Source organism: Asterias amurensis, chromosome 14 (assembly GCF_032118995.1).
Source record: "Asterias amurensis chromosome 14, ASM3211899v1".
Classification (NCBI taxonomy): Eukaryota; Metazoa; Echinodermata; class Asteroidea; order Forcipulatida; family Asteriidae; genus Asterias; species Asterias amurensis.
This window is the reverse complement of record NC_092661.1, coordinates 8739409-9025228: the sequence shown is the minus strand read 5'-3', so window position 1 is coordinate 9025228 and position 285820 is coordinate 8739409. Positions and strand designations below refer to the sequence as shown.

Here is a 285820-nt window from a genome sequence, read left to right as displayed (position 1 = left end):
ACTTTAATAAATAGATTAATAATTCGTGAATTTCAACACATAAACGATTCAAGTACCTTTTAAGCTAAAATATAACAGAACTTACTTTTGAGGAAGCCCTGTGGTCATTATTTTATCGCTTAATGAACAATTGAAAAGTGTGGCTCAAACAACAGTATTGTTGCATCATTGCCACGTTCATAAATATACTACTAACAGGCACTAATTGTATTTCCGAACAAGATTAAGTTGTGTTTGTTATAACTTGATTTGTTTGTGTGATGGCATTCTACCTACAACATCTAAAGGAAATGTACACTTTGGGAAATGTCTGTTCTCCCAATTTAAACAAGTGAAGAAACAGCTTACTGAAATGGCATTGTTTCTTCTTTTAATGCTTCTCAAAATTCCCCAGTTTGGCTAGTTCATGTCATTCACTGGTTTTAAATGATGCTTAAATAAAGCATGCAAATCTACAATTAATACATTTTTTGGTGAATGCATCTACACAGTGCACCCATGTAAAGTTAGTTCAGTGTGTTAGCCATGTTAAAGTATTATCCAGCAGTCATTGCAGTCACTTGAGTTATTCTAAAAGTTGGGGTTAGGAATAACTTCAATGTTTAGGATAAACAAATTTTGTCATACACTTAAAAGTGTAATAGTTCCCAAGGTGGGACAATACACAACCCTTGCAGTTAATTGGTTGTTGGATAATGTTACAAAAAGTGGGATGGTTTTAAGATGCGAAAGCCATGTTAAAGTATTAACCGTTCAATGCAGTCAAGTGAGTTAGTCTAAAAGTTGGGGTTAGGAATAACTTGAATGTTTAGGGTAAACAGACCTTGTTATGCATGAACTGATAGCGAGATATTATCCAAAGTGTACGTTTCCTGTCATAAAATTTTCTTTCATGGCATGTCTAGCACAGTGTAAACAAACTGTTATAAACTATCCATTATTAGAAGAAAAAAAAACATCTTGAAAAACTTTAACCCATGAGGCATCATACAATTCATAACACGAGAAGTTCCTTTCTACAACATGGAGTTTTTGATGTGACAGATTATGTGATATTTGATCAACACATGAAAATGTAAGAGTGCAACCCAACATAGATTCAGATTATTTCAAGCAATGGTTATCAGATGGTTAATATGAGAGATTTTAGTAGCTAGACTACTTGATATAAGTGATGTTCATAATGCAGGAGACAAATTATAAGACTGGTCAGTACCTTGACTCAAATTCTTTCGGTGATGACTGTCGGAATAATGAGTCCAATCCCTGACTGCATATAGTCAAAATAAAAAGGAGGTATAAATAAAGAGTATGGAGTCAGTATAACTAGACTCCTGGGTGAAAATAGTTCACTCTGTGAAGAGGATATGCTATGTGTGCTCAGTAACTGGGTTAGGATTCTTGTGGCGAAGGTCGTGAGAATGATTGATCCGACTTCTGGCTGCAGGTTGTCTATAAAGTTGGAGAAATAGTGAATGGTCAGTATAACTGGGCTTAGATTCTCCTGACTGGAAAAGGTTGACATAAAAAGGAGATCAATTTATAGTGTGGAAAGTAACTGGACTTGGATTCTTTGGCAATGGCCATGTGAATAATTTGTCCGACCTGCTTCACCCTACGTCTGAGACCCAATTGCACAGCATTTATCTAGCCTTTGCCCAACTGTTTGATAACTGTTGCCTGAAATGTATGTACAGCAAATGGTTTCTAACCAGGCTTGCTACAGAAGTTCCTAATAGAAATGGATTTTATTGAAGAAGGAGAGGGCCACAGGAAGGTGGAATGCACAGTACTTCACTCTTCTGAGACAAATAGGAATGATATGGAGATGGGGGTTGAGATTGCAAAAGGGATGTATAATTTGAATGCATAGGGGGATAACAATAGTTACTAATTTAGTTGTCTCAACTAACTGTTTCCACTGCAATGTACATGCCATGAACACATTTCAAATCTAGTTATATTTTTTTAAATAAATATAAAGTAATATAGTATTTCCAATTTTGCTGCGTGGTTAATGTTCTACATGTCCTTTTTTAATTGTAAGAGACGTCAAAGTGAAAAGAATTCTGCTTAAAAAAAATTCACAATCTCAAAAGATTATACAAATTAAGTTTCTTGTGTGGAATGCAGAAGTTAACCCGCAGATTCTTAAATATGTTTTTAGTGCTATCCTGGTCACATGTAACTTTAGGGACTTTGTAAGGGTAGCGGGTAGCAGGAGCTACTTCAGGATTGACACTCCTGCCCACGCAATGTTACAGGTCCACTTTCCCTCAGTGGTTCCACCTGGTTGGGCCCTACCCAGGGTTAAGGGTACAGTGAGAAACTCATGACTAAGCTGTAAACACTTCATTGCTGTACTTATTGAACGGCAGATGAACATTTACAAAAACAAGGAACAGCTTGGAGCACATTGAGCAACATTCAACCACTATCTGCCTGGACTACTCAAGTGGAACTTCAAATAAAAAAACTGACACTACCGTCATCAAAGTATGATTCAGAGAAGAACTTCATCAGTTTGTCAAAGTAAGGAAGTGTTCCAACACAAGACAAACTTTCCAATGATGATGCAATATTGACAACGATCTATAAGGGCTGGTGCATGTATACAAACCAATGGAGGATGTATAAAAACCAATGGAGGATGTATGTATCCATTGCTTACAGCCGATTGATGACATCAAGATTGTTAAAACCTATTCATCAGTCTTGTCCTGCACCCAATCCAAGAACTGTTACCAAAAGCAACTTATAACAGGAGGAGACTTTATAGAATGTTGCAACTTAAAGAAGCCCTGGAGTGCATTTAACAATAACAGCGGAACTGTTACCAACAACCAAAGGAGACTTTAAGAATCTTACTGCAGTTTGATGGAATCAACGAAAGGATTCACATTCAGCTCTATCAACAGAACTGTTATGCAATAATGTGGAGGCTCCAATAACAACGGAACTGTTACAAACAACCAAAGGAGACAAAAATGTATCGGAAGGGTATGGAAAGGTATCAGAACAAAACGGTTTGCACTCAGCTCTAGCAACAAAACTGTTATCAGATTAAACAGGACCCTGTAGACGGCAAGGTGTTGATATCAAGGAGTGGAGTCACATAAAACTAACATCGTCTGTTAACTCTCTTTGGACTCCTGAGGAGGCAGGCGCCTAAAACTGCAAATGGATGAAATTACATCAAACCAACAAAACTGTTATCAATAACCACAGCCCTTCAAATTGAGAGACTTGACGATTTATTGGAGTGGAATTAATGTCAACTAAATGTAAAGAACTGAAATGTAAATGGAGAATTGTCCGACTTCACATCAGAAACTGCTTTTCCGTCTATTCCTAAAATAGTATTGTACAAATTGTGTATGCATGTGACCGGGTGGCTGTTTAAATTTGTTAAAATTTTCCTTTATATTGATCTGCTTATTAAATCTTTAATCATGTCTTTCTTATAAAGGGGAAGAACGTAAACACACAACTTATTAGTTGAAAATTCTACAAATTAATATGAATGCTCATAATTGAGTGATGTAAATCGCATATCATGCGTAAGGTGCTCAAAGCCCAAAAAATGATACAAACACTATTTTTTTTTAAATGCTAAAACATTTCCAAATGGAAACTTGGAGCGTGGACTAACGTCTTGTACAAGATTTAGGGTAAATACATCCTCTGCAATTTGTACGAGATCCCCCTTAAAAGAAAAGAGAAATAACTAGACATTTCATGTGACCCTTATATTGGATTTACAGGTAGACTGAATAATAATGTTGACAGACAAAGTATATTTTTCTGATATCTTGGTTTTTTTTCCCAATAGTTCTATCAGTCACAGTTAAGGGATTCATTTGGATTGGTTCTGTTTGTCCATAGTTTACTCAATCAGAAGCAGTTTTGTTTAGTAAGGAAATCTAAATTAAAGTAAATATAGCAATTGTTTAAATATTTGTGTCGATGAAGTATATCGATGCATTTAGGATAATCTATAAAAAAATTCTTCTTGAAAACAAAAAGACAATGCCTAATAATTCAAGACATACATATTCATAACAAACATTGCATTCACACACTGTTATTTCAGATCCTATTTTTTGTTTATTTCTGTCGGTGGTACGTTCCTTGTCTTTCATCTATAAAGATTTAAGCCAGTAACCTACTTTCATAGTTTCATTTCTTTAAAAGTTACCTGGATTTGATTTTCCCTCTCTCATTTGAAATGTCTTGGTTTTCTTCGTTTCTCACAAAGTAAAAGGTTTCCTTTTTCTTCTGACCCCATTGACCTATTAATCATACTTAATTTCCAGTCATGTTTTAAAATGTCCTGCCTGTCTCGTTTGGTTTCAATTTAAAAGGTTTCCTTTTTCTTCTGAACTCACTGACCTATCGATCATAGTTAATTTCCAATCCTTTTTTCCAATTTCCTGGTTTCCTTATTCTTCTGAACTCAGTGACCTACTGATCATTATGTGGATGCCACAGGGCGGTCAGGTTGGTGTAGTGGTGTCTTGCCTCGCCTTCCACCTCTAGGACCCTGGTTCAAACCCGACACCAGGGGCACTATTAAGTGGACTGGATTTTCAGTCCCTATACTTGACTGCGTTGGTTTTCCCTGGAATAATTCTCTTGGGCTTTCCTCCCACATCTAAAACTGAACTTTCTTCATCATCTTATCTTCTCGTTTGACTCTAATTAGAGCATTGAGAATATTTATCAAGATCTAGATTCTCAAGGCACTAACCTTTGATCATGTCCTCGATCAACGTTTTCATAAAGAGCCACTTGTTTCAAAATGTGTGAATGAGATTTACATTTTACATTGTGCTGAGCTTAAAACCGCAAACCTGCTATACTAACACCATGGTTAGCAGTTTAACCTAGGAAGCCTAGGCGTCCCCCCCTCCCCCGAAAAAAAGCAGGACAGACAACTTGTGCCTCATCGCAAAGAACTTTAAATAACATCAAATTAGATATGTTTTGGGGTGGTCACAAGGTAACTCCCATGCTAGAAAGATTTTGTATCATAGTAGCCCGATGATAGATAGATTACATTAAGTTGGCTGCTGACTGTGAGAAAACAGTGTTTGGAGTTATACTATTTTTTAAATCATTGTTTCGGGAACCACTTGCCAATAAAACATTACAATGTTTCCAAGCATGAAAGTGGAGATCCTAAACCATGCAAATATGTTTTTATTTTATTTTAATCGCAGTGTGTTACATTAATGAGTAGTTAACTGTTAAACACGAGTTTCTCTTTGTGAAAATTGCGCGAACAGGGACTGTGTGCAGCGCGTCGTGAACAAACCAATGCATAAACAACGAGTGTCTGTTCGTGAAATTTAGTGTCTGTTCGTGAAAGCTAAAATATATAGGTCATACAAAGTGTCCCTTCGTTAAAACAAAAAATGCAGAGTAGTCGTTGTTTGCCCTGTGCCAGCGCTTTGTTATCAGTGAAAAAACTTGCAAATCTAAGTGTGGCTGTTCGTAAAAACGCAAAAAGTTGGAGTTTGGTTGAATGGTCCTTTTGGTAGTTGGTGTAACTGAAAAAGTATAATGATTTAGCATTTGAAACTTGGGGCAAGAGTAATGGTGATGTCAATAATAACATGCAAAATGTGTAAAAATACCGATTTGCCAAAATGTGAAATGTTTTGAAAAATGCTATGCCGCTATGACTACTACAACAATAGTTGTAACTTCTACAAAAACAGTGGTGGACTAGCTTTTTGCTGAACCAATTGTGTCGCTCACAACTATTCATGACAATGCATTTTGGAAATTCAAAAGAAGTCGTGACTATTTGAAGCGCGACTAGTCAAGTGGTAAATTTCACTTCTCAAGTCAACGACATTTGATCACGTGTGTATGCCAATTTGGGTTATTTTAGGATATCAAAGAAATGCAGATGAAGATATGCTTATACGTGCATTATAGTTATTTGTAACCTGAATATAAAAACTAATTTAAATACACTCAATAACGACAACAATATTTTGAAACGCAAGACACACAATTTATCGCCTTGATATAAATGATTTGATCTTTTGGAAACTCATTAGTCAGCACATTTTGAGCACACTTGTTTAGACAGTTCCATCCATCCTTTATGCCAGCTCACTTACTCAGCTCCTTCAGATTGAGTTTTTCTAGACTTGATACAAACCATAATGAACTGCCTCAACTTGGTCAAGGGTTGAATAATCTGGACAATGTATGCTTGTTATAATGTTAGAATTTATGCTTACATAGAAAATTGTCTGAATATGTTATGGGTTACCAGCCTGGAATTTCATGTTTGATAGGGTAGGGCCATTTTTCATTTTGCAACAGGCACTTCCATTGGAAAAATCTTTGAGTCTATCTGAAACTTGTATGACGGGAAGACTAGGGATAACAGAGGTCGTGACTTCTGTAGGCCTACATGTAATTCCAGGCCTGGAATTAAGGTTATTGATTCAAATAAGCCAAGGCAGGGTACAGGAAATAATTAAATGGATTGAAATTGAATCAGATTTTTATCATTGCAGTTTTTTTCATCTGATTGCTGGTAGAACATCTTGAAATCAATGGTAAATGTAATGCCAAAGACTTGGTGCAGTTTCACAACTGACCATTTTTTCATCAAGAACATAATCTAATGCTGGTGATCTTTACAACCAAACAATGGTTTTTATAAGTGTTGCATGAGACTTGCATACGCTGCTCTCAAGTTTGTAGATGTGAACCTTTTAAAAAGTTCATTGTTTCCAAGATCGCAAAACGACAATATTAAGAACCGTCGCGACTCCATCCTGTACCCTGCCTTTCAAAATATTGATCAACATGAAAGTCTAATTCATTTACTTGATTTTGTTTGCAGCAGTGAGCTTTTGTGTAGAGGAGATGGATCAGCTGTGGGTGGAACAATTCTTGATGTCTCAACTCACTTGACTGGATCTTCAGTGGGGGTCCGCAAAACAGCCTCCTCTAGTCCACACTTAAACATCAAGACAATGGTAACTTGATGCAGAAATGGTAGTAAAGAAATAGCAAATCCATGTCAATAGAAGGAGATTTTGTGCCCTCTTTATTAGCACAACTTGAAATACTGTAATCTTTAGCTCTGTCAAATTGAGTTTCCTTTCACAAAATAATTAGAGGTTCTTGAACCACAGTTTGCCAGCAAGAAATCTTATTGTCTACATTCTCAATGTCTTACATCTACTCTCATTGACATGGATTTGCTTAAAGTTAGTTCTGATTCTCCGGAAACTCCCTCAAAACGAGGGGAATTTATGTCAAATACTGAATGCCAGGCACATGGTAGGAAAGGCCTTTGGGTAAAGTAGAATGGTTTGCCTTAGCTCTGATACTACACAGTTGTACACTTTATCGGAAGAACCTTCCTGAGAACCACAAAACTTTCACGAGAAGATAAGCTTCTTCAAGGCATTTACTAAGTGGTTGATGTTATCAACATGCAAGAAATTGCACCGCGTCTAGTGACAAAATCTTGTAATTTCTGTTCTGGCCAAACAGAAGTTATAGGCCTATTCCCTGAGGGGACTTGTTTTCAGTGTGCTGCAGAGCAAATGGCATCAGAACAACCAACATTTTAAGTTGTATAGTTAAATGTGAACTTGGTAAAAAAAAAGGCTTCAATATTTTTCTCCATGTGCCTGGTTGTATGAAGCCAAAGCGCAGCATTCAGTTTTTTATTTCCCACAATGAAATAGTTGTCAGTTTATTTACAAATCCAATTGGAGAAACACACAGCCAGTGTGAAGATCTGCATGTTTGAATTTCAAGAGTAGGAAAACCTCTTAAAAAACTGCAAACCAGACTGAATGATGGAAAACATCATGAATCCCCCATTATTCCAATCAAATGTTTGGAACTGACTTGTCTGCTCATCAAAGCATCATGTTTAAATTTCAAGGTTAGAAATGACCCTTTAAACAATTACAAACCAGACTATGACTGATGAAACAATCACATATTCATGCTGTCTGGTTTTTCTACAAAATGTTTGGAACTTGTCCTGGCAAACAATTAGTAAACTGTTTCAATGCAGTCCGAAAACACATTCTTATGAATGCGGACGTGAATTTAGAATATCTGACACTGTCAGTTGTCCAAGTTTAGGATTAGGGTTTTATTTTTTAAAGTTAGGATGCTGTGCTTTGGCTTTATATGAAAATCAAAGTATTAAAAATTGTGTTGGGTTTTTTAAAAATATGAATGATATATTGCATGGTCAAATATTGAATATTACGTAAGCAATGTTATTGTTTGATATGGAAATGTACACTGGCACATCATATGTAGGCTGATTACCTATAATTAGATGTATTCTGGTAACTTATTGAGGATGTAAAGATGCAGTCTGGTAAAGCAACAACTCAATGAGTTTTCCGACACCCTGGATCATAATAATTCCCAAAGCACACTGCAGTTGGGAATAAATTTCTTGCAATGTGCACTTGTACTGCCAATGGAGCGTGGACCCTAGAGCATAACAGCTAAAAAGTATGGAACCAAAGTTGAAACTTTGAAATTGTTCCTGAACCACAAGCAGGGAACAACAGTTGGTGCGTCCATTGGATGCAGAGCACCACATCAGTCTAAAACTCAAGTCCGAACCACTACAACAAAAAATATAGCGCACTTATGAAACACACTACAGCTGTGCAAAGTGTATGGTCATTTGTGCATCACACGACTGGACCACTTTGAGCCTAAAACAAGCCTCAACTAGTGCTGAGCTAATAGCCTACAATACAAGCAGCCATGATCAAGTCCTAATATCGAACTCCTACTCTTCAAAAGATGCATTCCTCTGATTGAAGAATTATAAAGAATGGCAAGACAACGCAGATTGCTACAATTTTACTGCAATAGCTCAATTGACAGCAATATTCTTCCTTCCTGTCATTGAGCAAAATCAATGATGACACTGACATTGTCCTAAATAAATGAGTTTTATAAATTGCAGGTACACACACTTCCAATTCACTATACACCTTTGGTAAGTGTTACAAAAATCACTTTGAAAAGTCGCGTAAACAAATTGTTACAAAACAATGCGTATATGTCTACACAAAACATAATGAAAGTCTGGTACCTTGACTTTAAAATATGCAGAGTATCTCATTCAATATTTAACTTTCTAGTTAGACAATCACTGCGGAATCAATGGGGGTGTGTGTACCTTTAGATAGGCCTATAAGGAATATGATGTGCCAGTGTACAAAGTGTTGATGATTTATTAAAAAAGACTCTCTATTGTTGTGTTTATTTTGTTGTCTGTTATGTGTTGGGGAGCATCTGCTTTCTATTTCAATCTTGTTGCAGCACTGGACCTTTATCACGCAAACGCCATCTTGTTTTTAATATATATTTTTTCTATTCAGCTAAACAAACCAATGCTAGAGAAAAAGTCTAGCCATTTATATACTTGTTGGTTGATCTGTCATGAAGGAACCATTATCATTATACGATAGCATTGAAATATTGCTTGTGCTGTTACAGTGATATTGCTATAAAAACTTACATCTGTGGCTAATCAAAATGATTAGCCGTTTCTAATCACAATCGTGATAGACAGAGCAGCATTGCCAATGGCATGCAGAAACTGCTCTTAGTGTTGATGGAGTCAACCTTTTGAGACCAAGTTGTTGTTTTCAAATACAAGGCACAATTGAACAGTGTAATCTGAAACAGTGCCAAATCAGATCACCTTATAGCATTGAACAGAAAGTTCAGTATCATATCAACAAAATTAATAAGGTTATTTTCTTAAGGGCAAAGCAACTTCAATAAAGATAAGTAAGTTTTTAAACAGAACCTTCGGTGATATCGCAAGTATCCTTACTTAATACCAATCTGTTTGTACACAGAAGATGAAACTGCCGAATCGGCTCATCTCAGCACGAACAAATGCCAAGTTTTAGCATCATTTACTAGTTTATGTATTGAAAACTATCTTTTTTTACAAAAACAAGTTGCTTTGCCCAACAAGATGGCGTGATAAAGGTCTGAAACACTTCTGGTATGTGTGGATGGTAAGTGTTCAAGGGAAGGTACAATGTGAGCAAACTACGACCAAAAAGGTCACAAAATTCAGTAACCTTAATTAAAGGAAACATTTTCTGCTAAAACTACAAAGAGTGGTTGGACGACATCTTTTTGTAACACATGAAAAACCAGCATGTGTGTCTTTTCTCACAAAAACTAAAAAATACTTGTGTTTTCCTATTTAAAAGTTGTCTAACAGTTTCAACCAAATTTGTTATGCTTTTTGAGCATTTTGGCGCAAGAAAATCATCTCTAAAAGAGTTGCACAGTTTCTACCAAACTTCAAACTGTTTGAGCAGTTAAAACGCAAGAAAAACTTGTGTTTTTTATCTCTAAAAGTTGTTTAACAGTTTCAACCAAATTTGTTATGCTTTTTGAGCATTTTGTCGCAAGAAAACTTGTGCTTTTCATCTCTAAAAGAGTTGCACAGCTTCTACCAAACTTCAAACTTAAAACGCAAGAAAAACGTGTGTTTTTATCTCTAAAAGTTGTTTAATAGTTTATGCTTTTTGAGCATTTTGGCACACAAAAACTTGTGCTTTTCATCTCTAAAAGAGTTGCACAATTTCTACCAAACTTCAAACTCTTTAAAACATTTAAAGCGCAAGAAAAACTTGTGTTTTTTTTATCACTAAAAGAGTCGCACAATTTCTACAAAAGTTCTCTCTGTTTTAACTTGAAATTTTTATCTCTTAAAGAGATTTGTTAAAAAGGTCACAAAGAAACTGTTACAATTTCTATGAAATTTGTTAGACAACTTAAGCTCTTTAAAAAATAGTACCTTCCCTTTACATCCACATATAAAATAGTGCTGCAACTTGTATTGAAATAGAAAGCAGATGCATTATGGGGGGCCTAGGGACTTTATATATGGGGAGGGTAAGGACATAGAGGGCAGTACACACCACTTAGAGGGGTAGCAGAGTCTGAAATAAAGACTAAGTATTACACCAGAGTTCATGTCTCTTGTTATTTATTCACATCTACTTATGAATATTCATGATAAAATTTAAATTTGACCTTTGACCTTTGACCTTTATTAAAAAAAAGAGTAGCACCCCAGTGCATGCAAGCCCCTCCTGGTTTTCACACAAGTGTTCCCCGCCCACAGGTGTCAGCAGACTATGTCAGTGAGTGCCCTCTTTCAACACCATTTAGTGATAGACTTAGCTCAGTGTTCAATTGTCCCCAATATATATTAGTCTGTGTGGCCAAAGTCCCATCTGTTGACCATAACAAGGGAAGGATCTAATGAACTCTAATAATTAATTAACTTAACACTGAGTTAGATGTATCTATCTCCGACTCCTGACATTACATATGGAAATAATACCCTCAATGTCTATTCTGAACTTACATTTGCATAATTTGCATCCTGGTTTTTGATACCTATCAAATGAAATATAAAACAAATGTACATTTTTTGCAAGTGTTCTTTAATAGTTTGCCATGTTAAGATTAAAGGTCACTTTTTTGTTTTCAACCGCACCTATCATATTTGCCAACGCCACAAAGAAGACCCTATTAATTCTCTGCCATTTTTAGTGTATTCCTAAGCTTGTTTTTAAAACAAATATTTGTTTATTTTATTACTAGGCTGTGGTACTAAACGCTTTTTTAATAATTTCCCAGTCGAGGAAATGTACTTAGTAAGTTGTCAAGTAATAATGCATTTAGCCTTGGTCCAAGTTCATCAGCACAAACAGTGAATTGATTTTAAAGTGTGTATTCAAAAGACGATGAGGTGACTCTGTTGAAAAGTTCATTTGCAAATGAGTGATTTTTTATGAATGAGCTTTTCCTATTTCTATTGTAAAAGTAACTGGATTAGGATTTGATTGGCGCCGCTTTATATCTATAATTTGAGTGAATAAAGACATCTATGAGCACATATCTTCAAGGATGTCAAAAACCAGCACATTTTCAATTAAACTATTCATTTCAAAATATTATACGTAGCTTGTTAATATTTTGAAATGCTTTTGAGAACTCTCAGCTGAGTGACGAGGTTAATGCTTTCAAATTTAGGAAATGGATTTTTGTAATTGATTTGGTTGCCATTTCTTTTTAAGTTGAAACATTTCGCCGATTGTAAAGATTTGGACAGCAGTAATTCCTGCATCCTACTTTTGAGGCATTTTGTATTATACTAGGTTCCGAAGTTCGAATTATTTAAATTGATTTATTTTAAGTTATTTATGGTGCATATTACATTCTATTTCACTGATTTCAAGCAGGTTATTTTTTATTTTGTTCACCATTAAGACTTAAGTGGCATTTGGTTAATTATTAACTTGTAACTTCCCTAAAACTTTCTTTTTCCCAGTTTCCAGGATGCCAAACTCTCCTGCTACTCAAAACAATGCAAGGTTCTCATGTATTTATGAGTCCAAAGTACTTCACTAAACAAATCAAGTCCATAAACTGACATGTTTCCCAAATGATAGTTGTTGTTAAAGTGTGAGCTTCCATAACTTAATGTTTGTTACTACACTTCAAACTGACTTACAGGAGTTTACAATGTATGCTTAGGTTCAAAAATGAGTAAAAAACTAAATGTTGCTAAGTTCAAACTGCGAAAAGACATATGTTAATGAAGATTTTGTCTTCTTGTTAACTTTTTGAAGCACTGACTTGTACCTCTGTACTCTGCAAGTAGTTTGATACAAAGAATTGTATTTTTGCTTGATCTTAGCATAGACTAAATTAATTTTTTCTTATCATTTTTATTTAAGTATTGCCTGATGCAATGACTCATTCTTTTCAGATGTGTCTTATTGGGTTTGAGTTTTTTCTTTGTTTTCCCTGCACTGTTTTGAGTAGCAAACACTGCACCATGGTCCTGGGGTATCTGTTTGTGAGCACCATACTCAGTTTGTGGCTCAATTTTTGACGATGTGGTGTCAATTTAATAGCGGATCCATGGGAGGTCACCTTTTCTTAGTTGGACCTCCCTTCTTTTTATTCCCTACATTTCGCCGGAAAGCCCTGTCATGCTCATTTCTTCTTTTTCTATGTTACAAATGCCTTCTGTACTTAGGTACATTTTCTATTTTGTCCCCCTTTTATGGGGGGGTGGGGCAATATACAGATTTTGTCACACAATCTTACAGTTGATCCCTTACAAGCTTCAAGATTATTCAGAAGGGCCAATACCTGGAGCACTTTATATTTTCCACAATATGCAAAATACTTTCCTTATTAACTGGAATACAGTGTAACCAATTACTTCATTTGTCTTGTGTAGTATTTGGAAATGCTGTTTGGCTCATCTCAACGCATTCAGCGTCATAATAATTACCAAAACTAAACTACGGTATCTATAACATGAAGTTTAAGACACTTGCTACAAAACAGGTGTCTTGCTAAAATGGGCATATCTGTAAACATTGATGAAAATAGCAATTTTTAGTCTCATTTAGTGAATTTACATTAAGATTTTCTTAAGTTCATGTCTACTACTTTAAATTTGTCTATCTTTGTGTTTATATTTACCTGTCTAAAAATGCAAAGTACATTTTAGACACAATCCTATGTGTGACAAACCCTAAGTCCCCGACCCACCCCCCCCCCTTTCATGACAGGACCTCCGGCCAATTTCACCTCCTCTCTTTTTCAGATCATGGATCCGCCCTTTCTAAATCAGCCCCTCAGTATCAAGGGAAACTATGGTGCCTTTTAATGACACAGGGTTTGCCAGTCCTGCCTATTTTTGTCCATGGTAAGATTAATTGAAGTTTTTACAAATTCATGCACTGTACACATTACTACACATCCTCAACAGATACCATACACCTTTAAAGCTCACATGTAAACCTATTATAAGCAGGCCCTGGGAAATATTCAAAGACGGTTTGTACTGCCGCCTCTACCAGCCAATTTGCTCAGAATGAAAACCTAGCTGTTTATAGTTTCTACTCCCTTGAATCATTAAAGACACTGGACACTATCGGTAATTGTCAAAGACCAGTCTTCTCACTTGGTGTATCTCAACATATGCATAGAATAACAAACCTGTGAAAATTTAGCTCAATTGGTCATTGAAGTTGCAAGATAACTATGAAAGAAAAAACACCCTTGTCATGCAAAGTTTTGGCTTTCATATGCTTGATTTCGAGACCTCGAGTTCTAAATCTGAGGTCTCGAAATCAAAATGTGGAAAAATACTTCTTTCTTGAAAACTACGTCACTTCAGAGGGAGCCGTTTCTCACAATGTTTTATACTATCAACAGCTCCCCATTACTTGTTACCAAGTAAGGTTTTATGCTAATAATTATCAATAGTGTCCATCCACTGCCTTTAAAGGACTGTAGCTTTACATTTATTTTGTGTAATAACTTTGCATCTCAATCTACTGTGCTTTCTGATAAATTAAAAATGAGAATTTTATTTCGAATGATCAGTTATTTCATGTTCACCTGAAGTTAAAGAAATGAATATGTTAATTAGATAGCATTAAGGTTACATCTAAGACAAAAGAACTAAATTGTGTATCTGCTGAGCGGGCAAATATTAAACTAAACTACTGATGGCTAAGATGTTTAGTGGGCTTCACTTTATCATTGATGTCCGCAGCAGTTTTATTTGACTATTTATTAGAACTATTCCTGACTGCTATTTCAACACTATAGTTAAGGTAAAAGAGGTGAAGGGGGTCATTCGAAAAGCACATAGGTCAATGTTCTATGCTTTCTTTAGTCGTAAATTACCTTTTTAAACTAACCAGCATTTTTACAAGTGTTTTGCACTAAATTTGTTTCGGCTGAGCAAACTGATTGGAACTGGAATACAGATGCCTAAAATGTTCCAGTTTCTTCACTTCAGATTTGATGAAGTGAATCCTTAAACAACAGTGTAGGCTTTCCCAGGGCCTGCAAGAGTCTCATGCATACAACTGTTCCTTCTGAATTACATTTGTACATCTTGTACAAACTGAACAACTATGGCCTGCTCTTATGTAGCTTAACTTGCCTGATGTTAGGGTATATTGTCTGTAACGGTAGCTATGCCTGCTGTAATCAGGGCCCAATTTCATAAAGCTCTTAAGCAGAAAATACTGCTTGACAAATTTCTTTGCTAAGCAAACATTGATTGTGGCTCTAGTCACAACAATGTAAATCTAACATACTTTGGGCTGGAAACCTATTTCTGTTAAAGCAATATTTTTCTGTGCTAAGCAAGTTTTTACAGGCTGCATGTTATTTTGTACTTATTTCATAAGTGTGGTTGCAGCTGCTCAATTTATTTCAAATATCTACCAAAAAACACAGTAAAAATTTACAATCTTGATTTTTTTCTGAAACTGATCAGCAGTTACTATAGCAAGTTGTGATCAAAAAATATATGTAGGCCCTACATCTCTATATAGACCTATCTTACAAACTACTTTAAAGCATTTCTTTCTATCTTTTCAGGACTGCAATGAAAAAAGTGAGATTTCTTTGCTATGTATATCAGGATTGGGTTGTATGAAGTCCCATGAACTGCAGCTATTCCTATACTACAAATTCTTGTACAGGATGGACCTTCAGTACTTGAGTGTAACTGATGAACTAATGAGTGATTTTAACCATCATCCAGCATGGTATCTACACTCCTATGATGACTAGTACAGCTCTTGGACTATTCCTCGTACCTTCTTCTACAAGGTAAATATACCTACTTGGTTTATTTAGACAATCTAAAAAAGTGACTATAAATGTCTGGGCCTACATCTATTATTCAAAATCAGGTCTTAGTCCTAGAGCTAGTTGTATGCATGAATATTGGATAGACTGTATACACCACTGGTTTAAAATAATAAGTAGTGACAGAGCTGGAATCCTATGGGTAATTACATCCAAGCATTTGGCTTAAACTACCACCTGTGAACAAACTACCACCTGTGAACTTATACTCAAAATAGAGTGTTAGTTTAAAATATCATCAATTTGTTTTCCAGCTCATCCATAAGATTATTGAACTTGATGCAAATTTCTACTGTAGGTCCCTACTGATTCAAATCATCTTCAAACATTCGTTTATGTCTTTCTGACCTGTATTTCAAAGTGTCACCCACAATTTGAAGTGGAGCACAGGATCCAGTGATCAAGTTCATTGTTAAAACTGACTTGTGTTTAATTTACTCATTGTTTGGGTCTAGTAGACTAGTTTACTCTGGACACTTTTACAGGTTTGCCTTTACATACACTATTTAGTTGTTATTTAGTTTAAATGCATTCCTTAAAAGTAAAATAAGATAAATGCATGTCATTTTCCAAGGATGTTCCACAGCTAACAAAAATTGCTTCAATGACATAAAATGTGTCTCTTTATTCTCTCAACCTTTTGATGATATTGTTTCCTACTTCACTAAGTTTCACTACTCAACTTAAAACCAGTGGTGTATACAGCCCTAATAATACATGGAGCTTATTGATAGTCTTCAATCAAACACTATTGACCTATCACCATTCATTATATGATAGCCAATAACAGTGCACTATGCACATTGTATGATCAACGTGATCTACAATACTGGAACGTGATAGCATATCTCATACATACAAGATGTATGTATTTATTCATGTACATACTTGACGTTGACGTACAATATGCCTTATTAAGTACCCATGACAATGAGATGTTCTACATGTAGAACAAACGTGATTCTCGCTCATGTGCAATATGTGCTCTCGTTTTTTGTGTGTTCATCCAAACAAGAAATGAGCAATTTTCCTGTCTTACCACTTTCCTATAGTAGTACATGTAGACAAAACATGATGCAAAACTCATTCAATATGTGTTTCTTTGTTCATGTACATTTCCCCAATATTCTTTGATGAATAACTACACCAAAAAGCAAGCTGTATGTACATGAATCTTGAATCTACTACCTGAAAGTGCTGGTTTTAACTTGCTATCACTTATTTGTCCTAGATATGGCCGAGTTGTGAATGGCGACAGGTCAATTTTAACTACCTCGTTCCCATGGTAAAAACCACAGTATCTCACTATGGCATTGAACTATTGGGATGCCCAAGAACATTGGGAGTATAGTGATTGCTTTTGCTGATCAATCACTTTACCCAAATAAGGGCAGAAATCTGGGAGAAAACTAGATTACTGTAGTAGTCGGTGTAGCTTGTAAAATGAGGGTTGCCGACTGGCTTTAAAATCCATTCCCAACAGGGACTAGTGGTAGGGTAGTTTGTTGCTTATAGGGGCTAGTTGTAGGTAGTTTGTTGCCCAACAGGGGCTAGTTGCTGGTTTTACAAAGGGGCTACTAGCTAGTTGTTTGTTGCCCAACAGGGGCTGGTGGTAAGTGTTTTTGGTTGCCCAACAGGGGCTTGTGGTAAGTGTTTTTGGTTGCCCAATAGGGGCTGGTGGTAAGTGTTTTTGGTTGCCCAACAGGGGCTATTGGTAAGTGTTTTTGGTTGCCCAACAGGGGCTGGTGGTAAGTGTTTTTGGTTGCCCAACAGGGGCTATTGGTAAGTGTTTTTGGTTGCCCAACAGGGGCTGGTGGTAATTGTTTTTGGTTGCCCAACAGGGGCTGGTGGTAAGTGTTGCTTGTTTTCAAAGGGCTAGTTGTAGGTTGTTTGGTGCCCAATTTAGGCTAGTCCAATGGAGGAGGAAAACATCAGGGACTAAAAGTGATTGCCACATGTACCCATCCATTTTCCCAAAAGTGGGTCTTATGGGTGCATCCATAGTTTGTGTCTAATGAATGATCATGTTGCCCAAAAGGGGCAAGTGGTGGCACCTCTAAATCACTTTGCTTATGACGGCTATTGGTGATAGTGGAATGTAAACCAAACTGATTTTTGCTCAATTGAGGCTTTTGGTGGGTTCATAGAGGGCAACCTAGAGTCACATTGCCTAATTGGCTGTTATATTGGCCAGTTACATTTCTAGTTTGTATGTAAACTTGTAATTTTTTGACTATTGGTTGGGAACGAGGCTGGGCAATACCAAGCAGGGTTGAAGTAAAACATTGTCCTGAAAGTAATATTCACAATGTTGAAAGTTCCATAAATACAAAGCAAATACATTTTGCTTTACTGACAGATGTGTTCTAACAAGTGAGCACAATGTTGCATGATATTGATTTATATCATAGGGATTTGGTTCCCATAGAATGGTTAAGATCAGCAGTCCTGTGTTTGTATTTAATTATTCAGGACATCACATCACCATTTGTTTCTTCATTGTAAGTGCCAACTGGAGGGCAATAACTTACATTCGATTGCTACTGAGACAGACTAATGAGAATTGTTCAACGCCTCCAGAGCAAAGTTCACACTAGAGTGAAGTCACCTAGAGCATCACACCATAATGGAGGTAGGTGGATTTGTGAGACAAATATTTCTCCTCATACTCAAAGGTTACCTAAACTTTAACTAAACAGATTACTGCATTATTTTATCCCATGTGTACAAACGGAAAGTCAGGTTATTCTTGTTTATAATGTGAAGAACTTTCAGGACTATAATATAATCAGTTAAGGGACAAACCAGGCTTGGGGTTAAGAAAGTCAAGTATTACCAACAAGGCTGGTAATAAACATCGTTTCTAAATTGATTGAATGATTGACTGCATTAATTGCTTTTGTCAATCAAATAATGAGTGGATATTTTTGAATGTCAGACCAAGGGTTTTAAATTTCCTACTCACTTGGTAAGAATTTTGTTTTTAAGGGTGTTGGTTTCTTCAAAACCTTCAAGTGTTCTGCGCCTCTGATCATTTTGTATGTAAGGGGCGCATTATAAATTTTAAATATTATTATTATTATTAGTACCCCAAGCCTGAATTTAATATTTAAGGTTGCCTAGAATTAGCGAAATTCAATCAAGGCATTGACCATTCAAATAAAGAAACCTCTGCATGAGGTTTTTCTGTTCCACTAAAAGGACATAAAAGTGTCTTCAGTAGGTTCACAGCCTCGTTAAGCAAAGGGTTGGCCTAAACATATTTACTATGCTGCAACATTGTCTGCAACAATATGTATCTTAATCACAAGACCTGTGGCCATCTTGGTTTGTTGAGTGGTCCCTGCATTGACTGAGTTCAGGGATTTGTTTCGTCTTGAACAAACTTCCATATTCAAAGTACAGATCATTATGTATAACTGAATAAATTTTAGATATTGGTTGCAGGCACAGAGTAAATATCCTAGTGTTTTTTTTATTTCTATGGAAACACACAGGTTTAAGGACAATCTCTCTCTTTTTCACACCCTAGACATTGGTCAATGCCTTGATTGATATTCAACCCTAACATGCTTGGTATTGCCTTTGATTGAAGACTATCAGTGCATGGCTGAGGATGTATAGTTACAGTACATGAATTCTTACTTCAATTAAAGTTACCATGGACCTATCTAACAGGACTGGGACCCCTGTGTCGACACCACAGTTTTACCGGTCGATACTGAGGGACCCACCACATCGTCCCATGTACAGCCCTATAGTTTTTAGTATGGTGCTCTACCTAATAGCACGCCAGGCCATCCTTCTAATATCAGTTAAAAGAGTTTGGCACCCCATGTTTTCCCAGTGTTGGGATCTGTTCCACAGTTTGGCCAAGAACTACCATGATTTTACAGTTTGGCCAAGAACTACCATGATTTTACAGTTTGGCCAGGAACTACCATTTTTACAAGTTGGCCTGAAACTACCATGTTTATACATGTAGACCTGGCACAAACAATCTCTAGTACTTAAGTATTTTTACATTGAAAATACTTTTTCTGACTTGTTACATTTCAGCTCAAATACTGACATCTTTGGAGTTTCAAGTTAAAATAGTTCAAATGCCACTGAAATTGGATCATTATCAGAGGTAAGCAATTTTGATTTTTCTGATATTCAAGTCTATTAGAATCACACGGAGGCTCAAGTCTCCAATAGACTGGTGCCTTTCTCAATATGTGATTATTGTCATGGTGATTATTAACAAAATTCTTTAGGTATTTTTAAGCAGTGCATTGACATGCAGGATAGGATGAAACTCTTATTTGATGTTTGTTCTTCTTTTGATTTTTTTATCCTGCTTTAAAACAGTGAAATAGATTTCAGAATTGCCTGCAGGGCAGTTCTTTTTTTTTTTTTTTTCCATTCTCCAAACTTTTGTATCAACAGGTTTTTTTTCTGTTGCAAGGAATTGGTTTGCTTCATATAAAGATAGTGAGGAGTATCCAGTTGGATTTTAAGAATCCTTTTTTGAACATCATTTGGACATTTCTTTTTACAGAACCTACATTTGTCTCTTTAGTAAGAGGTCATTTGAACAAAGTTGAGTTTGGTGAAAATGTTTTTACATCAGTTCAGATATTACTCATTTTTATCGAGTATGGTTTTGTCTCTATAGGGTTTGTTTTTTAACAAACTGCGATTCGGCAGATTGTAGGCCCCCTACATGTTTTGATAGTCTACTTTTTTTTTTTTTTAAGAAGTAGCATTCTTTGGCGCTATTGGTGGAATGGCAACCTTTTCAACTCTAATTCTTGTTTGTTTAAACTTCCAGTTTTGTTATTTTGTTGTCCTAAGTTAAAGATTTTGCTGGGGAGACTTTGTGATTTTTGTTTGTTACCAAACAAAATTTCTGAAAAAAGTTCATTCATTCCACTTCATTTACTTGTATCTTATTCATTTGCTAGAGTAAATTAGGTTGGTTTTTATTCTGTGGATTTCCAGATTTTCTTCGAGATTTTAACTTACTCTTGAAAAGATTTTTATTTAACGTTTTTTTGCTTAAAAACATTTTTTTCTTCATTGATTGGAAAAGCCGTTGCTCACAGTTTGTGCTGATGAATTTGTTTTTCTAATTTGATAGACGTAGAATGGATTTATATTTTCTTCCAAAACGATTGACTATTGATATTTCTTATAATGCAAGGCAGAGAGTGGTTTAGATTGTGATCGTTCAACAAATGATTGGCTGGCTTAAACATTGTGACCAAAATCCCTATGTATGGCAAACATCTCAGAAATACTTGCAAAAGTGTACATTTGTAGATATTCCATTCTCATGGATCAAAATACCATGATGCAAATCATGAAATGTAGAGTTCGGAGTAGACTTGAGGGCATTTCTTCCATGTGCAATGCCAGGAGTTGAAGATGGACACATCCTCCTCTGTGGAAAGAAAATTAATCATCATAGTTCAAAGGATCCTTACCATGTTGTAGCCAACTGTGGGTCTCTGATTCATCCAGACCGCCAAGTATTGGGAAGGTTGACACGTCACAAACAGCCAAACACCTTCAAGTGCATTCAGAGGACAACTCACCGACCAGCCTGCCGACACCTGCGGGCGGGGAACACTCGTGCAAGCACCAGGATGGCTTGCATGCACCGGGGTGCCAAAAGGGGAGGGGTACATTCATGAGCTGTTGGTAAATTACAAAATAACTTTTCGTTAGTAACAGGATTGTTCATTGAAAAAGATGGCAAAAAATAAATGTGTCATTTTTGACTTTGAAATGTAAAAGGAAGGTCCAGAATTTAGATTTCAGCTTTTGGAGACAATTTGTCTGAATGCTGCTAAAATTTCAAAAGTGGTGTACAAGATTGGCCATATATTTCAGAAAGGTTTTCATTTTTAAAAAGTACTTGAAATGCAATGCAAGGTTTAAATTGAGATTTTGTCTCACTAGAGAAGTGTAAATTTTGGTTATGTTTTGAATGCTTTTGGTAAACCATAAAAACTTGAATTGTTTTCACTAGCAACATAATTTTTACTTAAAAAGACTGGCGAAATCATATCGTTGTGCTGATTTTGAAAAATTAAAAAGAAGATCCAGAATTTAGATCATCAATGTTGCATTTTTTGGTACAAAAAGCCTTTTTGAGAGTATTTGTAAAAGTTAAAAAACTAAAAACTAAAAACAGTTGAGGTTGTAGAGACAACAATTCCATCAACTGTGCCAGCCAATGTGTTGTACCATCAAATGTTCGACCTTTTGAGTCAGTGCTTTGGGTTTAGAAGTTCATTTGAGACCAATCTTGTACCCATCTACCAACAGTTCTTATAGACTCACCCTCCACTCCGATCTCTTAATTAATTACATTAATTTACAATGTTTAAGACAGACCAGCCTCTCACAAAAACCTAATGAATGTCTAATAATTGCTTATAAGTTTTGGGCAGGGAATCTGAATACTCTGTAAACACACAGTGTTCTTCCACCAGAACAATTGTTTTTTTTCCAGTAGTAAGTTTTTTCTTGACATTGCCCTTTTGGTTTTCAGTAACTTAGTGCGCTACATTTTACGGCACAGGCTGTATACTCCCATGGGAGCTGAGATGGTTTAAGGAATGAAATGGCCCAGTGATCAGGGTAATAATATTGGAAGTGCTTTTGAGACATGGTGTATAAAGCGCTACATAAGAACCATATAATAAAATTATTATTATTATTATTTCTAAGTGTTTGGGTTTCTGCGAGAGGCTGTTCATTGCATTACTTAGAACTACAAGGTATACAATTTTACTTCTCTGTTCATGCATGAATTCCTATGGGCTACATTGACTTAGATATAGGCCTACTTCATTAACTTGTCTTTAAAATCAAATCCAACAAGATTAATAATAATAATATCGAAGTCTTATATAGCGCATGTATCTACCAAACAAGGTACTCAAGACGCTGAGTATATACAAAGATTATTGAAAAGTAACTCCTGCACTATCCCATTGTCGTTCTTTCAAGTCATAACACTAGCATTGGTTGAATTCTTAAGAAATACTACACTGAGCTTAAAATACTTTTTAACGTTAATTGTTTTCCCATTAAGTAAGATTAAAGTCTTTGCATGGATGGTGCATGAATTTATGACATGGAAATTTGCATTGGGTATAAAGAAAATTAGTTTTGTTTTATCCATATACACCGGTGTTTGTTAGCACTGTATACTCAGTACTCTCCCGTGCTCTGTGAACAAATCTAGTCAGAAATATCTTCTGTTTTAGCACTATCCCATTAGGCACTTTTGGTGGTTTAAGGAGAAAAGGTTGACGTTCACTTTAGAAATACCTTTTGTTTTATCAATATCCAATTTAGCATTCTCGCTTTTTAGAAATACCTTTTCTGTTTTAGTCCTACCACATTTATATTACTATTGATGATTGTAGTACAATTGATGGTTTATGTGAAAAGCTGTCGTCATCCTAGTAAGAAATACCTAAATTTTAGTCCTATCTTGTTTAGCACTCTTGGTGGTTTATAAGGAGAAGCTGTTGATAACCTATTTAGATATACCTTCTGTTTGAGTCCTAGTCTTATTTAGCACTTTTGCTTTTACCTAATCGGTTGAAGTTCTACATGTGGTCCATTTAGAACCCCTATTGGGTTTAAGGGCAATGCTACCTGTTACAAATTTAGAATCAATGCTTGTTTGAATCCTATCTCTTTTTTAACTTTATTTGTTTTTAGGAATAGAATATTTGAAAGTGAATAATACGACAATTTCTCCTAGTTCAATCCCTTTTACTACACTAACCCTGTATTATGTTCATGCATGAACAGATGACTATACCTTAATGCTACATATCGTCACCGTTTTCAAAAAGAGTATTTTAGCAAAGTATTCCTACTTGGAAAAACCCTAATATTGATGTTTTAGAAACCACTGGTTTGGAGATTGATCTTTGACTATTAATTTTAACGAAACATGAAAGTGGCGTTTTTTCAATTTTGCAATTTTTTTAAGGATGTTTTTAGAGTTTATCTGATAATCTGAGAAAAGTTTTTCTCTTTTAGAAAAAATTAACAAACATGGCAGATTTAGAAAACTTGAAACTAGTTACACAGATCACTTGTTTTTGAAAATCTCAAAAATTAAAGTGCTCGGTTTTCGGCATAGTGCAAGCACTTAGTAGAATGCATGTTGAAGATTATTTGTTTGAGAAACAATCAAATTTTGTGAACTTATCTGTTTGCTAAATTGTGAAAAAAACTATGTCACAAAAACTTCAAAAATCTGTAGATAGAAAATCAGTAATTTTTGTTGTTTTTAAATTGTCTGTTCTTGAAAACGGTGACGGTATTCAAACTGCCTATTCAAACTGCCATTGGAAGCGCTGTAATGTCACTCTATAAGAATTTTTACTTTCCAACATTGACATTGCTTCAATGGTTTCTAGATACTATACAAACGCTCTTGTCCTTGTTGAGGTTGAGGTTCCAAAGAGTGCACTGTCAAAGTGGGTTCACAAATGTCTTCCTTGCATCAGAACTGAGGAATCCTTCTCATCTCATTTGCATCTCAAGAGTTCAAAGAGTTTGCAGGAATTCTGTCTTAAATCCAGGCTTGTATGTTGGTACATTGAGATTTCCAAAGAGTACACGGTAAAAATGGGTTCACAAATGTCTCTAGCTGTGCGTACACATAGTGTCTTGTATCCTTCTCATGTCATTTGCATTTAAAGAGTTCAAAGAGTTTGCAGGAATTCTGTCTCCAATCCAGGCTTTGAGATGAAGCATTAGAGCTGCATCTCAAAGCCATTAGTGAGTTTGGGTTTAATTCAAGTCCAAATTGTTCACAGAGTCATTGCTGCAATGTCGGTCTCCTCCAGCTTGGCGTAGAATCTTGCACCATGGGTTGATGATGTTTCAATGTTCAGAGATGTAGCATTAGACCTGCATCTCAAATCCAACAGTGAGTTTCGGTTTAATTCCAAGTCCACATTGTTCACAGAGTCATTGCTGCAATGTTGGTATCCTCCAGCTTGGCGTAGAATCTTGCACCATCGGTTGATGATGTTTCAATGTTCAGAGATGTAGCATTAGAGCTGCATCTCAAATCCAACAGTGAGTTTCGGTTTAATTCCAAGTCCAAATTGTTCACAGAGTCATTGCTGCAATGTCGGTATCCTCCAGCTTGGCGTAGAATCTTGCACCATCGGTTGATGATGTTTCAATGTTCAGAGATGTAGCACTACAGCTGCATCTCAAAGCCAACAGTGAGTTTGGGTTCACAGAGTTATTGTTAATCTCCTCAAGCAGTGCATCATGGAAATCTTGGTTACTTGATTCTGCAATTAATACACAAGAAAACAAAACACAGTAAGTTGGCAGTTTTACAAGTGGTGTATACTAGGAATAATAATGCAAGTATGTGTAATTTAACTGTATCATCAATAGAACAAGTGCATTCAAGTCTAAAGGTATTTTTGAAGAGTCAGTTATTTCTGTGTGGAAGAGGACAGTTTCATTTTGAAAATTTAAAACTTATTTCAAAGGGCAACCAAGAGCTATAAAACCAATCGCCTTTTGTGGTTTCCATGTTATTTCAGCCAAGACTGTACTGTTATTGTGAAAAGGTAACAATGTATTTGTTAAATTTGTCTGTAGTGTATTTTGTGTATCAAGAGGGGCTGCTGCCCTTGGATGTTGGTCTGATCTTTGGCTGTTCTGTCAGTTTCGGGTCAGGAAATATTATTACAATGGGTCTTGCTTCATACCAGTCATACAATAACTCACCAGTGAAACTATCCTCACACCTGGTTTTCAAGTCGCTGATCCAAAAGTTGAGATCATCCAATGTATTAATGAGATAGCTTGATCAGGTTGCTGGCTGTCAGTCGGTTTAGCAGATGGATGGTGTACATCTGTCCTAAAAATTACAAAAGTGTTGTAATATTAGCTGTTTTCTTAGAAATTTTACTTTCATTTTTGTTATTTAGTCTTAGCTTGAAACAACAAACTCTACCTAACAAGTAAAAAGTAACTCACATGGACACAAATTTTCCACAAAACGGAGGATTTGGTCCGAACATTAAATTGGAAAGAAGCTTTTCCAGTAACATGTTATTTTATGGGGAAAAAAATAAGTTTAAATGAGACCCCTTTGGTAGTTACAAACGTCATAAATGTATGAACATAAACTGCATCTTGCCTTTAATGGTTTAATAGAAACACTAGTAACAATGTGTTTGATACGTAGAAGACTTTGTCCATTCATTAATTGGTGTTCTACCCGTAATATGCAGCTCAAGATTTGTAGGAACAATAACTTATGGTAAATTTACAAACCAGAAATCTGTAGTTTCATGTCAACCCAATGGCAAGGCTTTTTTGGCCTTGATGCACTTGAAACAAAATTATTCGTTTGACTTTAAAGTTGTCTTTAGGTACAATATGCTTTTATATAAATCAGGTGCCTGTCATGTCGAGTGCAATTCCAAATTGGACAAAATGCAATAATAGCTGAAAATCAGCATTGTGCACTTTACGTGTGTTACATTCCACAAATCTTTGCAAACTTCAGCTACGTTACAGAATACAGAAGCAAATACATTTTTAATTTGTACACTGTAAAACGCATACCTTATTTCATTCCAGCTGAAGTACATCCTGGTCGTTGAGCAACTGCAAGTATTCAGTCCATCTGGATGCTCTACCATGGTGGAGGGACACTGTAGTGCAAGCTGGAGTACATGCTCCTTGAAGGCCGAGTAGAGAGTCATAGTACAATTTTAAGTCAAACCTGACCAGAGAAACATTCAGAGATGGTCCTGATGAGAGGGTAACATTGTACCATGGCATAAGTGGTGGATCTGGGGTGGATTTCACAAAGGTAGTCCTAACTTAGGACTAGTCCTAGGCAATGCTAAGAGATAGGACCAGTCCTAAGTTAGGATGAGTTACTGGTCCTAACTTAGGACCAGTCCTATCTCTTAGCATTGCTTAGGACTAGTCCTAAGTTAGGACTACCTTTGTGAAATCCACCCCAGGACACTTTGAGAGCTGAAGAGAGTCCCTTGAGAAAGTTTTGGGGCAATCCATGACTGGAGGAACATTCGGTGGATGTCATGAGAAGGTACCATTGTACTCAGCATAGGAAATGAATCACTGCTGATTAAGAACATTGCTGGACACTTTGAGAGCTGAAGAGAGTCCCTTAAGTTTTGGGGCAATCCTGACAGGAGAGTCATTCGTTGGATGTCATCAGATAGTACCATAATACTTGGCATAGGGAGTGGATCACCGCTGATTAAGAACAATGCTAGACACTTTGAGAGCTGAAGAGAGTCCCTTGAGAAAGTTTTGGGGCAATCCTGACTGGAGGAACAATCGGTGGATGTCATAAGAAGGTACCATTGCACTCAGCATAGGTAGTGGATCACTGCTGATTAAGAACATTGCTGGACACTTTGAGAGCTGAAGAGAGTCCCTTAAGTTTTGGGGCAATCCTGACAGGAGAGTGATTCGTTGGGAGTGGATCACCGCTGATTAAGAACAATGCTAGACACTTTGAGAACTAAAGAGAGTCCCTTGAGAACGTTTTGGGGCAATCCTGACTGGAAGAACATTCATTGGATGTCATGAGAAGGTACCATTGCACTCAGCATAGGGAGTGGATCACCGCTGATTAAGAACAATGCTAGACACTTTGAGAGCTGAAGAGAGTCCCTTGAGAAAGTTTTGGGGCAATCCATGACTGGAGGAACAATCGGTGGATGTCATAAGAAGGTACCATTGTACTCAGCATAGGAAATGAATCACTGCTGATTAAGAACATTGCTGGACACTTTGAGAGCTAAAGAGAGTCCCTTGAGAACGTTTTGGGGCAATCCTGACTGGAAGAACATTCATTGGATGTCATGAGAAGGTACCATTGCACTCAGCATAGGGAGTGGATCACTGCTGATTAAGAACAATGCTAGACACTTTGAGAGCTGAAGAGAGTCCCTTGAGAAAGTTTTCAGGCAATCCTGACTGGAAGAACATTCATTGGATGTCATGAGAAGGTACCATTGCACTCAGCATAGGTAGTGGATCACCGCTGATTCAGAACATTGCTGGACACTTTGAGAGCTGAAGAGAGTCCCTTGAGAAAGTTTTCAGGCAATCCTGACTGGAGGAACATTCATTGGATGCCATCAGATAGTACCATTGTACTCAGCATAGGTAGTGGATCACCGCTGATTCAGAAAATTGCTGGACACTTGCAGAGCTTATTAAGAGTCCCTTGAGAAAGTTTTCAAGCAAAGCTCAGATGGAAGCAACCCATCAAGGAGGAACATGGTACTCCACATGCAGCTGCTGATGGAACATTGCTGACTGTGCTGATACCAACAAGGGAATGCTCTTAAGTTAACTTCAGGGACTAGAAATGGACATGGGAGAGGACGTAGAACACACAAATATGTAGATGAAGTCCTTGATGGCATGTACAGGTAAGGGTTTAAGAATTTAGAATAAAAGTTTGAGAGTTTGTTGAAAGATGTTGAAAAACTATTCATACATGAAGTTCAGACTCTCGATTATACATGTTGTATAGATTCAGCGTACCTTGCTACAAGCTGAACTAAGATGTGCTTTTTGTTGATGTAATGTCTATACTCCTGCCAGCACGGTGATTTAAAAGTTGCACATAAAATAGTAAAACTCCTTATAGGGGTCTTGTAATGTGAGTGCAGGGCAGTGATTGGAGCTCTCTTGTTGTAGCATAATGAAGTGTGACTCCAGGTTTTTAAACACTAGTTGTTGCAGTACTGTACAGGTTTATGTGGTATAAGCACCGATCCAATTTCTAAGGGTTTCTCAATTGACTGTTTAAATAATAAATAAATAATAGAGCATTTAGAGCAGGAAATCTCTCTACATGAGCTGTACATGAGTTCAGTTTGAGTTTAATGGCAGTATCCTTGATTACCTTCTGGGTTTGTGCATGAAGGAAGGATTTCCTTCCTCCATGGTTTGTGCTAAGAGCAGTTCATTTTGGCCATCATTAGAATCTACCACTTGATGTAATCCTCCATGGTTTGATCAATTCAAATAGCAGTAGATGTTAGGAATCTGTCTGGGTCCAATAGTGCCAAGAAGAACATTGTCTTTCTGTGATGCCTAGGAGCTATCTTTGACTTGTTGTTGCTGTCACACGTTGCTTGTACCTTGTGTTCACCTCATGTTGCCCAATGTGTCATGAGGAGTGTAGAGAGCAGTCTGAAAGAAAGGAAATGAGACAAAACATTAAGATGTATGTAGCCCACACTCACAGGTTCAAGTACGAGCAACCTTACGAATGAAAACAAATTGATGGATTAATAATAATAATAATAATAATACTAATGATAGTGTTTTCTTATATAGCGTGCATATCTGTCACTCAGTGACACTCAAGGCGCTTTAACATACAGTGTTTTTGGTATGTGGGACTACATTTGAATTATGAGACCTACTCCTTTTACATAGCACCATGTTATGGTTTACAAGGTGCTGTGGAGCTATATGCTGCCAATCAAACCAGGAACACCAGGGCGAACCCCTCGATCCTCTATTCAATGAGTGCACTGGGTTCTTTTACGTGCATTAATTACACAATACTGTGGAACTTTTTTCATGTGAAAATTGATAACTCAAAAGCCAATGATTTGAGCAGCTTTAGCTATAGACCATTATCACGGTGTGGTCATCTTGATTTTACTCCATTCCAACTCATTGCGCCAAACTGAGGCTGGACGAAATAATAGTCTGGTGCCATGTGCAATGAATGTTAGCATTCATTACTGTTATTGGAAACAGGGAACATGACCAAGATGGTGACAGTGTGATAAAGGTCTATAGGGGCCATAGAGAAGAACTAGAGGACACACTGGTGCTTCTTGCACAAATGCAACGGGACCGCAAGGAGACATGCGCGCGCCATTCTGTACGCACTTTGAATATGAAACACACGTTGGAGTATGTGTTTATTGAACGCTACACGATGCTGTTTTGTCAACTTACAAAATGGCAGCACAAACACACGCTGTGCGATGCCCGTTTTGTCAACTTAGAAAATGGCCGCCTGTGCGCATGCCAGGTCGCGTATATATATAGACCAGTGCACCCTCTAGTTCTTATATATAACTCTATGATAGGGGCCTGTTTGGTCTTCTGACAAACTGTCATTAAGGGAAGCCAAAACACAGCTCAGGGGAACGTTTTCTCCCTACACAAACTAGCGTATCAGGCAGATACCTGCGATTTGCTTGCCCATTCGTGCAAACTTCGGTTGGTGTGCAAACAAATCTGAAATCTTTTCCGTATATCCAGCCACCACTTGTCACTAATTTTTACAAGAAGGGAAAGTCTCATTTTAGTAAATTATACTTTTTTATTTCATAACAAATGAAAAAGTGGTGGCAGGATACGAAAGTTTTCAACAAAATCAATAAAGGAATAAATAGCATTCACAAAAAACATCAAAAGAATACCAAACAGAATGCTCTGAATTACACAAAAGAGCTTTTAAAAACCAGGATTATACCAATTAAAAAACATTCCGAAGACCTTGTGGAAAAGTTTCTGTATCATGCGATCACTTTTTCATTCGATATGAAATAATATAGTATCTAATTAACCTCAATGAGATATCCCTTTTTGTAAAAAATAATGAGTGAAAAAGTGGTGGCAGAAAGTGAGTAAAAAAGTTATCCGCCCTTGTGTTGACCAAACATCCAAAAACTTGGTCCAATGCTGCATAAAAATAATGCACAGATTTAAAACAAAAGTACTAATTATGTAACAGAACGCATTTTATTTTTTCTGTAGGCTAGGCCTACATCAGAATTGTCCACTGTCAAAGTGCCTTTAAAGCCATTTGACACTTTCGGTAAACGAATTGTACAAGGCCCACACTTGGTGTATCACAACTTCTATATAAAATAACAAACCTGTGAAAATTTAGGCTCAATTGGTCATCGGAGACGGGAGAAAATAACGAGAAAACCCACTGTTGTTTCCGCACGTTTCACTGTGTCATGACATGTGTTTAAAATAAATCCGTAATTCTCGATATCGAGAATTGATATTGTTTAAAAAAAATTCTGTTCAATGGCTTTAAATGGGGGATTTCTTTTTCAAAAAATAAGAATCAGGCTTTACAAAAAACATCAGGAAAATATTTGAGGAACAACATTTGAGGGTAATTGTAATGTTCAGACCAAAAAATGCCAATGGACAGTATACACCAGTGTTAATGCAAAATCTGTTTTATATACGATGTTGTGTACAAATGGTATGTATATTAAACACTTACACTACAATAACAGCACCACTAGGCCTGCAGTTAAAGTAATTTTATAATTACCGACAGATAGAAAACCTGTTATTACCTTTAACCTTGACTCCAAAAATTGCTTTCCATCAAAAGAACCATAAAGGTACTTTTAAAAAGACAATTAATTGTTTAATTAATTTTTCAATGCACTGCACTGCACATGTACAAAATGGCCGCCTGCTGCATTGAGGAAGCCATGAAAATTGGGGGCACTGTTTATTCTTACTTTTATTTTTACTTTCTATCACTTTATCAGTACAAAAAAAAGAATAAGTCAGGGAAATTTAAAGTTATTTTTAACAAACAATGTTTGAAGCTGACATTGCATTTATTTACCTAATTTTTTAAAACTAATAACTATTGATAACCTGGTTCTATTCTACTACAGTGCATGCTATGGCATAGTCAGTGAGAAGTCAGGGTACCTCTGCATGTCAACATTGCTACACACTGGACATGCTGGAAGGAGCACATGGTTTTTGTTATGACTGGAAGTGAGTAAGCTGAGCTCAACAACAATCCATTTTTTTCAAGGTAATACTTATTTTATTCATGAGTAATGATTATAATTGAATTGTTGTTGAGTATTTATTTGTTAAAAATTTATTTAAGCTTTTAGTTTAAAAGTTTAGTTTTAAAATATTTTTACAAAATATTAATGAGATTTCTATTGAAATTTTACATTACATTATTGAACAAGGTATTAATAACAATAATTTATTTATTCATATAGTGCAAACTCTAATATAATTTTGTTCTAATGCGTTGAACAATAATATATTAATAAAAACAAGAAAATACCCTATACAAATACACCCGTGCTATTACACACATTTAAAAAGGTAACAGCAAAAAAGATTACTTTACAATTAACAATTAAATTTACAATAAAAATTACCACAATCAAAAGTTGCTTATAAAATGGTGAAAACCATCAATAATTTTTAAGTGAACAATCTGGGCCCAAGTTCATAGAGCTTCTTTAGCACAAAAAGGTTGCTAAGCCCAACAAGATTGTGCTTGGCAGAACAGGGTTACCAGCCAAAATACCATGTCACATGTAAAACTTGTGACTGGTATCCTGATACTGCTCATTTCTGCTAAGCAGAAAATGGTTAAGCAAAAATTTGACATCCATTTTAAAAACTAAAGACCTATTAGCTAAGCCTAAATTTGGCTTAGCTTGTTTTAATTGGGAGACCCTTTGTACCAATAAATTGGTAATAAAATAAAGATTCTGGCAAATTTATCAATTCTACTTTATTTTAAACTAATGGCCATCATTTTGAAAGTGGGAGACCTATAACTGTTACAATTTTGTTGTCCCCCACTTTTACACCATGCAAATATAGCTAAATACAAACAAAGTATGTAAATTATAAACCTGTTTATTACCAAATTGTTTTACACTATTAGCATTTTCATTACTAGGCCTATTTTTTATTTTTTTAAATAGGGCATCACTTCGATTAAAATATGGCCTCCATTTTAATGAAGATATTGCCGCTATTTTAAGGGACCTTTTCAGTTATTTTTTTTATTTTCAATGTTAGACCCTCAAAAGCAATAAATTCAAGACCCAAGTTATGTGTAATAATTTTGCAATAATGGGCACCATTTTGAAACGAAATTGCTGTATATACATGTAAACTCTTAGACCCTGCAAACCTGCATATAAATATATAGTTTTAGCCCTGTGCAAAACTTATGAAACTAAGTAAAAAATACAGCAATTTTGAAGTTATGGCTAGATGGCATTAAATTTTTTTAAATTTTTTTATGTTTGACTAAAACATTACCAAAATGTCATGCATTTATTTCTATGCTAAAAAGTGCACTAAAGAACATGTATTTAGCTGGCTGAAACAACATTAAACTGTGGAGGAAAAAAGGAATTAAAACCAAAACATTCCTAATAAAACTTTATAAGAACCACTGCCAAATTAAGTGTAGCTAAAATACATAGGACTATACATAGCTTTAAGATTAGCTCAAACAATATTTTTCAAGTTGACATAACATTCACCAAATTAAATATTATGGTAAAATTAATTTGTATGGACAATGTTCTTGCAAACAAAAGGTTGCATTAAGTGTTGTTATTGATGTGCTGGTGCATAAAACAATGCTTTACATTGGGTTTTTATATTTTTTTGTATTTTAATGCTGCTGATCATTGGTCCTTCCTTTCAACCTACACATTAACTTAAGGTGTTAATTATCAAGGAACAATGGGTTTGAACCTAATAATAAAATAAACCCCACTAAATCAATACCAACAGAACAATCAACAGAATTTCATAATGATTTATGTTTTCAAGGAATTTCTTCAACCAATGTGGCACATTTCAAAATAAATACGCACAAATCTAGTAACATGAGTTCATAATGATTGTTTATATTTGTATTTTACAGCGCAAATTGTCATGGATAGATGTTTAAGTTGCATCTAGGATAAAGAATAATCATTTTTGGTTTTACTTTTTGGTCGTTGCTAGTTTGTTTTTGTATCCTTTTTCTTTACAGCCACCTTCAGAGACAAAAGTCTAACCAAGCACAGCTGATGTTCTGGACAGTATGATGTCAACCATGGAAATGACCAATCTATGCAAGCAGTGGTTTACTGTACCGAAGTAAGGTTTTGGGAAGTACTGGGCAGGCCAAGCCAGTAGACTTGGAGCAGCCATTTTGTTTGTGTCTCATTCAAATAAGGGAATCAATGTGTGGTGAAGAGGTTTTCAACTAGTGGTTAAATCCCAACGAGGCCTGGTTCTTGATAATTTTACCGAGACAAAGTCGAGGTAAATTATTAAAAACCAGGCCTCTGCGGGTTTAAACTACTAGTTAAAACCGATTCAACACACTTTGATTCCCATTCATAAATACCTTTTCGGTCAAAAACATCATCACTTTTTGGTCACAAAGTAAAATAAATGCAAAAAATTATAATTGTTAAATGATTTCTTTCAACACAACACCCCTCCGGCTATGAAATGGTAAAGCCCTCCGCCGCCCTCGGGTAAACAACTCCTTATAAGGGAATGCTGTGCGCGTCCTGCATATCGCGTGATGTGGCACAACTGTTTCAGCCGTTGCTCTCGACCAATAGGAATGAAGAAACTGTCTTATAAGAACAGGTGCAAGGTCGCGTGTCACGCCCATGAATTAACACTTTTTACCGGTCATAAACAAAGGTTTATACACACACACATGACGCGCTCTCCACCAATAGGAATAGCAAGGTATTTATGAATCAGTATTTAATCAAAATGAGGCTGGAGGCAGAATAGTTTGGTGCCTCTCAGTAATATCGAGAATATGTATTTATGATTGCTGTTGCAGACAGGGAACACGACAGGAATTGAGACAGTATTGAAAAAAAAATCAACCAGGTACCAATTTCATATGTTTATGCATAGCGTTTTGATTAACAGTTTTCTGCTAAGCAAACTGAGCATGAAACCAGTCACAATTAGTACACACGACATTTGGCCGGTAACCGCATTCTGGCAAGTAAAACTACCATATATCTAGCCATATATGTTGACAGTCAATCCGGAGGGTATTGGTTAAAATCCTGCTCCAGTCAATATTTGTTTGTTCAACCTTAAATCATTTAACATTACCCACGCAGTTTCCCTTGTACCAATTTTTTGAAGCTTGTTTATTTTCTTCTATGAAGATCAGTCAGTTTCATTGTGAGGAGGTTTCTTCATAAAAATACAGTCATGTCTGAACTTACAAAAAAAACTCTTCACTGCTCTGTAGAAATATTGTTGGCGGTCTTTATTAATATTAATTATGAACCATTCTTGTAACTGTTGTTATCACAAAGTTTTCTGTTTACTGGTAACCCTCCTCTCTTTGTACCCTTTTCCCTCTCGTTGACCAACCATTTGAAACCAATCAACTGCAGGGTTCATGTAAGGCCACTGCAAAACTGTGCACAAAACTATAAACTGTGCACATTGTGTTTAAGGCCCTACTATGTAGCCACATGATGTCATATTGCAGGCTGACATAGTGTATTCACCTTCCAAAACCACAGTGGGTGATATTCAATGGTCAGACAGTGGGAGGGTTAATGAACAGTTTGTTTAAAGTTAACAGGAAGGTTTGTTGTATTACTTTTAATTGTATATGACAACTAAAATAGTGTGAAGTTGAGCTCTTTTCACATTATTTTGCACGATTCCAAAGGAGTTTCCTGAAAACATTTGGTTGACCTTTTTACTATATTCCTGAGAAATAGCTCTTTTCCTGAGAAATAGCTCTTGGGAGTAGAGTTAAGCAAAGTGGTTGGTGTATTTTCCAATGAAAACTACACAAAGTGTGAACCAAACATGGATTGAATGTTACTCCATAAATTTCCTAAAGGGTTTTGTTTCCTGTGGTTGGCTTGCTAGTGTGAACAGGGCTTTATATTTCATGACAATATTTCATTTTATAATTTTAAAAGCACTGGACACATTTAGTAATTTTCAAAGACCAGTATTCTGACTTGGTGTATCCCAACATATGCATAACATAACAAACATGTAAAAAAAATTGAACTCAACTGGTCATCAAAGTTGCAAGAGAATCATGAAAGAAAAAACACAACTTTGTTTGTTTTCAGAATGAGATGCATAGTTAAAGGGGTTCAGCTGAAGTCTTTTATTATTCGAGTTAGAAATTCCCCTTTTCACAAAAACTATGTTAATTCAGAGGGAGCTGTTTCTCACAATATTTTATACCATCAAAGGCTCTCCATTGTTTGTTACCAAGTAGGTTTCTATGTTAACAACTATTTTTTAGTAATTACCAAAAATGTCCGGTGCCTTTAAAATCCAAGAGGTGTTAAACATAATATATTTAAGATTGAAACACCATGTACAAAGATTCTGCCTTTTGAATGGTTTATTACAGCACATGGCATGTCTTATTTTTATTCCAAGTCGCAAAATTTGTATGCACTATACATGCAGCAAACAAGGTACTATTCCCATAGCAACCGTTGTACTATCACATGGCAACCAATGTTTTACCCATAGCAACAGCAGGTTGCTTGGTTCCTTGTTGCTAGGCACAATATAATGGTTTGGGGTGTTATTTACTCATTTTACTCATATAAGTTTAAAACTGTGACACCCTCAAACTAATCAATATTTTTAATTGCTACATTAGTAGTCCCGTGCTGTACCTTGTCTTTTATAAGGATAAGGCGATCATTATTTTTGTTGAATGGTATTATTTCAAAGTTTGTGATATATTTATCAGTTCTGAATTAAATAAAAATACTGACAACAAATAAATGACTGATTTGTTTATTTAAAGTGTCCAACAGTTTTGTTCTCTCCTCCCCCCCCCCCCACACACAAAAAAGGAAAATTGTCCGTATGGCACCACCACTTTTTCACTCATTTTTACAGAAAGGGATATCTCATTGAGGTAAATTAGTTATTTTAATTATTATTATTTCATATCGAATGAAAAAGTGGTGGCGCCGTACGGAAACTTCCATAATAACAATAATTAATATTAATTATTTTAATTCAAATAAAATAAAAGTAAAACAATAGATTTTTAAACAATAAACAAATGAAAATTTGATAGTGATATCCGTGATGATATCTATTCATAACTGATTTGAAAAAATTTCAATTGATACAAAAAAAGTTTGTGCGTGTGCCGTTAATTTTTTTTTAGATTAACACTACAGCCTCAGTGTGTGTGCACTGGTGCACTGTGATGTACATCTGTACGGACGGTGAACTGGTACTTGCATATAATTGCATGGATGTACACACGAATGCTGCATTTTGTGATCTTGGCTGATGAAAAGGTCACAAATTTTACCAAATTTACTGATTTTGAAGTCACCAATTTGACCCTTACCTGTTTATGTACTCATTGCTTGGTTCTAAAATTCCAAGCATCATCGAAAAACCGAATAAATTGACAAATCCAAGTTCCCGCTGAGAAAATGTTTATAGCCACGCTCCCTTTTGAAATAGACTGGCTACCTCTCACCATTTTCTTACAGACGAATATCATTTCTGTGCAATTTTCCTTTGTGACTTTGGGACCCAAACATTTTTAGTATCCCTGATAGCGCCCTCTCTAATTTTTTTTTTTCACTTTTCCCCATACTTCCCTCCACAAAACTACACATTGCAGTTCCAAAGTTACATTATGCCCTAAACGCCGGTTTTTCATCAGGGGCTGCCGATGACCGGCTAAACTTAAATATTCAATCCTTTTTTAGTTCATTTGTATTAATGAAACTTTTCCCCATTACCCCCTCCACAAAACACACAAATTCCGAAATGTATCGGGGGGGGGGGGGGGGGCTGTAAAACGCCTGTAATTCTAGGGGCTATACATTCAGAAAGGCGGTTTAAATTACCAATATTGTACTGCCGACCGGCTTATTTTTTATATATCCAATCCCAAATTTTGGTTCATAAAATGGAGATAAACTAAGATATAAACTTTTCCCCGTAACCCCCTCCACAAAACACACAAATCCAAAAGTTTCACTGGGGCCCTAAACGCCGGGATTTCCACAAAGGCTGGGATGGGGCTACCGCTGAATTTTTATATTGCAATCCCTCATTATTTTAGTTTATTTTTTAAATGAACAGAAATGGAAAAGAAAATAATTGTTTTCCTAACCCCCCATCCACAAAAACACTAATCCAAAAAGCTACATTTATAGGCCCTAAGTGGCCGATATTTCCACAGGGTATGAAGTTCAGGAATGTTCATGAGCAACATTCCACCACTGGCTCAAATATACTGCGAACTGTCTACCAACTACTTCTGATAGTGATAGCGCCCTCTTTTGAAAAAGTTCTCAGTCAGAGCCCACCTTTAGTAGTTTGTATTTTGGTCAAATAAGTTAGAAACAAGGATGTCGATAGATACCCACCCTTCCTCTGCAGCTCAGAGACTAGCAGCTTAGGATGAAGCTTTGGGATAGCTCCTCTTGGTTGAAGCGCAGAGGAAGACATCTTCAAAGCCAGTGGACACTATTGGTAATTGTCAAAGACTAGCCTTCACAGTTGGTGTATCTCAACATATGCATAAAATAACAAACCTGTGAAAATTTAAGCTCAATCGGTCATCGAACTTGCGAGATAATAATGAAAGAAAAAACACCCTTGTCACACGAAGTTCTGTGCGTTTAGATGGTTGATTTCGAGACCTCAAGTTTTAAACTTGAGGTATTGAAATCAAATTCTAGGAAAATTACTTCTTGCTCGAAAACTATGGCACTTCAGAGGGAGCTGTTTCTCACAAGGTTTTATACTATCAACCTCTCCCCATTACTCGTCACCAAGAAAGTTTTTATGCTAATAATTATTTTGAGTAATTACCAATAGTGTCCACTGCCTTTAATTGAGCGGCGTCATCTTTGCACTGGTTTTCGCTCATCTGGCCTTGTGCTCTGCAGATGCCCATTACTCATCTCAAGAGATAGGGAGACCGGGCATTATCATCCATTGCTCCTCGCTTGTAGAACTCCCTCTCATCATTTATTGCGACAACCTGGACCACTTTAAAGCTTCGCTCAAGACTAGCATCTTCCTTAAGACATTTTAGTGCCAACTGTATTGGAAGAGCTCGCGCCTTTGAATGTTTTTGAAGACCCCCCCCCAAAAAAAAAAAAAAAAAAAAAAAAAACACTTCCTGAAAAAAAATAAAACAAAAGTGACCAAAGTGAACCCAATAACAAAATTCTCAGATGAAATAGCTTGGCGAGGGTAGTGTCTAACCATTAAATTTCTTTAATGAAATTAATAATTATGCGAATAAGATTGATGAGTTTTCTGAAAATACTTTCTTGAAGCCTGGAGAAAGAAACCACAGCAGTGTTTTGGCTACACTTTGGCTCTCCTTCAACCAGTTTTGTGTTCATCCAGGCTCGTTGAAGGAAGACCAAAGTGTAGCAGGAGCCGTAGTCCTTTTTGTACCAGCTGTGGACTTCACGAAGAGTTAAGACTAGTCTTATCTCGAGTTAGAACGAGTTTCTCGCCTTAACTTAAGGACTAGCAGCACATTTTGTATAGCTCCTAGGACTAGTCCTAAGTTGGGACTAGTCCTAACTCCTTGTGAAATCGGCCCATGGTATTCTTAATGTAGGCGTGGGGGTAGCTCCATGCTGTAGGTACTGCTGTTTTGACTGGGGCTTAATCAACGCTGCAACTCATCAGTCTGTGAATCTTAAATTGTGCCCTCAGCAAAAATCTACGGGTTAATAGTTGTAGTGTTTGGATACAAATACAAAACTTTAAAAAAAGTCATCTTAACAGAGCCCTGCCAACGATAGAAATATAATCACATACTTTTACTATTTGTTCGTCAGTCCCAACTTTTCATGCACAATCCATTGATTTGATCCTAAACCCTGGGAAGTTTTATCTTACAAACATTATCAATGAGTTTAATTTAAATAATGTCATTCGACCTACATTTAGAATCATTTCTCTTTTGGAGCGAGAAAGAAAACATTCATGTCTAAGAGAGAAGGGGGGGGGGGGAAAGTATCAAAACAAGTAGCGGAAATTGGGTATTTTTTCCATCTATTTTAAGCCCGAATAGAATTCTGCCAGTGCTTGGGGTTATTCACACACAAAGATCGTTGAATTCAGAACTTCTGATGACTTGTGGTTTCCTCTTCTGTTTTCCTTCTCCGTTTTCTTCTTCTGTTTTTTACTTCTTCTTCCCCTCGACGAGATGCAGCTGAGTCGAATCCAATTTCGACGCGGGTGAAATTTGAGCTGCATGCTATACAACTTTTTCTCTGGAGACTAGGTCAGAAATGATATGCTGATACACCCCACCCTGTAATCTACCTGACGAGTGTACGTAAATGACAGGCTCACACAGGGCCCTCAGTTGCTATACAGTAGCCTTTTCTTAAAGGCACTTGACAATTTTTGATATTATTGTTAAAGACCAGGGCCCAATTTCATAGAGCTGCTTAAGCACAAAATTTTGCTTAAGCACAAAATTCATTGCTTAGTAAAATCAGATTACCGGCCAAGACTCCACTAAATTGTTATGCTAAGTAAACAACAGCTAAATACTAGTCATAAGCAATGTATATGGCATGACATTTTGGCCAGTAACATGTGTAAAATAAGCGAGCTATTTTCGTGCTCAAGCACATTTTTTGCTTAAGCAGCTCTATGAAATTGGCCCAGTATTCTCACTTGGTGTATCAACAAATTTGCATAAAATATACAAACCTGTGAAAATTTGGGCGATTTTGGTCATCGAAGTTGCAAGAGAACAATGAAAGAAACCCTTGTTGTACAACTTTGCAATGCTTTCAGATGCATAAAAGGCTTCTGCTGAAGTCTTTTATTATTTGAGTGAGAAGTTACCTCTTTCTAAAAAAGATACACCACTTCAGAGGAAGCCGTTTCTCACACTGTTTTAAACTTTCAACATAACAACCCTCCACTGCTCGTTATACCAAAGTTTTTATGCCAAAGATTATTTTGAGTAATTACCAATAGTGTCCAGTGCTTTTGAGCTTCAATGTTTTCCCCTCTCTCTATATATAATTCTACCTTTCCCGCTTGTATCCACATGTTGCCATGACAACTGCTCCATTGAAAGGGATTTCGCGCCAATGCAAACTGCGTCACTGGGATCTCGCCTGCGCACGCTGTCGATAAGCTGTTTCAAAATAAGGATCTTTTAGCCAAATAACAAAACTGAGAATTCAGAATGAAATTTCAAGTTGTTTTGTTTGCATCGGCTCTCCTCTGCGTTTTCTAGTTTCATGAGCTAATGATAAGAAGAGGGAAAATATTATGAAAACGAAGACGACCATGAATAAATGAATAATCTATTAATACAAATACAAAACCACACACATTAAAAAAAAATGTTTATGATGATGATGATGAAAGCTTACGTGTTGATACATCTTCACTGTTTAAACTAAAAATTTACATCAGTCGTATTTATTATACACTGAAACAACAACAAAACACTTGTTTGAAGGCACTGGACACTATAAGCCATTACTCGAAATAGTTTTAAGCATAAAAACGTACTTGGTAACGAGCAATGGGGAGCTGTTGATGTGAGACAGACATGGCTCCCTAAAAGTAAACGTATAGTTTGGGAGAAAGAGTTAAAGACAGTGGACACTATTGGTAATTGTCAAAGACTAGCCTTCACAGTTGGTGTATCTCAACATATGCATAAAATAACAAACCTGTGAGAATTTGAGCTCAATCGGCCATCGAACTTGCGAGATAATAATGAAAGACAAAAACACCCTTGTCACACGAAGTTGTGTGCGTTTATAGATGGTTGATTTCGAGACCTCAAGTTCTAAATCTTAGGTCTCGAAATCAAATTCGTGGAAAATTACTTCTTTCTCAAAAACTATGGCACTTCAGAGGGAGCCGTTTCTAACAATGTTTAATACCATCAACCTCTCCCCATTACTCGTTACCAAGTAAGGTTTTATGCTAATTATTATTTTGAGTAATTACCAATAGTGTCCACTGCCTTTAAGTTCACCAAACATGTAGGCCTAGTGCCTTTAAACGTTCCGATACCCCCGTTCAGCAGCCAGTAGACCAAAAACTGTCAATTGTTTGTTCAATTGTTCAGCAAAAACACGTGAAACTCTTCCTCACAGAAGCCCGGTTGACCAGGGGTCGATATAGGATTATTCTTAGGAGATATTAAAAACTTATGGCTATCCTTACTCTTAAACCACCCCCATGGTCTATGACCCTTTGGAACTCATGGGCCGGATTCTCCCGCTAGAAAACACTTTCTACATAGTTCTACTTGTGCACAAAATAATTACTGCAGTTTCACATTGTAAACACATACAAATTTAACATTTTTTTAAACTAAATTAAAAATTAATATTTTGTTGTCATTCATGTTTGTAAAAACTGTCTCTTCACGACTGGACATGCTCGCAAAATGAAATCAACGTTACTAATGAGTTATTCACACGTTTCCCGATGGTCTAGGCTGCATCATATGATGGTATTCGTGTAAATCTGACAGGGGCGGGCATCGGGGGGTTAACCTTTATGGAACAAAAGCAAAACAAACTCGAGACGGTCCAATCGTCCGCAATTATTCTTGACAAAGATGAGACAACAAGCTTGCAGAAGATAAGGATTGATTGAAACGCCAACACACTTGTAGGTTAAGAATGCATGTTATACATGTATACGTCCCCGTCATACCTTAGCGCATGGAGTTTCTTCATCCATGCTTAGAGTAAAACAAAAGGATAATTTAAAAAAAAAACGTTGAAGTGCACGTGTGTATTAAAACAGCGAAAACAACAGGGCCCATTTGTTTTAAAGCTTGTAAGCACAAACAATTGCTAAGCACAGACAAATATAGCTTACCAGAAACTTGTCCATAGGGTTTACGTTTAAAAGCAAAAGGTCCAAAAAGGTAACATTGTTGTGACTGGTGCCCCTCCCACTTTTTGCTTAGTATAGACATTTGCTAAGCAGTGTTTTCTCAAACAGTTTTATGAAATTACTTAACAATAATTGTCTGTTAATTTTTGGTTTTTTTTACCCATATACACCGATGTGTGTAGCACTGGTATACTCAGTACTTTCCCGAGTCCTGTGAACAAAATTCACAGGCATTTTTACTCGGGTGGGATTCGAACCCACGACCTATGCAATTCTAGAGCAGTGTCATACCAATTAGACCACCGAGATTGCCCGGTAGCTAGAGGCAGTTCGAATCCTATGTTTTAGCAGCGGGTACTGCAAACGATTTAATAGATGTTAAATTTGCATCGGGGATAAAGAATATTAATTTTTGGTTTTTTACCCATATACACCGATGTGTGTGTAGCACTGTATACTCAGTACTTTCCCGAGTCCTGTGAACAAAATTCACAGGCATTAATAATTGTCTGTTAAAGACAGTGGACACTATTGGTAATTACTCAAAATAATCATTAGCATAAAACCTTTCTTGGTGACGAGTAATGGGGAGAGGTTGATGGTATAAAACATTGTGAGAAACGGCTCCCTCTGAAGTGCCATAGTTTTCGAGAAAGAAGTAATTTTCCACGAACTTGATTTCAAGACCTCATTATTTAGAAATTGAGGTCTCGAAATCAACCATCCAAACGCACACAACTTCGTGTGACAAGGTTTTTTTTCTTTCATTATTATCTCGCAAGTTCGATGACCGATTGAACTCAAATTTTCACGGGTTTGTTATTATATGCATATGTTGAGATACACCAACTGTGAAGGCTAGTCTTTGACAATTACCAATAGTGTCCACTGCCTTTAAGCAGAAATGAGCAGAATGCCAGTCACAAACTGTACATGTGACATGGTGTTTTGGCTGGTAACCTTATTCTGGTCACCACAGGTTTTTTTGTTCATGCTGCACTTAACCGCCCAACAACATTGTGCTTTACAGGGCATATGAAAATGCCTACTCAAATATTGTGTCACAAGAGGTGGGTCGTGCAGATGTGCCATCCAAAGTCAATTAATGAAATGGAATGATACAATTCACCGGTAAATGTCACTGTTGAAACCGACTCATTTTGAATGCTGTGTTTTGTTTTGTTTCGTTTTGCTTTGTTTTACCACATTGCCGTTTTCTCACTGCGATTGTGTTTTCTAAATTCTGTTAAAACCGTTATTGTAAATTTACTTGCAATTCGGTTGATGTCACGATTTGTAAACTTGTACTGATGAATGAATGCACGGAGAACATACTTTGTTCGGATGTTTTCGCCACGTTAGTGAACCTTTGGAGGGGAATATACTGCGAGAACGTGATCTTAGAGGATCTTAAAGTTCTCAGAATTAAGAATAATTGTTTTGAGGTTGGCAGATGTTGCTTTTGAAATGAGAATCCAACTTGGGTATCAGAGATTCACTGGGAGCTTGTGCAGGGCCGGCAGGAAGTTACGACAGCCATCCCCCCCCCACTCACGGAACAGTAAGGGGGACATGTACAGCTCTGTATATACAATTTCAAAATATCAGCCCATGCTATAAAACAGAAAGAGTAGAATGATTTAGAAAAGTAGAAAACAGGATGAGAAGTTTTCATTTTCTTAAATTACAAAGAGATGACAAGAGAGTATATTGAAGCGTATTGCCACTACATGAATAAAACAAAACATTTACCTTATGGTGTTTGTACACGGTATCTTATTGTGTACTACGATAATGCCAAACCAAACTCATCGTGTACGTACACGATAAATCCAAACTTCGTGTACGTACACCAAACTTCTCGTGTATGTACACGATAAGTTTGGAAAGATTGTGTACGTACACGATAAATTTAGCCTTGTTTTTTTATTCATGTGGAGGCAATATAACGTAAGTAAGAGAGCGAGTTGTTAATTAGACAGTGGACACTATTGGTAATTGTCAAAGACCAGTCTTCTCACTTGGTGAGAAACACCCTTGTCACACGAAGTTGTGTGCTATCAGATGTTTGATTTCAAAACCTCAATTCACCGCTAACCCGTGAAATACGCTTGCCGTTAGCACAGAACTCCCTGCTTCCTTAAGCGCCGATTCTGTGCTAACGGTAAGCAGAACCTTGAAATTGGGCCCAGTTCTTTTCAGAATTACCACAAATCATAGCGAGCTTTATAGCATGGTGTCTCCGCAAACACTTGGATCTGCTCCCAATCAGAAAGGAAGTAGACAGAAGAAGAAGGAAGAAGAAGAAGCAGAAGGAAATGTGAAGGTTCTGCACCTGGATGGTTCTAGTGATAATATAAGCTAGTCTCCTACTCTTATTCAATGGTCAGCGAGAAGTGAAGTGGGGAAGACCTCCAGTAAACGTACATGGCTTCGGAAGTGCTTCAGCTATCGACATCAAAGTAGCAAACGTGCTTAGAATGAGCCGCGAATATATTCCGAAACACAAGATGCGGAAAAGAGGCAGACAAATAGTTCAGATAAAAAATGTAATGCTGGTGGTAAAAAACTGCTCATGAGGACACAGTTTAATACCTTATTTTTTAAAGGAATTGCTTAATATCCGTTGCTATATTGGCGCACATTGTATTTTTATAACTGCCTATAGGGGGCCTATGGAAAACACAATTTACAATATTATTGTGACAGACTTTTACGGTAGGACCCCCCCCCCCTCCGCCCCCGATTGTTCCCTTTACCTGGCATTACACGAACTACAACAAAACCATATTCATGTTGTGCTACATCTCTGAATAAATTTAAAAATAGAAGTTAAAATGTCAAGGGTATGTTAACCCCATGTCTGCAATATGGCGTCTTATGCAAGATACCATTCATTAAGATCAGTTGATAAATAAGTATGTAAAAATCTTGCCTCTGTTATTGCGAATTCACAACTTAATTGGCCGTTTCTCAGTGATGTGAGACCCCTGGAGACCATGAGAGGCTTTGATAACGGGCAACAGTTAATTAAGCAGATGAAGGTCAGAAATCCATGTAAGAATAATCTCGCACATTCATTGCTTCTAATTTAGGTTAAGAAATTGTGAACTTTATGCAGAGTAGTCAAAAGGACTTTTATAAAGAAATATATGGGAAACTTCAGCACAAAGAACTTTCCCATTAATGCATGTCACACTTTCACGTGAAATTGAATCCTAACTGCTGTGACCCGAAAAGTGGTCAAAAAAACAAAAATGGGGATTTCCACTCAATCTGCGTCAGTTTAATCATTTTCTGGGTTATTTTGACACACTCGCTGACCCAGATGAGTCAAGCCCCACGCGGACCCAGATCCTGGCCCGGTGACAAAATCGAACAATATTTTGGTTCACTGGTATAAATCATAAAGGGTTGTTTCTTTGTCTTCCTCTTTTCTTATTGTTTGCTCTATTTTACCCAGACTAAAGAGGCCCAATGAATGGGTCATCGGGTAAGTTTTGCCGCGGCATCTTTTTGAATTGTATTAAGATGGAAGGGTTTAAAAAAGATTCGTATGACGTGTTTACTGACAAACATGAACTTTCTCTTCCAAATTAACAACGGTTCTCGTTTCTGTTTGAAAATTATTCACAAAATAGATGATTATCTAGATACAGGCGTCTTATTACTCGAGTCATGCTGATCACGTGACGGGATCAATGGCAGGGGAAAAGGGCAAAATACTCTTTCCGCGGGAAAACGTGGTTGCCATGCAAATGTGTCAATTTGAAGCGGACTTCGCGATTGAGTTCAGTCAATTTGGATCATCGGAAAGAACGAGTGATGACGAAGGGGGTAAAGTATAAGCGGTGGTGGACCCAGGAGGGACGTGGAAGAGGGGGTGGGATTGGATGGGTGGGGGGGGGGAAGAAAACGCTGAAATAGCGTAGTTTTTGAGAAAGAGGTAACTTCTCATTCGATTAATATTATACATCTGAAACAAGGGTGTTTTTCTTTCATTATTCTCTAGCAACTTCGATGGCCAAATCGAAGGTTTGTTCACAGGTGGTTTGTTATTTTGTGCATAATGTTGAGATACACCAGGTGAGAAGACTGGTCTCTGACAATTACCAAAGGTGTCCAATGCCTTTAAGACACAGGTTATGCAAACAAGATGATTTGCATATTCATATGTGTTTAATTCCAAGAGATCCCCACCCCGACACGAACACCTACAAATCAATTTTAGACTTCATGTAATTAAGGTATGGAATAGATATTTTTTTGTCTTCGTTTTTCCGAGTTTAAACATCAATGTGTGTGGGCGCAACCTGGTTTAGAAATAGCCCATAGCCCAACGCACCGACCTCGATATGGGGGCGAAGTAAACGTTTGTTCCCGTTTTAGTACGAGGTTTTCTCAAGACCTGGGGAATTTATGAGTGGCATAAAAAGATGAAAGATGACACTGTAGTGCTGATATTATAGTGCATGCATTGTGGGTGTGACGAATCCACCCACAATTATATAATGAGGGAATGCACCAACGATAAGAAAGGTTAAAAAAGAATACACCGACCAGCCTTAAAAGACACTGGACACTATTGGTAATTGTCAAAGACAAGTGTTCCCACTTGGTGTATCCCAACATATGCATAAAAACAAATCTGTGAAAATGTGGACTCAATTGGTCATCGAAGTTACAAGAGAAAAGTGAAAGAAAAAGCACCATTGTTGCAAAAGTTTGTGTCCTCTAAGAAGTCTTTTAATATTTGAGTGAGAAATTTAATTACCTCTTCCTTAAAAACTACGTTACTTCAGAGGGAGCCGTTTCTCACAATGTTTTATGCTATCAACTGGTCTCCATTGCTTGTTACCAAGAAAGTTCCTATGCTAAATATTATTTCGAGTAGGTCTAATAGTGTCCAGTGCATTAAAGACAAATTATGAGCATGGTACTTATCGAGAGTAGGAAATGTCTCCATTTGAAAGGTCACTGGTTATGCAGGTCACACTAGTACAAATCCTCACAAACAAAACTATAATCTGCAATACTGTAAGGTCAAGACAATAACATAATGAAAACCCCAATTAGACGGCAAGTGGTGGGGGCGGTTCAAGTAAGAATAACGGGGGGTGGGGTACATAATTGGGGGAGGGGCGCCCCCTGCCCAATCCCTTGAATCTCTTTTGGGTATTTCATTTCAGAGCACTCTTAAAACATCACCACAGAGACATTCTACTTGCCATCTACCTACAACACGCCCCCAATAAGAAACTACCAATGTAAAGGCATTGATCTCGACCCCCACCCACCACCCCCCCCCCCCCTCCTCATCTCGAAGATGAAGTCCCCTGAACCTCCCCAGTGTCACATTTCACAGGATTTACACACTCTCAGCATCACCAATAAAGAACAAGTGTTGTGGGCTTGTTGTCTCCCCTTTCTCTTCAGGACGAAGCCCTCCTGAACATCCCGAGTGTTACATTTCAGAGTGAACACTCTTCCAAGGCCTACATCATCACAAATGGCATTGTTTCCAGACAACCTACATCTCCAAAACTAAAGACCCAAGTGTCTGTCCTCTGTGGACGATGCCCACGAGTCCTGAACCGCCCGGGTATCACATTTCAGATAGAGAGGAATCTACAGACTCTCAACATCACCACAATTAAAGAAACAACTCAAAGCTCGTGTCTTCTCCTGACGGCATGACCAGGGCCCAATTTCATTAAGCTTGTAAGCACAAAAAACTTGCTAAGCACATAACAGTCTTGCTTAGCAGAAATGGGTTACCAGCCTAAATTACTTGCATTCTGCATTGAGTGACTGGTGCTCCACTCAATATTTGCTTAGCAAGGAAAGCAGTGAGTATTCTCTAGCTTCATGAAATTGGGCCAACTTTTAAGAAAGACTGAAAGCAAACGCATTCATCGTGTGTTGATCCTAAGATTTAGAAACAAAATTAAAGAAGCGGCAAACTTTGCCATGTCCTTACTCTATGGTGTGGTTGACCTACATAAACGGTTGACAAGTCTCAGTCTAAATGGGCGGGGCTGTCATTTTATCATTGTGACTTATTCTATCTCACGAAACAACACAGTGTGCACCCCCCCCCCCCCCACTTCACATCTGAACAAAAATTCTCACAACCATGACAATGATAGTTTTGAGTAGCCTTTGGAACAAAAGGACAGGCTATTTTCCCCTTTTTATAGCATAAAATTGTGAGTCGAGGGCTTACCGGTGAGGGCGTAAGAGGTTTGGAAAAGGGGAGAGGAATAGGGGAGGGGTTCAAGATGGCCTTAGGGAGGGGGGCAGTGTGGCCTTGTTAGGATCAGGGTTGCCTTTGGAAGGTTCCTATGGATTCAGATTTGGGTGGATTTGGGGTAATAGTGGCCTTTGGGTAAATTTAATTCCAAGGTGGCCTGGTTGTGGGGAGTGGGGGGGGGGGGGGGGGTTCAGGATAGCATGTTGTTTAGGCTGAATTCTTGGGGTTCATGGGTTTAGGATTAGTTTTCAGTGTGGCCAGGGAGGGGGGGGGAGGGGTGGATTGGGGTTCAGGTTGGGTTGGTGTCTATGGTGGACTGTGTATGGGATGGGAGGGGTTGAAGGTGGGGTGGGGGTTCAGGGTGGATATGAGGTACATGGTAGCTGGGGGTTCGGGGTTTGGGTACAAGGGTGAAGGAATTTAGGGTGGCCTGCTGGTTTAAAGTGGATTCGGAGCTCAGGGTTGCCTGGGGGATCAGGTGTGGTTAAAGGTGGCGGGGGGGGGGGGGTCAGGGGGGGTTTCGGGGTGAAGGTGGATTTGGAGTTATGGGGGGGGGGGGAGGGTGTGGTTATGAGTAGCAGGGGGGGGTTCAGGGTGGACCAGGCTTCAGTGTGGATTAGGGTGGCCTGGGTGTTCAGGGTAGCAGTGGGTTATGGGCGAGTTTGGGGTTTCAGGGTGGCCTGTTGTTAGTTCACTCTGATAATTTGGAAATAAGTTGACACTGACACAGCTTGTACAATAAGAGCAGGATCGATCTGGTTTTACTTAAATGTGTCTCTCTCTGTATACACAAAATGAATCATAATGTTCCAGTTTATCTGACTTGGGTTAAAATCTCATGCAATGATTGTACACCATAATGATCATTTTTTAGTACGACCACGGGGTTAACTTCCGAACAATGACGACCCTCTAGAAACAATATCTGCATGGGTTATCTACAATAAACTAAAAAACAATGGATTCTGTTGCTACCTGTAACACAGTTTTTTAAAACCCCAAATCACATCTGAACCCATCAAAATCCAACTCCATGTTTTGGTGCCATGTAGATCGCAGCAAAACCAGCTAGGTCTTGCATGCCATCATGTATACACCACTTCCTTTAGAATCCACGCTAGTTTGTTTGAAGTAGATTTTCAAATCAATCAAAATCATCTCAGAATGACAACACCATGCAGTATCAATGGTAAAATATCATCAATCAGAGTTAGTAGGCATGTAATTGAGTGCTCCATACTGCTGTTGGATTTTGATAGATTTAAGAATAGTCTTGAAATGGTAGGGAGAATGATGTGTTCGTTTCATATTAGACCTTTGTTAAAACCATGGCTTCGCGTTCAGCTCTGGCCTGGGATCAGTTGGTGTTTTCAAAATTGTGCACTTTCAGCATGGTGCTTAAGATCAGGTGGGCGGAGCCTAAACCAGAGCCTAAGCTAGAGCTTAAGCAAGAGCCAAAGTCGAAGCCGTGGAATAAAAAATGACCACAGCGACAGACACCTGGGTCCCAATTTCACAAAGATGTGTTTAGCAGAAAAAATGCTAAGCAAAGAACAATCTTGCTTGGCAGAAACCGGGTTACCAGCCAAAATACAGTGTAATGTAAACTGTTTGTGGCTGGTTCCCTGCTAAATTTGCAAAGCACTGATTTCTGCTTCACAGCTTTTCACATCTTTTCACATCTTCAAGGCTCATTCACACACACATGTGGGTCAAAGGTCATGTACTTGACACGAGAATTCAATAAAGGTCAAACTAATTGTGAACTAAATAGTATACTCTACTTGATGAGTTTAGCCGAATGCCATTAGCAGACTGACGCAAGTCTAATGTTGAAAATCTTGTTGATGTTGCCATGATTGGTTAAGAAATAAACCCCACTTCTGACACCATGTAAAGAAGGCAACAACTTTGTTATGTTAGAGGCTAGACAAGCTTTATTCAAGATGACAGGAATATACTAAGGTCGTGTCCCAAATGACGACTTCGGCTACAGCTACAGCTAGACCAGCACGCCTGCCAGTAATGAAGAATAGGCAGATGTGCAATCTAGCTGAAGCTGTAGCCGAAATCACTGTTTTGCACACTCCCTTACCTACATGTGAGTAGCCATGTTATAAGGTGATGCATGATGGAAAATAAACATTAGACTTGAGCCAGTCTGCTAATGGCATACTGCTACAATAAGTACAAAAATTACCATTGTAAAAGTTTATTTACCTTCTTATCCAATTTGAAATTGTTGCTTGGGTATTTTTTTTTAATCACAGAGGATTGGTACCAGTTTAAAAAGTACAATGCTGCTAGCATGGGCGTGTGACAATAACGGAGTTCACAATAAAAACTACGATTTACACCAACACCACACACGCATTATTAATAGGGATCTGTTTTTTGTTTAATGTTGATACCATTAACAGTACACTTAAAGTGTGTCTCTAGAAATGTACACTAAAATTAACACTACACTCGTGCATTGACAACAATTACAAACCCCTTCCGTCACATGATGATCATGTGATCTGGTCATGTGATCTCCATCGAATACAACAGTAGCAAAAAGACATGTTTTGTTTTCCGTCTTCAGTTGAAAATATAACAGGTTTTTTCTTCCCAAAATATTATTGTTCATTCTTCTTACAATGTTATTAAACCTGACAAAATTAACTTTTCTTAGACATTAAATTAATTTTCTAGACATTAAATGTGTGTTTTTTTTTCTTTGTTTTTTAAATTTTTTTAATTTTAAATACAATAATACACTGTACACAGTTTACGTTCATCTTGACTGAACACAACCTCCTCTGTGATCAAATGAACAATAACTTCATCTCAAAGTGTTCTTTTCTTTCTTAATTACATAACGTGTTTGTGGTCCTGATTTGAAAACAAAAATAAGTCATTCACGTTATTTTTACATATCTTCATGAATATTTACAAGCAATGTGAACAAAACGTCGACGGCTGAAAATCCGTCTTCTCCTAACCCCACTTGGTACAACGCTACACGCCTACTAAGCTCACAAATGTGTTAAGCATGTAAAAATGGTACTTAACATATTATTATTAACAAAAGGGTGAGCCAAAAATGCAATGTCACGTCCACTGAATGCAACGGATTCCCTGAAGATTCGTGCTTACCAGATAAAACTTTTAACTTGGCTAAATACACAGGACTGCAGTTTCACCAGAAAATGGTGCCCAGCAACTGTTTTTCGCTGAGCACAAGTTGGCAGGATACAATCACATACACTGTACTTTACATGATACTTAAGCTGGTAATCTGCAAACCTTGCCTAGCAGGATTTTATTTTGAGTGCTAAGTAAGTTTATGTACTCAAAAGCTACAGACCATTGCCCTAAGCTGTTTTTTAATAAAGCATGCTTACTGCATTTTAAGCAGATTTTACAGTTCTCCTTAAAGTAATAAAAATACAATATGCAATGATTGTTTTAAAGTCCATTACATGTTAGCATAATTGATATATCACACTATGTTTATGACAGCTACTTTTTACTACAGCAATCCATTAACGATATTTAATTGCAGCTTATTATTCTTGGAAATTACTCAACTTTTATTTCCCCCGCTCCACTCAAACTAAATGGAGTTCACATAGCGAAATAAAAAATAGAAAACTTTACATACATGTAAAATAATATTCGGGAACACATCGTTCTCTACATTTAATCTGTATTCACAAAATTTTGTATTTAAAAAAAGAAATTGGAATGTTTTCCCAGCATCTTCTGATTCTGCGACGCCTTTTTGTCAAAACTACGATTTACTTCAAACAACAAGGGAAAAAAGGCTTTTACAAAACCCCTTTAAACACTCTTTAAATCAACTAATATATTTGACACTATTCATTACTCTATTTTTGACTTTGTCATGCAGCAGCCATATTTGTTTGGCACCTTGACTGCCCTCTACAGAAACAAACATTGGAAAAAAAAAACTACTGTGAAAGGCATCAGACTGATCAAAGCAAAGACCGCTGCAGTTTAAACAAAGTGTAGGCTATGTCTGAACTGGGCCCAATTTCATAAAGCCTGCAATCACAAAAACTTGCTTAGCATGAAATTTCTTCCTTGATAAAAACAGGATTACCAACCAAATTGCTGCGTGATTTTCAGGATAAGCACACAACAACTGCATACCAGTATCAAGCAATATGCAACACATGGAAATTTGGTTGGTAATCCAGTTTTTATCAAGAAAGAAACTTCATGCTAAGCAAATTTTTGTGCTTACAGGCTTCATGAAACTGGGCCCTGGCAGCTATGGCTACAGCTATAGGAGTATAGGGCGTCCTTAGTAACAGTCAAGGCTGTAGCTGTAGCCGCCAATTCGGAAATGACCTTAAACTGAAAAGTAAAGGGAAAAACTGAAAGGAACCAATATTTCTTTACATCTGTAATGTCCAACTTGACTTTCACATGAAATAAGAAAACCACCCAGGGGTGGATTTCACAAAGAGTCTTATCTCGAGTTAGGACCAGTTACTCGTCCTAACTTAGGACTATCCATGCAATTTGTATATCTCCTAGGACTAGTCCTAACTCTTTGTGAAATCGACCCCTGGAAAACAACTGATATCAAATAAACATAAAGGATTATTCTTATATTGACTGAAACACTCTTTACAAACTCTCCGACAACGATATTTTGAATTGTGCATTATGTTTAATATTTTTGAACAAATTTCCTGATCAGAAGCACTGGGCATGGTTCCCGGAATCTGAGGAAGGTACTGTCCCTCACAAAGTAAAACGGAAAAAGTAGTCATTTTTTCTGGGAAGATAAATACATCACTTTAGGGAAGCATTGTTAATCAATGACAGATAGTTTGCTTTATTTAATATTTGCAGAATTGCTTCCAAGAAAAAAACAAAATCTTTTTCTCAGGTTGAAAAAAGGGGGAAAAAGAAATGAAATCATGAATAGAAATCTCTTGCATGAATAACTTATGGAGTATACATGTATGTAAGAAACAAGTGTGGAAGCAAGGTTGCTCTTTTTGTGTGGAATAAGAAAGAAAAAGGTGCCTTTTTCTTGCTGTATGAAAAGAAAAGAAAAAGGGATTTACCCCCTGGTGGTCCGAATCATTGAAATTGTCATTACTGTGCAATGGGGAAAGAAATGAGAAACCATGGGTAATTTCGCGTGTGTGTAAGAAACCGAAGAAGAAAAGTGACCTTGTTTCTTTAATAGGAACACTGCCTTTGAATTGAGAGCATTGGTCTATAAAAGCGTGTTATGAAATGAACATGGTTGAAAAGATGATTTAAAGGTAGCACATCATGATTCACACAAACATCCATGGAAATTGTATGGTTTTCTTTTTACTTTGTGAAGTAAAGACGGCCTGCTATTTTGTAAAACTTGGCTTGGCCAAATTACTGTTAGTTCATGAAGCAAAAGGAAAACAACACAAACTCGAGGGATATTTGTGTGAATGATTATATTCTACATTTAAAACATTCTTACAACCATATTAATGTCAAAACAACAGTTTTAGCAGCCCTAATAGCCCGATCGGAATACAATGTGTTTGTTTAACTGTAGGCATGATGGTCTTTGGGAGAAAATGTAGGAATATTTTTTTGTAGTTCAGGGACTGACCTACATGTACACATGGTGTCTGCTCTGATAAACACTTAATGCTATTTACTCACAATATTTTAGATTTGTCCAAGGGCAAAAACTAAAATTGGAAAACAGATTAAAGTAGTAAGAATATCATGCCTGCTTTTAAGATTCTTAACATATTCATGTTATAACCTGAATCCAACCAAAAATAAACAAAAAATTAAAAAGGAAAGAGAGAGGGAGGGGGCGTGGATGTATTGGAAATAAAGACAGATAAAAGCGTGCTTTATTGAGTGTGAATGGGAACAAGAGCCATGGGTTTGATGCGCCAATAGATGGTCGGTTACCTCGCATCCTCCCGAACAACGGCAGTGCACTATATATATGCACACTATCAATCCGTACGCCAGGATATGTGAGCAGACATGTTACCATAGCTCACTTGCTAATATACATGTTGGCTGCGGCAGCAGTTCTTGCTAGGAAAAGGTCATCTGATGCCTACGGCTGCAGAGTCTACTCCGCTTAGACAGCGGAGGCTTCGGTGAGAGGGCCCCCCCCCCAATCTCTCTCTCTCTAGTGATTACTGTCCATTTACACTGCATCCAGGGTAGCTTGCTCTATAAGTGAGGGGGTGGATAATTTGTAATGTCTGGCTCCACGTCTTATTATGTGATAGGGCTCCCTGACAGATGACTGAGTGAAAGGGGCACTGGCTAAATATGACAATATACTACGTGATGCCTTGTCAACCTGCACAGTGTGGCCACCTGTTTAAAGTGGCCACAATACAAAGGTTCCCTTCACTACAATGTTCAAGTTGGTCGTTATGTATAACCACTGACAAGAACAATCAGCCCAATTAAAAAAAAAAAAAAAACAATAATAACTCTCAGCTAAAAAACGGAAATTCCAACTGAACAAAAAGAACCAAACTTAAATAACCTAAAATCTTTTAAAAACACAAGCAATCAACCAATTGTGAATCATATCAGCCAAACATCAAAGTAAGTTATAAATAATTCCCGAGCAAAAATGCACGACAACCACACTTCAGCTTTCAAACCAGGCATTCACAAATGTATCAACCAATCTCACATCCAACCCAAGGCAACAAAGATACCAAGAGATGAATTCAAACTGACAGTGGAGATACATATTTCATTTTCTTTTACCCCCCCCCTCCCTCAAAACAAAAACCTCATCTAACAGATTGGCAGATGTCGGCTGTCCTTTCTGTATAGTCAGGACTAACACATTCAGTTTCTAACCCAGCCCTGGAGAAAAGGGTCCCTTGTTGCTGAGTCAAAGGACGACGCCTCCAGAGTTGGAAAAAACCTCTCACTAGAAATGAGCCGAGAGGATAGAAGTACAACCATCAAATCAGAAACAGTAGCAGTGAACTAAAAAAAAAAAAAAGCCCCCGAGTCCACATTGCATCGCGGTCTAATTATTCCATCCAGTTCCCCGAAGTGAGCAAAGGAGTAGAAGAGATTTGATAGATAGGGATTCGCGGGGAGAAGGACGGGGAACAATGGAGGGAAAATCGGGCACAAATTAGTCCTGGGAATATAGCGCCCATGGACAGTGAATAGTTATTAGACTCCGGGTACTAACACAAAAACTACCCCAGAATTCAGTGAATTCAGAACGAACAGTAAGATTGAAGTCTTATATTACAATCTTTTTTTTTTTATATGTGGCGACAGAATTGACTTTTTGATGATTGGACTAAGTCAATCTTTTTTTAAGGATGTCAAAATGTTTCAAACTAGTGGGTTGATGTCGTTAAATATAACGATCTCACAAATTGTACGCATCAACTTTTCATCCGATGTAAAAACCATAACTCAAGTTTGATACATCTCAATACAAATAAATGATGCAGTACGTGTGTGACTGGGATTTTTTCCACCGTTCTTTCTCATGGAAATCCATTTTGCTGTTCAAATTGAATCCCTCATTGGACATACAATCTTCAGAGGAACAAATTTGATCCTGTTAAGTTCTCAGAGATGGGTGGAGTACCACTCGGAATTTTATTATAAAAACATCTTCACCATCAAGGGCAAATGTACGGCAGGCTGGATTGAAATGTACAAACGATACTGTATTGAAAATGCATGCACAGCTTAAATCACAACACCACAATGAGTTTGCTGTCCATAGAACTTTCCTTTTCTTGTCCCCCTAACAGGCAATCATTGTAATTACATAACGCATCAATCAATTACATCCTTAATGAGCTAATGGCATTTGAATCAACGACGCCCATCAACTCCCCCAGTTTAAACTTCTCCATGTTTTGCACTTTCTGGCACTTTCCAACAATCCATTAATTTAAACAAGCTACAACAACGGCATGTCAAACCAAGACATATCTCCCATTGCTAGGAAGATCATGCAGAAAATTCTTCCCTGGGAAAAAATATATATAAAAATGGGGGGGGGGGTGGATCCTGAGAGAAATTTTAGAAGACTCGAGATAGTTTGAGATAATTGATAGTGCCCCTAGCAGCTACCTTTACACACACTTGTCATTGCACACTGTGCATGCCAGCTGGAGGAAAAATCTATTCAGTAAAAGGTTGCATGACAGAAGGGTCATGGGCTAGTCTCCACTGCAGTAGCTGTGTTAGTCTCTCAAAGATCAGAGTAGAAAAGGTCATGAGTTTGGGATGGGCTTGTCTCCACTGCAGCAGTTATGTTAGTCTCTCAAAGATCCGAGGAGAAAAGGTCATGAGTTAGAGATGGACTAGTCTCCACTGCAGCAGTTATGTAGTCTCTCAAAGATCAGAGTAGAAAAGGTCAGTTTGGGATGGACTAGTCTCCACTGCAGCAGTTATGTAGTCTCTCAAAGCTCAGATGAGAAAGGGCAGAGTGAAATCATGGGGGGGGGGGGGTTGTCTTCCTCACAGCAGATGTAGTCTTTCCTCACAAGGATTTGAAGATAAAACAAAAATATTCCATCCACTGAAAGATCAATCATGCATTTTGAAAGGCGCTGTATGCACAGCTCTTGAACAATTTCAGTAAAATGTGTTTTTACAAAAAACAAACTTAAAAGAAAAGATGAAAAACGTGAGAGTCAATCTAATATTTTCTGCTCACACAAAAGAAGATTTGAAGGTAGGGTCCTAGATTCTTTTTGTCAACGTTTTGCTGATTTACCGGCCAATTTTGAAGAACCGTACGATAGAAGTCATCCGTGAAAGTCTCAGCAGAATACAGTGTCTATTTGTTGAGAAAACGTGACAGTATTTTCATCAAGAACGTTGAATCCGTATAGTTTAGCTGGTTGACAGCGGGTACCAACTGCATCTCTGGCCACAGCATTCACAAACAGACACTGCAGAAAATTTTGGGAGTCAATACCAAAGTTTGACTGAAGGTTTGTTAATTGGAAAGTTGAGGTAACTTTTGGGACCGTTTCAGCAGTGAAATAAAGGCTTTAAACAAACAACCACTTGGGAGCACAACACGAGAACGGCATGTTAAACCTGTTACTTGGTTTGATGTAAGTACCAAAGAAGTGAAAATATCCAAGCATGGGGTGAGAGAAAAATCAAATGGTCCTAATTAGGAACCTCCCCTGACACTCCAGACAGATGGTCTACCAACCCAGCTATGAGGCACAGCAAAATACTGCCTCAGGTTTTCCTTAAGAATGGATGTTAAACTTGGTGAGGTTTACTTTCTGGTAAGTGTTCACTCCTACTAACTTCTCTTAGAACCGACAAGTAACAAGTAACACTGACAGCAACATAAAAAAAAACAAAAAAAAACAAAAACGCCTTGAACTTGAGAGTACAAATTGTGGCCACGAAAACTGCCGACATTTCTGTCCACCGGGAACACAGTATATAGCGAGTCTTTAACGTGTACTCACTTCAGATTCAACAAATCTGTCCACACATTTCAGCATCAACTCTAAACTGCAGGTGGAACCCACCACTCACAGAACCAAGGGACACATTCCATGGGACAGAAATCGGTCCCCTCCACACTTGACCCCTCCAAGGGCATTGTATGCTAATCATTACTTCAAATATCGATCCCCCCCAAAAAAAAAGACGAGAAAAAGAAATCAACAATAATGGTTAATGCCTGTCATCAGAAGATAATGAGAAAAAAAGATGGAAAATTCCTCAGATTTCTTGCGACCAGGGCCCAATTTTCAAAAAGCTGTTAAGCAGAAACAACTGTTTGACAAATTTATTTGCTAAGCGAACATTTTAGTAAGGCACCTGTCACAAGTCATTGTGGCTGGTTACCTGTTTATGCTAAGCAATACTTTTCTGTGCTTAGCAAATTTTGTGCTTACAGGCTTTATGAAATTGGGACTGTAAGCACAACAACTTGCTCAACACATAATAGTATTACTTAGCAGAATCAGGTGGCCAATCCAAATTAAGTTTGCATTGTTGAGGCTGGTGCCCGACTCGAGCAGTATTTTCTACTTACAGGCTTTATGAAATTGGGACCAGTTGTTTGAAAGACAGAGCCCAATGCTGATGTTGACTTTAACAGGGAGTGAAGAAAACACCTGCAGATTGATGGAGTCATACAGAGGGAGCCGAGGAGAGTGTCGGATTATTGAGCGACTCCTGAGGAAAAGCTGATTGGCATTTATACTGCCGGAAGTTACATATCAATGGAGCAGCTCCCGAGAGATTAGCAGCATTTTGGGAACGAGGGGGAATGGCAGTCACTATTAAAAAAGGATCAATGGAGACCTATGACTGCTCGCTGGGTACATTCCACAGTTTTGTTTGTTGACTGAATGCCAAGTTGGCTTCAATTTCAAACACTGAACCCAATCCTTCTCTTTTGAGAGTAGCAAATTTAGCCGGCTCTTCTGAGTATGCTGTGGAGGAGTTAACTCTGAAACAAGTTTGTCATTCCCAACGTTTCATCTGGTCTGCTCTAGTGGTCTTCAAGATCCCATACTTCTATCATAGAGGTACCAAATCCTTCTCTTTGGAGAGTAGAACAAAGTGTAGCCGGCTCTTTTGAGAATGCTGTGGAGGAGTTTACTCTGAAAAAGTTGGTAATTCTCAACGTTTCATCCGGTCTGCTCTAGTGGTCTTCAAGATCCCATACTTGTATCATAGAGGTACCAAATCCTTCTCTTTGGAGAGTAGAACAAAATGTAGCCTGCTCTTTTGAGTATGCTGTGGACGAGTTAACTCTGAAACAAGTTGGTCATTCTCAACGTTTCATCTGGTCTGCTGCAGTGGTCTTCAAGATTACACTTTGTCTGAGGGGTTCCAAATCCTTCTTTTTGGCGAGTAACAAATTTAGTCGGTTCTTTTGAGTACACTGTGGTGGAGTGTTAACTCTGAAACAAGTTGGTCATTCTCAACATTTCGATTAGTCTACTCAAGTGGTCTTCAAGATCCCATACTTGTACAGTGCACAAATCCAAGGTGCTAGATCAAGGCGCTTGTGAGATTGAACATTGAGTTAGAATCAATACAGTTCAGTTTCTTGAATGTAGCAGCTGAGATAGATGCCCGGATGTTGTATCATAGAAGTACTTCCATTCTTGTTTTAAGAGACATGGGAATCAAGAACCACTTAAATCAGAAGAGCTAATATGACAAGCATAAAACGGTAGCTCAACACAACAATTCACAGGAGAGAAACGCGGCTCCAAAATCAATCAAAGTATGACACTTATTCAAATCCTTCCGCTTGATCGAGAGAAAAATAGTCAAAGTGATGAGCCGATTAATGGATACCTAGATTTGAAACTTGTCATGGTGAGAAGACAATCTGGAAACTAAAGGGATGAGAGTTATTGGTGATGAAAGAGTCTGAAACTAGAATCCAAATTGTTAGAGGTATGTTGAAATGATGGCATTTCCACCGTCTAGTAACCCCTGGAGTTTGGACTTCACAGAACTTTTCAAAACAGTTTCCTCTTACACTAGAGAAGTAAATCATAGAGCACGATTTCTTCACATATGGTGGACAAGTATCGGCTGATTTTCTACACCAGACTAACCTAAAAAATCTGAATTCAGATAAAAGTCTAACATTTCTTATCCCTGGGCGACACCATTTGAGCCCTGAGCAGGCTGGCTCTGATAGTTCAGAAACGAAACGGTGATGTTAACAACTCTACATTTCGATCAGTAGCTAGCTCTGACTGTCTTCAGTAGACAAGAATGGCGAATGATTTTACATGATAACAAATACAACATAAGTCCTCTATTTCTCTTAAGGCGTTCATAAATCGGTTTTGTTTGAGCCAAATAAATGCCAATGACGAATAGAATCCTAAAAGAAAATCCTACCACAGACAGACCGAACAACTTTTGAAGAAATATTCCATCATGGTACAACAAAAATACCACAGGTTTTAAGATACACAGGCCAGAAAGGTTATGATATATATAAATAAATGCGAGACAAGGAAAAACATGAGGACTCTCTCTATATTTCAATAAACTTGAAAATGAAATGGGAAAAAAAAAAAATGGAAAAAAAACTTGGACATAAAGTAAAACTGTGGCACATCTCAGTTGAACAACCCTGCACCTGCATGAAATTTTTATCCCTGACGCCTAAGGACAAAAAGAATAACTTAATTTACATCGACTCGAAGTGAAAATCATACCATAATCAGTTAACCTGTGACAAGAATTCTCAAGAAAAAACATCTTTGGAAAAACCGTCCACGGAGTTGAACAACCTCCAGTTTGAATGTATCAGGTAGAAATCCTTGACCAGATATGAAAGTAGCTGTTCCCCATCTCCAGGATCCATAATATCATAGAGCTGCTTAAGTACAAAAAGTAGCTTAGCGCAACAAAATTACGCTTATCAGAATAAGGTTACCAGTGTAAATACCATGTCCCATCTGGTATCCTGCTCATTCTGTTCAAGGCACTGGGCACCTTTGGTAATTGTCAAAATTCTCATTTGGTGTATGCCAACACATGCGTAAAATAACAAACCTGTGAAAATATGGAATCAAGCGGTCATCGAAAATGCAAGAGAATAAAGACAGAAAAACACCCTTGTTGCATAAATTTGTGTGCTTACTGATACATAATAATGAGTGCGAAATTACCAACAAAAACTAAATGACTTTAGAGGGAAACGTTTATCACAATGTTTTTCACTATCAACAGCTCTCCATTGCTCATTACCATGTACATAAGTTGTTATGCAAACAATTATTTTGAGCAATATCAATAGTGTCCAGTGCGCAAAGTTGTTAAGCACCATTTTCTGTTTAAGCAGCTCCATGAAATCGAGCCCTGCAGAGACAAAGTTTCTTTCTTTTTTTCTGGTAAAAAAACCCCCACACAACTTGAAACAGACACAAGGTCTAGACGAGGCGTTCTTTCCTCCACTAATGATCATAGCTTTCTCTCTCTGCCTCATCAAACTGTGTCCAAGTGACACCATGGCAGACCCCGACCCCTCAGGGGGTCATGTCGGGGTCATGTCGGGTCATGTTGGGTCACAGACAGAGGGTAGTGCTAATCACAGTAATAATGGCCACAGGGGACAATGACATAAATCACTGAAATGATCAAGCTTGGTGGGAAAGCTCTGAAAAGCCAACAAGCAAACAGAACAAAAGCACCACTGTAACTTGTGAATATAGCTGTATAGTAGGTTTTCTGTACCAGTAACACCATGAACCAAATATCTCTAAATGAGTTGGAGGTGGTTATGAAGGGAACCGTTGGTTTCAAATATAGCCGTGTTGACATTTTGATGCAGCCAGATTAACTTTTTCTCCTTCAAAACAATCAATCCAGAATGAAGCTGCAAGGACAAAATAGCCTGGCCCCAACTAACAAACAACATCCATGGCCACTAAAGAACACAGGGAACATGGTTGTGGAATACAAGTACACTGTGTGTTTAAAATTCATTGCTGTTAACAGGGCCCCCCCCCCCTTTTTTTTGTCTGGGGAATTTATTAAATCATTTAAAAAAATTAAATTCTTTATCTGACCACAAAATTGACTTTCCTTCAGGCTGCAAGGACAAAACAGCCTGGCCCCTCCTGACAAACAGCATCCATAACCACTTGAGAATACAGGGAACATGATTGTGTGTGGAATACAAGTATTACCTCTATTCCACACTCAACATTATTTGATTCAAGTTCAATGCTGTTAACATTGACATAAAACAAAACAATTCTTCAGCGACCACAAAATTGTGGCCGACGTAGAATTGGATTTAGACAATTTCCTTCGATGGATTCTTTCATCGGCATTGAGGTCATTAAATACATCAGCAGCAAACCTCGCTTGATTACTTGTGAATGGGGATTGATTACCTGTGAATGGCAGACAAATTCCCATCAATAACAGAATGAGGACTTCCTTGTAATCCCTCAAGCTCGTTCAACATCCACTTCCACATCAATCACCATGGTAACTTGTGAATATAACTTGGCAGGATTCGGAAAACCACACTCCTTTGATCCGTTCATTTGTTCAGTGATAGAAGTAAAACAATAAAAAACAACCCTCAGGGATACGATTTCGTAGAATTGTTTAAGCCAAAACAAATATTTCTTGACATATTCCTGGGTTTAATTTCGTTGCTCTGCTTACCATGAATTTCTATACAAAATTCAATGAGACGTAACCGAGAATTCCAAGGTAAGCAGATCCATGAAACAGGGCCCTGCTAAGCAAGAACTTAACAGGAAACCAGTCCCAAACAGTACATGTCTAAATGGTATTTTGGCTGGTAAACTTACTCTGCTAAGTAAAACAATTTTGTTCTGAGCTTTTCTGTGCGCTTAAGCAGTTCTATGAAATGTGGCCTTGATACTCACATCAAGGTAACGACAAGATGATTGTTTGTGAATGTATTCATCCTAGTTGTGGTATAACTCCAAATTAGATTAGTCCTTAGGAGACAACATCATATGAAATTTGCTTCAATAGCTGTGAAATCTAACATGAGTGTTTTTCAGTCAATATAAGAACACCTCTTTAGACCAAGATGGCCAAACCAGGATAAAGCTCCATATTTTATAAAGCTCCAACAATGCATCACAATGTGCGGAATATAAACACCTTAGCCCAATAGACCCTAATTCCTATGAAATATGTCATACATGCACGTCACACATGCGCACTAACACTTTGGTTGACAAAACAAAGTAACGCCTTTTTGTATATAAGGATGAAGATGGTATGACGCAGAAGCGCTTGTACGCCTGCTTACTGCACATCTCTATGGTGTTTGCCAACCAATAGCGTCTTTACGCATGCAAGAATGTTATTAGCATACTTCACAGGAAGGTTCCACTTCACGGCTCTGCTTACTGCGGACTCCTGCGCTTACTGGCTGTAGATCTATGTGCTTTACAGGCACTGTAAGCGACGAATTCCTCGGTAAGCAGGGCCATTAGGGCCCAATTTCATAAAGCTGTTAAGCAGAAAATACTGCTTGACAAATTTCTTTGCTAAAGCAAAAAAAGACTGGGGCACCATTTGCAACTTTGTAAACTTTATGGATCTTTGGCTGGTACCCAGTTTCTGTTAAGCAGGATTTGTCTGTGCTTAGCAAGTGTTTTATGCTTACAGGCTTTATGAAACTGGGCCCTGATTTGACTCTTGTTCATACAAACAAAGTTTTGAACCAATCTGATTTACCAAAATTATCTTTGACAAATTCCTGCCATTAAACAAAAAAACAAACCCGGAAATTAATTAGAACCCGCAAACATATTATCAGGGACTTGGAAATAAAAAATAAAAAAATGGTTCAGCAAAAAAGAAAAACAAACTGAGGATTGAGCAGAAAAATGTACACACTAAGTCCTGTATTTTATACAATTTGATAAAGTCCTAAGTAAATAACCTTAATACATTGTCTAAAACTCTGCTTTAAATGAAGACACTTGAGCGAAACTTTTCATCCAGTGAAAAGGAAGCAAACAAAATTACAAACCACATCTCATAAGAGCCTCTTATCCAATCAATGAGCTAATCTAGCATTGAATATTAATTTATGTTAATCTCCCATTTGAATATTCATACTTTCTGAATCTTCAAAAGCAATTGCAAAAATGTCTTCTTTATTTGGGGCTTGCCAAGCACAAAAAGGGAAAAAAAGCTGGCGACAAGTCAATATTTACATACAGCTCGTGACACTTTGGCTGGTAACTGGTTTTTGTAAAAAAAAAAAAAAAAAAAGTATTTACGCTAAACAAGTTTTGTTCACCTGATTCACATGGCTCTAAGTTTCAACCCTATTTTCTAAACTTGGTCAGCTCAACCGTATTTATATTTTTTAGAATTATCTTAACAAATTGTTAAAAAACAACACACAAGTTAAAAAAATTAATACTAACATAACATGATTTTAAGTTTCAGGAGGCAATCTATTAAAACAAAAATGAAAATACTCTTTTGGACTCGGAATCCGGTAAAAACCAAAACATGAAATTAAAACATACCACAGTGTATAACGTGCATAAATCTGAAATCACTTGGTTTGTTTGCTATGAAAGTAACTTTCATCAAAAATAAAATCATTTTGGTTTTAAATTATTTAATAAAAACAACACAAATAAGGTTATCCCTACCCTCTTTGGGATTGTTAATAAGAAAGAAATTAACTTGAATAAGGACTGAAAATTTGGAGTAACACATTAACAGTTTAAAATAAAATAAAAACTGTGAACAGATGCAAACAAAAACCTTTTTGTTATATTTAAAATCATCATGTGGAACATTTTTCCAAAGTGATACACAGAAAATACTGATGTGGTTAAAAGAACGAGAATAAATTGAATACCCATGTAGCTATACATGTACGTGTTCTGATTAAACAGGGGCAATTTCATAAAGCAAAAAATACTACTCAGCAATTTTCTCTGCCAGGCAAAAATTTAGTGGGGTACCATCTATGTCACAACAATGTAAACTTAATGTAATTGTGGCTGATTACCTATTTCTGTTAATCAATACTTTTCTGTGCTAAGCAAGTTTTGTTTGTCCATACAGGCTTAATGAAATTAAGCCCAGGTGGCAGCCATCTTTGTCCAGTTCCCTATATACACTACCAACAACTTAATGTATGAATCAAACCATACAACAGGTGCCAGGCTCGTTTTCCTTCTTGCCCCTAGAATCGGAAAATGGAAATACAAAATGGCTGCCCCTATGTGTGCTTTGACTGGTCCCCTGTCTTAACTCGCAAGGATAAAGGCAGGTATTGGTATTACAGAATCAGTGATCAGGGAGACCTGGGGCCGATTTCACAAAGAGCTAAAATTTATCGTAACTGCAAATCAGTCGTAGTTGCTTAGTAAAGTGTGATGTCACAATACAAATCACTATGGTGATACTGAAAATTTGTCTTACGATGGATTTTATTGCTTTGTGAAATCGAGCCCTGTACTAATAAGCAAGCAATTTACGTGTATACAGCCTGAAGTTCATAATCACATGTACATACATGTGTAGTGTATACACGCACATTAGGTGTCCAATTTCCTTGCCAAGGTTTCCCTGAAATGAGCTGGTACAAAAAGCAAAAACCCAAAACCATTAAATGTTTGTGGAAGAGTAAATTTCATTCCAATCCCTTTATTTTTTTGAAGTGGATACTACCTGTGACTGTAAACATTTAAATGAATATAAGTTTTGAGAGAGCTGTGTGCTGACTTTTGAAATTATAACTACAGGGATATGATAGGTTGTTTGAAAAGAAAACTGAAGTGTGAGCTCAAAAAAGCATGAAAGCTTAAGAGAGCTTGAAAGCTTGTGAGCGCAAAGCATGCTTACATACACTTATCTTTGGGTTTAAAAGTCCTTCTTTGCAATCTGGGGCATTCTATATAGTATTATCTTCATGTTTTTATGAATTTGATTCAATTGGGGGTGGTGGGGGGGGGGGGGGGGAGCGGGGGCAAAAAAAAACAGTTTGATTCTAACATGACTTGTTTCCAAATTGACCATTTCAACAGCTTTGGCAATTGTAGCTAAGGCTTGATGGCTTAAATTGTCTCTTTGTCAAGATTGTCATTGCAGACAACATCCTCAGTTGAAGCCCCTTACAGAGCAACTACAATTGATTTGCAGCTAAGCTTAATCTTGGCTCACTGTGAAATTCGCCCCATGATACAGACTACATTTTGGTGCAAAACAACCACATCCATGCTCCGAGAAAAACATTTATTCGGTAAAATACAAACATCACTGTGGTGTGTTTTTTTCTTCATAAGTATCGAGAGAGAAAAAGGAAAACAAATCCAGCCATATTTTTTTGTAATTGACCGTACTCTGATTTAGTTGAATCATTGAATCTTTTTATAACTCATCTCTAAGGGGTTAACTCTGCAAAGGTTTCTTGCACAATATTCAAGTTAGACTTCGCTCGCCAATCTATTTGGGTTATGTAACAATTGGCAAAAAACCAGGGGGGAAAACAAAGCTTATTGTCTAGTGAATTTAATTAACCACAGAGCTTGCATGGTGTTTTTTCTAATGAACATGTATCAATTATCGGCCGTTACAAAACAGGAAAATTTAGATGAAGACTTGTATTTATTGGGTATTCTTTGTGCAATCGGGGAAATGTCAAAATCCCTAAAATCTTCCAAATCTGGGCCCAATTTCATTCAGTTGCTTAAGCAAAAATAAGCAGGAAATGGTAGTTTAGCTGGGGAGGGGTAGGGGGTAACAGTAAATACTTTGCAGCATCTCTTAGCGTCTCAATTATAAAAATAGAGCTTTAAAAAACAAAAATAATCTTGAATGCTCAATCATGATTCCAAATTAGACAATCTCAACTTCAACGTCATAAAAGAACAAAAGTAGGTTTTAACCATGTTTAGTAATTAGTTGTTTATCTAAGATGCCTGTGTACATCTTAACAGCTAAATTGAAACCCCCCCCCCCCCATAAAAAAAAAAAAAAAAATTAAGTAAAACACATTTTTATGATATCAATTATCAAGGAATTATGGTCCAGCCAAATCTTTGATTTACACTTGCACCATACGTACATAGCTAAGTGGAAACGTGTACGAATATACATTCATTATTATCATTAAACATGGTTCTAAATAAGACATACTCTCTACAAACTAAGTATAATTTCAATTACTTTTTAAATCACTTTTGTTGTTGTATATTTACACTAGAAAATATTACCTCTGCAACGTGTTTATCTACAAACCCCCTCCCTCGATACTCTTCTTTTTTTTTCCACTCCTTTCTGTCTATTTTCATCAACATTTTTTAGCTAAATACATCTGGAAAAAGTAATCTATGATTTGATAGTGAATGAATATAAATCCCTCTCATTTTGTAGATAAAGTGTTTCTAATATAATTCCATCCAGGCAGCCGAACCCGCTGTGTTTATGTATAGATCTATGAACACATTTTAAAGCACATGAGAATATAAGATTGTAAAAAATAAGTCCTCTTTTTTTTTCAAAATGGCGCCCACCTGAAGTGGTAACCCTCTCCCTGTACATGTACAATGCCAGTACCCACAAGAGTACCAGTTAAATCAGCGGCAATGCCCCTTTGAATATGAGCAGGTGGCATGTTTTTTCCATGCACATTACGATTGCCATTCTCACAAAATTTCCTGATATTTAGTTTTTAAAGAATTCCCTTTTTTGAATCAAATTACAGAAAAAGGAAATCCTCCCCCCCCCAAAAAAAAAACAACAACAAAACAACAAGAGTGGCGATTTTGTAGTGCAGATAAAGAAAACTGTGAGCTGGTGCTCATCTCCAAAGCATTGACGTAATCAATGTAGGCCAAGTATCGGTTGAGCATCCCCTCAGTCATTGTCACACAGTAGTCACGTGCTCGGCGTGTCAATTCTGCAGAGTGCAAGGACAGACAGACCCAACATTTCTTCCTTTTTCCTTTCTCCCTATTGTGCGATTTTTTCTTGTACAGTTCCGGCAGTCGTTTGCAATCCCTTGGCACGATCCCAAAACCACACTCACGGCAGTAGCTTCCTGCCGCGTCTCTAAGCCTCATTACAACGGGTCATCTCTTGATCTGTACTTCCTCCCATACGTCAGAGCTCCACCACCATCCATACTTTGTCAATTTACTGGGGTTTTTCTTCTCTCATTCAGTTTACATGTGTACACCCAGAGCTGCCACCCTTTGCATGTTGCAATCAGGAGGATCATGTACAATCTCAAAATAACCCACGGCACCCAAAGCAACTGCCGTGGTGCCCTTTGCAATCCCTTACAAAAAAAAACACTATAAGAATCTTATAGGAATCTTATAGGAATCAAAGAAGTGACGAGAAATCTATAGGATTCTATAGGTATTTCGCCTATTGATGGGACTTTTTTGTAAGGGATTTTACATTTTCCTCATAGAGTGCCACTTATCGGAGGAAAATTGCAGTGCCCCTTCGAGAGCGGAGTTCAAGGCGTGCAACAATCAGGGAGGTATTTAGAATCACATTAAACATAATAGGAACAAAGCCTCCATACTCAGGGAGATTTTCCAAATTTATCCATCAGAACATGGAAAGATTGGTTCATTTTTTTCAGAGGGAACTTTCTGAAGAATCAGATTTAAAGTTGGCAGCTCTGGGACACCACACATTTTTTTAAAAGCTATTTTCGTTACAATTTGTTTTTAGATGGGAGGAGGAGCCCTGGTACAATTAATTTAACAACGGTATTCTCTTATAAGCCGACACCGAACAAAAACACCAAAGCGACATAATGAGGAGAACCAATGGACTTTAAATTCTCACAAAGCCAAGAGCATTTATACGTCTATCAATCAAACAACAGCACACTATTGAAATGAAACCGCCTTACGTATCTCACTGAGCCATTCGGGGGGCCTCAGTAAGTATCAGAATCATCTCCGGCCTCGTCCATTAAAGAGCTAGCTCGACTATCCCCCCCACTCCATAGCTACGGGAGGGGAAGAGGTCAGGTGCATCCTGGGACTTCCTGGCGATGATGACCCTCCGTTTTTGAGCCGTCTTTGAGTGCGAGTCTCTCTCGCTAACCTCCCCAGAGTAATAGTCCGCTATCTTCCAGAGTACCTGTAAGAATACGAAATGAGGAGAAAGAGAAATGGAGAGAGAAAGAGATTAGATTCAAATACACTCTTATGAAGTCACTGACGGTCCAGGTGGATCTTGCCTCGGGAGGAAACTGCCTTGAGATGGACGTTGAACTCTTTTTTATATATGCGGGGAAATTCTGTCGCCTCTTTTTCTTCCCTCAATTCCAAGTATGTGAGAAGAATTGAAGTATGCCACCAGGGCCTCGATTTCACAAAGAAATAAGAATGATCTTAACTGCAAATCACTCTTATTTGCTAAGCAAAGTGTGATGTCACAACACAAATCACTATGGCAATTACTGACAACTCATCTTAAAAGATGAATCTTAGCGCTTTGTAAAGTCGGCCCCTGGGGTTGATGACTGGATTTCACAAAGAGTTAAGACTATAATCTTATCTCGAGTTAGGACGAGAACTTAGGACTAGCTTTAATTTTTTTAATTACCTACTAAAGAGTCCTAGGACTAGTGTCTTAAGTTAGGACTCTTTGTGAAATCGACCCCAGAATGTATAGAGGAAAATGAGACAAGATTATATTTCTCTATGAAATCAAATCTGCTTTTCAAATTGTCATGATACTGGTAACGTTTCTTAAATTCAAATTTTGGGGGGATAAAAAGTGATATACTTTTCCCATAACCACAAGAGTGAAATGTTTCTCAAAATGACTTACAACATCCAAAGCTGCTGTACTTCTTATATTACCACTAAAGTTTTTATTATCATTAACTTTGAGAATCATTACTAAGCGTACACAGACCCTTTATCACAAGAGAACAGACAAATTTAAGTGACAATTGGGTGCTGCCTGTTAGTGAGTAGGAAATACCAAACATATCTATGAAGCGAAACATTGTGGACGATGATGTTGACACAACCGTACGAAGCGCCAACTAGACTTGAGGTAAAGCCCTGCACATGACACGAATGTGTACACGAGCATTACTAGGCGGACCAGTACTAGGACGGTATGAACTGGAACAGGACATACCAAAATGACCAAACATGGATTGGTGACAAATCACACAATTACACAGCATGATTACCCACAATAATAAGGGCTTAAAAAGGGCATGCTTGTAATATCCAGCGAGATTCACAGGAAATTCTGACACCCCATACAAAATTTCCTGATAACCCGTAAAATACGCTTGACATAAGCACAGAATTCCCTGCTTCCGTAAGCGCCGATTCTTTGCTTACAGTAAGCAGAGCCATGCAATTGGGCCAGGTTCTTTTCAAAACCATCCAAGGAAAGATAAACCTACATCTGCAGCAAAAATTCTTAATTAGTTCTCCCAAAACTTATTTCACATTTTACATTGTTGGATTGATTCATACGCTTAATTTTAACATTTAATACTTGTTTCGCGGGCGCAATTTTCTTTCTTCAAAACTCGACAGCAAACATCATTCAGAAGTTTAAAGGAACACGTTGCCTTGGATCGGACGAGTTGGTCTATTAAAAGCTTTTGAAACAATTTGTTATGAAATGCATATGGTTAGAAAGATGTTTTAAAAGTAGAATATAATGATCCACACACGTATCACTCGAATTTGCACGGTTTTCCTTTTACGTCGCTAACTATCACGGTCGGCCATTTATGAGAGTCAAAATTTTGACTCCCATAAATGGCCGACCGTGTTAGTCGACAGGGTAAAAAGAAAACCACGCAATTTTGAGGCAGTGTAGATCATTGTATTCTACTTTTACAATATCTTTCTAACCATATACATTTTACAACAAACGGTTACAGAATGCTTTTCAAAGACCAACTCGACCGATCCTTTAATATGGTTCAAAAAAGTTTCCACATACAAAAAATGTGAATCTTATAAATGAAATGTGAAATAACCATTTATTTAAGCCCCATGGCAAGTCTAGATATTTTGTACAAAGTGTGACCCCATTTGACCTTTAGTTCCTGTCAAAACCGAAAGTTGAAGTTATACGACCACAAACTCTAGATTTCTAGTTCTTTTTAAAACTAATTTCTCAATTTACATCATTGGATTAATCTGCATGCTTAAGTTTTTTATTTGTTACTTGTTTCGCGGGCGCAAATTTTATTATAAATAAAAAATCTCCAGTGTTGGAAACGATCTAAAACTCGAAACTAGCGCCAGCCATAAGTTTTAGTCATGTCAGCCGTGCCAATGACTCTGTGTTTTTTGCCATGTGTTTCCCGCCAGCAGGGCCGTTTATTTTTAGGTCCCACAACCGCTGATTAGCAGGATGTGCTTGGCAGTTGTACTACGGGTGGAGGGGAGGGTCATGTAGGTAGGTTATGTCATTACCGCTGGCAAGAAAAGAAAAACATTGTTGGGGGGGGGGGGCAGTTGTAAAGAGTCAAGCACCTGTAGAGGTTAATCACATTACATGATGAGTTTTGGGGAAGACTTCCTTAGTATGTGAGTTGGGGGGGGGCAAGGTGATCTTAAACATAAGATATTCACGGAGGTAATGAAGGCGATTGCCTCCATGCCCCGGCCTTGGTGCCCTAGAAATTGCTCCAGCCGGGTGTCCTTTTCAAAGGAGAGAATGCCTTGGTGCCATTGCCCTTTCAAAAATGGAAGCTTACAGGCCTGTATTACATGGTGAGTTTGGGGGAATACTTCCTTTAGTATGCAAGTTTTTGGAGGGGGGGGGGGGAGACACCACAAGCTAAAAAACACAACATATCATTCTGTTATTGTTGAATTAGTTACATAGGCCCTATAACATTATATCAAGAGACAGACTTGACTGAGAATTTATAATTGTCTATTTATAGAGAGAGGAAATCTATTTTGGGAAATAAAATTATCAATCTGTTATTGTTGAATGATTAGTTAAATATACCATGTATCAAGGGACTAGTATGACTGCCTCTCTAATTGTCTATTCATAGAAAGCAGAAATCTTTTTTTAGGGGACGGGAAGCAATGTTGCTTTATTTCTAGAGACTCTGTAATCAGTTCTTCTCTGCACGAGTCATTGTAAACCTTCAGACTTAAAGGAAAAGGGCAAAATTTGTTTTCGTGAAAGTGTGACGTCTTCATTTGAATGTTTGTTTTCATGGGGTTTTGGATAGTGAACACATCCTAGAAGTTACATGAAGATCAAGGCACTGTGTAATGTCGTTTGGGTAACATGCATTTCTGCCAATTTTTACGATTGTCTTTTTATGACTGCATTCACATCCAGAATGGCTTTTAATTGTCTTGGCTTTTTGCTTCCCTGCTTTTCCCTCTTTGCCTTTCCTTTTAATCACCCCTGTTGTCCCTTTCTCCCTTTTTGACAAGTGTATATTCAGTCTAGTGCCTTTCTAAAGTCTTTTTTCTTAATTGCTTTGTATTGTATAAGTTTGTTATTGTAAGTTTCCAAATGAATTTTTAGCTGATTTAAAGTAAATTTAGACACAATTCAATCTTCCGTTTGTGATGTCTTTTTTATATTTTTCAATAATAAACCATTTATCTTATCCTTGCTTCAGAGCTCCCAACATTTGCATCTTGCAATCAGGGAGATTTTGTAACAACAACAACCTTGATACCATCGTAAAAAAAACTACACATTTCTTTTTTAAAAGAAATGTGTAGTTTATTTAAAAATAAATTATTATTTCTGACAAGTTACTTAAACTAAGATAAATCTCCCAGATTTCATCATTTTTTTTCTTCTTCTGGAAAACAAAGTTAAGCGTTGGTTCCCAGCACACCCAACAATACATAATTCTGAAAAAAGAGTCGCTCTAAAAATACACACGCTGAACTAGTAACTTGAGATAATCAACTCGGCTAATGCCCTAAGTCATCAATTTCACTTGCGTCGATATCTATGTGTAGCTATCATACGGAGGCACTCACGCTATCTGGGCTGTGGCATCAGTGTGTGTAAGTACATGAACCCAGCGTTTCTTTAAGTGGATGAGGGGGTGCAACCGCTCCGATTCTTATCGCTATGGCGGCTCCCGACGCTAGCCGGCAAAGACCTACATTGTGAAAGCCCAAGACGACTGCCTGCAATTTGAGCAATTTAAAACCGGCTGAATTGGAAAGGGGAGGGGGAATGTCTCTCCCCCCTTCCAATTCAGGTTTTAAAGCCTCACTCTTGCTTCACCTGATGCAAGACAGCGCAGATTCTAAGGGTCTCATGGCGCCATGGCAAACTCCTTCACAACAAACAAGACAAAGCCGTCTGTATTCGCGCCAGTTTATTTCACTCCCTCTTCGCCTTCATCAACACAATCTAAGACTTCTTTCTCTTTAGAGCGTCGCATCGGATCTCGACTGTCAGGCGGAAGAACAGTGCAGTTACTTTGATTCCTTCTCACCCTCTTTTTATCAATCAAGCAAAAAAGCGGCAATAAAAACCGTCTCAACGAGGTGAGATATTGTATCCTTTCATCTTGTAATCCGAATCTCCAATGGGGTCAGCATATTTTTTTTTTCACGAAATAAAAAACCTCTGATTTCTTTTCTTTGTTAAAGGGGAGGAGTCACAGGGGAAGACTTCTGCTCTACTTTTTTTTCTGCATTGAATTTGTCGATGTTTCTAAGACGTGGAATTTAACCCACTGCTCTGGAGATCGTGGAGCCATTAGTATCAATGAATTTAATCTCAGCAGTATCTGTTCCAAATCTTGCACTCTGAAAGTGAAAACAATCCTACTGCTCGGACTACGGTCGTAGAATGAGTCAGGTCTATTCCTAGAAGGAAAAAAAAACAGTCAGATATCGAGGTAAACGTTCCGTTCATAATATTTCTAACAATAATAACAATACCCTAATAATGCATAAGATGGTTTCAGCTTCAGTAGTGGTCAAGTTAAAATCACAGTAAATCAGTTGTACGAGCTAAAATAATTTAACTCCTGAGACAATTTTTCGTGTGACATTGTTTAACTCATTTCTCAAAAGACAACAGCACCTCAGCAAGTAATATTTACCGGAAAGCTTTCTACTATCATTATCTTCAAATCGTGTAAGTTTAATGTAAATCTGTGGAATTTGTGGTTTGTGTTGTGCAAAATGTAACCCAAATCCTACGTTAGTGGAAAGCAGTTTTACTTTGTTTTGTATATTTGTTCATGACAGCGCTAATGAACACTTCAAATCTTCAATATTTACAAACACTTTTTGTCCACATCAACAATATTTTGACCCGCAAGCTTTTAACCCGTCCTCTTAGATAAACTTGTGCAAGAATGATAAAAGACATCACAAATTTCCCTTGACTCGCTGCAATAAAAACCAAACACTCAAAGAACATCTGCCGTTTCAGCACAAAGCTCATTTGTTACTCATACGTCATTTTTCAAGTCATTCATACAGAAGTTAAATAAAGAGTGACACTGTTCAATTGATGGCAACACAAATGTCATTCGGCTCCTTCATCATTTTATCTTCACAAAGCACTTTTTGAAAATGTCATCGAAGTTGCAAGAGAAAGGTCTTTTTTAAAGCTTTCTCAGATTTAAATATTTTGGTGAGAAATTACCCCTTTCTCAAAAACTATGTTACTTCAAGGGGAGCTGTTTCTCACAATGTTTTATACTATCAAAAGCTCTCCATTGCTCATTACCAATTAAATTTATATGCTGATATATATTTTGAGTGATTACAAAACATTTCCAGTGAGAAAATAGTAAAGAAGTCCTACTTCAAAGGACAAATTTATAAAAAGCTCAGATTTATTAAGAATCTTTGAAGGATGAAATCATTAGAGGGCAAATCTTAAGGTCAGTGGGGAAAACTTTGAAGGAACATCAAGGCCAAGAGACAAAGGGTAAACGGAGGGTAAGGCTTGAGATGCCTTGGTGTAAAGCCCGTTCATACTTCCTGCGAATGCGATACAAATATTGATAAATTCGCAACAAATACTTCGCAACAGTTCAAGACAGTTCAACTCCGCTGCGAAAACAGCCATGTGACGTCAAAATGACTGCTTCGTTTTGTTGAAAGGGCACAATTTGACGAGCTGTCAAATTGCCACCCCCAAACAAATTTGTTACAACATATTATATATACAAAAAGTGTATGGGAGAGTTTTCCTGTCTACAATGAGCATGGATGTACACATGTACACACCAAGTCCATATATGAAAAGTACACTTATAGTTAATGTATAATGTATACGCATACATACACAGTAGTTTACACATGAACTACACATTTTCTACCAACTAATGCACAGTCAATTAAAACATGTATCATGAAGTACACATGCGGGGAGTAGCGATTTTATTGGCATTTAAAACCAACGCGCCATCGTCGGCCACCGCGCAGAATAACTCCGTGGAGACTATCGTTGGCATTTATAAAACTCATTCCAAGCGTGGGACGAGGTGTGTTGTGATTATCACTCTATCAAAATATCAAACAGTTCAATGTAGTCTGAAAAATCGATAATTATGGCTGCCACCTTATATCCTGCTCTGCTATCCGATTACATACGGCAAGCTACAAATCCTATACGACTCTTTGCAACTTCAGTAAACGGCCATGAAAATTGCATTATCTTTATGACTCTGCCGGCATATCTCATATCTTAACTTGCCTTCACTACCGCAGTTGCTATTTTTAACCTTTTTTTTTATTTCCTTAGCTCCTTGACAGTGGAAGGGGTTCAAGAGTTCAAATGGGCCTCTTTGTTTGATTGGGAAAAGTTCCAGCAAGTTGCGTCAGAGGAAGCTCAGTTACTATTTTGCCACTTACTATTTTTACTCTTTAGGTTTGTGGGGGGGGGGGGGGTGTGATTTGGATTCTACAAAACAATTTTGCAAAATTCTTATATAGGCCTACTGGGTTCTGAATCCTCTGTGCCAAGATACGTTACACTTTCCAGTCCTTTATTATCACTATGATCCTCTGAAACTGCCCATTTTTATTCTTAATCGGGTGGGGGGGACCAATTTCAGAAAGCTGACATGCAGAATGGTAGTATATTTCAGAGCAAGACAAGGTTTTAGCCAGGATTTGGTTAAAGGCAGCAGACACTATTGGTAATTACTCAAAATAAACCCTCACTTGGTAAAAAGTAATGGGGGAGGTTTGTTCGAGAAAGAAGTAATTTTCAAAGAATTTGATTTCATCAAGCATCTGAGAGCACACAACTTTGTGTGACAAGGGTGTTTTTTTCTTTCATTATTATCTTGCAACTTCGACGACCGATTGAGCTTAAATTTTCACAGGTTTGTTAGTTTATGCAATATATTGAGATACACCAACTGTGAAGGCTAGTCTTTGACAATTACAAAAATTTTAAAACTTGATACCCATGTTGTTTTCTATTTTCATGTAGGAGGACAGATGAAACAGGGTGTTCAAATATTTCCCCAAAAGACACACAGACACTGCTCTGGCTAACACTAAGCTTATTATTTATCTTGTCTACTTGTTATGTTTACAACCAAATAATATGGGACACTAATGGGTCATTACTCAAAATAATTGTTGCAAAAAAAATGACTTGAGTAACTAACAATGGAGAGCAGTTGATGATAGTATAAAACATTGTGAGAAACGTCTCCCTATGAAGAAACGTAGATTTTGAGAAATAGGTAATTTGTCACTAAAAAAGTCAGCTCTGAAGCCTTTTATGAGCAAACAAATTTGTGCAAGAAGGGTGTTTTTTCTTTCATTATTCTCTTGCAACTTCGACGACCAATTGAGTCGAAACTTTCACAGATTTGTTATTTTAGGCAGATGTTGGCAGGCCTGATACTTCACGGAGGCAACGGAGGCGATTGCCTCCGTTGACCCTTGTCATTGCCTTGGTGCCCTTGAAATGCTCCAGTAGAAATTTACAATTTCCTCATAGGGTGCCTTTTGCCAAAGAGAAAATGCCTTGGTGCCCTTGCCCTTTCAAAAACGAAGCATACAGCCCTGTGTTGGGATACACCAAGTGAGAAGACTGGTCTTTGACAATTACCCAAAGTATCCAGCCGTCGATTTCACAAAACGTTAGGATTGATCCTATCTCGAGTTAACTTGTCATAACTTAGGATCAATCTTAAGGTCTGCATGCTACAGTGCAGGGTTGGGACTCGTCCTTAGACCTAAGATTAATCTTAAGTTAGGAAGAGTTTGGTGAAATCGACGGCAGGGCCTTTAAGAACAGCTACGCCTTCAGGCTGATGCATTCAGAAGGTAAGCTTCATGTACAAGTAGCAAGTAGCTTAATGAGATTGATTGTCTAACAGTCCAACCTTCTTATTGACTGCCAATATTACAGGTTAAATGGGGATTGTTTACGGCAAAGACTCGGGGGGGGGGGGGGGGCATGGGGCAGCTGCCTCTGTAAAGTATCATCAGTGGTGGATTTCACAAAGAGTTAAGACTAGTCTTATTTAGGGTTTAGAACTATATACTTAAGTTTTAAATAACCCCAAAGGAGTCCTAGGACTAGTCCTAGATTGATTGTCTAACAGTCCAACCTTCTTATTGACTGCCAATAATACAGGTTAAATGGTGATTGTTTACGGCAAAGACTGGGGGGGGAGGCATGGGGCAGCTGCCTCTGTAAAGTGTCAGTGGTGGATTTCACAAGAGTTAAGTCTTATTTCGGGGTAGTACTATAGCCTAAAGTTTTAAATGACCCCAAATGAGTCCTAGGACTAGTCCTAAGTTATCTTTGTGAAATCGATCCCAGGCCTGTCTATTAAAGACATTGGACACTATTGGTAATTGTCAAAGACCAGTCTTCTCACTTGGTGTATCTCAACATATGCATAAAATAACAAGCCTGTGAAAATTTGAGCTCAATTGGTCATCAAAGTTGCGGGATAATAATGAAAGAAAAAAAAACACCCTTGTTACACGAAGTTGTGTGCGTTTAGATGGTTGATTTCGAGACCTCAAATTCTAAATCTGAGGTCTCGAAATCAAGTTCATGGAAAATTACTTCTTTCTCGAAAACTATGTTACTTCAGAGGGAGCCGTTTCTCACAATGTTAACACTAAAAACAGCTCCCCATTACTCGTTACCAAGTAAGGTTTTATGATAATAAATATTTTGAGTAATAACCAATAGTGTCCACTGCCTTTAAGATGTGTCAATCTGACACCATGATCAATAAGGAAGAGGGGGTGGGGGATGTCAAAAAGGGCCGTCGCATTTATCTTAATGCAAACAAGACTGCGGGTAGTTTTGGACTGACATCCCAGTCACGGCCTCCCCCTCCCCCGAGTTAGATCACAGCCCTCCATCTGTAGTTCAGGACAGGACCCTGTAAAAGTGTATCCTCATCAGCCAGATCATGGCCAGATGTAGAGACTACTCAATGCCCCCAATGTACGTTTTATTAATAGCTTGCCTTCCTCGCACTTGTCAAACTCCGAAATCTCCCCCAGTCAACGTGGAGTCAGACCCGCTGGAAGAGGTTGCTATATTCAACTCTTGCCGTCTTGCTCAAGTAAATAACCGACTTCCTCCGAAACTCTGACCTACTTCAAAACATGTTTTGAAGTTTGAGCGCTACTTGGCCGTCCCCCCCCTCCCAATCCCCCACATCTACATGTACCTTCATGTAACTGTCAAAGGAGAGGGGGGTGCGCTATATTAAGACACACCCGGGTGTGGTTCTATTCTCAACTTTATTGATATCAAATGTTCGATGTTAAAGCAGGTTGTTAAACTTTCAACTTTGAACCGCCACGTTCACGTTAGACACGGAAAACCACAACCTTGCGCTACAAAGTTGCATGGTACTTCAGGCCTGATACTTCAAAGAAGCAATGAAGGCGATTGCCTCCATGCCCCCTGGTCATTGCATGGTGCCCTTGAAATGCTACAGTCAAAGTTTACACTTTCCTCATAGGGTGTCCTTTGCCATGAATAAAATGCCTTGGTGCCCATTAAAAAACGAAGCATACAGGCCTGGTACTTCATGAGAATGCTGTTGCAAAGTCAGTTTCCACAAAATCGATTTTGTAGTGGGTGGGGTTGAGTAAATTGGTTTTAGCGGCAGTAACCCCCCTTTTTTATGAGGGGGGGGGGGGGTCGTGTACATGAACCATTGACATTTCAATCCACTTTTATCAAGCATTATGAGAATTCAAAAACCTCTAATTGAAAGTGATATTTTTGGGGACAAGTTCATAAAAAAAATTCCCAGGCCTGGAATATCTTTGAGCAGGCAATGCCATTTTCACTTTTGAAATGGGCACTTACATTTAAAAATGTTAAAGTCTATGAAAAGTCTTTGAAGGGGCACCGAGGCCAAGACCAGGGTCACAGAAGCATGGCCTCTGTGTGATTACGTGACTGAGAACTCTACAACACATTGAGTAGATTTTAAAAATGAAGTATGCATCTTCTTGACATTATTTCTTAAAAGTGAAGTTAAAGGAACACGTTGCCTTGGATCGGTCGAGTTGGTCTTTGAAAAGCGTTTGTAACCATTTTTTATAAAATGCATATGGGTAGAAAGATGTTGTAAAAGTAGAATACAATGATCCACACAAACATGCCTCGAAATTGCATGGTTTTCGTGTTAGTTCGCACACTAAAAGGAAAACCACGCAATTTCGAGGCAAACTTATGTGGATCATTGTATTCTACTTTTAAAACATCTTTCCAACCATATGCATTTTATAAAAAAGGGTTATATACCAACTCGTCCAATCCAAGGCAACGTGTTCCTTTAAACCCTGTTTGAAAGTGCACTCCTACAAGCTTTCCAAATGTATTCCTGGAACACAAACTGAGAAAGATAAGACTTAAAGGCACGATACTAAGGCAGTTTTTTCCTCTTTAAAGGGCAAGTCTAGGAGGGGAAATTCAATTTCAACTGTCCAGTCAAAGGGGCACAGAGGTTTTGACACAGAGTCAAGGAGGCAATTGGGTTGGTATTTTATATTGGTGTTTTTACGTAAACGAAAAAGGGACAAATAAATGGAATTTCCAATGCAGGGACAATAAAGTTGTATTGTCTTGTAATAAATGTGTTTCTCAAGATCTGAATGTTCAAAATAATAAACTTTTGTTAAACAGAAATAGACACAAGAATCATACCTAAATTTACAAGCAATACTTTTTTAGGGGTGAGTATTTTCTGCAGAGTAACACATTGTAAGTGTGCCAACTATGTGCACTTGGATTAAATACAAAAATAAAGGTCCCCTGCACGTACCTAGCGTGTCGCATAAACACCACTTAATGCTGTTAAGCTACTCTATACTTTAATTTACCTAGTCCATCAGTGACATTTTCCTCCAAATCCACTTCACCACTTAGGTAAGCTTGCATTTTCACTTTAAACTGAGTAAATGTGTTCGGGGTAGCAGGTCGTTCAGGACGGCCAGAAGTGGTAACGAGAGACAGTACAGCCGTTCAACCTTGACATAGAATTCACTTCAACTTGTGAACTTGAAACTCTCACAATGCCTGAAGAAGCCTTCAAGCTGGTTGCCGGGGTCAAATTGGCCGACCTTAAAGGTGCTCAAGAAGCAGGGCTTAAAGGCAGTATTCTCACTTGGTGTATCCCAACAAATGCAAATAATAACAATACTGTGAAAATTTTGACTAAATAGGACATGATAATGATAGAAAACACCCTTTTTACACAAATTCACCCTTTTTACACAAATTTGTAAAAGGCTTCAGGCCTGAAGTCTTTTAATAATTTGAGTGAGAAATTACCTCTTTCTCAAAAACTGTGTTACTTGGGAGGGAGCCGTTTCTCATAATGTTTTATACTATTGCTTGTTACCAAGTAAGTTTTTATGCAAAAAATGTTTTTGAGTAATTAGCCTAATGTGGTCTGCCGAGTACAAATTTGGCAGGGAACCTGGGGCCGATTTCACAAAGATCTAAGATTGATCGTAACTGCAAATCAATCGTAGTTGCTAACTAAAGTGTGATGTCACAATACAAATCACTATGGTGATACTGAAAATGTGTCTTGCAATGAATTTTATTGCTTTGAGAAATCACCCCCAGGTCCACAGTAGTGTACATGTACATGTATGTGTATCAAATGGTGGTTTGGCCGGTGCCTGTTTCTACTACTAAGCAAGATTTTGCCATGCTCTAGTGCATTGAAGGTTTATAATTGTATTGTTAAAAACAAAGATTCAACTCCCCCATGACTGAAAAGTGTGTTGCCGTTATGTACATGTACACCACCTTAATACTGTACACAAGTGCCAAGATTGGCTTTAATGAACGGGTTGCACCTTCAACTTTATACATTTACATTCACACGGTTCAAGTTAATGCACAGCTTTTTCTGTGTGACAGGTTGCACCTTTAAGGATGTGAATGCACACCATGAGCTGTCAATGCTTTGAAGTCTGTACTTCAATCACACTGAGGTAATTCATGATGGAAAACTCCTTTCAGCGTGTCCGACATATGTACAGGTAGAGTAGATTAAAAGGACCATGGATCATGACGGGCAGTGTGTACCAAATACATTAAAAGAGACAGGTGACAAGACTTTAAATAACAATGCATTGCTCCCCTACACCCAGGTGTATAAAAGGAACATGAGCTGTCAATGCTTTGAAGTCTGTACTTCAATCACGCTGAGGTAATTCATGATGGAAAACTCCTTTCAGTGTCTGACACATGTACAGGTAGAGTAGATTAAAAGGACCATGGATCATGACGGGCAGTGTGTACCAAATACATTAAAAGAGACAGGTGACAAGACTTTAAATAACAATGCATTGCTCCCCTACACCCAGGTGTATAAAAGGGAAGTAAAACTTCCAAATAGCGTCAATATTTGTTTTTTAAAAAGAGAAATGTTTTTAAGTCTAGTATTAGTAAGCAATTATTCTTAGGTCCGGGGAAAGTTCTGAGCTGCAAGACTCTGTGGTCATGGCCCTATTTCAGAGCTGCTTAACTACAAAGTGTTGCTAAGCACAACTAAAATTGTGCTTACCATAATAAGGTTACCAGCCAACAATGTCACACAAGTACCAAATGTAACTGGTATCCTGCTTACACTAGCCTAGCAGAACTTCATTATTTTGGCCCTTGTTACGATTTTCTTAATATTTGAGCACGTGACATGTTTGGTAATTGTCAAAGTTCAGTATTCTCGCTTGATGTATCCCAACATATGCATAAACTAGCAAACATGTGAAAATTTGGGCTCAATTAATCATTGACGTTGCAAAAGAAAAATGAAAGAAAAAACACCCTTGTTGCACAACTATGTGTGCTTTCAGATGCTTAATAAAAAGCTTAAGCTAGCTTGTGCGTACATATGTAAGTCTTTTAATATTTGAGTGAGAAATTACCTGTTACATCAGAATGAGCCGTTTCTGACAATGTTTATAACAGCTCTCCATTGCTTGTTACCAAGTAAATTTTAATGCCTACAGCTGTTTTGGGTAATTACCAAATTAGTGTCCAGTGCCTTTTAAGGCACTGTACATGTTTGGTAATTGTCAAAGACCAGTGTTCTCACTTGGTGTATCCCATCACAAGCATAACATAACAAGCCTGGGAAAATTTGGGCTCAATCAGTCATCGAAGTTGCGAGCAAATTATGAAAGAAATAACACCCTTGTCGGAGGAATTTTTGTGCTTTCAGATAGAAATAAAAGACTTGTAGCTAGAAATCTTTTATTATTTTAGTGAGAAATTACCTCTTTCTCAAAAACTACATTACTTCAGAGGGAGTCGTTTCCCACAAAGTTGTATCAACAGCTCTCCATTGCTCGTTACCAATACAGTTTTTAAGTTAATAATTGTTTTTAGTAATTACCAAACGTGTACCTTCCCTTTAAGATCAACTTCAATGTGACTAATGTAGTGTTAGAAACTCTAACAAAACTTACCTTTGATTTGGGATGAGACTTTCATTGAAACGTTTCTACTGCAATAAGAAGAAAAAAAGAAAAGACAAAATTATTTACAAATATTTAGACTGGACTTTCAAGATGAGTAATGGCACTCTGATGCTGAACATTATTATTTTTAAATTTTTTTTAAGGGGGTCGGGAAGATTTGCTTATATTTCATGTTGTCTGGACCTGATTCTAGAGCCTCCACGCACAAAAACCTAAGCACAGAATAATTTTGCTTAGCAGAAACAGGTTACAGTCTGCTGAAATGCTGTTAAGTTTACATTGTCCTGACTGGCACCCCACTTGCTTAGCATTATCTCCTGCTGAACAATTTCACAACATCAAGCACTGTGTCCAATTGTTTAAAGCCCGTTAGCACAAAGAACTTGCTCGGGAACAGACAAATATTTCTTTGCAGAAACAGGTTAACGGCCCAAATTCCATTTAAGTTTACACTGTCATGACCATCACCCCACTCATTTCTTTGCTTGCCGAAGAAATTTGCTAAGCAGTGTTTACTGCTGAACAGGTTTAAGACATCGAGCGCGGGTCATTTGGGTGCATATAAACATTAGGCTTTGTCCTTCCCCCATTTATTATATTTCTCTGTGCTGTTTTGAATGATTTAGCAATAAATGCTCATAAATGGGATCAGCACGACAGGATAAGATTTGTCAAATGTGAACATTCCTGAGAATGGTTTGTTGGTCTATCGAGCCCGGGTCATTTGGGTGCATATAAACATAAGGCTTTGTTCTTACCTTATTTATTATATTTATCTGTGCTGTTTTGATTGATTTAGCAATAAATGCTCATAAATGGGATCAGCACGACAGGATAAGATTTGTCAAATGTGAACATTCCTGAGAATGGTTTGTTGGTCTGGGTTCCCCTTATCATAAACTAGGCACCTATCAGATTTTATATTATAATCATGAAGAATACAACTACTATACTGACTTATTCCCATTTTTGTTTATATTTATCCAAGGGCCTATTGGAAAAAACATACAAATTAAAGAAAAAAGCAAAACTCTGGATGATACTTATTAATTCAACCTCAAGTTGACTTCTGGGGTTTAAAAAGTAGTTACATTTTTGGAATGACTGTAGTTAAGTGAAAAATAACTTCGTCCTGGCACTACTAACAGACGATGGTTTATTCAAGGGGATTTAAAAAAAACTCATGTAAACTGTTTTCCAGGAAAGATGTATTTTAAAAGTTTTTCCACATTTCTTCCCCCTCTCTTCGATTCCCCTAAAACTGCAAGCACAGTCAGAAAGATTTTACCTAAAAAACATCTGGAAATGGAATCACTTGACTATCGGTCATTTTGAGCATGAAAGCCCTCCTAAAAATGTATAAAATGTGACCTGCCCCTTATGAAACGAGAGTAGAGTCTGCCAAAACTCATCAAAATGGAGTTTTTGAATTTTGATGATAAAAGAGTGTACACTTGTCTCCACACACATTCTGAAGTGGCTCTAAAAAACACGGGGTTTTATTTTTTTGCAGCCCTTTGACTGCATGGAGAAGCGATTTTTTTTACATTTTTGTTTTTAGACCTCAAAATTATTTCAGAACTGGCTGGGGCCGTAACACCTCATTCCTCCATAGTATCAGAGCTGTACCAGTTCAAATATATGTCAGTGTGGCAGATACAAGTGCATAGGCTGGCATTGAAAGTGCTATGGCATTATCATTGCTACATGGACGGCAAGGGCATTAGCAATGATAGGGCATAAGCAAAGGGGGCATAAGCAATGACAGGGCATTAGCACTGATAGGGATTTCATAATACACTGCACAGCTTAGGGAAGTGCTACGGCATTATCATCGCTACATGGACGGCAAGAGAGTTAGCAATGATAGTGCATTAGCAATGATAGGGCACTAGCAATGATAGGGCACTAGCAATGGGGGCATAAGCAATGACAGGGCATTATCACTGATAGGGATTACATAATACACTGCCAGAGCTTAGGGAACTGGCATTGGAAGTGCTACATATGCTGTGGCACTATCATTGCTACACTACATGTACATGGACGGCAATGGCATTATCATTGATAGGGCATTAAACACTGCTAGGGCATTCGCACTGTTTAAGATTTCATAAAATACTAGAACATTGCTTAGGTCACCATCCACACTGCTGGTGCACTTTTACACATGTTCTAATGTACATGTGCACATTCAGAGCGTTAACACTGCTATAGCATAAACACTACTAGGTCATTAACACGATAGTTATTTTCACGCCGACCCACGAAGAAGTTCAGGTCAATCAACTGCGTGTCCTCTTCCTCCGAAAGACACCAAAAAAACGTCTTACTTTCAACATACGAACATTATGTCAACAGTGACCACCGGAGCTGTTGCCCCAAAAACAGAGCATCTGGCCAGTCGGAAAAAAAAATTATTCCCAGGTAACAAGAAACTGACCTAGGTGAGAGGAATAAACCAATTTTGGGAAGTTGTCATTCATCTTTTAGGATAACAAAGAGACGGGTGGCACATCCTTGGGGGGTTAACTCTTTATTTGAAAACTCACACCTGCTTGGCGCCAAGAAAAATAGTGTCCTTTTCTAAACTTAAAGTTTTTTTGTAGGCACAGAGGGTTTAGTATGCAGTCATGTACAATGTACATGGTAGGGTAAAACATGGGAGGCACGGAAGGACATTGGGTCGTATGAATAAAAAGTAGTATTTACTGACAAGTACTAGCAAAAAGTAAAAGCATAAACTACCAAGTAGAAGCATTCAGTAAAAGCATCTTCTAAATTCCGTATGAATAAACCTATTCTTTTACTGCAAAGTATTCACTTAATGCTTTGGAGTAAATACTTCCGATATACCATGGCTGAATGGCTCTTAACAAAAGGTTTCCTTTGTATTACAACTCCCATTTACGTCTACGTACGCACTCACACACACACACAGCCAAAGTAGCATTTGATTTAACAGAAACATAGAAATCTTCAAGTCAGCTATGAGGTTTTTATTCTGACAACATTTTGATGAAGACGACTCATCTGGACACACAGAATAAAAACGCTTTTGTTAAGCTTTTGAAACTTGGAGTGGAGCATGACAGCGCTGTATAGAGAAGATGAGAGCTGGATGTGAGCATAGCTATTTAACTTAAACTTAAAAGTTTTAATAATAACACGAACAACATTCTATTGAAATGCATTAAATTGTTTAAAAAATTACTTCTTCTGATTTTATGAACAATAAGCCTTAATGATCGAGGCATTCATTTCTGAGTTGAAAAAATTCTTTATATCTTTTTAAAAAGCTTACTGTAATGATACAAACGGGTTTTTTTTACAAACGGTTTTATTTTATCCTCAGCATATATAAACAAGTTTGATTAAAAGCAGTTTGAGTTTGTGTGTATTGTTTCTGATGTGAAACACTGTGTATGTGTCTATTTAATATTTCAGTGATGTCTTTCCTTTGGACTAAAACATTTATCCTGTGAGGAACATTCATAAACACTGTCATTTCTTCGGACGAGCCTTTTACTTCTGTGCCCAAGGTAGCTCTGGAGCTACCTTGAAAAATCACTAGTATTTACTTGCATTTTGTAGTATATTCTCCGTTTTATTCATATGGAAGTAAGTAAGTGCTAAAATTAAAAGAATTTACTTTTTGGTAAAAGTAGATACTTTTAGCATTTTAGTAAATACTTTTAAGTAACAGTTTTTACTTTCTTTTATTCATATGGATGGTAGTAAATACTTGAAATGTTCAAGTAAAAGTAAGTACTACTTTTTATTCATACGACCCATTGTCTCCAGTCACTGGTCATTGCCTTGATGCCCTTTAAATGGCAGGCCTGCCTATTTCAGGCCTGTATGCTTCGTTTTTGAAAGGGCAAGGGCACCAAGGCATTATACTTCTTGGTAAAGGGCACCCTATGAGGTAATTGAAAATATCTACTGGAGTATTTTAAGGGCACCAAGGCAATGACCATGGACATGGAGGCAATTGCCTTCGTTGCCTGTGTGAAGTATCAGGCCTGCTATTAATTCAGAATTTTTTTTCAGTCGATTGCCTATAGATGTTGCCACGGGTCGTTGCCTTGGAGCCCCTTGAAATGTTACCACAGATATGGGAGGCACAGAAGGCAATTGCCTCCGGTCTCTGATGCCCTTTGAAATGCAGGCCTGTCTAATACTTTACAAAGGCAATTGCCTATGTTGCCACCGGTTGTTGCCACGGGTTGTTGCCTTGGTGCCCCTTGAGACACAAATTATTTTTTTGAGACATTGTTATACTAATTTCTCAAAAACTACAGCACCTCAATTGGTAATATTCTAAAGAGAAGCTTTAAACCATCATTATCTTTAAACAGTGTAAGTGCAAAATAAGTATGTGGACATTGTGTTTTGTGTGAATCAAACCCTTTAAAGGCAGCAATGTTCTTTGACCCACTGACAAACTTTACATCCATACAAACAAAAAGAGCGGTACCTGCAAGTGAACATCACCAACAACCTGCAACTAAATTCGCTTCCCCCAAAGTGAAATAAATAATCCATTAAAGTATCAAAGGTGTTAATCGATACAAATTAATTGATAACAGACTTAAATACCCGCCCTTAAAAATGAATTTTATGTGGAGCAAAGTAGTGCTGACCCAGTTCTGCAATTTGTGCCGAAGCATGCAGCGCCCCCCAGCATGAAAAATTGAACAAACGGTGCATGAAGATGTGTGTAACAGAATGCAAGGATGTATACAGCTGTTGGCAAGACCAGCGTGTTCTCCAATGCTACACTGTAGGGAGATTCAATGATATATAAATCCAGTGCACGTCAGGCGTGCCTGCACATCCTTAAGACGTCTCCAGCATCTGGTGTATGAGACAGGTGAGATGGGTCGCCTCCAGGGCTGAACATGGTGTGGTGAAAGAGAGAGAGAGAGATTGGAAGAGGACATAAAAAAAAGATGCGGTACGAGAAGAAGAAAATTGACATGAAGGAGGAGTGCAAGTGGCTAGGGCCGGGAGACGAGGCAACCCTGATCGGCTCTCGTTTCTCAAGAAGGTCAGGATATGCGCCGACACGGTCAAGGGTGTTGGGATGTTGGAGATCTGGAGCAAGTGGCTACCCGGGTCCTGGGGTAGGATGGAGTTAATTGAGGTGCGCGTGGATACCGATCTAGGCAGGGAAGGTTGGGACGCCGGCGCCTCGGAGACGTTCCGCTTCCTAGGCCAGGGCTACTTGTCATGTTTTGGATAATGAATGATTAACGTCTTGAGAGACATAATGACCGGGTAAAGTCAATTTAAGAGATGGGGTTGTAAACTGTCAGTTCATTATAAGGTGTCGGAACACTGTGATTTACAGCTTTATGGGGTGCATTGTGAGTTTGTCAGGAGAAAGGAGGGGGCGGGGGGGGGGAACCATTCTCATGTTTCTGTGGGTTTGGTAAGACACCTTCCAGTGGATGGGAACAAATGATGATATGCTTAAACTAACAGGTCAAATAAATTCTCAAGTACATGTTCATGTACCTGTGAGAAATTTAACCTTAGAGCGTTTACAATCAGTAAGGTACGTTAGCTTTTGGGAGATAATGCTGTAATCCTTACGGGATGTTTTTATGGGACGAAGGTCGCTTGTTCAATGAACTTTCCTTATAACTCCCTGGTAGTGGTATATGGTACAGTTAGTCTACTTAACTACCTGACTACTGCCGTGATTAGGTTTACACTCGGTGACATAAGTCGTACATTTAGTGTTCGTTCCTGTTGAAGATTGTGTATCATTAGTTTTTTACAGCCATCACCCGTTTCAGCCACACCCATGCGAGATTTTGAAATAAAATTAGTTTGGGAGATAATCACTGTTTGTAAATTATGTCAATCCTTTGGAACCATTTCAGAATAATAAAACGTTTAACAATTCCGGTCCTTGTTTGCCAGTTTGCACTGTTTGCCAGTTTGCACTGAAGAAACTATTTAAAGCCCTTCTGTACTATACACTTTTTAACCCCCCCCCCCCCTCCCCTAAGGCGTAAATATGTATACTGCTGATGATCTTTCTGGTATAGTATTCTGCAGGTATTTTGGGAGAAGGGTTGACGAAGACCTTTGATTTTGGCAGCCAACGAGACTGATGCAATGCCGAACGACAGAGGTAGTGGGGGAAATTACTCAATGACTCCATGATGCCACAAGGTGTGCCTAGCACACATTAAAAACACATGCTTTGACGTACGTGTGGAAGAAGGGGGGGGGGGGGGTGTGAGGGGTGTGTATCTTTAGGGTGCCCTGTCAGTCTGCGTCTCCCCGATTGGTTGATGTTGGGACTTATAGGTGGCTCGTCTGGATAGCCCCTGCTTCAGGCACTGACTCATGTCACGCCATGTTGAAGAAAACAGGAAATCAGCACCGAACGTAAATTGGCCCTATTTGCCGATCTGAGAGAGTGTGGCTGGTGCTGATAACGACAAGTCTGCCCTCGCTTGGCAGCAGACAGGGCCATGTGGGAGGGGTGCGCGGGGAACTGCACTTTTGCACCCAGGGGTTCAACCAGAGTCCTTGGAGGGAATCGGGTATTGATTAATAACATCACATTTCATTACTGATGAAATTCACTTGGCTTCTGTACCCTTTACTCTTCAGTGGCATCCATCTTTTTTGGGTGACAACATTTTGTGTGAAAAAGTCTGCCTCCGAAACATTTACAAAGATGACACAGCCGACAAGAGAAATACACCACTAATTATAATAATGTAAAAAAAAATCCAAGTTCACATTAAAGGCAGTGGACACTATTGGTAATTGTCAAAGACTAGCCTTCACAGTTGGTGTATCTCAACATATGCATAAAATAACAAACCTGTGAAAATTTGAGCTCAATCGGTCATCGAACTTGCGAGATAATAATGAAAGAAAAAAATACCCCTGTCACACAAAGTTGTGTGCGTTTAGATGGTTGATTTCGAGACCTCAAGTTCTAAATAAAATCTGATGTCTCAAAATCAAATTCGTGGAAAATTACTTCTTTCTCAAAAACTATGGCACTTCAGAGGGAGCCGTTTCTCACAATGTTTTATACCATCAACCTCTCCCCATTACTTGTTACCAAGAAAGGTTTTATGGCAATAATTATTTTGAGTAATTACCAATAGTGTCCACTGCCTTTAATAACAATAGTTTATTGCACTTCTTGTGTGCCATCTCCTTCCGAGAATTTCAAAGGCGCATATTACATATCAATTTCATAAAAATTACAGCAAATTACAAACAATCAACTAATTGAAGAGTTGCGGGTCGACTCACATCATCTCATTAAATATATTCTCAAACCCCCAAAAAGGAACTTTAAATAGATGTTCAACATAAGGCGGGCCTACAGGGTCAACCAGTGAGTGACGCACATTTTATGTCATTAATGTTTGGTTAACGTCATCTTCACCCTCAAACAGGTGGTCTCTTCATTAAGGCAATTATGTTTATTCAGCAAAAGTGTGCAACATATCACGTTCTTGACGGTTGTCTTCATCCGCTTAGCTAAATTCTGCTGCTCTAAACAAAATTATGCACCCTTTACAATAAAACTGACCGAAAGATGGAAACAGAATTTTGATCCTGAATAAATTTTCTAATTGTGGCAAAGAGTCGTATAATATTACACTCCCAAGTCTACACAGCAGGTGTGTGAGAGAGAGAGAGAGAAAGAGAGGGGGGGGGGGGGGAGAAAACCAAATATATCACAGAGTTACCATGGCAACTGCATCGAAGATTACATCTCTACTCCACTCGATCCGGTAGTTTTTGTCAACCGGTTAACCTATATCCATAGCTGTGTGTAATCGCGTTAGCTTCACAAAGTGTGAGCCGATCGTTTTATCCCATGATAAAGTGTATTGTGTGGGTGAACAAGAAAAAAAAAGAAAAAAAAGAAGAAAAAATGGAGAGAAAAAAAATAAAGAAAAAAAAAAAATGCAAAAAGCTTAGAGGTTTTTAGGGGTATAACTTCATTTGGTCTATGCAACAGGGTATTGTAATGTGCTTTGCACCTCGGTGAAATCACTGTTTTTTATTACAGCTTTCCTAAAGGTTCCTGAGGGTACCCCACACAAATTTGATATCTTTTTCCCACTAAACCAATCTGTCTTGTAAATCCATCCCTGAAAAGGTCCCTTTTTCCATGGTACAGATAACCTGCGTTCCTCCCAATCGACTGTATTTTTGAACACTAAAGGGCACTTTCAACGATGAATTTCCTTGCATCACAATTACAGTTTTATCTGATTTTGACTGCCTGATTGGTGTTTCTGCGACCAATTTCAAAGAGCTGCTTAATGGCTGATTTTGTGCTTACTTCGCGATTTCCATTTCATAGTGCTGCTTACCGTATACACACAAAAAGGGCATGCTAACCTTCTGGTGCTTACACTTACAGCAGGGAAAAAAAAAATAACATACGTAACAACACCAATCCATGGTGAACACACAAGATGGCCGCCTAATTTTCTTGCTAGCCTGAGAAATACACCTTAGCACATTTGTCTTCACGAAAATGTGATTACCACTAAGTAGCTCTATAAAATTGGGCTCTGGTATCAATGGCCAAATAAATTATATATATATATAAAAAAAAAAAAAGTATATATACAAAAACCAGTCGGTTTTACTTGGTTTGAATCACCAGGGATGAGAGCCTTTGCTGTCAAAAAAAGTCCGACTCTGGGATCCAGATCGTAGGAGGTAGGCCTACATTTAAATTATGACATTTCCACCTTTTGATCACCCCTGAAAATATAGTGTTTTAAAAACAGCTTCTAGGAAAAGTATTCTCAGAGCAACATTGTTAAATAGAAGATCAAAGAGCATGACTTCAGAGAAACTGACATCATTTTTTTGTTTAACAGGCAGACATTAACAATTCTGAATTCAGAACATAATCTGTCATTTCTCATACCTGAATCACGTCAATTTGGTTCACACATGCCCCCACACGGTTAAAAAAAAAAACTACCAATGAGACGAACCACCTCAGCGCATTACCCAATGGACAGACATCAGCTGTCATGCGTGAAACATTCTATTCTTGCCCTAATTTTGGAACCCTCCGGAAGTGAGCTTAATCTGACAGGCCCTGAACTTCGCTCTTGAAGGGGCACAGTACTAATTTACCTCTGGTACATGTAAAAGGGTCTGGGGCACTTCTATGAGGAAAATGTAAATTTGTATTGGCATCTTGCAGAGGGCACTGCAGCAAAAAGCATAGGGCACCACCGCAATTGCTCTGGGCAACGTGGGCTATTTTGACCAGTATTGACATCTTGTTACAGGCCTGTATTTTTTATTTTAAAAGGGCAAGGGCAGCAAGGCATTTTCCGTTTGGTAAAGGGCACCCTATGAGGAAATTGTAAATTTCTACAAGAGTAATAATAATAATAATAATAACTTTTGATTTATATAGCGCCTAATAACTAACACTTAATTCTCTAAGCGCTTTACATTAGTGCCCTGGTCATAGGGCCAATAACATCCCTTTTTAATGTTTCTCAGCTCCCTTGGGAGTATACAACCTGGGCAACAGTTTATATCCCTCCAAAGGCTTTTTCATTCACAATATCAACCTCTACCCTCGCAGGTACCCATTTATTCCCCTTTTATTCCGGCACATTTAAAGTATCTTGCTCAAGGACACAAGTGTCACGACCGGGATTCGAACCCACACTCCGGTGAAAACGCACCAGAACTTGAATTCGATATTCTTAACCACTCGGCCATGACACTCTACAAGAGCATTTGAAGGGCACCGAGGCAATGACCAGGGGGCGTTGCCTCCGTGAGATATCAGGCCTGTTTATATTCTCCCAACCAAAGTAAGGCAGGAAGGCTGGAAGGGCAAATAGGCTGGTGCATTTTTTGTATAGATTTGAACCGGTATGCAATATTAATAATGCACACAGGGGACTCAGTCAGACTTTATGTCCCGGACAGACTTCAAAATGAAACTTTCAAAAATTTGATCCGGTGGGATAACTCATCCCGATGAAATAGTAATCCGGGTATTTTTTTTCATTTATGTCCTAATTGAACTTCAGTACTTTTTAGATTCACCACAACTTAGTGACAGGTTTCACGTACCGGTACATGGCACTACTGCAAATCTTACTCGAACTATCTCATGCAAATTGTTGCCAATATTTTGAGTACTGAGTATACAGTGCTAACACACATCGGTGTATGGGTAAAAACCAAAATTAATATTCTTTATCCCCAATGCAAATTTAACATCTATTATATCGTTGCGGTACCCGCTGCCAAAACATAGGATTCGAACTGCCTCTAGCTGCCGGGCAACCTCGGTAGTCTAGTTGGTAAGACACTGCTCTAGAATTGCAAGGGTCGTGGGTTCGAATCCCACCCGAGTAACATGCCTGTGATATTTTTTCACAGGACTCGGGAAGTACTGAGTATACAGTGCTAACACACATCGGTGTATGGGTAAAAATCAAACTTAACATTCTTTATCCCCGATGCAAATTTAACATCTATTATTTTAAAACTTATTTGTTTCAGATCTTACACAGTTTCTCGAACCTTATCTCTTGGTTAGTTCCTTTAACTGTGGTTGTCCTTGTGTGCTGTGAACAAAGTTCAGTCTTAAGGGTTCTACTAAAGAGTGCGTGTCACAGCAGGGAGAACCGTGCCGTCCTGGTGTTTGATGTAATCAGGATCTCATTCCACTTTCAAGCCGCCGCCGTTGAATTAATTTGCCTCCAAGGCATCATACATGATTTAAAAGAATTTTTTTTAAATGAGCTATAACAAAATTAGAGTACTTTCAATCTGAAATCCTACTGTAATAAAATTTATCCCAGTTGTGGTGATATTCCACATGAAATACAATCTTAAAGATTTTCATTTTAATATTTCTTTTTATTACCACATTTCACAAGAGTGAGAGTGTAGGAAGTTGTTCTTGCATTTGAAACAAACTGAAACTCTTTCCTTGAATACAATTACCTCAAACCTGGGCCCCATTAAAGCCATTATACACTTTCGGTACAGAAAAAGAAGAAAAAAACTTCACAGATTTACAAATAATTTACAGGGTTTACAGAAGGTAATGGTGAAAGACTTCTCTTGAAATATTGTTTTATGACATGCTTTACTTTTTGAGAAAACATTAAAACAATATCAATTCTTGTTAGCGAGAAGTACGGATTTATTTTAAACACAGGTCATAGCACGACGAAACGCGCGGAAACAAGAGTGGGTTTTCCCGTTTTTTTCTCCCGACTCCGATGACCGATTGAGCCAAAATTTTCACAGGTTTGTTATTTTATGTATAAGTTGTGATACACAAAGTGTGGGACTTGGACAATACTGTTTACCGAAAGTGTATAATGGCTTTAAAGCTGGTTAAGAACAGAAAATATAGCTGAACAATTATTTTCTGTTAATAAAAAACTAAGTAGGATCCATACCAGTAAGATGTAGTACCGCTATGAAAGGCTGTACAATTATTTTGGCTTGCAACATTATTCTGGGTAGAAAAGTTGTTTTGTGCTTTGAAATCGGGCCCATAGACCTTACCGCAAATACTCAGTACCTTCAAGCGTGGAATGAGGTGCATGCTGGTCTAGCTAGAGTCCAAATTTGATGCTAGACCAGCATGCACCTCATCCAACAGTAAGCATTTGCGCAATAGGAATTTGTTTGCGAAAGGGTCTAGAGATGCTCAGGTACAGACATTTTCTCAGCACTAACAAATTGTGGTTAGCAGATACGGGTTATCAGCTAATAAAGCAGATGTGTGTATCACACTATACATACATGTACATGTACTGGTGCCCTGCAAGGCTTTTGATATAAAAATGCCATTACTACGTATGCATAATTTTCTGAAATTGGATTCTACATTTGTAGCTTGAACATGTCCTGTAGTTTCATAGATGTTGAATTTGCATCGGGATAGGGGGACTATTAACTTGAATTTACCTATTAACTTGGTTTTAACCTTACACCGATGATATACTCATTACTTTTTTTCCCACATAACTCAAGAAGAATACAGTGGTTAATCCAGCAGCAGAATACGACTTCTCACATATATTCATAGTTCATCTTTCCATTCAGATTGGAAAGGTCATTCTTGCTGATCCGAGAATCGGACATCAATGGCTTATAATTCCCCCATAGACTCAGCTCTGCCTTTGCTTCTAAAGTTTACTGTCCCCCCCCCCCATGCTTCATCCCTTGAGCTAGAAATGCTTCATTTCTGACAGTATGGTTAAAGGCGCTGGGGTGAGTTTCACAAAAGGTTGGTCTAATCTTGAGTTAGGATAGCCTTTAGTTTTTAATATCTCCTCAGACTACATGTAGTTCTAAGTTCTTTGTGAAATCGCCCCTGGACCAATTGTTTATTGTCAAAGACCAGTATTCTCGCTTGGATTATACCCAACATAATGCATAAAATAGCAAGTGTGAAAAACTTGGGCCCAATTCGTCATCAAAGTTATTAGAAAATAACGAAACAAAAAACACCCTTGTTGCACAAATTTCCTCATAGGGTGCCCTTTTTTCAAGTAGAATATGCCTTGGTGCCCTTGCCCTTTCAAAAATGAAGCATACAAACCTGAATAAATCTTTCGTAATTACCCAACGTGTCCAGTGCCTTTAAAATGATGTTTCTTTGGCATTTACTCAGAGCAGAGTCCTGATAAAATTTGCAGACATTATCATGGCTGAATTTCTAATCATCCCACAGTCAAATCATCTGATAATCAGGATGCTACCAAAGCCCACTGAATAGTGAGAAGGGACAAGGGTTCTTTTGAGAGGACGAAACACCCACGCAAGGAGAGAGAACTGATGTAAAATCCGTCTTAGTTTCTCGTCCTGCGGTCATCAAAGTTTAGGATTTAAAAAATTCACATGGAGGCATTGGGAATGGAATCCTATGTCTGATTCCCTGCCACAAGTAATGATTAATGAATTGGGGGAGTGTTAGGGGCCATAGTCTCTGCCGTATTTTGTTCACATACATGTAATGGTATTATGAATAAAGGGGAAAGAAGTAAAATAATTTGCGAAAAAAACTCTCAACATTCCCAGGCTTTTTGTGAAAAGGCAAGGAAGAAACATGTTCTTTAAAAATCAAAGATTGTGTATTCCAACCCACCCCCCAACCCCCCGACTGGAATAATTGAAACTGCCTCCAATTAAACCACTCGCTACAGACAACATACAAAGGCTATCAACAAGAAATACTTCGTCTAAATACAATACAATGTCTTCCACAGTACTTCACCAAATTTGATATATTTGGATGTGCGATATTTCTCGTTTTGAATACTGTACATAACAGAAGTTAATAAAAAAATATCAAAACACTTTAGCCAGTCATGAAAAAGAAAGCTATGGGGAACAACAAACTGGTTATTTTTCATTTGGCCTAATGGAGGCCTACATAATACGGAGTGCTGGCATGTGTACATTAGATCAGAAAAATACAAAAATTATTCACACTTTAAAGCCATTATACACTTTCGGTAAACAGTATTGTCCAAGTCCCACACTTCGTGTATCACAACTTATATATAAAATAACAAACCTGTGAAAATTTAGGCTCAATCGGTCATCGGAGTCGGGAGAAAATAATGGGAAAACCCACTCTTGTTTCGGCGCGTTTCGCCGTGTCATGACATGTGTTTAAAATAAATCCGTAATTCTTGCTAACGAGAATTTATATTGTTTTAATGTTTTCTCAAAAAGTAAAGCATTTCATGGAACAATATTTCAAGAGAAGTCTTTCACCATTACTATCTGTAAACCCTGTAAGTTATTTGTAAATCTGTGAACTTATTTTTTGTTTGTCTGTACCGAAAGTGTATAATGGCTTTAAACAGATTTTTTTTAAAGCTTGAAAATCACAGCGTGACTCGTCACAAGTCTTTGACAAACAACTTGAATTTCAGTCATTATATCACTCCTACCCTCACCCCCACTCAAAACGCACCATTAAACACATTACAACGCTATCATTTTAATCAATTGTTATAAATGGCTGTCACAATAATGGCAAGTGTTTTGTGGGTTTTACTTGTAGCACACACTAGACTTTTTTACTACACCACGCAGCGGAGTCGAGTGTTAAGATTTTCAAGGGCACACTGAACGCCCACGCGTGGTCAAAGGTCAAATGCAGATTATTTTTAATATAATCTATGCACCCAGTGGAATAAGCTCAAAGATTAGTGATGGAAAAGTTTTAGATCCGCAGGCTCGCTCAATGCAATAATCAGGCACTATTGGAAACTACTCAAAATAATTGTTAGCATAGAAACTTGCTTGGTATAATGAGCAATGGAGAGCTGTTGATTAAAACATTGTGAGAAATGGCTCCCTCTGAAGTAACATAGTTTTTGAGAAAGAGGCAATTTCTCACTCAAATATTAAAAGATTTCAGGCATGAAGCCTTTATTATGCATCTGAAAGCACACAGTGTTGTGCAATGAGGGTATTTTTTCTTTCCTTATTTTCTTGCAACTTCGATGACCAAGTGAGCCCAAATTTTCACAGGTTTGCTATTTTTGGATACACCAAGTCTTTGACAATTACCAAAGGTGTCCAGTGCCTGTAAGGGTTTCTGTAGATCTTTGGTAATGACTAGGGCAATACAAACTTACATGTATGTGGTAGGAAGTACAGAAGCTTTGGGTAGTATAATGCATTGTGAGATGCATTTCACTTTGAAGTACTGTGCTGTGGTTTAATAAATGGAATTATAAATCACTTTTTATTACCAGGCTGTGTTTTCCTACATGTTAATTTGAATCTGAGAAGCGTTACGAATTGTGTAATGAATTTCAATTAGGGGTTATTCTACCTGCGTGGGAATATTTGCTCCGGATTTTCTCAAAAACACGACCACCTTTTGAAATTCAATTTTCATGGGTTTTTAGTTTTGTTTTTCAGGCCTGATACGATTGCCTCCGTTGCCCCTTGTCATTGCCTTGGTGCCCTTGAAATGCTCCAGTAGAAATTTACAATTTCCTCATAGGGTGCCATTTGCCAAAGAGAAAATGCCTTGGTGCCCTTGCCCTTTCAAAAACGAAGCATACAGCCCTGTCATTTACAGCATTGAAACATTTTACTGTTTCCAAAAATCAAAGGTATAATTTGCCTTTAACTTGTTTCAGGGTTGGGTGGTTTTCTTGTCAGAAGTTTGGGGTATTTTCCCCTTTGAAAATTGATTATTGACAATTGAAAGAATTAATTTTGTGAAGAAAAAACAATTTGTAAATAGTTTACGCATCAATGAGAACTATTTAAAAAAAGAAGAATGAATAGTTCACTCACTACTTTCAAATACTAGTTTTTTTTCTTTCTTTGTATTTTTATTTTACGCATTTGTCTGACTATGTACAAAGTTTACCAGGGCCACATTTCATGGAGCTGCTCAAGCAGAAATAATTGAATTCAGGATACCAATTACCAGTCACAGATTGTGCTAAGTTTTTTACAATTTTTTCCTGACTCACAAACGGATTAAGCCCAATTGTTCACAGGTTTGTTGTTTCATTAAAGGAACACGTTGCCTTGGATCGGACGAGTTGGTCAAAACAAAAGCGTTTGTAAGTTTTTTATAAAATGCATATGGTTGGAAAGATGTTTTAAAAGTAGAATACAATGATCCACACAAGTTTGCCTCGAAATTGCGTGGTTTTCCTTCTACTGTGCGAACTAACATGGTCGGCCATTTATGGGAGTCAAAATTTTGACCCCAATAAATGGCCCACGTGTTAGTCGACGAGGTAAAAGGAAAATCACGCAATTTCGAGGCATGTTTGTGTGGATCATTGTATTCTACTTTTACATCATCTTTCTACCCATATGCATTTTATAAAAAACGGTTACAAACGCTTTTCAAAGACCAACTCGGCCGATCCAAGGCAACGTGTTCCTTTAATGGTTGATCACACACAAGGTGAACATTGTCTGTGACCATTGCATCAGCTCTACCAGTCTGTATAATAAGTTTAAACAAAAATTATGTTGTGCACTCACAGTTAGTTCATTCAGGTTGATAACTTCAAAAATAATCTCAAGTAATTCTGAACTTTAAAAAGTACAAATGAACGGTTCAAACAGTATTGTACGTATTTAATTCCCCTTCCCCCCCCCACCCACCCATATGAAAATTTCTGCTTACTAAGTCTTTCATAGCAGCCCCACCCCCTCTGAACCCTTGCCATTTTTCCCCCGATATTATATAAATATAATATCGGGGAAACCTGCATAAAAGACTAGTTACATGTACACACAGCATCATAAGTAACCCACCCAATTATATCTCGATCCATCCCCCCCCCCCCCCCCCCCCATGAACATGTCTGGTAACGCCTATTGCACTACCACAACTACCAACCGAACCACTGATGTTGTTTACTACTTGTACATCAGCCCAGACTTGTTTGTTACATTCCCTGCAGGCATTTCTTTCCCCTCTTTTTTCCTCTCTCCCTGTCCCCATAGATGGATGGGTTCAGTGGTCAACTACAGTTGCTTGCTTTCTATTCAACCCCTACCACGCCATTGTGATTGCCCTGGTTGACTCAGCCCTGTTTTTGAATGGGGGGGTATTAGCTATTGTTACCAGTGGTGGGGGTATTGTACGCAAACCGAAACTGCACTCTGCGCAAACCCAAACCGAACTGCACTCTGTTGATCACACCACTGAGACTGGAATAATACATGGCAATGGGCTAACTATGTCCTCATTAGTACACATGTTCCTACTCTCTATTTTTCTGATGAAAACTTGAAAATGTCAACTGGGGGCAAGTGGTCGTTTGCCCAGAAAGGCAATGTCACCAAGATTGTATTCCTTAACAACATTCTTGGAGAAAAACAAATTGACATAATCAACAACTTTCCAGATTGAAAACTTATTATTTGTGTAAAAAAAAACAAGAAGAAGTAGGATTTGAAACTTTGCAGTAACTCAATGTAATCATAATCTCCTAATGAGTTGGGGTGGTTCTGAAAAAAAGAAAAAAGTTGGTTTCAACTCGCAATTCGATAAGTTTGCTCTGATCGTCTTCTGGAGAACAGTTCTTTTCAAACCCCCCCCCCCCCCCACTCATCTAGAGATTATCATTACATGGTGTTACCACAAACGTTACTACCGGTTTATCAAATCAAACCAATGGTGCGCACAAACACTTCAACTGGCCCAGCAGTAACCCCATTGTCAACGCTATCAGCGAACGGTGCTCACAAATACCTCCGTTGTGTTTACGACTATTTCACCAGACAGATTCGCCGAATGTTCTTTTGTTGGGCAAGTTCGATAAAAATCTTGAGTGCGTAGGTGTGTTTCTATATGGCATCCAACAGGACAACAACTTCAGTTCATCGGGTTTTGAACTTGATTACATCATCATCGCACACAACTCTCAAAATTTATCTCCAGTGATGTTAAGTGGTTGAAGAAAATACACAATACTATCTTTTCTTGTTTTACATCAAATGAAAACTGTTCTCAGAATTCGACCACACATAAAGCTAACACTCTACTAGCCTTAGAATGTTAGATAGTGGTTTTGATAAAATGGAATTTTCAATAACAGAAAAGTACAGTGATATTGATTGATAATTCTAGAATCTGTTTTCGGTAAACACCAATGTACTTTTTAACCCTCTCTTATTATTTGTGGTGGTTCTAAAAAGGACTGGTGGCGTAACAACACAGCATTTCTATTTATTTTATTTTACACAGAAGTATTTAATAAGCCATATAAAGGCCCTACCCATAGTTAGCGAACAGCTACATGTGTAAAACTTGTATTCAATTATTTCTAGACCGCCCACATATTTACTTAAAAGCCCTGTCCATCATACAACAAGTAGTTGTGTTGTGTTTGAACGGGTGTTCAAGATAAAGGAAGCCTTTCCACGAATTTGCTGTATACCTGTGAATAATAAACACGCAACAGCACCCCCCCCCCTTCCCCCCCCCCCCCAAAAAAAAAGGGCAACAAAAAACAAGAGGGTATACATTCACCAGGCTGAAACCACAAGGTCAGGCTAGGGTTGCGACTCCATTTTGGGGTGCCTTGTGGGGCGACTCCTGGGGACCTCAAAGACAGAGAAGTAAAAATGGGATGATGAGTGACAAGAGTGTGAGGAGAGTCTTTTATTTTGAAGCGACCTTGAGTTTGGGGAATTTCTCTTTCATTTGGTTTTGCTTGTACCTTAGAGTGAAACTGTTTGTTAGGTGCTGAAGATTAATCTTATCTCTGTTTTATAAATGTAACCTGGTTCATCTCTCCATAAGGTTTATCGCCAATAGCAAAATATCATAAGAGGGCGCTGTTGAACCCACACAAAGATATAGGCGATGCATGCAAGTCGTGCATGACAACATACATTGCATAGCAAACTGCCCCATATGCCTTCCCACAAAGCAATGCGGTTCTGAATCGCGATAAACCTTGTTCAGACTCTTGAGAAAGGCTTCAGGTCTGAAGTTTGTCTCAGATTCAAATATATCTTAGAAATAAATTACCTCTTTCTCAAAAAACTACGTTACTTCAGAGGGAGTTGTTTCTCACAATTTTTTTATACTATCAACAGCTCTCCGTTGCTCATTTACAACTAAGTTTTTATGCTACGTTATGTTTTGAATAATTACCAATAGTGTCTTTAAAGCCTTTGGACCCTTTCGGTACAGGGAAAAAAAAAAGTTGAGAAAACATTAAAACAATAATAAATTCTCGTTAGCGAGAATTACGGATTTATTTTAAACACATGTCATGACACGGCAAAACGCGCGGAAACAAGAATGGGTTTTCCCGTTATTTTCTCCCGACTCCGATGACCGATTGAACCTTAATTCTCACAGGTTTGTTATTTTATATATTAGTTGTGATACACGAAGTGTGGGACTTGGACAATACTGTTTACCGAAAGTGTATAATGGTTTTAAAAGGGATCTGAGTGGCATGACATACTGAAGACTTTTTTCCTTTTGTACAACACACAACAAAACTCCATACATAAAAATATCCTTGATTTACCAGGTTGACAAATTTTAACACACAAGTAGTCCTTCACATCAGAACAGTCTTCTCTATAGGTATTTTTTGCTACGGCCAAGTCGACTGATTTGTGCTATGATATTCCACACAGCAATAAAACAAATATTTTGTCAGAAAATCTCACTCACACACTCGGAAAAAAAGAAGAAGAAAGAAATGACTTAATACAAATATTGACTTAAGGGGTTTCGGAATCACTTCTTTTCATCCGGGTGAATAAACAAACACAGTAACCAGACAATTTTGTATTGCCGTTTTTTTTTCTTTCTCGGAGCCACTACCTTACCACCTGTCTATATCCGTACTCAGTCTCATAATTAGGGACTTCCCCCTGTTAAGTCATCAGCTGTCATGCTAGCTTTAGCGCATCGGTTAGCGACAATCCACAGGAAGCGTATTCAGATTGGACTTTCCATTCAGTCTATTTCCAAAAAAGGAAACCGAACAGAAGAGATTTAATTTTGTATTGGATGCATTCCTTTAGACTTTAATCATGCTGCCCCCATTTTGGTCATGTTCCATGTATCCCATTACGGCCATGGATATGCTGTACAAAAATGGAACCAGACCATTTCTCATTCGTCCAGCCTCGGTTTGGTTACATTCATTTGAATGGGAGAAAAATCAAGATGGCCACTCCATGATAAAGGTCTATACACATCGGATGGGACATAAAGGCGTTGGTCCTGGGTGCTGTGTAATGTGCGTAAAAGATCCCAGTTAACACTTATCACTAAAAAGTAAGGTGTTCGCCCCAGTGTTTCCTGGCAGTGGCTGCTGAATGCGCCGTAGCACCTTGTTAACCCTTATAAGGTGCTACATACTGTATGGGTCTCAGAATTCATAACTTCAATTATCTATCTTTCTAGAGAAATGCATACTAAGCGCCTTGAGTACCTTGTTGTGAGTTACAGGCGCTATACAAGACTTCGACATTATTATTTATTATTTTTAAACCCATGACTCAACAGTGCAGTGCCAAGTCCATTGATAATGATCGCAAATTTGTAACCATTTCTCCCCAGACACGAAGTACATGTATTTCCACATCAAGATAAAACTGAAACCAAAATAAAGTTGGCGTCTATGTAAAGCTTGTCCGGATTAGTCTTGGTTTTCATTTCTGGCAGAGTAGATTATTTCACTTCAAACTGTCTAGTCTAAAATACAATTACAGACATCCCCCCAAAAAAGTTGGGGTTAGGGGTCAGGCTGCAAACAAATATTTTTTTTTTGAAGAGAAAAAGTTAGGCCAGAATGTCTAAGAAAATTTGAAACTAGTCTGTGAAAATTTGAACTGCGTATCAAAGATTTGTTTAGAGTTAGTGGAACTTTTTGGGCATTGTTTTTTTTTTTTTCAACTTAATACTGACCCGATTTACAGCCAAGATTCTCAAGAACTACTATTACAAAATTATGTAAAATGCCCTTCAATATTAAATTTTACGCCCTTTAAATATGTTCTTCATGGCATATTTACCATGGCAAGTAGAATAATTTTTGTTTTGAATATCTGGCAGTCTGTCTCTAAATGATTTTTTCACAAAATAACTCAAAAACAGAGCTTATTTAAAGACGTCAGGATTCATCGGCAATTTGTCCAGAAATTGTTAGGAAATTTATTATAATTTTGAGAGCTCACTGATTATAAAAAAATAATACCCACTCCATTCCCCTAAGAAAATATTTTTGTCCGAAATTCTTTAAAAGTCAAAGAAATAAACATTTAAAGACCCTTCAATGATCATCGCTTGTTTTGATTTGCCACTATAGAAATAAACCTTCAAGATTATAATTGATGACAAAAATCACCATCAAAATAAATTTCACTTTGACTTGACAACTGAGTTTAATGGTATTTTTGCAGGATGAATGCATGATGTTAATCAAAGGATAACAATCAATTCATTAAAAAACTAAAATAAATAAATAAATTAATTCCACCTTTGATTTGGCGCATATCTGGCGGCGATTACAAGTATGTTCTAAGGGCGCTAAATGCGTCACTTTCGTCTTGAGAAGCACTCCTATCAGGGGTCTGAACACCGTAGTGTCAAATGCATTAATTGAACTTAAAGACAGTGGACACTATTGGTAATTGTCAAAGACCAGTCTTCTCACTTGGTGTATCTCAACATATGCATAAAACAACAAACCTGTGAAAATGTGAGCTCAATCGGTCGTCGAATTTGCGAGATAATAATGAAAGAAAAAACACCCTTGTCACACGAAGTTGTGTGCTTTCTGATGCTTGATTTCGAGACCTCAAATTCTAAACTTGAGGTCTCGAAATCAAATTCGTGGAAAATTACTTCTTTCTCGAAAACTACGTCACTTCAAAGGGAGCTGTTTATCACAATGTTTTATACCATCAACCTCTCCCCCATTACTCGTAATCAAGGAAGGTTGTATGATGATAATTATTAATAGTGTCCAATAGTGTCCACTGCCTTTAAAGGGTTTGGGTACTTTTTATATGACACAAAACATAAACAACCAAGGATGTACATTAAACATTAAATGTTCACAGTTCAAAGATAATGATGGTAGAAAGCTTCCCTAAAAATATTACTTGCTGAGATGCTGTAGTTTTTGAGAAAATGAGTAAACCAATTTCACAAAAATAATTTTCATCCCAGTGAGACGAAAATTATCTTAGCATGTACATCAGATTTACCCGACTGTCATTGCTCTGTGATTTTCACCGTTTTTTTTTTTTTTATGACTAATGAAGCTGAAATTTCTACAGATAAAATATATTACAGATACATCTTCATTTACAGTGGGAACGGATTCATGTTATGGCCAAAAACTAGATCTACAAAAGGTTTCAAAATCCTTTAACCGAGCCTCATATCATACCGTCACAATTCCTTCAAACTTGTCTCAGTGTCACCTTTATCTTGAAGAGAGAAAAAAAGAAGAGAAGAAAAAAAAGGTTGTTGGCTGACGGCTGAGCGTTAGTGGATACCTGTATCTCGCTGTCATAGCGATGATGCGATTATGCTCCCCACTTGAAGGAGCACTCCGACTGACGTATTAAGTTTGCTCGTAGCCTTGGGTCTGGGGGCCGCTACTGACGGAGATCGAGCCACAATTCATGCCGCATAATTTCACACTCGCCCGCACAGACGGGGGCAGACCGGCTTGATTGTCAAGGCGAACTGAGCATGTCAACACAGCGCTGTCAAACTATCAAGGAGACGGTTGCTATGGGATATTCCTTCGATCAGCTGATGGCTGACGTAATGTTTATCGCTCCATACGGTGTGTGTCCCCCCCCCCTTCAGTAATTACTTCTAACCATGGCTGCACAATGACCAAAGTGAACCCTGGTATTTTAACATGACTCTGTTTCAATAATAATGAGGAAGAGAAATATTATTGAACACTGTGTCTATTATTGCCACGCATAGTTGGATTGGATTCATTGTAAACTACATCAAAAACAACAAAATACATCACTTAAAGAAACACGTTGCCTTGGATCGGTCGAGTTGGTCTTTGAAAAGTGCCATGTAACCGTTTGTTATAAAATCGGTATGGTTAGATCGCGACGTAAAATGAAAACCGTGCAATTTTGAGTGATACTTGTGTGGATCATTATATTCTACATTTAAAACACCTTTCTATCCATATGCATTTCATAACAAACGGTTTCAAACGCTTTTCATAGACCAACTCGTCCGATCCAAGGCAACGTGTTCCTTTAAACTATTTACCAATAATTAACTTATTGAGGTGCCCTTTTCAAAATGAAAATGGCCTTGCCCTCTCAAAGATGAAAATATTGGCATGCTTTCCCATGAAACATGTCAACTTCACAAACTTGTGGGCACTTACATTACTATTGGCAAAATTGGGGGACATTACGCCTTTTTGTATAGCACTAATGATGGTGGCGCGAGGTGTATGTATTTGTGCGGCTCCCTAGTGCACAACTCTTCCTCTATGGTGTTTGCTAACCAATAATGTCTGTAAGTAGGCATGAATGTAATTAGCATATATTTCACATGAAGGGCTAATTGTTCTAGGAAAGGCACCGAGTGTAACCATAGGTCCTTGCTCTATGGTGTACCATACATTACCTTTAATCAAATTTGTAACACATCATCGGTTTTTGAAAGAGTGGTCCATCCTTCTGCGTTTAATAAACCCAACCATGTATGTACACTATCCAAACTGAATGTTTGTGATCATCACATTTGAGTCAAAGCATGGAGGAAGGAAGAGAAGGAGCTCGAACGACCCGCAAAACCGCAGAGTAACAAAAGAGTACCCTGACAATGCCCCCGTCTAACTAGTGGAAAAAGATAGGAGACCTCCAGCTGGACGGCCGATTAACGAGCAGGATTAGATTTCTTTGTACAGAACGTGCGGTACCGCCGCTCCGCACCATTGTCTTCGTGTAAAGTTGAATCATTGGAGACAAGAATTGTGAATATACCCATTTTCATTTACCGTTTGTGGTGTTTTTACTGAAACATCATGGCATATTTTTTCTTTTTTTTTGCTTTTCCGGTCACTAGCGGTGGTTCAAAATTTGGGTATTAGCACACGAGGGTTGGTATTCAATTGTGTTTTTCAATTCGGTGAGCACAAGTGTACACAATTTTTATCAGGTCTCAAAAAAGTTGTTTTTCTGTGTTATATCCATACGACATACGACACCATAGTTGAGTGAAGAACCAAGTGCGTACGCGCAAACTCACATACGCCAGGTCGCCCATTGTCTGTATAAGGTATGTCGGTGATTACAAGGTGTTGTTAAACGACCGCGGTACCGCAGGTTCGACTTTTGAATTCCCTTCGTTCGAGCTCCTTCTATTCCTTCCTCCATGGTCAAAGCAACTCCTTCCATTTTCAGGTCATTGTTTTTGAGCATGTTCCTACAGTGTATAGCCTAAGTGCTTTCAAACAAGCATGATATTTGTTTTGCAAAAATGTAGGACTATACATAATGAGTTCAAGGGCTGACCTACATTACGCATGACGTTGGCTTTAATATGCATTTCAGGAGCTATTTTTTCCCCTGATTTTTCCCAAGGGCAAACAAATCGTAAATCAGAATACTCACATGAACAAAACATCCACGTACCAAAATACATTCAGGCCAGATATTTTCCGGAGGCAACAAAGGCAATTGCCTCTGAGCCCTTGGTGCCCTTAAAATGCTTACAGTAGAAATTACAAATTCCTCATCTTTATAGGGTGCCTTTCACAAAGGAAAAAATGCCTTGGTGCCCCTGCCCTTTCCAAGTCTGCATGTGCATGAGAATTCCAGGCCTGATACTTCACAGCGGCAACAGAGGCAGCTGCCTCCCTGCCACCTTGGTGCCCTTGCCGTTTCAAACACGAAGCATACAGACCAACATGTGCATGAGAATTCATCATGTTGGTTTATAACACACGCTAGCTGCATACCGGTTTAACTATCAGTCATGATACTTCACAGAGGAGGCAACGAGGGCGATTGCCTCCATGTGCCCTAAGCAATGCCTTGGTGCCCTTGCCCTTTCAAAAGCAAAGCATACATGTACAGGCCTGAAACATACAGGCCCTGAAACATGTGCGTGTGCATGAGAATTCATCATGTAGAGTTTATAACACATGCATACGGGTTTAGCGATTCACCGTCTCAATCAGTATGCTCCAATGATTGCCTTGAGGGGTTCAGGAACGAAAACCAAGCAGACTCAGACTGAAATGTCATGCTACTAAGAATTACTAAACCAACTCCTGACAACAAACAATTCTAATACTCTGATAGGCCTATATGGTGTAACTGCTCACATGTAAATGCTCGGCAAGCGTTGTTCCTATTCGTAATTAATAATATAATAATAATATTGGCTTCAAGCACTCATCCGTCACTCAGTGATGCTCAAGGCGCTCCAACATTCAAATACAGTTCTACGCACATCAGTGTACAAAGGGGGAAATTAATATTCTTTCAAATCTTTCATACAAAAAAAAAGTAACTTCTTAAAATAGCAAGTACTACACAAATATCACAAACTATCGTCATTAACTTGATATAATATGCCCTACAGATAATAGGAGTTTAAGTGAGCGAGTGTTTTTCCCCCGCACACACACACACACACACCGTTGATGTTAAGATTGAATAGGCCATAGAGATCTGATCGAGGTTGCCTACGTCATACGGCTTTCATCAGAACATGAGCGTGAGAGAAGAAAAAAGACTCAGAGAGAGAGAGCGGACGGAGAATTGAGCAGACGGCTTCAAGCCCGCTGACGTCATCGTTTTACACACGCTATGATGGTTTCTCTAGATCGTAGAGAATTAGTCTATTCAACGCAGGAAGTATCCTGCCTATTGTGCATGGGGCTGGGAGGATCCATCGCGAAATCACCCCATCTCGCTCAAGCCGGTAGGGTCGACGTGTTCTTACACTCCATCCTCGTCCGTTTGTGGATCACTGACTGTCCTAGGGGCTATGAGGGCCATGTTTTTTCTTTCGTTCGGGGAGAGAGAGGAAAGGTTTCTAAACAAGCTCTGACGTGAAAAAAATAAAAATTTAACTTCAAAACAAGTGCCACCCTTAGACTTAGGGTGGGGGGGGGGGGAGTTAATGTTAGGTGATAAACACCTAGGGGGGATATGATTTTAAGTGACGATGTGTTATCATTGTATCGTGTTTTTGTTGTTTCAAACTGGGATGGAATATGACAGACCTTTCTAAAGTTCTATGTGTGTAACCAGAGACGACAAGGTTGTTGAAAAAGAGCATAAAATGTCAAAGGGAATCAAAGAGTATCTTGGCAAAAAGGGGGAAAACAAACCAGCCTGGTACCCATCAAACTGTGGTTAACGTAGTATACACCTGCCCGGTAACCGAAAAACTGTGGTTAGTTCACATGGAGGGAATCTTGGAAACCACAAAATTTAAGCATTTATACAATTTTTTTTACAATAATGACTGAATATATTTTTACTGTATGCAGGGCTGGAACCTAACCCATGACACCCACAGGAATTGCTGCGGTGTCCTGTGCTTTGAATGTGGTGCCCTTTGAAAGGTTCCGACACAAATATCCATTTACCTCATAGAAGTGACCCTTACCAGAGGAGAATCGCTGAGGAATACTTGTGTGAACCATTGACTTTTAAAATATCTTCACAACCATATTCATTTCTTGACAATATGCTTTTATAGCTCAAAGCACCCAATCCAAAGACAATGTTTCTCTTTAAGAACGATTAGCTGATTCTTCACAATTTTCTAAACATTGACTGCTACAACTGAAGGGGAGATGAAAAAAAAAAACCACATGAAGCGGCAGACAGACTGATAAAATATTGCAGTCTAGCAATTCTTTCCTTATTCTAACCGAAACATACCCCTTCAATTAAAACCCATCAAAGCATTCCCCTCCTGCTCATTAAGCATGAATAGACAATAACCCCTGGGTAATTACAATGTAGCGAGGCAGTTTCTAATTCTGGTTAGAGCGCAGGCCCCCATCCATCCATCCATCAATCAAGCAGTCCTTAATACTACCAGCAGACTCTTTCTAGTTTGTGATGATACAACGCGTAATTAATGACCCGGAAACTTGGACAAAAATGTTGTCCTGTGCAACCAGCATGAAGACTGAATGTGGCTGACTGCTGGTAGGAATTATCATGCAGGGCTGTATGCTTCGTTTTTGAGAGGGCAAGGGCACCAAGGCATTTTCCTCTTGTTGAAGGGCACCCTGGATGATGAAATTACAAATTTGTACTGGAGCATTTTAAGGGCACCAAGGCAGTGACCAGGGGACACGGTGGCAATCGCCTTCGTTGCCTCCGTGAAATATCAGGCCCGATTATGTGTAGGCAAGGAAAACAAGAATTACCAGGTAATCTTTACCTTTTAGGACCTGGGTTCCCCCTTATTGTAGACCTGGGACCTACATGTACATGTAAGAGATCTTACAATTCAGGAAGTTTACTCTATGCCATTACCAGAAATTATATACAAAAGTACAGGTTTAGACACCATGTGGACAGTTTCACTTTTCATCTACGAGCACAACTGACTGCGTATTTATTTTTTATTTTTTCAAGTTCCCTTGATTTACGCATGGCTGCATTGTTTTCAAGTGGTGTTAATTTAAAGAGTAAACAAGGAATGAAAGTTGAATTGGATTAGCTTTTTGGGTGGATTGTCAAACAAGAGATGAGTAGCTCCCAAGCCTGCAATGTTTACAGAGGCCTTGTCCTTTATTTGCCCTCAACTTGCCAACCAGATCTGGCACTTGCCAGGAAAAAAAAATTGACAAATGTGAAAAATACTGAAAAAGGCTTTAAAGCCATTGGACCCTTTCGGTTCAGAAAAAAAAAAAAAAGTTCACAGATTTACAAATAACTTACAGGGTTTACAGAAGGCAATGGTGAAAGACTTCTCTTGAAATATTATTCCATGAAATGCTTTACTTTTTGAGAAAACAGCAAAACAATATAAATTCTCGTTAACGAGAATTACGGATTTATTTTTAACACATGTCATGACACGGCGAAACGCGCGGAAACAAGGGTGGGGTTTTCCGTTGTTTTCTCCCGACTCCGATGACCGATTGAGCCTAAATTTTCACAGGTTTGTTATTTGATATAGAAGTTGTGGTACACAAAGTGTTTACAACACTGTTTACCGAAAGGGTCCAATGGCTTTAAGGCAAATGTCTGTGTTCTTTTGAGCAGTTCCATTGTTTCAATCCTACATAAATGCAGATGCTATTGATTAAAACTAGCATGTGCATTTGCTTTTTAAAGGGTGGCATATTTGAGATATAACATGTACATGTACATGCCCACTTGCTTGCTAATTATTATAATACGTTCATATAATGTTGTTCTTAAATCCACAAAAGGTTCCCATAATGCAATGAAGACACAATAGGAGTGGGGGCAGGGTACACAATGCCACAAATCAAACACACAATGACTTCAAAATCCTGTACTATTTGTAACTGCACAATACAGTTACTGCAAATGTGTACTAGGCCTACACAGCCTACACTGTTGTTGTTTGTAAACATCTCACTATCATGTATTACCCCGATATTGATACATTGTATTACAACCCCAGCATAATTATACAAAGTAGTACATTGCATACAAAAATAGTTATGATTTATGTATTGTGTATTACTATTACTATTATAAACCAAGCTGTGTTTTGGATGTAGGTCAATCCAATAACCTCATAAATTATTAATTTTGTTTTTATAATAATGAATGCAATGAATCTTGAGTTATTGTAAGAACAGTACACTCATATAGTTTCCTAATAATCCTCATCCCTTATAAAATCATGGGCACAATTACTAATAATGTTGAATTATTATGGGTTGTATTCGAACCCATGACCTTTGCCATTCTAAAGCACATGTCTTACCACTAGACCACTGAGCTTGCCTGGTAGCTAGAGGCAGTTCAAATTCACATTTGTTAGCTGCGTGTGTACAGAACGTACATGTACATGTACAACACTACACATCAGTGTGTGTAAAAACACATACTCTATTACAATACATTACAAACCTCATTTTCACCAATCGCTGGAAAAGTGAAAATACTTGTGAGTTTTTCAATGAAGAAAAAAGTTTTGAAAGCAGTTGTTCGTAGCGTACATGTACAAATTTATTCAGTGAAAAATACGGTTACTTATTTTATCTTCTACGTTGACAAAAAAGTCACAAGGTTTCAACAAAGTCACAAGAGAATTAAAAAGGTCCCACAAGATCTTCACAAACACGTGTATTCTGACTTGCATTTAAAAAAATAACAAATCTGAAGAAGAAAAATTGCTCATTTGGTCATACTGAAGTTGCAAAAAGAAATAATAAGAAAATAACCCTCTTGTTGCACAAATTTGTGTGCTTACAGATGCTTAATAAAAGGCTTCTTTATATTTGCATAATTAATTATGGCATTACAAAACATCCACACATGTGGGCGTTAGGCTACAAATTATGTATTTTTTTTATATCGTACTTCAACATGAAATTAAGACCGGAATAGAATCAGCAGTGTTTTTAAATTCACCAGAGTTATTATAATATCATTTATTCATAAGTGATCGCTTGAACACAACTTCCAATAATCATGATGATAATTTCTTGCTTTACATGTATGTTGCAACCTTAACAGATGTGGATATTTTGCGATGTGATCATCAAATAACTTTATGCAAATTAGTTTTGTTTATAGTACCCTCAATTTTTCAAAACTTGTCACAATTAAAGTCAACAGACAATTATAGGTAGAATATGCCATTAAAATACAAGTTAAGGCACTACCTAATTAAATTTGTTGTACTCATACATGGAAGATCTGAGATACAGCTTTTGTTAAAAATACCATTTAAAGGGTCTATAGATGTAACTTTTGTAGGACAAAAAAACACAATGTCCACAGATTTACACAGTTTGAAGACAATGCTAGTAGAAAGCTTCCCTGAAAATATTACGTGCTGAGGTGCTGTAGTTTTTGGGAAATGAGTAAAACAATGCCATGAAAATAATGTTCATCTCATGAGTCGAAAATTATTTTGATCATTTACAAACATATTTTCATGTCATTGTTTTACTCATTTCTCAAAAACTACAGCACCTCAGTAAGTAAAATTTGAAGGGAAGCTTTTTACCATTATCTTCAAACCCTGCAAGTTTAAGGTAAATCTATGGACATTTTGAAAAGGTATCCGAATCCTTTAACAAAACAGATCCTTTCAGCATGTACTCCTGACATTTCATGTTGTTGTCTCCAAAACCAAAGACAAAAAACAAAGTTGTTTTTAACAGTTTCCAGATAAAATGCCAAAACAACATATTGAACTTTACGGTGCCCCTTAAACAAGCATGTTGTCTACTATATCGAATGTCTTCTCAAAACACCCACAAGCGGAAGGGGGAAAACAAGAACCTAAAGTTCAGGGCTTTTGTTGGCAAAAAATGCAAGATAAATGCAACACCCTCAGAATCAAATCTTTGTACAACAATGTCCAATGCAATGTCTAGTAGAGCGGGCACAATGTTTTTCTTCTGAGTAGTTGTAGGGGTGGGGGGGGGGGGGGGGGGTGGGTAAGGAACCTTTATAAAGTGTTGACGTCACCATACCGTCATAATAGAGGTGAAATGATTAAGAAACAGAGGGAAAGCGCACAGCAATGAAACAGCCTTAAAGCCATCGGACACTTTCTGAACAGAATTTTTTTTTTAAGTTTACATATAATTTACAGATTTACAAATAATTTGCAGGGTTTACAGAAGGTAATGGTGAAAGACTTCCCTCGAAATATTATTCCATGAAATGGTTTACAACTATCAATTCTCGATATCAACATAACAGATTTATTTTAAACACATGTCATGACACGGCCAAACGTGCAGAAACAAGGGTAGATTTTACCGTTATTTTCTCCCGACTCGGATGACCGATTGAGCCTAAAGTTTCACAGTTTCAAAGTTTCAAAGTTATAAACAGTTGTGATACACGAAGTGTGGGCCTTTGAACGATACTGTTTACCGATGTTGTGCGATTGCTTTAAAACTTCTAAACTGTGGTTGACAGCCCAAAATGCTGGCTGAGACACCTGGGGACCAGTCAAGATTCACACCAAGTGGTCCAGCTGGCTAGTTCATAGTGCTGAAAAGGGTAGACGGGAAAAGGAGACCCAGTAGAGGACGTACGTCATGGACTTTGGTCGTGTGAATAAAACATGGTAGACCCCCTATGCATAATTCATGTTTGATGTTGGGTCAGATGTCAAATCGAAATCGAGGCAAAGAGGGTTAGGGTTAGGGTTAGGGTTAGGGTTAGGGTTAGGGAATGACCTGACCTAAATGTTTTATTCATATCACGGTGATGACGTAGGGTCCTCTACTGGGTCTCCTTTTCCGTCTACCGCTGAAAAGCAACCATCATGAAGGCAACAGGGGCAATTGAGTCCAATAACTACATGTACCTTGGTGCCCTTTTTGTACATCGGTACAGAGTTTTGTTTGTATACATGTAATACATACAGGTATCCTTTATACCCTTTACATGTCAAAGCACAACTTTGTCTTGGTACATTCTCGTAAAAAAAAAAAAAGGATCAAGGAAAACTGTTTTATATATTTTGATGGTTTTTAAGGTTTTAACTCCCTTTTTAGTTACAAATTGCATATCATCACTGTAAGTTAATAATATACTATGTTTGTCTTTGATGTAGGCCCTACAATAATAATTTATGATTGTAGGATCAAGGAATAGCTTACTGTTTTATAAATTTTGATGATTTTAAGGGTTTTAACTTCCTTTTATGTTATAAGTTGCATAAATCGCAATCTAACAATCCTTCAGTGTTTATGAATCTATGAAACTAAAGAATGCAATCAATTCCACTTGATAACGAGAAACTGCAAAATTAATGACTTTTCGAGAAAGCGCGCCATGCATATTCCCAAATAATCATCCAAAATGAAGTCACAAAGCCTGCCCGCTGGACATCTGAATTGTTAAAAAGTAGAACTGCTGCCTGATGAAGGTCCATGGTCTCGAGGGACGCAGAAAAAGATTTAGATTTTCAATTCATATGCATTGGACGATTACAAGTAATCTACATGTATTCTCTCCTTCTGCCTCTCTACCCCCCCCCCCCCTTCCTCCTTATCAAGTGAACAAACAGAGCTCCATGAGTTTCAGAGCAGATAATATTCTATAGTCCAGATGTAATCCAAGGCACTGGTCCAGGATGAAAAAAAAAGAAATCACATCGCAAATGAGATCTGACGGAAGTCGTACAAGTTGATCCCTTTGCATTCTTTGATTTCTTTTAATTGGTTGGGGATTTGCGTCCCCCAGTGTTTCTTGAAATATTTACATTTTTTTTCTTTTTGTATAATGACTTTTTTTTTATTCGAACGACGATGTACAGGGTCAATGACTCGACGATGATGAAGCTACAGAGTCAAGTGACAGGTTGCATTATACTAAAACTTGTCTGTTTTTAAGTAGAAACTAATTGCGTTTTTAGAAACTTTGCTCTCTAGGTACGGTTTAGTGAAATGCCAGTCACAAGCAAGGCATTCATTTATCAAGTGCTAAAGCATTGTTAATTCGGGTACTCATAGCAGAATTACAGTGTTCCTGGCGACATTGAGGGCCCCTTTCTTTAACCCTTTCATGCACCATTTATTTAAGTGATAAATTGATCTTATGGATATTAAAATTGTTTTAAATCGTTCTTTGCAAATGGAGACTCCCCCCCAAAAAAAAAAAACAGGCCACCACCCTCAAGAGTCCTCTTTCTCATTCTGAAAACTGTGCGGTCACACAATCTATTTTTCTGAAGGGATTTAAATCGGCACCTAACCATCTGTCTTGTCATAAAACCAACAAATACAATTTCTAACTAAAAAGAACCCCTCAGTCACTATCTTGTTAAGGCACACAAACAAACAGACAAATCTCTGTGGCAGACGTTCATGTATTAAGATGAAAACTGAGTGAGTTTTGACTTACCTGCCATTAATGAACCCAGTTGGGGGCGACCGTCTGGTTGTTGATTGGCCCATCAAAATTGAAGTCCAGGTTCCCGTCGTCCATCTTAAGTTCATCATGAATCACAGACTCTATGTCGCAGTGCATATCCTTAAACATGTCCACGTTAAGACTCTGAAGATCAGTGGGTACCCTGTCACTGGTGTTGGTGGTCATCGGACTGCTCTGAAGGAGTTGGTTCATGGACTGCGCGTAGTGGGCGTTGAGGGATACATGGGTGGGGCTGGACATGTGGTTGGTCTGGGACGCCGTAACAGCATTCGGCAGCAGCAGCCCCGACAGCGGGTTGCTCGGGCTGGTCTGCGGACTGAACCCTTGCAGCGACCGGCCCTGCGAGATGGAGGTCTGAACGCGGCACGTCGGCAGGTTGGTGGGACGTTGGTGCATCATACTGCCCGGCCCAAGCGTAGAGTGGGACAGCATCGGGTCGCGCTTGGACAGGATGACGCTGGGATCCTGATGTGGCATCATGGTGAAGGCTGAGGGTGTTTGCTGCTGCTGTTGTTGTGGAACATTCATGGTGAAAGGCTGTGACATGTCGGTGACGCTCATCGACGGGGAGCAGCGCTGCTGAGCCATGGGACTCATGGCGGAATTCTGGCCGTAGGGACTATACGCTGGACTCTGCACATTACTATGTACAGGGGATATATCGGACCCACTGAAGCTTGGGGAGGGGGAAAACATGTAGCCATTGGAGTTGTTTGAAACACCATTCTGGAAAAGAGGTCCGCGACTTGTGTGCTGTGGAGAGGGCCTTCTGGGTGCCGGCACTCTCAGCTGTTCAACTGAACTGTTCAGATCCGAGCTCACTGAGCCGTTCAGCGAGGCGTTAAGACTCATGGCCTGGGCGAGTGATGTTAGTTGGTCTGTATGGAGGTGATCTGGACTCTCATAAGGTTGTGTATGGTGGCCGATATCGTAGGCACCGGGTGACATGGGTGGGGCCTCGTTGTCATGCATATCCGTCAGTTCAACCATCTGATTGATGGGGGATAGACGCCCGCAACTGCTGGCGTTGGAACTGGCTCGCGAGCGGAATTCAGAACTCAGTGCGAGCGACAGCGACGTCTCAGGTTCCCCACCCTCAAACTTGGGCGTTGGGCTGGTGTTCCACTTGGCGTGCTCCTCCAGGACCTTCTTCTTGGCTCGGCCGCGTTTCTTTTCCCACTTAGGGTTGCTGGTGTCCATGCTGGAGGCTCGCCGGCGGGACGACTTACCGGGCTTAGCATCGGGGTTAATCATCCACCAGGAGCTCTTTCCCGTTCCTTCATTTTGGACCCGTACGAAGCGACTATGCAGGGAGAGGTTGTGTCGGATAGAATTCTGAAGTGGAATAAAAGAAACAGGAACAAAAGTTTGTTTTAATTATAGAAATAATAGCATGCTGATTGATTTTTGTGACAGCATTTGACATCTTGTTTAAAGTTGTTTCTAACCATTAAAAAAGTTCATTTCAAACTTTTCGAACAATTTGGCAATAATTATTTAGTTATTTAATTATTTGGCTATTTAGTGTGTTTCTAATCAATGTTCTTTTGGTAAACATGAGTCATGTGGTTTGCCAAGATGGCGACCAGGATTTAGTTTTATTCATTTTCCATTTATTATATTTGTAATTATTGTTTAACGATTATTATTTAACTGTTATTGTTGAACTATTTTGCTTAATATAATTCTGAAATTGGCCGAACTGTCATCAACATCTCTGTTCACCCAATTTACAGATTTCGACAATAAACGATACATTCAAGAGATCTTCAAATCCAGTTTCCCCGTGCCTTCTTAAACAGTGACTTAACAACATCTCTATGGTCACATTGACATATCGGCGATATTACTCTCGGCAATTATCAACAGTCCAAATATTGATATCGTCCAGCATTAGTGTGGAGTGACATAAGAGAAGAGCACCGAAGGGATGTGTGGACCTCACTACTACTGTATGTACATGTACTATGTAAAAGGCCTGTATGCTTCTTTTTTGAAAGGGCAAGGGCACCGAGGCATTTTCTCTTTGGTAAAGGGCACCCTATGAAAAATTGTACATTTCTACTGGAGCATTTCAAGGGCACCAAGGCAAGTAGGCAATCGCCTTCGTGAAGAATCAAGCCTTAGTCTCTGTCAGGGTTCAAAGGAAAAGCTACCTTGCCTTTACAACTAAGTACCTGGGCCCAATTTCATAGAGCTGCTTAAGCACAAAATTTTGCTTTTAAAGCGAAAAAAAAATCCTTGCTTAGTAAAAATCAGATTACCGGCCAAGAGTCCAGTCAATTGTTATGCTATTGTAAACAACAGCTAAACACCAGTCACAAGCAATGTACACGTATATGGCATAAAAATTTGGCAAGTAACATAAATGTAAAATAAGCGAGCTATTTTCGTGCTTAAGCAAATTTTTTGCTTAAGCAGCTCTCTGAAATTGGCCCCTGGTATGTTGGTCCACTCATAAAGCATTAATAGGTCTAAGAAATTGAATGGTCAAGCTGAGTTCCATTGGAGATACACAGTTCAAGAGAAAGAAGTACAGGTATGCATATATAACGCACAGCGACTATAAACATTCTGTTCTCTCAAACATTTCACCCCTGGGACCATTCATCTGTCAGGGTTGACATTAATGGTGATATTCATGACAAGAAACGCTTTACTAATGGTCCAGTCTCAATACCATCATGGAGTACAGTGTACATTGTACAAAAATTAACACACACACAGTAGATACCAAGGACTTTTAAATGCCATTGACACTTTCGGGCAGAAAACAAATAAAAAAGTTCACGGATTTATAAATAACTTACAGGGTTTACGAATACGGAAGGTAGTGGTGAAAGACTTCTCTTGAAATATTATTCCATGAAATGCTTTACTTTTTGAGAAAACGTTAAAACAATTATCAATTCTCGATGTCAAGAATTACGGATTTTTTTTTAAAACAAATGTCATGACACGGCGAAACGTGCAGAAACAAGGGTGGGTTTTCCCGTTATTTTCTCCTGACTCCGATGACCGATTGAGCCTAAATTTTTCAGTTTGTTATTTTTTATATAAATTGTGATACACGAAATGTGGGCCTTTTATAATACTGTTTACCGAAAGTGTCCAATGGCTTTAAGTTTACACATTTAAGGGTTTTGATTTATACCCTTTGTAAATAAATCTTTTGGCCCTGACATGAATCCCTACTTACTGTGAATGAAGATGTATTTTATAGTCTACCCGTATAATTTTCAGCTTCATTAGTTGTCAAGTTTTTGAGGGGGATAAAAGAGAAAATCACAGAGCAATGTTTTCAGGAGTTGCGTATATAATAATAATAATAATAATAATAATAATAATAATAATAATAATAATAATAATAATAATAATAATACAGCATTTTTACAGCGCACTAAATCTGTAGCACATTCAAAGGCGCTGGTCAAAAAACAAGAAGAAAATTTCACTCTACATGTATATCTGCAAAGGCTAATCTGAAGAGATGGGTTTTGAGAGAATGTTGGAATCGAGAGATGTCATGTGTGTCCTTGAGATGTTGAGGCAGAGAGTTCCAGAGGCGTGGTGAAATGTTACTGAATGCCCTGTCCCCATAGCTGGATAAACGGGTCAGAGGAACATAGAGCATGCTGCCAGATGACCTCAGACCCGGCCTGACAGGGCTGAATCATGCTCTGTATGTAGGTAGGGGATAGTCCATAGAGAGCCTTGAATGTCAGAAGGATGATTTTGTATTGGATTCTGTTGTAAATGCTAAAATAATTTTTGTGAAAATGGTTTATTCATTTCTCAAAATTGACTTGCTAACCTGTAAAGTACATTTACACCATAGCGATTTTTCAACTACAGTAAGCGCACAAATTTGCTTGTCATTAAGCAGCGCTATGAAACCGGGCCAAAGCTAGTGTAAGAGTGCTAAGGGTGAACCCTGCAACACACATGAGATATAAATTTGATGATATTGTAAACATGTATTACCAAATCTGATCTATGATCAGTTGCACAATTGAGGTAAATCTTCTCTTAGTATTTGTTAAAATAAGAACAGTTTTTTATGTTTCAAGCTGTGTATATAATGTTTAATTATCATTTTTATTCCAGTTTTGCAAACTTCTTGTCCAGTCAAAAAACTTAAGCTGCATGCCCTTTGGTCTTATGGATTTCCCCCACAAAATCTGAGCTCTGGATTCGAATTGTGTACTTGTTCACACAGTATGTGAAGTTGTTGCGCCCCAAGTGTGCATTACAATATAAAGGGGTTCATGCACTTTAAATGAGGAGACCATCTATGGACTCTGCTCATGACTATTCCATATGGGCCAGTCAAGCATCCATCGAATTATCCATCAATGGCTTCAGTCATCAACCATCCCCCCCCCCCTCCTCCCCCGTCTCATTTTTATCCTCTTGTTCTGAGGGCATTTCTAAAACGTAAAGTGCAAGAAAATAGACTGTTCTTAAAGGAACAGGTTGCCTTGGATCGGACGAGTTGCTCTTTGAAAAGCGTTTGAAACCGTTTGTTATAAAATGCACATGGTTAGAAAGATATTTTAAAAGTAGAATATAATGATCTACACAAGTATCACTCGAAATTGCACGGTTTTCCTTCTACGCCGCGAACTAACACAGTCGGCCATTTTATGGAGTCAAAATTTTGACTCCAAAAAACTGCTGACCTTGTTTCTTCGAGGCGTAAAAAGACGTGCAATCTCGAGGCATGTTTGCGTGTATCATTATATTCTACTTTTAAATTATCTATCTAACCATAAATACTTTTCAAAGCCCAACTCGACCGATCCAAAGCAACGTGTTCCTTTAATGGCACTGGCCACAGGAAATGATTTCATCCAGCAATTTTGTACAGCAAAAAACAAAGACTGAAGTTATTTTGTGCACACTGAAGGCTTATACTGAGTTGCAAATGATGATGTTTGAGTAGCAACTGATACATTTTGAATTGCATTTTGATCTGCTATACAAGGTAAATCGTTGCCCGAGAGACCTTTGGTAATTGTTAAAGACCAGTAATCTCACCTGGTGTATCCCAACATTATGCAGAAAATAACAAATATGTGAACATTTGGGCTCAATTTGTCATTCGAATTGCTAGTGAATATAATGTACGAAGAAACACCCTTGTTATACAAATATGTGTGCTTTCAGATGCCTGAAAGGCTTCAGGCAAGCAGGCATTTGAGTCCTTGGGAAAAAAAGTAAGAATATTTTATGTAGTAAGGACTGACCTACATTCTGACATGGTGTAGGCTGTAATATACATTTCAGGCTATTCAATAAGAATTTTTCAGATTTTTCCAAGGGCAAAAAAAAATCAGAAAACAAACTAAAATATCATGCCTGGCCGGGCCTAAAGTCTCAGATTCAAATATTTTTGTGTGTGTGAAGTTACCTCTTTCTATGAAACTACATGTATGTTACTTCAGAGGGAGCCGTTTCTCACAATGTTTTACTATCCATTTTATAGCTACATGTATCCATTTAAGTAGTTACCAAGTAAGTTTTTATGCTATATTTTCAGTAGTAACCAAACGTGTCCAGTGCCTTTAACTGCACTGAAGATCATCACTGGTAATAGGGTCTTTGCAGTGCATTATGCTGATGCACGCAAAATGTCAAGCCACTGGTCGATAGTACAGTACATGTATACGCCCACGCGATTGTCATGAAATGAGATCATGGGAACAGAAATTATGACATTATCAAAACAGAGCAAATCCATCCATAATGACCTGTGTATCATTGGAAAGAGTCACTTGGGACAAATTTCATAAAACCTAAGATTTATGAAATTTTACACCATTAAAGTACCAGGCCCAGCATATTAAAGACTTGGGCAGTTTGGTTAGAGTGTGGCCAAAATCCATCATTTTTATCTTTAAAGACCTGCTTGAACGAAAATGTCAAGTCGTGAACTTTGCTGAATTCCACTTAAAATCTTTTCGATCGAGAATAAGGAAATCGAGTCATATGATTATAAATAGGTTTCAATTGTGTTAAAAAACAATCATTTTGTATGCCCTTGTCCAGAGCTTTTCTGCGAGATTTGCGAAAAGCCCCGTTACGTAATCACTCTCAAAACGTCATAAGTAGATAAAGCCGCTTTGTTGCAGCGTGGATGTATAACAAAGCAAACTCCCACAAATGACGTCAGCGGCATTGTCCTTTGACGCCCGCTCTCAACGGCAGAAGTGTTTTTAGTTTTTCAAAAAACCTTTAGGTAGGGGCCTGATTTTTTACTCGATAATTATGAAAAGTTCAGAAGTGTACACATATCAAAATTACATTAAAATGGTGAACAAGTGCATTATAAACAAGTAAAAATACCATTTCTGTTGAAAACATTCCGCTCAGGTAGATGTTTAACTGTGTTTTTTTAAAGGCAGTGGACACTATTGGTAATTTCACAAAATAGTTATATAGCATATTGTGACAAGTAATAGGGAGAGGTTGATGGTATAAAACATTGTGAGAAACGGCTCCCTCTGAAGTGACGTAGTTTTCGAAAAAGAAGTAATTTTCCACGAATTTGATTTCGAGACCTCAAGTTTATAATTTGAGGTCTCAAAATCAACCATCTAAACGCACACAACTTCATGTGACAAGGGTGGTTTTTTTCTTTCATTATTATCTCGCAAGTTCGATGACCGATTGAGCTCAAATTTTTACAGCTTTGTTATTTCATACATATGTTGAGATACACCAACTGTGAAGGCTAGTCTTTGACAATTACCAATAGTGTCCACTGTCTTTAAAAAGAAGCAATGGCAGATGTTTCCATTTCAAATTCATACCCCTCTTTTAGGCACCCTTTACAATGGATGAAACAATTGTCTTGTCTTTTTACAAGATTGAAGTTTGGGCAGTTCGGCTGCCAGGGTGCGGCCTTAATCCTTTTATTTATTCTTCTCCGCCAGATACGTCACTCCACACCAAGTTGTTTGGACTTTTATAAAATTGGATTGACTGGTTATATGGGCCTGCAATTGACTATCCTTCTAAACGCTACAATTGGACAATTGGTTGGAGAAAGAACTAGATTTGTAATGTCAAACTAAATGCAAACGCATAAATCAAACGCAAACATGAAACGCAACATTCAACAAAATATCACAGATTGAATAGATTTGGAGAAACTAGGCTGTGCACTTGAACGAGTCCGTCTGGCTCAGACACAACTGAAAAGCCAATTCAATTCAACAGGAATTGCACTTTCTAGCTGGGTTTCCTTGACGTAGTAGCTTTAAAGGGAAGATACACGTTTGGTAGTTACTCAAAACAAATATTAACTTAAAAATTGACTTGGTAACAAGCATTTGAGAGCTGTTGGTAGTATAAAACATTGTGGGAAACAACTCCCTCTGAAGTTACGTACTTTTTGAGAAAGAGGCTATTCTCACTAAAATAATAAACGACTTCTAGTTAGAAGTCTTTTATTCTTATCTGAAAGCATCTGAAAGCACACAAATTTGTCCAAGAAGGGTGTTTTTTCTTTCATCACGTTCTTGCACATTCGATGACCAATTGAGCCAAAATTTTCACAGGCTTGTTATTTTATGGTTATGATGGGATACACCAAGTGAGAAGACTGGTCTTTGACAATTACCAAACGTGTACCTTCCCTTTAACGTGTACAGGATGGGACCAAACCAAAAGTTCATTCAGCCTCATCTCCACAGGTTACAGCATTATTTAAATCTCAGGTTTCCTCGTAAAAAAAAATCCTCATTGATTCCCAGATTGTAGACTCGGGCTTCCGACTCGTGCATCACCGTGGGAGGAATTCTCGTCTCAACAGGGGGGCCGGTTCAACTTCCCCCGGTAATGCACAACGGAGCAGTGTGCGACACCAGTGCCCAACCAGTCGGCCGCCATTAGCTGCCGGAACTAATGACAAGCACTAGATAATTGGGTTTGGGCCACAGTGTTAGATTGCCTGTGATGGTGGGTAATTAAATGAGCAGGGAATTTAGACGGCAATCCCATATGAAACCGAGATATGTTTGTGGAACGAAATCGGATCGAAGGAAATTAAACATGGCTAGGATTGGTTGCACATAACATAAAACAGGCAAGCTCTGCGTATTCAAAACACACAGAATACTTATTTCAGCAGCATTAAGTCAAACTTCTGAGTGTACCACTGTTGTGCGTATAAATTACTGAGAAATACTTTTTTTAAAGGAATCTGAAGGTTTTTCAGCACTTTTTTTTTCTCAGTCCTTTTGGGAAATTTCAAAATTATTTGTTGGCACTATGTGTTTTAGGCCAAATAAAGTAAAGAAAAACATCTTTAGCGTCTCACCTATTGAAAGGAAGGAGGGGGGGCCTTTTTCAAAATTGCTGCCTGACACATTTTTAAAGACAACCGGCAGATCGTTAAAATTTAAAGAGAACAAAAAGGATGCGGCCTTTAAAAGGAAGTGGGTGGGGACGCTATAACATGTATTTTATTTTGCCTTATACTGTCCATCAACTCTGGATTCAACTGAAACATCAGCTGACTGATGTAATTTCCCCTTGAGCCCAGACAGAGACAAGTTCCTTTATTAGGCCTACTAGTTCGCAAACTAATAAGAGTTTTATAAATTATATAAATTGGGTGTTAAGTGTTATGTATGATGTACATGTAGCAACTACATGTCAATGAACTGTTGCATTGCAATTTTCTAGAAGAATCAGTATTTGACAAGAAGCACAATAAAGTGTGCTTCTTTTCTCCCTGCCCCCTGGTGCCCTTAAAATGCTCACAGTAGAAACTTACAATTTCCTCACTCTAAGGTGCCCTTTACCAAGGAGAAAACGCCTTGGTGCCCTTGCCCTTTCAAAAACGATGCATACAGGCCCGTACCAGACTAAAACTCTAAAACTCAAAGTTAACATTTAAATATTACATCACTTCTCTAAAACTACAATGGATACTATAGTACATACGTACTAGGGGGCCTATTATTATTCAATTGAATAACACAAGACATCCGGCTGAGTTTACTGGCTCGTCGCAAAATTCACTGGCCGTGGTCCAGTGTTGAAATTCAAGCCCTGCCAAAGATCCATAACTTTAGACCATGGTTCTTTATCTCTAATCTCTGTTTAAAACACACACCAACCCCAGATTGATGTGTCCTCTAGATCTAAAGCACATATTTATTCAATGACAGTTATATGTTAAAGTGCACACTCTATCTTTATAGACATAAGGGAGTGTAATCACTAGATGATGTCATAACACTTTGTACACAATGCACTTTAAAACAAGCCAGTGTCCTGGTTATGTCCTTATATTATTTTCATAGAGCTGCTTAATCAAAACATACTTCTTAGCAATTTTCTGCTCAGCGGAAATTAGACTGGGCCCCTGTCTTTATCCGGCCAGATAAAGACAGGTCCCTGCTGGCAGATCCAGTGATTCCATTGGATACAATGATATTGAATAAACGTGCACCCATTATGCCCAAACAGTACACTGAATGTCACGTCCACAATGGAATTTCGGATCTCTATGTGAAATGACTGAGGTCAAAGGTTAAACTACGTTACTTACGAGCCTCAAAGTGTGACGTCAGCTGTTCACGCTAAGCGGAAATGAGCAGCATAGTTTTAATGGTAAGCACTGTTGAAGCTACATGTACGGTGGGCAGTGCTAAGCTGGCCTACCAAGGACTCACAATTTTTTGCCCAGCACTCTGAGCAAAATACATTATGCTGCCCAGCACAGATTTCAAAATATTGTCCACTGTGCATTGATCTGAGACACAGCTAATAACAGTAATTACTACATTAGGCATTCTACGCGTACACGTAAGCGGGGGGAATCCTGATCTTAAGCGCGGAATTCGGCGGTAAACAGAGCCACGAAATTGGGCCCAGATATCATCCTAATTTCATAGAGTTACTTTTACCAGCCAGAATAACATGTCAATGTATCAATTTGCATTGGTATCATGCTCATTTTTGGAACAGAAAATTGCTTTAAAGAAATTATCTGCTTAAAGACAGTGGACACTATTGGTAATTGTCAAAGACCAGTCTTCTCAGTTGGTGTGTCTCAACATATACATAAAATAACAAACCTATGAAAATTTGAGCTCAATCGGCCGTCAAAGTTGCGAGATAATAATGAAAGAAAAAACACCCTTGTCACACGAAGTTGTGTGCTTTCAGATGCTTGATTTTGAGACCTCAAATTCTAAACTTGAGGTCTTGAAATCAAATCCGTGGAAAAATCACTTCTTTCTCAAAAACTACGTCACTTCAGAGGGAGCTGTGTCTCACAATGTTTTATACCATCAACCTCTCCCCATTACTCGTTACCAGGTAAGGTTTTATGCTAAAAATAATTTTGAGTAATTACCAATAGTGTCTGACTGCCTTTAATCAGCTGCATAAAACCCGGACCAAGGTATGGATTTTCCTTATTTTAAAATATGTGTTACATGTGTAACAAAAGAGTATTGATGTTTCCAGGAAAATGCTCTAGGTATTTTCCAGGAAACAATGTACGTATATAGGCCCTACACTGCAGCATGCATTGCAATCGTAAACCAATGTGCTGAAACTAAGCTTACAAACTACAAGGAGTACATTATTAAATGTCGCAAACCGTATTGATTTTTCAAATTTTCACAAGTAAAGTTACAATTTAATTATGTACTAGCAGTAAATAAAATGTATTGTGTATGGATAATAGTACATATACATGTATAGTACATGTACTATATTGTGAGGTATACAAACATGTTCATGCACATTAATAGACATCCACAGTGTGACAGCGTGTACCAACTACTACAATATACATGTACGTATGTACCAGAGCTGCCAACATTAACATCAAGATTGTAATCAGGAAGATTTTGTACACAAATCTTTGACATTCAACATTACAAAAACTCCATTTGCAATCAGGGAGGTCTTCAAATTTGTTCATCAGACCCTGGGAAAGATTGGTTTATTTTTAGGAGCCTGCCGTCGATTTCACCAAACTCTTCCTAACTTAGGATTAATCTTAGGACTTAAGACAAGTTGAGTTCCGTATCCAAATACGTGGGAAGCATTGAACCCATCCTAAGTTAGGACGGGTTACTTGTCCTAACTCGAGTTAGGATTAATCCTAGAGTTTCATGAAATCGGCTGCAGGGAGAGTTGGCAGAATACACAATGTGACATGCAGGCATTTACAGGCTATGGAATACTATACCATCGTCCATTGCCATCGATAACCAAACTTGAGGCTGAGGGGGCAAACTTTTGCTGGGGGTGGGGGGGGGTGGTGGCACACAAAAAACAGACTTCAAATCAGAAGAGGACATGGCCTCAGATGACCTGACAAGGTCGTGGTGCCCTCTCAACCCTCAATGTTCAAGATTGACTTTCTTTCGTTTCCTTGAAAGTAAAAGTGAGCTTTTCATAATGAAAATGGGCTGACTACATGCATTACAGGGAGGTTCTACCTTCATACTCTGAGATAAAGTAAAGTTTACCAAGTTGATAAAAATCAGCTGCAATGAGGGGATTAGGATTGGCTCATGGGTTTTATCTTCTGATAATAATGTAGTCATTGGATTATTACGGTCATTGGATTATTATGATCATACCTGGCAGGCCTGTACATGTATGCTTCATTTTTGAAAGGGCAAGGGCAAAGCCATTTTCTCCTTGGTAACCGGCACCCTATGAGGAAATTGTAAATTTATACTCCAGAGCACTTCAAGGGCACCAAGTTGCCTCAGTGAAGTAATACAGACCTGGGCACCTGTGCATAGATACATTGCAGCACAGTGTACCATGGTACATGTAAGGGTCAGGCTTTACATACGAAACTGGATTGTATTAATCAGGAGCAAGTCAGGACATGTTTACCAGTGTGTGACCTTACAGATTAATGTCAATTGTCATGCAACCATCAATGCTTTTTCTCAACTTTGACCCTGGATGGTACATGCTGGGCAGAATAACATACATTAGTTTGTGTACATGCATGCACAATGTTTAACTTGATACTGTTCTGTACATAGTATTGCGTGTGCACCGGCTACCAATTACTTAAACGGCCTGACGCTTCATTTTGAAAGAGCAAGGGCACCAAGGCATTTCCTTTGTGGTACATTTGTAAATGGTAATCTTTGAGGAAACTCAAATTGTACATTGGAAAATTTCAAGGGACACCAAGGCAATGACCAGGGGCAACTCTTGTGAAGTAAGCGAAGGGCGAGTTCAATTCTACTTGCTTGACAGTCTTTGACGGAATTTGGTTTCTGATTTCAATATTTCTCTGAGGAGAATCGAAATGGGACACGGGAGCATAATCAGTCACTTCATGCATAGTAATGACAGTGTACGAAGTTGTAGTTTAGCCTACTTGTATGGCGTACCATCGTCCATAGAGCAAAGAAGTGCTTGCTCCATGGGCATACATCTGTAGGCCCTATAGGCATTGTGTACATTACAAAATGCATACGTAAACCTACGTAATGTAGCATACATTACACACAGAGTTTGCGCTCATCTTTTTCTGTAGCTAGCCAGCAGGATCAGTAAGCAAATTTCATGTGGCAAGTCGTACCACTTACAATCACATGAACATTTTGAGTGGTCCTCGGGTGTTTTTATAGGTAGCATCATGTGCAGACTACTGAGGGGAAGACTGTTTTCGATGTTATCATTATCCATTTTAGGTCTATACATATTGTGTATGCATGCTGTGTATGTTACATGTATAGTACAACAAAATACACAGGTGTAGGCCTACATGCACATGTTCACGTGTGGATGTGATGGAGTTTGTTGCAGTGCAGCATATTACCCAGTACGGTATAATGTGCATGTACATAGCCCTATATATACATCGATGCCTAGCCCCCCCCCCCCCTCCCCCTCACCCCCAAACAAACAAACCCACAAGCAGAGGAAACATGCACAATGTATTGTACTGTACATTGCAAGTACATGTTGTAAATTACAAGTAGGCCCACATCAGGGTACCTTTTCTTGTACACAATTCACCCACAGGGCTCCAGAGTGCACCAACCACAAATCCCCAAATGCCTTCACATGCAAATTGCATCGGGTGACCTCAGTTGACCCTGACATCTGGCTAACTGCCAAAGGAAATACCCACTGCTGCCTGCCTACACTATTGACAGTGCACGCTAGTATGGTAGTGTGTGTGTGATAATAAAGGTATTTAACTGATGGGTTTTCTGCTATGGATGGGCAAAGTTCACTGAGGAGGCATTTCGTGTAATATGGAATGTCCTCAAGAAAGGATACCCCATTAACATCAAGGCCTGTGTGGATTGGTCCCTTAAAGGAACACGTTGCCTTGGATCGGACGAGTTGGTCAAAACAAAAGCGTTTGTAACCGTTTTTTATAAAATGCAAATGGTTGGAAAGATGTTGTAAAAGTAGAATACAATGATCCACACAAACATGCCTCGAAATTGCGTGGTTTTCCTTTTACCTTGTCGACTAACACGTCGGCCATTTATGGGGGTCAAAATTTTGACTCCCATAAATGGCCGACCATGTTAGTTCGCACAGTAGAAGGAAAACCACGCAATTTCGAGGCAAACTTGTGTGGATCATTGTATTCTACTTTTAAAACATCTTTCCAACCATTTGCATTTTATAAAAAACGGTTACAAACGCTTTTGTTTTGACCAACTCGTCCGATCCAAGGCAACGTGTTCCTTTAAAGGTAATTGTCCAAACGAATATTATTACATTCTCACATTATCCCAAACACTATGTTATAAAATAACAAACCAGTTAAATTTTGGGATCTACTCGAAAGTACGTACCCTCTGCCTTTAAAGGCAGTTGGACACTATTGGTACTCAAAATAATTAGCATCAATAATTATTGAAAACTTACTTGGTAACGAGTAATGGGGAGAGGTTGATTGTATTTTAAAAACACATTGTGATTTTGAGGTCCTGAAATCAAGCATCTGAAAGCACACAACTTCATGTGAAAAGGGTGGTTTTTCTTCCATTGTTATCTCACAACTTTGACGATCAACTACTTGCTCAAAGTTTTCACAGGTTTGTTATTTTGTGCATGTTGAGATACACCAAGTGAGAAGACTGGTCTTTGACAATTACTAAAGGTATCCAGTGTCTTTATTAAAGACAGGGTTTACTTTTGGTAAAAGACCAGTATCCTTACTTCAAGATTTATCTCCTATACATTAAACAAGGTGGAAATTCGAGCTCTGGAAAGTACATGTACCCTCTGACTTTATAAGGGAGGGGAACTCGTCTGCCTTCAAAGGGAAAGTATTGTGTTGGTCGTTTTGTTTTTTGTTTTTTTCTGGGGTAGCAACTAATTTCCATCCTCTACATTTACAAATAACACACCATCAACCAACCTTTTAAAAAAAAGGTCCTCAAACTCAGTGGTCATTTAAGAGGAAAAGCACCAAGAACAAATTAATTTTTACCAGGAATTTTATAATCAAGTGACGTCTTTCGTGAGTAGTTCTGAGAAGCACGGTTGTTTGACCACTCAGTGTTTGGATCGATGCTCTTTAACATCGTCTTCATATGCTCTGATTGCTCCACTCTTCATACTGTATGCTCTAATTGTTTTCTAATTGTCTTATTCTGAAGCTGATCAGAGCATACTGTCTGATCAAAACATTACGTAGTCAAACCATGGTCAAACCAATGGTTCTTCTCGGAACCACCACTACTAACATACTCACAAAAGAGACCACATGTACATGTACATTGTACTTGTAAGTTGTATGGGGTCACCTTTAGAATGTCACCTAAAACCTCACTTGATTGTACTCACACCATGCAAAGTTTCAAATCATACATTAAAAGTCACCTGGAAGTGGTATTTTGTCAAAATAAAGCTTTTGTCACTAAAATATGTGTGTTAATTCTATTTCCAGGTGACTTTAATAATTCCATAGACCTAATTCTTATTTTGATTGCAGTAATTTAAATTAAGTGATTTGAGAGGTCTTATTGTTATTTTCTTGAAGTTGACAAGATTTCAGATAGAAAAACATCTCTGGACCTTTTACGTCCTCCTTTCAGCAGTAAGCAAGCTACATGTATAAGCTTTCAGATTACATACATGTAATACATACAACAGGCCTGATACTTCACGGAGGCAACGGAGGCAATTGCCTCCGTTGCCCCTTGTCATTGCCTTGGTGCCCTTGGAATGCTACAGTAGAAATTTACAATTTCCTCATAGGGTGCCCTTTTCCAGAGAGAAATTGCCTTGGTGCCCTTGCCCTTTCAAAAACGAAGCATACAGCCCTGCATACATACATGTACATAGGGCATTTGTATGTACTGTATAGCTCCACTACATCAAGAACGCAACGCATTAGATACAGGATACAGATGTTTGATACACTTTTTAAACTTAAATTTTCACAAGTTTGTTTTTTTGTGCATGTTGAGCTCTATGTTGAGATTAAACCAAGTGAGAAGAATGGTCTTTGACAAACCAAAGGTATCCAGTGTCTTTATTACTTATCAATTGTCTTCAGCTTCCAACAATTACCGCCGGACAGATGGGCAGGCAGAGGGGAGCAGGGAGACAAGCAACGGACATCCTGAACTTGGTTGAAGCTGTTTCGTTTACAACAAATAAAAGTTCTACATGGGTTCAGAAAAGCACAGTGGTTGGCTTTGGAATGTGTCAAGGTCAAAATGGTGCAAAGCTTCCTGCATAATTTAATTACAGTTTTACACGCTATTCATCAAAACGGAACTTCGCCATTGAGTTGTGACCCCAACAAACTTTGTGAAGCTAACTTTGTCTAAAATGAATTCTTGTCTTCAACAAAAAGAATACATGTTTTTATGTCAGGTGGACCCTGTCAAAATCAGTCACTTCACAGACAAACTTACTGTGTTGGCATGATGTGTCATAACACACAAATTATACATTACAAACAATCAAAAACATCACTTTCAAGTGACACTGACACTTCCATGTACATGTACATGTAGTGACATGAACGAACAAGTGAACTAAATCACTGCGACCCTCAGGCATTTTAGCTCCCTGTAAATTCAAGCTAATAAAATTAGGCATTAGTTCTAAATAGACCATATTGAATAACCCCTTTTTTGCTATGAAAGTCGCCATCTTGTAGGTCAAACCGTATGCGCGTCTACACAAGTACATCAAAGAAACACGCAGCACGCAGCGTTCCCGGCACAAGCACGCACACACACACGCACGCAGACGCCATCTTGTAGGGCAAGTATTTGAACGGTGACGTCATATTCATTCTTCTTATAGCCTATTTGCTGAGCAAATAAACCAGTTTTGAGAGTTCTGGATCTGCTTGGTGTATTGGAATGGAATTCAGTATTTGCTTCTTGCACAATCATTATTTTGAGAAATAACTTCAAACTTGTTTGTAAAACATCACTCCATAGCAAGCATCTCAAACCTCAACTTGGATTCTGGAATATTCAATGCACACCATTATTTGATAGCAATTGTTTGGCTTTTCTATCAAATGCTAAGAAAAGACTCAAATGCCCAAAGCCACGTCTAATCTTTAAAATATAGATTATTAAAAGCTATAAAAAGCTATTTTCGACAAGTCAAAAACAACCCTGGCATCATAACAAAAAAGTGTAAACAATCACCTAAATATAGAATATATTTGATCAGGTGATAAGGAACGTCATTCCATCACCTTTCCCTTGGCGAGTTTCCCTCTGCCTCACACCAGCTGACGTCAGTCACGTCACTGCCCCAGCCAGCTTCACGACGAACATGAGTTGAACAAACTGTGCGTTTTCCTCTTCTGTCGCCCGCTCTCCGCAGAAAACAAAACGGCGAGCGAAAACAGAGTGACATCAAGCACAGCCCCTTTGTAATCAGATTTGCCTCCTCTTATTCGCAATTTCCTCCTGGGCAAACTATTCAAAGGAATCTCTCCACCAAGAAGAGAAAAAAAAACCTGAGCGTGTTTGGGGCGGCTGCCGCTGTCCTTGCTGAAGCCCATCTAGTATTTCTCGCGGTGCCTGGTCTGGTCTCTCCGTCTCATGACATTGAAACGTGTGAAAGACAGTTCAACCTGGGCAATGAGACCTTTTTCAGTTCTTAAGTATCTTTGAATGAACTGTTAGACTTCCCACATGATATACACTGTACGCTGGCTACGCAATACTTTGAAGAGACATTAGATTATGACACACAGTGTTTTCTACACATACATGTACTGTACATCGTAGAACTGTATTAATCTTGGCATCAAAAGACAAAGTACATTTTTAAAGTCCCTAGACACATTTGGTAATTGTCAAAGACCAATATTCTTACTTGGTGTATCCCAACAAAAATGAATCTGTGGAAAATTTGAAAGAAAAAACACCCTTGTTATGCAAATTTGAGTGCTTTCGGATGCATGTAATAAAAGTGAAAAATAAACCCCTTCCTCAAAAACTACATTACTTCAGAAGGAGCTGTGTCTCACAACCTTTTATACTATCAACAGCCCGCAATTGCTTGTTACCATGTAAGTTTTTATGTTAAGTTGTATTTTTACAAAGTATGGACTTGTTCATTCTACACTTTAACACCCTTTGCAGGTTATAAACTGCATGAGCAAGAAGTAGCACTTAGCAAATGAATTATGGCAAATAAATTAATGTCAGATCTTTTGCTATCGAGGGACTAGGTAGTGTCAGGTCTCCAATTTCAACTTTTACAAATTTCAAACGGCAGATGTTGTGCTTAAAAATAAATACTTTTTTTATTACAGGTGAGACGTGTAGACTAATATCCAGCCCAACCTTTACATGACATTTGTAAACAGTAAACAGGACATTAAACTTTGATTAATGGAAAGGAGAACATTTGCAGTAAGTTCAGTAAATATAAATTTGAGAATATCAGGGATGAGTTTTGCCAAATGTTAACATTCCTGAAAATGGTTTGTGAGTATGGGTTCCCTCGTCCTCTCCATCGTTTGAGAAATTTCACATTGGATTGTTATCAGTCAAACGTGTATCACTCAACACTCAACATTTGAACTTAGTTTTGTTTTCTTCAAGATATTTACAGAGTGAGGTTTTACTCAAATAACAAAACATAAGACAGCCGGACTAACCAGTCATGAGTCTAGTAATTGTTAATTTCGAGCCCTGGACCAATTTCATACTGCTTTATTCGCACAAAATTATGCTTACCAGAATAAGGTTACCAGGTAACCAAACAACCATGCCACATGTAAACTTTGTGACTGGTATCCTGCTTGATTCTGCTTAGCCGTCAATTGTTTAAAGCAGTATTTTCCGAATTTTTTAAAAGCAGCTCTACGAAATTGGGACCTAGTGCTGTACAAGAGGATGGCTTCAACCCATTGTACATACATTACACTGAAAATGTATGGTCTACATTATGTAGTGCATACTACTGTACATTTACATTGTACTGTACAGGGGTATAGGATCCATAAGAAATGTTCAGTGGAATACACAGTGAAGGTATACTACATGTAGATCCTACCCTTTTAACATGATTGCTTGACCTCAGAGGTCAAACGAAAGTAAGGACATAGTATAGCCCCTGTCCCTGTGTGAAAGTAAAGGGTATTGCCTATACGTAGTCAGGAAGAATAGCTTACGGTGTGGATACATGAATAATGTATGGTACATGTACAGTACGTTCTTACTGAAGTCAGATTCTACTAGATCCTGCAGTCAGATATTTCAGATGAATTGTTTCATGCAGGTTTTCTCTGAGAGCCAGGGAGGTCTGTTCATGAATGCCATCTTGGGGAAGAAGGTCATTTACCAAAGAGCATGGCACAGGAGTCAAACTCAGCTCTTCCTAACCAAACTCTTCCTAGTCTTAGGACTTGGGACGAGTTCAGTTCCGTATCCAAAGATGTTAGGGCACATTGAACCCATCTTAAGGTAGGACGAGTTACTTGTCTCAACTCGAGATAGGATTAATCAGCTGCAGTGCCCATGTAAAGAATGATAGTACACTACTGGGCATAAAATATGTAATGCCAATCACAGGCCTGATACATACATGTACAATATATACTTCACAGAGGCAACACAGGCGATTGCCTCTATGTCCCCTGGTCATTGCCTTGGTGCCCTTAAAATGTGCTATTTAGAATTTGGTGCCCTTTACCAATGAAAAAAGCATTAGTGCCCTTGCCCTGAAACATACTTAATGGCCTGCAATCACAGTGTTATAATCTGTTAATCTGGGACTAATTTGTATTCCCAGAAATTGTAACCACAGCACAGTAACCCTCTATATGGGAGGCTTTTGGAACACTACGTAAATGTAGGCGGCAGTTAAAACCGTTTTTCTCTCAATCGTGCGCATTGTACGTAACCAATGGAAATTCCCTCTGGTTAAGTCTGCTGCCACCTAGCGTTCCAAAGTATCCCAAGTAGCCTAATTGGCTAACTCCTTCCATACAGGCCTGTGAATACATTGTACATATAGTAGGCCTACATGGGGACAATTGTCTACATACTGTACTATATGTTGCCCCACCGTTGGTCTTGGCCTTGGTGCCTCTTCAAAAGTTTCCCACAGACTTTAAAAGATTTTACAATTGAAGTGCCCTTCGTTAAAAAAAAGAAAATAATGACCTTACCCTCTCAAAGATGTTTTGATATAATTAATGTGGATAATAATCCAAAAAACCTTGCCCGATAACAGGAAACTGTTAGGCCCTATATTTAGCAAGGTGATTCCAACCGCTACAAAACAAGGGCAGACAATAAGATTTTGGAGGATTTTGGAAGTTTAGGGTCAAACGGAAATTTGCCTGCTCCAACTCAAAACTATAAGGTTTCCAAACAGAAATAAGTTTTTTAATGATGCTGTTTACATACACAAAATGATTTGTGGAAGCACGATAAGAAACCGTAAACTGACAGACGACCAAGGTGCAAAAACCTAACTCATCCGTTGGTTCGAATCCCACTCAAGTCAATTCTTTGTTCAACCCCAAACCTCATTTCAAAATTTACCATGTCAGTTTCCCTTGTGGTTTATATTGATATCATTGCCAGAAAATACATTAACCTCATTTTCATAAGTTTCCTGCACAATCATGACAATTATATCTACGTCATGACAAATTTACATTCACCAATTGCTGGAGTGAATGGCTGCTACTGCATTGTGCATGTTTCAATATTCAGGCCTCCTATGAACACTATGTATTCCACCTGACTGGGGCTGGAATTTCATTCCTGCAGGGGCCAAGGGCTCTGTCCTCTTGCAAGAAGGACACTGCTTTAAAGGGAAAGCATATTGGTTTTTGTTTTTGAAAAAGATCAAATTAGTTTAATCCTCCGTTTTCAAATACACACTATGGGGGGCCTACACCATACAACTACAACTAAACCTGCAAAAGTGTCATCAGTTCAATTCTATAATGGTCATGTCTAAAAATACAACAGAAAATCGTTGAAAACATTTTCAATTTGGCGGAACACATGTAGCCCAATGACAATGTACATCAACATTTGACTAGTTGCAACTGACTTGATTTTTACTTTTTTTTTTAAAAACATTACGTACTAAACTCTAGCCAGACAAATTTCATTGAAATTAAAGCTTGGGGTTTTGCAAAAACAATGAATGAGCATGTCAAGTCTGCTGCCACCATTCTGCACACTAGCACCACCCGTTTAGGCTACCAGCCAGTAAACAAGGGTACCCGCTACACGCACCAAAGCAGGTGAGGGTAGCTTGTTGTCCAGTGTTTGTACGATGAACCCTGGTGGAGTTTAGTAGGTGAAACCTCCATTGAAATCTTAGATAATCGAGCCTTTGTAGGGTTGGCCCCATTGTAAAACACTGCCAACAATGGCAGCAAGAGTTCTGTCACTGTTTGTTTGAGTTGGGACCTTAGCCTTGTTATTCACCAAACCAGGAGTGCTCAAAGTAGGCCCATATCTTGTGACTGAATGTTCAAGTATTTTTGGAATTGTTTTTTTTTTTTTTTTGGGGGGGAGGGGGGGGGGGGGGGGTAATGGAAAATTGAGAGAAAAACAAGTTACCCATTCCTGATAGAAAGATGCCCAAAGGTCAGTTAGGACTGAATTTTTTTTTAGTGTTATGTGTTTATTTGTAATGACTCACTTATTTGTATAATTTTGTTTTATGACAGGGGAATGTGGAGCATTCATTCCACAGTAAAGCAATGTGGAAAATACCTGACATCCAAGTACTTCACTCATCTTTTTGGAATCGGGGTCAAAACGTACGATGGGTTGGAGTGGTCGCTTAGATTAAAAGAGATTTTTCAGTTTACAACTAAACCCCAAAAATTTTCAGGCTGATGATGAATGTAACATATAGGCCTACATGTACAATGTACTAACAAACTTCAAAACAATCCTGATAGTGAAACCATAGTTTTGAACTAAATTATTTAAAAAACATAGGTCACAATGTACCGAATCAAGTTTGGCTTTCAGAGTAGTCAGTCAGGTTAGACTTTTATTACGGAAGCTCGTTCTGGTATAATTCAGGACAGGCAGTTTTTCATTTCCAGGGCACCAAGGCAATGACCAGGGGCACTGACAGGGGCACTGAGGCAATGGCCAGGGGCACTGAGGCAATGGCCAGGGGCACCTAGGTAATGACCAGGGGCACCAAGGCAATGACAAGGGGCACCAACGCAATGACAAGGGGCACCAAGGCAATGACAAGGGGCACCAAGGCAATGACAAGGGGCACCAAGGCAATTACAAGGGGCACCAAGGCAATGATAAGGGGCACCAACGCAATGACAAGGGGCACCAACGCAATGACAAGGGGCACCAACGCAATGACAAGGGGCACCAAGGCAATGACAAGGGGCACCAAGGCAATGACAAGGGGCACCAACGCAATGACAAGGGGCACCAAGGAAATGACCAAAGGCACTCAGGCAATTGTCTCTGTCATGAAATACATGTACTGTAACCAGGCCCAAGTGTAGTAATTATAATGTGCTATTTCTAGACATCAAATAATGAACAACAGATTACAAGAACTATCATTAATTAAAGACAGCAGGAACCACAACATCCTCTGCCATTGCCTTGGCCTTTAAACTGTCCCCATGTTAGATTGTATGCATTACAACCATTTATTGGCAAGAAAAGTGGCCCTTGACCAAATGATATTCCAGGAAGTTTTATGAACACTGAGGAGAATTGTTCAGAGTAATATAGTCTGGTACGGGTTTGAAGGGGGAAACAAACCAAAATAGCCAGATGGTTTCCACTTACAGTAAATTATAAATTTCTAGTTAGCTCTTTCTAAAAATTACATTGTACATAATGTAGGTAGGCCTTTAAAAGGTTTAGTTACAGTGTCACTTCGCAGGAAGCTATCTGCGGAAATTGCGTGCATCATTAACTGTAGCCACTATGCTGTGGTTGGGTACATTTTTTCACTGTTCAGAACTAGAGTTCAAGTGAAAAGTGAATAAAACATTGCTTCGTGCCTGGACGATGTGATGAAAAAGCAGTCTTATAAGAATTCTAGTCATTCGTGTCAAACAATCTTGAATCAATGAACCAAATCCTGATACTACATGTACAGCAATGTTTAAATTTGAAACTCTTACCAACACTGGTATAAGAAACAGGGACTTGTTCAAAGATCATCTTAAACATTCTTAAATGTCACACTAAAAACAAGTTGTTTTAACATCTTGTAATGTTGGGATACAGTCTTACACATGTGTCACTTGTATAGTCAATTGATTTACATTTGTACATTGTAGTCTAACACGTAGTCAGCCAATAGATTGTACATACAATATAGATTGTACATAATTCTCTTGACTTAGTTTAGTCTTGATTTCCCTTTTGAATTTTTTGCCGATCAGCCCGAGTTTTGGCTTTCAATAAAATTAATAATTGTTCTTTTTTTTCTTTCCACTGATATGTGACGTGAGGTGCTAGCTTGTACAAGGAGCCAACCCACTGATAATATATTATGATAAAACACTACTGATAGAGAACGACCGCTATGAATAAATATGTACATGTACACAACAGCTGACGGGCAATTATTGCTAAGTGTCAAATATTAGAAACAACAAGTGTCCAGGCACTGTCCAGATTCATTGCTCAGCTGTTCTCATCTACAACTTTAAAGGGACTTAGAGGGACGATCGACTTCATGTATACGTAGGTGTACTGGAAAAAAGGGGGCACAATACAAGTTCTTCTGGGCCTTGCACTCAGGTCCTGAAGGGGCGCAGCAACATTTTGATAAGATGTAGTCTTACAAAGTCGATTCACATCGTTCTCTTAAATTAGTTTAGTCTTGCCCTTTTAAATATTTTGCCGATCAGCCCGAGTTTTGGCTTTCAATAAAATTAATTATTAGGCCTATTTGCAAGACATGAGCGCTACATTGTGGCTTGTACAGGAAAATAAAGAATGTAAATTTGTATTGAAACCATGCAATTATGCAACACAGCAAAACCTTGCACCACAGCAAGAGTACAGGGCACTGCGGCAATTGCTATGGGTGCTCTCGGGGTAATTCAAGGCTCGTGCTTTGCACTAGGGTTTGCCCTTAACTTTTTCGATGACTTGCAAGCACTAAACAGGACCAAATATTTGTTAGTAGCCCTTCATTTCACAGTCAGTTTTAGTCCCTAATTCTAAAAATACAGGCAAACTCAACTGACTTTGAGATTACTGCTAAAAACTGACATATAAGTGTAAGTTGTTACACTACACCTCTAACATTTACAAGCTCCAAACTTAGCAAACCAAATACATCATAATTTCCATGCATTAACAAATAATATAATGTAGGTCACGACCTTCCACTTCCAAAGCCTCCCACACATCATCAAACCGCCTCTAATAAAAGGCCATCCAAACCTCGTCATTTCCTACATACGTAAAGGATTTTGGCAAGGAATGATCGTGTTTAGTTCACCTGGTAGCAGGCCTACCGGCACTGAGGAAGTTGAACCGCCTCTGGACAATGGTTCAGGGAAAAAGATTAATATCTGGAGACAATGAGTTGAACGGAAATCACAGGAAGGAAGACTTGCATCAAAGCCTATCTTGGGAAGAAACAAAACCCACTGGAATCGACTAAAAGTCTTAAAAAGCTTTTAGGCTAAAGATCAAACAATAACAAGAACTGCACAACCAGAGCATGGTGACGAGTCTAGAAAAACAAAAAAGGTTGTCCTCAGCCTACAATCCCTAAAGGACTTTCCATTATTGCCTTAAAGATAAAAAATTTCAAGATAAATTTGGCAACAAGTTTGACTTTAATGCACGTTCATGTGCAATACATTTCCTTCAGTTAATGATTTCTGTAAATTTAATGTTTTTTAAAGCTACCATGACAACATTTACCCATAAAAGGTTGTCTCAACATCAGGTATTAAAAACAACAGAAGTTAACAGGAAAATTGATTTCACTGTTAAGTTGAAAAGTTCTGTCAAATTTCTGGGAACATACATGTACCGTGAAGCATAGTGTTAGCCAGAGGGGTGTCTGGGTGTCTTTTGGACACCCTGTTTTTAATTTGGACACCCTGTTTCATCTGTCATTTACATGTAAATTTATTGTAGGTGAACAATTTGGACACCCAGTTTTAAAATTTCCAGCAAATTTGGACACCCTTTTATCAAATCCTGGCTAAAACCTTGCCGTGAAGACGAATTCAGTCACATCTCTAGTCTAAGTTAACTTTGCAGGTTTTTTAATGCCTTGCAAACGATAGTAGTGTATTTGTAAAATAACTTGGAGCTGTCACATACTTTTATTTTGGCTCTGAGGTGTTATTCTGGCACATTCATAGTGACCTTTGACCTTCGTACACTAGAAATAGACTGAATGAATGAAGAGCTCTGCAAAATACAGTGCATAGAGTTGTACATGCTAGACGTGCACTTCTTTAGCTGTGGCTTTGACACTTCCTGCCACATGCATGCCAAAGGTTAGAATTAAATTTAATTCTTTATTGAAAGCGGAAGCAGACAGCACCTTCAAAGACTGTTCAAGTTTGAAGACTGTTGAGAAATGTCTTGTGACCTTAAGTCTACGTTAAATTTGTTAAGTCTTCGATGGAATGGGTTTTTTGGTTTGAGGAAACACAGTGAACAATTTCCCGTTCCCTTGTATAGCACAGCAAAATTTGACGCAAAATGTGTCAGTTGCTACTCAAAATTAGCTTTCATTGTGCACAAAATCTTTTCTGTCAAAATACTTTACTATACAAAATTGCTGAATGAAATCAGTCCCTGTTACAATATCGCTCCCCTACATGTCTCATAAAAACTGCAACCATTGCTACACTATCTATAGGCCTACAATGCAACACTTCCCTTTCATTATGGAGTGAGTTACTCTAGCTTTTCTACTTACAAGGGGAAATAAATTCAGGAAACTCAGTATTAACTTCTTGTCTACACACAAACGGAAGTTGGAAAGCACTCAAGTCGACGACACACTGGGGTAACACTTCTACTTGTCATTCCATTCTACATGCTCAAAAGCACTCGGCGCATTATTTATTCACAATCAAGGCACAAGTGTCATGGTAGAGTGGTTTTGATTCAAGACATGCTGTTGCTAAGATGGTGGGTTTTGAATTTAGATCACTTGAGGCTATCTGCACATCATCTCGTCTCCTGAGTGAGAGTTTGACGTTGAATCACGTCATGTTGCACCCGGTTTTTAAAATAAAAAATGGAAGGATGACCAGTTTGAATCAGAAAAACCAATAAATAAATAAGTATACAACTGCCTGGCATGAGGTAAGAAAAAAAATAAGTAGGGGCTACATTTGTGTAATTATCAAATTTACATACTGGAAAATGTTCTTAACCCTATAAAATTAGGATAACACTAAGATCACAGCAGACCACATGTATGTTGTATCCTTCACAGCAATGAGAAATAATTGAATAAACAAGTTGTAAAACCCGAAACACTTTGACAGATGCAGAAGCTTACTATGTACAATCAGAGATTAGTTTAAAAACTTCCAAATGTGTAAGAATTCAAAGTCAATGAATTCTAAAACTTCAAGACATTTTACATACAGAACACAAATGGTAACCGTTTTCAGGGGTTTGGGCTTACAACAAGTAGTTGTAAGTAGTGTCTTGACTCTTGTGTATTGCGATGTCAACATTTTAAATTTATTGACGTACTCTTGAACTACAGCATTCCCACTTTTCTTCCAAAGGTTTGCTTTTGGTTTTACTTATTTCAAAAAACAACTACATATGATAACAAAATGCTAAACAAAACCTGTCAAACAAGTGTCAGTTCATGTTGTTTTAAATGTTGTGTGAACAAATAAATTGTGTAAACAAATAAATTGTTTACACATTGACGACCTGCAAATACTACAATTTTATATATATGTTGATGAATTTTGGATGGATTTCACTCCAAATGCTGTTTCTCTTTAGAAACCCATGGACTTCTGAAAACAATCTTCCTGAAACCAAACCAAATTGGTTGAATTATAATTGTAAACACGAAATTATGAAATAGGGGATTAAATAACACTTGTTTGAAGAAAGGGTACTCGACTAATTTGCTTGTGATAAGTTATCATACCAATAACGCCTTCTTAATCTTATCTTTAATTAGCCCTGGTTACAAATGTGGCAATTAAGCCCCCCATACGAGGATTAAGTACACCGCAGTCAACTGCTAAAGAATGTCCTGCGGTGTACTGTTGCATGACAAACTTACTTTCCAGCCTGCCGAACTGTTGCTGTCTCCTTTATCTTTGAAGAAAGGAACGTTTTTAACCATCCAGTCATAGATTTGAGACAATGTCAAGCGCTGCTCCGGTGCACTTTGAATGGCTTTAGTTATTAAGTCTGCGTACGACAAATTTCCCCATGCATTTCTCCGTGAACAGTTCTTTCTGTTGGTTGCAACGGCCGCTAAATCTTGCTTGATGTCCGGGCTTTCGACCTGTTGAGAGAGCACCGGGTCCTGAATTTCATCGGGTGCTCCGGTGCCGGTCGACGGCGCGCCTTCTCCCGGCGATGGCTGGGACGGCTTCTCTAAAAAGTCCGGTCTCCGGAGCGGCCAAGTGCAGGAGCGAGGCCGGGATTGAGGCTCGAAATCGGGGTCTATTTCTGCCATGCTTATATTATCCAAGGTTTAGATCATCCAGATGTGTTCCGTGGTTGGTACCAAGTGCAGATCATTAGATGACAATTGAAAACTAAGAGGGAATTTGACAAGTTAGTTCGGTGCGTTTAGTAACGTCTTGCCACCATTTTAGCGTGTGCTATTTCAATCACACATGGTCTTATACTACTACACTATGCATGCTGCTGCTACACAGTGTATGTACACAACAACACACAGTAGAGCCATTCGATGGTTTACCACGCATAGCGTGCACCATCTACAGCTCATTTACATACAATGATGACGTCAACGATCAGGAGGCAACCACAACGAACAGGCAGCTTTGATTGGTCGACAGATAATCTATTTAACTAGCCGTGCATAATTTTTTGTGAAGTGTGCAGTAAATGTAAACTTCAACTCAGATTAATACTAACAAAAAGTTGCAAAAAATAAACAAAATTAAGGTAATCCCGTGTTTTTCAAAATACGTTCATTCTGTGGTACATAAAGAGCTAAACACTTTTTGATAAACAAATCTGCTCAGCGGCCTAAAGGTTTAATTTTTTTCCAACTCGTCAGCATCTGAAATTATAAAATTGTGATGGATGATTTCGAAAACTTCAAGTAACTTCCAATCACGCAAGTCAGAGCAAATAGAAGACTTACAAACCCACTAGCCGAAGAAACGGACATCAAATGGTGCCCCACTGGTTGACGGCCGGTTTAAAACCTTGTTTCAATCATTTTTACATAGTTAAAATCATCACCCGGTTAATCAATCGGATATCAACATACCCTTTTCCGATCCCACCAAACAAGATCTAGCCCCCCCCCCCCCCCCTCCACCCACCTATCGATTATATTACACTGAACGACAGACAGTTTGTATTAAATTACTTTTCTTACGGTACACAATCATGTTTTCTGAACCTTGCTTTCGCTTCTTTTGCTGGTTGTCTTTGATTCTGATGGCGATCAGTTAGTGGGCAGTGCATGCCGTGTCTAATATGGGTTCCCTTGTGCACCACACTGTACTTTGATATTACTTTGTGCACGTAAGCAATCGTACAAAATAAAGACGGAGGATTACTATACTAAAAACCAAAACTAAAAAGTGGTCGCCCTGTATAAAGATTTTCTTTGCCGTGTTCTAAGACAGGTATATAACCTGAACATTTTACCCACATGTGAAAACACATGCACTTTGTATGAGCTAAACAGAAGTTCCATAGCGTTGCCCCAAGTATAAGCCGCCATTAATGTCACTTTACTGAGAAATGTTTCGTTTCATCTAGTTCTAATGTCCATCCATCCGAGCTGTTCGGAAATCTTCATGGACTAGGTGGCTCAGTAGGTGGCGCCCTTCAAGCTTAAAAGCTCAACCAAAAGCGGTTAGACCCGCCATAGAGTTACTAGCTCTGTACAAGCTGTATAAACCCATGCTGAGACGATGATACTCAATGCGGGCCGATGAGGCAAACTGTGTATAAAGTACTTATGATAGCGCCTAGTCTGGCCTCCCTGGCAAATTTTGAGAGCTGGTCCCAGGTTTTGAGCCATGTAAAGCATACTGCAATCATTTGAGCTAATATTGTAGGTCTAGGCTAGGCCTAACAACGTACCTGCCGCGACCAAGATGCAACCAGGCGGGCCCAAAAGTTTCTTGCCGAGACTCGGGTCCTAAAACAGCTCAGTGGACCTTTCTCGTCATAGTTATTATGTACATGTATATTATGGTGAGTGCGGACCGCTCGGCAAAAGAAAAAATCCCCAACCTGTCTGCACGGCGCATTTATGTAGGCCGGCGGCTTTGAGAAAAGGTAGACCCCCAAGTTCAAAGTTACACCATCACTCAATCTGACCTTGGAGGTAGACATTAACAAAACGGTAGAAACGTCTACCTATCATCCGACGGTGGAGTGTAAGTTCCATGAAATTCAACGCAGAAACGAAACTACCTAATTCAATTACCATTATCGTGAGTTGTTGGAGATTGGCAAAAATTATAAGTTAGGCATGCAAAAATGAAACCGCTCAAAAAAAATACACATTAATCTATTTATGACGTCATTCTTAGCGTTCTTGATAGGAAGTGGTGTGTTAGGGGGTGGGGGGCGTAGATCCATAGCGCATTGTTTGTTTCCCCGTCACTTATTGATCTACGCCTACTACCAGCCAGTGCGTTCAATACATTAAATGCCATAATGGGGACGTAACAATCATACAATGGGGGAACTGAAACTTCCATGGTTTTACAATACGGCTGCAATTGCAATATATTTTTTTTTAAAGGAACGTTACAGAATTGGTTTTGGGTAGGAACAAAAAATACAGTTGCTGAGTGTAAGCAATTTATGTAATCCACAAAATACACAAACGGACCGTAAACCTATAGTTTAAGATCGACGGCCATCTGGATCACGACAGAATAGTGAAACGATCACCAGTAGGCCTACACATGTTTTTGCACGACATCCATTAAAAAAGTAATGAATAAAACGATCACTGAGCGATAAACTGAAAACGGGAAATTATTTTTATTTTTGTCATCAAATTATGACATTTCAGACGGAAATATTCAAGAGATGGTTTCTAAATACCTTCACCATAGACCGTTTAAGTTTAATGTAAATCTGTAGACGAGTTTTTTTTTTTACCCTATTCTGTAAGTCCCTTTAATTTCTTCCATTCCGGGAAATTGAAACATGCATTTCAATCCTTCGTTCACAAGGACAATTAGCAACAAAAGAGGGAACAGTAATAATTAAGTTAAGGGATTCGTCACAAGAACGAGCGTGGCTAAATAATCGAATTTTACAATTTAATTCTAAAGCCGAGAACACACAACTCGTTGAATTATTAATGAATTCAGTTCCACGAAATATCTCTGCAGAAACATGCTCTTTATCAATAATTTTATTAAAACTAACTTTACTAGCATTTATATGAACCCGGGCTCTCGGCGTGACCCCCCCCCCCCCCCATAAAAAAAAAAAAAACGTTGAATGGAAATCTGAAAAAAAGAAAGAAAGAAAAACATTCGGCAGTATATATAGATGAATTTATGTACCCCCTCCCAATGGGGAAACAACATGGGAAACGCTGTTGGTACCTTTGGTAACTGTCAAAGACTATAGTATTCTCACTTTGTGTATCAATTTGTGTATGTGAAAATGTCGACTCAATTTGTCATCGAATTTGCAAGAGAAATTAAAGAAAAAAACACTCTTGTACAAAATAATGTGTGTGCTTTCAGAACGATGTATAATAAAAGGCTTCAGGGCTTGAAGTCTTAATTGATTGAGAAAATACCTCTTTCTCAAACACTACGCAACTTCAAGTTACGTAGTGTTTGAGAAAGATGTACTTCAGAGGGAGCCGTTTCTCACAATGTTTTATATTAACCACAGCTCTCCATTGCTCGCTATCAAGTAAGTTTTGTGCTAACAATTATTTATAATAAATTACCATTAGTGTACATTTTTTTTTAAAACTATCTATCTGTGTTTATTTTTGATTTTTGAAGTTTTTATAAAATCTGTTATCCATCCTTTAATTGGTGCTTGCGCCGTTAGATATTGTATGGAATGAAAAATAATTTAAAAAAAGTAAGACCTTCCAAATTACCGGTTTGATTGCTGCCATTTAAAGCAAAAGCTTGGTATAAATGTGCACAAAAACCCTGATAAAACATCAACAATCTTGGAGTAAATTTACTCTTAACTTCCAAAAAAGATTATATATATTCACACCATATTCATTTCATCTTTTGACATAAATACATGTAATTTTGTTTGTGCTTTTTTGTGCCTGTGAAGAAAATTCGGTCTGGATCAAAAGCTATAAGAACATCCCCCCTTCCAGTTTCATATTATATAAACATTTTATAATTAAGATGTTATGTAAATTCATCATCCTTGAATTTCAACTTAAGTCAGTTGTTTGGTTGGAATTAGGACAGAATCTAAATATGTTTTGTGAAGAGAATAACATCACTTTAAAAAAAAAAAAAAAAACTTTTTAACCTAAATAAAGAAACAAACAAAACTTCCACAAAAAAATAAAAATAAAAAATAAATAAATACCACGACAAAAAAGTTCAGAAGCATCATACTTAAAAGTATGTTTAATATTTAATGTTCAACATAGGGTAAAATTACATAATTGCACATGTATTAATTATATTAAGCTGTGAATTGGTGGCTGTGTGACTATGGCTAAGGCTATGGTTACGACTGTTGCTAAGGACCTGAGCCCAGTTTCATAAACCTGTTGAGCAGTAAAAACTGCTTAGTAACTTTATTTGCTAAGCAAAAAATGAGGGAGGGCACCAGTTGCAACAATGTTATACTTACGGATTTCTGGATGGTAACCAGTTTCTCTTAAACAAGCTTTTTCTTTTATGCTTAGCAAGTTTTTGTGCTTACATGCTCTATGAAATTCAGCCAGCTCTATGAAATTCAGCGATGCTGTACTTTAATGCATGATGCCACAGATATCTAGCCGTAGCTGAAGTCGGCAAGTGAACATGGCCATATTAATACTCATTTAGAATTACATTTCAATAGTTCTCTATTGATATGAATTATTTAAATACTATGTACAAATCATTTCTTATTTGTGAATTATTTAAATACTATGTACAAATCATTTCTTATTTGTGTTATGGCAGGCCGGTGATTTTATGAGGAAGCATCTACAAACTTTAGGGCTATGTCACACGAGGCAATTAAAGGGAAGGTACACACAAGGTTTAAAGGGAAGGTACACAGTTGGTAATTGTCAAAGACCAGTGTTCTCACTTGGTGTATCCCATCATAACTATAAAATAACAAGCCTGTGAAAATTTGGGCTCAATTGGTCATTGAAGTTGTGAGAAAATGATGAAAGAAAAAACACCCTTGTTGGACGAATTGGTGTGCTTTCAGATAAGAATAAAAGACTTCTAGCTAGAAGTCTTTTATTATTTTAGTGAGAAATTACCCCTTTATCAAAAACTACGTTACTTCAGAGGGAGTTGTTTCCCACAATGTTCTATACTACCAACAGCTCTCCAATGCTTGTTACCAAGTCATTTTTTAAATTAATATTTGTTTTGAGTAATTACCAAACGTGTACCTTCCCTTTAAGGCAATCTCAAAGAAGAAAAGGCATTTACATTTTAATGTTCACATAATTTTTTCTTGGGAATTGTAGACATTGTTTGAAAAATTGCTCATGAGCTACCCAAGTGGTAGCACACTTGTAGCAGTCACTGCAGTTGTTTTGCCTCCAAGTTACCTGTAAAAGTTGCCTTGTGTGTTAAGGCCCTTAGACCAATCAAACATCCTTTGACAACGTCACTGTAGACCGTGGTCATAGTGCAACGTACTCACTATAATTATCACTTTTCTAACAATAAAAATGGTGACCTTGTACATTCCTGGGAATTTATTGGCAGGCAAAAGATGCCTCATTGCTTATGATATGATCAATTTTCCTTTCTGTTATCGTAATTACCCCATAAATTCAGAATTTTTTTAAACAAAACAGCTGAACACGGACTTTAAGCAATGACTCCTTTCTTCATATCATTAGCTGATAAAACCAAGACGCTGCAATTTCCATGAAATGTAAAGTTTATATTTCCTTGACTTTGAGCTGTGTACAATTTATGCCTACAGGATGACCAAGGCTATGCGGTTCCTTTTGTAAACATGTGATGTCACAGGTTACAAAGTCACAGGGCCTATACATTGAATTTCCTCTCGTAGATGAATATGGGTGAAAGGTGCACCACAATTATCCAGTGCCCCTCCCCCCACTGAACAGCAATTCAAGAAATAATATCAGCTTATGTTCAATATTTATTTATAGATTCTTCCTAATGCTTGCCTGTTTAAAGCCATTGTACACTTTCGGTACACACAACAAAATAAAAGTTCACAGATTTACAAATAAGTGACAGAGTTTACAGAAGGTAATGGTGAAAGACTTCTCTTGAAATATTATTCCATGAAATGCTTTACTTTTTGAGAAAAACATTAAAACAATATCAATTCTCGATATCAAGAATTACGGACTTATTTTAAACACATGTCATTACACGGCGAAACAGGCGGAAACAAGGGTGGGTTTTCCCGTTATCTTCTCCAAACTCCGACAACCGATTGAGCCTAAATTTTCACAGGTTTTTTATTTTATATATAAGTTGTGATACACGAAGTGTGTGGCCTTGGACAATACAGTTTACCGAAAGTGTCCAATGGCTTTATGTGATAATTGCATCCTCAAAATGATGGTTTCATAACAAATCTATTTCTGAATTCCAGATCCCATCATCTCAAATAACTAGAAATTTACTCAAACTGTTGTTGGAAAAAAAAAGATGAAAAAAAGAAACAAACAGTGGAGAACAATAATATTCTTCAGCCCAAACCGATCATTTCCCAACTGAAGTCATGAATGGATTCAGTTGCACCATGTGAGACTGAATCTCGGCACAGACCTACCCCACTCTGCATGGGGGCCAAGCGTACCAACTACTCTTATCAACTGTCTACAGATACAAGAGCCTCAGCACATATTCAAGTGAATAAACCCATGAAATTATCTCGGACCATATCAACCAACCACAATGTAGTTTTCCTAGAAAGAAGGTTCGAAGGTCACTGCAACAGGTGGTGAATCAATGAGTGCAATCAACCCGCCCCCAGCTTCTCTATGGGACAAAGGTCAAATGAAAGAAATTGACCTTTGACACTGGGGTCATGAGGCATATTCCCGTCTGCGGAGAGCATGGCTAATTATACTTGCTGAGGTCATCAGTTGAATCAGGACACCATCGATGTCATCATCACCACTGGACAAAGAAAAGTAGATTTTTTGAAATACTATTTTTTATTTTTCACATGGATTTCGGATGCTGCAGGAAAATTTGGTGGAAGACTTAGCTTCAAGCCAACACCTCCATTTATTTTGTTGTCTCATTTTAAAAACAAAATATTGCATTTTTTTATATTTTACTTTTTCACATTTAGCTTGTTCATTAAAATTAATGTGACTTTTAATTGAAACTAAATTTACTTTAAGACATGAACCAAGGACAAGAACAGGCTAAGATCAAATATCAATAAACCGATTAAAACTGGAACGAAATGCTAAGTATATGGGATTTGAGACACTGCATGGTGAGGTATCAATGTATATTTGGTTTGCGGTAACACTATGTCACGTGTGTATCTTATTAGACTTTGTTCTATTGAGAACTTGTCTTGCTTTATATTCTTCTATTGCATAGTAGATTTTCAAAATTTGGGAGACTTCTCAGTTCTGATAGAGTTCTTCTTAGTTCGTAGAGTGTCACGGCCGAGTGGTTAAGAGCATCAAATTCAAGTTCTGATGCCAAGTCACCGGAGTGTGGGTTCGAATCCCGGTCGTGACACTTGTGTCCTTGGGCAAGATACTTTACTGTAATTGCTGCTCTTCACCCAGGGGTATAAATGGGTACATGCGAGGGTAGAGGTTGATATTGTGAATGAAAAAGCCTTCAGAACGCCACAGCAGCTCGGGGCTCTATACTCCCTATTGGGAGCTAAGAAAGATAAAAGGGATGTTATTGGCCCAATGACCAGGGGACTAATGTAAAGCGCATTGATACGGTTTATTGTGAAATGCGCTATAAGAATTTGTTGTTATTCTGTTACTACTACTTGAATTAGCTTGGTGGATCGAGGGGAATTCTCGCTATAAACTTCACTACCTGCCAATCCAGCCAGGAAACCGGGGCAAACCCCTTCTCTTTTCGATAAGTGCAGTGAGTTCTTTTTTGTGCGTTACACAACACACAGGCCCAAACAACTTTACGTCCAATCCGAAGGAAGAAGCATCATAGTATTGTGTCTTGCTTTAGGACACATGTGTTATGACTGCGACTCGAGCCCACACTCTGCTGATCAGAGACACGTGATCTTGAGTCCGATGCTCTAAACCGCTAGGCCACGACATGCTATTCCATCTTCTTTACTTCCGTACTTATCACTTATTTTCAACGAACCTTTTGTTTGGTTGATAGATTTGAGAAGCTTCTTCATCCTGCATGCTGTAACTCGAGCTGGAAGATTCCTCACTAAAAAAAAGACAAGAAAATTATATCTTTTGGGATATTGTTTAATGAATAGGGTAGATGGCCTTAGCTTTCGATCCAATCTGGACCTTCTTCAGAGGCATAAAACAAGTACAAACAAATACATATCCATTTATAGAAAAAGAGAGGGGGAAAGGGATTAAGGAAAGTATCCAGAAAGAAGCGAGAAAATAACAGCCAATCAAAGTTTCTATTTCAGAAACAATATTGGTGGCTATGAACCAATAGGAGTGAAGTGGCGAGGACAAAGGATGTTTAGTATGAAAGGATGGGTTACTGGATCATAAAAGTTGTAAATGTATTGTTCGACAACAATGCAGGGAGACATGAAAGGGTAGGATTAGAGAGCAAGTTGCATCAGTTGTTTTTGGGATATTGTTTGATACAAAATGTAACAGTTTAAAAGAAATTTTAGGGATACCACCAACATAGGGCTTGATAACTAAGTTGGTAGAGCAACAGCACTTTAAACCAGAGGCGGTTGGTTCATCACAGTCACTTTGTCTTTGCTCAACCCCAAAATCATTTAACATTTACCCAGTAAGTTTCTATTGTGGTTTATCATTTGGTATCTGAAATAAAAAGCTGCCTCCCCTTAAGGTGATCCGCTTGCTGAAACTTTCCCAGGTTTTATTGTTTACTTTGGAGTGATCCCTAGCTACATGGCAGTTAACAGTTGTATGGCTTCTGACTGGCACCCCCGAACAAAGATATTGACACAATAGGGAGACCGTCATCATAGGACTAGCGCCAGCATATTATTCCAGATGTTATTGGTTCAAATCCCTCTTTACTAAATGTTTCTTTCCTAAAGACACTGGACACTATTGGTAATTGTCGAAGACAAGTCTTCTCACTTGGTGTATCTCAACATATGCATAACATAACAAACCTGTGAAAATTTGAGCTCTATTGGTCGTCGGAGTTGCGAGATATTAATGAAAGAAAAAAAACACCCTTGTCCCACGAAGTTGTGTGCTTTCAGATGCTTGATTTCGAGACCTCAAATTCTAAACTTGAGGTCTCGAAATCAAATTCATGGAAAATTACCTCTTTCTCAAAAACTATGTCACTTCAGAGGGAGCCGTTTCTCACAATGATTTATACTATCAAACTCTCCCCATTACTCGTTACCAAGTGAGGTTTTATGCTAATAATTATTTTGAGTAATTACCAATAGTGTCCACTGCCTTTAACCCCAAATATTTTAGAAGAACAATACAATGTTCTCCTTTTCCCTTTTTTCACTCACATTTGGGGCTGATCTGATCCATTCATTGGTGACCAGGCAAAGTTCACATCTTTACTGGAAGACGTTTCAAAAAACACTTCCTGAAACAAGAGAAAGTAATCAATTCAAAGAGACTTTTTGGTTTTGAGAAATATAATTATTTTTTAGCGTGAGACTTGGTAACTTGCAGGGATATTATACAGTCCTTCAGACATGTAAAGATACAGGGCGAGTCAAAACAAAGTTGACCAAGATTTATGATTTAAAAACAAAACAATAACTGACTCAGATTGGATCACAAAATCCAGTCAGAACTACACATTCTGACTTCTTCTGTTAGGAAAAAGTACATAGACCCTTTAAAGACAACAAATGAAATCAGTAGATCAGCTGAAAACAACTTTGCTGACTTAAAATGCACAGACTGGAATAAAAAGATAAAGAAGCAAGACAGGTCACCATGCCAGTGAGCAAACCACAGTATGTCCAGCAAACAGAGCACTGGCCCAATATGCCAGTGCTTAATAGAGGAAATATGTACTATTGTATCATGTTATCAACTCCTATCCTGTCCCTAAATGTGATCATTTATCCCGCTTTGCACCTAAATGGGTAATGTTCAATTTCTACCAAGTCCCTGGTTTGACTGTTTTCCCAGGGGTCGAAATTGCCACTAGCCCGCTAGCCCGGGACTACCAGATTTACAGCCGGGCTACTGATTTTTCCAGTTTGATAAAAATCATCATCACAAACAATAAAGAACTATGTTATTGGTGTATTGTAAAGTTTGAGCCGTGACGCGAGACATAATGTGTCTTTCGGGCTACCAAAATCTAATCAGGGCTACTAAAAATTATTGGTCACTAGCCCTGCTGACTACCATGGAAATACACTTAATTTCGACCCCTGTTTCCACTCCTACGTATCCTGTCTCTAAAAATTGGCTATGTTCAATTTATACCAAGTCCCTGATTTGACTATTATCCACTCCTATCCTGTCCCTAAATGGGATAATTTATCCCTCTTGGCCCCTAAATGGGTTAAGTTCAATTTCTACCGAGTCCCTGATTTTACTGATTTCCACTCCTATCCTGTCCCTAATTAGGATAACTTATCCCTCATGACCCCTGAATGGATTATTTTTGATTCCTACCTGGTCCCTCGGCTGTTCTTATTTGGTCCACAACTGGGCTAATTACCCCACATGGCCCCTAGTTGGATTAGTTCAATTCCTAACTGGTCCCATATTTGGCAGTTATCAATTCCTATCCTGTCCCTGATTGGGCTAATTTACCCTGCATGGCCTATAAATGAGATTAATTCAATTCCTACCTGGTCCCTTAATCGGCTGTTATCCATTCCTACCTGGTCCTTTAATTGGCTGTTATCCATTCCTATCTGGTCCCTGACTAGTGTATTTTCTGGTGTGAGTATCTGTCGATATTGTTGATGTTGCTCTTCAAGCATATTGTGAAGACTAGCTCGGAATGCCTCTATCTCTCTATCAACCCGTTGCCTCAAACTGAAATCTAAGCACAACCAAATTGGACATAATCACTATATAGTGGCCTGCCAGTTTAACACAACTATGGGTATTTAAGACAACGACTAAGTTAGATTGAAACCGATTTACATTTATGAGCAGCAGGAAGGCGCCCATACAAATGTGTTCCCCTTGCGTTCATACATCACTGAGTTATCACTCATGGAAAACTCACGCAAACATACCAACAGCAACTCTCTGATGACCATCTATTAAATCGTTGCGGTAACCGCTGCTAAAATCAAGAACTCGAACTGCCTCTAGCTACCGGGCAATCTCGTGGTCTAGTTGGTAAGACACTGCTCTAGAATTGCTAAGGTCGTGGGTTCGAATCCCACCCGAGTAATATGCCTGTGATTTTGTTCATTAAGCTCAAGGAAAGTACTAAGTATACAGTGCTAACACTTGGTGTATACAGTTAAAACCAAAATTCAAACAAGGGCTCAATTTCATAAAGCCTGTTAGCACACAAATTTGCTTAGCATGAAATTTCTTCCTTGATAAAAACAGGATTACCAACCAAAACTCCACGTGATTTTCAGGATTTAGCAAACAACATTTGAATACCAGTATCAATCAATAGGCAACAAATGAAAATTTGGATGGTAATCCTGGAATTATCAAGCAAGAAATTTCATGCTAAGCAAATTTGTGTGCTTACAGGCTTTATGAAATTGGGCCCTGAGGATGGTTGATATTGGATTAAACCGGCTTTACACCAAGCCACTAAAAATACTGAACAATGGAAATGATCAATTAACAAAACAAAGAAATTGTAGCCACTGAGCAACGCCTATGCGCTGCATGATGATGAAGCTGTAGAAGCAGCCTAAGCTGAGGATTGAAAAAAAGCCCCAGGGTTTATCTCAATAATAACCCAGGGCCCAATTTCATAGCGCTGCTTAACGGTAAGCAAATTTGCGTGCTTACTGTAGCAGAAAAGTTTGCTTAAGCCTTAGCGTATTTCACAGGTTGGCAGAAAAATTGGGCGGCCATAATTGTGACATCATTTACTTTCGTGCGTTAAGCACAGGAAGGTTAGCATGCCTTTTCGTGTGCTTACGGTTAGCAAAGCTATGAAATGGAGATCACACAGTAAGCACAAAATCGGCCGTTAAGCAGAGCTATGAAATTGGGCCCTAATGGCATCCTACCTATTTCATCAAGTACATCATCATTGGGAAGACCTTCTCGCTCATCGAGTTGTCCCTCTTGCATCTCAGCTGGTGAGTTCATCATCTGAGTTTCCCACTCAAACTCTCGCTGATGGTTGCTCAGTGGGTAATCCCCCAATCTCTGTTTGCCTTCAGTGAGGAAGTTGTTCTCGTCAGACACTTCAAGTTGTCTTGGCATTGTCTTATACACTTGGAAGAGGCATCTTTCCTGTTGAGTTAAAGGCAGTGGACACTATTGGTAAATACTCAAAATAATTATCAGCAAAAACCTCACATCGTAATGAGCAATGGGGAGAGGTTGATAGTAAAAAACATTGTGAGAAACTGCTCCCTCTGAAGTGACGTAGTTTTTGAGAAAGAAGTAATTTTCCACGAATTTGATTTCGAGACCTCAAGTTTAGAATTTGAGGTCTCGAAATTAAGCATCTGAAAGCACACAACTTTGTGTGACAAGGGTGTTTTTTTCTTTCCTAGTTATCTCGGAACTCCGACGACCAATGAAGCTCAAATTTTCACAGGTTTATTTTATGCATATGTTGAGATAAACACCAGTTGAGGAAACTGGTCTTTGACATTTACCAATAGTGTCCATTGTCTTTAAAGAGAGTCCGATATAAAGGCACTCCCTCACTCAACATGATATTGCACCGTAATAATCATAATAATAGTGGCTTCGTATAAAGCCTCACTCAGTGACGTTCAAGGCGCTTCAACATAGAGTAGTTTTCCTGCAAGGTATATGGGACTACATTTTGAATTATGAGACCTATTCCTTTTACATAGCACCATGTAATGGTTTACAAAGTCCTGTGGCGCAATAACCTACTCTAGCGCCATGGTAGCTCAGGGCTGTATACTTCCCAGGGAGCTGAGGAAAAAAAAGTCCAAAGACAATGTGAGCGCGGCGTAAGGTAAGGGAACTCCTCCGAGTTTTTTTAGAAACTTACCCCACAAGTTGTATGACCACAAAACTCCCTCCCGCTTGGATTAGGGTTGGACTGGTACCCATCCTGCTGATGCGTTGCCCATATTGCTGTAGCATCAGATTCTAACTTGGTGGTTGGTAGTCTGGTGGTGCAATAGTCATCTCCCTTGGTGTCGGTCTTATGGGCGTTGTCCGTTATTGAGAGGATGTCCTCCATCGTGGTGGAGGCGGAGAGCGCCTTATTGGAGGCTGTGCTTTTGATCAGCTGGCATTGGAGTGTCTCACGTCCTTTGCTTGATTGATGTGCAAACATTCTTAAGATATAAGAAGAGAGACAGAATGTATGATTAATTCCTAGAAGCAAACAGAGTTGGGGTTACCGCACCTTTTCTGTTGCAGCCCCCAGACATGCCAGAACAACATCAGACAATAACTGTACAAATACAATACATATTTTTAAGACGTCACTCAAATCTCCCCTGTTTACAAACAATTTAATGTAGTAATAATAGTAACGCCCAGGAGCAATGAGACGTTGGAATAAGGCACCATATAAATGTTAGGCCAAGAAAAATCAAAAACATGTTGCTCGTTCGGACTGTTTGAAAAAAAGTTAGTGAGGGAGGTCCTTGTTATTTGTTATTTTCAAATTTTTTGTTATTTTTTTCAAGATGGCCACCATGTCTAAGATGGCCGCCATATCGCTTTTGAAATGGTTTCATGGTTTTAAGAGTATGTTCTGTATGTCCTCAAATTCTGTGTGTGTTTCTGTGTCCATTTTGAGGCATTGTTTATCTTTCCAAAGAGTTATTCTTGCTATTTCTCCTAAGTTGTTCTGTGTGTGTGGAATCACGTCCAGGTGCAAAGAACTGTGGCATGCAAACGTGTAGTTGCGATAACGTAACCCTCCTGCCGACAGCGTAGCCGGAGGGTTATGAAGCAAACGCAATTCGGCAGGGCGAATTGGTTAAAAACGTACAATTTCGACAGCTAGTCAGCAGATTTGCCCCATTTTTACCACTTTTGAAAATCATGACACAAATTCTAGAAACACGAACTTGATCCTCAATGTCTAATGAATCCTACAACATCACTCAAAACACCATTGAGGAAATAATTTGAAGAAAAAGGCACAAAAACTTACAAGATTCCCGAGTGAAAGACCCAGGTTGAAAATTCGAACCTGAGGGGGGCGGAGCTTCGGCTGTTTGTGCACGTCATGGACTCAGCGCTGCGTGTGGTGCATTCTGTATCCCTGCAACTGTGCAGCCGTAGTCTTGTACACGCGCTGAGATGCGGAAATCAGAGAAAAAGAGCGCCCGCTAACGTTCGATTATAACAAGCGTGTACAGTTTTTGCATAGATCGGAACGTTGGTTGTGTGTGACCGCGCAACATCAATGGTCTTGGAACCAAGACTACGGCTGCACAGTTACCGGGATACACAATGCACCACTTGCAGCGCTGAGTCGTTGACCCCGGTGACATGCCCCCCTCAGGTTCGAATTTTCAACCTGGGTCTTTCGCTCGGGAATCTGGTAAGTTTTTGTGCCTTTTCTTCAAATTATTTCCTCAATGGTGTTTTGAGTGATATTGTAGGATTCATTAGACCTTGAGGATCAAGTTCGTGTTTCTAGAATTTGTGTCATGATTTTCAAAAGTGGTAAAAATGGGGCAAATCTGCTGACTAGCTGTCGAAATTGTACGTTTTTAACCATTTCGCCCTGCACACATTGCGTTTGCTTCGTAACCCTCCGGCTACGCCGTCGGCAGGAGGGTTACGTTAACGCAACTAGCAAACGTGAAGGGCCAAACGTTTCAAAGTAACGAGTTTCTTATTATGCGTTGTGTTAGCATTTTTTGTAGGCCTACATGTAAGAAAGATGATGAAATTGCTCAATAAAAATTAAGGGTACATTTGAAATAGCTATCAATAATATTGTTGCGATAACGTAACCCTCCTCCTAACAGCCGCCAGGCCGGAGGGTTACGAGATTCTCTCGAGCAGCAAATGACAATCTGGTCCAACACGTATAATTTCGACAGCTAATCACCAGATTTGCCCCATTTTTACCACTTTAAAAAATCATGACACAAATTCTAAGGGCACGAACTTTATCCTCAAGGTCGGAAAAGTTTCCGTATGGCGCCACCACTTTTTCATTCGATATGAAATAATATAGTACCTAATTTACCTCAATGAGATATCCCTTTTTGTAAAAAAGAGTGAAAAAGTGGTGGCGCCATGCGGAAAGTTATCCGCTACCTCCATGGTCAGACCGTCAGACCGTCAGACCGTACCGTAACTTTAACAACGGTAGCGTAGGCGCTGTCGTCTGCTCACATTCCACAAGGTATAAAAATTAAAATTGAGCTAAAAAAATAAATATCTTGTTTATCTATAAAAAAAATAATCAAGTAAACCATGGCAGACATCCACCACTTGGTACCCACCTGCACGCAATGCACACGACTAGGTCTTGACTTTGGAAGGAAATAAATGATGCACAGACTGTAAAAATGTAGATTTCATCACTTGTTGAAAATCTGATTCTGACGGGGAAATAAACTGCACTCTCCTCTCGCTCGCACTCAAACAAGGTCAGAGTTCATATCGTCTTCAATCGATTCACGGTGTCCTGAAATAGCGCCCTCTTTCTGAAGAGTGCCAGACAATAATAATCATTTCACACAAACTCACAACATCTGACGTCACACTTCTGGGGCCCAGTCTAATTTATTCCTCCATGGTCTAACCATGGTCTAACTCACACTCTGGTCTTCGAATATTTGTTAGATTCAGGCTATAATTATTTGTGCAATTATGGCTCCCCATAATTTGCCCAATTTAAGTTTTGTTAAAATTTAGAGCCCAATTTGTTTAATTGGTGTAAAAGAAGACCACTATGGCGGTCGAGAAGGCAGGTGTGACTCGGGAGATTCTGTCTCCCTGGAGATTCGGTCCCCCTATGGCAAACTGTGTACAAACTTCGTCTGATAGCGCCCTCTTCTGAATCATCCCCCTACAGCCCATATATTATCCCATTGGGGGTGGGGGGGGGGGGGTGGGGGCGGGGGTCGAGAAGGCAGGTGTAACTCTTCGCTCGGCCCCAGCGGCCAGTCTATCTATCCAGGACCGCTGGGATGGGCTAATCGCTTGAACAGATTCTTGTCCAGGAAGTACGTCATGTGTACAGTGCATAGAAATATGGTGCAGTGTGAGTGTGATGCATGATGGGACTGCGCATTATTAAATCAATGACAGTGCATGATACGTTTGCCCATCCCAGCGCCTTTGGTTAAAGCAAGGCGCTGGGGACGAGTGAAGTGTGACTCTAGTCTTGGTTCAAGACTCTCCTGGTTTTGTCGCAAGAGGGCGCGCTATCACCCCTAACGTGCTATCAAACACGAACCGCTATCATCGAGAACCGCTATCACAGGAGAGTTCTGGCACATTCGTTAAATCTCCCCCCAAAATCCGGGGAAAAATATGCGTGCGTAGGTTTCCCGCAGAGCCCGCCCCTTCATTTTGATAGCGCGTTGGGGTGATAGCGCGCCCTCTTGTGACAAATCCAGGAGAGTCTTGAACCAAAACTAGTGTGACTCAGGAGATTATGTCTCCCCGGAGATTCGGTCCCCCTATCGTCTGATAGCCCCCTCTTCTGAATCATTCCCCTACAGCCCATGTTAAAAGCGTGCTTTCGAAAGACCACGGTAGGGACACAGGACGGTGAACAAATTCTAAGCGTGTTTTTTTTTTTCCCCAGGGAAGATGGGGTACAATAACAGCGTGTGCCTTATGGAGGAAAACTCCATGGCCTTACCGTCCCAATCATGGAGTTTGCATGTCGATGCAACACAAGTACACGTGTATAGAGGGTATTCTAGACACGCTTGGTTGGTTGCGCCCATGTGAGAAAGACGGTACATGTACAACACGTCCATTAATGCTTAGTGGCCTCATCTTTCCTGGGGTAAAAATACACTATAAGGGATTACTGATTGTACATAATAGAGATCAGTGTAAGGGAGCAGGAAAATCGATCGACGCATGCGCCAAACTGAAGTAGACTCCGTCGTGTAGAGATTGGGGACGCTATTTTGGTGAAACAACGTCCGGTCTGTACGACAACGGAGTGATGTCGTTTGTACACGTTGTATGGTGGGGGAGCCTTGTGATAGACTCGATTCAAGCCCCGTTCTCGTGCGAGAGATCCTAAAAAATCATATCCGACTTCAAAATGTAGCGATTGTGGTCCCGAGAATGGCCAGGCACAGGGGGCTAGGTTGGGGGATGCCAACATCGCAAAAGTTGTCTGATGTTTAGGCAATGAGACTGTAAATAAAAAGGACCCTCATGGGGACTGGGACTTGAATCAATTCTATATCACCATGCGGTCCACAACATCCAGGACGGGAGCACTCAAGCGTGAGAATACAGATTACTGTACTATGCTCTCTCCCGTCCTGTGTGCTCCGTGCCAAAAATCGAAAGCTCGCTAATTTCTCATTGGGGGGGGGGGGGGACACCGAATCTCCTGCGGACAGAATTCCCTGGGACACGCGATCAGTTAGGCCTATTAACCATTAGTCACTGGACCGCCCAACAGCCTATCGATATACTGTATGTGGTAGGAGGAAACCTTGCTAGCTTGTGTTTGTAGAAAAAAAAGGAACATCAAAAGAATCCTCGATAGTCATTATTAAGCTAATGAAGCTAATGATGGTGAAATAATTTAGCTCTTACCCCAACAAAACGCTCATTAGACAACACAAAGGAAACTGTATTAATTATTCATCATTCATGATAATAATTATTGTCGAAAACTCACGCCTTCGCATTTAATCAGTATAATCATTGAGTCAGATAAAAGCCTTGAAAAGCTATTGTGTCCATTTTATCCTTACAAACAAATATTCGCCATAAAAATTACCGTAGCCGTTTAACGAGAGACATTTATTGTTTTCATGCGAACTTGTACTTTTATACAAATATCAAGGTTCAAATTGTGCATAAAAATTAAGCTGTGGCTATCTTTTAAAATTTGAACTACGATTCCAGTAATTAACTGCAAGAATCTTGAAATATTAGTTTTCAGTAAACTCGGGCGGTGCAGGGACTAGAGGGTTAAAAAGAAATATGCGTGACGCAAGCCCCTAATGGTAATAGGAATGTTTCGAGCATGTATAAGATACTGAAGCAAATCTAACATGGCTTTATCTTTAATATTTTTTATCCCCGATGCAAATTTAACATCTCTTATATCATTGCGGTACCCGCTGCTAAAACATAGGATTCGAATTGCCTCTGTCTACCGGGCAACCTCGGTAGTCTAGTTGGTAAGACACTGCTCTAGAATTGCAAAGGCCGTGGGTTTGAATCCCACCCGAGTAACATACCTGTGACATTTTTTTCACAGGACTCGGGAAAGTACTGAGTATACAGTTCTAACATACATCGGTGTATGGGTAAAAACCATAATAGAATATTCTTTATCTCCATGCAAATTTAACATCTCTTATGGCTTGAAATACTCAACAGTAGAGGCAAATAATTGATCATGAAAGGACCTTCGTTTTTGTTTAGTAAACCAACTAATTTATTTACATTATTGAATTACCCTTCCGGCCGGGGTTTATAGTCTACTCCCGAAGCCGTTCACAAATCGACTGAAATAATTGATTGTGTTTCCATCCTGGGATTGAAAAATATAATAGGACATCACAATTAGGTAACAATGTAACAACAGGAGAGTGGAAAGAATGAGACATGGGTCTCGCCAATAATTCTACAACGAAATCGATTGAACTTGACTTCTGAAGAAGGAAAAGAGTAAGCAATAATATTGGATTCTAACAACTAATTAAAAAATTGCCTTAGATGTTCCATGCACCAGAAATGTGTATTGATTTGAACAGTGCTGTCATTTGGATTGTGATAGGGCCTATGTTAAAACATAAAGCGCCTGCAACGCTAAGAGTAGGCTTAGGGCACTGGACACTTTATAGTGTCTAGTACTTTTTACACAACGTCCACAAATTTACATTAAACTTTAAACAGTTTGAAGATAATGATAGAAGAAAGATTCCCGTAAAATATTACTTGCTGAGGTGCTGTAGTTTTGGAGAAATTGTTAGCACAAAAAAAAAAAAAAAAAAAAAAAAAGTGATGTAACGTTGTTTCACCAGTTTCTCAAAAACTACAGCACCTCAGCAAGTAATATTTTCAGGGAAGCATTCACTCACTATCATTTTCAAACTGAGGAAGTTAAGTCTAGATCTGTGGACAATATGTTTTGTGTTACAAAAAGTACCCAACTCCTTAAAGGCAGTGGACACTATTGGTAATTGTCAAAGACTAGCCTTCACAGTTGGTGTATCTCAACATATGCATAAATAAACCTGTGAAAATTTGAGCTCAATCGGTCATCGAACTTGCGAGATAATAATGAAAGAAAAAAACACCTATGTCACACGAAGTTGTGTGCGTTTAGATGGTTGATTTCGAGATCTCAAGTTCTAAACCTGAGGTCTCGAAATCAAATTCGTGGAAAATTACCTCTTTCTCGAAAACTAAGGCACTTCAGAGGGAGCCGTTTCTCACAATTTTTTGTACCATCAACCTCTCCCCATCTCGTCACCAAGAAAGGTTTTATGCTACAAATTATTTTGAGTAACTACCAATAGTGTCCACTGCCTTTAAACAAATTTTCCCCAAAATGTTGACAGGGGAAACCACCAAATTACCGAGAGTACTGTTGACTGTGAATGCAGTCCAACCGCCATGCAGTTGTAACTATAGATAGCTCTATCTAATTACAAACACGTAACTGACATAGAATGACTATGGCTATACACTTACAGTGAATCACACAAAAACACAGTCGTTTTTGTGCAATTCATAATCATAATACGTTAAACCATGTTTGTATGACATTGTTAAACCAAATTCCTGGTAGGTATATTAATAAGTGTCGGCTCCACTTCATTTTATGAGAAGTTTTGTCTTTTTTTTAGTACAACCATTTGCATGCACATAAAAGCAATTGAGCTGTAACATCGGCAGTTGAACAAAAGTACGTTGGTAATAAACATAAGCAGACTGACTGTGCAATGCCCATATAAAGAAGTTTAATTTAATATCTGTTGACAGACAAGCTTGCCAGGCATTTTCTTGATGCCAAGTATTTTTTCTTACATGGGGAAATCCCCCGGAACCTTGGATCTTTGCCACTTGATATAGATGATAGCAGATAAACCTGATAAGCTAGGCCGCTCAAATTCTCCAATCGTATAATGGAGGAAGTCAAGAAAAAAGGCTTTCTTCTTTTTTCATAAGAGGAGTAATTAACAAAAAAAAACGCTAATTGTGCCAATAAAACCATGGCAAGGTCACTTAACGCAGCCTTGTATGCTTGATGGTGCCAGCTGGCAGGCCTCACCGAAGCTTCCAAAGAGTTATTTACTGATGGGGTGAGGGGGTGAAGACTTTCTTTGACTTTTTGAATGTAGCAACTGAAGAGAACACTAAGGTCTTGTGTTTATCCTCTTTTTCAGTCAAGCATGTATTTAGTAAAGCAATGGGGATGCCATGAGTAACAGAATGTGTTCACTTGCCATCCTCCTTCCACCCTCCCCCATCCATGCCCCAATAATGCACCAATAAATCCTGTGTTGGGTGTATAGTGTGCCATGTTTTTCATGGTCCGCTTATCAGATAGTGTTTTATCTGCTTAGCATGAAATGCAGTAGGTTGGTTATCGTGGTAAATCATGTTTCCAATTTCCAACAAATCACACGAATAAACCATCTATAAATTTGATATTGGCCCTATTGGTAACACCATGTTCAACTTTACTTTGCAGAGTAAAGCCCGGTTCATACTTCCTGCGAATGCGAATGCAAGCGACTTTGACGTGAATTTGACGTTACACCCTCCTTTCGCAGCGATTATTCGCAAGGGAGGGTCAAACTGCTGCGAATTGTTCGTTGCGAATTTGTGACGTCAAGATTCGCTTCGCATTCGCATTCGCAGGAAGTATGAATCGGGCTTTAACCGAAAATAATTTTATCGGTTTGGGAGTTATTAGTATTTCTTATAACTGACATATTGTCATTTGATTTGTGGAACTTACTTCACGTGGCATTGCTCCCATCCACACCGGCGATCAAAGTTGCATTTCCCATTCAACAGTTAGGATCATCCTTGTTCCCAATGTGTTTGAGCAGTAGAGCGCCGCTGCTAAAACAAAGGAGCACCTGTGCAAAAGGTTGTGATCCGATTGCTATTAAATTTGTGCATTGTTGCCGCTACGCGGCGCTTTTATATGATATGTAATTTTTAAAATTCATTTTTTTCATATTGTTATACTTTTAAAATACATTAAATGACAAGGATCTATATGTCAGTTATATAAAACAAATATTGAGTGGCTTTAATTTGTAAAAATTGGACTGTAGCATTTCACTCGGCTTCCCCTCGTGCTCGTGAAATGGAACAGTCAAAATTTTACCTTGCGATACACTCTGAGCCACTCAATATTTGTATAATATTCACTTGGTGTTACGGCAAACCTTACGAGTCATACTTCATTGGCACTTCAAGGTAGTAGGCCTCCTATATCCCCAATCAGTTTAAAATGTAGCACAATTAACTAATCACCGCTCCCCTGGCAAAAGCATTCATTCCGATGCAATTAAGTGGTATCTAATTATTTGTCTTGACATTGGGCTGATGGTCACCGTAATTTTTTCAAATTTTCACTAATGTATTCGGTTCAAAGGTCACGTATTTGGATTTACCCTTCGATATAGGGAAAACTAACCGAAACTAGGTGCTTTCAGGTGCCATTAGTATCATCCATGTACTTGGCACGTACAATGGGGAAAATGAACCGAGTGTGATCGTGTGATCGACCGACGGGGTTGTGAGAATCATCTTGATGTTTTAAAGGCATTGGACAATTTTGGTATAACTGCCAAACACCAGTTTTTACTCACTAGGTGTATCATGCACACAAACAACAAATCTGTGAATAATTAGACTCACCCTGCATCGCAGTAGCAGTAGAATAATGAAAGAAACACCCTTGTTGCACAAATTCGTGTAATGCATAACTACTTCTGGTGTAATTGTTTTTACTATTTTGAGTGAGCAATAACCACTTTCCCAGAGGGAGCCGTTTACCACAATGTTTTGTATTATTATCAACAGCTCTCTATTGCTCGTTAATACTAAGTAAGTTCGTACGATAGAATTATTTCAAGTTGTTATCAATATTGTCCAGAGTGCCTTTAACCATTGAGTTTGGTGGAAATGACTTCATTTCAACTTGGCTCGGGGTGTCCTCATTTCAAACTTTCAGCGTCCTGATTACATTTTGTACATTTTTGCGTTCATTTTGGTCTTTCACTGAGCATGTTTTTTTCCAAGGACTTATCAAAATATGAGCTCAAAACACAAGTTAAGTAAAACTGGGTCTCAATTAAACCGTTGGTCTCCAATCTATACCAATAACCACAGACATACGGTTCAACCCACAGCTTGCGCCAGTCTAAATTAAACCCGTGAGGTTCTGTTCCAACAACATAACACTATCAGTTCCGCTATACTACTTCAAACACGTTTCGCTTCTGTGTTTTTCCATTTTTTATTAATTTAGTCGCGTGAAGGATGGTCTGCACCGACCATTTTCCAGCTGGTGGTCGTTAAGTTTTATTTCCATCCCCATGACCTTGGCTTTCGCAAACTCATTTTTCTCTCAAATATTATTATATCTCAATTATGACGGCATCGTTTGTACCATTGGAACAGCCAAGGCCTTGTAAACCTCTTAGTTTGGTTCACGAAGGCCGCTGGGATTATTATGAAACTCTGTGTGATGGAATGGGGTTTTTTTTGCCAATAGGCTTACATGCCATGGGTTCTTTCATCTGTCTTGTCGTGTGTGACATAGTCACATGGCTTTTAATAAGTCACGATTTTAGTTCTAATGGATACAAGAATCTTAACTGATTTTTCAATCCCATTCTTCCTTGCCATAATAGAACTACGTCGAAATGACTGCTGTATAGACCGTTCATGCTGCCAATATGATTATATATGACATGTTCCCTGTATCTAATTAACGCTCTTATTTGTTGCACCAAAATGTAACCAGACTATTGTTTCTCCCACAGTACAATGCGATGTACGCCCATGGACGGGCAGGTGTCCTTCCACATTAATTATTATGGCCTATATGTGACTCATGGGACCGGTTCGAAAAGAAGCGAAACTTCTTAAACTTCTGAAGGCGGGATTCTGCGTCAGTATGGGTTACTTCGAGACAGATTCCAGGTCACAATGACCAAGAAAGGGCCACTGGGGCACAGTTTCATTGCTCAGTTTGCGCTTACGATCACCATTCTCCACTTTTACTTTTGTTAGCGCCGAATTTAGTAATAGTAGGAGCTATGTACGAAGTGGAGTATGAATTACGCACACAAGCAAACATTCCCTGCTAAAACCAGTTGGAATAATTTATACGCTTGATGGCGTAGTAGTAGGCGCAGAATTCCTTGCTTCCGTATAAGCGCAGATTCTTTACTTACGATAAGCAGATCCATGTCATTGGGTCTGGGTCTCCTTGGACTCGGAACGAACCCGGATATATTTTTCGATTGCAGGCTTTCCAACAGATCCCAACGAGGGTTTAGAATTTCATATTATTTTGTTTTGCCATTTTAGTAAAACAAAAAGAACAGTGTCTGACTATACTCAGTTATAAATACAGTGCATAAATATTCATTTTATAAATGCAAATAGTGAAATTCCAAATACACAAAACCCACCACTTAAATAACTACTTTGTAAACAATCATGATTCATAAATGTAGTACTGTATTATGATTGTGCGCCAGTAGAGGCCTACCAGTACCTCTTTTTGTCATACCCACGTCACCATTCATCTCTTTTCAGTACAACAATACAAGAGTGGAAATTATTTTAAGTCTTCAATACTGCATTAGCATACCGTAACCTTTACAGGTAGGATCCTATGCGCATGTCCTTTACTAGGTAATCCAACGTCAAATTGCGGGATTTCGTGTCCAACCCACGCGTGAATCCCTGTCAAGGTTTTCAGAGCTGTTTGATCGAGTAATATAAGCCACAATACTTCGTACGGTCTATTAATACGATGAAAAAGCCTATAATAGCTATCTCTAGTTTTCCACCAGGGCCCAATTTCATAGAGCTGCTTAAGCAAAAAATTTGCTTAAGCACGAAAATAGCTTGCTTATTTTACACATGTTACTGGCAAAAATGTCATGCCATGTACATTGCTTGTGACTAATATTTAGCTGTTGATTACTTAGCATAACAATTGAGTGGAATCTTAGCCGGTAATCTGATTTTACAAAGCAAAGTTTTTTTTGCTTAAGCAATATTTTTTGCTTAAGCAGCTCTATGAAATTGGGCCCAGGCCTTCACAGTGGCTCTTTTTTCCCGACACTGCGGCTTTTGGCTTTGGGCTTTTGGTTCGGTCGTTGTATAGGCTCCGCTTGACTGTTTGGAACCCTGTACCGAAAACACATGTTTCAGAGTAGTAACCATAGGTACAGTATGAAAAACTAAGTTTTTAACATTAACGCGAAAAAACACTGTTCTAATTGTAAATAGGTAATGGCTTCAATGGAGATCATTCACTGAATCAGGGTGAAATTCATCAAAGCCAGTTAAAGCCATTGGTCACTTTCGGTAAACAGTATTGTCCAAAGGCCCACACTTCGTGTATCCCAACTTATATATAAAATAACAAACCTGTTAAAATTTAGGCTCAATCGGTCATCGGGGTCGGGAGAAAATAACGGGAAAACCCACCCTTGTTTCCCAACGTTTCGCCGTGCCATGACATGTGTTTAAAATAAATCCGTAATTCTCGCTATCGAGAATTGTTATTGTTTTAATGTTTTCTCAAAAAGTAAAGCATTTCATGGAATAATATTTCTAGATAAGTCTTTGACCATTACCTTCTGTAAACCCTGTAAATTATTTGTAAATCTGTGATTTGTTTTTGTCTGTACCGAAAGTGTATAATGGCTTTAAGATCTGCATGGAGACTGCAGTATCCCAAAAGTGTATCTACCTGGATAAACTGTACTATTATTATTGAAACATGTACATCAGATTTAATACTGTAAAAACAAAATAAACTTACTGAAACCTTGAAAACTGTATGAATTTTTGGATATCAATCTGTGACTTCATCAGCGTTCCTATCTTCATAAGATATTCATAAGCGTCATGTTAAATCGCAGACTAGATTCACAAAATGCATATTCATCATGAAACCCAAACAGATTATTGGTTAAACAATAATTTATACTCATTTGGCAACCGGTTCTTTGCTTAGTAATAGTTTTGGCAAATTTAGGAAATAAGTGTTACCATTACCATTCTATATACGATGAAATACAGAGTCATCATTTGAACATAATTGAGTCGATATCCGTTTTTTAATGAGTTTTACAGAGTTGTTTTAAGGCACTGGACACTATTGGTAATTACCTAAAATAATTGTTAGCTTAAAAACTCAACTGGTAACGAGTAATGGAGAGCTGTTGATAGAGTACATAAAACATTGTGAGAAACGGCTCCCTCTGAAGTAACGTATATTATTCGAGAAAGTGGTTATTTCTCACTTAAACATTATAAAAGACAGGCCCGAAGCCTTTTTATTAGGCATCTGAAAGCAGACACAAGCGTGTGCAACAAGGGTGTTTTTTCTTTCATTACTTTCTTGCAACCGTGATGACTAATTATTTTGAGTCAAAGTTTTCACAGATTTGTTATTTTATGCATTATGTTGAGACACACCAAGTGGGAATGCAGGTCTTTGACAATTATTACCAAACGTTTCCAGGGTCGATTTCTAAGTCCGAACTAAGGACGAGTCCCGGGCGCGAATTTTGTGTCCCCAAACGAAATTTCAATATTTTTTTTCCCCTGCTGCTGTGATTGGCTCTTTCCGTCAGATTACGTCATCATGAAATTGGCCTGCTTGTTTACCAAATCATTGCAATGTCGTTTGGAAAAGAAGAAAAAAATCGCGTCCCGGGGCTCTTTATATGAACTATTAAAAACTAAAGACGAGTAACTCATTCTTACATAGAGATAAGAATCTCCTAACTCTTTGTGAAATCCACCCCTGTGCCATTCAAAACATTGTTTTTTTTCCCACAGAATAAGGAAAGTACTGAGTTTTATACAGTGCTAACGCACAAAAAAATGGTTAAAACAAAAAAGCATTATTTATCCCCGATGCAAATTTAACACTTATATTATGTTAATCATGTTGTGTAAAAGAAAGTCAATCCGCTGTTCAAATGCGGTTGTCCAGGATTCCTGCCTCAAGCCAGGAGAGCTAGTGCCGCGTTCAAGACCAACATCACGGCACTGATGGTGAGTGTTCCGGCTCCGCTTGGTGTAGTGGGTTCAGGGGCGGGCGTTCTGCTGGCATCCGACGTGGACGTGGTTTTAGTGCTCGTTGTTGGGTCCAGCTCGGCAGTCGATCCGACAGCAGCGGTAGCGCTTGCTCCGGGTGTTGTTTCAGTCTCCGGCTCTGTTGTTGTTTCAGTCCCCGACTCTGTTGCTGTTGTTGTCTGTTATTGAGGAAGAATGGACACTAATAATGTTACACTTAAGAAATTAAATAGTGTATTGTTCAATATACTGTATCAGCGGAGTACCCTCTACGAGGCAATCGATTTTAGGGACACCACTCAAAATACATAATAATTGCTAGTTTGAAGGGTGTTTGTTGGGTGTTTGTTCGTTTGTTTATTTGCTTGCTTGTTTGTTTGTTTGTTTGTTTGTTTGTTTGTTTGTTTGTTTGTTTGTTTGTTTGTTTGTTTGTTTGTTTGTTTGTTTGTTTGTTTGTTTGTTTGTTTGTTTGTTTGTTTTGTTTTGTTTTGTTTTTTGTTTGTTTGTTTGTTTGTTTGTTTGTTTGTTTGTTTGTTTGTTTGTTTGTTTTGTTTTGTTTTGTTTTGTTTTGTTTTGTTTTGTTTTGTTTTGTTTTGTTTTGTTTTGTTTTGTTTTGTTTTGTTTTGTTTTGTTGTTTGTTTGTTTGTTTGTTTGTTTGTTTGTTTGTTTGTTTGTTTGTTTGTTTGTTTGTTTGTTTGTTTGTTTGTTTGTTTGTTTGTTTGTTTGTTTGTTTGTTTGTTTGTTTGTTTGTTTGTTTGTTTGTTTGTTTGTTTGTTTGTTTGTTTGTTTGTTTGTTTGTTTGTTTGTTTGTTTGTTTGTTTGTTTGTTTGTTTGTTTGTTTGTTTGTTTGTTTGTTTGTTTGTTTGTTTGTTTGTTTGTTTGTTTGTTTGTTTGTTTGTTTGTTTGTTTGTTTGTTTGTTTGTTTGTTTGTTTGTTTGTTTGTTTGTTTGTTTGTTTGTTTGTTTGTTTGTTTGTTTGTTTGTTTGTTTGTTTGTTTGTTTGTTTGTTTGTTTGTTTGTTTGTTTGTTTGTTTGTTTGTTTGTTTGTTTGTTTGTTGTTTGTTTGTTTGTTTGTTTGTTTGTTTGTTTGTTTGTTTGTTTGTTTGTTTGTTTGTTTGTTTGTTTGTTTGTTTGTTTGTTTGTTTGTTTGTTTGTTTGTTTGTTTGTTTGTTTGTTTGTTTGTTTGTTTGTTTGTTTGTTTGTTTGTTTGTTTGTTTGTTTGTTTGTTTGTTTGTTTGTTTGTTTGTTTGTTTGTTTGTTTGTTTGTTTGTTTGTTTGTTTGTTTGTTTGTTTGTTTGTTTGTTTGTTTGTTTGTTTGTTTGTTTGTTTGTTTGTTTGTTTGTTTGTTTGTTTGTTTGTTTGTTTGTTTGTTTGTTTGTTTGTTTGTTTGTTTGTTTGTTTGTTTGTTTGTTTGTTTGTTTGTTTGTTTGTTTGTTTGTTTGTTTGTTTGTTTGTTTGTTTGTTTGTTTGTTTGTTTGTTTGTTTGTTTGTTTGTTTGTTTGTTTGTTCAGAATTCATAACTTCCATAACACATCTTTCTCTATAATATTTGTACGAATTGGCGGCTACCGCTACGGCTATTGCTGTTGCTAAGGGTGTTGAATGTAGCCTTTTGTCAAGGCCTTCGAGGCTTGGAGAGCCGCGATCCCAAGCGACTGGAATGGGAGACCACGCAGTTACTCCACGACGAAGACCTTTCGCTGGGAAAGAATGCTGCCGAGTGAGCGTGTACACGTCCAAAAGAGAGCTTGTCATTTTTCTTGACAATTCGTACTGTGATGTCAGTATTTTGTCAGCCACCGTTGACAGGTCGACGCTAATCGTGCTTGTGATCGTTCCAGGACTACGCCAGCTGCGAATTCAATTGAACTTACATCAAAATTATACAGCAGTACAGAAGCACGCAGTTAGCAGACATAGACTGGAAAACCCAAATCAATTCAGTGTGGATATCAGTCACATACTAACAACTGTTATGGGGTTTGTTCAAGTGGAATGATCAGTACAAGTTTAGTTTCATAACCAGACATTGAAATGTCGTCTTCGGTACATTGATGGCAGACTTGGAAGATGTCAAGTTTAAGTGAGACCAATCGTGTTTGAAAGCACTGCAGCTGCGATACACATTGCCTGCGGTTCTTTATAATAATTTTGTAACCTCGAGAGAATTTGAATTCTGCAGCCGATTCACGAAACGCATATAGGATAAATCGATTAAGGGCGAGTAACCCTTCCTTACTTGGGTTCAATACGTCCTAACGTCTTCGGATACGGAACTGAACTCGTCCTAAGTCCTAAGATTAATCCTTCGACAGCTGTCATATAAAGCGGGTGGGTTCTTGGGAAATATTCGAGCACTCAATCACCGAGTCCGAATCTAAGTTCTCTTTAAAAAATGAGTCCTCATCCGTAGAGTCAGAGTTCAAGTTCCAACTAGTCTAACCATCGAGATAGTTCAAGGTCCAAGTCCTCCCATTCGAGTCCCAGTCCAAGCTCCAAGGAGTCCCCACCCGCCGAGTCAGAGTCGAAGTTCAAAGTCCTCCTCACTGAGGGTGGAATCCTAATTAAATTCCAAGCCCTCCCCGTGAGTCCATAGTTCCAAGTTCGTCGAGCCCGAATCAAGTTCCAAATCATCCCCGTCAAGTACAAGTCAAAATTACAAGTCCTCCCCATCGAGTCAGAGTCAAAGTAGCCGAAGTACCAAATTCCTCACATCGAGTGAGAGGGTCCAAGTTCCAAGACCCTCACATCGAGTGAGGGGGGGGGGGGGTTCAAGTTCCAAGGCCTTACATCAAGTGAGGGGGTCAAATTTCCAAATCCTCACATCGAGTAAGGGGGGGGGGGTCCAAGTTCCAAATTCCAAGTCCTCACATGGAGTGAGGGGGCGGGTCCATTCCAAGTACCAAGTCCTAACATTGAGTGGAGGGGGGGGGGTCCAAGTTCAAAGTACCAAGTCCTCACATCGAGGGGAGTCCAAGTTCCAAGTACACAGTTTCCCTGCCAAGTCAAAGTCCAAGTTCCAAGTCCTTTGCACCGAGTTCGAGTCAAAGTTTTAAGTCCTCCCGATCGGTTCTGAGTCTAAGTTCAAAGTTCAAAGTCCTCCCGTCCAGTCCGAGTCCAAGGTTCCAGATCACTTTGTGTGAAGTCAAGTTCGACGAGTCACGAATAAAGGTCGAGTCCGGGTTCGAAGCACGAATAACGGTTTGAAACACTGGGGAAAATAACCACCCCTTTAAATAAAAGCACTGATAAAGTGCACCCAACGAGACTGTTTTTGTTATTACACAGTTTGGTATGATGGAATCTTCACTATCGACAGAAGCAAGCCACAATGTCCCGCAGCCATTATAGCTTCCCTTGACATTTTACAAATTCCAGTCTTCAAGTGGATTTGATAAAATATAATAATAAATGACATGAAACAAAAATGCTACAATCGGATGATCCCTTGTGTCACCAGGGCAAGTATGCAGCGTTTTTATTTGTGATTATCCGTGACTATATGTATCATGCACATTGTGAAGGCTTATAACGCACGCAATAATATTTGATTTGAAAACGAGCCTGTCGTAAAAATCACATCTCAAAGGTACATGGACACTTTGGGTATTTACTCGTAATACTTGTTTGCATAAAAACTTACTTGGTATACACGAGCAATTGTATACAACATTGTGAGAAACGGATCCCTCTGAAGTAACGTAGTTTTTGAAGAACAGGTAATTTCTCATTCAAATAACTATTAATTAAAAGACTTCATTAGGCCTGAAGCCATTATAGGCGTCTGAAAGCACACACATTTTTGTGGAACAAGGGTGTTTTTTCTTTCATTATTCTCTTGCAACTTTGATGTCCAAAATGTTCGCAGGTTTGTTTATTTTAACATGCATAATGATGGGAAACACCAAGTGAGACCACTGGTCTTTGATAACTTTACTAAATTTGTCCAGTGCCTTTAAAGGCACTGTGCTCGTTTGGTAATTGTCAAAGACCAGACTGAGTGTTCTCACTTGGTGTATCCCAACATAAGCATAAAATAACAAGCCTGTGAAAATTTGGGCTCAATTGGTCATCAAAGTTGCGAGAAAAAGATGAAAGAAAAACACCCTTGTTGGACGAATTTGTGTGCTTTCAGTTTAGGAATAAAAGACTTCTAGCTAGAAGTCTTTTATTATTTTAGTGAGAAATTACCTCTTTCTCAAAAACTACGTTACTTCAGAGGAGTCGTTTCCCACAATGTTTTATACTATCAATAGCTCTCCAATGCTCGTTACCAAGTCAGTTTTTAAGTTAATATTTGTTTTGAGTAATTACCAAACGTGCACCTTCCCTTTAAGCTTTGCTGAAAGCACCGGTGGAAGCTGTAAAGTTATCAAGCAGCTTCTCATCTCTGGGAGAGAAATTATGATGCCGCTTTTTTAATTCTATTCACCTCGAAATAGACAATAATAGGTTTTCTTTGAGAGCGAGGTTGTCAGATAGACAACATTGGGTGTTGTTGATTCAACTATGAAATTGTTAATAACACTAAAATCTATCAACTTGGCTCAAATCTATGGGCGGCCAAAGGGGCCAAAAGCTAAATGAAATAAAAACTATATTTTTGAAAACTAACATAAAAAACGAAAATCAAAGAATAATTCGGACCTAGCATCTTTCTTAAATAATGTTAACATTGCGAAACTGTTGGAAGGACGTGTTTTATTTCCAAATAATTATGTTTTCCCCATGACGAGAAGTTGCGTTTCATTAACCTTGGGTGGATATGTTCCCTCTGGCCACATATTGTTTTAATCATCGGGGTGAGTGGAGGGGGGGGGGGTGCTAGTACCTTGAGTATTTTTTATTTATTTAAACCATAGAGGAAGGAACCTCCATGTTTAGACCTACTTCAGATACTCAAACTAAAACATATGTCAGTAACCAATGCCATTAGTTCCACATTCATATTAACTACAACCACTCAGTCGGTAAATTCTCATAATATTATTGCAATTGACCTTGTACAAGACTATTGTCGCGACTAATGTAGACTTGATTCAAGTCCACGTGAGAGGTCCATTGCATATTGCGCCACAGCAAACAAGCCGACAGCATGCAGTGGTCCCGTGCAGGTTGGGGAATACAGTGCATCACAAAATACATTTTCTGGCGATGGCACGGGATTGGGACTTGAGTCAAGTCTATGACTCATGGTACCTGTATGTCCCACCTATTAAAGGGAATATGGCGTCATGATCAAATGTATTTTCCTTCCTCCATGATCAAAACAGGCCAGTGACAAAAACATATATTAGGGCCTACCATTAATTTTATGACTGGTCCTGCTAATGATTGTAGGTACTCTTCCTTAAGTTCTGAGCACGGCCCAAGAGTCAGATGGGACAACAAAATACAAAGCGCAGTTTTTGTCAACCACTATAGTCAATATTCCATGGTTACATTAGACTTGTGGACAAGTCGTTAAAGGTCGTCGCGGGATTGCATTCCGACTCGTTTCGCGATCTCTCGCGACACCGGTGGTATTCTCGCGAGACATGCTGGCCCCGCGAGACTTCTGCTCTCACGATAACGGTCCCATTACTTAAAGGAACACGTTGCCTTGGATCGGTCGAGTTGGTGTTCGAAAAGCGTTCTGTAACCGTTTGTTATAAAATGTATATGGTTAGAAAGATATTGTAAAAGTAGAATACAATGATCTACACAAATATGCCTCGAAATTGCGTGGTTTTCTTTTTACCCTGTCGACTAACACGGTCGGCCATTTATGGGAGTCAAAATTTTGACTCCCATAAAATTAATGGCCGACCGTGATAGTTCGCGACGTAAAAGGAAAACCGTGCAATTTCGAGTGATACTTGTGTGGATCATTATATTCTACCTTTAAAACATCTTTCTAACCATATGCATTTCATAACAAACGGTTTCAAACGCTTTTAATATACCAACTCGTCCGATCCAAGACAACGTGTTCCTTTAATGGGAAGTAGAAAGTCAGCAATCAGCAGTTCGCGCGCGAGAGCGGTGATCTCGCGAGAGCATGCAGTATTCGCTTGCGGAAACCTGCATCATAACGCCATCATTACAACTCGACTATCTAACCGCGACAGACCATAAACGACTTGTTCACAAGTCTATGGTTACCTACCATGCAATACATCCTGGGTACCAGGCAGTGTCGCCCAGAAAGTCGGCTTTGTCCCACGCTATCGAACTTGACCGTCACCGTGGTTATTTGATTAGCGCGCATTCTTTTAACGTACGATACGGTGTTCTAGTGTAATAATTTATACGTGCAACAACACTCAAAGACATTGTTGACTTAATTTTGAGAAAATAATAATTGGCTTATAGGTCGTGGTGGCTACGTACTCGAACTTGTATGCACTGGAGAGTTCATTCGGCTCAATTGCACACTGCCTTGGCAACAGCAGTAACTTAGCGGACGTCATTGTAAATGCTTGGATGCTAACATAACGGGAACAAGTTTAAGGAGCTTGAGACATAAAGGGATTTGGTTTAGAAAACTGTATTACGGTGGTTAAGTTCTTTGAAGTTGTAGAACCAGCTTTTGTTTTTTCTGTGATACTATTACTATATTCAAGCATCGTTTGAACCCATCAAGCGAATCGAAATTAATACCCGCACCTTTATTGCATTTTAAAGTGCATTTATACGTTTTGTAATTACTCTTAAAATTAACATTTAGTAGAAAGAAAGACCTTGTGCTTTCCAGTGCCTTTCTGGCAGGCAAAACATTGTCGCATGTGAAGTTGTATCGTGTCATAATGTCAGTACGTAGCAGTAGGTGAATTGGTGCACGCACATGATAATACCATTCGTGTGTTAAAATGCGCTCAAACCAAATAACCACGGTGAATTAATATATTTGCATTTGCAGAATTATTTTATGCTCAATCTACAACTCTAGAAACGACAGTAATTTAGCGGAAGCCATTATTTACGATGTGTTATGAATGCTTTCATGTTCACATAATGGGAACATGTTTGACAAACGTTAATTGACAAAGAGATTTGGTTTTTAGAAAATGTTCTCTTAAAGCCATTATACACTTTCGGTAAACAGTATTGTCCAAGTCCCACACTTCGTGTATCCCAACTTATATATAAAATAACAATCCTGTGGAAATTTAGGCTCAATCGGACATCGGAGTCGGGAGAAAATAACGGGAAAACCCACTCCTGTTTTCGCGCGTTTCGCCGTGTCATGACATGTGTTTATAACAAATCCGTAATTCTCGTTAACGAGAATTTATATTGTTTTACCGTTTTCTCAAAAAGTAAAGCATTTCATGGACTAATATTTCAAGAGCAGTCTTTCACCATTACCTTCTGTAAACCCTGTAAATTATTTGTAAATCTGTGATTTTTTTTTTTCTGTACCGAAAGGGTCCAATGGCTTTAATTATATAAAATGGCCCCTGTTAGTTTAGCTTCTTTGTTTAGTTGTTGAACCAGTAATATAATGCTCCGTGATATTCTTACTATTCAAGCATCGTTAAAACGTAAGCCCTATCAAGCGCATCGAAATTGACCCGGACCTTTATGGTAGTTTAAAGGGAATTTACACGGTAATCACTCAGAAAGAATCATGGCACTGTGCATTATAGACCATGGCCTTTCGAAATACAACACTGGTCAGTGGGAGTTTTGCATCACTCTTTGTTACGTACGACCAACTCATCAAGGTTGAAAGTCGGTATGCACGGCAGACTGATAAAACAATGGAATTACCAAAACAATTAAAGTAGGGGAAATTAAAAAAAAATTGTAGAAAAGGGACCTTGTACGTTCCATGGTCGTTCTGCAGGCGAAATACTACACTGGTTATGCTGCAAGTTGTACATTTGGTGTCCTAATTTCCAGATAAATTCAAGAGTTCTTAAAGGCAATGGACACTTTCGGTAAACAGTATTGTCCAAGGCCCACACTTTGTGTATCACAACTTATACATAAAACAACAAACCTGTGAAAATTTAGGCTCAATCGGTCATCGGAGTCGGGAGAAAATAAGGGGAAACCCACCCTTGTTTCCGCACGTTTCGCCGTGTCCCTATTCTCGTTGTCGAGAATTGATAATTGTTTTAATGTTTTCGCAAAAAGTAAAGCATTTCATGGAATGATATTTCAAGAGAAGTCTTTTACCATTACTTTCTGTAAACCCTGTAAGTTATTTGTAAATCTGTGAACTTTTATTTTTTTTCTGTTCCAAAAGTGTACAGTAGCTTTTAATATCAAGTTATAAACCACAACAAAAATGACAAGATAAGATATTAATAGTTTCCGGCTATAAACATTATAGGTCTATACAAATAAAGCACCGTACAGATTTAGAGAAAGTTGGTCAAAAAATGATAAACATTATGGGACTATTAGCCTATACACTGAGTTAATTTTCATTAAAAAAAAATGTAAGGCGATATGCTCTCTCTAAAACCAAGTTTTAAACCACAAGGAAAATGACTGGATACCCTTCAGAAAATGTCCGGCTAAAAAAAATTAACGAATTATTAATTTTGAGTCATACATGTAACAGCTGAATAAGGTTCGAGAAATGCCCTTTTTGATATCAAAAGAAGTTGATAAAACTCATCGGCATGTACAATGTTGCAATCTCCGTAGGGCGTTATGCTTCTCTAATTGTTGTTTTTAAAAAAAATGTGCCTGTAGTTCAGGATAATTGTGGCTGTTTTATTTAGTAGACAATTAATGCTTTCACGGATCATGGTCCGTTGAAAGCTCAGAGTACGGTAAAGTACGGCAGCTTGAACATAATTTATATCCCATCTGACTGTGCTCTTTGTGCTCGGTTCCCTAGGTTACAGTATCAAGCGAATTGAACAACAAACTGCCGTATGATGTTTAAAGGCAGTGAACACTATTGGTAGTTACTCAAAATAATTATTATCATAAAACCTTACTTGGTAACGAGTAATATGGACCTGTTGATAGTATAAAACATTGTGAGAAACGGCTCCCTCTTAAGTAACTTAGTTTTCGAGAAAGAAGAAATTTTCCAGGAGTTTGAATTCGAGACCTCAGAACTTAGATTTGAGGTCTCGAAATAAAGTATCTGAAAGCACACAATGTCGTGTGAGAAGGGCTTTATTCTTCCATTATTCTCTCGCAACTTCGACGACCAATTGAGTTCATATTTTCACAGGTTTGTTATTTTATGCATATGTTGAGATACACCAAGTGAGAGGACCGGTTTTTGAAAGGTGCCCAGTGTCTTTAATGATGACTCACTGTGCACACATAAACAAGGTAACAGAGTAAAAACAGCCACACATTCACATTGCGTTCTGCTGGCATTAGTAGATCATACCCATCAATCATTAGAGGTAGGCATATTTCCCTCGAATCAACTAAAAAACCACAGCAGATGGTATCAAAATGCAGACAGTAGGAGGAATACGAATGTTTTCTCCTGACGCGATATGTACTCCCTTTGTTTCCAACATTCTATTACCACACTTAACATTAATTTCTTTCGTCCAATTTTGACGGTTCATATTATTTTTTATTTTAAAGGTTCATGATTTGTCGGAATTTTTGTGTATGCAGTAGTGGATGGACCATAATTATCATGCTCACCATTACCTCGGTCGTTATTTGTACTCAATTGGAGGCCCATAACGAATTAATTGCAACAAAAAATAAATTGTAATAATCGGTTTTGTTACACTGTTTTGAATATAGGGGGGGGGTCTCTACTCGATACGAGCTTCAAGTTGCTTTGATGAGACCCCCTCCCCCCCTCCCACCACCACTTAATCACAAGCTTATATTTCGTCCTCAACCATGTATTGATTGAAATAAAGATCTACACTTATAAGGACGTTCATATATCCATGTTTCAATTGCTAAAATAGACCGTATTTACGGTGTGGCCATCTTGTTTTTACTCCATTCCAGCTCATTGTAACCAAACTCAGGTTGACGAAACAATAGTCTGGTGCACGTTTATGCGCAATGAATTCATTTCTGTTATTCGAAACAGGGAAACCAAGATGGTGACAGCGTGATAAAGGTCGATAGAAATAAAGAGCAGTCTTCAATCTTGCAGCATTTAGTAAACACATTCCCCGCGGTAAATCCATGATCGTTCAGTTTGAGCTATTTTGCAGATTCAATTTCATAACAACAATCACAATACGAAACCGATGAAAACGCCCCATGAATGGAAATAATATCCACGTCATCGTTTCATATTGCAGTTTCATTAAGGAAGTTCCGCGCCCAACAGTTTACGGTGGCTTTAAAGGGACTTTATGGAGCTGCTAAAGCAGATAATTATGCAAACACCTTTCTTCTAGGCAACATTTAAGCAAGATACCCGCTACACGTTTTACATGTGACATGGTACTTTGGCCGGTAAGTATTCTGGTAAGCATGATACTTCTTCCGATACGAGTACATGTGAGTGATTTTGTTGTGCTTGGCAACTTTTTTGTGAAAATGAAATTTGGCACAGGTCAGTTTTCACGACTTTGGCCGAAAATGGAAAAATACAATGCTTCGCTCTTGCTAATCAACTCCACACATGCGTATACACTCTAAAAACTCCCGGTTCAGAATTGACCCGGATTTGGGTCCCAGGGGGGCAGACCCATTTCTGGGTCTGTTTGACCCGGAATATGTGTAAATGTGACCCGGAATCCGTGTCATTGTGACCAAAAATGTTGGTTATAAGCGGGGATATTGACTCGGACTCCGGGACTCATTGGCACGGGTCTGGCCCCCTGGGACCCAAATCCGGGTCAATTCTGACCCGGGAGTTTTTAGATCTCAAGAAGACGATCAGAGCATACTGAACCACCCAAACTATTTGGCTTAATGGTACTTTTGGTTACTTCTTTTCTGTTAGCATAATTGTACTATGCTTAGCTACTGTTTGGAATGTTCATGCAACTCTATAAAACAGTTAGCCCTGCTGCTGGGAGAAAAAAAAACAAATGAAATATGCAGCAACAACATTAGGCCTACATCACATAATTTGAAGAGGGAAACTCCATTACTATTAAATTTTAAAACAAACCTCATCAGCCCCGCCTCCACTCCCACTTAAAAAACCGAAACAGCACATAATTTGAAGAGGAAAACTCCATTACTATTAAATTTTAAAACAAACCTCATCAGCCCCGCCTCCACTCCCACTTAAAAAACCGAAACAAGGAATCTATAAACCCCCCAAAAAGTCAAAGCTATTTTCATAACGTAGCGATATTATTTCCTCATGTTTTCCGTTGAGCTCTACCATAATGTAAAGATAACAGATATATAGGCTATAAGCTACCGATAATGCAAAGATTATAAACACTCGATCGTCTTAAAGGCACTGGACACTATTGGTAATTGTCAGAGACAAGTCTTCGCACTTGATGTACCTGAAGACATGGATAAAATAACGAAACTGTGAAAATTTGAGCTCAATCAGTCGTCGAAGTTGCGAGATAATAACTAAAGAAATAAAACACCCTTGTCACACGAAGTTGTGTGCTTTCAGATGCTTAATTTTAAATTCTAAATCTGAGGTTTTAAAATCAAATTCGTGTAAAATTACTCCTTTCTCGAAAACTGCGTTACTTCAGAGGGAGCCGTTTCTCACAATGTTTTATACTATCAAAAGATCCCCATTACTCGTTACCAAGTAAAGTTTTATTTTAATAATTATTTTGAGTAATTACCAATAGTGTCCACTGCCTTTAAGTTGGCAAATATGGGTAATATTGATCAAAATAATTGTTAGCAAAAAAACTTATTGTTAGCGATCAATGGAGAGATGTCCTGACGCCACAAGACCATTGCACTGGGCACTATTGCTAATTGTCAAAGACGTATTTTGGTGTATCCCAACATGTGCCTAAAGTAACAAGCCTGTGAAAATTTGGGCTCAATTGAAGTTGCAAGAAAATGATGAAAGGAAAAGCACCCTTGTACAAAATAATGTGCTTTCATATAGGAATAACAGGCTTCTGGCCAGAAGTATTTCATTATTTAGCGAGACATTACCTGTTTCTAAAAAACTACGTTACTTAAGAGGGAGCCGTTTCACACAATGTTGTATTCTAGTCAACAGCTCTCGGTCCGTTGCATGTTACCAAGTAAGGTGCTATGTTCATATATATTTTTAGTAATTACCAAAATTCGTGAGTGTTTCTATAAAACTTACCGCCATGGCTATTCCAACAATAAGGAGCACAACGGCTAAGGCGAGATACAGTGACCTACTCATGGTGAGCGATGATAGTTGTCTTTAGCTTCGAAGATGGTCGGGTTCAAATCAACAAAAATAGGCAGCGTGTTACAAAATTTAGTCCCAACTGCTTTCCGCTCGTCTGCCGCCCACGGTATTTGATGACTTGTGTTGACGCGAGCAGATAATAATAGTCTCGTGATTGCTCTACAGAAGCTACGATGTAGACTTGTGGACAAGTCGTTAAAAACTGTCGCGGTGATAGCGTTCCGACTCTCTCCGTGATTCCCGCGACACTAGCAATATTCTCGCGAGACTGCTGGCTCCGCGAGACTGTGACCCTTTTCGAAACGACGGCTTCGGCTTTTGATTCGGCTTCAGGCACGCTTGGCACCGCAGTTGTTTTGAAAATTGCGCGTGCGTATGCGCTCAGGGCTTCAGCAGACGAGAGGACGGAGCCTGAAGCCCGTTCACAGCCGAATCCGTCATTAAAAAGGCATAGTAACTGTTATCGTGCCGTGCAGTCTGGACACGTTCGGGTTTTTGTCAAAGACCAGTATCATCTCACTTGTTTTAACCCACGATAAATGATCATCAAAATTGCAAGAAAATTATGAGAGAAACACCCATGTCGCACAAAATGTGTGCTTTCGACGCTTAGGAAGATAATTCAGCTGTGATTTGAGTGAGAAGTTACCTGTTTCTCATCTCAAAAAGTACTTCACTTTCGAGGGAATCGTTTCTCAAATTGTTTTATACTATCAACAGCTCTCTCGCAAAAACGTGAATCACTATACGCCACCACACTATTCTCGACTATCTCTCTGCGCAGACCCTTAACGACTTGTTCACAAGTCTAGCCACAATATGGTATGTCGCACGCCGCGGTCTGCCGACTTCAGTTTTTATGATACAGCGCAGTGTACAGCACGCATTAATGTAGATAAATATGAACAGGCCTACTAACGATCTATCGAGACTGGATGTGGGAAAAACCCGCCTATCGAAATATCATGTTTCGAGCAACATGGAAGATGGAAACAGTTTACAAAACGGTCGTCGGGTGTAACCTGACAGGAAAGCATTTGTTTCATCTGTACATCAAAATTGCTAATGGGAATTTCATTTTTCTCAACCGATTCAAAAAAGAAAATCCTTAAAAACAAAATCAGGAACATTTTTGATGAGGATGGCAATTCTACTACGGGAGGTGGGGGGGGGGCGCCGTTCCCCCAACCTCCCCATTAATCGGGGTGGAAAACAACACTCTTGTGGCAACATTTTTTTTACATCACTCCGTGAACTTTATAACCTAATTAAATATGATAAGTAGATTAAAACATTCTGCTTGGGACTGGAATTTTAAGTAGTTCCTGTTTATTAGCCGCGGGCGCAATGCATGCCCACAAGATAAATAAAAAAAATGTTCTTCACATATACATTATGGTTTTGGTGTTCTATAACCCACACCATTATTCTTCATTATAGGGAATATATAATTATATAAATAATGAGTAGGGTAGATGGCCTTAGCTTTCGATCCAAACCGGACCTTCTCCAATTCATACAAGATACGAGTGAAGAACTTGAAACATGACTTTCGTTTGTTTTCTTTAATTTGACGGATCATCCAACAATGACAGAAATCTAAGGTTTATCATTTTTGACATTCACTGGTTGTGGCTGGATGTCACAAAATGCTCAAGAAATAGTACATTTTCTTAAGGCCACATATTATGTTAAACATAATTAGTTTTCCTGCAAAAGAAAATTCATTGCCATGAGGGTTGTTTTGTAACATTATCATTATTTCAATTAATTTTAATTCAATATTCTTTATCTTTTGGTTCTGATGAATCTACTGAAGCAGGGCTATGCAGTGATGAGACTTTTAAAGGGTGCGTTCGTTTAGCTTCCCCGGGTCGACCCCGGTGTGTGGCCTTTTTTTGTTCCAGGACGAACGTGTGCAGATAATTACCCACGTTCGTCCTGGAAAAAAATCCGCCACACACCGGGGTTGACCCAGGGAAGCTAAACGAACGCACCCTACAATTATTGTAAACGAGGTCTGGTCCCCTGATACTTACTAGCTAGACACGTACACTGTAAACAAAAAAACGTATTACGGTCCTTTCAGCTAGAGTGCCTGTTAAATCACCGTAAACTTTACTGTGGAAGTTTTGTAAATTGTGCCTTGAAGGGGTAGTTTGCCAAACTTCAACTGTGAAATTGTGAAATTTACTGCACCTGGCACCCTGCTGCCAGGTAAAAGCACCGTCAGTTTTACGGGAGTTTTCCAGCGTTGAAACTTACATATTTATTAGAGGCAATTAGGCATACCTTTTTTTTTTTTTTTTTTTTTTTGGGGGGGGGGGGGGGGGGAACGTTCAATTGTCGCGTTTTTGAAATATCGCCGAAACACCTGAGCGAATAATGTCCACGGAGGAAGAATCCATAGATATACACAATATGAGAAGCGTTAACGCGGTAACGCTTTTTGTATTAAAAATTCAATTGGGATTACAAAAGTGGCATCTTTTTCCATAACCGCACAACTTCGAAGTTAAATGTTTCCCAGTCAAAATGCATTATCCAGAGCTGCTGCACTTCTTACCAAAACTAGTTTGGATTGCCGTTAGTTTTCAGAGTCATAACCAAACGTGTACATACCCTATACAATTGAGTTTGCTTACGGACCGTATATTGCTTATTTTTTTATTATCACCATGCGCATGCGCTTGCGAGACTGACGTATTTAAATTTAACTGCGGTGCACGTGGCAAGGTTTTCCTGGCATTAAACATTATTGTTTCGTCATCATCTGCTCTCAGGGCCCAATTTCAAAGAGCTGCTAAGCACACAAATTTGCTTAGCATGAAAGTTTTGCCTTAATAAAAACTGGCCAACCACATTTCCACGTGATTTTCAGGATTTATCAGCAAACAACAGCTGAATACCAGTATCAAGCAATTTGCAACAGATGGAAATTTGGTTGGTAATCCTGTTTTTATCAAGGAAGAAATTTCATGCTAAGCATATTTTTGTGCTTAGCAGCTCTATGAAATTGGGCCCAGGAGTTTTCTTTCCAAGGTCAACAGCCTACACTTGACGGACAATTATTAATAAGTTGGTCCCCCTTATTGTTTTACATTCAAATACCACAACAAAATGATGCCATATGGACACCATATGGGAACAAACGGATAGAGGGCACCAGGGGGGGTCGGGAAAAGATGGAGAGACGAGCTGCAACAATCGACGACTTTCTATTGCAATGTCACAGGCCGAGTCTTTGCCAACCAAGGATGGGAAAACTATGGGACCATAAAAGGCAAACCAAAACAGAAAGCCAGTTTCTAACAATTGTTATACAACTGTTCAGAAATAGGGTTGAATTTGTTGGAAACAAATGAAACAAACATGCGAGGTGTTTTGTTCGATCTGTTTGAATGTTTTACCAACAATCGGCCGTCCATGCCAACCAGCCACATTTGTTTAGCAGCAATGGACTTTTTGAGCAAAAGTGGAAGCAGACTTCACTAGTAAGTCAATTGTTCCCTGTAATATATGCGCATGCTCAGAACTACGTGAACAATGGAAATAACTTGGTAAGTCTGCTGCCACCTATTGTTTTAAAGTCATATTTTTAACTACAAAATAGCGACTTTTGGAGATATCATGCTGGACCTGCAGTGGATTGACAATTCACAATTCAAAATCGACAGGAAGATACAGAAGAACAACCCATTAATTATTAATTCATGGAGCTTCCTTCACTACCCCTTCATGTTTTATTAATTTTAAACAGTACACAGTAAACAGCTGCATACTATAAAAGTAATTTTTAATATTAAATAATTTTTAAAAAGCAACTATCAAATCCTTTGAAGGCACGGTATGGACGGACAGTTTATGTTTGTACACTAAAATATTGAAGGCACAACAAGACATGTAGATGGCACTTTCTTATAAAAAAAAAGAATTTTGATATTAAGATAAAAATAGAGATTATCAAGTTTGGAACACACTGGGGCTAAAAGTGCACTGGACTCCATTCCAGCAAGCAACTTTTTGTTATGCAACAATAGATCCAGTACATATAATGACCATTGCTATCAATGACACAATTATTTATGTGTTACACTAACTCTCTTTGAATCAAAATACAAAGTTTCATCCCTTTAAGGTGATCCCCTGGCTGCAGCTTCCCAGGTTGTACTTTAAACTTGTGTGTTTCCTGGCTACACAGCAGTTAATGGTTGTACGGCTTCTGGCTGGGACCCGAACAAAGATATTGACTAAAAAGGGACACCGCCTAAAAAGGGACACCGCCAACATAGGGCTAGATAGTTCAGTTGTTAAGAGTGCCGGCACGTTAATCTGGAGGCCGTTGGTTTGTGTTCCACTCTAATCACTTTTTCTTTGTTCAACCCCAAAATCATTACAAATTTGGAACACACTGGGGCTAAAAGCGCACTGGACTCCATTCCAGCAAGCAACTTTTTGTTATGCAACAATAGATCCAGTACATATAATGACCATTGCTATCAATGACACAATTATTTATGTGTTACACTAACTCTCTTTGAATCAAAATACAAAGTTTCATCCCTTTAAGGTGATCCCCTGGCTGCAGCTTCCCAGGTTGTACTTTAAACTTGGGTGTTTCCTGGCTACACGGCAGTTAATGGTTGTATGGCTTCTGGCTGGCACCCCGAACAAAGATATTGACAAAATAGGGACACCGCCAACATAGGGCTAGATAGTTCAGTTGTTAGAGTGCCGGCACGTTAATCTGGAGGTCGTTTGTTTGAGTCCCACTCTAATCACTTTTTCTTTGTTCAACCCCAAAATCATTACAAATTTACCAAGTCAGTTTCCCTTGTGGTTTATTTTCTGGTGGTACAGTGATAAACCGTTTCTGAGTTAACTTGTAAAAGTGTCAGTGCATAGACATGCAAACAGTAGCAACAATTTTTCCAGCATTTTTATCGGACATTATTTTTGTCTTGGGGTGTGATTTAGGTAGTGAGCATAATCTCCTTTATACAAAAAAATATTTACATAATAAATTAGAAACTATAAAGCGTTCTCCCCTCTCAAGATTAAAACAATGTTATTTACAAGGCCCGCTTAATGGCTCAGGAGGTTGGTTCATCATCTCAGAGAGACTCTGGCAAAGGAGGTGCTGAGGTGCTGCCGACGCAAGTACTTCATAAACGATTGTTCTTCAATCAGATATTGCTACTTTTTATCCACTCTAAGGTGGAGTGCTGCATTCGGGGTCAAGCCACACTCTTCAAGCGTCAATTCTTGTTGGTCATAAACCCTGGCCGGAAATGTTGTAACTATTTTGTACTCCCCAGAATCGTGATTCCTATGGAAGAAAAATTGTTAAATCTCAGAAAATAACAATAATAAAACAAATATAAAACATATATAGCGCTAAATCAATTGCAAAAATGCTCCCAGGTGCTTCACAATAAAAATAGGAAAAATTCTAAAATTTAACCACAAAAAGTAAAAACATGAAAAGTCAAAAATTTGATCCACAAATGTGATAAACATAAATCATCAAAAATTTGATCCACAAATGTGATCAACATAAAGTAATAAAGGATAAAGTATACCGATATATAAGCGATCAATCATAACAGTAAAAAACACATAAAAAACAAATCTTGAAAAAGTTACCATAAGCTCCACTAAAGAAATATATTTAAAATGAAATCAGCATAAATGGATATAGTGGGCAAAACAGAAAGAAGTAGAAAAATATTCAAAATGTAATCAGTATCAAATAATAAAAGAAAACAAAATAGAAAGCATTAGACAAATATTCCCAACGAAATCATTGTAAAATGATAAAAGAATACAGTGCACAAAATAGAAAGCAAAAGACAAATAATTTTATTTAAAAGGAAATCAGTGTAAGAAGATGAAAAAAAAAGTGCACAAAATAGAAAGCAGACGACAAATATTGAAAATAAAATCAGTATAAATTGATAAAATACAGTGAACGACATAGAAAGCAGAAGACAAATTTAAAATGAAATCAGGATAACATGATGAAAGGATACAGTGCACAAAATAGAAAGCAGTAGAAACATATTCAAAATGAAACCAGTATAAAATGATAAAATAATACAGTGCACATAATAATAAAGGAATAGACATAGTAGAAATTGACCTTAACAAATAGTAATAATAACACCATTTATACGCCACCTTTTCCCAAGGTTGCAAAGCGCTCAGAGAATGACAAAAAAAAACAATGGGAATGACATCAGAAACCAAGAGGGAAACCACGACCAGGCCAAGCCCTCAGCATTGAGCCAAAGAAAGAACAGAGCTACAACTTTTGATGGAGTGTGAATGGAATTCCACATCCTATTGACCCAATTCACCTGAAGTCATCATCAGAACAATCTTACAACTACATGCGCCATTTTGGTGGTCAATGTCAATGTGTGTTAATATTCAGAGAAGTGCGCATTTAAGGCCACGCAGCATTTACACATAAACCTATTGACCACCAACATGGTGAGCGTGGCATCACTCGCCGCGTGTGACGGGGTCAATAGGGCCGCAACTGAAAATGCTCTGTCTAGTAGACATTAACCTTAACAATTTAAAGAAATAACCTGTATTTTTGTAATTTATATTCACCTGTTTGCGTCTAGATATCTCCTAACGTCGCCTATCGTATCCGTGAATCGCATCTTGACGATGAAGGTATGCTCCCCGGTCTCTGATTTGATTCTGAGGGTTGTGATGCTACTCCTGGCGGATGGAGGCCTCGAGGCAGAGGACTGAGGGCGACTACTGACCCGGTCAAGGATGTCTTGGACGGCTGGGGTATCGATGATTGTAACTCCTGGCTGTGAGCTATCATGCTGTAGTTAATAGTCAAAAGTCATATAGTCTGTTTCATTGCCACACACATACAGATCAGGCCTATATGCTTCATTTTTTAAAGGGCAAGTGCACCAAGGCATTTTTTTTTTTTTTTTCATGAAGCATTTCAAGGGCACGAAGGCAATGGCCAGGGGACATGGACACAATCGCCTCCTCTGCCTCTGTGAAGTATCAGGCCTGACACATATACAGTGAAATTCACTTTGGTTTGCGAGTCCGAAACATAAAAATTATCAAATAAAATATATACACTAAAACCATTTATAGGCCACACAATAACAAAATAAACAATATGCGCACAATATGCAAAAATAACAACGGTAACAAGTTGCAGACCCCCAGAAAACTATTATTAAAAAAGTATTAATCATTCAATAACCTTATTGCACTAAGATAACTGTACACTTACACATACCTTACACTTTCATCTCGATTGCAGTTTTTTTTTTATACACCGCTGAGCTTCTTCAGAGTTAACAGAACTCCTTAAAATATAGTTTCAGTTTCTGAAATAGGGTTTTTGCTTACCCTCAGGTCTCCTGCTAAAGATGCTCTGACATCGATGACTTTTCCATCTTTCATGACAGACGGGGGAAGTTTACTCAGAAACTGATCCACTGACATCCTCGGCTCTGAAGAAAAAGGTGCAAAGATGATGACTAACTATCTATATAACGTTATAAGTACAGATTCAATTTAGGCCTAATTTCATGGCTTTGCTTACCGTAAGCAAAGAATCGGTGCTTGCGGTAGCAGGGGTCTGTGCTTACGGCAAAGGAATTTCAAGGGTTAGAAGGAAATTTTGGCTTGTGCGCGGGCAGAATCCACGTTACTAGGCATTCTATGCTTACACAGCTAGGGCAGACATTTGGCGCTTGCTTGCAAGTAAAACGGAGAATGGTGATCGTGAGTACAGCATTTGGCGCTAAGCAGAGCAATGAAATTTTGCCCTGTTCTGTTGATTCAGTCTATTTTGTTGATTGAATCTTTTATGTTGGTTTAATTTAATCTGATGAGTCAATCTATTCTGTTGACTTAATCTATGATGTTTATTTACATCTTTATACAATATGAAAAAACACATGTTCAGAATCTAGCACATTATATTAACTTTGGCATTTGAGAAGACCATAAATGATGTTTGAAGCTTTGCATGGTGTTAGAATAAGAATAAACCAAAAGTAATAGTAAACTTGTGGGTATACAATCATGTAATTAATATCTTTTGAGGCAGTGTTGGCTCTGAAAAGAGCTGGTTTGGTCTCAACATTTTGAACAGTATATTCTGCTCGTCTTCTTTATTACACGATTGTACTCTTTTAGTTTATTCTTGGAAGACCAAAGTTTTACAAATTTTTCCCCTGACATTCCATCATAAACTGTGATTATTTCCACAACACTCACTTGGTGGTTGGCTCGTTTCGTACACCGGCTTTCCATCATGGCTAGTCGTGTAGGATTTCTCCATGGTGGTACCCTTGTCTAAGCTGCTGGGTACCAATCGTGAGGGTTTACTCTCCCCACCGAGCTGGTTACCAGTGCCAGGAAACTGCTCTCTATTACGTGGGTCATTGTAGATGGTATCACGTTTGTCAAATAACTGGGGGTGAATGGTTGAAAGTAAAAGTTTAAAAAATAGGCCCAATTTTGAAATAATGTATAAATAATAATGATGACTTATAAAGCGCACAAATCTAAGTGCTCATGGTGCCAATAACATACACATGTACAATAACAAAAATTGAAACAGAAAGCCTAAGCTAAGAAGAAATCCAGACTACGTGGTAGAGAAATACAATACAAATGCAATATCTAAGAATCATCGAAGGGTAACAATCAACCCATTTACACAAATACTTGATTGAACATGTGTCTTAAGTTTTTTTAAGGAAGGAGTTATCCATTTAAGTATTTTATGAGCATTTTGTTTCTTTCTTAATGTAGAGAAACAGGAAAGCCATGTCGTCAAAAATATGAAGTAATCCCATGTACTGGTTTTAATAAAAAACACACACAATCACAGTAACACAGTCACTTATGTAAAGGGCAAAAGATCAGCACACAAAGAGGCTTGCCACAAACACAGGTTTACATTTATAACCAATTCAAAAGCCCTAAAAAAGACATAATTTCTCTACATGCAAAGATTTAACAGAGAGCAATACTGACAGAGAGCTCTAGGAACTTATCCCTTCAAGATGAATACTATTTGAAGCATGGCCAGCAAAAATAAAGTGCTTTCCTTGCTCAGGGCTTAAAAGGAAAAGAGAGTGTGAGTCTACAGGTCACGACCCCAAACCTAACTTTTTATCGGAAATATTTTTACCTGGAACGGAACACCATCCGGGAATCTAGCCTGAAGCTCAGCTGGGAAGTATCCGTCCATCAGGTCCTGAACTAAATGCTGAAATAGAAATATAAAAAAAAACAATGATGCGGCGTGTTGTAGGGAAGTGGGTTCGAGTCCCGGTCTTGGAACTTGTGTCCTTAAGCAATGCATTTAACCATTCAGAGACCTGAGGTGAGTTATCATTGTATGGTTCGCAGTAACACCATCATTTGTGCCAGATAGATTATGTTCTTTTAAGTGAGAACTTGTCTTGCTTTATGTTCTACTACCGTGAAGTAGATTGTTCGGCATTCAGGAGACTTTGAAGTTTTGAAAAGTTCTGGAATGTGTACATTCGTGTTATTTTAAGTGAGCTAAAAATGTTTATAAACTTGCAAAAAAAATAATTAGTCGTCTCACTTTTCGTTTTTAAACTTACACATAATGTGCTATTTTAAGAGATACAATGCTTTTGCCCGACACAACAAAATCATGTGTACAACAGTTTACGGTAACATTATAGAAACATTTAACATTCATAAATTTCAACAAACCTGTGTTGTAGGTTCCTCATAGGACCTAAAAGGTCCATTAAACATGAAGATTCCGTTAGCGTAAAGTGTTAGCGGTATCGGATCTGGGGCCACAAAGCGGGCCCCGCTCGTCGTATGCCTGATGCGTTTCTCTCCGTCCCCTGCAACTACATTGAGCTCTTTGATGTTCTCCGCGATGCGATCAAAGTCAACATGAAAAGGGCCCTCTCTTGATGCAACCGATGCTCCTATTACCCAAAATATTACTATGGTCAAATATTTACCAAAGTATCACTTTAAAGGATGGTTTCCATACTGCCTTGACACGTGTGCCATTTCACAATTTGTTATTAACAAAGAATAAATCAACTGGAAATAATTATACCTGTTTAATCTATTAAATCGTTGCAGTACAATGTACCTGCTGCTAAAATATAGGATTCGTACTGCCTCTAGCTAACGGGCAGTCTCAGTGGTTTAGTTGGTATGACACTGCTCTAGAGTTGCAAAGGGCATGGGTTTGAATCCCACCCCAACAAGGACAGCAGCCACAATGTCTGAAACTCCATGGCGGCTATTCTTCTGGTAGTGGAAGTATTTCTCAAAATGTTTGGTTATATCAGTTACTGCACATTTAGTACATCTTGAGCCAGGACTGCTTTTTGGGGGGAATTATCTTCCCTGAGAGCATTACTTTAAAGATGCTATGTCAGACTTTTTGCCGATTTGACCCAAAAATTTGATTTAAAATTCAATAGGTATTTTGATGGGGGTCGAGCAAGTTACAAGCTTTCATTTGAGCCATTGCTCGAAAAAGTCGGCCAATTATTAGTAGCAGTGAAATAGAGTGATCAAAATTAGTTTTTGTCGGGATCCCGACAATATATCACATGACCAATTCTTATGTGTTTTATAAGAAACGTTTAAAAAAAATTTCATGGTTCCTGACCATTAAAAGTAAAAGTTAAACTTTGTTTTCGTTACAGCGGATGATACTCTTTGAAAGACCATTCACTCAAAAAAAATCTATTTTTTAATGTCTGGGGCCAAACATCTGACATAGCATCTTTAAATGGAAACACACCCTCAGAAATTAGTTACCATCCAGAGTGACACTTAATCCCATTTCAACGTGAATTGTATCCTCGAAAAAAACACACACCCAAAATACCACCCTTGGTCAGTGTCTCATCAGACACATGAAAACAACCTACAGCATTCAACATAACATGAAACAGTAATTGTGCTCCAAGGAAATTCAATATTTAAAGCATCCTTGTGCGATCAAAAATACAAACAATTTTTACATCTACCTGGAACCTTTCACAAACCTCCACTTAGGCTCCAGCTCCAGGGCCCAATTTCATAGAGCTGCTTAAGCTAAAAAGTTTGCTTAAGCAAAAAAATCCTTGCTTAGTAAAATCAGATTACCGGCCAAGAATCCACTCAATTCTTATGCTGAGTAAACAACAGCTAAATACTAGTCACAAGCAATGTATATGGCATGAAATTTTGGCTAGTAACAGGTGTAAAATAAGCGAGCTGTTTTCGTGCTGAAGCAAATTTTTTGCTTAAGCAGCTCTATGAAATTGGCCCCAGCTCTGTCTGGTGTTCCAACCACCACTGCGTGCAAAAAAACACTCGGCTCCATAAATGTATAAGCTTGACACCCGCTGCGTTTCCATTTCATACGCAGCGACAGAGCCAAAGCCGAAGACGGAGCCCAAGCCGAAGTTTGAGAATGGCCCCTGTAGGCCATACGTGCTAAACTGTTTCTTTTCATCCCGTGCAATATTGGTCGCTAATTACTAAAATTAAACTTTTTTGTGGATAACTTTTGGAATTCTTATCTCCAGCAGTTACTTTGTTAAAAACCGCAGAGTTCTCTAGGACCCACAGGGTTCAGAACAAAACTTAATTGTCTAGGCATCTTTTCGTTCACACCGTTTTGCCTACTGTATTACATCCCTGCATACTCCTCAACACGGAGCTGAGATGGTTTAAGGAATTAATTAAAGGAACACGTTGCCTTGGACCGTTCCTTTTACCTCGTCGACTAACACGGTCGGCCATTTATGGGAGTCACATTTTTGACTCCCATAAATGGCTGACCGTGTTAGTTCGCAAAGCAAAAGGAAAACCACGCAATTTCGAGGCAAATTTGTGTGGATCATTGTATTCTACTTTTAAAACATCTTTCCAACCATATGCATTTTATAACAAACGGTTTCAAACGCTTTTGTTAGACCAACTCGTCCGATCCAAGGCAACGTGTTCCTTTAAAACCCAGTGACCAGGGGTAACATTGTTGCAAGCGCTTTGAGACGCCCTCTGGGTGTGAAAAGCGCTATATAAAAAACTGGTAATTATTATTATTTATCCACTCACCCGGTCTCCACATACCAGTACTTCTAGACACCTCCTCCCCAGGGCTGGATATTTCATCATATTCTGAGCTCATCTCTCCCTCAGTATCAGCATTCCCAACCCACACCATCCCGTAATCAGACAGGAAATCCTGAAAAATGTAAGTTTCATTTATTGGTGTAACTAGACATTTTAATATGAGGAGACATAAGAAATTTTATTACTCTCAAAAAAGAAGAAAATTACATCGCTCGCACAAGTTTAAAAGCAAGTAGCAAGTGGGGTAAGGGTTTTGAGCAAGGAGAGGCAAGGGTTTCAAGCAAGGAGGGGCAAGGGTTTCGAGCAAGGGGGCTACCGTCCCATGCAATCCTAGTAAATAATAATCCCCCAAATGTTTGTTTATTAAGGATTATTTATTCCGAATAAATCTCTCTACCAGTAAAGCAGGACACTCAACCATGATGATTCGTCCTGCAGATGGGACGTAAAGCCGTTAGTCCCATATGTTGTGTAACGCACGTTAACAAACCCAGTGCACTTATCGAAAAGAGAAGGGTTTTGCCCGGTATTCCATGCAATCCTAGTAAAATAATAATCCCACAAATGTTTGTTTATTAAGGATTATTTATTCGGAATAAATCTCTCTACCAGTAAAGCAGCCCCCGATTTCACGAAGCGCTGCGACGCGTCGCAAGTGCAAGTTGCGACCGGTTACGCGTCGTAAGTTGCGAACTCGTCGCAGCCGCAACTTGTCTTATAGGTCTGCGACGCATCGCAAACCCTACGATGCGTCGCTACTTGCGATGAGTTTCGTGAAATCGGGGGCAGGACACTCAACCATGATGATTCGTAAAGCCGTTAGTCCCGTATGTTGTGTTACGCACGTTAACGAACCCAGTGCACTTATCGAATAGAGAAGGGGTTTTTTCCGGTAATCCTTATAAACAATTGCTATGTAAAAGGGGTAGATCTCGTAATTCAAATGAAAATACTATATGTAAAAGTGCTTGAGTGTCACTGAGTGACGGCTATGCACACTATGTAAGAAGCCACTATTAAGTTACCTCCATGTCTTTGATGGTTTCTTGAAGTGACTGACATTTCCTTTCCAGATTTCGCACTTTTTCAGATTCTCCGCCTGTTTCTCCTCCTGACAGATAACAAAAAGAACTGTCTGTTAGAAAGTTTGTTTAGTAAAATGTGTTTTTTTTGTGGGTTGAAGGCATTATAGCTTACCCTTATAAATTACTGTCCAACCATTCAATATCATCCACTTTGGGACCATTAGGTGGCAGCAGACTTAATAACAATACTACTAATAATAATTTTTATTAATAACAAATTCTTACATAGCGCATTTCATAATAACTGTATCAATGCGTCATCAATAACCAGATCAAATTGGTAATTTTGGCCAATAACATTCCTTTAATCTTTCTCATCTCTGGGGAGTATACAGCCCCGAGCTGCTGTGGCACTCAGAAGGCTTTTCCATACACAATATCAACCTCTACCCTCGCAGGTATTACTTTACAGTATAAATGTAAGACTTCTGATCATCAAAAAGAAGACAAGACAAGACGCTCTGGAAGATAATACCTGACTATGTTTTGGGGTCTAACAAGTCAGATAAGATGCATCTTATCTGCAGGAAATTACAATAAATAAACTCTAATGTGAATTTAATGAAGTCACTCACCTTGATATTTCTGCAAGAGCTTCGCCTTCTCATCCAGGATGTTGATTTTCTTGTCCTTTTATTGAAATTTAACAGATATAATAGATGTTATTAATTGAAACGATAAATAAGTTGCATAAAGAACAATAATAAAGAATGGTAAAGAAAAGAGAATCATTATCTTAACGACGTAAAATGCCTCTGGAATATTTTCTCGTGTCCAGAGCTTTGAATGCACATCAGTGTTAGGTTTTAAAAACACAAATAATATTCTTCGTCCAAGATTTAACAGAGCTAACAACTGAGTTATCTAGCCCTACAGTTGGTGGTCACTCTTTTTTGTTCATATCTTTGTTGGGAGGGCGTGCCACTCTTAAAGGCAGTGGACACTATTGGTAATTACTCAAAATAATTATTAGCATAAAACCTTTCTTGGTGACTAGTAATGGGGAGAGGTTGATGGTATTAAACATTGTGAGAAACAGCTCCCTCTAAAGTGGAGTAGTTTTCGAGAAAGAAGTAATTTTCCATGAATTTGATTTTGAGACCTCAGATTTAGAACTTGAGGTCTCGAAATCAACCATCTAAACGCACACAACTTCGTGTGACAAGGGCGTTTTTTCTTTCATTATTATCTCGCAAGTTCGATGACCAATTGAGCTCAAATTTTCACAGGTTTGTTATTTTATGCATATGTTGAGATACAACAACTGCGAAGGCTAGTCTTTGACAATTACCAATAGTGTCCACTGCCTTTAATGTAGAGCACAACTATGGAACACTGTCAGACCTGTGTGCTTTGTTTTTAAAAGTGCAAGGGCACCAAGGCATTTTCTCCTTGGTGAAGGGCACCCTACGAGGCCATTCTAATTTCTACTGGAGCATTTGAAACGCACCAAGGCAATGACCAGGGGGCATGCATAGGTAATCGCCTTCGTCGCCTCTTTGAAGTATCAGACCAGCGGTGGACTTTACCAAACTCTTCCTAACTTGGGATTAATCTTAGGACTTAGAGTGAGTTCAGTTCCGTATCCATAGACAATAGGAGGCATTGAACCCATCCCAAGTAAGGAGGCGTTACTCGTCCTAACTCGAGATAGGATTAATCCTAGCATTTTGTGAAATGAGTTGCTGCACTAGGTAAATTAACTGAATGTCTTCCTACCTTCTCGATGACTTCTTTAGCATAGAACTGAACCTTAAGCTCCAATTGAGCAATTCTACTCATCATGCTGGTCATTAAATCATAGTCCGAGGGAGCTGAACAAAAGAAACAGTTGAAAGCATTTGAGAAATATTTCACTTCAAAGAAATATGGTCATGTGAAAACAAATATGATTTCTCATGCCCAAACGTTTAAATCGTGAGAAGCGTTATACACTCAATTCCCCCCATTTGACCTTTAAAGGGGCACGTTGCCTTGGATCGGGCGAATTGGTCTATGAAAAGCGTTTGAAACAGATTGTTATAAAATGTATATGATTAGAAAGATCCTATGAAAGTAGAATACAATGATCCACACAAATATGCTTTGAAACTGTACCGTTTTCCTTTTACTCTGCAAACGAACACGGTCGGCCCTTTTTGCGGAGTCAACAATTTGATCGCACCAAATGGCACGCCATGTTAGTTCACGACATAAAAGGAAAATTTTGCAAATTGGAAGCATATTTGTGTGGATCATTGTATTCTACTTTTGAAAACATTTCTAACCATATGCATCTTATAACAAACGATTTCAAATGCTTTTCATTGACCAACTCGCCCGATCCAAGGCACCATGTCCCTTTCACATTCTCGGAGAAATTTGTATTTGAATAAACCAGTATGAACAAACGACTGAATGAATGAAGTTCAAGCTCACTTGACTTGGTATCTTTGGTGAGTTTAGGAAGATGTCTGTTTGTCCTGTTGCCCACTGTGTCACTCCTAGAAGTAGACACGCTTGACTGCCTGGAGGAAGAACGACCCAAAACCTCATCGAGTAGAGACTCATCTTCATCTGAAAAGCAAAAGGGACAGCAGACCATAAACTGAGGACATACAAAAATACTGAACCTTTAAGGCACTGAATAGCCCTGGACGATTTCGAAAATTTTGACTGGCGATATATCGTCAGGTAAATATCGCCGATATGACGATATATCATGAAGATTTTTGAAAATTGAAAGTACCATTCAGAAGGGGACAACAATGGCTCAATCGCACGCTAAAAACAGTTTTACCACAAGGACGAAGACAAGACAAACAAAACATGACTGTTGTGTATAAAAAAAAAAATTAAAAAAATAATTTAAAAAAAGTGGACTGCGTAAATTAGATAAATTTTATTAAAACCGCCTTTATGAAAATTACTGAATTAACATTACATCCATATTCCATGAAACAGAAAACGTAATATTTTTTTGTTTTACATCACTGGCTCTTAAGCAATTAAATCATATTTGTACCTCAATGCACTGAACATGTTTGGTAACTGTCAAAGCCCAGATTCTCACTTAGGTGTATCCCCACATAATGCAAACTAAACAGCACCCCCTTGTCCAACATATGCATAAAATAACAAGCCTGTGAAAATTTGGACTCAATTAGTCATTGAAGTTGCAAGAAAATGATGCAAGAAAAAACCTTGTTGTACATGTACATCACCTCAACATGTACGATTTGATTAAAAAAAAACTGTTATTATCATTATCTTTAATCCTGAAAATTTAATTGTAAATCTGTGGGCGTTTGTGTTCTGTGTCGTACAAAAAGTACCCAAACCCTTTAAGGTTCTCAGTAAGAAGTTTTAGATCTTTCTTGGAGACAAAGATATGGGTTGAGTTGAGATACTCGGGGAATCACTTACCAAAGAGATCTGTTGGGTTTCTGAAAGGTGTTACTCTTTGTCTGGGAAAAGAAAATTGTTTTTGTAAACAAAATTTGATGGTTGCAAAAACCCAACAAGCAAAAGAAAAAAATTAAACATATAGGAAACAAGAAAAATAAAAATCCGCTAAACAGTATGGTAAAGGAGTGTCTCATAAGTCAGGGACTGTTAAAGGCACTGGACACTATTGGTAATTACTCAAAATAACTGTGAGCATAAAAACTTACTTGTTAAGGGCAATTCCATGGAAAGTTGACATTGGCCAAAAATTTCAAATCAACAATTATAAGCCATCATCCATAAAATATTGTAGCATATAGTTCAAAGTTTTATGAAACAACTTTACTTTATCATATTGGCTTCGATACACTTGAAGAAAATGTCCTCTGAAGTGGATAAATGGTTCTGAACTAAAAAGTTCTGTTAAGATGGTACTTTTGCTCTTTGTTCATTTTATTGACTTTTAAGTGGTTATCTGGTTTATTATTTATTTCCTATAGTCATCCTGGCACTAGTATTCAGATTTGAAAGAAAAAATTGTTTCACAATTTTCATGCGGAATTTATGAATGAATAATGAAAGCACTTGTGGGTAGTGTAACGTGAGTAACCAAAATATGATCTTTTTTTCCTAGTGAATGTTTTTCTTAGTTTTAAAACTTGCCACTTGTAATAATAATTCTTTTGGTGATCTCAAATGTAAAAATAGGGTTCTTAATGATGTATCCACTAACACCACTATTGGGTGAGGTGATGAAAAGTGTAACGTGAGTAACTATGTAATGTGAGTAACCACAAATGTAACGTGAGTAACCATGATAAACAAGTTAAGGAGGAGACTGTTGGCTCTGGTATTATGTATGAGTGCACAAATATGCCTTATTTACAAAAGGGTATGCAAATAACCCCTTTTAAAAACTGATGAGGGCAACATAATATTACCCATGATGCATTGCACACCGTTTGAAGAGCAATACATGGGAATTATCACGCACATGCAAACTGTTGTCAAACTTTGGAGGCTTGTGTGATCTATTCGACGTGGCAGAAGTTGTGAGTATTAAATGTTTTTTATTTACAAATACTGTAGGTTTTATTAGTAAGATTGTTTTGTTCATTTCTCAATAAGAAATAAAGCAATTTTTAAGTCATTCATAGGACCTACCATTTTTCATTATTGTAACGTTATACATGGACATGTACAGGAACATACGGTACGTTTGTTTGGGTCTGCATTTCACACTCTGATGTACATCTAGGCTACAAGACATTAAACCTTAAAGACAGCCAGTAATGACTGTTCCATAATACTATGAGCTGAACTGAACTTCCACTGCGTAATTAAATAATTTATATTTAACGAAATATTATTATTATTATTATTGTTTTCCGAGAAATGCCACTCTAAAATGCTGAGAAACATAGGTGCTTTGAAGCTAAACTGAAAGAAACTGGGAGATATGTTGACGACAAGGAAAGACACATGGCACATAATGTAGAAATATAAAGAGAGAAAAAGGGCAAATGAAGCTTTGCTTCCTGTGCTATGCTTCCTGTAAGAAGCAAAAGGATCTGTGAGAAGATGCGACCCGCTGGAAATTGTACTACACGTGGCCAATCCCACAAAATTAGATCTTCTACTTTTAATAAAAGCTAGTTGCGAAACTGGATGCGCCTGTAGTTCAGAAGCCACTTCAAGTTTTCAGTAAAGCTGTCAGTTTGCCATGTACAGTACCTTTATTAATTATTAACTGCAACATTTTTAATGATGTGTGTACCCAATCCTATAGAAGAACTTTTTGATTTGTTGTAGAGTTCAATAAAACAAATTGCATGGGCATAGCAGGCTCGAAAGTTCAATTTTGTGAGAAAAGTAAAAGAAAGAACAAGTAGGGATCTTGTTATTGTTAGCAGAACTAATTATCTGCTCTATTGTAAATACAATACTGTCAAAATTTGGTAAGATAACTTTGCTGGTTCTTGCCCTTTCAGTGTTTTATGCTGTGTAACGTGAGTAACCGTAACGTGAGTAACCATGTTTTTCATGGATTCCTAGAAAATTAAAGATTCTTTGAGATTTGTTTTACTCCTACTATTTGTGCCTCATGGCAAGGTCTTTTAACAAGTAAAAAGAAATTTCCACATATTGCTTGTATGAGGAGACTTTTTGATTAAAGCACGTTTATTTTTTATGCATGTCAGGAAATGTAATGTGAGTAACCGATTTTGTGTGTCTTTTAAATCATACTTAACAACATTTCCTGGAAGTCATCTTTGGTTCTTAAGTAGGTCTAGGTATACTCTAACTACCATAGGGATAACAGTTTATGAACCTTTTCAGTAAAGCAATTACAGCATAAGGAAACTCAAAAGTACATCAAAAACGTAACGTGAGTTAAACCGTGGAATTGCCCCTAACCATAATGGAAAGCTGTTGATAGTACAAAACATTGTGAGAAACAGGTCCCTCTGAGGTAGCTTAGTTTTCGAGAGAGAAGTAATTTTCCACAAATTTTATTTTGAGATCTCAGAATTAGATTTTGAGGTCTCGAAATCTCAAAGCATCTGAAAGCACACAACTTCGTGTGACAAGGGTATTTTTCTTCCACTATTAGCTCGCAACTTTGACTGCCAATTGAGTTCAAATTTCACAGGTTTGTTATTTTGTGCACAGATGAGATACACCAAGTGAGAAGACTGGTCTTTGACAATTACCAAAGGTGCCCAGCGTCTATAACATGTTTAAGGCATGATGGAACAATGTCGAAGGCAGAAATTAACTGTTTGACTAGTCGTGCTCCAGCATGTCTATCAGATGGATTGCAAACGACATTAATGACCCCAATCTTTGATGTAAGACAATGGAAAAGTGCAGGCACATGCTGGGCACGACCTCAGCTAAAGACATTAGTCATGGTGCAGCCATCTTGAATTTTTCCCATTGATATCAATGTAACCAAACCGAGGCCGGAAGAAGAAAATAGTCTGGTTCCTATTTTCAAAACGATTATTAGCATTCATTAATGTTATCTGATACAAGAAACATGACCAAGATGGAGGCAGCATGATAGCGATCTATTAGTCGCAGCTTTGACACTAGTCATGAACCGCCAAGCACCACCCACCGTGACAACAACCGCCCACCGAGGCTTACTAACGATTATAAATTAGCATTCATTAATGTTATCCGATACAAGAAACATGACCAAGATGGAGGCAGCATGATAGCGATCTATTAGTCGCAGCTTTGACACTAGTCATGAACCGCCAAGCACCACCCACCGTGACAACAACCGCCCACCGAGGCTTATCAACGACATTAGCATTCATTAATGTTATTCGATACAAGAAACATGACCAAGATGGAGGCAGCATGATAGCGATCTATTAGTCGCAGCTTTGACACTAGTCATGAACCGCCAAGCACCACCCACTGTGGCAACAACTGCCCACCGAGGCTGTTCATAATACAATGGGCAAAAAGATATAACCAAGATCTTCATACCCTGACTGGTGAACTCCAGGCAGGGGTGTCTTCCTCGCCTTGCGAAGGTTGGTCAAGGGATTAGACATCTCTTACTTGAGTTGAAGAGATAATCCTGTATTTATGGGATTAAGGAACTGGTACCACATCGAGGTTATCCACCACACAATCTGTTTGAAAATAAAGTCAACTGGTTATAATCTGAAAACATAACCTCACCGTGGTAAGGAGTCCGTCTCTCCGTGTAAGTTCAGTTTTTTCTGGTTAAAAACTCAGACTGTTGTAAAGTTTGCCATCACACTACATTTCTGTTTTGTTTAATTATATAGTATACTACAGTACAAAGTAGGTTTGTAACTCGTGTATACAATTATTATACTAGGTCTTTGGTTTTAATATATTTGCTGTTTTTGAGGTATACTATTTTAAACTTGTTGTCACCGTGTTTTTGGCACTCTGTGTACACACATACTTATTAATTATTATACAATATTTTATTATTATTGATTCACAATCAAGCGAATAACAATACATCGTCCGGAAACTGGGCAAGCGTTTTTACGATACCGTTGTAAGAAATTTGAAACGTCATAACTTATTCACTTAATCGCTTTACAAACCAGAAATAGTCATCACCTAAAACCAACATTTTCCGTCTATTTTCTTACCTTATCAGTTGTAAATTTCACGAATAAACATCATGTTTACGTTGTCATAGTCGCCGCCGCCATTCGCCCCATGTTTTTTTTGTAATGATAAACAAGAGGGCGCTGTTTAGTTTGAGGTTTGAGGGGTGGGGCGAACTCATCAAAAAGTAGGGGACCTAAATTCCTTCATTTTTTTTTCTTCCTCCATGATTTAGGTATGGAGGCACTGAGGATTTTTCCTTTCCTTCATGCAAGGAGGAATTTCTTCCATGCACCATGCTACGCTCCATGCTTCAAAACTTCAAAAGGTGTCAATACTCGAAGCAGTTGTGACACAAATGGGGGTATGAAGGGGTGACAGAGGCAAAAAAGGCCACAGTGTAAAAACAAATGTTTAGCGTCCCCGCCAGCTTCGTTTAGTTTTTCTTTATGAAAAAAGAAGAAGAAATTGTATAGTAATGACAAAAATACATTTAACGATCTCAGATGATAGACTTCGAAAATAGCCGAGCTCATTATTAACTTTGTCGGGCCATGGAGATAGAAATGGTCGGGCAGTCCGTTAAAAAAAGGGGGGGGGGGGGCAGACTGCTTATCCATACAACAAACGTTTTTACCAAGATGATCAAATATTTAACAAAACGCTGACGATGTCAGGTGCTGTCGCAGTCACGGCCCAGTGCACCTTTGACTCTATTATCCGTTATGGAGGAAGGAATTTCAGTCACGGATATATTCTTTGCAAATTCCTCCGTGCTCTGTCCGTGTCCCCATATTGACCCACCCATGGCAGTATTACGTAACAGGTACTATTGTGTCGTAATGGTCGCAACATAGTCACAATAACCACAATTGCGTTGCAAGTGTCGTAAATGCACATTCAGAAGATGATGGAAGCACCACTTTAGTCCTGAACTCTTATTTTCAATGTTGGTTTTTATTTCAATATAATTATCAGTCGCTGTGCTGTTTGTTGGCAGTAGTGAATCATTCAAAAGAAGGCACGCAAGAAAACCACGCGCGTGGTTTTGAACCGATGATGGAGCAAAAGAGAAGTTATCACCAGCGGTTGCAATTAATAAGAACTCCATTAAGAAACACATGTCTTGTGTAGTAAGATTGATCCAGTATCCGGACAGCAGTCTGCGTTTTGCAGCCCTATTTTGATTCGTTTATAAGTAGGCCTACTACTTCACAATCATTACCACGGATACAAACGGAATGATCCCAACTTCACTACACGAGTCGCAAGCTGACCAAAGAATCAGGTAAGATCATGACACACGAGAAGTGTTGAATTATTCTTGCTGTAAACTAATAAATTAATAGTGTGTCAGGGGGAAAAGTTTCCGTATGGCGCCACCACTTTTTCCATTGATATGAAATAATAATAGTATCTAATTTACCTCATTTATATATCCTTTTTTGTATAAATGAGTGAAAAAGTGGTGGCGCCATACGGAAAGTTATCCAATAACATATTTTGGGAAACGGCGCCCTTTGATTAAAATGAAGGTTTTTTTGTTTTTTTTAAAGAAGTAATGTTCTCAATCAAATATTAAAACACCCCGGGCCTCTGTTTCTACCTCCATGGTGTGAGGACGTTTCATAAAGGCATCTGAAAGCACACAAATTAATTTTGTGCAAGGGTGTTTTTTGTTTAATTATTCTCTCGCTAATCTCACAACTTCGATGACCAATTTGAGTCCAATGCATTATGTTGGGATATACACCAAGTGCTTGAAGAATACTAGTATTTTACATCACAACAAAGGTGTCCAGGGGTGGATTTCACAAAGGTAGTCCTAACTTAGGACTATTCCTATGCAATGCCAAATAAGGGCCAGTCCTAAGTTAGGATGAGTTACTGGTCCTAACTTAGGACCAGTCCTATCTCTTAGCATTGCTTAGGACTAGTCCTAAAGTAGGACTACTGAAATCGACCCCAGGAGTGGACTGGTCTTAGTTAAGACTGGTCTTATCCCGAGTTAGGACATGTTACTCGTCCTAACTTGGGACTATCCATGCAATTTGCATATCTCCTAGGACTAGTCCTAAGTTAGGACTAGTCCTAACTCTTTGTGTAATCGACCCCAGTGCCTTTTAACCCCCCGTTGCTTATTTTTTTACCCGTCTCATGGATGTTTATGTTTAAAAAGCGGGGTCTGAACAATGCAGGTAACGCGAGGTGCAATTTTACTAAATATTGATGTCTTGGTTTTGTTCCGGAATTTGTTAAATTATTTTGTTTTACTTAAACTATTGGTATCAGCCCTATTGCTTTTGGAAGGGATCTGGATATGGATATTATACTCCGATAAAAACGGATACCCGCATCGCATCAGAGTCTGTAGGCCTACGTAATGTTAAACATTCCGTTTTTGGTTTGAGGAAAAGGGATACCGCTACATAAGGCCAAGTTAATAAATTCCTGTTGATCGTCTGGGTTTTTGACAAAAGAGGAGGATGTGGCCCTTTTGCTTTGTTTTTCTTCATCTTTCAAAGGTGACCGCCAAGCCTTTTAATTCTAACTGGGCACAATTAATTTAGTAAAGTCACCAGTTTCTTTATGTATATAGTTACAGGTTTAAAAACAAGATTGGTAATGAGAGACTGTCACAGGTTGACTAATGGAAGCTGTTGGAAAAAGTCATTTTGTATATTTGTGGTACATTAAAGTTAAGGGCCATGATTTGCTGTTGTTAGTGCTAAGGCAAGCTGCTTCTGTGTAATTGCTGGGGGCAAGCGCTACTAGCTACTGTGCAGCGCTACCGCTACTTTGTTGTAAATAGTTGTAAAGTTTGGACAGGTGGACAAGTGCTACTTGTTAGGGTCGGTCCTGTGTTTCCTTGGGGCGTTGGCTCTCAGGAATGTTTGGAGATTTTCACTGGTATGCTTGAGTGTAAATAGTTGTTCTTGTACTTTACTTTAGAGTACCACAAAATATACAACATGACTATTTTCAACAGCTTCCATTAGTAAGTCAACCTGTGACACAGAAAGTGTGTCTTTTTGAAGAAAGAAAATGTAAAATAGAAAGAAGAAGAAATAAGGATGCGGCCTCAAAAAAGGGATCGATGATGGAGTTATTTTGGCCTACAATTCTTCACTCAAATCTTTATCTTTCTTCATTGAAAAGGCGATCAAAATACTGATACAATTCAACAATTTGTACGATATTCCTTTATTCTGTTCGTAAGTGAATGATTCTGCCGATGCTAACATCATTTTTTTTTTCGTTGTGTGTTTTATTTGAAACAGATTATTTCGTGTTTGAAGTTATTGTGACTTATGAGCTAGGCTGCTTTACAAAAAACAAACGATGGCCGGATTGGTAAGTGCATAATTTGTATAAGAATGGAAATTCACGCCATTGAAGATGTTTCGTTGGCGCACGGTTAGAATTACAGGCCTTTATAATAGGCGAGCAATCACGAGGCTTGAACGTCACAAACTGGTGTTAGCATCTGTGAGAGTACCATTTTTCACGTTCGGTACATACGTGCAGACGTTAAATCGTGAGCATGAAATAAACCATACGTGGTGACGTTACCTATAGAAACCATTTCTGATGCTCACGTTCGTTCACGTTCACGTATCAGTAAGGTTTAGCTGTACGTTTGCGATCGTGTTGTTTCTAGTCGACGCCACCATTTTGGTCTTATTTCATACTCAAATTGGCAAATTAAACAAACTCACACATTACCAAGAGGAATCCTACCTCGATTGAGTGTAAGGACGTATAAAATATCTGTTTGTTGGTGATTTTGTTTCTTCTTTCTTTGACCAAGTTGTACTATTCTTTTTTACTTACGCATATAGTGCCGCTGCTATTGTATTGAGCAAACTTTTACATCTTGAAGCTAGAATGTGTAAAAAAACACAAAGAAAAACACGTCAATGGTGCGAAAAGTGATAACGTCACAGCCACTGAAAATATAGTCAAGTGCGCTAACCGATACGCCAACGAAACCTATCAGGGTCGTGGTTGTTTAAAGGCAGTGGACACTATTGGTAATATTGTCAAAGACTAGGTGTAACTCAACGTATGCATAAAATAACAAACCTGTGAAAATTTGAGCTCAATCGGTCATCGAACTTGCGAGATAATATTATGAAAGAAAAAACACCCTTGTCACACGAAGTTGTGTGCGTTTAGATGGTTGATTTCGAGACCTAAACCTGAGGTCTCGAAATCAAATTCGTGGACAATTTCTTCTTTCTCGAAAACTATGGCACTTCAGAGGGAGCCGTTTCTCACAATGTTTTATACCATCAACCTCTCCCCATTACTTGTCGCCAAGAAAGGTTTTATGCTGATAAATATTTTAAAGAATTACCAATAGTGTCCACTGCCATTAATTGGACACTATTGGTAATTTCCTCAAAATAGTTGTTGCCATAAAAACTTACTTGGTTGCGAACAATGTAGGGAGCTGTTCATAGTATAAAACATTGTGTGAAACGGCTCCGTCTGGAGTCACGCAGTTCTTGAGAAAGAAGTAATTTCTCATCACTAACATATTAATTAAAGACTATGGCTGAAGCTGAGATGCCTTTTTGTTATGCGCCTGAAAGCAGACGACAAAGTAATGCAACGATGGTGTATTTTCTTCTACAATTCTCTTGCAAATTCGATGACAAATTCAGCCCAATTTTTCACAGGTTTGTTGTTTGATGCATAATGTTGGGATACATCATGTGAGAATACTGGTCTTTGACAATATTTTATACAAGTGGGATTTTCACTACGGAAAAAGTTGGCCTAGTTTTTGCAATTCACACATGAGTTTTGTTTCTCTTCATTTTGTGTTCCACTGGTCTTTACCCTCAATTTATACTCTAAAAATGTTGACTCGCATGTAATTTCTCTAAATACCCTTCCAATCCATTTTCTAGAAAGAAGCATTCTTGTTCATCGCTGTTGTCGCCTTTTCAGTGCAAGGGTATTACATATGGAGCATCTCCCCAGAATTAAGACGTGGGATCTACTTTCACGACAAACGGGATGTATCAAAAACTCGAATCATGGCGAACACCATTAGCCATAACGTTATAGGGCATACCAACCTTAACCACACTGATAAAGGCATGCCAGTTGTTCTTCACGACAGCAGGGTGTTTAGTGCAGACAAGTCTAGAACGGATAAAGTCGAAACTTTACCGTCCAAAGCGTCACGAGAGGGCCAGTGTCATTACAAGGTGCAGATTTACGACAAGAAAGGGAAAGCTAGAAAAGCGCCTGTTCTCCAGAGTATAGTTCAACAGTTATCGGATGATCCAGTCAAGAGTAGCTACGTGATGGAGTGCGGCAACAAATGCCAAATGGAGTTAACTATTGCCGATGACTCCAACAAATTTACCGGTATGGACGCAGTTGTCTTTCACTTCGTCAAGTCGCTCATTCCGAGGCCCCAGCCACCGGTAAGCATGAACCCCAACCAAACATGGGTCTATTTCTCATGGGAGTCGCCGCGTTCAAATGCCGGCGAGGCTGTCGGTACGGCACGGCTCCCCGTCCAGGCAACTTGGACGTACCACCGGAGCTCTGAGATCGTCACACCGTATGGGTTATACAGACGAGGAGTGCCCATGGCTACCCAGACGAAAACACCTGAAGAATGGGTTAAAGGGAAGAAGAGATTGGTCGCGTGGATGGCTAGCAACTGTGCAGGCACTTTCTGGCCAAGGACCGCCTTCGTGAAAGAGCTTCAAAAATATATTCCGGTGGACACATACGGGGCGTGTGGTACACTGAAATGCAAACCAAGCTGGTCAACAAAATGTACGGTGGACTTGATGCGCCAATACAAATTCTACTTGTCATTAGAAAATGCCGAATGTGGCGATTACATCACCGAGAAACTTTGGAATAAACCATTAACGCAGGGGGTAGTTCCAATCGTCTATGGTCCTCCGAGGAAAGTATATGAAGACTTAGCCCCTCCGAACTCCTTCATTTACATTGGTGACTATAAAAATATGCAGGAATTAGCGGATCACTTGAAACTGTTGGACTCGAATCCTAAACTGTATGCTAAATATTTCGAATGGCAGTATCAGGGTAGTATAGAAGTCCCAAAGAAAATGCACGAGTCCTATAAACCAAGTCTTTTCTGTAATTTGATACCAGTCATAGAGAAAGTGAGACGAGGTGAGTTGAAAAGAGTGCCAGTCAGAAATAGTGCATTTGCCCAGGCTTGTAGGAAACCAGATAAGACTAAAGTTTCTGCGTTCGGGTTGGGAAAATGGAATCCATGGTAAGATTGTCTTCGTCGACACAAACACACCTTGACATGAATTCATGAGCAAAAACATTTAGTTAATTACTCGTTCAGTTCGCAGCAAAAAACAGCTGAAACTTTTTAAGTTCTATTCTCAGACAGGCCCGATTGAAACGGTCTATGACCCTTTAGGAAGTATGAAAAAGTAGGCCCCTATACATGGCTTAAAACACATCAGTGAAAGGAACACCCCCCCCCCCCCCCCCAAAAAAAAAAAAAAAAAAAAAAAAACTTATTCAAAATAATGTGATAACATCGCCTAGAGCAGAAACTCCCGTAATCTAACACTATTGTTACCTAGGCCTAAGACCTTTCTCAACATCAAACGGAAACCATTTTGTGAAAAGACCTGGTTATTCTGAAAGTAAACTGGATTATTTTTAGCATTTTTGTTTAAAAAAACAAAACAAGTGTATTGTTGAAAAGAAATAAATGAAAGCAAGATTTTGTTTTGTATTGCTCAAAGTTTAGAACGTATCAAATTTTTGTTTTCATTTTCAAAACTATTAGTCAATGAATTTGAATGTGCCTGAATGTTAGTTTGGAAAGGGTGATGGTGATAGCTCAATCGAGGTTTCGCCAGCTTCAAAGCCGAGCATGTTTGATGCTTTGTGGTTTTTACATAACTAGTGATTTCATTTGATACAGTGATTCATCATCTCGCAACTTCGACGCCCAAATGTGCTCAAATTTTCACAGGTTTGTTATTTTATGCATAATGTTTAGATACACCAAGTGAGAAGACTGGTATTTGACAATTACCAATAGTGTCTACTGTATTTAATTCGATAAACATGTAGTGATGTAAAATGTTCACACAGATATGGAAAGCTAAACATTTCGGCGGTCGTCTGCATGCAGTGTATACTTGCACTGTTATGGTGGTTTTATATTCGTATGATTTGATGTGAAATGGATCGGTGAAAGGTGATCATGGACGGGGAATGACTTGGGTTCACTGCAGATCTCTGTTGCACACTACAGCCGCCATCTTAGAGTTAAACCGATGATGAATAATAGGCGACACGAATGGTTTGATAAGAAAAATAGCGGTTCCTCCTTATTAAAGGGAATTTATTTAGCGTAGTGCACCCTGTGGGTCAACAATAAGCATAACAAATCTCTTGCCATGGAATTTTTGACTGCCCACACTAAAATAGGCAACATCAATCAACAATGTATCACAATTCCTGGGGGTCTTGCTTCAAGTTTTGGGGAGATTTTATAAATTTAGGCTTTAACGTTGGTAATGACTTGGCTTATGGACTACTCCTAGAACTATCTCGGTTTCGTCCGGCTATCGTTTCCCGTAACGGAGACGATAGCCGGACGAAACCGAAATAGTTCTAGGAGTAGCTTAGGACTAGACTGTGAGGAATGGCTCGTTGAAATTGGCAGCAAGTCGGTTTGGGAAAAATAATCGGGCCCGTTTTTTTTGTGTTTTTTTTTCAAAACGGCTGACCAAAATAAAAATTAGTGCTCTGAAAAAAAAAATAGATCTGTGTGGTTTTTAAGAGGCTGGGTGACTTTAAATTTTGGTACAACTATAAATTATTGTCAATATCATTTTGATACAATTTACTCTGGGAGTTTTGTGCACCCACAGACGACATAAGGAACTTATGTTTGTGTGTGCATCCCAGGCCCTTTTCGAAACCACGGTTTCGGCTTTGCATTCGGCTTCAGTCGGGATCGGAAGCTAGCCTGAACCTGGAGCCAAAGCCGTGGTTTCGAAATGGGCTGCACTGTAGAAGAGGAACAGCGCCACCAAGAGATGCCAAACGTACCTGCTAGCTCCGCGCCGTAATTCGCCAGTTTCGTAATTTCTTACTCGAAAGATGGCAAATATTTCAGTAAAATTCGTGTCTCAAAAAGTGAACAAAGTACGCTGGCAACCAGGTGATTTGCAGGGGCTACATCCGTCGAATGTTTTTGTTACAGGAAGCTGGGATAATGATGTGAGTAATCGTTCTTTGTATTATAGGCTGAATGGCCTACCCATTTTGTAACTTAATCTAATTCGTGAGAATATCTTTTCTCTTTTTACTGGTTTAAAAAATGTATGTACCGGTCAATCAACACTTTTTTTTGCGCAACTTTAACACTACACCGTTTCAGAGCTTTAAAAGAAATTCGCAAATGGACGGACAAATCTACTCACAATCACATTTTCATTTTATTTTTCTTTTAAAATGAAATTTTAGGATAATTATTTTGGATAATTTTCCGAATGGCGCCACCACTTTTTCACTCATTTTTACACAAAGGGATAGCTCATTGAGGTAAATTAGATACTATATTATTTCATATCAAATGAAAAAGTGGTGGCGCCATACGGATGGAAGTTTTTCCAATTATTACTAATATTATTATATTTATATTATTAGGCCTTTTTTTTATTTAAAATAATAAAATACAAATGAAAATTGAAATAGTTTATTTTGAAAAGTCCTGGCGTGAAACAGAAACTTTTTGATTGATCATAAATATTTATGGTGCTAGTAGTAGTAGTACACTTGTTGCCTGTCATATCCCTTTTTCAAAACCATAAAACCGATTTTTCTACTGTAGGAAAATCAGATATGCCTGTGGCATTTGCCGAAAAGCACCGAGAAAGGAAAACATGTCTTAAATGGCGATGGGATCTCATCCTTCGCCAACGGCCATGTGGATTTGGATTGGGTGGACAAGGAACCTCAACTTGTTTGTCAAGAAAACCATAAAGGAGACGTCACTGATTTAAAAGTAAGTCTTACATTTCTCAGGGTAGAGAACTTTTAGACTTTTTTTATTTGTCCCCGAGTTCAAACTTAAGTTGCATACAGGCCGGATACTTCAAGGAGCCAGTGAAGGCGATTGCCTGAATGTCCCAGGGCACTGCCTTGGTGCCCTTGAAAAATACTCCAGTAGAAATTTACAACTCCCTCAGAGGGTGCCCTTTACCAAGGAGACAATGCATTGGTGCCCTTGCCCTTTCAACAAATCAAAGCATACAGGCCTGAGCATAATTACAAAAAGAATTGTGGTTATTTTCTTCATATAAACTAATATCTTGGATTTTTAGCCAACTGTCATTAATAAAGAGCACTGTTCTAAAGAGGTTCTTCATAAAGAATACAAATACATCTTATTTCTCCTTTGTGTTTCTTTGTTTCGCTGTCCCCATAACGTTCTTGTAGACATGTTCTGGTGTAATCCTACTACGGAACAAATAACATTGAGAAACCTAAAACCTGAGTAGTGCTTTCTCCTTCCTGTTTAAAGACACTGGACACCTTTGGTAATTGTCAAAGACAAGTATTCTCACTTGGTGTATCCCAACATAATATGCATAAAAAATAACAAACCTGTGAAAATTTGGGCTCAATTGGTCATTGAATTTGCAAGAGAACAGTGAAAAAAAACTTGTTGCATTACTTTGTGTGCTTTCAGATGCATACTAAAAGTCTTTAGCTGAAGTCTTTTAATATTTGAGTGAGAAACTACCTCTTTCTCAAAATTTATGCTACTTAAGAGGGAGCCGTTTCTCACAATGTTTTATACCATCAACAGCTCTCCTATTTTTTGATCGTTACCAAATAAGGTTTTATGCTAACAATTATTTTGAGTAATTACCAATAGTGTCCAGTGCCTACCAAAACATGTCTGCTGTGGGCAGCACTCTCTCACATACACTTAATACCCTAACAGAAAAACATTTAAAATAATGCAAAAATTATTTTGTTGATATTCTGTTTGCAGTTTGTGAACTCAGAGACACTTCTAGCTTCATCGTCAGCCGGGACAGTCCAGGCTTACAAGTTAATGCACGGAGCTCAGGTATGTCTGAACAGAAGGCTAATATGCAGTGCGTAGCCATGGCGGGCGGTGCTTGAGGCCTGCTCAGGATTCACACGCTTTGCCCAGCACTCTGAGCAAAATACATTGTGTCGCCCGGCACAGAATTACAAAGAAAAACAAGTTTCCAGTTTCATATAGCACTGAAAAAATCATGCTTAGCAGAAAAAGTTGTGAAGTTTGCAGTCATCATGCAAAGAGTCAAACTTGTCATTGTTTGTAAAAATTCAAGCCAACAATGTTATAAACCAGAACCAAAATTAAAATAGTGTTAGAAGCTGGACCTCAACTCAGTCCATTAACAGCGATCGGCCCCCAACCTGGTCATTACCACACAGTAAAGACCTGCTCCTCGTACTGTTGTGAGTCTTGGCCTAGCGGTTAAGAGCAACGGATTCTAGCTCTGGTGTTTCTGATCAGCCTAGTGTGGGTTGGAGTTCCAGTCTAGACACTTGTGTCCTTAAGCAAGGCACTTTACTATGATGCTTCGTCTTTCGGTTGGAAGGCAAAGCCGTTTTTCCGTGTGTTGTGTAGTTACGCGCGTAAAAGAACCCATTGCACTAATCAAAAAGAGAAGCGGTTTTCCCCAGTGTTCCTTGTTTGATTGGCTGCATATTGCGCCAGAGCATCTTGTGAACCATTACATGGTGCTATCACGCCTTGAACTTTGTGCTTGAAAGGGCACAGCAATTTTCCTCCATGTAAATTTGTATTAAAACCTTGCAAAGGGCACCACAGCAAAAGCACAGGGCATCACAGCCATTGCTTTGGTAGATGTGGGGTTAATTCAATGCTTGTGCTATTTAAAAAGGAGTAGGTAGCATACTTCAAACGTAGCCCCACAGTACCTTGCAGATAAATACTGAACATTGAAGCGCCTTGAGCATCACTGAGTGACGGATTATGAGCGCTATATAAGAAGCCACTTTTCACTGAGTGACAGATATGAGCGCTATAAAAGAAGCCACTTTTCACTGAGTGACAGATATGAGCGCTATATAAGAAGCCACTTTTCACTGAGTGACAGATATGAGCGCTATAAAAAAAGCCACTTTTCACTGAGTGACAGATATGAGCGCTATAAAAGAAGCCACTTTTCACTGAGTGACAGATATGAGCGCTATATAAGAAGCCACTTTTCACTGAGTGACAGATATGAGCGCTATAAAAGAAGCCACTTTTCACTGAGTGACAGATATGAGCGCTATAAAAGAAGCCACTTTTCACTGAGTGACAGATATGAGCGCTATATAAGAAGCCACTTTTCACTGAGTGACAGATATGAGCACTATAAAAGAAGCCACTTTTCACTGAGTGACAGATATGAGCGCTATATAAGAAGCCACTTTTCACTGAGTGACAGATATGAGCGCTATATAAGAAGCCACTTTTCACTGAGTGACAGATATGAGTGCTATAAAAGAAGCCACTTTTCACTGAGTGACAGATATGAGCGCTATAAAAGAAGCCACTTTTCACTGAGTGACAGATATGAGCGCTATATAAGAAGCCACTTTTCACTGAGTGACAGATATGAGCGCTATAAAAGAAGCCACTTTTCACTGAGTGACAGATATGAGCGCTATAAAAGAAGCCACTTTTCACTGAGTGACAGATATGAGCGCTATATAAGAAGCCACTTTTCACTGAGTGACAGATATGAGCGCTATAAAAGAAGCCACTTTTCACTGAGTGACAGGTATGAGCGCTATAAAAGAAGCCACTTTTCACTGAGTGACAGATATGAGCGCTATATAAGAAGCCACTTTTCACTGAGTGACAGATATGAGCGCTATAAAAGAAGCCACTTTTCACTGAGTGACAGATATGAGCGCTATATAAGAAGCCACTTTTCACTGAGTGACAGATATGAGCGCTATAAAAGAAGCCACTTTTCACTGAGTGACAGATATGAGCGCTATAAAAGAAGCCACTTTTCACTGAGTGACAGATATGAGCGCTATAAAAGAAGCCACTTTTCACTGAGTGACAGATATGAGCGCTATATAAGAAGCCACTTTTCACTGAGTGACAGATATGAGCGCTATATAAGAAGCCACTTTTCACTGAGTGACAGATATGAGCGCTATATAAGAAGCCACTATTATTTGCCTAACTTCTGTTATTACAACACTGTAATCTCTGTTTTTCTTTCTGACCAGAAACTACACAGTATTCAACAGTGGCAAGACCTGCACAGACTTCAGACAAGGTCTTGTCCGTGTACATGCATGGCAGTTAGCGGCACAGATATAACCACCGCCGGGGAGGATGGAAGATTAAATGTACTCAGATTGGATCACAAACATCCCATCAGAACTATAGGTACATATTCTGACTGCTTCAAATGATATACAAATAGTTGATGCGTTTCACAGGAATCGAGGTCTACACTGGAACACAGGCACGAGGCCTGTGATTTTGGTGCTGGGCCTGTCAACTCATGATTGTGTTTTTCCATTAAACAGTAAAACCACTTTGTAATATTATTCTAAAACAAAACAAAACAAGTGGTGTTAAAATGTTGACTTTGAGTGCGGTAAACACCCTGTTAATTCTATTCAGTAATAAAGTGTGTGAACCCATAAAGACAAAGCAGATAAATCTTCTCTTTAAAGACACAGGACACTATTGGTAATTGTCAAAGACCAGTCTCCTCACTTGGTGTATCTCAACATATGCATAAAATAACAAACCTGTGAAAATTTGAGCTCAATTGGTCATCGAAGTTGCGAGATAACTATAAAAGAAACAGACCAGAAATGTTTTGTTTGTTACGGCCTTCCCAAAACTCTGTACAGTAGGTTTTTGGGTTTCGCCCACCAGGAGCCTGGCTGGTGGAGCAGAATGCAGTACCTTCCCAACTTATATGTAAAGTTTGTTTGATCGACAGATGAGGCCGACAGTAGTACCATTAATGCTCTAACCTACCTGAAATCTCATCAAGTCATTTCTGTTAACTCGACCGGTCAGATGAAGATATGGGATCTAAGGCAGCCTGGCTCACAACCAACAAGGGTCTTCCTTCTGTAAGTATGGACAACTTCAAAGGCAAAGCAGCTGATTTCAACAAACGCTAGGATTAATCCTATCTTGAGTTAGGACAAGTAACTCGTCCTAACTTCATCACCATCATCAATCAAATTAGGATTGGTTCAATGCGTCTATGAAAACAGAACTTAACTCATCCTAACTCATGAGATTAATCCTAAGTTAGGAAGAGTTTGGTGAAATTGGCGGCTGGACAGGTTTAGGAATTACTCAAATAATATATTAGCATACAAATTTACTTGGTAACGAGCAACAGAGAGCTGTTGATAGTATAAAACATTGTAAGAAACAACTCCCTCTTGAAATCAGCTGTTGTGTTTGTTACCTGTTCAGTTACAGTTTTCACTTATATGATGTCGTTTCAGGGCGAAATATTTCACTGAACATTTCTTCTTGTTTTCATTTTCATCCTGTTATTTGCGCTAATTGTGCTATTCCTGGTATTGTAACAAAATGGTTATTTTCCAAGTCCATGCATACATCATGACATTTTGTATATTTCCCACTAGCCAAAATATCTATAGATTCCACTCACTGGTGTAACTCCAATTGGCCATTAAGGTAATTGTAATGTAAACATATTGTGAGAATTTTCCCCCAGACAGGGATCCATTGCCACAGGCTATTTAGGGTTTCCAGTGTATCAAATTCTCAAACTTGGGTTGGCCCCCAAGTGATGGTTTAGTGAATAATTTTATATATTATAGGACGTCCTTTCCTTTGGTTTTGTCTAATTTTAAGAACTGGTGAGAAGACTGCCCTTCACTGCATCGACCGGCATCCAACCCAAGCGCATCTTGTCGCTGCCGGAAGCCAAGACAGTGTTCTCAACTTCTGGGATTTGAGGCAAGAAAAATTCCCGGTCACGCTCTTCGACGGTCACAAAGGACCAAGTAAGTCGCTGCATCACTTTTTGCTGTGGAAAAGTTAAATTCTGTTCATAACGCTGGGAATAAAGGGTTTGGTTAAAGGGATAAAGGGATGCCCAACATCAAACCAGTCACTGATTGCTTTACAATATTAAAGACAGTGGACACTATTGGTAATTACTCAAAATAATAATCAACATAAAACCTTTCTTTATTACGAGTAATGGGGAGATGTTGATGGTATAAAACATTGTGAGAAACGGCTCCCTCTGAAGTGACGTAGTTTTGGAGAATGAAGTAATTTTCCAGGAATTTTATTTTGAGACCTCAAGTTTAGAATTTGAGGTCTCGAAGTCAGAAGCATCAGAAAGCACACAACTTTGTTTGACATGGGTGTTTTTTCTTTCATTATTATCTCGCAACTTCAACGACCGATTGAGGTCAAATTTCCACAGGTTTGTTATTTTATGCATATGTGGAGGTACACCAACTGTGAAGACTAGTCTTTGACAATTACCAATAGTGTCCACTGTCTTTAAAAAGAGTCAAAAGTAACGGTACCGTGTCCCTTTAAGAACTAGTAGATCTTGGGGGGAGAGGGCCTTTGTTGCAGCAGCCTCTCGTCTCTGGAACTCTTTACCACCCTCCATTAGGTCATGCAGCAGCATTTCAGAGACAGCTAAAAACACATCTGATGAGAATAGCTTCAATTTAGTTCCTTAAGTTGTATTTTTCCATTATCATGACTTTTTGTTTGGCGCCTTGAGCATTTATAATTGATATGTGCCTTCTATAAATGTACATTTATACTATTATTATTTTTCCTTTCAGTTTGGGAGGTGAAGTTTCACCCAACCTACTCCGACCACCTGTTTACATGTTCAGAGGATGGTTCTGTCTTTCACTGGAATGGGTCTGGTTCTCCACTGGGCTCACAACATGCAACTGGAACAGGTAAATGGGGCTAAAAACAGTTGTTATCCCCTGAGTAAATAGACATTTTGTAAATACGTTTGTATGTATTAAAGGCAGTGGACACTTTTGGTAATTACTCAAAATTAGAGAAATAAAGAGCTGTTGATAGTGTTAAACATTGTGAGCAACGGCTCCCTCTGAAGTAACATAGTTTTTTGGGGTAAAGTAATTTTCCACGAATTTGATTTTGAGACCTCATAGTTAGATTTTGAGGTCCCGAAATCAAGCATCTGAAAGCACACAACTTTGAGTGACAAGGATGTTTTTTTCTTTCATTATTATCTCGTAACTTCGACTACCAATTGAGCTCAAATTTTCACAGGTTTTTATTTTATGCATATGTTGAGATAACCAAGTGAGACGACTGGTCTTTGACAATTACCAATAGTGTCCAGTGTCGTTAAAGGTAGAGGGTCATTCCGTGTCAAATCACCCAAAAAAAAGACAATTTTAAACCCTACCCTCTTTAAATTTGCTCAAATTTTTTTTATGGGGTAATAATGGCTCAACAAGCTCAAATTTCAGTTATCAGCTCTATCCGATAAACGGTTTTCGTGCTACGGCATGCACTTTCTCGTTGATTTCGGTCAAAATGCGCCTGACCTCTGACATTCAAACAACCATAAATCGGTAACCATTGGGTCAGATTTGGAAAGCTTACACAATTTCCTTTTCAAAGACACCAATTTCAACCAATTTGACCCAAAAATTACTGATTTATGGTCATTTGAATGTCAGAGGTCAGGCGCATTTTGACCGAAATCAACGAGAAAGAGCATGTCGTAGCGCGAAAACCGTTTATCGGATAGAGCTGAAAATTGAAATTTGAGCTTGTTGAGCCAATATTACCCCATAAAAAAATTTTGAGCAAATTTGAAGAGGGTAGGGTGTAACCCATTGGGTGATTTGACACGGAATGACCCTAGAGTCATACTTTGGTAATGACTTCCAAAAAAAACATTGTGTAATTTTTATCCTTGCCTAGAGCATGTTCGGGTGAGTGACTAGACTTGACTAGAAACTGTGACATGGCTCTTGAATTGACCATAGTAGACCATGCTCCAGTGCTTTGTTCGATAATAGTAAATCATCTCCCTGTGCTCTATGGTTTCTGGAATAGTCTAGTCAGTCTAGTCGCCAGCAGCCTCGCTACCATGGGCAGCGCGCCATATCTATACCTCTCGTCACTAACCCCTGGGGGGCATGTACTAGGAAACAACGCTGATTGGCTCAGGAAATTGGTTATGCATTAGATGTCAAGTGCATGGCGCGTAGTTTAAAGTTTTTTTAAATGTTGATCACGCCCGCGTTTTTTATGAGATGAACACGTTTAAAAGACGAAAGACTTAGAAAAGATTGAATAATGAATATGTACGTTCATTTATGGCTCGTATAAATGTGCTAGCATATAGCACATTTAAATTTGCCAGGGGTTATGATTGAGCAAGGCATGCTGGGAAAAAATGGCGCGGTGAGATCGATCACCCCTGGGAACGAGGTTGAGTCGCCGCCCAAACTTGCTTCGTCATGTTATTTATGGTAATGGTAGTAAGCATCCTGCAAAACTATTTTGTCTGATGTACTCTTGTTGATCAATCAAAGTATTTCCATCCATTTATTTGTTGTGGGATTTGAAGCCATAAGCCTTATGTGATGGCAGTACTTTACACGTAGCTATGAGAAGCAACAACAAACAAGGTCACGGTGACCCACCCACTTGGACTCGGGTGTTTTGAGTGGCAATCGACCGACGAATTATTTTTAACGGGGAACATTGATAGCTGTGAAAAACTCCAGGCCTGTATGCTTCGTTTTTGAAAGGGCAAGGGCACCAATGCATTTTCTTTTTTGGTAAAGGGCACCTTATGAGGGAGTTTTACTGGGGCATTTTAAGGGCACCAGGACAATGACAAGGGGGCATGGAGGCAATCGTGAAGTATCAGACCTGCATCTCATTATTATCAACAATTCGACCATTGTTTGCAAATTGTTTTGTTTTATTTCCACCAGGTGATTCCATCTACCCAAGCTTGGGTCTTGGTGGACTCCCATCCAAGCCATCGGTCAGCTCTCCCACCAGTCCATGGCTGAACAACGATCAAGTCGACATCAGCCACGTCTTACCTTCCAACATCATGCCCGTCAATAGTATCGATGTCGAGGGCGACAAACTCGTTTGCGGTACAGACGGTGAAGCAGTATTTGTAGTGAATGGTCTAGGGCTTAGATGAAGAGGAGTACGTGTACATTGAAGGGTTGTATCCTGTGTTATAGCCATGGTGGGCAGTGCCCGGCTGGCCTGCCTAAAAAAATTCGCCCAGCAGTCTGAGCAAAGTATACTGTTCTGCCCAGCACAGATTTCTCCCAGATGGCACTTCTACAAGGATGGCCCCATTTCTAAACATAAATAAGTTATGTCTAGTCTAGTTGGTAAGACACTGCTCTAGATTTGCAACAGTCGTGTGTTTGAATCACACCTGAATAATATTGTGATTTGTTTTCACAAAGCCTTGGGAGAATACCAAGATGGCCGCACCATGATAAAGGTATATAGCTGTAGCCGCTGATTCGGACACGGCAGTAGCGTGTGTCACTTTCATGGCTGAATAATCAACGATTTCAATCTTGAGATTTTCAAGTATACAGCGCTAACACTAATCGGTGTATGTATACGGATAAAAAAAATAAATAATAATATTCTTTATTCCTGATGCAAATTTCCATCTATTAATAATTTTGTTGAAACACGCCCTTGGTGGATTAAATTGGATTTAGAGCCACCCACTAGAATTGGTCTAGCTAGAACACTGATTGTGTCCGTTTCCTCTTAAAGGATGTTTGCCCTTTAAGTTTTAAAGGCAGGGGAAACTTCTGGTAACTGTCAAACACCAGTATCCTCACTCGGTGTATCCCGAACATGTGCATAAAATAACAAACATGTGTATATTTAGGCTCAGTTGGTTGTCAAAGTTGCTAGAGAATAATGCTAGAAAGCTACATCCCTTTTTTGCATCGAAGGGTGTGCTTTTTGACTGCTCAGAAAGGCTCATGCCTGAAATTTTTCTCAGATTAATGAAGGAAAAAACACCTCTGTTGCACAACTTTGTGTGCTTTCAGATGCATAATAAAAGGCTTCAGCTGAATTTAAGCTGAAGTCTTTTATTATTCGAGTGAGAAATTACCTTTCTAAAAAACTATGTTAATTTATAGGGAGTCGTTTCTCACAATGTTGTATACCACCAACAGCTCTCCGTTGCTCATTACCAAGTAAGTTTTTATGCTAAATAGTAACAATTATTTTGAGTAATTGCCAATAGTGTCCAGTGCCTTTAAGGCGAGATGCAATGTTTGAAAAATTTGAACCCAGAGATATCTTTTTGCTGAGAGACAATGATATAATTATGCCACTGGCTTTTGGACATCAAAACTTTTCTTTAGAACTTTTGGTTTTGTCACAGGTTGAGGCCTAGATGTTTCCAGAGGCAATGCATGCTGGGACATGTCTTGGAATTTTGCATTAAAGGCATTGTAACCGTTTGGTAATTGTCAAAGATCAGTGTTCTCACTTGGTGTATCTGACAACATATGCATAAAAATAATAACTATGTGGAAATTTTGGCTCAACTTGTCATCAAAGTTGCAAGAAAAACCTTGAACCAAAGAACACCCTTGTTGCACAAATTTGTTTGCTTTTATATGCTTGACAAAGGCTTCAGGCCAGAAGTCTTTCTCAGATTCAAGTATTTTTGTGAAAAAGTTGCCCCTTTCTCAAAAACTACGTTACTTCAGAGGGAGTCGTTTCTCACAATGTTTTATACCATCAACAGGTCTTGGTTGCTCGTTACCAAGTAAATATTTATGTATATTTTGAGTATCTTTTTTTACCAAACGTTTCCAGTGTCTTTAAGGAACAGCATTCATGTCCTGTGACCAGTCAGGTGGATATGTGTCTATTCATGCGATGAATACCAGTATTGTTACGTGCATTCCACCATCTTGGGAAGAAATGTATATTTGTTATCACAACTTACATTGATTTTACTAGCTATTAGTTTAGGCGATTAAAACAAGGTTGCTGGCAGCGAAATAAACTAATTGCTTTTGTATGAAAACTGCAGTCTTATTTTTGTACTGGTATTGAACGTATGATTGTTCTTGCTTGTTTTTATCACATGTAGTTGGGGTCTTAATATTTTAACTAATATTTTTTTTGGAAAAAGACAATTTCAAAACACTGTTAAAGTGAAATGTTTTCTTCGAACGCAAAACAGTACTAAACGCACTGTGCATGTTTGCAGGGAATTGTTACAATAGACAATTATTACACGCACTGTGCAAAGGAGCTGCCATACTGAAAAAGCATTACCCATATATTTTTTGTGTGCTTTGTTTGACTCTTCAAAACCAACAGTGCATTGAATTTGTTTTGGTTTTAGCAGTGGAAGTAGACTTTTAAGGTGCTGTATAGAATCAAAAATAGGGATTATTCTATTGAAGTTTAAAGAAATGCGGAAAGCAATTAAGAAAGACCATGGAGGTAGAGTAAGACCTCCATGGGAAGACGAAAATCTAATTTAGTTTCACATTTTTAAAGTCAAAGGAAAGATTGTCTGGCACCATCGACAATTAATTTGACCTTGAAAAAACAAAGTACATGTACTTTGTAACAATGTAAACAAACCGTTATTGGGGTCACGGTATGTCGGCTTACATCAGTCCTTTTCGAAAACACGTCTTGGGCTTTGGCTGACGCTACCTCGTGCATTCAGAAGACACGCGCTTTCCTTACGGGGCTTCAATCTGGCGAACGGATCCCCATAGGCGGGTCCCCTCGAGCCCAAGCCGTGGTTTCGAAAAGGGCCACTAGCAAGAAAAGTGTCGACGGTCCGACCGTTAAAAATGCAGTAGGGCGCCCTCATTTGGACTTTCTTAAAAATAATGCACAGTAGCCAACTATTTGAACACGTGACGAAGAAACTATGTGAACAATGCATTTAGAGGGTTTGCGGGTGTCTACACGATGTCAATCAATCGAGCACCTGTATGTTTCAACGCAGGACATTCCTGACTAGAAATTCATTGACCCGCTTCCCGTTGGACAGTTAGGGAGAATTTAAAATTGGACTTGTGAAAAACCACTTGCTGATGCCGTGTGGTATTTGGCAGATCTCAGTTGAAGTGGTAGTAAAAAAATATAATAACAAGAATAATATAAATAATGCGCTTTGATTCATGTATACAATTTTAAATTTCTATGGGCGGAATATCAGAACAAATATGGATAATAACTTTTGTTATATCAGAAAAACTCTATGGTTTTAAATACAAATTCACTATATTTATGGTCTTAAACTTGTTTTGCATGTTTGTTTATATTAATTTAGCACTCGTTTGTGAAAACGTTTTGTTTTTCTGCAAATTTGCTAAAATTATTTAAAGAAATACACTGATTTATTTACAATGACAATATTATTGGGTATTGTTTTCTCTCTGATCTCTATTGCAATTCATATTGGCGACGTCACCACTTGCTTTAATTTGTACAAAATTAAATGGAACGTCTGCAAACAGTTTAAAACCCTGAAATAAGACAGGAACTTTATTCAAATTACATTTATTTTGGAAGGAAATTATTTGTGATGTTTTTCTGTGACGAGCAAGTGTTGATGCTGATCAAAAGTAAATTCTCCTTACCTTCAAGAATTTCCCATGAATCTGAGCGAAAAACTGCATAATGATATTGTCACCGTTCGGATGCACAGTGTAATATCTCAATTTACTACAGTAGTTGCCGAAAATGTAACAGGGATATCTCCAATTAGGTAGCTAGCACATGATCAACAAACGTGTTTAGAAGAACAAGGAGATTTAATCTACCCGTGAAAATGACTTGAAACCATGTGAGCTCTTCTGCAGTGAGGAAAATTTACACATTCCATTCTCTGAGCCGTCGATTTTTTTTGGTCAACCAACAAAATGGCTTCCGGACCGATGAGTAACGTGTTGATACGGAGATGGAGCGAGATTTACAAGTTGAAATCATGATTTGGAATAGATTTTTCTGTTTGTTCGGCAAAAGAGGCGGGGTGAAGTGGAAGGAGAAGTTGTGAATACTAATACGAACTACGTGATATACAGTAAGTTGAATTTAACAAGGTTTAAATGTCTGAGTTTAGTTGGTAATTTAGTTGCAAGGTCAACTTCGTAAATGAACGAGTCCATAGTCTAGACGTGTTGTGTATTAACAATATCAATATCGTACTCACGTCGTAACCTTGTTTGTCCATGATGGGAACATGGAGGTAGAATGAGAGGAAGTACGAATCAAACGGCCTCTTCCTGTAGTGTGTAGCCGGACGGATGGATGGTGGTGAAATAATATGAATGATAATTGTATATAGATGGGGAACATACAGAAATTGTCAAACAGAACCTACTCCTAATCCTATCCTATACCCAATGCAATAGTAATACTGCAAAACAGTGCAATATTTAAAATTAAATGCATGCATGCATAGGCCTATTTCAAAATTCAAAACAAATTGTTGCAATAGACAGTGTAAGTTAGTTAAACATTAATACACGCTTAAAATGTTGTTGATTGGTACCGGTAGCACTCTACTGTAAATAACTATGTCGTCACGTTTTTTGCTGTCAAAAGTGTCAGTTATTCAACCACTATTGTATACGATCACTGCATCACATCATGGAGGAATAAAACTTGCCGTCAGGATAACTTTCCATATGTCGCCACTAGACCCAGTAACTGGGGCGCTGTACTCCTTTTTTCGAAATTTTGACATTCTCTTCGAACTAGCCGACCGGGAATGTCAGAATTTTGAAAAAAGGAGTAGGCCTACAGCGATTGAAAAAGTGATGGCGCCATACAGAAACTTTTCCAAACGTCATGATGTACATATGATATGAGTAAGGACAGGCGCAATTAACACTGGACACCTTTGGTAATTGTCAAAGATCAGTCTTCTCACACGGTGTATCTCGACATATAAAATGCACAAAATAACAAACCTGTGAAAATTTGAAAGTGAACCCTACCTTTTTTAGCCCACCTTGTTAAGCTGTTAATGGCTCTCTTTTAACATCAGTCTCATGGCGACTGTGATGAGACCGATTTTAAAAGAGAGCCATTTACAGCTCAACAAGGTGGGCTACCTACCTTTTACCAAATCCTGGCTACAACCTTGGAAAACCTTCGCAACTTGCCTGCTAGCAAGAGTTGCAGCCATTCCCGCATAGCCACTCCGTAATTCGGACTTAAAGCCATTGGACCCTTTCGGTACAGAAAAAAAAAAAAAAGTTCACGGATTTACAAACAATTACAGGGTTTACAGAAGGTAATGGTGAAAGACTTCTCTTGAAATATTAGTCCATGAAATGCTTTTCTTTTTGAGAAAACGGTAAAACAATATAAATTCTCGTTAACGAGAATTACGGACAGAAAAAAAAAAAAAAAGTTCACGGATTTACAAACAATTTACAGGGTTTACAGAAGGTAATGGTGAAAGACTTCTCTTGAAATATTAGTCCATGAAATGCTTTACTTTTTGAGAAAACGGTAAAACAATATAAATTCTCGTTAACGAGAAGTACGGATTTGTTATAAACACATGTCATGACACGGCGAAACGCGCGAAAACAGGAGTGGGTTTTCCCGTTATTTTCTCCCGACTCCGATGTCCGATTGAGCCTAAATTTCCACAGGATTGTTATTTTATATATAAGTTGTGATACACGAAGTGTGGGACTTGGACAATACTGTTTACCGAAAGGGTCCAATGGCTTTAACCTTATTGGTTTACAAGTCTATGGCTCTATCTTCAAGACTATCTTCAAAAATGCCTAATTACTGTAGTGTATTATAGGCCTATATTATTATAAATTTTACTTTAAAAAATTAAGTGTGTAATTTAACTTTTGAAGAGGGCAAGGGCATTTTCATTTTTCATTGAACAAACTTTACAAGAGGGCCTAAGACCAGGGCAACAGAGGCTGTAGCCTTCAAGTTCATGTTCATGTATCTTGGACACCTGTTCAAGACCCTGGTACAGTTGATCATCATCAGATTGGTTATTCACTGAGTGAGAGTGGTTGTTTAAAAACACTTCTCCTGTATGCAGAGGTTATGGATTTGAATCCCACTTGAGTATGTATGTAGTATGGATTTGTTTAGGAAAGTTTCAAATTTCTACTGGAACATGTTCCAAGGGTAGACCTACTGTGGCAAGTGGCAGGCAATTTTGCCACCATCGCCTCTGAAGTATCAGGTCTGTTAGGTACTATGTGATACTCATTTTTTTAATACTATGTTTTTAAAATTGCAACCAAGTTTGTTGTGTAAAGAAACTCATTGACCATGCCTTCATTGAGTGTAAAAAGTTGTGGTTTTTGTTACAGTTTGGGTATTTTAACTTCAGTTCAGGGAAACAAAAACTGTGATGGAAATTTACGATCAAATACAGTATGGACACTGATTATTTTTTGTGACATCTAGGCCTGGGACCGATTTTACAAAGCAATAAAATTCATCGTAATACAAATTTTTTAATATCACCATTAGTGATTTGTATTGTGACATCACACTTTACTTAGCAAAGTTCTACGATTGATTGGCAGTTACGATCAATCTTAGATCTTTGTGAAACCAGCCCTTGGAATAACATGGAGGCCATTTATGATGGTGATGGCCTTCTTAGCCCTGGTGGTGACCTTGGTGCCCATCATAAGTTTTCCATGAACTTCTTTTAGATTTCTAAAAATGGCCATTGCAAAATGAAAATGGGCTTGCTTTGTCCTCGCAAAAAAAATAAATTTTGTTTCTAGGCCTGGCTTCCCCAGTACAGTCTGTTGCCCTGGTCTTGGCCTTGGTGCCCATTAAAAGTTTCCCATGATGTTTTATAGGTTTCTAAATGGAAGTGCCCTTTTAATGAAAAAGGCCTTGCTTTGCCCTCTCCAAAAACAAAAGGCGGCCTGGCCTCCTCAATCTTTTGCCCTGGTCTTGGCCTTGAGTTTGGCCTTTTTTGCAAAAGGAAAATGTACTTGCCCTCTCAAGATGAAATTCCAGGCTAGCACAAAAATTAAAAACTTTCATTCAAATCAACAAACATCTTGTCATTTATTAATTTACGACCAAATATCTGCGTGAGATAATGAGAGGGTATTGTGGAATGAGTTCAAGTGTACATTGTATGTAGTTAGTAGAACTTTTTGTACCATTTCTGCCAGTCATTTCTTACATTTCCATGCCTGCTTGTCATACCGTGTGAATTCCAACATGCTTTGTAACCAAACGACTGAATTCCGTGTGAGTTTCACTCATGCATAGCTGTATCCAGCCATGTGGGGCTTTCACAGCTTTTGTGCCATTTAGTTTGGCCATGCTTTGACAATCTGTTCCAGAGTTGATTGTAATTTGGATTTGTTTTGTTTGCCCACACATTTGCACAAAATGTAGGCGGCTTCGTAATGCAGCGTGAGAAATTCCTACGAAAGCCACAAGTAGACCATAACGTATTGTACATTGTTGTATGACACATTGTATGATGATCAAATACCAAATTTGTTGTTATTTTTACTCAAATCTAACTCGCCTTGGTTAGGACTAAGGATGGATGATTTAACTTAAAAATAATAGACAGTTTCAAAAGCTTTCTGGGTTTTTACACTGTTGATTATATTTTTTCTTGGACCTGATGTGTGTGTACATGTTCGATACTTTGTTCTTGGATCATACGCGACATTTTGCAGTTTTCCCTTTTAAAATCCTTGCAGTCTCAATTGCTTCTTAAATCTACTGACGGCCTGGAATTATATGGCTGCCGTGGCCTTTGTTGCCCCTGGTCTTGGCATTGGTGCTGCTTCAAAATTTGTCCACACTTTCCAATGGAAGTGCCCTTTGGAGGCTTCGTAAAATCAAAATGGCTTGTTCCCTGTTATCCAACATGTCCAAGTCTAATCAATTTGGGGAAAATGAAAGGATTTGGGCCTCATTCTCTCTAGATCCACACTGTCAAGTCTCTGTCATGGTTCACAGAGGGACAGTGAAATTTCTATGCGTTGAGACATTTCAAAATCGAGGAATTTTGGAAGGCATTCATATTAAATTCAAATCAACTTTGTTTATTGTACAATTCAAAAACAACTAAGCCTATAGACCATAGTCCAAAGACTTAACATGTCAAGTTTACAAAGATTAATTCAAGATCAATTTTAAAGGTGTTTGATACCTTATGCAAGTTTTGCAATACGATTTACCTGTAGAAGTTTCAGCTTCATTTCCCAGAGTTTTTGAGCTAAGAAAAAAAAGGGAATTTGTCATTACCATTTTAAAAATCTTTAAACTGTGTAAGTTTTCAATGTTTATCTGTGGACGTTTGTGTTTTGTGTCATACAAAAATTACCCAGACCCTTTTAAAAGAAAGGTCCTTCGTTCTTAGGAATCCTTTCCCCCCTCACCAACCCTGCCCCAACCACCCACACCAATCCTGCCCAAACCACCCACACCAACCCAGCCCCCAACCACCCACACCAACCCTGCCCCCAACCACCCACACCAACCCTGCCGGCCCCAACCACCCCTCCCGGATGATCAAGGCACGATGCCCAATGGGACACATTTTGAATTAGAGTGATAAGACAGTTTTAGTGTTTGCATTGTGTTTTGCCCAGTGGATAGGGATTTGAATATAGCTGTTCCCGTAATCTATTGTAAGACTTACTTTACTCATTCTTTATAATAAGTTACGCACACATGCATGGCAGCATTATGACATGCTGCCATCTTGTTCAAGGGCTTAAAATACTCACTGAATCAGTGAACCACTGGCCAGAGTCCATTAATTTTAACATCGGCTGGTAGCCCAACAACAGCAGAACTAGTCCCATAGCCCTCAGTCTAGTGTTTTTCAAACATGGACCGTAATTTTTATCAGAAGTCGGTGTAAAAGTTGCCAACAATAAAAGCCGCTAAGAAAATGCCGGTTTTTCATATCACATCTATGCACTGAAGACAGGGTTTGAAACTGTGTGTTTTGTTTGAGTGAAAACCCCTTCTCTTTTTAATCCCTGAGCAAAAGAAAAATGTATGCCTTAAAGTTAATTTAAACTGCTGGTGAAAGTTAATATTGTTCAATAGCAAGAATAATTTCAAGAAACATTTTCAAGCATTTATTTATAAGCTTCCCCTCTTTCTTAGAAAGAAGGGAACACCAGAATTTCAGCTCCTTTCTGCATGGATACTAAATTTGTTAAATACGCGGCTAACTGACTCGGTAGGTACATGTTGTAGCTATTTATCAAAGTGCTGACATGTACACCACTGTCCACTGGGCCTTAATTTAATCACACCTGGGACAATATCTAAAACTTCTTTTGGAGTTTGCAGCACCACGTTGACAAACAGACAGGTGGCTAACCATTTTCATCAACTTCTATACTGGCTGCATTTGTCCAAGAAAACACGTGTCACAACCGGGATTCGAACCCACACACTGATGACTAGCCATCTGAACTTTGATGATCTAATGCTTCAGCCACGACCGACAAGCTTACTTTGGTTTGTTGTCAAACTCGTTTAATGTCGGTGAACAAATGGGTGGGAAAAGGGGAGGAAGAGGGAAATTCACTTGTGAGACACACGTTAGCTATGTTTGCTCAGTATTTTGTATTTATTGAGAAATCTTTTAAACTATAACCAATGTTTTGCTTCTTATTTTATTGCAGAAGAAATACCATAAAATAAGTGGATAGAAAAAATACTAAAGAATTTGGGCCGTTGGGCCCCTCTGAACAATTTAAGAGATGCAGAAGGGGACCCGCCCCCGGAATTGTGTCACAAACAATCGGCAGATGCTTCTGGAAATTAAAGAGTCTCTTCAACATCTTCACATGAATCAGGAGCCGTCGAGCAATGGAAATCTTGGGGACGTCCCGCGGAGGGGCGACGTTGGGCGGCAGAAATTCGGGGAGCACCGTAAGAAATTGCAAGAGATCAGGAACAGTTTGGGGTTGTCTAACGGGGTTGGAGAGTCGGGGCCGGTGTCTGGGATCGCAACGTCGACGGCGACGACAGCTAACAGGCAGATGCTGCAACATCTTGTCAACATGGGTTATGAAGAGGTAAGTCCATGTACTTTATAGGCCTTGATACCTCTTAGAAATGAGGTAATACTCTACAAGTTTTAGAACCATTAATAACTTACTTGGTTAAGAGCACTGTAAGAAAGTTTTGTAACTTAAAAACAGCGAAAAGCAGAGTCCATTGAAGTACAAATGTTTTTTCAGAGAAAGCGGTAATTTTCCCAGCTCAAAAAAAATTAAACCTGAGAAATGCTTCAGGCATGAAGCCCTTTTCCAGGCATCAGAAAGCACACAATTCCATGTATGCAACAGGGTGTCTTTCTTTCATTTTTTTTTTCTTGCAATGTCCCGGTGACCAATTGAGCCCAAATGTAATACCTTTTGAAGTTGCCAAAGACCAGTATCCTCACTTGGTGTATCCCAACATTATGCATTTAAAGGCCTAAGCCTATAACAAACTTTAAACATTTTCTAGTGTGTATTTTCATTGGATGTAGCTCTCTTCACAGTTGTTCTCTCACATCTAAAATTAAAACTCCTTAGAGTAAAACTTTTCCTTTTGCGGGGTTGGGGGTAGGGGGGAGGTCTTGGCTTATAAAATGGATAGTTCACTTTTCTTAGAGTCCTTGACTTTTCACAACCAGAATAACTCGTACAAAATGAAACGAAATGCACTACGAGCATGTCAAAATTTGCCTTGATCATGCTTACTGTGAGGATAATTATACAGGAGCACAAGATATTTTGCAAAGCTCTTAAAGTAGTTTGACCTCTCAATTCCCTTTTTAAAATATTCTAGGAACTTTCAGATGAAAAAGTACATTTCAGTTCATTACAGCGTTCATAACGATATGTACCCATAAAATCAACACAAGAGTTCAATCCCAAAAGCCAACATGAAAGTTTTTGCGGACAATAGAGTAAAGAGGTGAGGATGACTGTCTACGAGGCCATGCAGTGGTCAGCTCCGAACAAAGCGCAAAGAGGCGCTCTATAGAAAATGACAAATTCTACCCCATTGACATGTTAATCGTGGAATGTGGATTATGTGGGAGGTTGAATGGTGAATAGAAGGCCGACTCATTCAACTCTTTTGACTGTGGGGATGGGAAGGTTCATGCATGAACGGTTTCTGGCACTAGTCAAAGTTGTTGTCCATTGAGACTTTTATCATTTCCTTTTTTTTTTTTTTTTTTAAGTGAAAGTTGGAGCATTGTTTGAGTGGATGACAGTAACCAGCACATAATGTGTTGTTTGGAAGAATTCATGTGTAATAATTTGTGTACCTGTAGATTGTGTGGTCTGATTTCTCACCTTAGTTGCTGTATGTTTGAAAGGGGCACAGTGTCTTGGATTGGTCGAGTTTGTCTTTGAAAAGCATTTGTAACAGTTTGTTATAAATTGAAAGATATTTTAAAAGTAGAATATATTAATCAACATTAAGTATGACTCAAAATTGCGTGGTTTTCTTTTTACCTTGTCGACTGACACGGTCGGCCATTTATGGGAGTCAAATTTTTTACTCTCATAAATGGCCGACCGTGTTAGTTCGCAAAGTTAAAGGAAAACCACGCAATTTCAAAGAAAATTTGTGTGGATCATTATATTCTACTTTTAAAATATCTTTATAACCGTGCATTTTATAACAAACGGTTACAAACGCTCGGCTGATCCAAGGCAACGTGTTCCTTTAGGATAAGACCCAAACCACTTTTTTTATAGCGTTACAGTTAAAGCATACTTCATCTACTTGTTTGTATTGGTAAAAAAAATCAACACCATTAAACTTTCCAATAGTTTCACATTTTAAGGACCAGTCAAGATTTTCTCCAATTGGTCTCAAGGCCAAGTCACACTTCAGCGATAACGATAATGACGCAAAGATAACGCATTCTATTGGTTATTTGCTCCACGCAGAACACGCCCCCGCTTGTTCAACCAATCGATTGCGTGCATTTTTAACGTTCTACGTTGTCGTTATCGAGGCCTGTGTGACCGGGCCTTAAGTTGCTATTTTAGGAGAGCTGCCAACTCCACTTGATTCTTCAGAAAATTCCCTGGAAATAAACCAATCTTTCCATGGTCTGATAAGGAAATTTGAAATCTCCATGAATGGGGGACTTTCAGGACGCTTGGTGGCAGCATACTTACGAGGTAAAATCCATTGTTCTTGGCAATGTGCGCATGCTCAGAACTACGTAAACAATGGACATTTACCTGGTAAGTCTGCTGCCACATAGCGTTCAAAAGTCTCCTATTAGGGAAACTTGTTTACCATTTCCATTGAATGTCATTCCAATTGCATCCCTGTTTGGTGTGCGAAATCTCCCTGTCGATTGCAGTGTGCAAATGTTGGCAGCTCTGGTTTACAAATAATGTAGTGTTGAAAGGCATCATTTTCATACCCGGTATTGTATACACCAAAACAGTAACAGTAGTGAAAAAAGCAGAAGGGACTACTGAAAAGCAGTGGTTGAAACTGTTGGTAATTACTCAAAATAATTATTAGCATAAAACCTTACTTGGTAACAAGTAATGGGGAGAGGTGGATAGTATAAAACTATGTGAGAAAGTAACGTAGTTTTCGAGAAAGAACTAATTTTCCACGGATTTGATTTTAAGACCTCAAAATTAGATTTTTAGGTTTTGAAATCAAGCATCTGAAGGGTGTAGTTTCTTTCATTATTATCTTGCAACTTTAACGACCAATTGAGCTGAAACTTTCACAGGTTTGTTATTTTATGCATTATGTTGAGATACACCAAGTGAGAAAACTGGTGTTTGACAGTTAACAATCGTGTCCAGTGTCTTTAAATTACAAGCTAACTGGTAGTGCTGGCTAGTCACTGAAATAGTGTACCGTGTATGGCAAACCCTGAGAATACACTGTGACTACACATTGTAAGCGCAGAGCTCTGTTGCCAGTCTGTGGTCTAGACATATTCATCTTGTTCATGAATCATATTGGAAAGTTTGCATAGTTCAAGTGCTAGACAGGTCGCAGGGCATGCATGACCTCCCAAGTGTCAGTTTACTGTCTACGCTCCTGTCCTACATACAATACAACATTACAACTGAAGTGCTATTCACACAACAGGAATAACTGGGGTCCCGTGCTTTTAAAACTTAAGCATGGTTGTAAAATGAACATGTAGCAATGTTTGACAAGATTTTGCAAGAGAACTTGGACAGTAGAAACAAATGTTGTCCTTTCACACAAGGTACTGTTTTTAAAATTGTACAACCATGCTCTTTTGTGAAAGGGGCATTATAGTAGACTTTGTGTGTACAAAATTAACTATTAATTTATCTAAGACTCTGACTGCCCCTTGCTTTTTGTGCTTTCTGCCTCTTTCTCTCCCGTATTAAAGTATCAACTTGACTGCTTACATCTGTTGTCTTACAAGTCATTCAATCTTTGAGAAAGACTCTGCAAAGGTTGAAACATCGGACCATTTAACTATTTTTGTTTAGCTTTTACTCTAAAACTATCTTTAAACGAGTGGTTTAAAACAGTTCTCTAGTGATCTAACTTACCAAGTAATTTTTTGATGGTAATTAATTTTTTGAGTAAGTATCAAAGGTTTTCCCCTTCCTTTAAGCAGTAGATACCGCTAATTAAAAAAAAATAGAAAAACAGATTAATCAATTTATGTTTTTTTGTGTATTATTTTGTTCAGGAGATTGCTGTCAGAGCTCTGAAACTTTGCCAGAATCGTAGCATCGAGGCGGCGGTGGACACCATCATCAACAGACTGTCAGGTTTCAATGATGCAGGTAGTGACAGCCAAGTGTCTACTGCTAAGTTCCTGGCCAATGGAAGCTCAAGGGTGTCTACAGGTGAGCAGTTGTACTGTGTATAAATGTATATTGGTTGAAATACGCGTCATCGACCGCCATCTTTGATGTATTATTAAGGGAAAAGTGCACGCTTGTATGCGCTGCGTGTGACTCTAAGCCAATGGTAGCTCTTCACGCGTGCACAATTCATCAAATATGGCGGCCGATGACGCTTATTGCAATCCATATGTAGATGTATTTGTTGAGTCTTATTTTGATATCGAGTAACAAACCACAAGGGATAATTAATAGAAAAAAAGTGGCATCCCCTTTAGGTGATCCCTTGGGTTTTTTTTTTTTTAACTTGGGTGCTTTAAATGGCTATATGGCAGCTAATGGTTCATGGCTTCTGACTGGCACCCCCAAACAAAGACATCGACTAATAGGGAGACTGCAACATAGTGCTGGATTGTTCAGTTTAATCTGTAGCTCTTTGGTTCTAGTCTCGCTCTCAGTCAATTTGTCTTTGTTCAAACCTGAATCATAAGGTCAGAAGAAAAATTTACGGAAGTGATGCATTTGGACACATCTTTAATTTTTTATTGTTATTAACTTCATTCTTTTCTCAACCTCACACCATCAGCCACAATCAATCGGAAGCCAAGCTTTGAGGATAGATCTGGTGGCAGTTCTCCGAGCACAGACATCTATCGGCCAGACACCACGTCCTACTACAACCACCCAGCTCTCAAACCTGTTGCGGACTACACCAGAAACACTTCAAACCCGGTCTCTCGGAACAACTCCTTTGAAAATGCAAAGAGCCTACCTCAGCAGTATGGTGCCAGACAGTATACAACGAACGTTGTGATTGGTGAGAGACAGACTCCCCCGCCCATACCTACACAAGGGTTGTCCAATCACGTTGGTGGTCACATGGGGCAAGGGTCGATCCCTACGATAAGTGGGGAGTACCGGCTGACTCAAACAAGTCAACCTGTTTACACGTCTGGACGGCCGCAGCAAATGACACATCGCTTAGTCCCTGTTGGACCAACCAGGCATTTGCCCGGGAATTTAGTGGGTGGCCAGAATCCCAATGCCCAGGGGCAAACAAGAGACTATGTAGCCCATAATCTAGGCCGACCCATGGTGATAGGGATGGGAAATAGACAGAGTGTTTCAAGTGACAGGACTCAAAGCGATATAAGGACACCGGTCGGCAATACACAGAGCAATGTCGTTATCGGTCGGTTAGGTTCACACACCGACCAAACCCAGACGTATCACACACAAGGCACGAACGGACAAATGCACCAAAAGGGCAGCGTGAACACTAACAGATACTCGACAGGCAGCGATTCAGGTATCTCCAGTGCCTCGCCGAGTTCGTTGAACCCTGACGAGTATCGGTACAGCCGACAGACCATCACCGAGAGCGCTCAGTGTTACTACGGCATCACTTCCTCGACGACAACGACATACACCGTTGGTAAACAATTCACATTAGCCGATCATAATGCAGGGTATCCGAGTTCATCTCAGTACCAGCCTGCAAAGACTTATCTAACTCAAGCTTCGCCTATGGACAAACACCAACAAGGTTTACACGTGTACTCTCAACAGAGTCCGATACCACAGCAACCGTCAGGTAGCCAAGCGTATGTTGGTCAACATCACTATGATAAGAGATCACCTGTTATTGATCATCTAACGGCGAAACATTTACCACAGCCTGTGCCGACAAATGACCACTATCGAAGCTCAGCTCATATTGTCATTTTACCACCAGAGGGGCAAGCGGGCACCGCCACCCAATCTCAACTCCTTGATCAGGACATTATAAATGCCATGATCAGTAAAACGCAACCCCCTCCAAGCTATGAGATGAGCACGCTCCACCGCCAACAGCTTGGCATACAGAGTCAAGCAAGTGGCTCAATGAACAGTAGCCCATTGAACAGTAGTACCTCAGTTGGTCCGGCTCCCTCGCTTGCCCACGACAACCTGGTCGGCCAGAACCACATCTACGTGAAGGAGCCCAATATCAACAAGCCACCGCTGAAGCAACCCCCTAGCTACGAAGCTAGCACCCAGCACCGCATTACACCCAATCCAACACCGTCAATCCAAAAACAGACATACAGTACTGATATCAGTAATTTCCGACCAATCACATCTCAAGGTTCTGCTGTGAATAAACCGCAGCAGCCGACCCCGCCACCAGCAGAGCCCCCTCAACCTAAGCCCGCCTTTACGATCGTCATATCAAGAGTCGGCGAGGAAGGGGGTAAGCTACCGCCGCCGTATCGATTGCCGCAGTCTGGGGCCAGTCAGTCCCAGTTTGGCGCCACCCCCACGCAATCTGAGACTCCGCTACGGAAAATATCTCCCCCACAACCTGTTGCTGTGAACACCACCTCTGCCTTAGCCATAGGTGCCTATAATGGTCCTGCTGTCATGCATTCCGTTAGGAGTACAGTTGTACCAAAGCCTGTATTGCAAACAGCTCATGGACCTGACCAGCTCCCGCCCCCTAGAGGTCCCTCACCTGACACCATTAGCACCCTCAGCACACAAAGCACTCAGAGCTCAAACCGATCGGAATCACCACCCCCTCCAAGACCCCTGTCTCCTCCTCTCTCAGAAATATCCACGACCTCTACCACGTCAGACACAGGAAGCGAAATCAGAAACACCGGCGTCTCCGATGAACTCCAAGAAAAGCAAAAAATTGAGTCGCCTGTCCCGGAGAGGAAAAACAAGGGTAAAAACATTGACAAGTTTGAATCGCGTGTCAAATCATACTCGCCGCAAGCCTACAAGTTTTATATGGAACAACATGTTGAGAATATTATGAAGTCGTACAGACAACGTCTCAACCGCCGTATGCAGCTTGAAAATGAAATGGCTCGGGTCGGCCTCTCGGAAGAAGCGCAGGATCAAATGAGGCTCATGCTAAACCAAAAGGAATCCAACTACATCAGGCTCCGGCGAGCCAAAATGGAGAAAAGCCTCTTCAAGAAAATCAAAACCCTTGGCATTGGAGCGTTTGGAGAGGTAGCCTTAGCGAGGAAGATTGACACAAGGCAGCTGTATGCGATCAAGACGCTGCGTAAAGCAGACGTCCTGCAGCGGAATCAAGTTGCTCATGTCAAAGCGGAGAGGGACATCCTAGCAGAAGCCGACAATGAGTGGGTCGTCAAGCTCTACTACTCTTTCCAGGATCAGGAGAACCTCTACTTTGTCATGGACTACATTCCCGGTGGGGATCTGATGAGTCTTCTGATCCGCTTGGAGATCTTCCAAGAGGACCTGGCCAAGTTCTACATTGCTGAGCTTGTGCTGGCCGTGGAGAGTGTACACAAGATGGGCTTCATCCATCGAGACATTAAGCCTGATAATGTGCTCATTGATCGGGATGGTCACATCAAGCTGACTGACTTTGGTCTGTGCACTGGATTCAGGTGGACGCATGACTCCAAATACTACCAGAAACGTAAGTTAACATTTTTTCTAGTTGGATTCTTGAATACAAATTTGCTTCATGGATGTTTCAGGGATGTTAATGTAACTCCTTGCATGGTGGATGGTTCCCCCATCCTTAAATCTGGACTGTTGTAGAGGAATATCAATTTCTGCCTCCAGCTCTCCTGAATTATTTTCATGTTTAATCATTTTCTTCTTGTAGACCCACCTAGACTGGCTTTTAGCCTTGTTTGGGGCGAACTTGCATCAAATAAAATAAAACTATAAAAAAATAGGCTGTTTTTCCTGAACTGTGAGCTCATCCCATGAAAGCTTGAGAGAGCGCGCAAGCTTGTGAGCCAGGCATGCTGTTTTCCTCCTTTCTTAATCTCAGTTTTACTATTCAAAATAAAAAAATACTCCACAAAATCTTTGAAATTTTGTAATTTCCACTTTTTTGGTTAAGTTACAGTTGCATGCCTATTAAAAATGTACATTAATCTGTGGTTTTAAAAACCCACTCTGTAATCCGTTGGCATTCTACATGATTTTATCTTCATGTTTTTATGAATTTGTTCTAAATGAAGAAGAAAAAAAATACATAAAACAAATAGGGGGGGCGGAGGGAGGACCGGTGAGGTGGATGCTCACTAATCTCCCATCACTGTAAGCTTCTGCCAGGGTTAGGTTCAGTTTTGTCGCCAGACCAATTCTTGTGGTGGTCTCTAAATCAAATTCAGTCCACCAAGGGCGAGTGGTTCAGAAAAATAATTAATGTTTAGAAACGGGGCCACCATTGCTGAAGTGCAATTGTTTTGTAGAGTAGTGGGCAAAATTTATCAGTTATGGGCGGGCCCGCCCGGCACTTCCCACCTTGGCTACAATACTAGATACAACCCTTTAGTGTACTCGTCTTCATCTTAGCCCTAAACCAATAAATACAAATAGTGCATCACTGTCTGTACCGCTACAACACTGTTCAGGATTTAAAATACATGCATCAAAAATTTGACCTTTCCACAAATATTTCCCTTGATTCTGAACAGAGGGTCACAGTAGACAGGACAGCATGGAGCCCAGCGAGGAATGGGGCGACCCCTGCCACTGCGACTCGCCCAAGGAGAGTACCAACAAGAACGGAGAGTTCAAGGTGGGCCAGAGGATGAAAACACTGGAGAGACGCAGGAAGAGGCAACAGGAACGCTGCAAGGCACACTCGCTGGTCGGCACGCCCAACTACATCGCGCCTGAGGTCCTTCGCAGAGTCGGTCAGTACCTTATTGTTTCTTATTGTTTGGATATGTCAGTGCAATAATGGCCGAGTGCCGAGTGAATAAGAACACCAAACTCATTGTTTCTTTATTGAGATGCGCCCTTATTCCTTATGAGCAGCCTCAGTGACTGAATGTTAATTAGTTTCCATTTGAAATTTGACTTTGCACCAGGTAGTTAGTTGTATTATTTCTACTTCTGTATTCATTGCACGTTTTTTTTTTTGTACAGAGGTGTCACTGTGTTTTCATTGAAGTACATATTTAAATGAAGCGTAATATCTTTGTATATTGAGTCAATTGTTGACAATTTTGTTTATATTGTTAATTTAGTTTCTTGTTTTTTTTCTATACTGAATTTGTCTTTAATGTTCATCTTTTGATGTGATATTTCTTTAAAAAACTAGCAACACTTTTAATAATGTTCTGCCCTGTGGTTCATTGTACTTTTAATTTGTCATTATCAAAGAAAAAAGAATAATAATATTGATAATATTATAAGTAATGGAATATTAAGTGTTGTTACTGTTGGTAACAGAGCTTCCAACTCCATGTTATTCTACAGAAAGTTCTCTGAAAACAAACCAATCTTTTTATGTTGCGATGTCCCTACCTTTGTCCCTATCATGTTAAATGTACGTAATTCTAAATATCTCTGGTTGTCAATTATCAAAAGTATACCCTGCCTTTAATACAAAGTGTCCCTGTTTTTATCATCATTGTTTGGTTGAATGTTGTTTGTAAACAGTAGGCTATAAAAAAATGGATTTGTAGAGTGTTATTTGCTATATTTTTCATTTGATGGAATATTTTCTTTGATAGAAGTTTAAAACAGAACATCCCTTTTGTTTTGTGCAACCAGTTAATGTAGGCTATACACAGAAATGTGATCTGTAGAGTACTGCTCTATATATTTTTCATTTGATGGAATATTTTGTGTTGATATAAGTTCAGTACAGAATATATACTTTTTTGTTGTTCAAACAGTACATGTAGAAATGTGATTTGTAGAGTATTGCTCTATATATTTTTCATTTAATAGAATATTTAGTGTTGATAGAAGTTTCGTTTCTTTTTTTTCTAACAGTAGGCTATACACAGAAGTGTGACTGGTGGAGTGTGGGTGTCATCTTGTATGAGATGTTGGTGGGTCAACCGCCGTTTCATGCTGACTCTCCTGCAGAGACACAATGGAAGGTAAGTTTTAAAAAAAAATGCAGTTATTGAGATTCTTAAAATCAATCATCCATCCCACAACAGATTAATAGACAAATGGAAAATTAAAAATATTTCTTACACCCTTTCAGACAGGCGCTCCAAAGTCGCGCCGATCAAAATCCGAATTAAATAATTAAATTTGACATCTGAAATAGTTAGGAGCGACTAGACGCGCTAGAAATTGAAAGATCAACTGTTGCAGTCGTTCGGAACGACTCCGGAGCTCCTCGATTTCAGACGTCAAACTTGTAATGTAAATGTTATGTTAAGTTTGCCAGTCTGACACAATGTCTGAAACCAAAATTTATTTGGGTCGACCTCTCATCACTTTACACCACCAAGTAGTAAACAGGCAATTATGATTAATTAGCAACCAGTTTGTGTTTATACATTAATATTTTTATTTTTTATTATTTTTTTTTACTATATAATAGTTATGTTTTTCAATGACCTTTTTGTAAACTGTGCATTTCGGCTTTTTAGCCGCTGTATTGCAGTGTTTTAATAAATAAACCATGAATAATATTAATAATAAAAGTTTGCAAATTTCGTTGTCGGTGCACATACCCAAAAAGGAGTTGAGATAGTTTTAGGGATACTGAAGGCCCAAATGGAAAGAGGTAGGTGCTTTGATCCAATGTTAAAAGCATCCAATAATTTGTTTTGCCAGATGTTTTTTTTAACCAAGTGATTGAATTATGTTTCAGGTTATCCATTGGCCCAACACCTTACACATCCCCTCCCAAGCCAAGCTGTCCAGAGAAGCGTCCGACCTCATCCTATGCCTCTGCCAAGACCAGGAGACCAGGTACGGGGCCGATGAAATCAAGCACCACCTCTTCTTTCAGCAGATCGACTTCAGCACCAACCTCCGCAAGACGCCGGCCCCCTACCAGCCCACCATTCGCTACCCAACCGACACGTCCAACTTTGACCCCGTGGACCCCGACCGGCTCAAGGACTCCAACTCAAGCGGAGACAGTTGGGACGGGTACCCGTACAACGGCAAGAACAAGACGAGCAGTGGCCTGGAGAATGGGAAACATCCCGAACACGCCTTCTTTGAGTTCACCTTCAGGAGGTTCTTTGACGACAGGGGGCACCCGTACCCGGTACCCGTAGAGGAGTTGATGGGTGGGAATGGGGCGAAGTTCTCGGATCTTGACGCCCAACATGATAGTCAAGAATCCCAGGAACCTGTGTACGTGTGAGAGGCGCCAGTAAGTTCATAGATCATTTTGAAGGAGTCATTATAACCTTAGCCCAATTTCATAGAGCTGCTTAAAGCACATTAATTAGCTAAGCATACCAAAATTATGCTTACCAGAATAGAGTTACCGGCCAAACTACCATGTCACTTTCAACTTGTGACTGGTTGCTCAATCTGCTTTTCAGTAAAATTGTCAAGCATTATTTTCTCTCTTTAATAAATTTGGCCATTGGTTATTCACTGGCCATTGACTGAAACGGTTGTTGGTTTCAACCGCTAAAATGCGCCCCTACAGGAGAACAACCAAATTTGTATTGAGACTCGCCAGTAACTGACATCTTCACAGTCATATGAGGTGAAAGCAAGGCTTGCCTGATGCATCTCTGTATCTTGGGCATGCCTGGTATGTATGTAACCTCAAGAATGTTGATGAAGTCAGAGGTGGATTTCAATTTAGTTTGTTGTCCGTGGTTTCAATAGTAACATTTTGCAGAAACCTGATTAGGCCTGATACTTCAGGGGAGGCTGTGGAGGCAATTGCCCCCCGTGACCTCTGGTTATACCTTGGTGCCCTTTGAAACGCTCTTATAGAAAATGTGGATTGTGTTGAGTTTTGCCGACCTTGAATGCCTTTTTTAAAAAAGGGGTAGAAATTGTGTGTAGGGCAAGTTCCAATCCTTAAAATTTACTGAATGGAAGTATCCTTCGAAATGGTTTAGTCTAGATAGTATTTGACCCTACATTTGTTTCAAATGTGCTTGTTTTTTTAGGACAGTTCATTAGAATGCACAGCAAACATCTTCAGGAAATAGTGTGTGGACATTAATTTCCTCCCATGACGATTAAGTTAAAAAATTAGGAATTTGTCTTTCATGAAATGAAGACAGTTTTAGAAATCTGGCCCAAGGACCTAAGCAGCAGTTGAACCAATACGTACTGTTTGTATATTTTACAGAAAATAAAAGAAAAATGTATTATGTATAAATATCGATGGGAATAGACATCCTAAAGTTCTTGAAAAGAACTGCAGTCGATTGTCATAATACCACCAGTATGTTTAACATTCAGGAAGAAAAAGGACTGGTGACAACTCTATTTTTGTCCATGTAAATTTAATTAGCGTTGAGGCGTCATTGAAAGAGTCACTTCTTCAGTGAAAAGTCAAAGTAGAATGACAAAGAAAAAGTGACAATGTGAGAAGTTTTTGGTGAAAGAAATGGTTAGTTTTGCCCAAACAATCTCATGTGAGAATGGTTTTTAGTTAATCTGAACAGGTCTAGTATTCCAATGTATGTTATCTTCTTAAAGTTTTATTCAATAAAATTTGAAGAAGCTCAGTACTGCTTGTACTAAGGCTGTGTTCGAAACAGAGACTTCGGCTATAGCTATGGCTAGATTGCACGCGTCTGCCTACTCTTCAACACTGGCAGACGCTCTGATCTAGCCCTAGCTGTAGCCAAAGTCGCTGTTTCGGACGCAGCCTCTAACTTACTATTGAAGGATTCTCTCTTTTTGCAGTACTGATGAAGAAACGCAGTACTCCTTGACAAGGCAAAGCATTTATAGTAAAGATTGGTTGACCATGGTAGTCAAGATGAGAGTTTTTGTTGATAATAAAGCCTATACCTACATGTAGGATCAAAATTATTTTAGGAGGTACATAAAAATGATGGTATTTCTAACCCCTGGACTCTGACAGGAATAACATTCTTTATACTTACACTCATGCCTGATACTTCACAGAGGCAACGAATATGACTGTCTCCATGCCCCCGATCATTGCCTTGGTGCCCTTGAAATGCTCCAATATAAATTTACAATTTCCTCAAAGCCCTGTGTGACTTGAGCCTCTTGCCCTTTCAAAGACGAAGCATACAGGAAATATCAGAAAAATGGTTAATTAATAGGCTGAAAAAATCTACACCAGTGGTGGGAAAGTGTAGGTCGGCCCTCGTATTCAATCAAATTTGCCCACTCTCGTTCAAATGTCCAAATATCATGCCTTGGCTGGAAAACCATCTGAAAGCTTAAAAAAAAGAAGTTTGACATCATTGAAATGTCAAGTGTTTGTTCTCTATAAATGCTCTCCTTGTAATCTCCAATGCAGTGTACCAAAAGTTGCCTGTATTTTGGGGAATGGGGACATGGATTTGCCGTTGTTTTTATGTGCCATGCCTAAATGTTTGGATCTGCTAATAATAGTTAAAGCTTGACAGTTCAAATGATTTACACCCAAATCATTAGGATGTTTCAATCATTCACGTTTGAAACACATGAGGATGTAAACTCAAAGGTAGAAAATGTTAAATGCAACATTTTAACCTTTTAAATAGAAAGTGTAAAAAGAAAAAGCACACAAATTGTAAATAGAGTATTCAAAGTTAAAACAAGTTATATTGTAGCCAGCATGCAAAAGATAATGTTATATATGTTGTGTACATACATGTAACAATCCATGTTAAATTTTTAAATGTTTGTCGCTAGTACAGTTAACCAGGATTTGGCTATTCGGTTTTGTTAGCACAGTTTCTTAATCTGCTTAAAACACGTTTTGTACGCACTAATTTTGATCTTGGGTAACATCTTTTTAACAAGGCCTAAGGGAGTTTTTTCAGGAACGCTTTGTGGCACAGATATACTGAGTTGATCCATGGTTTTCTGGGACATGTGAGCATGCTCAGAACTACTCCAATCGACCCGATTCACCTGTCGTCATCATTACAATAATCTTGGTTAACGTCCCCGTGTGTTGGACAGAAGTACAGCAAAGTATTTGCGAAAAGAAATAGACAAGCAAAACAAATTTAGTGAAACGTTTTTTCACATTTTGATGGCTTTGTTTTTTGGTGTTTTTTTTTGCCCTGGATGTATCTACACGTACTTAACTCTAAACAGCAGGTCTAGTGTGAGATTGGAAGTCAAATATTCACCGTCAAATTTGATTCCATAAACTCGAGGCACAAGACTCCCACTAACTGTCGCAAATATTTTGCCATCAATTTGTTTATGAAATGATTTTCCATAAGGCATGAACAGAGCTTTTACTTTCTTGAGAGACTATTTATGTGATAACCGGACATCTCTATTGAGGTGTCTGGTACCTTGTCTTCATTAAGCCCAAGATCAGAATCATGTGTAAAAACAAATTCAAAATCTTAGATATTAGACTGGCCCTTTCATAAAGTGGCCAGAAGGTAGCCCGCAGCATCAGAGTTTAAAAAAAAAAGATCTTTCGGGGAGATGTTTTTTTTGCTGTTGTGATTTACCAAATTTGTATTCATATCTTGCCCGAAGGGTTAAATATGTAAACTTTGTATTAAAAAAAATGGATAACTTGCAGTCCCATGATATATTTTTGTTCTGCTGTTAAAAAGTGAAGTATGTATGTTTGAAGAGAATTACCCTACTATTGGCAAATGTTTGTATACATGGCTGTAAAAGGGAATGTGTACATGAACTGGTGAAAATATAAACGGTAAAAAGACCATTTTGTGAATACTATAAATTGTATGATAATGCTTTGTGTGTTTGTTCTATTTGTGTACAGGATAAAAAAACAAACTGTATTATTTGACCTTTAACATAATGAAGTGTACCATTGATTAAAACCTGAAAGCATAGCTGTCTTTTTTAAATTCTTATTAAATTGTATCGAATGAGGGCCGTCTTAGGTTTGAGTCTTCAAGGCTCATAGAGGTAGAAGCAAAAAATGAGGCAATCTAGCGCAATCTATGCGTTGGACACAAATTCAAAAGTTCTGCATAAAGCCCGGTTCATACTTCCTACGAATCATATGCGAAGCGCATTTTGACGCCACATCTTGTTTTTCGCTGTGAATATTTCGCAGTCTGAGTAGAACACAGCTTAACTCTTTCAATTTATTTTTTTCGAATTTGTGAAGTTAAAACTCGTATTGCATTCACAGAAAGTATGAACCGAGCTGAAAGTGCTGCATCTTGCTGCTTACTAAATCGGAGTGCTCCCCCACACTTCTGTTGGATAAGTACAAGAACCTCACCCATTTGGGACCTGGGGTGGATTTCACAAAAAGTTCAGGCTAGTTTATCTCGAGTTAGGAGAGTTAATACTTGCCCTAACTTGTGATTAGCCTAAAGTTTTTAATAACTTCTAAAGAGTCATAGGACCAGTACTAAGTCATAAAGCCTGTATTAAGCAAATTTGTTTTTACATGCTTAGCACATAAAAATCCTGCTTAGCAGGTATAGGTTACCAGCCAAAATACCAGTCTGCGAAATACTGAACAGTTTGAACTGTGGTGTCCGCTACCCCACTCATTTCTTGCTTAGCAAAGAACCTTACTAAGCATATAACAGCTTTATGAAATTGTGCCCTGTTGAATCCAAACTTTCATCAAATGTACATCTCGCTAGATTGCCTCTTTTTTTAGCTTTCGAGTCACAAGATGCTTGGCCCAATTTCATAGAGCTGCTTAAACAAGTAGCCAAGCACAACAAAAATGTGCTTACCAGAATAAGGTAACCAGCCAAACTGCTATGTCACATGTACATTTTGTGACTGGTATCCTGCTCATTTCTGCTAAAAGCAGAACATTCTTAGGCAATATTTCCTGCTTAAGCAGCTCTATGAAATTGAGTTCTGGAAACCAGTGATGAATGTCTGTTTGCTGTTGTCGGAAGTAAAGATCCGAAACTGTTTGAAAAACAGAACTAAATGCATCAGCCAGTATTAAAAAAGAAAGAAAAGAAACCCACAGATTTGTGAAGCTGAATGATTTTCAATAATTCATCATGTTTGCGCAATACCAAAATCATAACCCGACTTGAAATTAAATTCTTAAATGCGAGAAGGTTGATACTTGAAAACTTTGGAAACGTGTTCAAGCATCACTTTATTGGTTGTTTTTCACATAACAGAAGATGTAGCCACCACCTTGTACCCTGTACACACAAAACCTTGCAAAGACTTTTAAACGCAATGTGTTGCAAGAAAAAAAGGAGATAATTTTCCATCATTCCAATAATTCTGAGCTTGTGCAGTTAAGAAAACGATGGAATTTTAAAATCTGCTGCCGCCCAGTATATGTTTCTCTTTGTCAAACCTTATTAAAGGGGCATGCTAAGTTGCTCTCAAGTGCTGGACACTTGAAGTATAAATAGTGCGCTCCCCTTTAGCTTTGCTGATAAAAACCCATCTTAGCTGGATTGTTAAAGCTGTACTAAATAGAAATAATAATGACATGGAATGGAGGGGACAATATTATTTGTTTCTGTTACAAATTAATACTTAATAAAATTGTAAGACAATGATTAAATTCACAAACTTTTAAAATCATTTGGTTTCCATAGCAATTAGAGATTTTTATTTCCTTTTGTTCCAGAGTAAAACATAATGCAAGTTCAACACATGGTTTTAAATTGTTTTAAGTCGTATCAGTACTTATGTCACATCAATGGTTTAAAATCATGCACTTCAAATTTTACAAATAATAAACACAGTTGTTACTTTCACTAGAAAATAAGATCTTTTTTCCAACATCAGTGTCAGTAATTATGAAGCCTTCAGATGCCTTATTATAATTGTACAGAATCAACAACTAATGCTTCCTAATCAACTTTTTTTTCAAGTTGTGCTCAGTTTCCTGCAAAACCGCAAGATCTACTTCAGAGATTTCTGCATCCTTTTTTGAGAATTTAATTTTAAATAATCTGGTAAATAGAAACTCTGACACTTGTCACGGTCAAACGTTTTCCACTCGGAAACGAAATGTTGACTGCTGAGGAATATATTATTCTTAATTTTGGCTTTTACGTTGCTTATGTTACATACATTTTTACCTCATATTTTGTTCAAATTATAAGCCTGAGACAGAGTAAAAAGTTCTATCAATAAATTTTATTCAAGAACTATTAACGAGTCGTTGTGTGTGATTTACCGTTTGACAAATAATGTGTTTAAAAGAGTCCACTCTCTTGCATAGCATAATTCCCAACAATAATCATTGCACTTCCAATAATATTACTCCTGGTCACTGGGCCAAATATTTCATCCCTAAACCAAGATTTAAGAATCCCTTGGAGACAACCCATTTCTGTGTAATCATACCTATAAGCTCAGATGTGGCAAAATTGATTGCTATTTTTTCAGTAAATTTTATTTTACAAAAAGCCTCTGAAAAACTTTTAATCAGAAACGTTGTTTTATTGTAGAACTGCATACAAAGATATTATGTTTACATCAGTTCACGACGTGACCTTTGGATTGATTGAAAGTGTGCCAAATCTTGCGGCCTGATTTTGGTACATTTTGGTAAAAGCCGCCGGAGGCTGCTTTGGGGCCTATTTCAAATCTGGGCTTCGGCTCTAGTCTTGAAGTCAAGACGGTAATTGTTAAGCGCGGTGCAGTTGGAGTGCGGTGCAGTTACAGGAACGGTACACACACCCTCGATCCCAGTATGTGTGTAAACACACTGTGACTGTTGCATGAACGGCAGACAAATAGGCAGTGTCTAACGACTTGTCATCAAGTCTACTTGGGCTCTACCCCCTGCATGCAAAATACACACTGCTCCAAAAATGTACAGGCCTTAAGTCCAGTTCATACTCGCTGCGTTTCCAAGGCCGGAGTTTGAGAAAGGCCCCAGGTCTCTTAAAGGTTAATAAAATAAACGCAGACAAATGACCTTTGACCTCATCAGCATAACTATCACCTTCCTCCTGTGATGCTAGGTTTGTGTGCGGATGGACCTTCTTGTATAGCTATTACTTTGAAGGAGTTGAAATACTCCAAGATATTCTCTGCATCTTTAAGATCTAACTTGTAATCTGTCGCTAACCGATCAACTGGCCATTCCTGTATCAACAAAATAAGTTAAAAATGCTAAAATTAGAGTTGCGTAATTTAAAGCCATTATACACTTTCGGTAAACAGTATTGTCCAAGTCCCACACTTCGTGTATCACAACTTATATATAAAATAACAATCCTGTGGAAATTTAGGCTCAATCGGTCATCGGAGTCTGGAGAAAATAACGGGAAAACCCACTCCTGTTTTCGCGCGTTTCGCCGTGTTATAACAAATCTGTAATTCTCGTTAACGAGAATTTATATTGTTTTACCGTTTTCTCAAAAAGTAAAGCATTTCATGGACTAATATTTCAAGAGAAGTCTTTCATCATTACCTTCTGTAAACCCTGTAAATTATTTGTAAATCTGTGAACTTTTTTTTTTTTTCTGTAACGAAAGGATCCAATGGCTTTAAGAAATATGAAGAAATGGCAACTACGTCTGCCTGACGCCCCACCCTCTCTTTTGTTTTTTTCACCTAAACCATGACAAAGATGCTTTTACAAAACTCAGGAAATCTACTCCTTCTCAGCAATTATATTTTGAGTAAAGGAGGCTCTCCACTTTTGCCTACTATTTGTCCTCTCCTTTGTAATTGATGTATATATTGAAATGCATTTTTACTAGATTTTTGTTTAATCTCAACACCATACCTTAGGGTTACGTTTGTGTTTTGCGAGCATCTCGATCGCCATGGGTACTGTAAGTCGTCCGTCTGGAATTTCATCAGGTACTTCAAAGAACGTTGTTTGTGGTTTGATAGGCGCTCTATTGAGTGGTAATGAACGTCTACTCGTACTCCTTAAAGCAGAGGGCTGAAGCTGATCTGTGTCTGGAGGCTGTGTAGTGAGACAGATAATACAAATGTCAAGTTAATATGTTGGGCAGGGCAGGACAGGGGCACTTATGTTTATAGCGTATTTGTTAGCTAGGAACTTACTCCATAGAGACAGGCCCTCCATATTATATGTTATCAGGTCATAGGTCACACGGCCGCATGACTTGTGCGCGTGCCCTTGCAGACAAAACCAGAGTGTCTTTTCCTTCCACTAACAAAGCGTTCAGGTCGTCTTATATACGGTTGTTTATAGAACCCAGTTTATGTAACTTGTTGGGCAAATGTTTCCCGTAAATACATAACAATTTGTGTTTGTTTGTTCAGATGATCTTCCCATCAAGGGAACTTGAAAACTCCCACAAATGGGGACAAAAACACCAAGCTGGCAACAGCCAATCTCTCTCATACAAACATTGGTTTTAACATCTTTTTTGATTACAAATTGCACAAAGTATGACATTTAAATTAACTACAATGTATCAAATAATAAACCACATGGGGAACTAAATGAGTATAATTTTAAATGGTTTAGGGTTGACCAAAGATGGAAACCCCCAACATAGGGCTAGATAGCCAAGTTGGTACAGCACCTGCAAATTAATCCATAGGTCAATGGCTCAAATCCTGCTATAATAACTTTGTTTTGTTCAACCCCAAATCATTAATTACAAGGTGTAACAAAAGTGACTTGGACAGGGAATAAGGGTGTAGGTGCATGTCTGTTTTCTTTACTTTTTCTTGAGCAGGATCTGTGGAGTCAACTCTGATATTCTGTAGTAATCCTAACAGCCTGTCATCCTTTCTTTGCTGTTCATGAAGGACCTCAGGGTTTTCTGCAGAAAAGAAACACACACAAAAAATAAAATAACTATGATTTAGTGTTACCAGGGTCACTTAACTCTTCTTTCAGTGGTCACTTTTTGCTTTTGTTTTGAACGTATAATGCCAAGCGTTTTTAGGTTTTCGCAAAGTTGTCATTTTTTGTTAAAGGAACGTTACAGAATTGGTAAGAAACAAAAATCGTGAAATCACAGATTTACATCAAACTTACTAGATCTGATGATGATGATAGTAGAAAACATCCCTTGAATTATTTCTGCTTGAAATGCCATATTTGATGAGAAATAAAGAATGTAAATTTGCGCTTGGAGTTGATCGCTCAGTGAGCGTTTTATTCATTTTTTTGTTTGCATCAATGTCAAGCGTTTTTTCGCTATTTTCTCGTGACCCAGATGGCCAATCGATCTCAAACTTCTACAGGTTTGTCAGTTTATGTATATGGTGGATTACATGAAGTGCTTACACTGCCAGCAACTGTTTTTTAGCAAAACCAATTCTGTAATGTTCCTTTAAGTATTTCTCACCAAACAATGTACCTTGCTGTTATGAATTGCCTTGGTACATCCCAAAGTCAATAGCAATTCTTGCGTGATAATGCCCTCTTGTCATAACATGTTAATTATGGGTTAGGTTGATCACACTTTTTGCATACATGATATTATAAGTTATCACACAAGCGCAAGTGGAATACGGAAAAATATAGCGCTTCTGCGTCCGAGTTGGATATGGGACGCAGACGCGCTATTTTTTCCGTATTTCCACAAGCGCGCGTGTGATAACGTATTTATCTTCAAGCAAACTTGGCGAGTGACCATAGAACACACAAGACGCAGGTAGTGATATTAGCCATGCAATGTAGGTTTTTATCACCACTCCATTCTGCAAATCTGATTGGAGGATTAGCGCATACTATCATATTATCATATTTTATACGATAATGACACTTTCAGAATAGATCGTACATGTACGTCCTTGGCACTGAAAGAGTTAAGGGTAAGAAGCAAGTATGTGTGCTTGGCTTTGCATACACCTTGAACTGGTTCATTCTTCTATCATCTCCACGTGGAGACGGTAGCGGAACAAAACTCATAGTTAGAGGATTAATAATAATATCAATATAAACCACAAGGGAAACTGACTGGGTAAATTTTGAAATGTTCTTGGGGTTGAACAAAGAATTGACTACAGTGGGATTCGAACCAACGACCTCTGGATTAACGTGCCAGCGCTCTACCAACTGAGCTATCTAGCCCTATATTGGTGGTGTCCCTGTTTTGTCAATATCTTTGTTCGGGGGTGCCAGTCAGAAGCCATACAACCGTTAACTGCCGTGTAGCCAGGGATCAAACCCAAATTACAACCTGGGAAGCGGCAGCCAGGGGATCACCTTAAGGGGATGCGACTTTTTGTTTCAGATATCAATATAAACTACAAGGGAAACTGACTGGGTAAATTTTGAAATGATTTTTGGGGTTGAACAAAGAATTGACTAGAGTGGGATTCGAACCAACGACCTCCGGATTAACGTGCCGGATTAATAATAATAATAATAAACAGCATTTTAGAATCACATTATGAATCACAGATTCCTTAATGCGCCTAAAAAGATTAGGCTTTGTAGATCTATTTGCTGACTACACTAAAAGTTAAATTTGTTTTCTTCCTTACTGGTTTGAAGTTCTTGAATAGCTTTGGCTGTTGTTGGATGTCTGGGGGCTGACCTCATACTTGATTTATCAAGGAGTTTGTGAGCACGATTCTCAGCGTTGAATCTCTGGACCCCAGACTTGAGTGCATTGCCCATGATGATTGATTATGGATCTGTAAATGAATAAATAATGAGTAAAGGACACACAGAAAATATCTTACAGTTACATAAAAAAAAGAAATGGGAAGGGGTGGTGTCCAACATCATTTTAAGAAGGGAATAAAAGGGTAGCAACGAGTTTCGGCGAGGGCCTTTATCGCACCGCAACGACCCTGCAATGTTTTAAACGGACATTTTTAAGAAAAGTCATTACTCTTTTATTCCCATTCATAAATGCCCTTTTGTTAAAAACGTTAAAAAAAATACAACTATAGACACTTTGACAATTGAAAATTTGAGGTTTTAAATATTTTTTTCAAAAACTTTGTGAAGAATCTGTTTGATGCGCGTGGGTTGTGGATATGCGCACTTAGAAATGCGCACTGTTACAAATAGCTAATTGCGTTTCGCAGGATAATAATACTGGCATATGTGTTAGCTTGCACGACCGACACGCGGAAGCCAGCCGGTTATAAACAGCTCCAGCTGGTCATTATCAACCATGACGTGCTCTCCACCAATAGGGGTAGCGCAACTGTCTGGCCTCTGGGGTATTTATGAATGTTTTTGCAACTAAAAAATTGCCCCAGTGATTTGTAATGCATGGGGAGGCATCACACTTTACTTAGCAATTAAAATTGTAATTATTAAGTTTAATAATTTAAAAACAAATAAATTATGGAACACTTGTTTAACACCACACTAAACACTGTAAACAGTAACACTAACCTACTCCCCGAACTCTGCCGAACGCATCACCAAGTCACGACACGTGACGAGCGTGTGCATATTATTTTTTTCCCAGGACAAACGTGGAGAATTTTCGCACACGTTTGTCCGTCATAAAGTATAAAAAAACACTCGATCCGTGCTTTGTGTACAAAACATATGGACACACGTCTAGGAATCAGACGTCTGGTTCCCAGACGCGCGTCCATATGTTTTTGTACGCAAAGCACGGATCAAGTGTTTTTTTATTGTAGGACAAACGTATGATGATAATTCTCCACGTTTGTCCTGGGAAAAAAATAATATGCACACGCTCGTCACGTGTCGTGACTTGGCGATGCGTTCGGCAGAGTTCGGGGACAATCAGCATTTGTAGTGTAGTGGTAACACGGAGTATTTTGGGACTGAATTACGGTAAGAATTTATAACTTTTAACATTTTTTGAGATTGCGGAGTGGGTTCTCTGGTCGCCTCCTCGGACATTGAGATATCAAAGGACACATAGAGCCTAATTTTGGTGAGATTAAAATTAAAATAAAGAGAGATTTCTGATGCCAAAATTCATTGAACAATGATTGAACCATGGGTCGTTAAACGCATGAGAGATATAAACCTATGAGGTTACGGGAGACGATAGCCGGACGAAACCGAAATAGTTCTAGGGGTAACAATAACCATGCTAACCATGCTAACACTGTTAGTAACAGTACACTGCAGTTGACCTTGTATTTCTTGTAATTGTGTGTAAGGAAATTAAGGGAAACATGCAAACACCAATTGACCACCACTGGCTCAATATTAATTGATTATTTATTAATATTGTTTTATATTTTTTATTATTAACTCGATCAACTCAATCAATCAATCAGTCAATCAGTCAATCATCAATCAATGCATCATGGATGGAGCAATAAGTTTATTGCTCCATGATCAATGTAATCATTAATCAATCATTTTGAGCCATTTGTGAACAGACATGACAGAAGAGGGTTGTGAAATTCAAAAACTTCCCTAAACATGTTTCATTGTACTTCAAAATTCCTTGCATACATTAGAAGTAGAAAAAATGCACTTACTCTTTAAGGAGACGACGGCAAGAAACCAAGCAAAAAGTATTGTATAATATAATGTATGGAGCCTATCGCTAAGCGTGTTATTGTTTAATTTTATTCCTGAATTCTGGCACCAGCCTAAATTTGTAGACTGCATAGCGCCCTCTATTGGCGAAAGTCTTCTTACTGTAACTTTTTAGAGTGTTTTTTTCAAATAAATGTCACCACGAGGCGTGATTCGGCCACCGTGGCCTGGAGCAGGGAAGGATTCGACCCCCTGCAGTGACAAGTGACAATGATAGTGTGAAGAAACAATAACTTCATTGAATAAGTGCTAAGTGTGTTATTGTTTGGACTGTGAACAAAATCTGCTGCCAGTGCAGAACAAGAAGTTTGCTCGAATTCCAACAAACCAAGTGAACATGGTGAAACAGCATAAAAAAAGCATAAAAAAAAACACAATGCTCAGACAGATAGTTTGTTGGTCGCCAGTACAAGTCTTTTTTGGGTACCGGACTTTGGTCTCCAAGGATCTGGTAAGTCAATCTTTCATTAATTTGTAAACATTGGTAAAGCTATTTCGTGTGGCGTGTGATGGCAGAGTTCTAGCTCCCCGGACCCAACTCAAGCTCGGGTGTGTCTTTCAGCAGCAGATTGTGTGGTCGAATCTCATTCCTGGTTATGACATTGCTTTTGTGCCCTTTGGAGCAAGGCCTAAGCAAGGCCTAATACCCTAGTTGGTCTGTAAAAAGTTGTTGAGGTAGTGCATTCTGCTCCACAAGCCTGGCTCCTAGTGGATGATAACCATATCTAAATCATGTTAAAGGGGTAACCCGTGATACACAAACTTTTTCCGATTTCGCTCAAAAACTATAAGGTAACCCAAAAGTGCCAATATACAATTGACTACTCCCTTGTCGAGTGTATTGGCACTATGGGGTCACTGATAGTGTCTATTTTCATTCAATGTGTAGGCCTACTGGTTTTTTTAATAATTTGCTACCCAATTTAACTTAGTGCTGAATGTTCAGTGTAATTCAACACCATGTTCAACACTAACACAATAGTTAACACTCTAAAGGCTGGGTCATAGATTTGTTTTTTTTTCAATGTAATGAGGATTGTTCTCTTCAGGGTCTATGGGTGAACCTTGACCCTACTTTTAATTTCAAAGCAAACATTAAACAAAACTAGGCCCCCTGTTAAATAAATAATGTAATAAATAACATAAAAAGTTGACAACAGTTTTTGTTTGAGAATCATCACATCTGTTCAATTTTTAATTTATTTTCGTTTAATTTATTCTCTATCAAAAATTGTCCAGAACTTACTTTAATAATACATTGATTACTGTACTTAAAATCGAGAAAATAACAAAACGTTAATGTAAAAAATACTGAGGCAAAGACCGACCATCCATGATAGTTTACATTCTCAGTAATATTGGAATTGTTTGGAAAAAAAGTTAGTGTTTATCTGCACTTTAGGGCCGATTTTTATAGTAAAAAATCTCTTTAAATCTATTAATGTAAATTGACTGCTCGACTAGTCGCGGCTAATTTTTAATTACCAAGACGCATTGCGCCATATTTGTCACAGGTGCATAATAGTAAAATTCTCGCTGAAAGGATTGAAGGATTGTGTGTCACAAGTAATGTAGTTGTGAATAGTTGTGAGCGACACAGGTAGTTGCGACTGTCTTGTAGAAGCAGGGGTCGAAATTAAGTGTATTTCCATGGTAGTCAGCAGGGCTAGTGACCAATAATTTTTAGTAGCCCTGATTAGATTTTGGTAGCCCGAAAGACACATTATGTCTCGCGTCACGGCTCAAACTTTACAATACACCAATAACATAGTTCTTTATTGTTTGTGATGATGATTTTTGCATTATTTTTCCACTAGCCCGTCGGGCTATCAAACTGGAAAAATCAGTAGCCCGGCTGTAAATCTGGTAGTCCCGTGCTAGCGGGCTAGTGGCAATTTCGACCCCTGAGAAGTCACAACTATTTTTTGTAGTAGTCATAGCGTCCTGACTAACCGAGTACAGTGTAGTAATCAATAGTCGCCCCAGGCTTAGTAATAATGACAAGCTGTCCATGGTATTCTCTTTGAATAAGAAACTTTATATACTCTTTGAATCAAGATAATGTACAGCGTCTATAATGATGACACTGACAGCTGCTTGCCATGGTACCCCCTTTTGAATTAGGATTGGTAATGTTGTTTAGGCTGCTCTCTCTGATATTCTCTATGAATCAAGATAATGTACAGCATTGGTCTTCTTGGAAAAAAATGCTCTCATTATGCTTAGGCCTACTATTCGAGCACAGACAAAGTGTATCAGTAATAATGGGCAAATTGCCCCTTGTACTACAATGCTTTAAAGGATTCATGTACTTTTTCAAAATGTCCACAGATTTACATTTAACCTACAGGGTTTGTAGACGATGATAGTGGAAAGCTTCCCTTCAAATAATTACTAACTGAGGTTCTGTAGTTTTTGAGAAATTAGTAAAACAAGTCACAAAATAATTTTCGTCTCAGGAAGATGAAAACTATTTTAGCATGTAAAATCCCATCAACCAGTTATGATATTGTACCATAACCATAGCATAACTGGTTAATACGTTTTTACATGCTAAAACTGAGACAAAAATTATTTGTTTTCCTCGTTTCTCAAAAACTACAGCACCTCAGTAAGTAAAATTTCAAGGGAAGCTTTCTACTATCCTAATCTTTAAACTGTAAGTTTAATTTAAATCTGTGGACATTGTGTTTTGTGTTAGGAAAAAGTACATAGACCCTATAAAGAAACACGTTGCCTTGGATCGGTTCGAGTTGGTCTTTGAAAAGCGTTTGTAACCTGTTATAAAACGCATAATATGGTTAGAAAGATGTTTTAAAAGTATAATACAATGATCCACACACACTTGCCTCAACATTGCGTGGTGTTCCTTTTACTTGCGAACTATCAAGGTCGGCCATTTATGGGAGTCGTACATCGAGTGATACTTGTGTGGATCATTGTAGTCTACTTTTAAAATATCTTTCTAACCATATGCATTTTAAAACAAACAGTTAAAAACGCTTTTCAAAGACCAACTCGACCGATCCAAGGCAGCGTGTTCCTTTCAACTCACTTTGAATCGAGATAATGTACAGCATTAGTAGTGGTTACGAGGGTGTTTTTCTTGCATAATTCTGTTACAACTTCGATGACCAATTGAGTCCAAATGTTCACAGATTTGTTATTTCATGCATATGTTGGGATACAACAAGTGAGAGTTCTGGTCTTTGACAATCACCAAACGTGTCCAGTGCCTTTAAGATGATTCTTTCGAAATCAAAGCCAGTTGCAGCAATACCAAACTTACTTTCAGATAGAATAAAAAGCTGTGTCATTTAAGTGTTTTAAATTGCTTCAAAGAGTTCGAGAAGGATGGTGGATCGTTACTTGTGTTTTTTCTTCAAGGGTAACAAATCTAACAAAATACCAAAAATGCACCGCAACGTAAAAACGAATGTTCTGATTTCGTTGAGTAGGTTATTTCATTTTACTTCCCTAATCTCTGTTCTGTTTTAGCGTAATTGTGCAGGACATTTAGGAACTCTTCATAATCTATTCTCCAATGCGTCTGCACGTTTCTGTAAAGAAATAAAAGGAAAACATGTTATTTTAGTAAATTTTTAAGATTGTTTTAAAAACACTCCGCTGACACTTCAGAGAAAAATGCTCAACACAAACCAACAAAAAGTTCTGTTTTAAAGTTTTGTACTTCTAGAAGTGTATTACATCCTGACACCTGATCTTTACACTAACCATTCAAATACAAACCAGGTATTGAACTTCGTTAGAAAATGTTAATTTGTGTTGAAACTTTGCAAAAGGAAACCACAGCAAAAGCACAGAGCACCTTGCCAATTGCTTAGGGTGCCATCGATTGTTTCGAGGCCTTACCAACTGTTTATTTTGCTTGATCCATTTTGACTGTACTAGTAAAATGATAACATGGGCTCAGGCGTACCATTGTAATCAGAGTCCCACAGTTTGGGTTTCGAGTTAACATATGGTGTTGATTTTGTTAGAGTGAAGAGTTATCCTAGAAAATCACATACTTGGGGGCTATTGGTGTGGGGGGGGGGCTGTGCAAGCACCATGTTCTGCAGCAACATTGCCATCTTGCAATCAGGAAGATTTTGTACAGCAATCAGGGGGATTTATCAAATGACATTCAAGAAAGTAGGAAAAAAGTTTCCTCAATCACAGAGATTGTCAAGATCAGAAAATGGAAAGAATGCTTATATTTGCAGGACATTTTCTGCACAGTCAGGGAAAATTGGCAGCTACCAGGGGCAATGCATTTATCATGAAAGAGAACGGTTTTGGCCCAGGTATTTTTTCAACTTACAAAATCTCGGTGAGACGTATTTGCCATGGAAGATATCCGCAGAGGCTTTCTGTCGGCCCAAACTTGATCAAGAGGTCGGGATCAGGAAAACCTTTTATAGCTGAAGTAAATCAACAGAATAAAAAACCAAATAATTTAACAAATGGTAGTAAATAATAATATTAATAATTAAAGTCTTATAAAGCAACGATATCTGCCAATGCAGGCACTAATGGCGCTTGCTCCAAAAATCTGCACTCTAGACAGTTGAGCTCCAAGTGCACTGCTCGTGATATCTAATACAATAGTTATATAATGAGTAGGGTAGATTGGCCTTAGCTTTCGATCCAAACCGGACCTTCTTCAGAGGCATAAACAAGTACATGTACAAACAACTACATATCCTTTTATAGAAAAAAAGAGGGAAAGGGATTAAGGGAAGGATCCGGAAAAAAGCGGGACAATTATAGCCAATCAAAGTTTCTATTTCAGAAACAAGTGGTGACTATGAACCAATATGAGTAAAGTGGTGAGGACGAAGGAGGTTCAATATGAAAGGTTGGGTTACTGGACCAGAAATACAAATACAATACAATAGTTATAGTTATAAAATAACTAAACATTGAAGCATAGGAGGCCCTTGGCAACAGCCTTAGCATGAGCCGTAGCCACCATACAGACACCTAGCCTTAAAGGCAGTGGACACTATTGGTAATTACTCAAAATAATTATTGGCATAAAACCTTTCTTGGTGACGAGTAATGGGGAGAGGTTTATGGTGTAAAACATCGTGAGAAACGGCTCCCTCTGAAGTGCCATAGTTTTCGAGAAAGAAGTAATTTTCCGTGAATTTGATTTCGAGACCTCAGATTTAGAACTTGAGGTCTCGAAATCAACCATCTAAACACACACAACTTCGTGTGACAAGGGTTATTTTTTCTTTCATTATTATCTCGCAACTTCGATGACCGATTGAGCTCAAATTTTCACAGGTTAGTTATTTTATGCATATGTTGAGATACACCAACTGTGAAGGCTAGTCTTTGACAATTACCAATAGTGTCCACTGCCTTTAATGCCTTGTTCTCCAACAGAATCTAAAGAAAAAGACTGTGTATCTTGATCAACTCTTTAAAAACTTACCTTGTAACATAGAGTTAACTAAGTCTGTGCTTATGTCTGTTGGTTTCAGCATGCGATTAGATACAGCATGACAGTAATCACTTGCTGTCTGGACTAGGTCAAGTCTACCGTCTGAAGGTGATAAAAGTGCAATGTGTACCTGTGCACCTTCTGCAATCGAAAAATCAAAGTCAACAGAAAAAACAAAGACTTGTTAAAAAAAATCTCTTTAGATACAGATAAGAGAATTGTTTTTGTCTTGGAAAAAATGCCAACAAGTTCACGCCTAGTTAAAGGCAGTGGACACTATTGGTAATTACTCAAAATAATTATCAGCATAAAACCCAACTCGGTAACGAGTAACGGGGAGAGGTTGATAGTCTAAATCATTGTGAGAAACAGCTCCCTCTGAAGTAATGTAGTTTTCGATAAAGAAGTAATTTTCCAGGAATTTGATTTCGAGACCTCAAGTTTAGAACTTGAGGTCTCGAAATCAAGCATCTGAAAGCACACAACTTCGTGTGACAAGGGTGTTTTTTTTCTTTCAAAGTTATCTCGCAACTCCGACAACCAATCAAGCTCAAATTTTCACAGGTTTGTTATTTTATGCACATGTTGATACACACCAAGTGAGAAGACTGGTCTTTGACAATTACCAATAGTGTCCAGTGTCTTTAAGTTGCTCATGTAACAAGGTGATACAAACTATCAATCAAGTTGACCCATACTGTTTTAGGGAGTCTACTTTTATATTGAATCTTGGACAATGTATGTTGTTAAACTGTGGTACACTCATATTCATAAAATTGCTTGAAAAATACGCAGCAATGAATTTCTCAAAGGTTCAGTTATTTAAACCTTTCTTAGATGACACCATAAAGATTGCATGTTTGGTCCTTCGAAGAAAAAAATATAGAAACATTTAATAAACTAAAAGGCCTAACCCAATAATTAATTGTCTAGGTGAATAGATTTTTCAGGCTACTTAAAAACATTGTTTTTGGTTTTTCCTAGGGCAAAAATAACGGCATAAAAAAGAAGGAATATCATGCCCAAGATTAGTAAATTTTGATAAAGTTTTGGGTTTTCAAAATTATTGTTACTTATTTGATATTCGTTCACACAGTTTTGAGTCTCTATTATAAAATCTTACCATTACTGCTGTGCTTTTTACTGTGACTCTGGTGAAGCTGATAAGTAAACTTGTATTGATCCCGACCCATAAGGTCTTCTTGTAGCTTATCAATATGTCCTTTTAGAAGTACTGCATTCTTCTTTAACGTTCCTATTTGGAAAAGAGAACAATTGTTTATTTTCAGTTAATAAAGATAAAGTGCTTTGCAATTGTTGTAGAAAAAAAAATCATAATAGTTCAAGGCCTGATACTTCAGGGAGGCAATGAAGGTGATTGCCTTCATGCCCCCTGGGCATTGCCTTGGTCCCTTTGAAATGCTCCAGTACAAATTTACAATATTTCCTGACAGGGTGCCCCTTATCAAGGAGAAAATGCCTTAGGTGCCCTTGCCCTTTCAAAAACAAAGCATACAGGCCCGATACTGATAGTTCCTGGGCAAATTGGATTTTTTTGTTCTCAATTGATTTTAGAAGTAACTATGACTATATGAGTAATGAAAGGTTGGTTTGTTGGAAAAACAGAGAAAATAATTCCCTTTGTTTTTATTTGAATGTTGCAAAAGCCCTTTCTTACTGTACTTTTTGTAAGTTATCTCATTGGTTCATTCTTCATTCTGGAAGTAAATTTATTACTAACTATTACAGAGCATGGATGGAGGTAGACATTTCTACTTCTATGCAAAGAGCAAGGGCAAGGAATTGTTGTTCTCAATTGATGTTCTACTCTACATGTAGTTAAATAATGGACATAGATATATTTTAGCACACATAATAAGGCCACGTTGGGTATTTCCAAAAAGAGGAGGATGAGGGCCTTTTTATATTTTATTTCTTTCAAAGGTGGCCGCCAAGCATTTTTACTCAAATTGGCCACCAGTTCTTCAGTTTAAAGTCACCACTTATACGTTATATAGTTAATAATTCGTTAAAGATTAGTAAGTTAAAGCCATTGGACCCTTTCTGTAAACAGTGTTGTCCAAGGCCCACACTTTGTGTACCACAACTTCTATATCAAATAACAAACCTGTGAAAATTTAGGCTCAATCGGTCATCGGAGTCGGGAGAAAACAACGGAAAAACCCACCCTTGTTTCCGCGCGTTTCGCCGTGTCATGACATGTGTTTAAAATAAATCCGTAATTCTCGTTAACGAGAATTTATATTGTTTTGCTGTTTTCTCAAAAAGTAAAGCATTTCATGGAATAATATTTCAAGAGAAGTCTTTCACCAGTTGCCTTCTGTAAACCGTGTAAGTTATTTGTAAATCTGTGAACTTTTATTTTTTTTTTCTGAACCGAAAGGGTCCAATGGCTTTAAATGAAAAATACACAGAAAATTTGTCTTTAAAAGTAAAATAAAAAAATAGTACAAAACAGGATGCGGCCTCAAAAAGGATGCAGGAGGGGACGATCAACTGGTTTAATTTTATTATTTGGCCTAATTAGCACGTTTCAAAGTTTTTTTTTATAATGATCTTCCCATCATTTTAAGGGAACTCATGCAAACAAGGGAATACACAACTCATCTAGCTAGTCATACAAATACATATTGGCTTATTTATAAATACCTTTGATTAGGAACTGCACAAACCAAGATTGCAAGAAACTGTGATTCAAATAACGGACGGAAATAATATTGTAAAGTCAGCTGTAAGCTTTTAACAAGTTTAACCCCACAGGTTGTGGATTTAAACTTGTTGTGACACAACAGTGTGAGCATGGTGTGTGCAACGTGCAAGTCCTGCAGTCTAGCTAGCTAGCCACACTGAACTGGACCTCCATTGACCACTGACTTAATTTATTCTACCTCCATGATTCATATTATATAAATATAACGCAAAGTTTAAAAGGACACTCATAACAACTATTTAGGGGCCTATAGATAGATGCACTGTGATATGTTGCAGTTGTCTGTTACAATGTTAGGCTTGGACTTGGTACATTTCGAAGTTCATTCACCTTTCAAATCAAACACACTCAAGTACGAAATTCCAAGCGACATGCTCCACACCAACATACTGCACACATCTTGGTAAGAAATCACCTCCTCCTGTACAAGCAAGGCAAGGTGGCAGGGTAACTTCTGCAGGTCCCTGCCGTCTTTTCTACATTGACTTAAAGACTCTTTTGAACCTTTCGACAACACGGTCTTGAATGTCCACGAAAACCACGTCCACACGAAGGAATAGCACGAAATCAGAAGGTGGACGAGTTTCAGCACGGCTCCGTCATAAAAAGCCATATTTTGGCGCTGGTCAAAACACCCTGGCAGGAAACTTAAAAAGGTATCTTAAACAGTAGTCCATTGTCTCACTTTGATTGAAATTGGTTACGATTTTAATGATTTAGACATGATGAAATCCAAGTTGAACTTTGAAGAACGATCGAGGTTCCCTGTCCTCTCAGCTGATGAAAGACCGGTCGTGCGGTTGTGTGTATGTGACACGCATAGAGTTAGTTTGGCACGCTTCAATTTAACCTACTCTTTACTCATTGCATGGAGACTGGGTACCAAATTTATAAATTCCCGTCAACACGAGAGGGCGTCCTAACACATTACTGGTCTAGATTCTTTTCAACAACCAGAGACCGAATTCCAAGTTTCGGTATTGCTCATCATGCGTCAAAGCAAAACTTCCTTCCTATTTTATGTTGTTTTTCATTTGCGTCAACAAGCGCGCCAACAATGACCTTTTACCGGGATATTTATGGTAAGTTCAAGTGCAGTAAAAAGTTAGAATATTAAATGATATTTGTGATATGGAGCATGTTTGTTGACCCCCCTCATAGTCATAATGATAAAAATATAAATAAATAAAAAATTCACACTACACAACTACACTAGAATTTTTGACTTAACAATTAAAAATTACATGTAAAATATTTAATTGACACGTATTTTTGATAAACACCTTAAATTGTAATGTTTGTTAAATGTACTGTACAAACAAAATTAATTCCTAGATAACTTTACGCACATGTAGCTTGCAATTGCAAAGGTCAGTCAATCCCATGAGTTTAACTCTTTATTTAGCTAGGCCTACAAAATGAAATACAAGTTTGTTTTGTTTTGGGGTGTGGGGGGGGGGATGGGATGCAAACTGTCTTGGTGAGATTGTCTCTAGTCTAATTGTAGTTGTTTTAGGAATTAAGATGGGTTGTGGATTAATACAAATTTGTTTGTAGTTGAGTTAAAAACAGCTAGCATATTTTCCTACTTAATAGTTATTTTGTCACAGATCAGCTAAAGGCTTCTGTCTTCCTTTGTTTGTTTCCCTTTTCAGAATATGCAATTGAGCAATGTTGAGAATTTAGAAATAAGAAGTCAATTCACCAGGACACAAGCATGGCGGTTTCCAAGTCTGCCTACCACACTATTTCAGAACTAACAGATTTCCTGCTCATCAGTAGCGCCTACGGAGCCAGCAGTCCCACTCACCTACAAGTTCGAGGGATCACCCACGTCATTAATGTAACACTGAACTACCAGTGCCCCATGCCCAAATATCCTAAAGACATCACAACCACTCGCATCCCAGTTGATGACGTCCCATCTGCCGGGCTCTACAACTACTTTGATAAAGTCGCCGATATCATACATGATGTGAAGAAGAAGGGCGGACGGGTTCTTGTACACTGCTGGGCGGGACGCAGTCGATCGTCCACTCTGTGTATAGTCTACCTGATGAAGTATGACCGTATGTCACTACGTCAAGCGCACGCTCATGTCAAGGCAAGACGGCCGCTTATCCGCCCTAATCTGGGGTTCTGGACTCAGTTGATTTCTTATGAGAAGTGTTTGTTTGGTCACAGTAGTGTTAGGATGGTGAACTCAAGAATTGGTCTGATACCTGATGTCTATGAAGCAGAGTATAAGAACACATTGTGGTGATCATTGAGTCGTTTACAGGCCTTGAGTGTCATTATCTTGGAAGGGGCAAGACAATCATTTTGAACTCGGACCAAGACCAGGGCCCAATTTCATAGAGCCGCTTTAAGGGACTATGTCGTCATGATCAAAGCATGCCTTTTGGCTTAACATGAAATTATTTATTCTCCCCGAATGTTACTGAGCATGCAGCATGCTCTCTGTAAGTGTGTGAGAGACCATGTACGGCCACATGCCTGCTTTTAGTAAACCATGATGCCACACAGTCCCTTTTAGCGGAAAATATTGTCTAACAATTTCCTGCTCAACACAAATGAGCAGGATTCCAGACTTTGTAATCATTCTTTCAAATGCTACGCCCCTTTTTACTTTGTAATCATGCCCTGAAATGCCATGCCCCGTATTACTTTGTAATCAAGCCCTGAAACGCCACACCCCTTTTTACTGCTTAACCAAGCCCTCAAATGCCACTTGGCCCCTTTTTACTTTGTACTCATGCCACCCCCCTCATTACTTTGTAATCAAGCAATGAAATGCCACGCCCCCTTTTACTTTGTAATCAAGCCCTGAAATGCCACGCCCTGAAATGCCACGCCCCTTTTTACTTTGATTACACCAACCTAGCAAAGATGTAATGTACCCATAACAATGTACTCAAGCGTGCAAAGAAGACAGTGCTTTTATAAGTTTTAACAGATTAGGCTGGATTTGAAACAATAGTGTGTGCTGTGTATAAATGCTTTTTGTACATAAATATTTACAAAAAAATGTGTTACTTAAAGGCAGTGGACACTATTAGTAATTACTTAAAATAATTATCAGCAAAAAACCTCACTTGGTAATGAGTAATGGGGAGAGGTTGATAGTGTAAAACATTGTGAGAAACAGCTCCCTCTGAAGTAATGTAGCTTTCGATAAAGTAGTAATTTTCCACGAATTCGATTTTGAGACCTCAAGTTTAGAATTTGAGGTGTCAAAATCAAGCATCTGAAAGCACACAACTTTGTGTGACAAGGGTGTTTTTTTCTTTCATAGTTATCTCGCAACTCCGACGACCAATCAAGCTCAAATTTTCACAGGTTTGTTATTTTATGCATATGTTGAGATACACCAAGTGAGAAGACTGGTCTTTGACATTTACCAATAGTGTCCATTGTGTTTAATAAGTGAAAGAGTGACACATTTTAGGTGAACATTTTTTACTCCTAGCTCAATGCGGATTGCACCCTCGCAAAATTGCGCATCTACCATTTCTGCCATTATGGGAGTCAATTCATTTGTGTACAACTTGACTCCCTTCGATTCTTGTGGGCAATCCACACGCATAAATTTTCTAGTGGACCTACCACAGTTTTGTTTATCTTGACCAGGTCCAAAATGAGTAAAAATGTGCCGATATATTTGGCACATATATTTTGCCTCCCAAAATGGAAGACATGGATAAGCACATTTTCAGTGTGCTGCAGGTTGTTCAATGAGTCAATATTCATATTCATATTAGTCTTTAGTTTTCAATAAACATACTAGAGTACATAAATAAAATAAATAAATGCGTACATGGTAACACAAACAACCAAACCGAAAATTATATCAAATTTACTAGTAAACAATAACAAAAAAGTTTACTTTTTTTGTGTGTTTATTGTGTGAATAACAACTTTATTTGTCATAAAAGAAAACCTGTACAGACCCACCGAACATCGTTTGCTAATAAGGTGAATCCAGATAAAGTTATTCGAGTATGAACTTCTTAATCAAAACTAATATTTAATGATGTTTTTTATCCTCACCAGTACTGTATGATACCTAAAACTTGATATGAAGCAAGGCTTGTTGTACTTAAAAATAATTAGGCCTAAATCACTAAAAGCGGCTAAATAAACGAGCTAGGCTTAATTTTGATCAAAGCAATCATAATGTTGTTTCTTGATCTATTTTAGGGTATGTGATCATACATGTGATACATGCGACTGTGCCTTTTATGGAATTTGTCAATTTATTATTTTTATGTCATGACATGAAAAAGAAGTAATGGCTTCGGGTCCTGTAAAAAACTGTTGACATGTAGCTCTGGAATAACAAGCATTAGCACCCCCCCCCCCCATTTTGACATATTGTTTGTTATTTTGGAAAGTTTTTTGTGTAGATTTATTCAGTTTCTGGCTGTCTTTGTTCATTCTTTTTTCAGAGATATTGATAAATGTTATTTAAATATACATTTTTCTTCATTATAGATTGTTCAAAACATATTAATTTATTTATAAATGTACTCATTTTTTTCGGGGTGCTAAATCCTGGTTCTTTTGAACATTTGATGTTGACCACTTTTAAGCTGTTTTTTTGTGTACTGTTTTCATTATACAAAAATTGTTTTGTAAATTCTAAATTTAAGATGTATTCACAAACTACTTTTTGGAATCATGCAGGAATGTTATTGATGGAGTAACTACACATTCAATATATTCATTTTGCGGGTACACAATATATCTACAGGCAAACTTATTTTAATACTCAAATCTGATTGGTGGGCCCATAGCAACAAGAGGTGTGATAAGAGTAACTATAAATATTATTATCTTCAAGTACGCGCTAATCCTCCAATCAGATTGGCAGAATGGAGTGGTGATAAAAACCTATATTGCACGGCTAATATCACTACCATGCGTCTTGTGTGTTCTATGTCACGCGCCAAGTTTGCTTGAAGATAAATACGTTATCACACGCGCGCTCGTGGAAATACGAAAAAAAAACGAAAAACGAGGCCGAAGCGCTATATTTTTCCGTATTCCACTCGCGCTTGTGTGATAACTTATAATATAACTACTAGACTTGCGGGTACCATGTGTAAAATCTGTTTTGTGGTAGTGTTGGCTCTGAAAAGAGCCGGTGTGGTCTTGACGTTTCGAACAGCATACTCGGCTCATCTTCAGAAGAAACTGTATACTGTCCGGAACGTCGAGATCAAACCGGCTCTTTTCAGAGACAACACTCCCCTTAAAAGAGATTTTACACAGTGGTTGTACCCGCAAGTCTACTTTTTATATATATAGGGGTTACTCTTATTCTTCACATCATGCAAAGCTTCAAACGCCACTTAAGAGGTGTGATATAAACCTACATGTATATCACACAACCCATATCACAACCTGGGTTTTGCCCTTGTCTAACTCAATAGATTACGCCAAATGTACAGCTGTTCCAACACCACACAATGCAGTAATCTGCACGCCAAGTTTGCTTGTAAGATAAACTTGGTATCAGATGCACACTTGTGGACTAAGAAAATATTAGCCTTGCTCAAGGCAGTCGCATTATTCACTTCAAAAAGACGCCGTTGTAAACCCAACCATATACACTGCGAAGTGTGTGTAATCACACCGCATGACCCAACCGTATACACTGTTGCATCCCTCAACACCTGTCGTACGACTACTTTGCACAAGTCACCCGCACTTGTACCACCTATCCGCATGCGGAGGCCGTACTGCATGCGGCTAGTGTACTGGGGCGTTGTGTCGTGCGATGTGGTTACACACATTACACACAGTGTATATGGGCGAGTTTTTCAGAGTGAAAAATTTAACTGCCTTGAGCAAGGCTAAGAAAATATGGGCTAGTGCATCTGCATCTGTGTCTCATACCCAATTACGGTCTTTGGCCTGGACTTGTGTGATAACTAATACTGTAAGCCATGTATGTACTTTGCCGTGAAGATTTGTTCTTTTGGAAATTGTCTTGCTATTTTTTCCACTGCTGCAGAGACTACTTAGTTCTGAAAAGAACCATCCAGCTTATTTAAAAGTACAGCCTGGAAAAAGGGGAATGGGGGGGGGGGGAGGGGGGGGGTGTAAGAAAATCTGTTGAGACAGCTATTTTCAACCCACCTTTTTCGGGGGGGGGGGGATCCTCACTTGGAACAGTTAAAACATAAAATGACAACTTGGATCAAGACTGAAACATTTCTCCCCTCCACGAGAAAAATCAAAATAAATAAACAGGTACAGAGAGGGGATTAGAAAAAGAATTTTTTTTTTTAAAGAAGTTCCGAAGGCCCAGTGTTTTGTACAATACATCAGTAAGGTTACTTCTCTCATTTTTAACACCTAGTACGTGTAAAGTTTTCTATTAAAAGTGTAAACAAATGTTTTATAAAGTTTAATGCGTGCCTACTATAGTAGAGCCATAGAGCTATGAGTAGAGCTTTACTATTTTTGTCATTAAAGATTTGATCTAAAATCAAATTTGACTTCCTTTGTTAAATTATTGGAGACTAAGTTTGTTATGGTTTTGAACTTTTTGGTTTATTCTTTACCAATATTTTGGTACATTCTTTGACAATAAAAAAATCCATTTTTTTTTTGTAAATCAAATCCGATTTCCTTTGAAAATTATTGGAGACTTGAACTCTGTTATGGTTACCCACTTTTTGTTTATTCTTTACTGATATAAAAATAGCGGATGACACTCTCATGACAATCAGATCGTATTATTGTCCAGTACTGTGTATGATACATGATATCAGGGCCCACTTTCATAGATCTCCTTTAAAAGCACGAACAAAATATTATGCTTACCAGAATAAGTTTACCAGTCAAAATACTATGTCGAATCTTTCCCCTGACTGGTTTCCTGCTACTGTGCTTAGCACAAAACTGGTTAGCAGAAATATCTGCCTAAGCAGCTCTATGAAATTGAGCACTGGGCTTAATTTCGTAGAGCTGCTAAAGGCAGTGGATACTATTGGTAATTACTCAAAATAATTATTAGCATAAAACCTTTCTTGGTGACGAGTAATGGGGAGAGGTTGATGGTATAAAACATTGTGAGAAACGGCTCCCTCTGAAGTGCCATAGTTTTCAAGAAAGAAGTAATTTTCCACGAATTTGATTTCGAGACCTCAGATTTAGAACTTGAAATCAACCATCTAAACGCACACAACTTCGTTTGACATGGGTGTTTTTTTCTTTCATTATTATCTCGCAAGTTCGAAGACCGATTGAGCTCAAATTTCTACAGGCTTGTTATTTTATGCATATGTTGAGATACACCAACTGTGAAGGCTAGTCTTTGACAATTACCAATAGTGTCCACTGCATTTAAAACAGAAAGTTCTGCCAAGCAAATTTCTAAGCTAAGCAAGAAATGACCAAGGTGGCAGTTGCAGCAATCAGAACTGTATGGTTTGCAGGCTGGTAACCTAATTTTGCTAAGCAAATGTTTTTTTGTGCTAAACAAGTTTTTGTGCTTACAGCCTTTATGAAATTGGACTGAGTTGTAAAACAATATATTCAAACTAAGGAAGGTGCTTTAAAAAAAATTCTTGTTAACTTATGGAAAGGATGTTTTGTTGGCTCTAATGCCATTGGCTTTCAAAGACCTCGGTGCAAGGGTAAAACAAAACCAAAATTATTTTCTATATTCTAAGTGCAATAATTATATATACATTTATTAAAAAAGGCACCTCTTTGCCTGACCAATTATTGGTATGGCTTCAATTAACTCTACACACTACAAAACCCAGCATAAACTAACAGCGGTGGTAATATTGAACAGTCACTAATAAAAAGGAATTCATTCCTATTTATTTGCAAATTAAAAGAGAATTTCAGAATGGAAATTATCGCAGCTCAACAAACTGAAAAAAGATACATTGAAAACTGAAAGATTATAATTAAAAAATTATTACAAATCTTAAATTATTACAAATTAAACTATTTTTGTGATGTCACTCTATTGATGAAAGTGTAGATAATTTGTTACGAATCTACACTCAACTGTAGATTTGTAACAAATAACTTGAACTGACGGTTTGTTACAAACCAAAATAAATAGTTCAACTTGACTGAAAGATAACATGGTGTGCAGCAAAACACAGCTGAAAATATGTTAAACATTTACCAGTTAAAATAAATCACATTAGTAATACATTTATTTATTGTTAACTGGGCAGACTGACATTATACTCGATAATGTTGCAAGCACTATAAAGTATGCCTTTATATTTAGCAAAATAGTTATATAAAAAGTAACCAATTCCTTCGTTTGAATTTGTTTTTAACAAATTAGATAGTGTTATTCTTATTGAGAAACCCAATTGAAAGTTTCATTGAAACTGTTACATAATTAATTGGGGAGAATAGACTCTAAAGTGTAGATTCGTGACTACAATGTACTCGCCTTCAGCAACTAGCAGCTTAAATGGCACTGGACACTATTGGTAATTTCTCAAAATAATTGTTAGCATAAAAACTTACTTGGTAACAGGCAATGAAGAGCTGTGGTAGTATAAAACATTTTGAGAAACTGCTCCCTCTGAAGTAACATAGTTTTTGAGAAAGAAGTAATTTTCATCTAAAATATTTGAGTTTGATTACGAGACCTCAGAATTAGAGGTCCCGAAATCAAGCATCTGAAAGCACACAACTTCGTGTGACAAGGGTGTTTTTTCTTCCATTATTATCTCACAACTTTGACGACCAATTGAGTTCAAATTTTCACAGGTTTGTTATTTTGTGCACATGTTGAGATTCACCAAGTGAGAAGACTGGTCTTTGACAATTACAAATAGTGTCTTTAACCTAGTTTAATAATTACCCACCAACCCCAGTATTAAAAAGCTCCTTTTTTACCAAACTAAACAAATAATTAGTATCCAACCTGATGCTTTCAACTGCATAGTTTTAAACCAATCACCATTTGTTCATGTCTCCGTCTTCCAAACCTCATAGAATACCCACCTGAGAAATACGGGTCAAGGAAATTATCAAGAAAATACTTTATATATCTTTTTACCTTTAAATAAGGGAATCAGTGTGTGGTGAAGAGGTTTTAAACTAGTGGTTTAATCCCAACGAGGCCTACATGTAGTTCTTGATAATTTCGAAGTTTAAACCACTAGTTGAAAACCGATTCAACACACTTTGATTCCCATTCATAAATACCTTTTCGGTCAAAAACATCAACACTTTTCAATAAAAAATGATTTCTTTCAACATAACACCCCTCCAGCTATGAAATGGTAAGGCCCTCTGCCGCCCTCGGGTAAACAACTCCTTATAAGGGTATGCTGTGCGCGTCGCGCGTATCACGTGATGTGGCACAACTGTTTTAGCCGTTGCTCTCAACAAATAGGAATGAAGAAACTGTCTTATCAGCACTGGTGCAAGCTCGCGTGTCACGCCCATGTTTTAACACTTTTAACTGGTTATAAACAAAGGTTTATACACACCCACGTGACGTGCTCTCCACCAATAGGAATAGCAAAACTGTCTGAGGTATTAATGAATAATAATTTCTTAATTTTTTCCCCCCCTTTTTCCAGTAAAATATATTTGGGGGCTATGAAAAAATGCTTGCAGAAATACAGAAGCACCCACAACATCCATAAGAACTAGAGGGCGCACTAGTAATGCTGCGTGCACAAATGCAACAGGACCGCAGGGAGACACCCACGCCATTTTGCAAGTTTGTTGTATGCGCGTTGAATATGAAGTACAAGTTGGTGTGTGTTATAATACTGCTACGCAATGCTGCTTTGTCAACTTAGAAAATGGCCGCACACCTGGTCGTGTATCTAGGCTTGTGTGCCCTTTAATTCTTTATACAAACTCTATGACCCAAAATCACACCCACAATACATTTTGTACAAACTCTTACAGCCACTCTTACTATAAACCAAATATATTCTTGACAAGGATACATTTCCAGGTAGGACGGCACGCAGATTGTTTCTTTACTAAACTCCACCTTGCAGCTCAGTTTACCCAGCTGTTGTTCATACATTGCTAACGCCTTTGTCATGTTGGCTCCATTTCCCTGTGAAACAAGACAAAACAAATTTAAGAAAGAAAAACAACAAAAGCACTTTTCTCAGGTAAGGGATGTAAAAAAAAATAAGAATTTTTAGTGCAAAGAGTGAAAGCCTGCTAACATACATTTATCTTTTGTTTTTAAAAGTAATACTCTTCAATCAGGGGAATTTTTTATGGTTTATCATCATGTGCTTATTAATTTTATCTTAATATAAAACATTCAAGAGTAATATTTTTGGAGTGGTGGGGGGTTTAAAAAAAAGGATTTTCCAACAGAGAAATCTGGATTTCTGTGTGACATCATTAGTCATTCTGTTCAATACAGATCAGAAGTTTCAATTGTTAAAGTGCACGGCATTCTTCATTTTACAGAGGGCATTTCCATTGGCAGAAATCAAGGGGCACCAAGGCCAGATCGGGCAACTTCGGCCATTGCCTCCTGTGTAATTACTGGCCTGTAATACAATGTAAACACTTCTCTGTCTGTCAGTCGTAAAGGTCAAAGGTCAGATCAGGTTGTTATGGTATTTACGTCATGTACCAATATGACCTAGGTCACCAATAAAGTGACGCGCATGCGTCGTTGTTGTTCTGTAAACCATCGATATTGTTACATGGTGGCAGCGTGAAGCTCCTTTTTAATCTGCAAATTTCTAGTAGTAGAATCCTCTTAAGTGATCGGATAGACACGGGAGTGTGACTAGAAATGGCGACAGGACATGCAGGATCGCCATTAGCGGAGGACAATGTCGGTGAACAGTTAAACGCCGATGAAAATATTGGCCCGGGCAACCAACAACATGGCGCCGTGCCGAAGGGACCTGCACCCGTCGGCGGCATTCGACCTCCGGCCCCGATGCAAGTTTCGAGAGGGGTCATAGAAAACTGGAAGACCTGGAAGCAAATGTGGAGTAACTATGGCATCGTTACACAGCTCCAGAAACAAACGCCAGCATACCGCACAGCCTTGTTCCTGCATGCGATTGGATCACAAGGACTTGAGATTTATAACAGTTTCAACTTCCCCAACGAAGACGATTCCAGAGATTTGGACAAAATCTTAAAGGCATTTGATAAATATGCCATAGGAGAAGTGAATGAGACATATGAGCGGTACTTGTTCAACAAGCGTCAACAAGAATCAGGTGAGAGTTTTGAAACTTATCTGGCAGCCCTTAGATCTCTGGCAAAGACATGTAACTTTTGTGAATGTATGTCAAGTAGCCTGGTACGTGATAAAATTGTACTGGGAATTGGAGACTCTAACACACGAAAACGCCTACTCCAAGAACGAAACCTAACACTTTCCACATGCATAGACATATGTAAGAGCATGGAATCAGCAGAGTCACAATTAAAAGCGTTCACGGCACCCCTAAATACAAATGATGGGGCACAAGCAGTGCACAGAGTCACAGACAAGCGCCAGGGGCCCAAACAAAAATACAAACAACGGTCAAAGCTGGGAGAAGGGCAACATAAGACTGGCAAGAGCACACAAGAAGTGAAAAAGTGCAAATATTGCGGGAAGTCACATGCCAAAGATAGAAATCTGTGTCCAGCGTACGGGCAGACATGCAAGGCATGTGGAAAGAACAACCACTTTGCCACTGTATGCCGAAAAAAGAATATCCATGCACTGGGCACAACCTACGCAGACGGCTCAGCCAGTGATTCGAGCACCGAGTACATATATGATGTGACTCTTGTCAACGCCGTACAGCCAAATAAAGAGGATGTGTACGTTGAAATGCACATCGATGGGAAACCCATCAACTTTCAAGTAGACAGTGGTGCTAGTGTCAACATCATATCCAAGAACTGTCTTAAGGGCACTACGTACACCACCACAAAGAACCCAAAGACACTGCTCATGTGGAACAAATCAACACTACAGGCAGAAGGGGTATGTAGACTGAAATTACTGAACCCAAAGTTGAATAAGAAATACTCTTTGGAGTTTGTTGTTGTAAACAACGACCTTACCCCACTACTTGGCAGTAAAGCAAGCCAGCAGATGGATCTCATCACAGTAAACAGTGAGAACTTCCACAAAGCACACATTAATAAAGTGTCCACGTCATCAGACCATGATAAGCTACCCGAAGAGCGATACGGCACAGTTTTTGATGCTAAACTAGGCAAACTCCCTGGAGAGGTCCACTTGCAAACAAGAGAGGACATTATGCCTGTCGTTCTGCCCCCACGGAGACTACCACATGCCATCAAAGCCAAAGTCAAAGATGAACTTGAAAGCATGGAAAGATCTGGAGTGATCACAGCAGTGCAAAAACCAACACAGTGGGTAAGCCAGTTGGTAGTGGCTGAGAAGAAAAATGGTGCACTCAGAATATGCATCGACCCAAGGCCACTGAATAAAGCACTGAAGCGTGAACACTATCAGCTACCAGTAATTGAAGATATTCTGCCCGACCTTGCTGACGCCAGAGTTTTCAGCAAATTAGACTTGAGCTCAGCATTTTGGCAACTACAACTGGATGAGGCCTCCAGCATTTTGACAACCTTCAATACGCCCTTTGGACGCTATCGCTGGTGTCGTCTGCCTTTCGGCACTTGCGTGTCTTCAGAGATATTCCAGCGCAGGCTTCATCAAGCACTTGAAGGACTAACGGGCATAATCTGTGTTGCTGATGATATCCTAGTCTATGGGACAGGTGGCTCCCAAAAAGAAGCAATCACAGATCACGACGAAAAACTTGAACAGCTACTGAAGCGTTGTGCAGACATGAACATTAAGCTAAACAAGGCCAAATCTGTGTTCCGAGTGAATGAAATACTATTTCTTGGACACATCGTATCAAGCAAAGGCCTCAAAGCTAATCCGCAGAAAATATCTGCAGTGACAAACATGCCAGCTCCCACAAATGTAAAAGAGGTGCAACGCCTGGTTGGATTTGTAAACTACTTGGGAAAATTCCTGCCAGGATTATCGGAAACCTTGGAACCAATTCGACAACTTACCAAACCAGACATAGCGTGGGAGTGGTCAGATGCCCAAGAGAATGCCTTCATCAAAGTAAAGAAGATGGTATGTCATGCACCCATATTGCAATTCTACAATCCGAAGGATGAACTAACTGTGCAGTGTGACGCAAGTGGTGTTGGTCTTGGGGCGGCTCTGCTGCAGAATGGCCATCCCATAGCATACGCAAGCAGAGCGGTGACCGACACTGAAACACGATACGCATCTATTGAAAAGGAGATGCTTGCAGTAGTCTTTGCGATGGAGCGTTTCCACCAATACACCTTCGGAAGATTCACCAGTGTGGTCAGTGATCATAAACCTCTCGAAATGATCATGAAAAAACCCCTAGTGAAGGCCCCAAAGCGCCTCCAAGGAATGCTCCTACGCCTCCAGAAATATGACTTTGCAATTACTTACTGCCCAGGAAAGAGAATGTATCTGGCCGACACACTATCACGAGCGGTTGGTGAACAGCCTCCCACCCATGGCCAGGGAGATTTTGAGGAAGTCAATATGGTGTCGTATTTGCCCATACGTGAAGAAAGACTGACTCAAATACAAAAAGAGACTGCAAAAGATGATAATTTGCAGCTACTTAAGCAAACCATCACTCAAGGATGGCCAGATGAGCGAAGCACACTCCCTGAGCAGCTAAAGCCATACTACAGCTATCGCGACGAGTTGGCAATTCAAGACGGTATGATTTTCAGAGGAGACAGAGTGGTCATACCCGAAACCCTCAGGAAAGAGATGAAAGACAAAACCCACTCATCCCACTTGGGCATTGACAGCTGCCTAAGACGAGCACGCCAGAGCCTATTCTGGCCAGGAATGAATAGCGAGATAAAACACTTCATCAGCACTTGTGATGTATGTCGTTCGATGGAGATACGGCAGCAAAAAGAGAGCTTGATCTCTCATGAGCTTGCAACAAGGCCGTGGGAGCGTGTTGGAACTGATCTGTTCTCACTGAATGACAAGGATTATTTAATCACGGTGGATTACTACAGTAACTTCTGGGAAGTGGACAACCTTCCAGACACGACTAGCGCCACCGTAATTCGGAAACTCAAGGGACATTTTGCTCGTTATGGCACTCCATCCCAACTGGTAAGTGACAACGGGCCACAGTTCACGTCCACACTCTTCAGCCAATTTTCCAAGGAATGGGACTTCGAACATCTCTGCAGTAGCCCAGGAAATAGCAAAGCTAATGGCAAAGCCGAGTCTGCGGTGAAAACAGCAAAGCGACTGCTCACAAAGAGTGCAAAGTCACACACTGACCCCTACCTGGCACTCTTGGATCATCGCAACACGCCCACACAAGGTCTTGCCACAAGTCCTACACAGAGACTCATGAACCGCCGCACACGAACCTTGTTACCAACAACTGCCAATCTACTAAAGCCAAAGGTCATTGACGAGCATGATCGCATGAAGCAACGCGTGCGCAAACAGGCTGATTACTACAACAACTCAGCCAAGACGCTCACACCATTGGACGAAGGAGATACTGTACGCATGCAACCCCTCATCCAAGGACAGAAAGGCTGGGACAAAGCTACAGTGATGCGCAGACTTGATGAGCGTTCGTACATTGTCGAAACGCCTACTGGGAGATATCGTCGTAACCGCATGCATCTGCGTAAAACGGTAGAAAACCCACCAGTCTCACCGGACACTAACAAAAACAACAGCTGCAAAGCGAGTCGTGGAGACATCAGCTCACCAGCAGAGTGTACACAGGAACCAATGAATCCTATGGAAAAACCCGGACCGTTGCAAACAAACAAACAATTGAACATGGACAAAAGCACACCCAAACCGAAGCCTGACACTAATACTGATTTGGGTGCATCTATCAAAACCCGTTCAGGACGCGTAGTTACTAAACCGAAACACCTGAAAGACTATATCCCATAATTGCACATTCAAAGGATGTTTTTACTCCGATCGCGTCAAGTGAACTTTTGGACTGTTGCTGAACAAATTTGTTAAGTGTTACTTAAAGAAGTTATTTTTACAGTTTGTTCCAAGTAAAACGAACTCATTTGAACCAGTTTGCAACAAATTAAGTTAATTTTAACTCAAGCATAGAAGACAGCTTGGTTTTTGTTTTTTTTTAATCAGTTGAGAATTTTCCTCCTTATCCATCCCTTTGTTTTCAGGCTAAGTCAGCAGTTCCTTTTTAATCTGCATACATTTTTTTTTAGTTTCTTGTTAACGTCAAAACTAAAAAAAAAAAAAAAAAAAAAAAAAAAAAAAAAAAAAGAAGGGGGATGTTATGGTATTTACGTCATGTACCAATATGACCTAGGTCACCAATAAAGTGACGCGCATGCGTCGTTGTTGTTCTGTAAACCATCGATATTGTTACACAGGTCAAGCAATACCTCAAATTTTCTTTGTTGATTGATTAATTTTATTTTACTTTCAAGCGTTTCATTGCTAATTTTTTCCTTTCCTAACAATATAAAAAAATCATTTTTCTAGCTATGTTAGTCTAAGTATTTGAAAAAAAATCAATATGGTTTGGACCAACTGCCAACTTGGCCCCAAAAGTTTGAAAATGAGCAAGACTTGCACAGTCTACAGAGGGCTCCTCACCTGAGTGAAATACCGGCCTGACGGTCGCAGAACCTTCATGGACAGATCAAGAATAAGACGTAAGAAGTCCCACTGGTCCCCTAGCAGGAGGAAACAAAAGTTTCACATCAAAATTTGAAGATACAATCGACAGAAATGGCAAAGGCATGCTGAAAATGTGGCCTAGTACATTAGCGTCCTGTCATCAGATCTAGATTTTGTAAAACTATTATATGTTGCACGAAAATGCTCTATGCAAAAATATTGTATCCCAGTGCGTATTGTGTGTACATCCGGGCTATTTTAACCGAGATTTAACGTTTTGACAATTTCAAACTTATAATCGTTGCGGTACCCGCTGCCAAAACATAGGATTCGAACTGCCTCTAGCTACCAGTGAACCTCGGTAGTCTAGTTGGTAAGACACTGCTCTAGAAATGCAAGGGTCTTGGGTTCGAATCCCACCCGAGTAACATGCCTGTGATATATTTTCACAGGACTCGGGAAAGTACTGAGTATACAGTGCTAACACACATCGGTGTATGGGTAAAAACCAAAGTTAAAAATTTCAAACTTGTGTGTTGAGTGCCATTTTAGGAGATTTTTGCAATCCGTAAAACTCGATATCGAGAATTGATATTGTTTTAATGTTTTCTCAGCAAGTAAAGCATTTCATGGAATAATATTTCAAGAGAAGTCTTTCACCATTACCTTCTGTAAACCCTGTAAGTTATTTGTAAATCTGTGAATTTTCAATTTTGTTTCTGTTCTGAATGTGTATAATGGCTTTAACAAAAAGCAAAAGCACAAGGCCTGTATTTGGTTTTCAAGGGTTTAGTCGCTTTAGTTACCTTGAGGCTCTGTTGTTATGGGAACTGCTGTGAGGTCATTGATGACATAATCAAACTGTTTGCCTTCTTGGACATACTTCTTGAGAATCGGAACACAGTCTTCAACAAGAACCTGGAACAAAAGCATTGATACAAAAACCGTTGTGTTTGAAAAGAAATTTTTCAACTTTTCAACCACACTCAACTGAAGAAAAAAATGGATTTGAAGCTTTTGGACAGAATTAGTAAACCAGTATCCATACTTTATGTGATCCAACACATACATCACAAATAAACAAACCTGCAAAAACTGTATACAAGAAATTAGTTTTACAAAGTTATATGTTTTAGTATTTACAAAGAATGCACTTTGGCATTTTGGGCGTGAGGTGTACTAATTGTTTTTCTCTTGTCTCTAAAACTTTAGAATTTCAGGCAAAAATATGTCGAGGGAAGTTCATCATGACCATCTTTATACCATAAAAGTTATGCCTAAATTTGTGAATATATTTATTTAGTAAATTCTTCAAATTGTTGTGCACATCCTTAAAGATGCCATGCTCAATGCATTGTTTTTAAAGCCATTGGACACTTTCGGTAAACAAGGCTCACACTTCGTGTATCACAACTTATATATAAAAAAACAAACCTGTGAAAATTTAGGCTCAATCGGTCATCGGGGTCGGGAGAAAATAACGGGAAAACCATCCCTTGTTTCCCCACGTTTCGTCGTGTCATGACATGTGTTTAAAATAAATCCGTAATTCTCGCTATCGAGAATAGATATTGTTTTAATGTTTTCTCAAAATGTACAGCATTTCATGGAATAATATTTCAAGATAAGTCTTTCACCATTACCTTCTGTAAACCCAGTAAAATTATTTGTAAATCTTAGAATTTTTTTTTTTTCTGTATCGAAAGTGTATAATGGCTTTAAAGGGGGTAAGGGCACCAAGGCGTCTCTACTTGGTAAAGGGCACCTCAGTTAGGAAATTCTAAATTTGTATTGGACAGTTTCAAGAGCACCAAGGCAATGACATGGGGCAATGAAGGCAATAGACCGATCCTATAAGCTCCGCCCCATTGCCTATTGACCAATCACAACCCATTGTGCAACCAAAAGTCCGACAAAATTAACAAAGTCTGATATGCATAGTGCGTATGCTTGGAGCGCGCAGCAGAGTTGTGCAGAATGGCATTGGAGAGGCTCACGTGTTCTTGCTCACATGTGTGCTGTGGTCGGAGCCTAATGGATCGGTCTATTGTCTTCATGTAGTACAGGCCGGATCACTAACTTTGTAATTTGCTCCTTCCAACTGGTCCATCGAATCAAAACAGATTCCTCTGAGATGTTTAATTGCAGCATCAATCACCACCTGGTCAATGTAAGTCCAGAGTTAAGGAACGAATATGACATAATTTGTAACTTCCGCAAACAACCCTCGAATGAAACATTGACAGGAGGTTGAAACCCTCCTACAGTTCATTGTACATGTGAAATTCAGGCCTGATACATTGCTTGGTTAATTAAAAATGAAACTGCGTTATAGACTGTGCAAGTCTCGCAATCATTCATCCTTCCTGGACCAAGTTGGTCCCAACCACGTTGAGGAAACTGCATGCATAGCACAACAAACGTTGTACGTTGTTTTTCATTTTCTGTGGCAATAAAACAGAAATCAACTGATCAGATGAAAAGTTGCATGCTTGTTAAAAAACAGGCCATCCTGTTTATAAACAGGCCGTGACATGATTCCACAAAGCATTAAGATTCATCTTAAGACAAGTTGTCAATATCACCATAGTGATTTGTAAAAGCACAACACTTTCCTAAGCGGATAAGACCAATGATCAGCAGAGTGTGGGTTTAAGTCCAGGTTGTCACACTTGTGTCCTTAAGAAAGACACTAAACCATTATTTCTGTGTCCTTCAGATGGAACGTAAAGCATTTGGTTCTGTGTGTTGTATAAAGCAGGTAAAAGAACCCAGTGCGTTATCTTAAGGAGAAGAGGTTTGCCCCGGTGTTCCTGGGCAGCATATTGCACCACAGCTCATTGTAAACCATTACAAGGTGCTACATGTATACAGGAATAGGTCTCATACTTCTGAACAGTAGCTCCACATACCTTGCAGGACAAAATACCGAGAGCTTTGATATGGCCCTAGGGGTGTGATAAAGCGCTATTATATAATAACGTATCATTATTGTTATTATTATTATTATACATATCTTATCTCTTATGTGAAATTAGTGCCTGGATCTTTAGAAAAAGGATATTTCCACCATAGTAATCATTCCTGCATCTTGCTGACGGAGGTAGTGAAGAATGCCTCCATCTCCTGCCCCTAAGACCAGAACGTCTTTTCCCTTGTAATCTTGCCGCTGATTCCCTGTGATGGCCTCAGTGTAGGCTATATCACTCTCCGCTAAATCTATTTGAGAAAATGAAAAAAAAAAAAAAATAAATAAATATCACACAAATTTCTTACTGAAGGTAATGCCGAGTTTCACAAAGCAGGCCTGACATGACACCAAGGCCTTGCCCTCTGTTGCCCCTGGTCTTGGCCATTTGGCCTTGGTGCCCTTCCAAAAGTTGCCTTGGATCGGTCGAGTTGGTCTTTGAAAAAACGTTTGTAACCATTTGTTATAAAATGCATATGATTAGAAAGTTATTTTAAAAGTAGAATATAACGATCCACACAAGTATCACTCGAAATTGCATGGTTTTCCTTTTACCTTTTACGGCCATTTATGGGAGTCAATTTTTTGACTCCCTTAAAATGGCCGACCGTGTTAGTTCGCAAAGTAAAAGGAAAAACCACGCAATTTCGAGGCAAATTTGTGTGGATCATTGTATTCTACTTTTAAATAATCTTTCTAACCATATGCAATTTATAGCAAACGGTTACAAACGCTTTTTAAAGACCAACTCGACCGATCCAAGGCAACGTGTTCCTTTAAAATATTCCAATGGGAGTGCTCTTTGCAAAATGAAAATGGCTTTGACCTTTCAAAGATTAAATTCCTGGCCTGGGTGCAAAAAAAGTCAGGCAGGGACTGGCAAGGATGAAGTGATGAGCATTGTGTCTGAAATAGCAAAGTCATTTTTGATTTTGACTCATACATGTAAGACATGGTAATTTTCTGGATCAACAAAATCAACCCCCCCCCCTTGTTTACAGCAATGCCTCGGAACTCAACACAAAGCATGTTATGGTCGAGCGATTTGAAGTTTCCATCAACATACATGTCTTTGGTAATTTCTGACTTAAAGACACTGGACACCTTTGGTAATTTCAAAGACCAGTCTTCTCACTTGGTGTATCTCGAAATAACAAACCAGTGAAAATTTGGACTCAATTGGTTGTCGAAGTTGCGAGATAATAATGAAAGAAAAAACACCCTTGTCACTAAAAGTTGTGTGCTTTGAAGATGCTTGATTTCGGGACCTCAAAATCTAATTTTGAGGCCTTGAAATCAAATTTGTGGAAAGTTACTTCTTTCTCAAAAACTATGTCACCTCAGAGGGAGCCGTTTCTCACAATGTTTTATACAATCAACAGCTCCCCATTATCCCAATAATTATTTTGAGTAATTACCAATAGTGTCCACTGCCTTTAAGATAAAGCCAAAACTTACTGGGATCATCGTCCAGTATGAGGACATTGCCAAAGTTCTTCGAGTGGAGTATCTTCACATTCTGGTACTTTGAATCTTCCTCAAACACCAACTTATCAAAGTCGTACTCGATCAAACGTCCATCCACAGTCGGCACGTAAACATCATAAGGGCCACCACGACCGATTTTGGGAAATCTTAAAGTAAATAAAAAGTTACATTTCAGATAGCTAGCCACAGAGAGTGGATAACAACTCAAGTTCTGCTGGCTGAGTCATCAGGGTGTGGGTTCGAATCCCGGTCATGCCACTTGTTAGCCCTATATAGGACTCTTTTTCTGTACACAGATACAGAGTTCTAACTATTAAGGCCCGTTTCTGGGGCGGAAAATTTTCAAAGCCTCATAACTTAAATCTTACCTGCAAGCAACAAGCCACTAATTTCAACAGATTCACATTCTATGGCAGCATTCATTATTCTGCGGTGGGTTTTGGTTGTCATATATTCTTCACAAATCCATAATTTTTGTGAAATAATGCAGCTCCCAACGTGCATACGCGTTTACATTGGCGTGCAAGATGCAAGACGCATGAATTCCTGGTCACCGTATCTGGACTGCACAGCGTTAACACGCAAACGCAGCGCAAGATTTGCGCGCCGTGCGTCTTGCATACACACGCCAGACTGTGAGAGTACGAACACAAATGGGAATTCCTTAACGTTGGGAGCTGCATTGTTTCATGAAAATTACCGATTTGTGAAGAATATATGACGATCAAAACCTACCGCAGAAAAATATATGCTGCCATGGAATGTGAATCTGTTGAAATTAGTGGTTTCTTGCAGGTAAGATTTGAGTTATGAAGCTTTGAAAATTTGCCACCCCAGAAATGGACCCTGATATCCAGGACGTCACTGTAGTATAATACGAAAGTGTAAGGCCACCAGGGCTAGCCACTTGTGTGCTTGAGCAAAACACTTGACTATAGTTGCTTCTCTTCATCCAGGTGTGAATCATGGGTACCTGTGAGGACTGAGATGGGTACCCCTGAGGACTGAGGTGGTTTGTGTGATTGATGCACTACATACTTGGCAACACATGTAGGCTGCACCCTTGTAGCTGAGATGATTTGAAAAGAATGAAACAAAACTTAAAGACCAAGTGTCAGGGGTAAATCAAAGTGAAAACTGACCAGTGATATAAATGCCCATTAATTTAATTCTTACTTTTTTGATTTCTTGCAGTCTAAGAGCGCCTCAATTTTCTGTCGAATGTCAGCAGTGACCTCGTCGGTAAGGAATTCTGATTCTTTATTCTCTTGTAAGTTCACTGTGATAAGACCCTTAGGGTAACACTGCACAACTGCCGACCTGTGGGATAAATATTTTAATAATAATAATATTAATAATGAACATTTGTGAGATAATAACGGAAGAAAAAACACCCTTGTCACACAAAGTTGTGTGCTTTCAGATCAGATGCTTGATTTTGGTACCTCAAAATCTAATTTGGAGGTCTCAAAATCAAATTCAAATATTTTAGTGGAAAATTACTTTTCTCAAAAACTACGTTGCTATAGAGGGAGCCATTTCTCACAATGCTTTATACTTAACACCTCTACCTATTACTCGTTACCGAATTAGTCGCATTCTCTCCTGACCTTCTTGTCAAGTTCACCAGCGGAAGTTTTAGGAGGACAACTACTAAGTACCAAGTTATCAATTATGTTTTTATGCTAACAATTATTTTGAGTAATTACCAAAAGCGCCAGTGCTTTTAATCAATGTGTTATTTCACAACAATACCTTCCATCATGACCTGAGTACAGTATGAGACATCCAGCACTTGCACCAAAGTCAACGGGATTCGGTGAGTTGTCAAAACCTGCTTCACAGAATATATTGTTCAGTCCTTGCTCTGTTGTTTTCCAGTTCACTAAAGTAAACAAATACTTGCTTTAGTTTTTAATTTAAAGTCACCTGGAAATAGAATTTTTTTTCTTTCAAACATAAGAGTATATGCTTGCGAACAATAAAACAATTTTTTTAGTAATTGTTTGTCACGATTTATATGTTTAAAAAATATGTAAAGTTGTTTGGGGGGCTGACTCCGCCTACCCCTTTTGTGACATCAATCGAGGCAGACTTTGCCTGCAATGCGTATAGTAAACACACGTGCAAAGTACATGTACGTCCAAGTCGTGAGTTGGTACATTTCAAAAAGTGTTTTTCTGCATTCAGCAGCAATACACCTGGTCGGCATTGACGGAAAAAAACAATTTTTTTGTTGTTGAAATATACAAACTCACGACTTGGTCCGTTCATGTACTTTGCAATTGTGTTTACTCTACGCATTACATGCAAAGTCTGCCTCGATTGACGTCACGAACAGCGCCCTCTCGGGTCGGGGTCTACTCTTAAATTTGTAAATAACATAAGAACTGATTTTTTAAAACCTTAGTTAACTGTTTATTCACATTCCACTCATCAAAACACATATATTAGTGACAAAAGCTTTATTTTGAAAAAATACCACTTCCAGGTGACTTTAATGCACTGTTTTAACAATGAAAGGCTTGCCCTTGTTTGTCCATTGATAAGAAAAGGATTGTAGCTGCGATAATCGTAGCTATTAAAAATACTCACGTAGAGGAAAGAAAATTTGTTTTGGTCTTAAAATTGTGTGGATTCCAGAAAAAATTTCTGTATCCTGCCACCCCTTTTTCATATTTTGTTATGAAATAAAAAAGTTTCTAATACTCAAATGCGATTTTCCTTTTTAGGTAAATTTTTTTGAAAATGTGGTGGCAGGATACGGAAATCTTTTCATGACAACAATTAAAATGCGCGTAAGCATTGTTCAGTCCCAACTTGACAATCGTCTCAACTGTAGTTGGGACCGGTTGTAATTTGAGTTAGTTTTGCTTGGGTCGGGACATCCAAACTGTAGTTGGGATGGGATCGCCCAATAGAACTCTACATCATACAAACAGACTAGTGCTGTTTAGATATTTTTTATTATTACGTGTAATTGACTTGATAATATTTATTAATATTTATCATTTTTTATTCTCGGAAAGTGTACTGTATTTTATTTATTTCATGTGTTTTGGGAGAAAATTGGTTGATAAAATAAAAATCTGTTACATTTAAAGAAATCAGGAGGATTCAATCATGCACTTGTCAATTCTTAATGCCATAAATAAAACAATACTCTGGTTAAAAGCAAAGAAACATTTGAACATTGTTTTTCAGCTGTAACTTTATTGCCAAACACAGATTTGGTAATTTTCCAAAGTGAAACAAACATTGTCGAATATAAAAACAAATGGGACACTATTGAAGGCATCGAAGATACCCGCCGAAGATTGATGCACACTCATCCCGTTTTATGTTATATGTGTCCGCTTCCCATCGATTAACCATAGGGACCGAGTTGACTTGGGACCGAGTTGACTTGGGACCAAGTTGACTTGGGACCAAGTTGACTTAGGACCAAGTTGACTTGGGACCAAGTTGACTGGGACCGATATGACTTGGGACCGAATTGACCCATAATAAGCCAGAATCTCCATAAGCCCTACTAGTACCAGGAGGGCTAAACACACACACACAAGTCATGGCGGTAGGAAATAAAACCTCGGTCTGCTCCATCATTTTCCACCCTGTAAGTAAGATTACCACTGTCCAAACTTTATACTGGACTCATGGACTCGGAGCTAGATTTATTCTTTACACTCAAGTTGGGACTCAAGTTCAGTTGCGTTTGGAATGTAAAGTTTTGGGCGGAACAGCTTGACTTGACAATTCATGAATTTAAAAGCAACAACAATTTTATTAATTAGAACAAATTAATTAATGATATTGACGACTTGCGTACCTGGATTCAAAAACACTTGTGGAGTCACGCTGAAATTGAGCAGCGTTGTCGATGCCATGATGCTTGTTTAGAACAATCAGAGAATATTTCAGACGTAAAAATATGGATCAATCGTGAAAGAACGAGGCGAGCAAACACTGCACTGTTGACTTATTCACTTCGGCTCTGGTGATTGATTAATCACAACGTACACAGCACGTGTGCGAACACCGCCACTTGAGGGCGCTGCGTAACCTGGGCGCTGCGTAACGTAGGCCGGGGGCGGGGGGGGGGGGGGCAGGGGGGGGGGCGAATCTCGGTTGGGGGGAGACGATTATTGGGGAAGGGGAGAATATCAGGGGTGGGGGTATTTAAATCTTTAGACATACACAATGGTTACAAGTAAGTTCAGGGCAGTCAGTTTCAAGGTTTTATACAACAAAAGTAAAAAAAAGTGTCATCTAGAGATGTGAAACCATGCCCCTGCCAACAATAATGATGTTTGCAAACCAAGAGTGATGTACATGCGTAAATGTAATTAGCATATTTCATATGGAAAGGGTCTATTCCATTTTTACAACCATGTATGGGCTGATTTAAACATGAAGACAGTGCCACCCAGCTACCCCCTACCCCCCCCCCTCCAAAAAAAAAAAACCTGCACAAAAACCTGCACAAACAAACAAACAAACAAACAAACAAACAAACAAACAAACAAACAAACAAACAAACAAACAAACAAACAAACAAACAAACAAACAAACAAACAAACAAACAAACAAACAAACAAACAAACAAACAAACAAGCAAGCAAGCAAGCAAGCAAGCAAGCAAGCAAGCAAGCAAGCAAGCAAGCAAGCAAGCAAACAAACAAACAAACAAACAAACAAGCAAGCAAGCAAGCAAGCAAGCAAGCAAGCAAGCAAGCAAGCAAGCAAGCAAGCAAGCAAGCAAGCAAGCAAGCAAGC

At 38.6% G+C, this 285820-nt stretch overlaps 11 protein-coding genes and 1 long non-coding RNA gene across 17 annotated transcripts; 5 read left to right on the top strand and 7 right to left on the bottom strand.

Moving 5' to 3' along the window:
- Positions 1–15603: 15603 nt before the first annotated feature.
- On the top strand, positions 15604–20737 carry LOC139946826 (uncharacterized). Its single transcript, XR_011787287.1, has 3 exons — positions 15604–15717; positions 18229–18388; positions 19816–20737. It is a non-coding gene; the product is annotated as an uncharacterized lncRNA (long non-coding RNA).
- A 46523-nt stretch (positions 20738–67260) lies between these two features.
- On the bottom strand, positions 67261–143132 carry LOC139947628 (forkhead box protein O3-like). Its single transcript, XM_071945587.1, has 4 exons — positions 142576–143132; positions 115810–117174; positions 83197–83234; positions 67261–69394 (listed from the first exon to the last, which is right to left on the bottom strand). Exons 1-2 carry the CDS (start codon positions 142975–142977, stop codon positions 115816–115818), a joined length of 1761 nt encoding a protein of 586 aa, XP_071801688.1. The 5' UTR covers positions 142978–143132; the 3' UTR covers positions 67261–69394; positions 83197–83234; positions 115810–115815.
- A 3993-nt stretch (positions 143133–147125) lies between these two features.
- On the bottom strand, positions 147126–158561 carry LOC139947546 (uncharacterized). Its single transcript, XM_071945486.1, has 7 exons — positions 158424–158561; positions 155993–156284; positions 155025–155253; positions 153693–153856; positions 152349–152428; positions 151007–151078; positions 147126–149812 (listed from the first exon to the last, which is right to left on the bottom strand). Exons 2-7 carry the CDS (start codon positions 156281–156283, stop codon positions 149719–149721), a joined length of 930 nt encoding a protein of 309 aa, XP_071801587.1. The 5' UTR covers position 156284; positions 158424–158561; the 3' UTR covers positions 147126–149718.
- A 2357-nt stretch (positions 158562–160918) lies between these two features.
- LOC139947034 (uncharacterized) lies at positions 160919–181842 on the bottom strand. Its single transcript, XM_071944855.1, has 2 exons — positions 181630–181842; positions 160919–169613 (listed from the first exon to the last, which is right to left on the bottom strand). Exons 1-2 carry the CDS (start codon positions 181690–181692, stop codon positions 169362–169364), a joined length of 315 nt encoding a protein of 104 aa, XP_071800956.1. The 5' UTR covers positions 181693–181842; the 3' UTR covers positions 160919–169361.
- A 3562-nt stretch (positions 181843–185404) lies between these two features.
- On the bottom strand, positions 185405–202604 carry LOC139947372 (UBX domain-containing protein 11-like). 3 transcript variants are annotated; one of them, XR_011787346.1, is made up of 15 exons: positions 202502–202603; positions 201855–202003; positions 198330–198370; positions 197343–197480; positions 196644–196738; positions 195500–195554; positions 194865–194950; positions 193822–193951; positions 191455–191681; positions 190898–190975; positions 189976–190171; positions 189100–189203; positions 188323–188549; positions 186402–187030; positions 185405–185968 (listed from the first exon to the last, which is right to left on the bottom strand). XR_011787346.1 is itself a non-coding variant. In XM_071945271.1 (14 exons), the coding sequence occupies exons 2-14, from the start codon at positions 201920–201922 to the stop codon at positions 186898–186900; spliced, it is 1578 nt and encodes a 525-aa protein (XP_071801372.1). In that variant the 5' UTR covers positions 201923–202004; positions 202508–202604; the 3' UTR covers positions 185405–186897. The 3 variants fall into 3 exon arrangements, 2 of the variants coding, with proteins under 2 accessions (XP_071801372.1, XP_071801371.1); XM_071945271.1 differs by having other exon boundaries at positions 185405–187030; positions 201855–202004; positions 202508–202604; XM_071945270.1 differs by having other exon boundaries at positions 185405–187030.
- Positions 202605–203351: 747 nt separating this feature from the next.
- LOC139947089 (alpha-(1,3)-fucosyltransferase 7-like) lies at positions 203352–208949 on the top strand. 2 transcript variants are annotated; one of them, XM_071944925.1, is made up of 3 exons: positions 203352–203748; positions 205742–205814; positions 207380–208949. In XM_071944925.1, exons 2-3 carry the CDS (start codon positions 205803–205805, stop codon positions 208742–208744), a joined length of 1377 nt encoding a protein of 458 aa, XP_071801026.1. In that variant the 5' UTR covers positions 203352–203748; positions 205742–205802; the 3' UTR covers positions 208745–208949. The 2 variants fall into 2 exon arrangements, with proteins under 2 accessions (XP_071801026.1, XP_071801028.1); XM_071944927.1 differs by lacking the exon at positions 205742–205814.
- A 1537-nt stretch (positions 208950–210486) lies between these two features.
- Positions 210487–220185, top strand: LOC139947513 (nucleoporin Nup43-like). Its single transcript, XM_071945442.1, has 8 exons — positions 210487–210722; positions 211336–211509; positions 212506–212583; positions 214764–214926; positions 215495–215630; positions 216394–216545; positions 217353–217475; positions 219507–220185. Exons 1-8 carry the CDS (start codon positions 210603–210605, stop codon positions 219725–219727), a joined length of 1167 nt encoding a protein of 388 aa, XP_071801543.1. The 5' UTR covers positions 210487–210602; the 3' UTR covers positions 219728–220185.
- A 3070-nt stretch (positions 220186–223255) lies between these two features.
- Positions 223256–245648, top strand: LOC139946755 (uncharacterized). Of its 2 annotated transcripts, none has more exons than XM_071944434.1 (7): positions 223256–223633; positions 229236–229631; positions 233273–233432; positions 234016–236871; positions 237887–238108; positions 239202–239308; positions 240037–245648. In XM_071944434.1, exons 2-7 carry the CDS (start codon positions 229314–229316, stop codon positions 240538–240540), a joined length of 4167 nt encoding a protein of 1388 aa, XP_071800535.1. In that variant the 5' UTR covers positions 223256–223633; positions 229236–229313; the 3' UTR covers positions 240541–245648. The 2 variants fall into 2 exon arrangements, with proteins under 2 accessions (XP_071800535.1, XP_071800534.1); XM_071944433.1 differs by having other exon boundaries at positions 239199–239308.
- A 140-nt stretch (positions 245649–245788) lies between these two features.
- LOC139946757 (NADH dehydrogenase [ubiquinone] 1 alpha subcomplex assembly factor 4-like) lies at positions 245789–252737 on the bottom strand. Its single transcript, XM_071944435.1, has 5 exons — positions 252654–252737; positions 250710–250862; positions 248934–249034; positions 248017–248202; positions 245789–247370 (listed from the first exon to the last, which is right to left on the bottom strand). The coding sequence occupies exons 2-5, from the start codon at positions 250843–250845 to the stop codon at positions 247224–247226; spliced, it is 570 nt and encodes a 189-aa protein (XP_071800536.1). The 5' UTR covers positions 250846–250862; positions 252654–252737; the 3' UTR covers positions 245789–247223.
- Positions 252738–253901: 1164 nt separating this feature from the next.
- On the bottom strand, positions 253902–261692 carry LOC139947521 (dehydrodolichyl diphosphate synthase complex subunit Nus1-like). 2 transcript variants are annotated; one of them, XR_011787360.1, is made up of 6 exons: positions 261231–261692; positions 259293–259424; positions 258161–258310; positions 257039–257138; positions 255052–256274; positions 253902–254105 (listed from the first exon to the last, which is right to left on the bottom strand). XR_011787360.1 is itself a non-coding variant. In XM_071945456.1 (5 exons), exons 1-5 carry the CDS (start codon positions 261511–261513, stop codon positions 256184–256186), a joined length of 756 nt encoding a protein of 251 aa, XP_071801557.1. In that variant the 5' UTR covers positions 261514–261692; the 3' UTR covers positions 253902–256183. The 2 variants fall into 2 exon arrangements, 1 of the variants encoding a protein (XP_071801557.1); XM_071945456.1 differs by having other exon boundaries at positions 253902–256274.
- A 143-nt stretch (positions 261693–261835) lies between these two features.
- Positions 261836–266981, top strand: LOC139947263 (dual specificity protein phosphatase 14-like). Its single transcript, XM_071945153.1, has 2 exons — positions 261836–261982; positions 262556–266981. Exon 2 carries the CDS (start codon positions 262618–262620, stop codon positions 263161–263163), a length of 546 nt encoding a protein of 181 aa, XP_071801254.1. The 5' UTR covers positions 261836–261982; positions 262556–262617; the 3' UTR covers positions 263164–266981.
- Positions 266982–267569: 588 nt separating this feature from the next.
- LOC139947451 (spermine synthase-like) lies at positions 267570–285038 on the bottom strand. The gene is made up of 10 exons (XM_071945359.1): positions 284874–285038; positions 282800–282929; positions 282221–282364; positions 281015–281190; positions 279653–279807; positions 278669–278758; positions 277395–277506; positions 276565–276644; positions 270860–270975; positions 267570–269897 (listed from the first exon to the last, which is right to left on the bottom strand). Exons 1-10 carry the CDS (start codon positions 284929–284931, stop codon positions 269861–269863), a joined length of 1098 nt encoding a protein of 365 aa, XP_071801460.1. The 5' UTR covers positions 284932–285038; the 3' UTR covers positions 267570–269860.
- Positions 285039–285820: the final 782 nt, after the last annotated feature.

Bases quoted from the DNA above. Each gene is read 5' to 3' on its own strand.
- LOC139947521 (XM_071945456.1), bottom strand. From the start codon at position 261,513: ATGGCTTTTTATGACGGAGCCGTGCTGAAACTCGTCCACCTTCTGATT. The intron at 257,139-258,160 runs GTAAGTTTTTAA...GATTTACTTCAG, and splicing joins AGTTAACTCTATGTTACAAG to CTATAAAAGGTTTTCCTGAT. The intron at 256,275-257,038 runs GTAAGTTGAAAA...ATTTCTTTACAG, and splicing joins ATACGTCTCACCGAGATTTT to AAACGTGCAGACGCATTGGA.
- LOC139947372 (XM_071945271.1), bottom strand. From the start codon at position 201,922: ATGTCTAATCCCTTGACCAACCTTCGCAAGGCGAGGAAGACACCCCTG. The intron at 194,951-195,499 runs GTGAGTGACTTC...GTTATCTGTCAG, and splicing joins GCTCTTGCAGAAATATCAAG to GAGGAGAAACAGGCGGAGAA. The intron at 190,172-190,897 runs GTAAAAATATTT...ATTCACCCCCAG, and splicing joins CGGATGGTGTTCCGTTCCAG to TTATTTGACAAACGTGATAC.
- LOC139947546 (XM_071945486.1), bottom strand. From the start codon at position 156,283: ATGTTTGCACATCAATCAAGCAAAGGACGTGAGACACTCCAATGCCAG. The intron at 152,429-153,692 runs GTAGGAATGGAT...CTCTTGTTTCAG, and splicing joins ACAGCCAATTAAAGGACCAG to GAAGTGTTTTTTGAAACGTC. The intron at 151,079-152,348 runs GTGAGTGAAAAA...TCTTTTTTTTAG, and splicing joins GGATCAGATCAGCCCCAAAT to TGAGGAATCTTCCAGCTCGA.
- LOC139947034 (XM_071944855.1), bottom strand. From the start codon at position 181,692: ATGAGTAGGTCACTGTATCTCGCCTTAGCCGTTGTGCTCCTTATTGTT. The intron at 169,614-181,629 runs GTAAGTTTTATA...CCTCAATAACAG, and splicing joins TTGTTGGAATAGCCATGGCG to ACAACAACAGCAACAGAGTC.
- LOC139946757 (XM_071944435.1), bottom strand. From the start codon at position 250,845: ATGGGCAATGCACTCAAGTCTGGGGTCCAGAGATTCAACGCTGAGAAT. The intron at 249,035-250,709 runs GTAAGGAAGAAA...TCTTTTCTGCAG, and splicing joins TATTCAAGAACTTCAAACCA to AAAACCCTGAGGTCCTTCAT. The intron at 247,371-248,016 runs GTATGGTGTTGA...TTGTTGATACAG, and splicing joins AACACAAACGTAACCCTAAG to GAATGGCCAGTTGATCGGTT.
- LOC139947513 (XM_071945442.1), top strand. From the start codon at position 210,603: ATGGCAAATATTTCAGTAAAATTCGTGTCTCAAAAAGTGAACAAAGTA. The intron at 210,723-211,335 runs GTGAGTAATCGT...TTTCTACTGTAG, and splicing joins CAGGAAGCTGGGATAATGAT to GAAAATCAGATATGCCTGTG. The intron at 211,510-212,505 runs GTAAGTCTTACA...TTCTGTTTGCAG, and splicing joins GAGACGTCACTGATTTAAAA to TTTGTGAACTCAGAGACACT.
- LOC139946755 (XM_071944433.1), top strand. From the start codon at position 229,314: ATGCAGAAGGGGACCCGCCCCCGGAATTGTGTCACAAACAATCGGCAG. The intron at 229,632-233,272 runs GTAAGTCCATGT...TATTTTGTTCAG, and splicing joins TCAACATGGGTTATGAAGAG to GAGATTGCTGTCAGAGCTCT. The intron at 239,309-240,036 runs GTAAGTTTTAAA...ATTATGTTTCAG, and splicing joins CTGCAGAGACACAATGGAAG to GTTATCCATTGGCCCAACAC.
- LOC139947628 (XM_071945587.1), bottom strand. From the start codon at position 142,977: ATGGCAGAAATAGACCCCGATTTCGAGCCTCAATCCCGGCCTCGCTCC. The intron at 117,175-142,575 runs GTAAGTTTGTCA...ATTCCACTTCAG, and splicing joins ACAGTTCGGCAGGCTGGAAA to AATTCTATCCGACACAACCT.
- LOC139947451 (XM_071945359.1), bottom strand. From the start codon at position 284,931: ATGGCATCGACAACGCTGCTCAATTTCAGCGTGACTCCACAAGTGTTT. The intron at 277,507-278,668 runs GTTAGTGATCCG...CTTTTGTTCCAG, and splicing joins TGGAAGGAGCAAATTACAAA to GTTCTTGTTGAAGACTGTGT. The intron at 276,645-277,394 runs GTAACTAAAGCG...TCCTCCTGCTAG, and splicing joins CATAACAACAGAGCCTCAAG to GGGACCAGTGGGACTTCTTA.
- LOC139947263 (XM_071945153.1), top strand. From the start codon at position 262,618: ATGGCGGTTTCCAAGTCTGCCTACCACACTATTTCAGAACTAACAGAT.